The following is a 288,358-nucleotide window of genomic DNA, read 5'->3' on the forward strand; positions in this document are numbered from 1 at the left end:
TTTAGGGACATGATTAAACTTTAGCAAAAATGAAACTTCATTTGTCAATCAGTAAAGCATCAGCATCAAAACTTGCAGAAGAGGTGCCTGGTATCTGCAACTTGGTGTAAAATCTAGACAAAAGCATTCTAGGGCATTGTTAGAAATATGTAGCCTTACTAATCACTTTGATGACACAGAAGATAGTTCTTGGTGGAAATATGGGTATCAACAGTTGTGAATTGAAAGCATTTCAGAAGAGTTTGGCTCTGTCAAACTGCAGAAATATCTTCGTGAAATCTCCATATTTTACTTTTTGTTCCTTTATATTACATTCAAAAGATTAAATTATAAAAGTCTATGCTTAAATGAATAGATCTCCAATAAACATAAAAATTATTCAATAAAGCAATATGTCATACTTTATTGGTAGTGTTTTCTCTCAGTAAAACATAAACTAATAACAATTCTCATAATTAATAGCATTTTAAATTAGGTAAAATTATAGTCTTGAGCCTTTAATAAACAACACACACATAAAATTCTCTGAAAGCTCTAAATCAATAAATGTTAAAATAACCTCTATACATTTTATTTTCTCCTTGGAAAGAACCTTGAAAAAATAAAAATATGTCCATACATAAATAATTAAGGGTTTTAAATAAGTTATTTCTAGCTTACCAATTATTTTTATATTGACGTTAATATATAAATAAAACTGGCACAGACTAGTTCTTATTCCAATTTAATTTAGAACACAAAACTCTGACACATCATGTCTGTAATTATTTATTAGAATTTGATATGAAGATATTTCACTTATGTGCTTAAAACAAAATAGGAATATATAGACTGGGATTCTAGCCAATTTTAGTTACTTGAAGCTATTTATCATTTGTGTACTATCACAGTTTTTTTAAATACTTTTGCCTTGCTCCTTTTGTCCACCTTTTGGCCAATTATTGCTTCTCAGCATTGCCACTAATATGTGGTCAGAAACTAAAAATGGAAAGTAAAATCAGTCCACCTGGTACTTTAACAATTTTGTTAAAGTGAGTGTTAGGAGAAGATGAATGTAATGTCCATGGTGAAACTGTATAATTGTCAGTGAACCTCAATTATTCCTACCACCTTCCCCACAGATAACTGATTTTATTTATGTATGTATACGTGTGTGTGAGCACACATGTGTTTTCCTGCAGAATATAACTTCAGATAAAAGGTATAAGTTTTAGCAATACATGTTCAAGTATAAAAGTATAAAATAATATTTAGTTTTGTTTCATTTTGATAAGATCAATGAGACTCAATTTGTTATTATCAGAACAATTTGTATCTAGTTATTTACCAATTAAAATAATCTCAAATATTAAGCATTGATTTAACCTGAATTTGTCAGCTATGAATTTGATTTTGGAAAAGTATTCCTACAGTATTTGGAAGACCCTGTAAGACGTCATTTTTATTAGTTTATAAAAATAAGACTATATTTGGGGAGAGAATTGCCAATAACACTTAGACTTTATTTGAACCAAAGTCCAAAAGAAGATGAATAAGTTCTAAACAGACTGGTGTTTAAAATTTCCTTTAAAACTAGTATTCATGATGTAAACAAAAGTGCTCCACATATACATCCTTATAAAAAGAAAATTACAATAATAAAAAACATCTAAAATTTATTTCTTTTCTGAAGTCAGTTTTGAAATATTCAATTAAAAATAGTTTATCTGTATTTTTGTGTTAAAATACTACAGCAAATAATACAATTTTCACTAATTTGCTTTACTAAATCCTCCCCAAAATATCTACAGACAATGCCTGTATTTTTAATCATGTTCATAGAAGGGCAAAGTATACAATATTTATGGTATCTCTAAATCAGATTGCTTTTTATTTATACTTATTTCTAGAAAAATTTGTTCCCTATATGCTATCATATCTTCTACATCTTTGTAGGCAAGCATTTCTTCAATTGAAAACAACTTATAGCTATTCAGGCTGAATGGTGAATTGTTCTTTATAGCATCTAACATTTTTAGCGATGCTATGACTGATTCACTCAAAGAAGAACAAACTGGGAAAATGCGAGCAGTCCACAAACTCAGATGTGTCTTATTTCCCGAGAACAATTCTTCTGTAATTTTAAGATTCCAAATATCTAAGCATGATAGAAAAGAGACTCCAAAGAACTGAAGTAACTTTACATCTAACAATGTTTTAACATTATTTTTCAAGTTGTCTTGCACTCCGAATGCCATGGTTGAATATGCTAGGTGTCCATTTACCTTCAAGCTTAAGGAACACACAAAAGAGTATGCAGGCACCACAGCTTTTGTTATGATATAAGAATTGCTAATAAAACAGTTTTCCCCAACAAATACATCAGGCCCCAATCTGGAATACTCTACAATTGAGCCAGGTGCCACAGAACATCTTAAATCCAATATACTTTGAATGATACAGGATGCTTTAGATGAGCATTCTGTAATATCTGGAAGGATGCTAAAAGCTATGGACTGGAAGCCAAGCTCTGACTTTAAACTGCTCTCTGAAATAAAATGAAACAAATATTCTTCAGTCGTTCCAATGTGATAAAATTTGGAGTTATTAAGAACAACAACATTTAGTGATGTTCCTTTAAGAAGATGAAATATTTTCTGCCTCATATGTACCAATTCTGATTCTTCTTTAGTGACATTTGATGTGTTTCTGGTGTATTCTATAGTTGCTCCAGGTCCTAAAGCCTGCAGAAAGTCACCATAGGCATCTATTTCACAGTTCAGTGTGCCTATTTCTTCATAAAAAGCAAGTAGCTTTTTTGCTGATTTATGATCCATATAAAATACACTATCTGTATAGACATACTCACTGTCTAATTGGAGATAGGCAGTGTCACCCCTAGCAAACTCCTGTTGACAAAAATTTCCAGGTCTACACACAGCATTAAATTTATGCATCTCTTCTATTCTGGGCTTATGAAGAAAACGATGGCAACATCTGTATTCAAGGTCCCTATGTTTTAAAGAATTTAAAGGATCTAAGACGAAGACTCCATGTGTTGTACCTACCTTCACACTAGAAGGATGAGCTAAAGCAGTAAAGCCAGGTTTATCAAACTTAATATACTCAAATTCTCCAATACTATAAAGTTCAATATCATCTGCACAGGTAACAAGAATTCCAGGATTCATATGTGGGGGAAAGTCAATGTACATGGCTAGTTTTAATTCCAACATCTGGTAAATGGGACTACCAAGTGGTAAGGCAGTAAAAATTTTCCCCAGAGCACTTGCACTTGGAAGGCGTTGACTGTAGCCACCTATAAAATTTAAAAAGAATAAACATTTAAAAATGTACTAATATTTATAACATTTTCAAAACCCAGGGACATCCATTATAACTCAAATATCTCTAAATATATTTAATATATTCTATGTGTTACTATAATTCTAGAAAGGATAATGAAATCCAGATTAAAAATGAAACAGCAATTCTCCTGTAGCCATTTGATATAATACAATTTTAAAGATTTTAGTTTAGTACAGAAGTCTAATATATTATAGAGCCTGTAAATTGTTTTGAACAATAAGTAAAAAGGACTGTGGGCTAAAACTTGATGTTGTATCTGCATTTAAACAATAAATTTCAATTGCTCTTAAATTCACACATTAAAATTTTATTTCATAGAAAAAATTACAAAAATAAAAATGTAACAATTCCAAAATATAATTTTCTATTAAACTCTTATTTTCAGGTGCATCATCTTCCTTCAAATTATATACACTTAAAACATTTAAAAATTTATACTTACTTTTCATTTAAACAGGCTTTTTCTTTATAAGTTGAGCATCATAACTTCTTAATTCATTGAAAAGTGTTCTCTTAAGTACTTTAAATATTGTATATCATTTTTATGCAAATAATTACAGTGAGAGGTAGCTTACTTTAGTAGAAAGAGTGATAAAAATTGAGTTCAAACCTGGCTCACCACTTCTAAGCTTTTTATCTTTGGACTTACTCCAAATTAGCACAAGTGAAATAACACTTGCCTTATCATGTTTTGTGAGATCAATAATACAGATAAAGCACTTGGCACTTAGTACACTGTTCAACAAATGACAGCTAATTATAACTGTCTATTTTTCCTTTTTCCAAGACTAGACAATAGTAAAATTTAGCACTAATGAATTATCTACAGCTGTCCCTCAGCATTCACAGAGACTGGATCAAGACCCAGGAGGATATCAACATCCAATGACACAGTATTTGCATGCAGTATTCTCTTGTGTACTTTAAATCATCTCTAGTAAATTGTAATATAAAGTAATGTTATTAAAATAATGTATTAAATAGTTGCTATATTGTTTTGTTTAGAGAATAATCATAAGAAAAATGTGGGCAAATGTTTAGTAAAGCCTCAATTATTCTTTCTCAAATATTTTCTATTCATGGTTGGTTGAGTTTACAGATGTGGATCCTATGGATACAGAAGGCCCACTATATTTCTAACTATGCATTATTTTTTGGTGTCTAATTAAAATTTCCACTAAATTGGTAAGAGTTATAGTTACTTTTCTAGACTAAAACTATAAATTGAATTGTTTTACATTTAATTAGTCTAGAAACCAGAACTTGGTTGTACATTGTTCATATCATCTTTACAAAGAATCATGATCCTATATGTGAATCATAAGAAATGAAAAAAGCCTTAGAGACTATGTAGATGAATGCTTTTAAAATATATATGTCCCTGGACCAGTGACAATCCATGACAAAGTTTTCATTAGTCCTCTAGCATATAATAAAAAATAACAGAGGTTTTCATGTAACCATAATTTTCACACAATAAAGTGTATTCAAACTATTCTTTGTATAAATGCAAAAACAAAACAAAACAAAAAAACAAAAAACAAAAACAAAAAACCCCCAAAAAACTACCCTTTATTCTGAAATTATGTTCCTTCAATTTTCTGTTTTAAAATTTCCTTATCTCTGTGTTTCCCCCTTGGTATACATACTTGAGGACTCCATGTCTTGTCACTTTTTCTTTATGTTTTTTTTTTTTTAAGTTATATATTTTTATTTTATTTTATTTATTTTTTTTTATGTGTTGTTATTTTTTTTTATTGGATGTTCACAACATTACAGAGCTCTTGACAAATCATATTTCATACATTCTTTATGTTTTTAAAACTCTAAGGATTACAGCCTTTAGTTAACAATAATCAGACAAAAGTGCTAGACTGAAAGTTTTAGCAGAAGTCTAGTAATAATAGTGCTAAAATGGCCTGTTCCCCACAGCAAGAATCTCCTCCAAAGAACTCTTGAGAAATGATCATATTTCGATGAGCTCCATTTAAGGAAAAATAATTTTCTACATGCATATGAAAGACAAAACAATATCCATGAAAAGATGATGATGTATGAGATGAATAACTTTTACAATAAACTTTGTGAAAATCATTGTACACTTATTAACTAAAATAGCAAGAAAAGTATAATTTTTTTTCAAAGTAAAATAATTTCAAAGAATAAATAAGAGTAAAGGGAGAAACAGTCCCCAAGGTAACAGAGGTAGAATAATTCAAAGAAAATAAAATTAATAAAGTTATAACTTTACCAGAGTGAATTAACAGGATAGTAAAAGAATTCCATTTATCTCCATATAGCTTTTCCAAACATCGAAGAGCACAAAGCGTCGATCCTCCATTTCCTTTAAAATAAATAAAAAGGAAGACTTGTTTAATAGAAACCTACTAAAATCAAGGTTATAATTTTAAGGATATGCTTATTTTAAAGATAAGGATAAGAATATGGCTTTGGCTAAAATTGACAGCAAAAGTACTGGTAAAAAATAAAATAAATACATGCCATAGCAAATAAAACAAATGAATATCAGTAAAGAAACCTAGAAAGCAGCCCTCAGAAACAAAAGATTTGCTAATATTCTCCTTAAAAGTAGTAATTAAAAAATGCTAAATTACACAATGTTTAACACAGGAAGACTGTGACATATAAACACATGGAGTTACAAATCATAAAATTTATTCTATTGATTTGTATTTTAATAATCCTATGTGACATAATGAAATTCACAAAAATCTAAAAAGATTTTTAGGACTAAAAACCATCCCAAACATAACAACCACACTAGTTATAACTACCAACTAGGCAAGATCTGTACCTTAGATTCTTATCTATACAATAGAATAATACAAGTACTGACCTCATTGTTGATGGAATTAAGACAACACTGGCTAATAGGAACAAAGCTAGAATTATACACATACATGCTGGTGGCTAGGGACTTCAGCTTTAAGTATCATATGGAAAACAGCCTTCAGAAAAACAGCATTTAATTTTATTTGCAAAGAAAGAAGGAAGGTCAAAGAACAAAGCTGACTTAAACTGGAATTTTCCAGTAAATATTCTATGATACTTAAACCACTAGACTTGTGTTCTTTACATTCTGTGGAGTGTTCTAAAGTGACCATCTATATATGATGAATGTATGTTGTGCATTGTATTTTGTGTTTGGCATTGTGTTCCCAAGTGGCCATCTATATATGATGTATGTATGTATCTATTTAATTTTTTTTTCTGATTTGCTTTCTTTATGTAAATTTCTGAAGAACAGTGGGTTTGGGAGGCATGGTAAAAAGTCTACTGAAAATGTCCAAAGGAATACTTACTAAAGTTCATTAAAACTAATAAAATTCTCTTTCAAATACATTCTGGAAATTTTCCACTATAAGTCACAATGGATTAAGAACAGTTGCTATGCCTTTTATCTTTCTTTAGAAAGGTCAATTTACATTCAAATTTTAAAGTTTGTAAAGGCTATAGGTGGAGCTTATGAACTATAAACCCTGAAAAGCTTTTCTTCAATTATTATTCTGCCAAGAATCTTGTATTATAAACCTGTTCATAAAATGCGTACCAATTTTGGCTCCAGCAGGATCAACAAAAACATGATATTGAACTCCAAGGGGTAATTCCTTTCTTTTCAGCTTTTTTGAAAGCTGTTGCCTATAAGCAAGTTCCTGCTTTTCATCAGCTGCTGTTATTGCAACTATGTCCCAGAATTCTCCAGCTGCCACAGGTTTGCCTATTTGGGAAAAGCAAGAAAATGATAACAAATATTATCAGAATTCTCTAGCTGTTACAAGTTTGCCTCTCTTAAGGGAAAAGAAAAGATAACTTCCATAATTCTCTTCAAAAATGCATCTTCTGCATTTGAAAATTAGGGAATAATTAGTGTCCTGTTTTTATGATTAAAATAGTTCTAATGAGGACTGCTCAATTTTTTTTCCCCTTTCAGGGTTTACAGTTTATTTTTTAAGAAATTCTAAAAGATTTAATGTTTCTTGATTAAGTGAGGTTCTTTTTATTTTCCAAAGACTATTATTTCAATTCTTAAATAAGAATAATACACAAAGAATCAAATAATTGAGTATCCTGCTTTAAAAATCAGTTCTCATCTATCAGAGCCACTTAGGGCTTGTTGGCTAAGAAACATTCAATCCAAGGATCTATTTCTTCAATGTTGCTGTTTATTACTTCATTTTTTTATTCTGTTAATGAGAGTCATGGAAGTTTACATAGGCTATTGGACTATGACACCAGGTACTGCATAATATAAAAGGTCCCAATTTTCTGATGAACTCCTTAAAATACAGGCTGCAATTTTGGTAAACAGTTTGAGTCACTTCTTTATCAATAAAAAGGGTTTTTATTAGCTAACAAACAAGACCTGTAAGCTAGGGTTTAATAGCGTATAATATTTTACTGTTATCCAAATATTAGTAGTTTTTAGGCAATCATTGGAAATAAAACACTTTTATTAGATAATTGTACAAGGAATGATAAGTGGCATAAGTAGTTTTTAAATACCGAACCGAACTTCCACTTAAAAACTTAAGCCATAATCCCTCCATGTTCTATTGCTGCCCTTCTCAGTAAGTATTTGCATTAGAGAAGGAATAGGTGAGGGATAGCCGGTAGGGAGTAAGGGCAAAATCAAATTCACTTATAAGGATCAAAACAGCGTGCTCCAGATATTTTCTAATGAACTAAACAATGCATAACTTCGATTTAAGCTTCAGTAGTCAGATTAAATATTTTCTCCTTCCTCCTCCTTTATTTTGATGTCTACACCACCAGGAATAAAGTTTTAAAAAGGCACTAAGCATAACGTAATGAGAGGACGGTGACAAACACTCAAAAGAAGTATTTGCCATTCCTGGGTCAGCAACTTAAAAGACTGCAGGTGAGAGGCAGAAAGGAAGTGACAATCCTCGGAAGACACCCTCCCTCTTCATTGCCCAGGAGATCTCAGTTCCTCCTTTGGTACCTCTCAGGTTTGAAAATCTCCGCAATTTTCGTTGGGTGGCTTCTCTCAGAGTTACGTCAAGAGGGACCCTAGCGCTGGCCATGGCCCCACCTTTCCAGAGCCCGCGCAGCACAGCACGCATGCGCGGTGGGACGCCACGCATTCCCTAACCCGGTTACCGCTGCCCCGCCCCCTCCGTGCGTCCCTCACGTAGCTACGCCGGGAGTGCTTTCGTCTCCACCCGGAAGGCGTTGATGGGCTGAGCTCGATCTTTGCCGGTTTCCTTAGCAACGGTCTCTGTAGCAGATGGCCGGCTAGCAATTTGTTGGACTGTGCAGGATCTGGGCCACTTTTCCCCAGCTCATAAGTTCTTACGGCCCAGTTGACCCGGTGAGTGGTTCAGGTTGGATGACACAGTTGTTGGAACCAACCCGCTAAAGAGAAAACGAAGTGCAACCTAGATTCCCACACTTTCGCCCGTGTGATTAGTCCTACCTGGAGGTTTGTTTCAGTCAGAAGCAGTTCCCTAACATCTTGTCAGATAAATTCAACCCCCCGAGTCATCTGGAGCCATCTGTCCCCTACTCCAGGGCGATACAATAGCTGAGTAAAGTCAGTATTCTCTTCAGGAACTGTAGGTTTGTGGCTTCTTTGCGTTTGCAGCTCCTAAAAGAGTGAGCCACACACACCACCGCTGTTTTTTGAGTTGGCTTCCTGGGTACTCATGCCTGTCTCCCAGATGTGGTCTTTGAAGTTGTATAAAATTCAGGTCTCTGATATTTGTTATTTATTTCTTTATTTTGCGCTTCGGTGTTCTTTTGTATGTGTAAATTAATTTAGAACATTTGGTAACATTACTGGGGATAAGTCAGCCTTAGATGTATTTTTGTTGATTATATATTTCTTTTGTGAAACACCGAGTTTATGGTGAGCTCTACAGATTAAGCTCTTCATCTTTATACATAAGAAAACTGAATTAGGGAATAATGACTTAGTCAAGGTGTGAAAATTAGTAAATAACAGGATTTGAGAACTGTATTTCAATCCCAAACCCAGATTTGTGGCACTCCACCATATGTTTTGATTTATTTGAGAAGCCTCTCCACTAAAGTCTTCATTAGGAGCTTAGGCAACCAAGGCCCTTGAAACTTACATAGATTGTAAGGTAACTTAGTTTTTCTTCTAAAGGTGGTGGACCTTGATATATAATTCTGCACTTAATAGGGTAAAAGGGCATATTACTGTTTTGTTGTTTCTGTTTTGTTTTGTGATGATGGAGATTGAACGCAGAGCCTTGCTTATATTAAGCAAGCGCACTAACATTGAGCTACAATCCCAGTCGTTCTTTGAGTTTTGTCTTTTAAAACTTTTCTGTTTGTTTATAAAAACTACATTCTTTTTGAAGGACATGTAGAAAATACAGATTGACTGAATTGAGAATAGGCAATACAGAAAGTAGCAAGAGATAGGTCAAAAAGAGAAAGGCTATAGAAAGGATTTTGTTTTTTACTCCTGAGTAAAACAAACTATTCCAGAGTTTTTATGTGATTTGCCTTATGTTTAAAATGATCACTCAGAACTGTGAAAATAGATTATAGTGGGGGATCAATAAAGATAGAAGCAGGAAGATTTGTTTGGAGGTAACTGGAATAATGCATAAAAGTGATAGTTAGCCAAGATGGTAAAAGTGACAATGGTGAGAAATTGGTCAGATTCTGGATAAATTTTGAAGGCAAAACCAATAAAATTTATTGATAGAATGGGTGTGGAGTATTAGAGAGTGAAGTAAAAAATGACTGCCTGAGGATGGAGTGGTCATCAATTGAGATGGAGAAAGTTAAGGATGGAGAAGCTTGGTTGGGTAGAGAACATAATTTGATTTTGGACATTATGGAATAAACATGTATGCATGTGTGGTAGAAAATTATTTATGTCTGTGTGCACCATACAGGTGAGCGTGGAGTTTAGGAGAGAGGTTTGCACTGGAGTTACAGTTTATGAGTTGTCAACATATAGATGGAATTAATTTTCAACTATGATACTAAATTGAGCTCCTAAGGAAATTAATAGCTCCTACATATTCAAGTACTGTACATTTTAATAAGGTGAAGTGAACAATGAAAGAGTAACCAAAAAAAAATTCAGAGTGTAAAGAACTATAATGATAAAACTTAGAGTATAAATTGAGCTTTTCTTGAATCTATGAAGGGTGCCATAGAAATGGATATTATTTATTCCAAATATGACTACATTGTTCACATAAAATTTGCTGGAAGTGAATAGGCCACATTATCAGCTATGGTTTTTCTGCTTCTGTTTTTCTTATTTTTATCACATTTTCATTAAATTTTAAGTAATTTTTTAAAAAATTCAGTATACTGAGTGGGAGTAAATGACTTTGGCTGTAATTATAGTAAGTAAAAAGTTTTAAGTCCAAATTTGATATAATCACATAGTGTGATATAATTGTTTAAGCAGTTAAACTATCAGAGCATTATTATTTTACCTGAGCATTTACCACAAAGAATGAACCCGGTATTTGCCAGAGTGTTATTTTACCAGAGTACAATATACCAATCCAGCTAAGTAGTAAGCTTATTAATTATGCCAAATCAAACACTGGAAACAATCTTGGTCTTAGATTCCATATTTTAATAAAGACATTGAGCAAATTAGAGTATAATCAATTGAAAAATAATGTTCTGTGAAGGCATTTGTGCCTCTCTTGGAGGAAATTATCTGAAGAGTTGCCATAGAGAGTAAGATACATAAAAAAACAACAACACAGCTTTCTTAAGTTATACTTTTATGCCATTAATTTAATCTGATTTAAGTGAACAATTTAATATTTTTTATTTATAGCTAATGCTAGTTAGATTTTTTAAAATTACTTTGGGCATAAATATGACTGTTGAATGGGAGTTTCAGAGAAGCACACTTTAATCCCCCTTTCCTATTCATATGAAGAAGTTGAAACCAAATGAAGAGGTCATGGCTCCTGAGCCATGGAGTTCATGGTGCGTGATATAGTCAGGCCATGGTGCAGCTCTGCTTGCTACCAGTACTTTTACTTATCTAACTATTGCTTCCTTCTACTTTTCATGACATACAGCAACAGCAACTCTTTTTATAGTTATTTTTACTTGAATTTGTTTACTCAGCTATCCTTTTTGAACTTTATTTCTTAAATATTTTTCCCCAATGAACCCTCTTGAAGGAACTATCATTCCCTCTTACCTTGTGAAGAGGAGAAAGAAAAATTCTTTCAGAGAAGAATTCTCCACCTTCCTCCTGCTTCCAAACTTCTAATTTTACTTTCTTCCTTAGTTTTTTTTGTAGACTTCAAATGAAATGTCCAGGTAGTATCCAGATATTATAGTGTGCAGATATTAGCATGAGGTTTGGGGTTTCTTTTTTGTTTGTTTTTTGATGAGGAGATAGAATTAAACTAGTAAAGAAATAGATTTCAATTAGTTTAGTAAAATGTTTATTGCTTTTAATAGAAACATACTAGTGGTCCAACTTTAGGAGATAAAAATGTTTTATGAATGCTAATCAACTACTTTTGCTTTTGTAGTCTTGCAAGAGTGGAATAAAAACAAAATCTTCAGAGATAATAAAGTGGTTTTGTTATAAGTCTGTAGATTTTGGAGTGATTTGTTACACTGCATAAATAACTGAAAAGTACATGTTTTTAAAAATTTTTGCAAGAGGTTGAATATTGTTTGTGAATTCAAAATAAAGAATTCAAGGAATTAACATAGATTTCTACCTAAATGAGAGTTTATTCTTTGTACTTAGTAGTCTCTCACACATTCTCACCTGAAAGTTTTCTTTTTCTCTGAGGGAAAGAAAAGACAGCCAGATATATCTATGTATACTAATAGTATTGAAGTCTGACTTAGAACTTTAGGTCTTATATTAAAATTTTTACATGTTAGCTAAACAGAACAAGTTTCCTGTTCTCAGAGTACATATAATTTAATGGGAAAGAGGACATTTAAATATCTTAAATTGGAGATGTGGGAATGGAACAGAGATTTACATCATATAAAAGTAAATCTTCATCATATAAAAGACAATGATTTTGCACAGAAACATAATAAAAATTAAAATGGCTGCATAATTATAAAAAAGGGCAAAAATTTTATTCTGACCTTAAGAGATCTTACTGACAACAGTAACTTGCCCTATAGACTTCTGGGAGGAACTGAATCCATCATAGGGAGGGAACTATTTGCCAGAATCTAACACTGCCTTGCAAGGTTTGAGCAACACCAGCTTGGCCAGTTTACTTTTGACCGGACATTCAGTAGACTTAGAAAATTTAAACATTGCCCTTATTCGCCTCGTTTTCCAAACGTTGGACCTGATAAAAGCTGAAGTCCATTTTCCTTCAATAAAATACTGAGCCTATGATCCCAATTAACAAATTTTTCCATACCAGGCTAAAACTGTCCTCTCTTTTATCTTAATCTTTTTTATGATTTCTCAGTTTGTAAGAGGATTGCACCAAGGCAGAGAGGTGTGACATCCTGTAATGACAGAGTTCAACTATTTCAATAGCTAAGATTCAGTGTTGTTAATTGTTTAGAATTTTAACAATTGGAAAAATAGATAAAAACTAATATTTAAATAGTGCTTATTTTTGTTTACCATGTAGATAATTCAGTATTTTCTCCAGTGTATTATTTTAAAACTTTTTTTAAGAATTAAGAAAATTAGTTTTCTTTTCATAAAAAAACCTTTTAAGCTGTGAACCTGAGTCTGCTTAATCATACTAGTATTTAGTTCTTACTTTTTTGATTATAATAGAAATATTTTTGATTAAAGCTAAAAGTAGACAGTTATATAAAATGGAAAGAAAGGGCACTGAATTAAGGAAGATGCTGATTATCTCAAATTTAGATTGAATAGCCCCTTAATCACACTGGTTTTTAATTCTTACAGATTTTATTTTTACTTACAGTAGACATCTTTTTGATGAAAGGTTAAAACAAAAGTTGTATGAATGAAAATAACGGAATTGTATTACATAATATAAAAATTACCTGGAATTCAGATTTAACTCAATAATTCCTTCTTTGTCAGACTATATGTTTTATTGGCAAGAAGTTTTCAAGTGAGTGAAGAATGCCAATCAAATTAGTTCCCTTACCATACATTCATTCTAATGTAGAAAATGTGAACATATTTAACATTTTGGTGGGGAGGGTACAACATTTTGAGGAGTATTACAATTGTATCAGTAAACTTCCCCAAACTAGTGAGTTTATTGATCTAATAGATACATTTGAATGCTTCACATAATTGCAGGAACCTCTCATTTCATAAAATTATCTAGAATGTCTGAGATCAGTATAGAAAACAGAAAAGAATTTAGCTTTTGAATAATGCTAGTAGTAGATCATTGACATATTCAGATGACATACAGACAGCATTCATTCAGAAAACTTAGTGAAGTGAATCAATGAAAATTGTGTTAACATAATTGCTGTTGTATAATATTAATAAAACAAGATACAGATAAACCATTTTTGATAGAAGACAACTTAAAATAAAAAATTTCATTGTAAGTAATGAGCCTACAGACATTAATAACTATCCTTAGTTGATATCACTGTTTAGAATGTCTGGAAATAAATGTCAGGGTAAATATTATACCTTGTAGAAATAAGCATCAAAATAGAGTATTAGAGATGTAATGATCTGTGTGAGAAATAAACATCAACTATATAATTTTGTGTATGTGTATATATTGTTGGGATGCAGTAATGAAAAGTATAAAATCACTTTCATCCTTATGGGAGGAAATACGATCTCTAATACTTCATGGTAGATGGGTGTTAATTGTCCAAAAGTATTTTAAATGAATTTTGGAGGTGAAATATAAAAGAACAATTAAGAAAATGAAAAGGCAAAACATAGTCTGGGAAAAATTTTTGCAAAACATGTGTTTGATAAGGGGCTGGCTTCCTAAATAATGCAAGAAATTTAAACTCAAGTATAAAAAATCAATACAGTCAAAAATTGGACAAAAGATATTGATATCTCACAGAAAATGCAGATAGCAAATAAGCATATAGAAAGATGTTCAAGATCATATGTCCATAGTAATTGCAAATTATAACAGTGAGATACCAGTATACCTATTAGAATGAACAAAATACAAAATACACCAAATATTAGTGAGTATATGGGGCAATTAATTCCTCTCATTCCTTGCATAGGGGGATGCAAACTAGGACAATGACTTTGAGAAACAGAGATACTTTCTCATAAAATAAAACATACTATATGATCTAATATGCAAACTGCTGATATTTACCCAAATGATTTGAAAATTAATGTTCACACAAAAACCTAAGCACAAATGCTTATAGAAACTTATTAATCATTATTCAAACTTGGAACCCAACAAAGTCTTTTCAGTAGATAAATGGATTAATAAACCATTATACATTCAGTGCTTTAAGAATGAACATTTATAAAAAAAAGATATTTAGGAAACTTAAATGCACATTACTAAGTGAAAGAGGCCCTACTGTATATCCATATGACATTCTGGAAAGTCAGAACTATGGAGACATTAAAAAGATCAGTGGTTGTAAGGGGCTTGAGAGGAGGGAAGGAGATGAAGTCCAGGGGACTTCTCGGGTATGAAATAATAACAATTCTACATGATATAATAATGATGGACACATGTTATTATACATTTGTTGATACCCATAGATATGTAGCAATGAACAGTAAAGTCCAAAATATGGACTTTAGTTAATAATAATGTACTAACATTGGCTCATTCATTTTAAGAAATGTGTCACACTAATGCAATATATTAATAATAGAGAACTACAGAGGTTAGGGGGTTAATGAGAGAGTATATAGGAACTCCGTACTTCTTACTTATTTTTTCTGTTGACATAAAATAGGTCCCACCTTCAAAAAAAAAAAAGGTTTTTTTAAGTCACATATGACCATAAAATAAACAATACACTTCTTTGGTATTTGATTCTTACTTTGCAGATTTCTTGGAGAATAGATATTACTTTCAAAAAGTAGATGCTATAGATGAATCTGTTGGGCACCCCATTGTCTTATTTTGAAACATGTTGATATGTCCCTTATATAGTCTCTCTTAAGCTCTTGTCATAAACTGTTCTGGAGCTAGCCTATCTTCAGATGATAATAGAAAAGTAGTATTTTGAAAGGAGACTTTGAGGAAGGACTTCCTAACAGTATTTTCTGTTTAGAAAAAGAGTGTAAATGATAAAGATGCATTGTATATATTGCCTTACATTTCAGGGCCTCTAGAGCTTGTGTCTATTTGTGCTGTTTTGCTCTTTGATTTTGGAGGGCTGGTTAACTTTTAGTTTAGATTGAACTTTCTCAAGATATCCATGAATTGCCTGTTTAAATACATTGCTGCACCCTTAACCCAGAGATTCTGATACATAGATATAAAGGCGGGGCTCAGAAATTTCTCATCCTTTTAATTAATTACATAGATGATGCTTAAGAATTGCAAGGTTGTAGGTTTAGGCCTTAGGAGATAAAAAAAAATAGCCAATGTCTTGTTATAATATGAGTTTATCTGGAATTTCACATTCTCATTTGAATTTTTGTTAACTTGAGTTTACCTGCACATCATAAAAACTGATTCCTTTATTAGGGAAGGTGGTTTATTGTGTGAGAAGCCCAGATAGACCACATGTACTTATACATTCTCTTCTAAACTATCCTAATTGACTACCTTTTATGAAAACTAAAATTACTCATACTAAGGGTAAATTCATATGTATGAGATATATCATATAAGATTATACAATAAAGTATTGATCCAAAAGTTTCAGATAAATTTAATAAGTCAAATTTTAAAGCTTTTAGAATTCTGAATCCTACTTGTCTAATTGAATTGAACATAAAAATCTATAATGTGATGGTAAGTTTTTTCTTTAAAATATAAATATTGTTGATACCAGTTGAAAATTGTTGTTACACTTTATTTCCTTCTGACTGCATTTTTCAGCCACTGTACAGATTATTATTCTCCTAACTTGTTAACTATTCAGTGGTTTTATTTTTATTTAACATTGTTAAACCAAAATTATTATACTAGCTATGTTAAGACACAGTTTTTTTGTTACTTGTTTGGTCTGTAAGTGACATTTTTATTAATTCTATGTTCTCCATTCTATGAAAAAGAATATTTTTCTTCCTTTCACTGATTTGTTTTTGATAAGTACAATTATATCTTTTTCAGTAGTGACTAGATATTTAAAACACTTCAGGATCAAATATTCTATGAGAATTAGATACTCCTTTTTAAAATTTTTATCTTTTCTACTCATTTTAATTCTCATTATATCTTAGCAAATATTCTATTTTGTTTTCAGGTAGATTTTTAAAAGTTGAAAAATTTTCCATCTTTTCCAGATGTTTCATGGAACAATCACAAAAGAGCTAACCAGTCATGAAGAATGGAGTCACTATAATGAAAATATAATTGAAGATCAAAAAGATTTTGTTTTTGTGAAGTTCAGTGGACTTTATTTAAAATCTATGGAATATTTGCAATCTTATATCTCTCTTAAAGTATGCATTTTCTCAAATAATTTTATTACAGATATTCATCCACTTCAAAATTGTATAAAATTAATTAAACTTGACCTTCATGGAAATCAGGTAAGCAATAGTCATTTAAGATGTTTGAATATAAATGAAATTTATATGTAATGAACTAATATTATTTACCCACAATATTATTTTTAGATAATCTGTTATCTAAAATATAAATATAAAATTGAAAATAAATTTTTAAAAATGTGTATTAATACAAAATTAAAAGTACAATATTTTTAAAAATAAAGCACATAAACAAAACATGATTTGGTATATTTTATTTCTTAAATTTATAGTCCAGATTAAGAATACTTCTTGACTCCAATTCTTTATAGAAGAAAAGTATTTTTGAAAATTTAGAGTCAGCTATTACCAAGTAATTTTCATTGAATCAAATATGTGTGGTCATGCGTTTAATTATAACAATAACAAAAGTTTATTACAAATACCCAGTGTATTACGTTGTTTTCCCAGAAATCATTTAGATACTTGGAAATATTTATCTTGATTATTAATCAGAAACTTGCAAGATATTAAATTTTAGAAGATGTTTAATGTTTTGGTATTTTTCCATGTTATGTTTAGAAAAGTAATATTTGAGCTAAATTTACTCATGATAATATTTCAGATCAAGAATCTACCAGATACGAAATTTTGGAGTGGATTAAAGTACCTAAAACTCCTCTATCTTCATGACAATGCATTTACAAAGTTAAAGAATTTATGTGTATTGTCTGCCTGTCCAAGCCTCATTGCTCTCACTCTGTTTGATTGTCCGGTAAGCCTTAAGAAAGGATATAGACATGTTCTTGTTAACAGTATATGGCCTCTCAAAGCACTGGATCATCATGTGATTTCTGATGAAGAAATAATTCAGAATTGGCAACTTCCTGAAAGATTCAAAGCATATAACCAGCGACTTTTCTTCAATTTCTGCGCTGCTTTGAAAAAGGTAATTGGCTTCATTAGGATTTCATTAGAAATGATTTTTTATTTTTTAAAGAAGTAGAATTTTAGCTTCTAAATTCTACACTTGAATTTAATAAACTTTTCAGTAGTTTTATCATTTTTATATAATAAATTAATGAATGTATTAGTAATGGCTTTCTATCTGAGCATTCATAGAGACTCATATGCTTTGTGTATGAAGACATTGATCCTAAAATCATGAAGTTGTAGAAAAATATATTTTTGCTTTTTAATTGAAAATAGAGCTCTGATTCATTTTTGTTTGGTATATAAATGACTCCTTTGGGAAATATTTGGTATTTTTAGAATGCTATAAAGTACAATTTAAGTTATTTTTGGAAAAGCAAAAATATTCATTCTTAAACAATTTATTTGGTGACATTAGCATAATCAAACCATCATTATATGTTGATTTAAAAAATATTGAAGAAATGATTAGAAAAACTTGATTCCTAGAATCTTTATGATGCAGGATATACAAAAAATAAAATATTCTTCATAGAATATTAATGTTAGAGCAAATAAATAAAAGTACAAAAGAAGGGATTAGAAAAAAATCTGAGATACAGTAAGTAAACAAGTATGTTGCAAAGCAGTGTTTAATTCTGATGTTCATATATATAGTCATGCATCATTTAACAATGGGAGTATGTTTTGAGTAATGTTACAATGCCTATATGTTATTAGACAATTTTGTTACTGTCTAAACATCATAGGTGTACTTCTGTGAACTAAGATAGCTATGACATCATTAAGTGATATAATCTTATGATACCATGACTGCATATGTAATCTGTCATTCATGAAATATCATTATGTGGTACATGATTGAATATGCACAGACATTTTGAGGAAGAATAGAAAATTATTTTGAACAATGATTACAAGTAAAAAGGTATGTATAAATATTAAACAGTAATTATGTATAAGTAGATACAATTCTTTAAAAATTATGAATATAGTAATAATTTTGTAATATTAGTTTTAAAAACTGGGTTTTGATAATAATTTTCTTAGTCTTTTTTTTTTTGGTACTGGGGATTGAACTCGGGGGCACTCAACCACTGAACCACCTCCCCAGCCCTATTTTGTATTTTATTTAGAAACAGGGTCTCACTGAGTTGCTTAGTGCCTTGCTGTTGCTGAGGCTGGCTTTGAACTCTCAAATGTCCTATCTCAGCTTCCCAAGCTGCTGTGATTACAGGTGTGCAACACCCCGACCGTCATAATAATTTTGTAATAATGATTAAAATATAAAAAAGTGAGGGAGTATTTAAGTTTGGTATATTAATCTGGACTCTTAAGGAAGAATTTTATTTAGGTATTTCATTTCTGATATAATCAAAGATAGAACCATACATGACCCTATTAAAAACAATCAAAATAAATGAGGACCACATGACATTTATGGAAGTGATGAAAAGTTTGGTAGGTTGGATAACATATAGAAGAGTTTAGTTTTCTTAGTGAATATAATGAAGATAAATTGAAGTTATTTGAGTAAGAAAATAGAATGGTTCTCTCATAGTATGTGCTCATAAACCAATGATATTACCAAAGTCAATATTTTGGTAGCAGATTAAAGAAGATGAGGGTGGAAAACAAATGACAGCAGGGAGATTAGTTATTCTGACAGGAAGGGATGTTATCGGGTTTATAGAGCAGATTACAATGTCAACTAAAATAGTATAAAAGTAAAGGACAGATGCTTTTTCTGTGAAAGCCATTATGGTAGGAACTCCCTTGTATTTTATTCCTTCACTCTTCACCAAATATGTGCTCTTTTACCTAAAATATGCAAGGAATTACTCTGTGTCTTGGGGATTCAGTGGTAAATAATACTGTAAAATTTCCTGCCCTTGTTTAAGGCCAAAGGAAAGGAACAGGAAATAAACACCTAAGCTAAGCTTAAAAGAAATAAAAGAATGGAAGTAACCATAGAATGTCAGATTATGTTAATTGCAAACAAAATGCAAAGAAAGAGCTAATACAGTATGAAAGGCCTGAAGATATGGGCTATATTAATTCAGATGGATGCATAAGCCCTTTCTGAAAAAAAGCTTATTTATTCCTCATCATTTTAGTTGATGTGTAAAGGTATTACTTTTATTTCACAGAAGAAAATGAAGCATAGTGAGATATAAGGATCTAAGTCAGCATTAGACAGACAAGTAAGTGATAAAGTTGAGATTTCAATGTCTTAGTTTCACATTTTTTCGATCAATGTATCATAAATGGTATCACAATTCGATGAGACATTTTTAATAAATTGATGTGGGAGGAGAAGAAGAAGAAGAAATAAGGAAATATACCTCTAAAATTTTGAAACTTTATAACTGGGACAAAAAATAATTTAGTGGATTGGATAGCATTTTCAAAGTTATAGTAGAAAGATGAGTTTGTTCTAGGTTTTATTTTTTTGTGAAGATATATATACTAGGTATTAGCAAAAATGAATAACTAAAATTTAGAAATAGTGTTCTTTCAGGAAAATATAGGGATCAATGAAGACTGAGAACTAAAGGCAAGCCCTCAGGCTCAATTTGTGTATAGAAAGCAGAGAAACCAATGAGAATAAAAGGGAGTAAAAGGAGAGATATGGGCATTATTATCACTCAAGCTACGGGGAAAAAAGTGGTTAAAAACTGAAGAAGGTTTCTAAAGGGTCAAAGAAATTTAGCACTGAAAGAAATGTATGTTGATAGTGAAGAGTTTTTTTTTTTTTTAATCATTGGAATTTCAGTAGTTTTCAGATGCAAGTATGAAATTGTAATGAGTAACTGATTGCCAATTATAAAATATTTTCTCTAAAAATTTTGGGTAAAGGAAATATAAAGCCTTAATTGCAGGAAATAGAATAAATAGAAGATGTTTTTTTAAAAATGAGGTGATACTAAGTTCAACTTATATTTAATCTGCTGAAAGTATTTTAAGAATATAAAGAGTGAAAATTTTATAATGAGGGGAAAAATGAAGAAAACCACTACTGAAAAAGTATGAATGCAAAACAACACATACACAACAAACCTTAAAGTACTGTCAGAATTTTTTTGAGTTATAGAGATTTAAAAAACTATTTTAATAACATTTTGTTACTTTATGAATCAGTTTGTTGATTGTGCTGTAACCAATGTTCTTTTGGTTATTCTTTGATAATTGAAAAATTTATAGCACTATTCATAAATTTTGAGAAGGAACAAATGTAAATCTATTAGGATAGATATTTATTCAGCAATATTTTAAATATATATCTTAAAAGATTTTATTGTACTTATTAATGAATATAGAATATTATGAAAACTGAAAATAATCATCCTATAAGTGTTCACATAATGGTTTTTTTTAGTAAAGTGTTAATGTAGAAATTCAAGAAGAATGTTTATTTTGAAAGAAACCAATTTAGTAATGTAATTATTGCTTATACCTTATAAAACATTAAAAACTATCAAGAAGGGTCTTGTTTATCCCTAATTGTGAGGTAAAATGATTTTTGTCCTTTTTTTGTGGGTATAGTTGGATAATACTTTTGTTTTAAAGATAAGAATATAGATGATTATATGAAATAAAAGTAATTTTAGAAATTTGAAGTGCTTATTTATCTAAAAACTTACAATAGAGAAATATATATTTATATATTAATCTATATAATTTTTTTAAATTATGGAGTGATCTGGGAAATACCCAATTTTATCAATTGGGATCACATTTTGTCTGCATGTAATAAAAGAACAACTAATCAAGGATTATATTTTGAATCATATAATATGTTCAAGGATTATATTTTTAATCATATAATATGTATTTCAAAGACAGGCAGTCCTCTATGTAGTTAATTGTTTAAGTACTCATAAAGAAACATAGCTTAGTCTATCCTTCTCCTCTGCTATCTTAGCTAGTGGACATTTACTCTGATGGGCAAGAGATTCTTCACATCCTGCCTGGCATGTGGCAGAGAGAAGGGGAAGGGTGAGATCAAAAAGCACATATTAGCCAAGTTTGTCATTTTGTATCAGGGAAACAATAACTCCTATGTTTTTTTCTGATAAAATTCCACTACTGAAAGTGACTCTCATGGCTACAACTTGATTGAAGAGAATTTGTTACAATGATTATTTTTAAATACAAGCATTCACTTTTTAAAAAAACTGATATTCTATTAATGAGAAAATAAAGGATAATAGATTCTTGGAAGGCAGCTAACAATTCCCATCATATAGAGAAATAGAAATTTATAGTGATTTTTAGGAATGGTAATTTAATGTAGAATGGTAATTTAAGCAGTTGGTATTCATTTGCTTTTATTTTCAATGAAAATATCAACATAAAGATGCATATGTATGAAGTTACAAAATAAATATTTAAATGCCAATTCATAATTCACTTTTTACAGTGAGATATTAAATAATATTTTTAAAATTTTAAATGCTTTTAATTTCTAAAAAATTAGTGAAGATCAAAAAATAATCTGTATGAAAATGTGTCAAAAGTAAGACTATTTTTATAAAATTACATTTTTACATCTATGGATGTAACCTGAATTACCAAAAAGTAAATGAATTATAAATTTTATAAATCAATGTAAAAGCCTTAATCAAGATGATTATTATCAAGATTGAGTTTGAAAACAAAAGTAATATATAAACGATACATGTAAAATTCTGTAGAACAAAACAAAGGACTTAACAGTGGTCTCAAATCATGTAGAATTTAACACACAAAATACGAGATTGCATAAAGAGGATCTCTTTCAACTGACATATAAAGAATAACAGCCACAATAAAGCTATTTTCATTCTGAGTAATGTACAAAATAGAATTATGCAAATACATATATATATATATATATATATATATATATATATATATATAATAAATACATATATCATAAATGACAATAGAGGGAGTACATAATACTTTATCTCAGCATTGCTAGTCATAAGGAAATGCAGATCAAACATTTATATTACCTCATATCTCTAATTATAAGTACTATTAGATATATAAATGCTTAAGAAATTGAGATTTTGTACATTGTGGAAATATAAAAAAATAAGAGTTATTATAGAAAACATCATGGAAGTTACTTAGCAAAGTAAAACTATTGGTACCACATCATCCCTTTTCTGGGTATATATCCAAAAATGTTGAAATCAGGATCTCATAGGAATATTTTTACTCCTATGTTTATGCAGCATTATTTTCAAAACTATAATATGGAAACCACCAAAATGTCCATGGAAAGACAATTGCATAAAGAAAGACTTGTCACACAATTATTATTCAGCCTTTAAAAGGAAATGCTTCCGTTTGTTATGACAAGAGTAGATCTGAAAGACATCATATTACATGAAATAATTCAGTCACAGAAGATCAAGTACTGTATAATGCTCTTATTTGAAGCATTTGACATAGTCGTACATATAGGAATAGATAATAGAGCATATTAGAAGTAGATAATAAATGTGTACTAGGGATTGATGGGGGAGGGTTTGGGAGCTTTAATTAATGTTATAAATTTTTAATTATATAACATGAGTAAATTCTTGAGAACTCTTGTATAACATAGTGCCTATAGAGTCCAATAATGTGTTGTGTACTTAAGAGGATAAATCTCATGTTAAGGTTTTTAACACGAGCAAACAAAAACAGAGAAAACAACAAAACAAAAACAAAGCATAGTAACACAAAGGGAATTTGGATGATGGAGAATTTGTTTATTCTTTTTATTGTGATTGTAACACAAACTTATACATATGTGCAAACTCACCAAATTGTATACCTTATTTATGTTCACTTTTCGGGGTTACCAATTATGCCTCAAAAACCCCACTAAGAGAAAACAGTATGTATGTATTAATATAAATGAAATTCTAAAATTGTTTAAGGGGCAGAGAAAATCAGGACTAAGAAAACAAAAAAGTAGAAGAATCAAGGGAAAACAAGGCAGGCTTAAGCACTAATTTGTCAGTAACTATGTTGCAGATTAAGTTAATGGTCTAAAAACAGTAATTATAAGATTGGCAGAGTGAAATTAAAAATATGACTCAATTATATGCTGTCTACAAGAAATATAATCACAAAGGCAGGTGGAAAATAAAATGATGGTGAAAGACATATTATTAAAAATTAAAGGAAAGTAGAAATGAATGATATCTTAATATCTGATGATCTAGATTTTAGAGCAAAGAAAATTACCAGATGTATGGAGGAACATTATATAATGATAAGAATTTCAACCCACAAAGACCTTCCTTCTAAATATAAATGTATTATTCAACAAGGCTACAAAATATGTGAACAAAAAACTTATAAAATTGAAATGAGAAATTAATTTTTACAGTTGGAGCTATCGATGCTCTTTTTTCAAGAATCAGTGAAATTGGTCAGGACAACTAGATATAATATCAGATATATAAAAGCTGGGCAAGCAACCCCATTAGCCAACAGGATCTAATTGATATATTGTGCTACCTCTAACAATGGCAAAATATACATTTCTCTTCAAGTGCTCATGTAATTCCATGTTTCTATAAAACAGAGTTTAATAAGCTTAGAAGAATTTAAATCATACAAAGAGTGTGCACTGGTGACAGAGATGAAAGGAAAATCTTCAACACTTGGAAACAAAACAACACACTTGTAAATATATTGATTAAAGAAAAAGTCTTAAAGAATTAAAGCATAAATGGAAGAAAATATAAATATTAAATATTATAAAATTTGTGGGACATAGCTAAAGCAATTCTGAGATGAAAATTTATAACACTAAAATAGAAAAGAAGGACTACTTAAAATCTTCAAATCAATGATCTACCCTACTAAAGAACTAGAAAAACAAGGGAGAAATAGATAGCAATAAAATAATCATGGTGGATTTCAATATCTCATGTTCATCAATGGAAAGATAAATCAGTCAGAAAATTTGTAGATAAATAATGATATTGAAAAGTACTTAAGAAAAGAATGGACCCAACAGACATACAGATCTTTACATCTAACAGCAGTAGAATAAACATTCTTCTTTTCCTGCACGTGGAATATTCCCTGGGATAGAATATATCAGGCCACAAAACTAATCTTAACATAGCTTAGAAGTTATAATAATATCAAGTATCATTTTTGTCACCGTGAAACTAGAAATCAACAATAGAAGAAATTTTTAGAAATTCACAAATATATAAATTAAACATTTTTGAATAACCAGTTGATAAAAAAAGAAATCAAAATAAAATTTAAAATGTCTTGAGACACATGACAATAGAAACACAATATACCAAAACCTATATGATACAGCAAAAGCAGTTCAAAGAGCAGTAAATACCTACATTAGAAAAGAAAACAGATGCTGTGTGTGGTGGTGCATGCCTATAATCCCAGCAGCCTGGGAAGCTGAGTTCAAAGCCTCAGTAATGACAAGGCACTAAGCAACCCAGTGAGATCTTGTGTCTAAATACAAAGTAGGGCTGGGAATGTGGCTTAGTGTCCAAGTGCCCCTGAATTCAATTCCCAGTACAGAAGGAGAAGGAGAAGGGGAAGAAGACAGACTACCAATGAGAGCATAGTAATAAATCAGAGAACAAAAAACAGGAAGAAAATCAATGACATTAAGAGTTGCTTTGAAAAATACAAACAGATCAACAAAACTACCTAGATAAAGAAAAAAATTAGAATATTCAAACATAAAATAGGGAATCAAAATGGAGGCATTACAATAGAAGCTCCAGAAACAAAAAGGATTGTACAGGACTATTATGAACAATTGTTTGCCAACTAACTTGCTAATCCAGTGGGTTGTGTGTATATTTTTAGAAAATTGATTGAATCAGGAAGAAATAGCCTGAATAGGCCAATAATGAACAAAGAGATTCAAGAATGTTTTAGTCAGCTTTCTTCACACTGTATACAAAAGATCTGACAAGAACAATTTTAAAGGGGGAAAAGTTTTATTTGGAGCTCAGTTTCAGAGGTCTCAGTCCACAGATAACTGACTCCATTCCTCAGGATTGGAGGTGAGGCAAGACATCATAGTGGAAGAGTGTGGTGGAGGAAACTGGCTCAGGACATCACACCAAAGGAGGGAGAGGGAGAGGAAGAAGGGTGGGGAGAAGTATGAGCTCATGCTCTCTCCTTTCCACAGACAAAATATAAATTCCAAAGGCATGCCCCAATGACCCACCTCCTCCATCCACATACTACCTGCCTACAGTTACCACCCAGTTAATCCCTATCAGGACATTAATGCATTGATTAGGTTAAGGCTATCATACCCTGATTGATTTGCTTCTAAACTTTCTTATGTTGTCTTAAACAACAAAAAACTTTTGGGAGACATCTAGTATCTAACCACATTAAGGAGGTACTGAAAAACCTCCCAACAAAAAAATATAGTTCAGGACCAAATGCTTCAATCCTGAATTCTACCAAGTTTTCAAAGAAGAATTAAAATACCTCTTACACTCTTAAAAAAAAAGCAGGAGGATATATCTGATAACATTTGTTTTGATGCCATCATTACCTTGATGCCTAAACCAGACAGATACCACATGAAAAGAAAATTATAATGTCTGTAACATTTATGGTAAAATCCTAAGTAAAATATTAGCAAACCGAATTCAACAACACATCAAAAAGATTATACCTAAGGATCAAGTGGGAAGAGAGAGGAAGATGGCAGAATATAAAGTTTGCTTCCCTGGTTGCTATATGGTTTGAAACCAAGAAGAACAGACAGGCAGTTTTTCAGCAAGCTGGGTGAATGAACAAAAATTAGGGGGCACATTAATGGAATTTAATACTGGACTCTCAGAACAGATTGAGGACTCAGGAGATCAAATATAATAAAGTGAGGAAGAAATCTCCAGTGCTACAACCGCAGCAGTAACTGGAAGTACAAGGCAGAATACTTCTTCTGTGAATGCAGTTAGCCACTAAGGGAATTAAAGGAACTCCCTTTCTCAGGAACACTGAGACATGTCAGGATACAGAGAGTTTAGAGATCAAAGTCACTGACTAAAAGAGTAAGGTGTGCTGCACAAAATTCTTGTATGAGAAAGAAGCTACCATCTCTCAGCTTTTGGCAGATGTGGAAGGAATTATTCTGCAGTTGTGTTGCAGGGGCTGGTAGCTAGGGGAGACTATTTCTGGCAGACCCAAGTCTGGCTTGAAAAACAAGCTGGATAAACCCACAGTGCATGACAGATAGTATGCCTAAGTGACCAGGAGAAAAATCAAGTGTGGAGAAAGGTTTACACAGGGAACTACTGGTCATGGAAACCCACCTGGTTTTCCTTTACCCTACAGTCTGGCTGTCTGCTGGATTGGTTGGGAGAGAAACACCTGACTAGGAATTCAAAAGGGTTTGTGGGGGAGAGATTGAGTTTGGAGACTGAATCAGAGACCAGAAATCATGAGGTCTTCAGGTGACATAGTGGGTTAACAACAAGCACCTATACCACACGAGTGGAAACCATAGTGGCTTCCTGTGGTATACTCTTCCTGGAGGTGAGCTGATTTAAAATCTCCAGACCAATTGGCATTCAGCGAAGAGACTGGAGCATACCTAAACCTAAAACCCAACTCTAGGAGTTCTGCCTTCAGGATTAACTTCTTACCCTAGCAATCCCATTAACTGCTGAGGGTAGAGAATGCATCATATTACAAACAAACCCACCTAAATACTGAGAAAGGAAGCCAGGTATCTTTTGAACTCCAGTGGAAACAATTGTTTAATTTTTCTCTCTCACATTTCTACTATTTTTGAAACCAATTATTTTCCATGTATAAGTTTATTGATTTATTGAAGACTAGGATATCTGATTGGTATATTTCAGTATTCTTTTAATTTTACTTCTTCCTTTCTATTTTTATTTTTTTTAACTTTTTACTTTATATATATATTTTCAATCAATTATCTGTTTCCCTCAATCCTCTTTTCTCCTGCTAATAAACAACCTCTATTATTCCCTCTTTCATTCTCTAATTTTTTTACTTCTGTCTTTTCTATTACTTCTTCATAAATATCACATCCTATACAACTTCTGTTCTGTTTGTCCAACATTTGAAATTGTAAACACTTTTGTAAACTTACTTTTTTTATTGTAGACAATAAACTGAACATATCATTTCTATATAAAACTGTAGACACCTTAGTAGGAGCTACTTGATTTAAGTCTGTATAATGTTTGCATTGGTTGCTGTTATTATTTTTTTTTCTCCCATAACAGTAAGTTACTGGAAACCTTGGTATCAATGGATTCTATTATTAGAGCATTTTGGTTTGTCTGAGGTGATTTGTTACCTTGTTTTTTCATGTTGTTTGTATGTCTACCCATTTAGAAGTGTAGATTATGAGGCAGTACAGTATATACCTTGTAGTTACTCTACATTGATGTCACAATGGAAGAGATGTCAGAGAAGGACTTTAGACTGTACATAGTTAAACTGATACATGAGGTAAAGGAAGATATAAGAAGTGAAATTAGAAAATTTAGGAGATGAAAGATCACTTCAATAAAGAGATACAGATTTTGAAAAGAAATCAGTAGAAATTCTTGAAATGAAAGAATCAGTAAACCAAATTAAAAATTCAATGGAAAGCATGACCAATAGACTAGAACACTTGTAGGACAGAGTTTCAGGCAATGAAGACAAAATATATGATTTTTTTTTTTTTTTTTGGTGCTGGAGATTGAACCCAGGGCCTTGTGCATTTGAGGCAAGTACTCTACCAAGTAAGCTATATCCCCAGCCCAAAATATGATCTTGAAAATAAACCATGAACAAAACTTCCAACAAATATGGGATAACATGAAAAGGCCAAATATAAGACTTATTAGGATAGATAAAGGCATGGAGATAACAAATCAGAGGGAAGCACAAATTTTTCAATGAAATAATATCGAAAATTTCCCAAACCTAAAGAATGAAATGGAAAATCATCTCAGGAGGCACACTGGAACCTAAATATACAAAATTACAACAGACCCACATCAAGGCACATTGTTATGAAAATGGCTACCATAAGAATAAGGATAGAATTTTAAAGGCTACAGAGATAAGTGTCAGATTACATTTAGAGGGAAAACAATCAGAATGTAGCTGATTTCTCAATCCAGACCCTCCAAGCTAGGAGGTCTTAGAGTCTCTAATATATATCAAGCTATGAAAGAAAATGGATGCCAACCAAGAATACTGTAACCAGAAAAATTAAGCTTCAGATATGAAGGTGAAATTAAAATCTTCCACAAAAAGCGAAAAAAAAAAAAAAAAGAATTCACAACTGGAAAGCCTGCATTACAGAATATTCTCAGCAAAATAATCCATGAAGATGAAGTGTGGGGAAAAAAAAGTGAAATCCAGCAAAAGGAGGAAATACACCAAAGAAATAGTCAATAAAATGAGAAAATAATTCAAACTAAACACTAGAAATAAACCAAAATGACAGGGAATACAAATAATTTCTCAGTAATAACATGGAAGGTAAACAGCCTAAACTCATAAATCAAAATATGTAGACTGGCAGATTGGATTAAAAATAAAACCCAATCATATGATGTTGCCATTAGACTTACCTCATAGGCAGAGACATCCATAGACTGAAGGAGAAAGGATGGGAAAAAACATCATTCAGATGGATCTCGTATACAAGTAGGGTGTTCTATACTCAGATAAAATGGACATCAAACCAAAGTTAATTAGAAGGGACAAAGATGGCCACTTCACTGCTTAAAGGAATTATACATTTTCAAGACATAACCATTGTAAATGTTTATGCCTCAAGCAATGGAATATCTATATACATCAAACAGACCTTTCTCAATTTCATGAATCAAATAGACCACAACACAATAATACTGAGTAAATTTAACAACACTGGATAGATACTCCAAACAAAAACTAACCAATGAATGTATAGAACTAAGTAATACAATCAATAATTTAAACTTAACAGACACATATAGAGTATTTTACCCATCAATGACTGAATACACTTTGTTCTCATCAGCATACAGATCCTTCTCTAAAATAGACTTATGCTACAAAGCAATTCTTAGCAAATACAAAAAAAAAAAAAAAACCAGAGGTAATACCTTGCATTCTATCAGATCATAATGGGAAGAAATTAGAAATCAACAATAAAATAAAAAAATAGAAGCTACTCTAACACCTGGAGAATAAATAATACACTATTCAATGACCAATAGATAGCAGAAGCAATCAGGGGTGAAATGAAAAAAAATACTTAGAAATATATCAGAATAGCAACACAACATCGAAATCTTTTTTTTTTTTTTTAAAGAGAGAGTGAGAGAGGAGAGAGAGTGAGAGAGAGAGAATTTTTAATATTTATTTTTTAGTTCTCGGCGGACACAACATCTTTGTTGGTATGTGGTGCTGAGGATCGAACCCGGGCCGCACGCATGCCAGGTGAGCGCGCTACCGCTTGAGCCACATCCCCAGCCCACATCGAAATCTTTGAGACACTGTTAAGTCAGAGCTAAGAAGAAAGTTTGTTGTATTGAGCTTATTCATTACAAGAATAGAAAATAGTTAAATAAATAGCCTGACATTATATCTCTAAGCTCTAGAGAAAGAAGAACAAATCAACACTAAGAACAATAGAAGACAGGAAATAATTAAAATCAGGGCTTAAATGAAGTTGAAACAAAAGAAACAATTCAAAAAATTGACAAAACAAAAAGTTGGTTCTTTGAAAAAATGAATAAAATTGATAAACCCTTAGCCATGCTAATGAACAGAATGAGAAAATTCAAATTACTAAAATTCATAATGAAATAGGAAATATGACAAATACTACTGAAAAACTGATGAAATTTTGAAAATTTAACTCCAGTGAAATAGATAATCTGAAAGACATTGACAAATTTCTAAAGACATATGACCTACCCAAACCAAATAGGAGGACAGTTGGAATTTAAACAGATCAATTTCAAGCAATGCAATAGAAGATGACATCAAAAGCCTAAAATAAAGAAAAACCCAGGACCAGATGAATTCTCAGCCAAGTTCTACAAGACCTCCAAAGAAGAATTAACACCAATACTCCTCAAATTATTCCATGAAATAGAAAAGGAGGGAACCCTTCCAAATGAAGCAAGTATCACCCTGAATAGATTCTTATCTTTAAAAGATTAAATAAGATTTAAAGATAATAATCATATGATCATCTCAATAAATGCAGAAAAAGCATTTAACATAATATAGCACCCTGTAATATTCAAAACACTAGAAAAACTAGGGATAGTAGGAATGTACCTTAAAATTGTAAAAGCTATCTGTGTTAAGCTCCAGGCCAACATCATTCTAAATGGAGAAAAATTGAAAGCATTCCCTCCAAAAACAAGAGCAAGACAGGGATGCCCTTTTTCACCATTTTTATTCAAAATCATCTTTGAAACTCTAACCAGAGCAATTAGAAGAAAGAAATTAAAGGGATACAAATAAGAAAAGATGAACTCAAACTATTCCCATTTGCTGATGACATGATTCTATTTTAAGAATACCCAAGACATTTCACCAGAAAACTTTTGGAGCTCATAAAGGAATTCAGCAAGGTAGCAGAATATAAAATTAACATCAGTTTCATTCCTATACATGATTGATGAATCCACTGAAAAAGACATTAGGAAAACTACCCCATTCACAATAGCCTCAAAAAATAAAATACTTAGGAATCAAAATAACAAACAAAGACAAAGGGGCCAAAAATATACATTTGGAGAAAAGATAACCTCTTCAACAAATGGCGCTGGTGAAACTGGAAATCCATATGTAGTGGAATGAAATTGAACTCCTATCTCTCTTCCTCCACAAAACTCAACTCACGGTGTATCAAGAATCTAGGCATTAGACCAGAGACCCTGCATCTAATAAAAGAAAAATTAGGCCTAAATTTATATCATGTTGGCTTAGGAACCACCTTCCTTAACAAGACTCTAAATGCACAAGAAATAAAATCAAGAACCAACAAATGGGATGGGTTCAAACTAAAAAGCTTACTCACAGGAAAAAAAAAATCAATAATGTGAAGAGAAAGCCTAGAGAATGGGAGAAAATTTTTGCCATGTGAACCTCAGATAGAGTACTAATTTCCAAGATATATCATTAACTCAAAAAACTTAACACACACACACACACACACACACACACACACACACACACACACTCACACAGAAATAAATGGGCTAAGGATCTGAACAAATACTTCACAGAAGAAGAAATACAAATGGCCAAAAAATTCTCAAGAAAATATTCAACATCTCTAGCAATTAGAGAAATGCAAATTAAAACTACACTGAACTTTCACTACAGTCAGAATAGCAATTATCAAGAATACAAGCAACAATAAATGGTGGTGAGGATGTAGGGGGAAAGCTTTCATTCATACATTGTTGGTGGGACTGCAAATTTCTGCAAACATTATGTATAGAAGTGTGGAGATTCCTCAGAATGTTTGGAATGGAACCACCATTTGAGCCAGTTATCCCACTCCTCAGTGTATACCCAAAAGAATTAAAATCAGCATACTACAGTGACACAGTCACATCAATGTTTATCCAACTAAACTATGGATCCAACCTACATGCCCTTCAGTAGATGAATGAATAATGAAACTGGTATATACACACAATGCAATACTACTGAGTCATAAAGAAAAAATTATATTATAATGTTTGCTGGCAAATTGATGTAACTGGAGAATGACATGCCAAGTGAAATAGCCAACCAGATTAAGAAAACGCTGAAAGTTTTCGGTTATGTGTGGATGCTAATTCACAATAAAGGTGTGGGGATAGGGAAGAATAGAAGTACTTTGGATTATACATATGGGAATGAAGTGATGGGAGGGGGAATGGAAATAGGAAAGACAGTAGAATGAATTGAACATTACTATCCTATGCACGTTCATGATTATGTGACAATATAATTCTATATCATGTATAACTAGAAGTATGAAAAGTATACTCCATATATGTCAAACTATACAAATTTATACTCCATATATGTCAAAATACATTCTACTATCTTATACAACTAATTATAGTGATGCAGCCACATCAATGTTTATAGTAGCAGTATTCACAATAGCTAAATTGTGGAACCAACCTAGATGCCCTTCAGTAGATGAATGGATAAAGAAAATGTATATATACACAATGAAGTATTAATCAGCATTAAAAGAAAATCATGACATTTGCAGGTAAATGGATGGAGTTGGAGAATATTATGTTAAGTGAAGTAAGCCAATCCCTCCAAAATTCCAAATGTTTTCTCTGATATGAGGATGCTGATCCATAATTGGGATGGGGGTGCAGAGCATGGGATGAATAGAGGAACTTTGGATAGGGTAAAGGGGAAGGAGGGTGTGGGAGGGAGCAAAGGGGTAGGAAAGTTTGTGGAATGAGATGGACATTACCCTAAGTACATGTTTAAAGACATGATTGGTGTGACTACTTCATGTAAAACCAGAGACATTAAAAATTGTGTTCTATATATGTACTATAAATTGACATGCATTCTGCTGTCATATATAACAAATTAGAATAAATAAATAAATTAAAAAATAAAAATATCTTAAAAAAGGGATCAAGTGGGATTTATCCCTGATATTTGAGGTTGGATTATTAAATGCCAATCAATCAATGTGATGCATCACATTGATAAGTATAACATTAAAAAACTAATAAACAAGAACCATATGATCATGTCAGTTGACCCAGAAAAGCATTCAAAATAGTTCAACATCCATACTTAATAAAAATTCAACAGTTTCATTATAGAAGGACAGTTTGTTCACGTAACAAAGGCCATTTCTGAAAAAAACAAACACAGCTAATATCATAATCAATTGGAATAAAATGGAAGCTATTCCTCTAATATTTGGTACAAGGTAAGAATCCCCACATTTACTAATTTTATTCAACATAATAATGGAAGTCCTAGGCAAAGCAATTAGGCAAGAGAAAGAAATAAAGTATATCTCAGTTGTAAAGGAGGAAACCAGATTGTCACTGTTTATAGATGACATGATCTTGCATTAAGAAAAACCCCAAAGATTCTACCAAAAAGCTGTTAGAATTAATAAATAAACTTAAATTTGTATAATACATAGTTAACATGCAAAAATGTACGGCATTTCTATACACATAAAATGAATGAGCTGGATGAAAAATAAATCAATAAAACAATCACATTTATATTAGCTTCAAAAATTAGTCTCCTTAGTAATGAATTTAGCTAAAAAGACAAGTGATCTGTATATTGAAAACTCTAAAATTAATGATGAAAGAAATTGATAATGACACAAATAAATGAAAAGTCATGGTCATTGATCAGAAGAATTAATATTGTTAAAATATACATAACAACTCAAGGCAATAATCCCTGTGCATTTTATCAAAATACCAATGGCATTCAGAGAAACAGGAAAAAAAATCTAAAATTCATATGTAACCACAAAAGACCCAAAATAGAGTAATTTTGAGAAAGAAAACAGACTTGGAAGAATCATACATTCTGATTTAAAAATTTATTACAAACCTCTAGCAATCAAAATTGCTTGATACTAGCATAAAAATAGCCATACAGACCAGTGACCAAAATAAAGATTCCAAACATATAGAGTCAAATAATTGATCAAATATAAAGTCAACTAATTTTCAACAAAGAATCCAAGATGACACAATGTGAAAGAATATTCTCTTCAATAAATAGTGTTAGAAAAACTGAATTTCTACATTCAGGAATGAAATTGGACTTCTATCTTATGCCATATATAAAAGTCAAATGAAAATGGACAAAGGATCACAACTTAAGCCAAAACCATAAATCTCATAGAAGTAAACATAGAAGAAAAGCTTCTTGATATTGGTTTTGGCAGTGAGGATTTTTTTTTTTGTGAGTGTGTGTGTGTGTGTGTGTATGTGAGTGTGTATCAGGCAACAAAAACAATGAACAAATAAATGAATATATGGCATTACATCAAACTAAAAACTTCTGAAAAAGTAATTATGAACGAAGTGAGAAATCTAGAAACAGATTAGAAAAAATATTTGCAAACCATGGGTTAATGCTCCATATTTATGTAGAAATCATACCACCCTGTTTGATTTCTGTGCAATTATTTGAGTATAGATATATCATTACTATCACTTATTGTATTGATTATTGATAATTCCTGGCTAAACATATTGTTTTCCAAAATTACAACAGGTTTTTTTTTTTGTTGTTGAATTGAAAACTTTAGTAGTAATTGTTCTTTTTTTTTTTTAAGAAGTAACAGCCTTTAATATTACAGGATTTTGTCCTCTAAAGTAAATTACAAAGTTATTTTTCTACCCTAACCAAGTGTTGTAATCAATACACCCCTCCCAGATCCTCACTAGGTACTTGAAGATTCCTCACAGTTTCCCTTCCTAACTAAATTCCCAACCAGAAAACTTAATCATTCTTATGAAGTTAACAGATTCTCAACACCACAAATAGATGGAGGAACTCTTGCCTAACATTTGTATAAGTTCATGTTGATCAAAGAAGACAGGTTTCTCATTAAACTTTTGTTTTATTGGGTCTCAAAATTCTGTGACAGATTTTTGGTCAAGTTGTTTCCATTAAAAGTACTGATTTTAAAAACTAATAACTTAAAACTGCCACACACAAAAAACCCCCAAATGGTCCACAAAACATTTTCATTTCCTTACAATGCTGCATTTTTATCATTAACCAGTCTTTTACTGATTGTTTTTATAATTAATTTATTGATTTTATAATCTTATGTTAGTTTTTGTAAATTGTTTTCCAAGATACCTTCCTTTATGTTAATTTTTGAATATCAAAATGGTAAGTTATATGGAAGTCCTTTGAAAAATCTAAAACACTGTATAGTTTTAAGTAATTCTATGCAACTGCTGATAGATAACATGTTTGGATGCTTGAAATGTTCCAGCTAGTATTGTGAATGCTTTGTAAATATTATTTCATAACAAACAAATGAGATGGTACCAATTTTATCTACATTTTGCAGGTGATGAAAATAAGGGATAGATGGGCTATTTATGCTGATTGCACAGCTGACAAGTGGTAGAATTAGAATTTAACCTAGTCATATTTTACATGGTGCCATTACTTCTATAGTGGAGGAAATGCAATACTTTTCCTTGGAAATAGTGTATTTTCACTTGTCTTTAGATATCAAATTGTTTTTGGCATTTGTACAAGTTTACAGTGATATCTTAATTGGCATTTTACAATATAATTGTTTCAGGACATTGGAAAACTGTCTGGAGTTTACTTTTTCCCTAGAAGGCATTAACACTGCCCATAACTGATGATTATTCTGCATATCTCTTTAAAGAGAAGGGATTATTTATGAGGCATTGGCAAGTAGGGCTCTGCTATAAACAATGTGAGCTTAATAGTTCTTTGCTGATGTGAATTGCATCTGACCAGGACTACTTGAGCTTAGCCATCAAAATCTCCTCCTGTGTTTTTTCCCCTCACTTCTTTCACTTTCTCAACTATGCACTTTTATATACTTACCTGTCACCACCCCTTTCCCTAAGCTACACATAAACACCATAAGCTCAAATACAAAGAAACTTGAAGATTTGTGGTAATAACCTCTATACTAGTCAAGGATTATATATATATATATATATATATATATATATATATATATATATATATATATTTTTTTTTTTTAAAGATTAATTCTGAGAGGTACTTTCTAGATATAGTGTAAGATTTTTTTCGAAGACATAATAAAGATGAGACTTGCAATGTTCTGAAATGTTTAGCCCTCCCTCAAAATGAAACTTCCCAGTGTGGTAGCTTTTGGAGATAGGAACTTGAGAGATAATTAGACCATGAAGGTAAGATTAATACTTTTATACAAAAGGTCTTCGAGAGATCATTTCCTTCTTCTACCATGTGAAAACACAGTGGGAGGACATCATCTATAAACCAGGAAGGTAAGCCTTCATCAGACAGATACTGAATCTGTCAGTGCCTTTGTCTTGGACTTCTCAGCCTCAAGAACTGGGAGGAATATTTTCTGTTGCTTATTAGCTAGGAAGTTTATGATATTTTGTTTAATAGCTGAATGGACTAAAAAGAGGATTATATTAAAGAAAGAAATTAGGGCAATCCAACTTTAAGCTATTTTTCCTGATAAACGTAGTAAAATGCCAGGAACTAGAGGAAACTGCAAATTACACTTGAGGCAAATAATAATGGGCCAAGTGATAAGATCCATTGCTATGGATTATGGAGTGTATTTCATGGACAGGCCCAGCTATAGGCACAATTACAATAAATCACAAAAACACTAGTATGTGACAGGACTCATCTGTGACAGAGCAGTTGGGAACCCCAGAAATGAGCATAAACTCAGCCATAAACTGGAGTAGTAGATAAGTTCAGTAGAAAACTTAATATGAAGCTCAGAAGACTGAAGCAGGAGGTTGACAAGAACTCAGTATAAGAAGGTTAGAAGTTTGAGGTCAACATCAAACTGAAATTCTGTGAGACCCTTTCTCAAAAAAAATATATATATATATATAAAGGATTAGGGAAGTAGTTTAGTTGAAAAACACCCTTGGTTTAATACCTACTACTGCAAAATAAATGGATGAATGAATAAATTAAAATTAAATAGAAGTCATAATGGAGAAAATTAAACCAAGCAAAGGTGAAGAAATATTTAAAAGAAATTATGAAAAAATATTATGGACCTGAGTACTAGCAAAAAAATCTTCAAAGTTTATATCTCTAATCAAAAAGAAAATGAAAAATAAAGCATAAGTATTTATACTTCAGATTAGTTTTTTGAATATAAGAAATCTCTAAGCAAATTGAAGTATTGGCATGACTGTTGAGCAAGTGAAGCAGCATGGAAAGCATTTGAAAGGGTTGACAAATTCAAGTGACAAAAAGTGGTTTATTGTTCTTGGAGTTCAGAGGACAAACTTGTGCATGTCAAGTAATATTGGAAACAAAAACAGGATTAAAATAGTGTTTTAGTCAGATTTTTTGCTGCTGTGACTAAATGACCAGACCAGCCCAATTGCAGAGAAGGAAAAGTTTGAGAGCACACGGTGTCAGAGGTCTCAGTCCATAGACAGTTGGCTCCATTCCTCAGGGCTCAAGGTAAAGCAGGACATCATGTAGAAGAGTGTGGATAGGGAGGCAGCTTTGTGGTGATCATAAAGCAGAGAGAGAGAGAGAGGTCCCCACTTGCCAGGTACAAATATATAACCCAAAGCCACCTTCTCCACCCACACCCTACCACTTCAGTCACCATTCAGTTACTCTCTATCAGGGGATTAATTCACTATTTGGGTTAAGGCTTTTATAACCAAATAATTTTTTCTCTGAAGTTTCTTGCATTGTCTTGCACATGAGCTTTTGGGGGACACCTCACATCCAAACCATAAGATGGGGTTTTAGTGAGTAGTCTATTATAACACTTTGGGCCTACCTTATAAGGAATGATTTAATAAATTGGTACAGGGTATATGGAGTACAGAAGACTGATTGAAGAGATATTAATCTGATAGAATTAAGTAATTTGTTGGATATAAAGGTAGAGAAAGAGGAGTGTGGGTTTAACAACAGTTGTAAGATGAATAATTTTAATGACTACATAGTTAATACTATATTGATTTAAATAAGGGAAATAATTATTTCAGTCTTGATAAGCAGGTAGAGAAATGGAAGTAGAAATTTATTTTGTAGGTCTGTAATTTAAGAGATAATTTCTGATAGAAAATTATGATTTGTGGCTAATATGCAAATGTGAGGCAGTAAGATGTAGTTTGGAAAGTGATCATTTGAAAAATATTAGCAAATAGAGATAAAAAAATAAAAGAGCATCTAAGTTCTAACACTGTTTAAATGGCTTGAGGAAAAGTAAGAAGCAATACAGATGGATAAATAAAAATTAAAAAGGTAGAAACATTAAAAATGTGATGTAATTGCAACTCAATAAAAAAAAATTGAGTTATAAGAATTGATTGCCAAATCTAGATTGGAGATCAATAGTGCTGAGTACTTAGTGATTTAATAATCGACTTATGACCAAATACCAATTATAAAACAAAAACTTAGTCCTATATACATAGAATAAAAATGTGTTGAACTTGCTGAGGTTATGTGGTAAAGATAAACCAATAATTGATTTATGGCATAAACTTGTCAAGTTAAACAAACAAAGCAGAATTAGGTGAGGAGAAGTAAGGGACAGGGAGTTTTGCCAAAGGCAGAGGGAGATTATTGTAGTAGAATTCTGTTACTGCAAGATCTGCAAAGGACTTAAGGGTTAGCCAAAAGTTTTTTTTTTTTTTTTTTTTTTTTTTTTTTAAAGGGAGAAGTAAGCAAGGCTGGAAAGAGTTTGGTGAAAGGAATTGAGATAAAGGGAAATTATTTGATCTGAGAGTAAGATCAGAGGATATTTGACTCTGATTCTAGTCCATAATCAAGATGCGTATAAGCAGATACAGTATATTGGCTTGGGCTGAAGGAGGACCAGAATTCACAGGCCTAGGAAGGGGAAGAATTGTAACCAATATTTGGCACATAAGTATTTTATTCCAATAGATCAGTGGAGACAAAGTAGTTCACCTAATCATTAAAAGGTAAAGAATGAGAGTTTGGAAGATTTGTGTCAGACCTTACATAGGTAGAGAAGGGGAGAATCCATGGGTATTATTCAAATCAGTTATAAGAGGAAGAGTGCCTCTTTGCACTAAACTGAAACAAAGGGATGAGGAAATCTCTTAGCTTTGACTGTCTTCCAGAATTATAGGACTTAGCTTTCACTGTTTTCCAGGATTATAGGATTCAGTGAAAATTCAACAGTGTCAACTGTGAGAGATGAGTTATCGCACAGGATAATATTGTAGAAGGATGTCGTTTATAGATCAATACCAATAATAACTTCTTAGAGGAAGAAATTGAGTCTCCAAAAAAAAAAAAAAAAACTAAGATATTAAGACAAACTGTTGAGAGAGTAATTCAAGAAAGTGGAATGGAATGTGTAAAAAATCATTGAAGTTTGATCAACAAATGATTTACAGTGGTGTAAGTAGTTAGATATTACAAGAGTAGAAGTTATTATATATAAGGCAAAGGGAGGTGAGTGGGAAAAGATTAGGTCCTGAAGGTCCTTTGCTACAAAATTAAGAAATTTGGAATTGATCTTCCACAGTTGTCAAAGAAATATATTAAGCTTAGATGTCATATGATTAGATTTGCACTTTTGGAATATTTACTCTAGCAATAATGCATATTCATATTATTATTGGAGAAAATAGGAATTAATTTGGATATTATTTAGGAGGATTTTACTACTGTTGGAAATGGAAGCAAGCCAAGGTCAAGTAAATAACTTGCTAATCAGTAATGAATGTTTGCTACAATAAATCTGAAGTAACACCAATCTACAATGCTTTGTGATTTTTTTTTCAAGCAGCCCATAGATAATTGGATGTACATGAGGAGAAAATGTATATTTTAAACATTATATGGTCTGTAATCTTCATGATAGGTGATTTAAAACAAGACAAATATAAATGTCATCTTTTAACTGTGTTCTTCTATACTGAAAATGCAAAGTGACTTCATTACTAACCAATCAAGTGATCAGTGAGATATAGTGAGCATGTAATCCCAAATCTAAATACTTGTAGGAAATATCTTCCTTAAAAGTGATATAGGACATTGGATCACCCATCATCTGCCAGCATATTGCCTGTTATGAGTGCAGATCGCTTGCTGACCACCACCTATCAGCCATCATTTGCCCATTTGCCCATTTGCCCAGCTCTTGCCTGTCCATCACCATCCTTTCACCTACCCATCACCTGCCACCTGTTGTCTATCTGCTAATTTCTCATTATTAGCTCAAAGACCACCAGCGGATCTCCTGCTGCCCACTACTGCCTGGAAATCCATTGTCAGTGTTCCATTTGGTTTGGTTACATGTGGCCATTGCCATCTTGGGACATCAGACAGGGTCTGGGAGTCCAGGGACAAGGGGCCTGCAGGTTTGCAGCCACCACCATTGGGGCAAATTTGCCTCCATCTGGGGACACCTGCCAGGACCTGGATATATATTATCAGGGTACTTGCAGGTCTGGTTGTACCTGAGGTCTTCCTGCTGAGTGTGCTGGTGGCCGTTATCTGGCTGCCCCTTTTCAGGGTCTCTACCTTCTGTGAGCACATCCATGGTGGTCTCTCTGCAAGTTGAAATGGCATTGAGAGCCTGGGGCTACAGCAAGGAAGAGCCTGGGGAATATTAAGCCCAGGTCTTTCAGATTGCAGCTGGGTCTATTTGGGCCAATTTGGGCCTGACATGCCTGTGGAAAGCTGGAGACTGAGGGGCGTCTTCCCTGGGGAGAACACAGGTTGGAGAAACTGGAGAAAACTAGGCTGTCTCCAGCTAAGTGTGTTGTGAATTGCATGGGGATGGAAGGAGCCGGCTATAAGTGGGAAGACTGGAAGAGGGTGTAAGGTCATCTTGCTATTGGCTCACCCAGCCAACTGGTCCAGCACCCATGGGACTGGAGCTACCATCGAATTCCAGACCACCCTACCTATCAGCAGAAAAAGGAAGTTGAGAAAATATTTGAAAGCCAACGGGGGCAATCATTCAGTTTTCCATTGAGACTTTCCTTTTCTCTTTTGCCTCTCTCTGACATCTATACCATCTTTGAATCCAAATATTGTTCATGCATCAATTTGTTGAGGAATGGGATGTCTGAATAGTTTGTGACAGTTTCATTGTATATTCTTATATTTTTATTTATATATATTTTTTCTTACCTATTTGTCTATTAATTTTTTAAGTTTCTCATTCTCTCATGTAAAAGTCAACCTCTATTAATTCCTCCTTTGCTCTTATTATAAATTTTTACCTATATCTTTTCTCCTCCTCCCTCATAAACATCACATCTTACAATACTTCAGTTTCCTCATTGTCCATCATTTGAAATGGTAAACCCATTTAGCAAACTTACTATTTATATTGTAGACAATAATTGAACACATTATTTCTGTTTATTGCGACAAAACTGCAAACAGGAGCTATTTGGTTTAAGGTTCTGTATTGTTTGCATTGAGTGGTGTTAATATTGTTCTCCCCTTAAAGGAGATGTATTGGAACCCTGCAAGGACACTATAAAAGTACAGGGTAGAAACTGTATTGCCTCAGATTTATACTACTAGATGGGAAAATACACAAACAATGTGAAAAAACATGGGAACAAAGCACCTCAAAGAAATCAAGATGTTCTGAAAATAGAATCCATAGACAACACAGTAGAATAAATGTCAGATAAGGAGTTTAGAAGGTACATGATTAGACTAGTCTTCAATATAAAGTTGGTATCAGAGAGAAAATACAGGAAGTGAAAGATCACTTCAATAATGAGGCAGATATTATAAAATGAATCAACCAGAAATCCTCAAAATGAAGGAAACTAAACCAAATTAAAAATTCAATGGAAAATATCACCAACAGACTACACCACTTAGAAGATAGAACCTCAGGTGATGAAGAGAAAACATATACTCTTGAAAATAAAGTTGACTGTACATAGAAGATGACAAGAAACCATGCACAGAACTTCCAAAAAATATGGGATAACATGAAAATACCAAATTTAAGATTCATTGGAATAGGTGAAGATGTGGAGATACAAACCAGAGGAATGCACAATCTTTGCAATGACATAATATTAGAAAATTCCCCAAATCTAAAGAATGAAATGGGAAATCAACTACAAGAGATTACAAGACCCCAAATTACAGCAGATTGCCATCAAGGCACATTATAATGAGAATGACTAACATACAGAATAAGGATAGAATTTTAAAGGCTGTGACAGGAAAAAAAAAAGCAAATTACATATGAGGAAATCAATTTGGATTTCAGCTGATTTCTTAACCCAGACTCTCAATGCCAGGAGGTTCTGAATAACATATCAAACTCTGAAAGAAAATGGATGCAAACTGAGTATTTTTTATCCAGCAAAATTAAGTTTCAGATTTGAATATTAAATACAAAGCTTCCATGGTAAACAAAAGTTAAAAAAAATTAACAACTAGAAAGCTTGTACTACAAAATGTTCTCAACAAAATATTTCGTGAGGAGGAAAAGAAAAAAAGAGACAATCAGCAAAGTGAGGAACTACACTAAAGGAGAGGTCTATCAAAGGATAAACTAAGTCAGGTTAAAAAAATAAACCAAAATTTCCAGGGAAAAACCCATATCTCAATAATAACTCTGCATGTGAATGACCTAAACTCATCAATCAAAAGACGTAGACTGGCAGATTGGATTTAAAAATAAGACCCAACAATATACTGCCTCCAAGAGATTCAGGTCATAGGCAAAGACATCCCATAGACCGAAGCTGAAAAGATGGGGAAAACCATCATTCACGTGGATCTCATAAAACAAGCAGGGGTTTCTATACTCATATCAAACAAAGAGACATCAAGCCAAAGTTAATCAGAAGGGACAAAGAAGACTATTTCATACTGCTTAAAGGAATTACACATTTTCAAGACATAGAAATCATAAATATTTATGCCCCAAACAATGGAACATCTATATACCTCCAACAAACCTTTCTCAATTTTATGAATCAAATAGACCACAACACAATAATATTGGGTGGCTTTAACACACCTCTCTCACTACTGGGTAGATTTTCCAAACAAAAACTAAACAAAGAAATTATATAACTAACGAAATCAATAATTTAGACATTCATCAATGACTGAATACACTTTATTTTGGCAGCAAATGGATTTTCATATGTTATGCCACAAAGCAACTCTTAGCAAATACAAAAAAAAAAAGAAAGAAAAAGGAAAGAAAAAAAGAAAAAAAAAAAAAACAACCCCTTGCATTCTCTCAGACATTAATGGAATAAAACTAGAAATCAACGTTAAAATAAAAATAGAAGCTACTCTAACACCTGGAGACAAAATAATGCACTATTCAATGACAGTGGGTAGCAGAAGAAATCAGGAAGGAAATAAAAAAAATACTTAGAGGTAAATGACAACACTAATACAAAATATCAAAATCTCTGGGACACTATGGGGAAGGCAGTGCTAAGAGGAAACTTAATTGCATTGAGCTCATTTATTAAAATAATAAAAAGTTAACAAATAAGTGACCTAACATTACATCTCAATGCCCTAGAAAAATAACAAATCAACCAAAAGCAGTGGAAGACAGGAAATAATTAAAATCAGAGCTAAAATCAATGAAATAGAAACAATTAAAAAAATTGATAAAATGAAAGTTATTTCTTTGAAAAAATAAATAAAATTCATAAAACCTTAGCTTCAGTAACAAAGAGAAAGAGAGAAAAATTACTAAAATTCACAATGAAAGTGAAATGTTATGATGGACACTACTGAAATACAGAAGATAATTAGAAATTATTTAGAAAATTTATACTCAAATAAGATAGAAAATCTCAAAGATATTGACAAATTTCTAGTGACATATTACCTACCTAAACTGAATCAGGAAGACATACACAAATTAAACAGATCAATTTCAAGCAATAAAATAGAAGACATCGTCAAAAGCCTACTAACTAAGAAAAGCCCAGGCTCAGATGGATTCTCAGCTGAGTTTTACCTGACCTTCAAAGAAGAATTAACACCCAAAGTCTTCAAATTATTCCAGGAAATAGAGAAGAGGGAACCCTTTCAAACTCATTCTATGAAGCTAGTATCACCCTCACCCTGCTACCAAAACCAGAAAAAGACGTAGCAAGGAAAGAAAACTTCAGACTGATATTCCTGATGAACATAGATGCAAAAATTCTTAATAAAATTCTGGCAAATTGCACAAGAAAACATAGCAAAAGCATAGTGCATCATAATCAAGTGGGGTTCATTTCAGTAATGCAAGGATGATTTAACGTATGGAAATAAGTGTAAGACATCACATATACATACTTAAAGACAAGAATCATATCATCATCTCAATAGATGCAGGAAAAATATTTGACAAAATACCACCCCTTCATGTTCAAAACACTAGAAAAACTAGGGATAACAGGAATGCATCTCAACATTGTAAAAGCTGTCTATGCTAAGCCCCAGGCCAACATCATTCTAAATGGAGACAGGTTGGAAGCATTCCCTCTAAAAATTGGAACAATATAGGGATGCCCTCTTTCACTACTTCTATTTAACATACTTCTTTAAATAGTAGCCATAGCAATTATACAGACAAAAAAAATTAAAGGGGTATGGATAGAAAAAGAAGAACACAGATTAGCACTATTTGCTGATGATATGATTCTATACCTAGAAGACCCCCAAAATTCTACCAGAAAACTTCTAGAACTCATAAATGAATTAAGCAAATTAGCAGGATATGAAATCAATACCTTCAAATCAAATGCATTTCTATACATCACTAATGATCCCCTGAAAAGAAATTAGGAATATTACCCCATTCACAATAGCCTCAACAAGTGAGGTAATAGACCTCTGCAATGAAAACTACAAAACACTAAAGAAAGAAATTGAAGAAGACCTTACAAGATGGAAAGACCTCCCATGCTCTTGGATAGGAAGAATTAATATTGTCAAAATGGCCATACTACCAAAAGTTTTATGCAGATTTAGTGCAATTTCTATTGAAATCCCAATGACATTCTTCATAGAAATAGAAAAAGCAATCATGAAATTCATTTGGAAAAATATGAACCCAGAATAGTCAAAACAATCCTTAGCAAGAGGAATGAAGCAGGAGGCAACACAGTACCAGATATTAAACTATACTAGAGAGCAATGGTAACAAAAAAGGCATGGTATTGGCACCAAATAGACATGTAGACCAATGGTGCAAAATATAAGACACAGAGACAACCCACATACATACAGTTATCTCATACTAGACAAAGGCACCAAAAAAAATAATAAATTAGAGAAAAGATAGCATATTCAACCAAATGTAGCAAAATGAATTCTCTCTCTTTTCCTGTACAAAACTCAACTCAAAGTGGATCAAGAACCTAGGAATTAGAGCAGAGACCTTGTGCCTAATGGAAGAGAAAGTAGGCTTAAATCCTTACCATGTTGGCTTAGGGATTGACTTCCTTTACAAGACTTCTAACATGCAAGAGGTAAAAGTAAGAATTAATAAATGGTATGGATTCAAACTAAAAAGTTTCCTAAGAACAAAGGAAACAATAACATGAAGAGTGTGGGGCTGAAAACTAAGATGGCACCTGGCTAAATGCCAGTAGGAGGACGCTGAAGTTGTTTTGAAACCTCCCTGATTGGCTTACTTCAATTCCGTGCTCGTGCACAGCTCGTGCTCTTCATTAGAAACTATGGTATGGGTATACATGTGGATTCCTTCTGCTGATTTGATCTTTATGTTGATTGGTTCCAGCTTTTCTGTGTTTTAAAATGATTGGCTTTTACTCCTTATGTATGTTGTGTGTGTTTCCTCAATAAATGAGATACTACATTGACTAGTCTCCCAGTTCGTCTGATTGTCCTCCAGTGGGGAGGGTTGGGTGGGCGGCTGGCCGACCCTCACCTTTCTTGATCCATCCAGGTTGTGGCATGCTCTCCTAAGCCTCTCTGCGGGACGGAGTCGATAGAAGAAGCTAAAAACCCCAACAGAAGAGAGAGCCTACAGAATGGGAGAAAAATTTTTGCACCTGCACCTCAGATAGTGCACTAATCTCCAGGATATATAAAGAACTCAATAACTTAACACCAAGAGAAACAAGTATCTCAATTAATAAATGGACTAAGGAACTGAACAGACACTTCATAGAAGAAGAAATACAATTGATTGTTCAACATTTTCATATCTAGCAATTAGAGAAATGCAAATTAAAACTACTCTAAGATTTCATCTCACTCTAATCAGGGTGGGAAATATCAAGGTTACAAGCAACAATAAGTGTTGGTGAGTATGTGGGTAAAAAGGTTCACTTATACATTTCTGGTGAGACTGCAAATTGTGTAAACACCATGGAAAGCAGTATGGAGATTCCTCAGAAGACTTGGAATGGAACCAACATTTGAGCTAGTTATCCTACTCCTTGGCATATATCCAAATGACTTAAAATCAGCATGCTACAGTGGACCAGCCACAACAATGTTTATAGCAGCTCAATTCACAATAGCTCAACTATGGAACCAATCTAGATACCCTTCAAGAGATGAATGGATTAAATGTGGTGCATGTACATACTGGATATTACTCAGGTTAAAGAAAGATGAAATTATGACTTTTGCAGGAAAATGGAAGGAACTAGAGGATACCATGCTAAGTGAAATAAGCCAATCCCCAAAAAACGAAGGCTGAATGTTTTCTCGATTATTGGATGCTGATCCATATTGGAAGTTGTGGTAGGGAAGAATGAAGGAACTTTGGATTATGCACATGCCGCAGTCTTGGCTGGGCACAGAATCACGAGCCACTCAAGCAGGAACAAAACTTTATTTTTGAAAAAGCTGCCAATACTCCGTAGGCGCCGGCAAGCCAAACCCGGTCCTCCCATGCAGGCGTCTGCCGGAACCGCGCGTCCCCCGGAACCGGGGGGCCCGGACCTCCCCCGGAATTTCCTCCTACTATCCTTACCCAACCAATGGGAACTCTCCAGGAGTCCCGTAACATGAGTCCGGTAGCAGGCCAAGGTGAACAGCAGGAGCCCAATTTCCATATGAATGTAAATCTTAACATAATCATATCATCTCAGTGGCTAGCTGGCGTCACTTTACAACCAAAGGTGCCATGCATCATTTATCTGCTTGTGGCTCCTAGCATGCACAGAGGAGTGAGGGGAGGGGAGGAGCTCAGGGATGGGAAGAATGGTGGAATGAGAGTAATGTTATTACCCTGTATACATGTATGATTACACTATTGGTGTGACTCTGAAAAATGTAAATCCATAGGAATGGGAAGTTGTGCTTCATTTGTGTACAGTATGTCAAAATGAATTCTACTATCATGTATAAGTAATTAGGACAAAATTTTAAAAGTTATATAGGGTATCTTTCTCAAAGGAGTGTGCTATATTCCCCCCAAAAAAGCATCTAACATCCTAGTTAAGTATAACAAAAATTTAACTACTATAAATTCTTGTATGAATTCAACACATATTAGTTTTCTTTATGGTGATTCACAAACTAAGAGTTTCATTGGACACAGTTTATAACACTATTTTTCAGAAAACAAGGTGACTATAGTCAAACTTTTACCTATGTTAGCACATTGAAAGAAAAATCTTGAATGAAGAAACTTATCAAGAATCTTGCATGGAGTCTGGAGGACAGGAGAAGATGGCGGCGGGAAGGGAGTGAGCCGCCCCGTGCCCCACGCCGCTGTGCCTGCAGCGTGTGTTGCCGCTTCTTAAAAGAAAAAGTAGAGATCATTAAAGGAGATCTGTCGACAAAGACTAAGCACCATGTCATGAAAAGGGCCTAGGTGGAGTGAGTCCGTCACGACTCCGGCGCGAGCGTAAGGCTGCAGTCCCAGAGCCGCCCCTATCCCCCCTCCTCTCCGGCTTTCCGCCTCGCTTCTCTCCCGCCCTCTCTCCTCCTGCGCTCGCTCTTTGAATCACGATCTTAATTTCTTTCCCCCACCCTGCCCGCTCTCTCGCGTGCCCAGTCACCCTGCTTGCACGGGCCCCGTGGCGCCGCCTCCCCTCCCCCAGCCTGCACCCTCACCCCGGGCCGCAGCTGGGCCGCTGCCGCCGCCGCTGCTTCCTGCAGAGCTCGGTAGAGCAGACTCTTCACCGCGAGAGTGAGCCGCCGACCCGCTGAGCAAAATGGAACAGCTGATAAGATGAGTAACAATTTAAATTCTAAGGGATCCAACATGGCGGCGGGCGCGGAGAGATCAAGTCTCTGACCCAATCAGCTGCGCGGGCATAGGGAGACATAAACTGTCTAAATGCTGTATGCTCAGGATCACTAGGCAATGCTGAGCTGATATGGATCTGGGGCAAACAGTCTGGGCCTCTCAGAACACACCGAGCCCGGATCGGCTGCATTCAAGCTCCGGTTCGCCTGCTTCTCCTGACTCAGCACTAACGATCCCGCTAAAATAAATGGTCGGCCCTCCTGAACTGACAGAGGTAAAAGCCAACCGAGCCTTCATAGGCAGTGGCCACAGGATTGAAATGGGGCTTGAGAGAGACAGTCAGGACCCACCCGTTGCATTGGTCACCCGGCAAAGGGAACGAACGGTCACCATTTGCATGGGATACCACCATGGCAGAGAACTGATGTCACGGGCGGAGGAGATAACTTCATTGAAGCCAGCGGTGACAGGTGTGTAATCCCCTAGCCATCTCTCTCCATATAGTGGGGAAACCTTAAGGGCCCCCTCCCAGCTCTCCCCTGAGCGCAATAGCCAGACCCAGGGAATCAGGATTTGCGCAGGTCTAGCGGCGCAGAACTCCTGACTACTGCTCCCACCAGTGCTGAAAACGGAAGTTCCTTGCACCAGCTACCGGGGGAGTGGCTACTGGAAGGCAAGCAAATTCGCTGGGGGTTCTCAGCCCCAAGCTCTAAAAAACTTAGGGTCTGAGGGAGGCAAACAGGGAAAGTATGCCCAGATGTTCATGAAAACAGGGCCCGCAGGAGCACCAGACACGGCGTGTAGCCAGTATTGTGGTGAGCGTCACAGGTGAGCAGGGCCTGGCTTGAGGAAACATAAGAGAAGGCCATAGGCACTCAGGATTGGAGACCCGCATAGTCTGGGAGGAAGAGCTGCTGCTCAGTGACTGGTTCCCACCTATTGAGAAGAGAAGCTTGGCCCAGTGGGCACAGCTCCACCTACTGGAAGAGAAGTTAATCGAGCTCTATGATTGCATTGATTATTATTATTATTATTTTTCTTTCATTTTCATTTTTTTGTTGTTGTTCTTTAACTTTTTTTTTAAATGTGTTCAATTTTTTAAATTTATTATTATTTTTTTAAACTTTAATTTCCATTTTTTATTATAATTATTATTTTTTTTGTTTTAATTTCTTTCTTTCTTTCTTTCTATTTTTTTCTTTTGTCTTTTCATTTCTTTTCAATTTTCTTATACCCCCTTCCTTGAATTCTACCTGCCTACTCTCATTCTCTTTAGTGACTTCTTCCCTTCCCTTCTAATATCTTTCCTCCCAATCATCAAATAAATTTATAAGAATAAACAGTAACTCAGCAATCAAACAGAACAAGAAGTAACATGAGCAGCATAAAAAATCAAGGAAGAAAAGGAGTACAAACAATGAATGACAGCCTAAATATTCAGGAGGACCTAGTGTTATCAGAAAAATGGTCATATAAAGAACTCAAGGAATACCTTAGACAGATGGAAAGGAACCTTAAAGAGGATACAAGACAGCAAATCCAAACAGTGAAAGAACACATTGAAAATGAATTACATAAACAGATAAAAGAAGAAGTTAAGCATCTTTATCAGGAGATAGAGAATATAAAAAAATCAAACAATAATTCTAGAAATGAAGGAAACGATAAACCAAATTAAAAACCCAATTGAGAGTATCACTGACAGAGTGGAGCAAGTAGAAGCCAGAACGTCAGATAATGAAGACAAAAGAGTCTAGCCAACTCAGAAAGGCTGGTAAAAAAAAATCACGAGAAAAACATCCAAGAGATATGGGATAACATAAAAAAAAACAAACTTAGGAGTCATCGGGATAGAGGAAGGTACAGAGATTGAAACCAAGGGAATGAGTAACCTGAATGAAATAATTACAGAAAACTTTCCAGAAATAAAAAAGGAAACAGATATACAAATTGTAGATGCATGCAGGACACTGAACACACAAAATCACAGTAGACCAACACCAAGATATATTGTTATGAAGATATCTGATATACGGAACAAAGAGAAAAATATTAAAAGCTACAAGATAAAGGAGGCAGATTATATTCAGGGGTAAACCAATAAGGTTAACAACGGCTTTTTCATCACAGATGCTGAAAGCGAGAAGATCCTGGAACAACATATTTCAAACACTAAAAGACAATGGATGCCAACCAAGAATTCTGTATCCAGCAAAATTAAGCTTCAGGTATGACAACGAAGTAAAAATCTTTCATGATAAACAAAAGCTAAAAGAATTTGCAGCCAGAAAGCCAGCATTGCAAAGTGTCTTGAGGAAAATACTACACGAGGAAGAAATGAAAAACCAGAACCAAAACCATCAGTGGGAAGAGCCACGGTAATGACAGAGGGTGGGGGGGAAAGCTAATCATGGAGAAACAAACTAAATTAAAAAAAAGATAAATAATCAAACATGGCTGGCAGTACAAAACATATATCAATAGTAACTATAAACGTTAATGGCTTAAACTCTCCAATAAAGCGACATAGGCTGGTATCATGGATTAAAAAAAAACAAATCCAACAATATGTTGCCTCCAGGAGACACATCTGATTGGAAAAGACATACACAGGCTGAAGGTGAAAAGTTGGGAAAAAATATACCACGCACACGGTCCTCGTAAGCAAGCAGGGGTGGCCATCCTCATATCGAATAAAATCGACTTCAAGACTAAGTTAATCAAAAGGGATAAGGAAGGTCATTATATACTGTTAAAAAGAACCATTCACCAACAAGACATAACAATTATCAATATTTATGCACCAAATAATGGAGCTTCGACGTTCATAAAACAAATTCTCCTCAAGTTCAAGAATCAAATAGACCACAACACAATAATTATGGGTGACTTCAACACACCTCTCTCACCATTGGAAAGATCCTCCAAACAAAAGTTGAATAAAGAAACTATAGAACTCAATATCACAATCAATTACCTAGACTTAACTGACATATATAGAATATATCAACCATCATCAAGTGGATATACTTTTTTCTCAGCAGCACATGGATCCTTCTCAAAAATAGACCATATATTATGCCATAGGGCAACCCTCAGTAAATATAAAGGGGTGGAGATAATACCATGCATTTTATCTGATCATAATGGAATGAAACTGGAAATCAATGATAAAAGAAGGAAGGAAAAATCCTACATCACATGGAAAATGAACAATATGTTACTGAATGATCAGTGGGTTACAGAAGACATAAAGGAGGAAATCAAAAAATTCTTAGAGATAAATGAAAATACAGACACAACATATCGGAATCTATGGGACACAATGAAAGCAGTTTTAAGAGGGAAATTCATCGCCTGGAGGTCATTCCTCAAAAAAAAGGAAAAACCAACAAATACATGAGCTCACACTTCACCTCAAAGCCCTAGAAAAGAAAGAGCAAAACAACAGCAAGTGTAGCAGAAGGCAAGAAATAATTAAAATCAGAACGGAAATCAACGGAATTGAAACAAAAGAAACTATTGAAAAAATTAACAAAACTAAAAGTTGATTCTTCGAAAAAATAAATAAGATCAACAGACCCTAAGCCATGCTAACGAAGAGAAGAAGAAGAGAGAACTCAAATTACTAACATACGGGATGAAAAAGGCAATATCACAACAGATGCTACAGAAATACAGAAGACAATTAGAAATTATTTTGAAAACCTATATTCCAATAAAATAGAAGATAGTGAAGACATTGATAAATTTTTTAGGTCATATGATTTGCCCAGACTGAGTCAGGAGGATACACACAATTTAAACAGACCAATATCAATGGAGAAAATAGAAGAAGCAATCAAAAGACTACCAACCAAGAAAAGCCCAGGACCGGATGGGTATACAGCGGAGTTTTACAAAACCTTTAAAGAAGAATTAATACCAATACTTTTCAAGTTATTTCTGGAAATAGAAAAAGAGGGAGCTCTGCCAAATTCATTCTATGAGGCCAATATCACCCTGATTCTGAAACCAGAAAAAGACACCTCAAAGAAAGAAAACTGCAGACCAATATCTCTGATGAACCTAGATGCAAAAATCCTCAATAAAATTCTGGCGAATCGGATACAAAGGAACATCAAAAAAATTGTGCACCATGATCAAGTAGGATTCATCCCTGGGATGCAAGGATGGTTCAATATACGGAAATCAATAAATGTTATTCACCACATCAATAGACTTAAAGATAAGAACCATATGATCATCTCGATAGACGCAGAAAAAGCATTTGACAAAGTACAGCATCCCTTTATGTTCAAAACATTAGAAAAACTAGGGATAACAGGAACTTACCTCGACATTGTAAAAGCTATCTATGCTAAGCCTCAGGCTAGCATCATTCTGAATGGACAAAAGTTAAAGGCATTCCCTCTAAAATCTGGAACAAGACAGGGATGCCCTCTATCGCCACTTCAATTCAATATAGTTCTCGAAACACTGGCCAGAGCAATTAGACAGACGAAAGAAATTAAAGGCATAAAAATAGGAAAAGAAAAACTTAAATTATCACTATTTGCGGATGACATGATTCTATACCTAGAAGACCCAAAAGGGTCTACAAAAAAACTACTAGAACTAATAAATGAATTCAGCAAAGTGGCAGGATATAAAATCAACACACATAAATCAAAGGCATTTCTGTATATCAGCGACACAACTTCTGAAACGGAAATGAGGAAAAACACTCCATTCACAATATCCTCAAAAAAAAATAAAATACTTGGGAATCAACCTAACAAAAGAGGTGAAAGACCTATACAATGAAAACTACAGAACCCTAAAGAGAGAAATAGAAGAGGATCTTAGAAGATGGAAAATATACCTTGTTCATGGATAGGCAGAACTAACATCATCAAAATGGCGATATTACCAAAAGTTCTCTATAGGTTTAATGCAATGCCAATCAAAATCCCAATGGTATTTCTTGTAGAAATAGATAAAGCAATCATGAAATTCATATGGAAAAATAAAAGACCCAGAATAGCAAAAACAGTTCTAAGCAGGAAGTTTGAATCAGGTGGTATAGCGATACCAGATTTCAAACTATATTACAGAGCAATAGTAATAAAAACAGCATGGTACTGGTACCAGAACAGGCGGGTGGACCAATGGTACAGAATAGAGGACACAGAGACCAATCCACAAAGCTACAACTATCTTATATTTGATAAAGGAGCTAAAAACATGCAATGGAGAAAGGATAGCATCTTCAACAAATGGTGTTGGGAAAACTGGAAATCCATATGCAACAAAATGAAACTGAATCTCCTCCTCTCGCCATGCACAAAAGTTAACTCAAAGTGGATCAAGGAGGTACATATCAAATCAGAGACTCTGCATCTGATAGAAGAAAAAGTTGGCTCAGATCTACATATTGTGGGGACAGGCTCCAAATTCCTTAATAGGACACCCATAGCACAAGACTTAATAACAAGAATCAACAAATGGGACTTTCTTAAATGGAACAATTTTTTCTCAGCAAGAGAAACAATAAGAGAGGTAAATAGGGAGCCTACATCCTGGGAACAAATTTTTACTCCTCACACTTCAGATAGAGCCCTAATATCCAGAGTATACAAAGAACTCAAAAAATTAGACAATACGATAACAAATAACCGAATCAGCAAATGGGCCAAGGACCTGAACAGACACTTCATAGAGGAGGACATACAGTCAATCAACAAGTACATGAAAAAATGCTCACCATCTCTAGCAGTCAGGGAAATGCAAATCAAAACCACCCTAAGATACCATCTCACTCCAGTAAGATTGGCAGCCATTATGAAATCAAACAACAACAAGTGCTGGCGAGGATGTGGGGAAAAGGGTACTGTTGTACATTGCTGGTGGGACTGCAAATTGGTGCAGCCAATTTGTAAAGCAGTAGGGAGATTCCTGGGAAAGCTGGGAATGGAACCACCATTTGACCCAGCTATTGCCCTTCTCAGACTATTCCCTGAAGACCTTAAAGAGCGTACTACAGGGATACTGCCACATTGATGTTCATAGCAGCACAATTCACAATTGCTAGACTGTGGAACCAACCTAGATGCCCTTCAATAGATGAATGGATAAAAAAAATGTGGCATTTATACACCATGGAGTATTACGCAGCACTAAAAAATGACAAAATCATAGAATTTGCAGGGAAATGGGTGGCACTAGTGCAGATTATGCTTAGTGAAGCTAGCCAATCCCTAAAAAACAAATACCAAATGTCTTCTTTGATATAATGAGAGCAACTAAGAACAGAACTGTGAGGAAGAGCAGGAAGAAAAGATTAACATTAAACAGAGACATGAGGTGGGAGGGAAAGGGAGAGAAAAGGGAAATTGCATGGGAATGGAGGGAGACCCTCATTGTTATACAAAATTATATATTAGAGGTTGTGAGGGGAATGGGATAATATATAAGGAGGGAAATGAATTACAGTAGAGGGGATAGAGAGAGAAGATGTGAGGGGAGGGGAGGGGGGATAGTAGAGGATAGGAAAGGTAGCAGAATACAACAGTTACTAATATGGCATTATGTAAAAATGTGGATGTGTAACCGATGTGATTCTGCAATCTGTATTTGGGGTAAAAATGGGATTTCATAACCCACTTGAATCTAATGTATGAAATATGATATGTCAAGAGCTGTGTAATGTTTTGATGAACCAATAAAAAAAAGAATCTTACATGCTGTACACAGCATTGAAATTATTTGATGCTTCTAGTTTTTGATACTTTTTAAATAAAAATATGAATTTTTATTTTTTTTGGTGCTTTGTATTTGTACATATTGATGGGATTTATTGTTATGTATTCGTATATGCACACAATATAACAATATAATTTGACCCATATCACACTCCAGCATTTCTCTCCTCCCTACCTATGTCTTGCCCCTTAATCCCTTTCCTCTACTGATCTCTCTTTCATTTTTAGGAGATCCACTCCCACTGTTATTTTCCCTTTTCCTCTCTAGTTTCCACTTATGAAAGAAAATACACAGGACCTTAACCTTCTGAGTTTGACTTATTGATGGTCTCTAGTTCCATTTATTTTTCTGCAAATGCCATAATTTTATTTTTCTTTATGGTTGAATAAAACTCCATTGTGTTTAAAAATTACTTTTTAAATATTATGCCTATAAGATACCTATGAATATTTTATGGTTTTATTTATATCACTAGATTACCAAGTATAAAATACCTTCTGGGAAAAGTTTTATGAAAGATAAAATTATTGAATTCTTTTCTTTATACAGGGAACTACCTATGAGGATGAGCTTAATAATATTAAATATGTTATTTCAAGTATTAATAAAATTCTGGCTCATAATTCACCAGTTTTGATTGTTCAAAGATGGATACGTGGCTTTTTAATTAGAAAAAAATTAAGGTATGTTTTATTTTCTTTCCCATTTGAATATTCAAATAATTAGAAAATTTGTGATAAAAATTCTCTAATAATTCACATTTTTGTATTCTCTCTCCTTAAAATGATATTTATATACCATTTGACCTAAGTTAAAGAAATAAGACTTTGTAGTGATTTATTCGAATATTTGTAATTATCAAATTTTGATACTTTATTTTTTGTTTAAATAAACTATAAAGTAACTAATCAATACTTTTTTATAGGCATTGTTTGAATAATTCTGGTAGTGTTTAAAGTTTATACTTAAAAGTATAAATCAAAACCACATTGCAATTCTGTAATGTAATGAGATATAATAGAAATAGAAGTCATGAACTATATAATGTAATATAATAAAAATATAAACATTAAAATATGTATGAGGATTTTAAGTTTTTGTATAAATCTGAAGATAATTTTGCTGAGATATCTGCTAATACATCAATCTGTTTTATCCTTAATTAGTTGTTCTTTCCTCTCTGGAACTGATCTTTACAAATAAAGGAAAATCTTTCTTGCTAGAATCTTTTCACATTGTACTTGGAGAAGTAAAGTAGGATAGTGTGTCATCAATATATGTGTAATTTCCAAATATCAAACTTGTGAAAAATAAATGAACATTTTCATATAGCTTATTTTCAGTTGTGTAATAATATTCAGAAGATGGAAATGCAATTTTTATACAAGTAGAATTAAAATAGGTACAGATTAGAACAGTGAATGTTTCCTGAGAACGCAAGATTAGGAAGTTTCACCAAAATGAGATTCAGCATTCTGTGGTAAGGTAGAATATCTTTCTTTCTCAGCCTACATGTGTTAAATCATACTTGTTGATAGTCCTGATAAAGACAGACAGGTATAGGGACAGGTAGCAAAGTTGACAGTAATACAGTGTCTGAAAGTTCTGAGGAGTGATTTCATATACTTTTCAAACCAAGGTCAAATTATAAGGAAGAATGTGTTCAGAAAATGGGAATATGTGAAAACATTGGAATAAAGGATATGGAAAAGGATCAGGTGGTTGCTGACAGGTGCATCTTTATTTAAATATTATTTCAGTCTCATATGTTCTATTTAAATTTAGTATGCACTTTAAATGAAATAAACATCTAATTCAATGAAATTGGCTTTAGTTTATTCCCCAGGATTGAGTTTTCTCTCTTATAATCAAGGCACCTTCTGATACTCAGTAATGTGAGTGAGATAAAAAATCTTTCTTCATGGAAACAATCTCTGAAAACTCTGCATGTATGACTAGTTTGAATGAGTTTTGTGGGGAGAGAAATCAGTAATAATAATACATCACAGTGGTTCAAGACAGACTGGTTGGAAATGCTTTCTTTCTTTAAAGTTTTGCTCTATTAAAAGCACATTACTTAACTACTGTGAGCATACATTTCCTCATCTGTAAAATTGTAAAGAGCAGGGGCTAATAGTACTTATTTCTTTGTTTGCTTGTGGGAATGGAGATCATGAATATAATGCATATAGCACCTAAAAAAGGTGGATATTACATTCTCATTAGCCGCTGTTTTTTTTTTTTTTTTAAATCATCATTATTGTTGCTGTATTTGGTGTTGTCTGCATTATTTGACTCTGAGGGATAAGTTCCTTAGAATTCTTGCTCCCTTTCAATTATATTTTCCACAGCATGCATAGAGGGATCTTTCAAAAATAGATGTCCGATCATTTTATTCACCTAATTAAAATCCTACAAGTGGCATCACACAGTTTTGTTATCACAAACACTTACCATACATGCTGCAGTTGTCTATGTAATTATCTGTATCACCAGATATAATGTAAGCTCTGTGAGGTGCAGAGACTCCATTTCTACTTGTTTTCCTTATCTGTAGCATATAACAGTACTTGGCACATGTTGAGTGCTCAAAAATGTTTGTGGAGTTGATTAATACATCAATAAATGAAAAGAGTATGGGAGCTGTAATCAGAAAAGTATTTCTTAATTCATCTACGGGAAAGTGAAATCTGGAACTGGGGACACAAAATGCTGCCCTGACCTCTGAGTATAGATCCCAAGTGATTAGTCTTCTTATATCTTTTTCTAGCCTTGAGAAATGCCTTTCCACACTCAAAACATTTTTTAATCTTGCTTGAAAATTTTTTGCTTAAACTACTTGAAATATTGTATACAGACGAAACTTAACATTATGATTAATGCTACTACATTTTAGAATGGAAGTTTTTTTTTTTTAAGATAGGCTTCACTTTCTGTCTTTCTTTCATGTCTATAGTGATGTTATTATTTTCTTTTTCTGTATTATAACAACTATACTTGATTACATAGAAATACTATTATATTGTTATTGTTATGAGAAATTAGTTTTTCTCAACTTTAAGAAGCTTTTTTACTTTTGGTTCTAACACTGCTTCTTTGTTGTTTTTGAATAATATTAAAAATATCATGATTTGCTTTCCGATTTCTATGGCTCTCTTCCTTACTACCCCACTTTTTAATGTTGACTCTCTCTCTGTCTCTTTGTCTGCTACTACTGCTGCAGCTGCTCCTGCTCAATTTGGATTCTGTCTTCAGGACCATCTCCATAGTTATGAAATTCGACCTAGGGTACAGCTTTGGCTGCTTAGTTTTGGGGGTTCATTGTCCCACTGCTCCAGACCCTTACTGGAGATTCCATTTAAATACTGTTGAAATATGTAACTCCCCCCACCAAGATTTGCAATTTACTATTTAGTTTCTGTCCTTAAATTAACTCTACAAGCTTTCCAAGTAGTGTCTAACTTTTTTTGTTTTATTTCTACTCTTCAGATACCTAAATGCTTCCATCAATTTCCTCCTGCATAGTTGCTAGCACCAGAGTATCCTTATAATATTGATGGATTTCCCCAATTGATTCATATTTCGATTTCCAAAGGATAATTTTTCGTAATGAATTATTCTATAGTCATGAGATGAATGGTTAGGTAAATAGCTATTTAAGAATCAAGAAAGTTAAATAGTATAATTCAAATAATTGACTACTTCTTGTATATTAAACAAAGAAAAAATCAGTGATAGTGAATGTAGGTTAAAAAAATCAGTGATAGTGGATGTAAATGGCAGGAAGATAGATTTCATCTCATTTTCCAAGAAAAATTGCAAATTATGTTTATCTGAATGATATCATAGTGAATTTCTTTTAATAAGTAATATAAAAATAGGAGTCCTTTGAACATTGGAATTTAATAAAGAATACTTTAGCACAGTTCAGAGTTTATTAGTTATAATGCTGAAGATATTTTAGACTGTATTTCCAAGTAAATATGACTAAATATGTTTGTACATGCATCAGAATACAGGAAGAAAACAATATACGATTATATTTAGATTAGGAACAAGGAAACTTAAAATTATCACTATTATAACTTCCTGAATGTGATATTTCTTTCTAGAAGAAGAAACAATATGTTTGTTTGTTTTAGTTATTTATTTGATTTGGTTTTATGTAACAGAGATTCCCCAGCCTGTGGTTTAAGCCAGGCTAAAGTTTTCTTTTTACAACAGAAGAGTCCATACTTCAAGAAGTCTAGGCCTGTGACTGCACAAACATAGGAACCCAAGCTTCCTTTAATTTCCTACTTTATCTTTCTATGTTTTGTCTTCTATCCCAAACACACTTGTGGTCCAAAATGGCCGCCCAGTTCAAATCATTTTGCATTTGGAAAACTCAGAAAGAACTTGTCACTTTACTAAAACAGCAACTATAGTAAGCCATAGTAGGAATATTATATTTCTTTTTTCCTACATTTTCTTTGTCAGAATTTAGTCATCTAGGTACATTGGCAGTAAGGGTTGCTAGAAATACGGTGTTTTGTCTGGCTATTTTGTCACATGTTGAAATTTGACTTCTATTACTAAAGCTAAAAGGGAGAATGGGAATTGAACAGTGTGTAGCATTTCTACCACAAAATATCTGAAAGCAAATGACAAAATAATCATATTTACTGCCCAGCAGCACTAAATGTGTATATGAAAAAAGGAACATATTATTGATTAAATATCTGTCCTGTGAAGAGAAAAAAAAACAGAAATAATGCTCAGGTATAATTATAAAAAGCTTATAAGAAAAATGCTATAAGAAATTCGTAAAATAGAATACAAGTATGCATTGAGCATGATAAAATGTACATAAAAATCAATAAAATTGGAATTAGTTTTTATCAAAAGGCAAGAAATTGAGAAGTAAAGAGAGAGAAGAAAAAAATACATATTACCAAAATAAAGAATAAATAATAAAATACATATTACCAAGACAAAAAAGGGTTGGGCATGGTGGTGCATTCATGTAATGCCAGCGGCTTGGAAGGCTGAGACAAGAGGAACTCAAATTTGAAGGCAGCTTCAGCATCAGTGAGGCTCTAAGAAACTCTGTGAGACTCTGTCACTAAATAAAATATGAAATAGGGTTGGGCTGGAGATGTGGCTCAGTAGTTGAGTGCCCCTGAGTTCAATCCCTAGTATCCCCCCACCAAAAAGAAGAAAAGAAAAAAAATGATATTATTGCAAGTTTTACATATAGTAAAGGTAATATAATGAACAACTTTATAGCCAATAATTTAATAATATTTATGAATTGGACAAATTTTTTGAAGGAACACAATTTTCAAGTTGACAAAAGAAGAAAGGAAAATGCTGAATTATACTGGATATATATTAAAGAATTTGAATCTGTCATTGAAATCAAATCTACAAGGAGACATAAGTCCTCAATAACTTTAATAGTAAATTATTCTCTATGGATAAGGAAGATATAGCACCATCATATACTCATGCATAAATTTTCCAGAGAACAAAAGAAAATACTTTCAAAGTTGTTTATTTATTTTTTCATTTTGAGAGCTCAGCAGACTGTGGATATCAAAACCTGATAAGAACATTTCAAGAAAGAAACTTCTCATGCACATAGATGTAAAAATCTTGAATAACATTAGAAAATCAGATTCAGTGATATGTAAGAAAGAATAACACCCTATCAACAATGTTTATTCCAAAAACACAAGGTTAATTTAATATTAGAAATCACATCAATAGACTAAAAAGGAAGAAAAAAAGAACTACCACGAGTTTTCTTCAGTTTACTCATTAGGATGTTAACTCAAACTGTGCAAGCTCTGTGAATTTTTGTGTAATTGATATTTGATCATCTTTCACATGGGCTAGGCAGAATTCCAAGGTGATCCACATGACCTTTACTTCCAGGTGTTTCTCCCATAATTATATTTTGATGAAGGCAAAATGAAGTTTTGAAGCTACTTATTAATCAGTTGAGCTTAAAGTGGAATAACTGAATGGTTCTAACCTATGCATGTGAGATCTTAAAACACAGGGTTTTACTGGCATTGATAGAATAGAACATCAGAATTACACTTGAATTACAAAAGGAATTTGGCTTGCTGCTGCTTTTCTGATCATGTAGGAAGAAAGATTTGAGTGTGATCTTTACAAGCTGGGGGTGACTCACTACAAATAGCCAACAAGAAAACAGGAACCTTGGCCCTGCACAAATAACAGGATTCTGCTAACAACCTGAAAAAGGTTGGAAATGAATTTTTCCTTCAATCTCCAGATAGTAGCAAAAAGTAATATACTTGATTTTATTTCTTGCACTTTAGGAGTCTTGTTAAGGAAATTGGGGCCTAATCCGACATGATGAAGATTTGGACCTACTTTTTCCTCTATTAGGCGCAGGGTCTCTAGACTTATTCTTAGGTCCTTGATCCACTTTGAGTTGAGTTTTGTCCATAGTGAGAGATAGGGGTTTATTTTCATTTTGCTGCATATGGATTCCCAGTTCTCCCAGCACCATTTGTTGAAAAGTATATCTTTTCTCCACTGTATGTTTTTGGCACCTTTTATTAGTATGAGATAACTGTATTTATGTGGGTTCATCTCTGTGTCTTCTATTCTATACCACTGATCTACTTGTCTATTTTGGTGCCAATACTATGCTATTTTTGTTACTGTAGTTTTATAGTATAGCTTAAGGTTTGGTATTATAATGCTTCTTGCTTCACTTTTCTTGCTAAGGATTGCTTTGGCTATTCTGGGTCTGTTATTTTTCCAAATGAATTTTATGATTACTTTTTCTGTTTCTATATGGAATGACATTGGAATTTTAATTGGAATCACATTGAAACTGTATAGCGCTTTGGGTAGTATGGCCATTTTGACAATATTAATTTTTCCTATCCAAGAGCATGGGAGATCTTTTCATTTCTAAGGTGTTCTTCAATTTGTTTCTTTAGTGTTCTGTAGTTTTCATTGTAGAGGTCTTTCACCTCTTTTGTTAAGTTGATTCCCAAGTATTCTTTTTAAGGTTATCGTGCATGGGGTAGTTTTTTAAATTTCTCTTTCAGAGGATTCATCACTAATGTAAAGAAATGCAATAAATTTATTCGTATTGATTTTATATACTGTTACTTTGCTGAGTTCGTTAATTAATTCTAGAAGTTTTCCGGTGGAGTTTTTTGGATCCTCTAAGTATAGAATCATGGCATCATCAAATAATGATACTTTGAGTTCTTCTTTTCCTACCCATATCTCTTTAATTTCTTTCATCTAATTGCTCTGGCTATAGTTTCAAGGACTGTTTTGAATAGAAGTGATGAAAGAGGGCATCCCTTCTTATTCCAGTTTTTAGAGGGAAAACAAACAACCCAATCAATAAATGGGCTATGGATCTGAACAGACACTTCTCAGAAGAACAAATATATGAAAAATGTTCAACATCTCTAGTAATTAGAGAAATGCAAATCAAAACTACTCTAAGATTTTATCTCACACCAGTCAGAATGGCAGCTATCAAGAATACATACAACAATAAATGTTTGCAAAGATGTGGTGGAAAAAGCACACTCATACATTACTGGTGGGACTACAAATTGATGCAACCAATCTGAAAAGCAGTATGGAGATTCCTTAGAAAACTTGGAATGGAACCATCATTTGACCCAGCTATCCCACTACTTGGTCCAAACCCAAAGGACCTAAAATCAGCATACTATAGTAACACAGCCACGTCAATGTTCATAGCAGCTCAGTTCACAACAGCTAAACTGTGGAATCAAGCTAGATGCCCTTCAATAGATGAATGGATAAATACTGTGGTATATATACACAATAGAATGTTACACAGCATTAAGAGAGAATAAAATTATGGCATTTGCAGGTAAATGGATGGAGCTGTAGAATATCATGCTAAGTGAAGTAAGCCAATCCCAAGAAACCAAAGGCTGAATGTTCTTTCTGATAAGTGGATGCTGATCCATAACTGGGGAGGATGGGGGAGGCATGAAAAAATGGAGGAAATTTGATTGGGCAAAGGGGAGGGAGGAAGGGTGGGGTTTATTGGGGCAGGAAAGATGGTGGAATGAGATGAACATCATTACCCTGGGTACATGTATGACTGCACATATGGTGTGATGCTACGTCATGTACAACCCTAGAAACGTAAAGTGGTGCTGCAATTGTGTACAATGAATCAAAATGCATTCTGCTGTTATATATATCTAATTAAAGTAAATAAATAAATAAAAATACTGCCAAACTATATAAAATGATGAATAGTTTTGGTATATATAAGGACTCTCATGAACATAGATAGTATCTTCTAAATTGAGATCTATATGTATCTAATTATTTCACTGTTTGTACAACAAATCAATTGATAAGATTTAAGACCTTTTTAAGATTAAGATAAAATTTAGCAAATAGAATTTAAAATAATTTAAAATTAAATATTAGATATCTTCTAGTATGTTTATTAACACTTAAAGATGAAACATTGAAATTGTTCTCCCTGAGATCAGGAAACAAACACATATGTCAATTATTAATACTCTGTCTTAACATTGTGATGGAGAAGAATATAACTGAGAAAAATAAAAACATAGCCAAAGGATTAGAAAGGAAGAAATAAAACTTTAATTACTTACCAATGTCATGATTCTGTGTGTAGGGTAGGAAAGTCTTAGTGGAAAAATAAATTCCATTAAAATGCTATTTACATAAACATTAAAATTGACAATTAGAGAATGAGAAGTTACTTTTGATAATATATGAAAAACACCATTTGTTGATTTAATCTTTGAGATGCAGGAAAACAAGATTAGATGTGCAAATGATATATTGAGGAAATGCCTTTGATGAACCAAAGGGAAAGTACAGGAATAGGCAGGGAGAGTCTTTGGTATCATATGAATCTGATATTTATGAAGGCAAAGAGAAAAAAGGATTGGACAGAAAGAGCCTCAGAGAGTGACATAATTCAAAAAAAATCTTAACCAAGCCAATTGGGAATTCCTACACAAATTTGTACTTTGGAGAAATTCAGTATCAGGCATAAATAGGCCAGCATGATTACTTTTGATGTGCTTAGTCATTGGTTGGGAAAAGCATTGGTGCAAACATAGTGGTAGTTTCAAAGTAGCAGTAGCTGGGCAGAAGTCAATCAGCTATGCACCCCATAGTGGGTTCTAAAAGAATATATAAGCATCACACTTTTGGACACCATATACCATAAGTTAGGACACATGTTAGGAAAGATATGAATTTATTTTTTTAAAAAAACTATCAAGCTTTCCTGATATAGCAAAACCACAATGAATATAGGATATATTACTTTTGTAGTAGTACATGAATTAATATAGTAAAATGAATTAATTAAATGATATTAATGTAAATTATATCAATTTTTCCCAATTGATCTGTAATTACAAAGTATTCCTTATCAAAACTGTAGGAATTTTTTTTCATTTGAAAAATAATATTATGTTGGAAATTCAGGTTGGTCTGTACTCATTCTCAAATCACCACTAAAGAGATAGCAACACCCCCACCAAAAAAAAAAAAAAAAAAAAAAAAAAACAAGCAAAAAATCCCCCCAAATCCAAGAACAACAACATAGAAAGATGGAGGACAAGGACAAAGATAAAGAGATAAAAAAAAAAATTTAGAAATAGAAAGCAGATGGATGCTTGTAGGTACTTTGCAGATCTTGGAAACCTATAACCTAGGTGTTAAAAACTTTAGATATGAAATGTTCCCCAGAAGCTGATGTGTGAGAAAATGCAAGAATTTTCAGAGGTGTAACCTAATAAGTAGATTAATCAACTGATATATTAATTAACTGGGCACTAACTCTGGGCAATTAGGGTGTAGCTGGAGGAAGTAGGTATTTGGGGGTGTGCTTTTCGGGGTTTATATTTTGTCCCTGGTAAGTGGAGTGCTCTTTTTGTCTCTCTACTTTCTGATAGCCATGTCCCGAGTTGCTTTCCTCTGCCATGCCCCTTTACCATTATGTTTTGTCTTATCTTGGATCCAGAGTTATTGAGTTAGCTGCCTGTGGATTAAAACTCTGAAAATGTGGGCCAAAATAAACATTTATCTTCTAAGTTGTCCTCCTTAGGTCTTTTGGTCACAGCAAAACAAAGCCAACTAAAATAGAAATTGGTACTAAGAAGAGTGGTCATAGCTGTAACTAATCTGACCATATGGTTCAGAAGGTTTCTGAAATTAGGGGGAAAGATTTTGAAAAAAAAATTAGATATGCAAGCTGGAAACATTTTAGATCACTGTAAGTAGAGCTTAATGAGAGATTGGTGAGAGCTCAGGAGACCAGAATGCTGATAGGACTGTAGATAGTAAAAACTGTGCTTAGGAGGTTTCAGCAGAGAAGAGGACTCTATTGGAAATTGGACTAAAGGCCATTTGCATTATGTTCTGCAAAGAAGTTGTCTAAATATTTCCATGTCCTTAGACTTTCTGTGAAACTGAATTTAAAGGTAATGGATTAATTAATCTGGCAGAAGAAATTTAAATGCAGCACAGCCTTCAAAGAGTGACATAGGTGGTGGATTTTAGCCAAGTTTATTATACTAATGGAAAACAAAACAAAGCAGAAAGATTTGTAAAACTTGCAGGTTGGCCAGAAAACTGCTAATAAAATCATGGCTAAAGAATGTGAGGTTGTTAAAGACATTACAGCTTCTAGATAAATGCTAAATAATTTACTCAGAGATAATAAGAAAGAGGCTTGAAGGAATCTCCAGAATTGGTAAGCTCACACCTATCTGAGACTCAAAGATATAAAAGCAGAAATTCCTTTGAGAAGAGGGGGTGTGGGGGCCACACACACCTGGCTTACACAGCAGGGGATAGGAAGTTGTTTTACAAAATTTAGCCACACAGGCATTCAAAATTGCTGCAGCCATTGTTCCTGGAAACCTGGCTAGTGATTAAGATGCTGGCAGAAAGCAATTTCAAGGTGCTGATTCTGCAGATATGCAATGTGCTTAAATTAGGTGGTCACAGAGATTTCCATAAAGATTTCAAAGGGAGACCTGGAAGACCAGGCAAAATGCAGTGGGGTTGGTGTAGCTGTAAACTGCCCCTAATATGGTGATCCATGGTGATAGGAGAAAGAAACCAAAGCTGCATTGGAGACCCTGCTGATTAAGAAATGCCAAAAATGTCAATGCCTCCCTAGCAAAGTTGCAGGAATCTAGCAGACACAATCCAAGGAAGCTTCCAAGTGGACTGCAACCAGTAAGGCCATAGGGGCAGAGCTATATAAGCACTTTGGAGAGAATATCACATTGCCATGTGCCCCAAATGCTAGACAAGAAGATATAGAACTTGTTTGCCCAGCTATATTTTGGTCTTTCTTTGGTCTCATGCCTTCCTTCTCTTTCCCTTTATCTTTCTTTTGGAATGGAAATCTTTACTATATGCCTTTATGAATTGGTCATATATAACTATCTTTTGATTTTTAGAGGGGCTCGTGCTGATAGTTTGCCTTGAGTCTTAGAGGAAACTGAATTTGTTGTGTAGCAGTGCTAAAACTGTTAAGACTATGGGGATTCGTAGAAATGAACTAAATATATTTTACATTGTGAGCTGGGCATGAGGTTTGGAGGACTAAGGGTAAAATGTTTTAGATATGAGATATTTCCCAAAATCTTGATACTGATTTTAGAAATCAGGAATGGATCCTTGTTCCCCAGTGTTGATAATTAAACACCCAAGAAATGCCCAGGTAAGTATAGAAAGCAAGTTTTATTTACGAAAGTGACAAAGTCAGACTTTTCTGAAGTGAAGGAGCCTTTGGAACCACTGGAGTGGATACATCTTGCTCTTTTATAGACCCTAGAACTCCCCACTTTAATTATTGTCTTCTCTTTCTTCCCTGTATCTGTGACCAAGGGCAGGGACACAGAGGTTGATTGTTAGCAACCCAGCATGTCCAGGAGCATTATGGTGGAGGTTAACAATCCACTGTACTCTCTTTGATAAACAGTTGTCATTGATTACCTAAACAGCCTGCCTGAACTTTGCCCCTGCCTCAGTTTGCTGAGGAATGTGACATATCCTGTTCACTTAGGCCAGGCAGGGCTGCAGGTGGATTGCTTTTTGGCAAAGAAAGCATATGGAGGACAGCAAAGTGGGTCCATTTTATAGAATTATTCTCTTAACCTTGTGTTTCCACCATTCTTATCTACCTGTCCCTTTATACACTCATGTGTGAAGAAATGCAAGAAGGTTTAGAAGTGAAATAATTGGGTTATGACATCCTTAACCTAATCATTGTATTAATTCACTTGAATGGATTAAGGAGGTGGTAACTACAGATAGGTAGTGTGTGGCTGGAGGAGGTAGGTCTTTGTGATATGCCTTTGTGGTATGTATTTTGTCCCTGGTGAGCAGAACTCGCTCTGCTTTCTGGTTGCCATATCCTAAGCTGGTTTCTTCCTCCTTTCTCTTCTGTCATGATGTTCTGCCTCACCCTGGGCCAAGACCAATGGAGCTAGCAGTCTATGCACTGACACCTCTGAAACTGTAAACTTTTTCTCCCAAACTTGTTAGGTTTTTTGGTGACAGTAACCCAAAAGATGATTAAGCCACAAGCAATTTTTTTTTAAATCAATAATGCATGCATTTTTAATTATTTTTAAAAGACCTTTTACCTCATTTTCTAGATAATATGTTAGGTACTTGAAAACTCTTCTGAAGTGATTAGCATTTTTGACAAAATCATTATTCTTTATTATCATTGTCATATTAGCATCACATGTTATTATTAAATCTCAAATTATCTGGATTTGTGTAGTACTTTCAAATGTTTTTATCATCATTGACTCTAATCTTTGATGACTGATCAAAGAAATTAATATCTCAAAATAATAAAAAATCTTTTCAAATGAATTTTTTAGAATTTTCTTGTTATCTTACAGTGAGAAGCATGGAAAACTAGAGTTTGAATATATCAAATAAAATTTCCTTATTTTTAAATTTTTTATAAGTAACTTTTGTAAAGAACTATTCACCTTCTTTTTCATTTATTAGAAAATAAAAATCTCAAAATTTTGGTATAATCAAGTATCCTTAACTATTGTGAATTTTTTGGTGTTATGCAAAGTTGGCAGTGGATTAAAATCAGCAGATTTGTATCAAGTTCTGGCTTTGCATAGGATGCCAGAAATTTTATGCTATCCTTCTCTTTTAATCCTATAAGTAATCTTACAAATAACGTTTCTGAGGTTAAAAAGCTCATAATTTATAGAACAGAACATAGGGTTACATCTTATGGATTCTAACCAATTAAAACATTCTTCTCATTCTGTTAACATTTATGTTGTCCTGGGAAAATATTGTGCCCTTATGAATTAGTTTTGGTGAAATTATGAAATTATGCAAAAGTGTCCTACCTCTCTCATAGTCATAATATAATGCATAATATTCAATTTCTAATTTTCATTGTTACATTCTAGACACAATTATTGAATGCCTACTATAAGGTAGGTACTTTCTAAGTCCTGAACATACAACAATAAATAGAGTATTCAAAGCCATTGCCTTCATGAAGTTTACATTTAATGGAAGCATTATTTTCACATAATGGTATATATTTGAATACATATAACAGTACACTAACTTTATATATTACTTTATATTATATAAATAACTTACAAGTACTTGATTACTACTAAATTATTCTTACTAAAATGTCTTATGTTTAAATTTATAAATACAGTTATATTTATTATCTCACTGAGTTCTTAGAACAACTCTCTATAAGATAAATAATTACTTCATGTAAAATAGAGAAAAATTGAGGATTCATAAAAAATATATTCTAAAAGTAAGAGAAATAGGAAATTTTGGTAATAGCTTAGTAGTAGAGCAACTCTTTAGTATGTTTAAGGCTCTGGGTTCAATTCCTTATTCTTCTGCACCAAAAGAAAAAAAAAAGGAAAAGTACTACACTTAGCTACTTAATATCAATACAATTAAGGAAAATCTAAGTAATTTATTATGTTTTAATAGTGGAATATCTCCAAATTCTTTTCAAATTCATAGTAGGTCTAGAAAAGAGCATCAAACTCAGAGGACTTGTGTTTCCGGTAGTTTTCTAATCGTGTGATGATGAATAGTTTATGAGTTGTTACTTTCATAAAATTATTAAAACATGTACTTTTCTTATCCATCCTACATATGTTTGGAAAATTAGTACTGCTGTGGTTTGAATATATTTCCATGCACTGGGAATTTAATCCCTAGTGCACAGTGTTGGTAAGTGGCACAGAGTGGGATATATTTATGTCACGAGGACTCTGTTCTCATGCATGAATTAAACTCTATTTAGAAAAAGGGCTTGAGGGTGCAAGTTGAATCTCTAGTATCATTTTTGGTCATTTGACAACTTCTACCAACCTATGATGCAGTAAGAAGGCCCTCATCAAATGCATCCCTCCAATCTTAGACTTCCCAGACTTCAGAACTAAATATTTGTTTTTCATAAAGTATCCAATTCATGTTATTCTGTTATAGCAGCATAAAGTAAGAAAATAATAAAATAGAACAATTATAACAATAAAGTGTAATAAAATTTCCCAACATCACTACTTTTGTACTTTAGGACATTATGAAGTAAAATTAGGGGTACTTGAACACAAACTTTGCCAAATGTTGATAGTTGATATGATTAATAAGATGGTTATAAAGTGACTTAAGAGGTAGGCAGCATAAGGTCATCTCTTAGTATCAGTAGATTTGTTTCACTAGCTACTAAAATCCATCGATGCACAAGTTCCTTATAAGAAGTGGTATGGTATAGTTCTGTCACTAAAACAAATCAACTTACAAAGAGAAAAAGGTTTAGTTTGGATCACAATTTTGGAAGTTTCAGTCTGAGATTGGTTGACCCCACTGCTGGTAGATTCCAGTGAGGGAGCAGCATATAATGATAGGAACATGTGACAGAGCAAAACCATTCATGTCATGACTGAGATACAAAAGATAGCACAGAAGGGTGACACAATTTCTTTAAGGGCATTCAGCATGAGTGAATAGTTTGAATGAGTTTTGTGGGGAGAGAAATCAGTAATAATAATACATCACAGCGTTTCAAGACAGACTGATTGGAAATTCTTGCTTTCTTTAAAGTTCTGTTCTATTAAGAGCACATTACTTAACTACTCTGAACATGAATTTCCTCATCTGTAAAACTGTAAAGAGCAGGGGCTAATAGCAGTACTTATTTCTCTATTTGCTTGTGGGAATTGAAATCATGAATGTAATGCACATAGCACCTAGCAAAGGTGGATATTACATTCTCATTAGCTGCTATTTAAAAAATATCATCATTATTGTTGCTGTGTTTGGTGTTGTCTGCATTATTTGACTCTGGGCGATAAGTTCCTTGGATTTCTTGCTCCCTTTCAATTATATTTTCCATAGGAAGCATAGAGTGATCTTTAAAAAATAGATGTCTGATCATTTTATTCGCTTAAAACTTAAAATCCTGCAAGTGATATCATACAGTTTGGTTATCACAAACATTTACCATACAATGCTGCAGTTGTCTATGTAATTATCTGTATCACCAGATATAATGTAAGCTCTGTGAGGTGGAGAGACACTATTTCTACTTGTTTTCCCTTCTGGGCCTCTTTTTAAAGTTTCCACCACTTCCAAATAGCGATAGGCTGGGGACTAAGTCTGTAGTCTACATGGACCTTTGATGGCCATTTAAGATCACACTATAGCAACATGTATTGTTATTTATCTCTGAGTCATGAAAGACATTGGTATTCTTATTTTTATGCAATCAACTGTCATATCAAGAAATATTTCTGTTTTTTAAAGAAAATGAAAGTAAAAAGGGGACTATTAGAGAAGAAGAGGTTCAGGGGGAGAGAGTGGGTATGATGAAAGCCAGTTATATACATGTATGGAAATGTCACAATGCAATTCATTCATTGTGCAATTAATATTCACTAATAATTATAACACAAAGTTAAAAAATGTCCATTCTTATGGATATTGGCAAGCCATTATAAAAGTTTAAGCAAACACAAGATAATCATCAGATGTAACTCTATAAGTTCTCTAGAGTGAAAATTGCAACAAAGGAAGACTATAAGCAGCAAGTTTAGGTTACTAAAAGAGTTTAGATGAGTCATAAGGGCCTGGATTGCATGCTAATTCACAATAAGGGAGTGGCTAGGGAAGAATAGAGGTACTTTGGATTAGACAGAGGGGACTGAAGGGAGGGAAACGGGGATGTGGGAGTAAGGAGGATAGTAGAATGAATCAGACATTATTACCCTATGTGCATATATGATTAAATGACTGGTGTAAATCTATATCTTGTACAACCAGAAGAATGAGAAGTTATACTCCATTTATATATTATGTGTCAAAATGCATTCTACTGTCATGTATAACTAATTAGAACAAATAAAAAATTATATAAAAAAGAATGAGTAGGTGAATGAATGTATCTGAGAAGCTCGAATGTGAGCCTACATAAGTGGGACTCCATGGTCATATGTTACATTCTTCCTGTTACTTGCCAACAGTACAGTGGGGCCCTCTATATCCATGGGTTCTGTATCCCCAAATTCAACAACAACCACAGGCCAAAATTTAGAAAAATATGCATCTGTATTGAACATTTACAGACTCTTTCTTGTCATTATTCTTCAAGCAACAGTATAAAATCTATTTACAGAGAAAAAAATTGAATAAAATGTATTTAGTGTACAAATAGGGAGAAATTGATGAGCAATTCAATAGCAGTGATTGTGACAGGAATAAAGGACTACTTTGTGGATGACAGTAATGATTTTGATTTATAAAACTGCATGGAGAGTGGCCACTCTTACTTCTCTTCACCTTTAATTTCTTCCCCTTTGCCTTCCCATTCTTCTTCCTTCCTTCATTTACATATAAAATTTTATAGTCCATACAAAGTTACTGGTTTTGTATGGTAGCTGCTGTAGTAATTTAGTAAGTAAGCTACTTTGGTTGATAATTTAACTACAAAAAGTGTCATGAATAGGATGGCAAAGAATACAAAATTTTAAACAAAAGATGTTTTTCCTTTTAGTTATACTAGATATATGTTCTATTACATATATGTGATATATTTCCAGATATTTGAAAACAGATATCTCGTATTCTATAGGAGCTGTCATTTGGAAATAAAAGCAAACATGAATGCAAAACAAACATAAATATTACATTAAAAATAATTTTCGGAGGCATTCCAGGGATTAAACTCAGGGGCATTCAACCACTAAGCCACATTCTCAGTTCTATTTTGTATTTTATTTAGAGACAGGGTCTCATTGAGTTGCTTAGTGCCTCACTTTTGCTGAGGTTGGCTTTGAACTTTCTATCCTCCTGCTTCAGCCTCCCAAGCTGGATTACAGGCATGCACCATTGTACCGGCCTTAATAATTCTTAATATATTTTAATAAGAAGGGAAACAAACTTTATTAGTGCTTAAAGAGAAAGTAAATGAGGAATCAGATTGAGGATCAAAAATAAGACACTAAATATTTCTTATTCCAACAGTTTTTGGTTTGTGTTACAGTATGAAAATGAACAAAGTATTTTTCCCCCTTCATCTTTGACAGTTTCTGCTGAAGGATTTTAAAGAGAGGGAATAGAAGGAAGGATATTAGAGTTTTGTTTTTACAGTCAGGAAAAATAATGACTAAGAACACTTTTCCCAGTATGCCTTTCAGAAATTGTAATAATAAAAGTAAAATGATATTGTGAGAAATGGGTAGAAGGTATTTATGACTCATTATTGCTCAAAATAAGGAATAATACCAATCACATAACCAGAAATCCTGAGGAATATTTGCTATTTCTAAAATATATATTATTAGATCTATTTATGCTTCACAGATGCCTGTAGGATTATTTTTTCTTGAGATTACTAATAAGAGGCCCACTACGATGCCAGAAAGTTCCTCTGGGAAGATGCTCACTGCTGTGCTACAAAAGTGAAGCCAGCATCTAGGAGGCTGGCAAAAAACTTTGGCCTTACAAAATGAATTGGGAAATATTCCTTCAGTCTATCCTACATTCATGGGAAGGAATATAAAGGATTTATATTTTTTCTTCTTTAAATATTTGGTGAAACTCACCAGTGAAGTTATCTTGGTTGAAGCTTTCCTTTATATTAATTTAAATTATAAATTTATTTCCTCTTTTTATTACAGAAGTAGTTTGACTTTCTTCTTATGTTAATTTTGTTTATTTCTGACTTTTGAGTAATTTGTCTTTTCCAGTTTATTTGGATAATACTATTTTTTAAAATTTTCTCAGGATACTTTCTCAAGATATTAAAATTATCCTGAGAAAATAAATGACTAATTAATGATTAATTAAATCATTAATAATGTTGTTCTTTAGTAATTTATAACTTCTCTTTTTTTCCTGATGAGCCTACCTAGATATCTGACACTTTTGTTTATATTTTTAAGGAATCAATTATTTCACTATTTTTTGAATTATTTCTTTGATTTTCCATATCATTATTTTTCTCTTTATTTCTTTCATTTTGCTTGATATTAATTTACTCTTTTGTTTTTCCTCACAAAAATCTCAAATAGAAGCTTAGACAATTGACTTGAGATCTTTCTTCTAACATGACCATTTCCAGCTATAAGTTCCATCCAAGCATTTTTTTGGGTACCTCTCACAAATTTTGATGTTTTCTTTTTATTCAACTCAAAGATTTTCTACCTTTATGATTTCTTCTTTGACTCATGAATTATTGAAAAGTAATTATTTAATTTCCACTATTTTTGATTTTCTGAAATTTCCCTCATTTTTATTTACAGTATAATTTCATCATGATCATAGAACATATTTTACTGATATCAGTTTTTTAAAAATTTGTTGATACTTATTTTATAGCATTATTTATTTGATATATCCTAAAGAATGTCTCATGTGTTTGAGAAGAAATCTTATTCTGTAATTGGATGGACTAATTCTATAAATATCAGTTACATAAAGTTGATTGATAGTGTTCTCATAATCTTCTATATGTTTGTTTATTTACTCTGGAGTTATTCCACCTACTATTGAAAGTGTGACATTTAAGTCTACAACTTTTATTGTTGAATTGTCTACTTTTTTCTTCAGTTGTATTAGCTTTTACATCATGTGCTTTGGAGCCTTGTTGTTAGGTATGTGTTTTGGTTTGTTAAGTATAACAGAAAAATTGATCATTTTATTAATATAACTCTATCCTTTTTATTTCCAATAACATTTTTTAACTTAATGTCTGTTTTGTCTGATGTTAGTATAGTGTACAGTTACTCTTTTTATGGAATATTTTTCTCTATTCTTTTACTTTAAAGTGTCAGGTTAGATATGTAGCTCAGTGGAATAGTGCTTGTATGGCATGCAACAAATAAAACAAAAGTTTAAACTTTCTCTTGTATATTTCTCATAGTTAGAACTTATCTTTTATTATTTTTAATTTAGTATGAAAGTGTCTGCATTTTCATTGCAGTAAGTGCTTATTGCCTGAAAGGACTAATAAAATAGATAGGCCCAGTCCACTAAAAATATATAAGGAAACCAATAAGAAGTGACCTATATTCACAGTTAAAAATATGTTTAAAATCATGTAACTCACTAGACATGAAATCATCAACATTTAATATCTGGAGTAAAACATTTAACCACTTTGGTGTGCCATATTGATAACTTCCATAAATGGTAATGAGTAAGCAGCCAGAGTAGACCTGAGGTAGCCATAATTCCCTGAGCCTTTGGCACATCACTTCCAGATACAACTTGCTTTGTTTTTAATAGTAAACAACAAAATCATTTTCTCTGTTTTCCATAACATTGAAATTTTTGATGGCACCTGTTTACCAGAATGACTATAATATCTAAGCAAATACATCTATTAAATTGATCCAAAAAGAATTTAATAGTTCTATAGACCAATGAACAAACAATAGAATTAAAAGCTACCATTGAAAAAAAGCACACTTTCTAGATTATTTTATTGCTAAATTCTATCTAGTCTTTAATACACAAATTTATAATAGTGTTTAGACTAATCTATTGGAAAAGGTTTTAAAACACCATTTTATAAGGTTTATATAATTTTAATTCTAGCATGTTGTAAAGAAAATGAACATTTTTGTCCTGTGTCAGGAACATGTATAGACTTAAAATTGAACATTAATAAATCATAATGCCATGTACATAAAGAGATTTCAAAGTAATCAAGTAGTATTTGAACTTTATATGGAAATTATGGTTTGTTTAATAATTGGTGTTGGCAATTATGAACAAAATTTGTTTTTTTTTTTTGCTGCTTGTATATCATGTACCATGAATGACATTTCAGATAGGTTCAAGCATTAGATATAAAACTTTAGAAAATAATTCTGCTAAATATTTTTGTAACCTTATTGTGAGAGAGACCTTTCATAGTTTTTATAAGCTATAAAGGAGATATTTAACTATGTTAGAAAGAATATGACAATAGAAATTAAAGAATGTTAACATATAAAAAGCTTATATAAATTCATCAAACAAAACAAGTTAAATAGAAAAACAAATTATATGAACAGATACCTCAGAGAAGAAGAAATAAAATATACCCACATGCTTATGAAAAGATTTTTAACTAGATCAACAGTCAAGGTATGCAAATTAAAGCACTAATGAGATTCAACTTTTCCTTAAGAAATTGAAAAATATTTTAAAGTGTGATTATAATTCTTAGGAAGATTTAAGGAAAGGGGAATTATACTACCAGTGAAAATTGCTACAGATATTTTAAGAAGCAAAATGGCAGATTTTTTTTTAATTTAAAATAATAAAAAATGTTACACTATTTGTGATAATTTATTTTATGTATCATCTCAGCTAAGTGATGTTGCTAAACTGTTTGGTCAAATCCCAGTCTAGATATTTCTGTGAAGGTATTTTTTAGGTGTGATTAACATTTAAATACATAGGCTTTGAGTGAATCAAATTACATTGCATAATGTGAGTGGGCTACATCAAATCAGTAGCAAATACTAAGGTTTTCTGAAGATGTATTTCTGCCAAAATACTGCAACATAGAATCCCTGCTTGAGTTCTAAAACTGCAGATTTTGTACTAAGACTGCAACATCAATTCTTCCCTGCTGCCCTGCTTTGTGGATTTCAGACTTGCCAGCTTCCACAATGGTGTGAGCCAATTCCTTAAAATAAATCTCCCTTTCTATGTATATCTATTTCATTTTGATTTTGTTCCTCTGGAGAATCTTGACTAATATTCTTACACCATAAATAACACTTCTTGAAATTTATACTACAAAGATAAACTGTGTGTGTGTGTGTGTGTGTGTGTGTGTGTGTGTATGTGTGTGCGTGCACACGTGCATGTGTGTGAGACAGAGGGGGGTGGGCAAAGGGAGAGAGAAATAAAAATATATAGATACTGTTATTTTTAGTTTTGAAAACATTCTGTGTCCATCATTGAAAATTTGTTATGAAAAGACAGTAAGAAATATTTTGCAGTTAAAAATAATGAGTTATTTCTAAAATCTGTTTAATTTAAAACATTTCAGTAATGTAGTAAGTTAAAATAGTTATAAAGAAATGAATGTAACAAAATTCCATGTGTATACCAGCAAAAGCAAAAATTTATATACATATGAGCAAGATAAAAATATGGAACAAATGTATGAGTGGGCAATTTGGCAATATTCATAAGAAGAATGAATAGTAATGATTGATAATTGTGTATAAATACACATTTTTAAATAAGTGCATATATACATGTATATATGTAGTTTTTTACAAAACAAGATTTGTTTTGAATCTCTCCCATCTTTTTGAATAATAATATTGTTTCTGTTTTCTCCAAATTATAAAAAAATGGAGATACCTCTTCAGTTAATATATTTATGCATAATATTTTTGGAACAATTTCTAGAATTTGAATTTCCATGTCAATTGGTATATAGAATTATGTTTTTTATAATTGTATTACTAGTAAAAGTAATTGACAATTATATTGTATATTAATATTATAAAGATAATGTTTTCTATTATTTCTACTAGTAATAATGCTACTATTAATATATCTTGTAAAATAGGATTTTATGAAAATTTGCTTACATTTTTTTTAAAGTTTCTGGAAGAGACAGTTGTCATTAAGTTTTTAGTGGGATGAGACACATGGGTAAATGCATTTGAAGGTAGTATTTAAAGGCAATGTTGAAAACTAATATTTCTAATTATATTGTATCTGTCTACATTTTTACTTTCAACTACTATGAAAGTTACCCTTAAAATTATAATCTTTTAGGCTGGGGATGTGGCTCAAGCGGTAGTGCGCTCGCCTGGCATGAGTGCGGCCGGGGTTTGGTCCTCAGGAGGACATACAAACAAAGGTGTTGTGTCCGCCAAGAACTAAAAAATAAATATTAAAAAATTCTCTCTCTCTCTCTCTTTCTCTTTAAAAAAAATTATAATCTTTTATGTGTTCCTGGGTTAAACTCTCTTTAAAATCTTTTGAGGTACATATGTTCTAAAGATGATAATTTTTATTTTGCTGATTGTAATTTTAATTTTTTCATTATTTTGTTTTTCTTCATTTTACAGTAGAAAAGTACTGAAAGTATGAAAACTCATAATTTTTTATCGACAAATAGAGCTACTATCTAAGTCTATAATAGGGCAACTATATTCCCTTAAAATAATAACTATTTGAATTATAGTTATTTTGTTTTCCATGTATATGAAGTTTATTATTTATTAACGGAACATTACATATTATCATAAAATCTTAATACTTACACAGTGACTTCAAATTTTCATTACTATCTAAATTTTAATGCTCTTTGCAGCTAATATTTTGTAGATATTTTGAAAGTATGCTGAATGTATGTTATTTCTCACTGAAAACTTACTGTGATCAATATTTCCTTTGAATTTTTATGCTCACCTCCCAGTAGTTTTCCATTGAACTTAGATAATTAACTATGAACTTGAGATTTCAAGCTTTTAAAAATATTCAATATTATTAACAATATCTGTGTATTCAATTATAAATAATAGTTAAATCAATAATTTATTGTGACATTTAATTGGTCAGAGAAGACTTTTATTTTTCTTTCCTAATATGCCTAAGTTATTACCTGGCCCTTGTTGACTAGTTTATGTCTTTATTTTAGAGGACTATTTCTGATCCATTATAATCTCATTTATATGTCTTTCTAGTCTCAAATTTCAAGCTATGATAGTATTCTTTAATATATAATATCACTTTTCCAGAGTAATAACAGACTGAATGAAATCTTATTTAATTTCAGTGAAGCAAGGGCAAGAGCTCCAGGTAAAGGGCAGTGTTATGTGGGTGTTTTTTTTTTTTTTTTTTTGTTATCTCTGTACTTCCAAATTTCTCTATTATTGAGTACTACCTACAGTGAAACAAATTCCTATCTTGGAGAATTCATCTGTTTTATTGTTTCAAGTTATACAGTTTCTTGAGTTTATTATCATTCTTTTAATTTTAATATCTGTTCCAAAGTTGAATTTTTTAAGGTGGTCACAGATTCCTTTAAGAATAATAAAATCTATTTTGGTGCCAATCCCATGCTGTTTTTGTTGCTATTGCTCTGCAGTATGGTTTAAGATCTGGCATAGTGATGCCACTTACTTCACTCTTCTTGCTAAGGATTGCTTTGGCTATGCTGGGTCTCTTATTTTTCCAGATGAATTTCATGACTGCTTTTTCTAATTCTATGAGGAATGTCATTGGGATTTCAATAGAAATTGCATTAAATCTGCATAGTGCTTTTGGTAGTATGATTATTTTTGTTGGGAAAAGTATAAACGGCAGCTGTACCCCAGAGAAAAAAACCCAACATGGCGCCTAAGGACCTCTTCTTCCTACCTTCTTCTTTTCTGCAGTGGCGCGAAAAGTTCCTGCCCGTGTGAACTCTTCCGCCGGTGCCAATTTCAAATCTCGCTGGCGGGGAACCTTAGCCCCAATGAGAACTAATTCCTGGGCTCCGGAGCTGATATCTGGAAGAACTTGCCAATAAACGGGTTGCCTGCCATTTATCTAAGCCCTACCATCTCCCCCTTAGTTCTATATAAGCACACAGCTTTTTGCAAATAAAATTGGAATTCTCCCGGCGAAGTGTCTTTGCGTGGGGAATTCTTTCAATTTTGACGGTACTAATTCTGCCTATCCAAGAACAAGAGAGGTCTTTCCATAATCTAAGGAAATTTCTTTCTTTAGTGTTCGGTGGTTTTCATTGTAGAGGTTTTTCACCTCTTTCGTTGATTCCCAAGTTTTTTTTTTTTTTTTTTTTTTTTTTTTTTTGAGGCTATTGTAAATGGGGAAGGTTTCTTCCTTTCCCTTTCAGAAGATTTGTCACTGATATATAGAAATGCTTTTAATTTAGAGGTGTTGATTTTATATTATGCTACTTTGCTTAATTTTTTTTATTAGCTCTAGAAGTTTTCTGGTGGAATTTTTTGGGTCTTCTAGGTATAGAATTATGTCATTGGCAAATAGTAATAATCTGAGTTCTTCTTTTCCTGTCCATATCCCATTAATTTCTTTTTTTTTTTTTGTCTGTTTAATTTCTCTGGCTAGTGTTTGAAGAAGTATATTAAATAGAAGTGGTGAAAGAGGACATCCCTGTCCTGTTCCAGGTTTTAGAGGGAATGCTTTCAATTTGTCTCCATTTAGAATGACATTGGCCTGGGGCTTAGCATAGATAGTTTTTACAATGTTGAGTTATGTTCCTGTTATCCCCTGTTTTTTTCTAGTGTTTTGAACATGAAGGGGTGCTGTATTTTGTCAAAAGATTTTTCTGCATTTAGTGACATGATCATATGATTCTTTAAGTCTAGATGTGATGAATTACATTTATTGATTTCTGTATGTTGAACCAAGCCTGCATCCCTGGGATGAATCCCACTTGATCGTGGTGTACTAACTTTTTGAGATATATATTGTTTTTTAGTTATGGTTGGATATAATGCCTTTATTTTATTTATTTATTTTTTTATGTGGTGCTGATGTTCAAAACCAGGGCCTCTCATGTGCTAAGCGAGCACTCTATTGCTGAGCCAAAACCCTAGCCCTATTTTATTTATTTTTATGTGGTGCTGAGGATTGAACCCAGGGCCTGGCACTTGATAGGTGAGTGCTCTACTTCTGAGCCACTGTATGTTTTTGTATTTGATTTGCCAGATTTTATTAAGTAGTTTTGCACTTATATTCATTAGAGATATTGGTCTGAAGTTTTCTTTTTTTGATGTGTCTTTGCCTAGTTTTAGAATAAGAGTGATCCTGGCCTAGAGTTTAGAAGTTCTCCCTATTTTTCTATTTCATGAAATAATTTGAGGAATATTGGTATTACTTTTTCTTTAAAGGTCAGCTGTATATCCTTCCAGTCCTGGGATTTTCTTAGGCTTCTGATGGCATCTTCTATTTCATCACTTGAAATTGATCCCTTTAAATTGTATATATATCATCCTGATACAATTTGGGCAATTCATATGACTATAGAAATTTGTCAATGCCTTTGATATTTTTTATTTTATTGGAGTACAAGTTTTCAAAAATAATTTCTAATTATCTTCTGTATTTCTGTAGTGATTGTTGTGATATTTCCTTTTTTTTCATGTGTGTTAGTAATTTGAGTATTTTCTCTTCTCTTCATTAGCATGGCTAACGGTTTGTATATTGCATATAAACAATGGAATACTATTCAGCATTAAAAGAGAACAAAATCATGGCATTTGTGGGAAAATGGATGGAGTTGGAGAATATAATGCTAAGTGAAGTTATCCAGTCCCCAAAACCAAATGCTGAATCTCTGATTTAAGGATGCTAATTCATAATGAGGTTGGGAGGAGCTTGGGAAGATTAGAGAAACTCTAGAGCAAAGGAGAGGAGTGAAAGGAAGGGGGCATGGGGTAGGAAAGATGGTGGAATGTGATGGACATAATTATCCCAAGTATATGTATGAAGACACAAATGGTGTGACTCTTATTTGTGTACAACCAGAGATATTAAAAAGTGTGTTCTGTTTGCATATTATGAATTGTAATGCATTCTGCTGTCACATATAACAAATTAGAATAAAAATAATAAAATTTATAGGTATTATTTTTGTATAATCTATACATGTGCATTCAAATAAAAGTTTACAAATTCATTGAGTTTATTATCCCCAAGTTAATCTCTGATATGTGCCATAGCTTTTAAATTTTTTTTTCTTTTATAACCTATATTCTTGGAATATTAGAAGCAATCTAAATAATTCCATGGAAGATCCAAGACTCCCTTTTCTCACTCTCATTTCTTTGGTCTTGTGATCTCTAGGCTGACTTACGTTGTTCAGAAAGAATATTAAAAGATATTTTTCATTTGTTTCTATATTTGTCAATGGCAGAACAAACTTGTACAACTGTCCATTTTTTTTCAAATTCATGAGCTAAGTACAATTTTATAAATATAGAATTTTAATTGTTAAGGCAACCAGAAAACTTGGATTCTTTGGCCAGTAGTATATTAAAAAGCCAATTTATAATATTGCTTGAGCAGCCTCAATAAAATGAGATGAAAATATAAAGAAAATATTTGAGGGCTGGGGTCGTGGTTCAGTGATAGAGCGCATGCCTAGCATTGTGTGAGGCCCTGGGTTTGATCCTCAGCACCACGTAAAAAGAAATAAATAAAGGCATGTGTATAACTACAACTAAAAAATAAATATATTTTTTAAAAAAGAAAATATTTTGATATAAAATAATTTATTTCTTTAAAACTTTATTTTTAAAAATAATTCATATTAATAAAAGAAAAAAAACTTCCATGAGAAGTTCATCCAATGTTAAGACAACTAACCTTAGATTTTTAATCAACATATCCCCCGAGTCTAATACAATCTTATTTGAATGAAAGAATGTTGGAACAATGAATAGAAAAGCAAGTGAATAAATAATTTCACTAAAAGTAAAATTAAATTTTAACATTTACAGATTAGGGAATGGGGAATGGTTTGGACCTATTTTTATATGGTTTGGCTTTACTTTCTATCAGCCATTATAAAAATAAATTATTATGCAAATCATTGTCTTTTAAAAAGAAAATTAAAATTAAATAAACAAGTAAAAAGTTGATAGAACAAAAAGCTGGTTCTTTGAAAAAATAAATAAAATTGACAGACCCTTAGCCATGCTAACGAAGAGAAGGAGAGAGAAAAATCACTAAGTACGTGATGAAAAAGGAAATGTCACAACAGATCTACAGAAATACAGACTTGTACTACATGAAATAGAAAATATCAAAGGCATCATCAAATTTCTAGAGTCATATAATTTACCCAAATTGAATCAGGTTGATATACACAATTTAAACAGATCAATTTAAGTAACGAAATAGAAGACGCCATCACAAGTCTACCAACCAAGAAAAGCCTTCTATTTCTGTAGTGTCTGTTGTGACATTTCCTTTTTCAGACTTGCATTATTTCTTTGCCCTGTTTTGTACTACTAATATTATAACATTAATATGTTAATGTTATATATTACATTTATATATGTTTTAAACTCAATAGTTCATTATTATGACTATCACTTTATAAAATTTTATGTCCTTTTGAAGAGAGAAAATAAAATATATATACTCATAGAATTTGTTATGTTAATGATCCTATTTATCATTCTAGCTTTTTTTTTCATTTATTTCTATAAATTTGAGTTAGCTTTTTCATCACCTGTCTCTCATATTGTTACTGTCAAATATATTTATATGATATTAGAGATACAAGTATATAAATTTTTTAAATTAATAGAAGAAAGTAAATATGAATTTATAGTATTTAGAAATTATATAATTATTTTTACCAAGTATTTTCACATCAATTCAAATTAATGTCCAATGTGATTTCTTTCAGCTTTTAAAACAACGTCCTTTAACATTTCTTATAAGGCTTCTCTGATAGAAGTGAATTTCTCAGTATTTATTGATTTGGAAAAACTTTTATTTTGTGTTCAGTTTTTAAAGAGTTTTACCAGATTGAAGATTCTGGTTGAGGTTGTTGTTGTTGGTTTTGGCTTTGATTTTTTTTCATGAAGCCCTTTCACAATGTCATATTATTGTCTCCTGGACTCTTTGTGCCTTATCAAAAGTCAGTAATCTCATGGCAACTCCTATGTATATGACTAGTAATTTTTCCTTTGCTGTTTTCAATGTTTTTTGTTTCTCTTCATATTTCAATAGTTTTATTATGATGTGTTGAATGTGACTTTAAAAAAATCCTGAGTTCATTGGTTTCTTGGATATGCACATAAATTTTTTTTCATCAAGTTTCAGAAATTTTATCATTATTTCTTCTGATATTTTCTCTACCTTTTTCCATCATTTCTGTCCTCTGTATTCCCATTGCTCTTGTTGGTGAACTTAATAGTGTACAACAACTGTTTGTGGGTTGGTTCATATGTCTTAATGGTTTTTTTTTTGTTCTTTCAAATTTCATAATCTCCATCAGCCTTTTCAAGTTTTCCAATATTTTCTTCTTCCAACTTATATCTACTATTGAGCTACTTTAGTTAGGGTTTTCATTTGTTTTTGTTTTTGTTTTCAGTTGTAGAATTTCTGTTTGACTCTTATTTTAATATTTGTTTTTAATGATAGTCTGTATTCGAAAAAGGCTTTGTCACCACACATTAAAACTTCATTTTCTTTAAACATAATATCTGCTTTGCAGTCTTTGTTAAGTTTGTCATCTGGATTCTTTCATAGGCAGTTTTGGTTGCCTACTCTTGTCTATATTTACATTTTTTGTTTCTTTGCCTGTCTCATAACTTTTGGTTGAAAACTGAACATTTTAGATTATAAATTAAACAAACCAGTATACTGCACCTCCACCCAGGATTTTAGTTGCTCATTTATTTATTAATTTAATGATTTGGCTCATTTATTTTAGTGAAATGTATGTTTCCTGAATTGTGCAGCTTCTGAGAGTGCTCATTAGAGGGTTCATGTTTGGCCATGTGTATTTTACTCTAGGGATTAGCAGGGCCTTCTTTGTCTTTTTTTTTTTTTTTTCCTGATTTCTCTGTTAAATTCTCTGTACTCCTCTGTTACCATACCAAGAGTAAGCCTCCACTAACTGCCACTCTATTGCACAATTGTTTCTGACATTGTTGTGGGACATAAATTGCTCTATAGTTTGATATATTCTAAATTGGGCCCCATTATTAAGTAACTTTGAAGCCAGTCTTTGCAGTTTGTTCTGACCCTGGAAGTGCTCTTCTTAGCTATCTCTTTCCCTCATTCTTTTTGATAAACTCCAAATAATCAACTGTTTCCTTTCTCTTCTAATAGAGTCACCAGCCTCCTCTTAATTGCACAATTTCATTGTTTTAATAATGCTCTTAGGCTTGAACTTCCCCTGATACTCTGTTCCATAAAGTCAGTTCTCTTTGTAAGGTCAGAGTGGCTCCAGATATGCTGTATTTATTCCTGAGTAGAACCCCTGTGCCACTTGTGTAGAGCAGGGGGAGGGTCAGTGGCACAGTTCTCTCAGTAACATCTTTCTTTCATAAGTAAAGTGCTGAACTGTGGCAATTCCATGTGACTCTCCACCCCACAAGTGAGTTGTGGTAAGAGCAATCAAAGTTTCTGTATTCTTTTTTTTTTCTTTTAAATTTATTTATTTATTTCTTTGCATTACAATTATTAATACACCATTATACAATAATTTATCATATCTCTGATTATATATAACGTATGTTGACACCAAATTCACATCTTCATACATGTATTTTGTATAATGATGAGAGTCTCCTTTCACCATCCATGCTATTCCCCTTCTCCCTCCTTTTCCCTCCCACCCCTATTCCCTATCTAGAGGTAATCTTCCTCCCTTGCTGTCCCTCCAACCCTATTTTGAGTCACCACCCCTTATATCAGAGGAGACATTCACAATTTGTTTTTTTTGGATTGGCTAAGTTCACTTAGCATAATCTTCTCTAATGCCATCCATTTCCCTGCAAATGCCATGATCTTATTCTTTTTTATTGCTGAGTAATATTCCATTGTGTATATATGCCACATTTTTTTTTGTCTATTCATCCACTGAAGGACATCTAGTTTGGCTCCACAGTTTAGCTATTGTGAATTGTGCTGCTATAAACATTGATGTGGTTGTGTCCCTGTAATATGCTGTTTTTAGGTCCTTTGGGTATATTCTGAGAAGAGGAATAGCTAGGTCAAATGGTGGTTCCATTCCCAGTTTTCTAAGGAATTTCCATACTGCTTTCAAATTGGCTGCACCAATTTGCAGTCCCACCAGCAGTGTATGAGTGTACCTTTTTCCCCATAACAACAACCAGCACTTGTCTAATGCTTTTTTTGCATCTATTTATATAACCTTACATTTTTTTCTCCATCAATTTGTTGATACAATGAGTTCTGCAATGCATGATCACAGTGTTCTTATACTTTGCTTACTTTCATGGATTCTTTTTTCTAATATTCAAAAATTTCACACCTGTATTCAAAGATGAGTCATTCTGTGTGTTTCTTTCTGTTGCCTTACTTGATTAGGCACTAGTTCTAGTGAAATATTCATTGTGATGAGAGGGAATATCCCTCCTTTGTTTTTGATCTTAGAGGGTAAAACATTCAGTATTTTACCATTAAGTATGGTGTTAGTTTGTAAATTTTATTCATTGGGTAATATTTTGGACATATTGTGGTAAAGTATAGTCTCAAAATTATCCTCACTTATTTATTTTTATCGTTTTTTAGGCTGTACAGCGGTAAATTTAGAATTACATTGTGTTGGCTAGTACTGATCAAGAGTACTAGTATGTATAATGTAGCACAAATATAATTTTTGTGATGTAGTAAGTACTGACAGCTCTTTTTTACTAGAGAAGAGAAATCTGACTTCACACTTATTGTCTTATATTCCTATTGATAGTTTAGTTGTGTTCTTCCTGCCATTATATTTTAAAAATCATATAGACATATATAGGTACAAAATCATTTGTACATTCATAGTAGCAGAAATTTCTCACACACATTCATGCCTTGATGAATATTGACAAACACATCCTTAGTCCCTACATAGAATGATATAATATTAAGGAAAAACAAATATTACATTGAATTTAACAGCATACTATCCAAGATATAGTAAATTTATGAGTAATTTTTACCTTTTTTCTGGCAAAAACCTAATGGATGTTTTTTTCCTTCCCTTTTAATAAGTCCTTTCTTCTTGTGTAAAAGACACCGAGAAAAAATTTTTAGAGACCATGAGGCAAAATGGGTTTACATAACCAAAGGATCTGAGGACGGGTTTCCAAAGGATATCATTTTCAAGGATGAAACTAATATAAAAGAAGAATTTACCCATTGGAAACATGTAAGTATAGTTAGTTTATTATTTTGAGATATTTTTCCTTATGATAGTAGAGTCCTAAATTATGAAGCATTAGTAAGAATTTCTTGAATCTTAAATATCTTCCATTATATTGTTAATATTATTATTTATACTATGAGAAAATTCATATAATTAATTACTACATTATAATATACTACATTAATAACATCATCATTATTTAATAATATGTGCTTTAATATATTAATCTATTTAATTATTGAAATAATAATAATGACATAAAACTCAGATGAAAGCAAAAAAAATGTTTAGGTTATTAAAGTATAGTATATTCATTTAATGTTTTATAATAAATCACAACTTGCTTTGAGGATACATGGAAGTAGAAATTTACTTACATTAGTTGAATGCCTACTATGTACAAGGAACTGTGCTAAAAGGTATTGTGCATATGGTATGCAGTTTATTATCCACAACGATGTGATATAGCTATTTGTATCTAATCTTATGAATAAAGAAACTAAAGCTCAGCAATGTTAATTGACTTTTAAAAAGTCACAGTTAAGTGATATATCACAGATAAGTGATATAGCTTGCTTTTGACTACAAGTGTTTGACACCAAAGTTTGTGCTTGTCTCTCTTTAGGGCTTTGTTTTGATTTGGACTTTAGGTAATGGTAGAAATGAAGACTCAACATTATAGTGGAATTAACTAGAGTAAATTTTTTTTATACCTTTTTTTTTTTTTTTTGGTACCGGGGATTGAACCCAGGGTACTTAACCAATGAGCCATATTAACAACCCTTTTTATTTCTTATTTTGAGACAGGATCTTGATAAGTTGCTTAGGCCTCGCTAAATTGCTGAGGCTGGCTTAGAACTTGTGATCCTCCTGCATCAGCCTCCTGAACCACGGGTATTATAGGCATGGACCACCACACCCAGCTAATTTTTAAATTTCTAATGTGTTTGTGATAAAGTCCTTCATACATGGACTTATTCCTGAGTAGAGGGAGATTACAAATATTTCCATTACATTACCATCATAATAAGTGACTGCAAAATGTCCAGAATACCAATACTTTAATTTCAAATAAATAAGAACTTGTATTTTAGATGTATAACACAGAAATATTCATAAATCCTTAAATCTCTTAAAAGTTATCCTTTCATTAATAATACAGGTTCAAAAGGCAAATATATTTCACTAAAATCCTTTTTCACATTGGTACTCAGTGGCAACGGTATTAATTTACTCCAGTTGATAGTGTACTCTGTGAAATTGTATAGTTCATATTAAGTTTCTTATGCCCCTCCCTGTAAAATAGAAGCTCATTATTTCAGAGCATGCTACTTGATTTTTTTGCATGCTTTATACACAGGAGTGTTCCCTCCTTGAAAACATTATTGATATTTCATAACTGATTTTGAGGTATGTTTCACACAGAACACTTACATATCTGCATTTCTTGATCTTCTGGAAGCTGTTAGGAAACACTGGCAGAGTAGTCCTAGACCTTTGATAAGCATACAACTTGAAAGTACTCATTTGTTCTGTGTGTGAAGGCACTGTGTCCATGAGCTGTAACAATATTCTTGCCTGAATTCAGCATGGAGAGGGTAGAAACCTACCTGATCCTCTTTAACTTAGTTCCCGTCAGTACTCAATGTTTTTCTCTTTTTTGGTGCAACTAACTGGAAGGGGATGGCTAATTTTATATCAAGTAAACAAATGGCTCACATATATACATTTTTATTCTTATTTACCTCATTTTCCAGGTTTCATATCCTAAACTCACTCTTTCTTATTTAAAGACAGATTTTCTGGCATTCTGATGGTCTTCATTCTATACTTCTGAAACCATATACTTATTACATATTTCCAGATATTTCCCATTTTTATTCCCCTTATCCATCAATAGAAATGAACTAAATTTGTTATAGGCTCTTTTTCTAATAAACCCTTTCCTATTACTATATCATTTACTTCCACTATTACCCAACAATTAATTGTCCATTTAAAATCTCAGGGGACATTTTCTTTTCCCTCTTTTTTCACAGTTCAATTTTTAAATAGTTCTAAGATTTAAATAAGTATTTCTAAAACTTAAATATATTTGACTATATACTTCCTTTGGAAATGACTAAACTAACAAACCAAATGATTTTTACCAGGAGCATGAAGATTAAACTCATAGCATACTTAACACTAGTGAAGGTAATTTTTTTATATTGTTCATTTTTATTTCTTCCTTTGTGATTAGTCTTTGTCTGTTTCTTCATTCATTTATAAACTTTTTTCATTGGTCTATTGATGTGGAGTTGCTATGTAGGGTTTTATTCCACTTAATTTGGAAAGGATAATTTCAGCTAAATTTGTCTTCATTGTAGGTGTCTTTTGCTATTCAGAAAATTTTAATTTTAATAAGATCAAGTCACTGAGTATGTTGGTTCTTTATTTTATATAATGATTTTTAAAAGTCCTTCCCAACCTTAGGATTAGTAAAAGATGAAGTCTTTTATTCTAACACTTTTCTGTTTTTTATTTTTTTTTTAATTTTAAATCCTTATTCTATTTGAAAGTTATTTTAATTTTGGATTGTGCTAAGGATAAAACTGTATATTTTTGTATACAGTAATTACATTATGCCAATATCATTTGTTCTTCCATGTATTTTAAATAATACCTTTATCACTTAAGATATTCTTATATTTAGTTGAAAACAGCATCATTTTAATATTCTAGTTTTATGATGTTAATTTTTGATAAGGCTAGTCACTTCATTATTATTGGCTACTCTTGTACTCTATATCTTCAAATGAAATTTAAAATAAATTAGTATAATAAATATTTGAATTTTAGAGGCATTATGTTTAAAAACTTCATGTAATAATAATTATGACAAATTGGGTCATCTAAATAAGAATAATGATATATATGTACTTCCATTCACTGATTTATTCTTTGGATTAAACTATGATGTTTAGTATTATTGACATAGTGTCTGTATATATAGTATTACTACAAATGATTTTGATCTTTGTTGAGAATTTAAAATATTTTGAATTAAAATTTCAGGCTAGTTTTTTAATGAAAAACTGTATCAGTTTTTCTAATTGGTAACTTATGAATAAAATTATTTTCAGTTGATTCTGCTCTATTTTCAAAGTATGAATTAGAAAGTGAATATTTTTCTCTTCCTTTTCCAAAATCATACTTTATTTTTTTTAAAAATGGTTCTTTTTAGAGGTACATGACAGTAGAGTATATTTTGACATATTTTACATACATGGAATATAACTTACACTGATTAGGATCCCATTCTGGTGGTTGTACATGATGTGAAGTTTCACTGCTTGTGTATCCATACAGAAACAAAGGAAAATTAAATCTGATTCATTCTACTGTCTTTCCTATTCCCATCCTACCTTCCTTGTCTTCATTCCCCTTTGTCTAATACAATAAACTTCTATTCTTCCCCCCTCCACCCTTATTATGTGTTAGCATCCACATATCACAGAGAACATGTGGCCTTGGGTTTTTTGAAATGGGCTCATTTCACTTAGCATGAAAATCTCCAGTACCATCCATTTACAAATAAATGTCATAGTTTTATTCTTTATGGCTAAGTAATATTTCATTGTGTGTTTGTACCACACTTTCTTTATCCATTTATCTGTTGAAGGGAACTTAGGCTGGTTCCTTAGAGAGCTATTGTGAATGGAGCTACTATAAATATTGATGTGGCTGAGGCACTGTAGTATGCTGATTTTAAGTCCTTTGGGTGGAGTGGGATAACTGGCCAAGGAGTGGGATAACTGGCTCAAATGGTGGTTTCAGTCCAAGTTCTCTAAGTAATCTCCATACTGCTTTCCAGAGTGGTTGCAACAATTGGTAGTCCCATCAGCAATGTATGAGTGAATCTTTTCCTCTACATCCTTACTAACATTTATTATTACTTGTATTCTTGATAATTGCCATTCTCATTTTCTCATGAGCATATCATGAAGTTTTTCTAGAGACTACATGATATGTGATATAAGAGATTGAGCACATATACAGATATGAAAATATCTGTCATTTATTAAGTTAGACACTAAATAGATTCTGAAAAATGTAGAATAATCCCACCACTCTTCTCATTGTTTTTGAAATGTTGTTATTTTATAAAGATGCAATTTATGTGAATATTGAATGAATTTATTATTATTTAAAATAAATTAATAAATATTTAAAACATTTTATATTTTAAATTTCCAATATGATTCATATTGAAATAATAAAACACATAAACACACAATGTTTTGTAGCCTTTCAACTTTTGAGAGTATAGAGGAGTCTGGTGACCAAAAAATGTGAGAACTTCTACTAAACCTCTACTCCACTAGATACTATCTTTTTAAATGTAACTCTATAATGATAAAGTAACAATTAAATTAGGTATAGTTTGTACAAATATATCAGTTAAAGATAATGACCTAAATGTACTTGTAGATTTTTTATTTGCTGTGCCTCATGTAACTCTGGTGTATTTATATATGGCTACATTTTACTGTATAAAAATATTCAATGTTGAATATGCTGTCTACACAAAGAAGAGTCCTTTTTCATTGGCTAGAAGACCTGTGTTTGGTGTCAGTTGCTCATGAGATGTATATGGCCATCATGCATTTAACAAGTGTCTTCTATTTCTCTTAATTAAAATACTTCACAACACATACACCTTTAAATAATTGCACCAATGTTATATTTTAAAGACAGAACTCTGTTATACATGTCATGGATATGTATCTAAAAACAACTTAAAATTAAAAAATGAATAGTTCTGTTAGAAATACAAAAGAAATGGGAGTGCATTGATTAGGACTGTGAATTATTACCCTGATTGGTATTGATTTACACAAAACAGATTGTTTTTCTCTCTTTTATAAAAGGAGATAAATAATGCTTACCAGTATAGCAACTATTCATCATAATGTTGTTAGAGTTCTTCACTCTTTCTGCTATTGAATCAAGATGTTGAGAAAGCTGTCCTTCCAGAGGCTCCAGGAGAGAACTCTGTTTTCTTGCCTATTTAGCTTCTGGAAGTTGCCTGCCTTCTGTGTCTTGTGATCCCTACTTCATATCACTCCACTTCTCATTTCTATTATCCCATTTTCTATTCTTTTTAAATGACCTCTTTCCCTTTTATAAGGACTTCTGTTATTAGATCTGACCCATTCCAATAATTAACCCATCTCAAGGACCACAGGTGTTTTAGGGAGAGATTTTAATTTATATTTCATATATTTCATTTAAAAACTTAGTAGATCATTAATCACACTCTCAACGTTCTTTGTACCATACAAGGTGCTAGGGCTTGAATATTGGTATTCCCATGCATTTAATATATTAAGCCCCAACTTCCAGTGTAGATATATTTGGAGATCAGTTATCTAAAGAAGTAATTAAGATACAGTTTAATAATTTTATGTCATCTGATCTTGCAAAATCCTTTTACTAGTATGACCTCTGTGTCTAATAGAGAAACCTTTAATTCTGTTACTTAGGGCTGCATAATCATACTAGCAAGCACCAAGGCTACCTGTGTAGGTTAGGAATATCTGTAGGCCTTAAACTAAAATTACTCTGGCAGTTCCTCTTGATAGTTTCTTTTGATAGTTATCAGGCATTCCTGCCTAAGAATCTCTTTTATAGCCTCCAGTCTTACTTATTCTTGTGGGCTAACACAAGGTGTATACCTTAAGTTACATTTAACTATTATTATTATTTAAAATGCCCAGGAATAACTGTGTTTTGGTTTTAACTGTCTTTGCTAAGATGAAGTAGTCAAACTGACTTTCATTTCTATCTATTGTTAATAGTCAGCTGAGTTTCCATGGGAATCCTGGAGGAGCTTTGAAGAAGCTTCTCAGTTCGGCTAGTGCCATTTGCACTAGGATAGGTCCAGGTCTTGCTTGACCGTGTGGCTTCCCTTGGAAGCATCAGGGATGTCTCCCTTCTCCGATGACCCTCCTCTTCATAGAAAATGCACTGATTGGCTTTCTGTTCTCCAGTGGTCTCATTAATCTCCCTGATCAGGAGGTTATGTGGCCCAGAGTTGCAAAGCTCTTTAGAGAAGTCCCCTGTATCCTGGATTCAGACTGACTCAGAGGGCAAGAGCCAAATATTGGTTTTCTTGGTCCTTTTTATTTAACTTTAATTTTAATTCTTAAACATCCAGCAAATAAATTTCAACAGCTTTATATTAAGAGTACTGGGCTTTAATGTCTATCTCTCTATCCTGTAGGTGATAACTCATTATCTTAAATTAATCCAGGTTGTGTATTCTTAAAGCAGTACTTCTGCAAAACATTAACAGGCAATCTTTAGACCATTTATAAGGAAACTACAAAATAAAATTAACAAGAGTAAAAACATATTTAGTTTGTGTAATAGCTACCTTGAACTTTGGCAGAGTTATACATTATATCCCCCGTTTGAGATCCTAGTAATCTTGACAAAAACCAACTTTTGGACACAACTGTATCCTATGGGAAAGGACATCTGTAACACTAAAAGTTAAATGTTATGTTTACAGTCCTGATAACTGGGGATGTTAAATCCTGGTGAGGAAACATTTATTATACAGTGACATGTTCCAGCTGCTACAACTTTTATTTAGTACTCATGGTTTTTGTTTCTCTCATAGAAGCACCCATCCCCAGATGACTCTACAACCTGTTCTTCCCCAACCAGACTTCAAACTGAACTGACTTCTAAAACGGAACTCATATCCGCCACGTCGTCCCCGACTTCATCCCCCATGTTGTCCTTGTCGAGCCCCCTCACATTCAATGCTACCTCTCAGCTCTGAAGCAGACAGAATGAGCCATCGCCCCTTCTCCTTACAGCAATAAGGAGTTCCTAAAATTAGAGGAGGAATGAAGCCAGAAATAGATAGTGTAGTAGGTAAATCAAGTCAGGTTGGATCTAGGAGGCCAATTTTGAGTGAGTCTGGGAAGTTGAAGACTGTCCCCAAAGGGTTACTGTTTACTCTACCAAGATGTAGAGCCCAAATAGACCCCCAAATGAGGGAACCATGATTGGTTCCCAAGTTTTCAGACAAAGGGGGGAATGAGAAACCAGTCTCTACCTCAGAGCAAAGCCTGTCCAAGGAAGGGGGCATGACCCTTGTCCTTGGAAAGACACACAGAGCACTCCTAGGCACATACCCACCCTGCTGAGTTGTTTATCTACAAATAATAGGAGAGATCTTCAGCACTAAGTGTCCCTGACTCAGTCAGGGTAGGTGGGGATCCATAGCAACCGCCTAGCAACCACCAATCAGCATGAGATAGGGAAAATACCTTGGATGCCAGATCACCCTCCCAGTAGTTCATGGTGGTTGATAACATGTTGGGAAACCATGTAGTTCAGCACGTACTCCCCTTGTGACTTAAATCAATCTGTTCAAAAGAATCCCTCTTTGTACTAGCCAATCATACTTACCCAACTTGTTCCCGCCAGTGAATGTGCTAATCATGTTTTAGAGTTGTTTTATGATTTTCCCGCGGTGTGTGATGATTTGCTAACAGATGCTATGATGTATGTGAAGTCCCTGACTTCCCCAAAGAGTGTGTAAAATTGCTGCAAACTCTGGGCTTGGAGCCTCTCAGTGTCACTAGTTGCTGTGTGCACAAGGACTGAGCTAGCTCTCAATAATCACCTCTTTGCTGCTTAAAAAAAAAAAAAAAGGAGTAGTTAAGGTTAAATTAGGTCATAAGAATGGGGTTCTGATCTGATGACATTAGCATTCTTAGAAAAACTGACACTAGGGAATCCCCACTATCCTGCTCTATGGGTACACAATAATAAGGTTGCCATCTACAAGCCAGTAACAACCTTCACCAAAGTTCTATTAGCCAGAATCTTAATGTTAAATGTCTAAATTCCATATATGTAAGAAAACATGTTTGTGTTTCAGTCACTAATTAATGGTACCTTCTGAAACCACCCTCCCCCCCCAAAAAAAAACCTTAACATAAAATGTTACATTTCACAAGTTTCTAGATTTTATGATACAGACATCACAGCAGCCCTTTATTATCGCATAACATATCATGTCATCAATGAACGTATAGTTTTGCAGACTTGGGGAAGTTTTCCTAAAAGACAATTGGTAAAGCCTTTTCTCTCTTCTTTTGCCTTCCTCCATCCTGTTGCTGGCATGCCATGGCCAGTACTTTTACACTATAATAGAATGAAAGCCATACTTAGGGTGGTGAACAGCTGGAAATACCCAGATAAAAGATGATTGTGAGATCGTCCTACTAGTCCTAGACTTCTTACAATTGGATGTTCATGTGAAATAGAAATGGACTTCTATCTTGGTGTTTTACTTAGTTGGTTATTTTTTTACTTTTTTTTTTTTGGTGTGTGTGTGACCAAGAGACTTGACAATAACAATATAGAAAGGGAAAAGTTTATTTGAGTCTCATGGTTTCAGAGATCTCATTTCACATATGGCCAACTCCCTTCTCTGGGATAGAGGTGAGGCAGAACATCAGGGTGTGTTAGAGGAAAGCAGCTTGAACATGATAAATTTGAAGCAGAAGGGAGAGCTCTGTTCATCAGCAACAAAATATAAACCTCAAAGGCATATTTCCAGTGCCCTACTTCCTTCAGCCGTAACCTACCTGCCTAATTACACTCCAAGTTAATCCATATCAGTGGATTAACCCACTGAATAGGTTAAAGTTCTCATGAAGTAATCATTTTACCTCTAAACCTTCTTTCATTATCATACACATGAACTTTTGGGGGATACCTCCTGTCTAGACCATAACACTTGAATATGTCACTACATGTAGCCAAACTTAAATTTGAATAGGTATACTAATAGATTATCCAGTCTTACTTAAGTGAGATGTAATACCTTATGGTCTAGCAATCTACAAGTTAAAGTATAAAGTGTCCACCTTCTATATACCCAGCATATAAGATGGCATAGAAACTGGATAACCACAATAAAAACTCCCCTTTGAAAAGGAAGATAGTGGGAATAACTACCACTCTTCCATAGTAGTTACCAAATCTATCTGATAGGAATGATGAACACTTCTTTCTTTTAAAATAGAATCATTGTAACATTTGGACCATCTCCTACATCTTCCATTTGAAAACATTTTACATATTATTATTTATCTCCACATTAGAATTAGACATTAGCAAATTTGTTCTTGGGTGTTGCACAGTTTCATAGCCTTAAGAGGTTTTGGGACTTCTGGATTGCTTTAGAAAAATATAGGAAACACCTAATGGCTTGGGAGTCTGAGGCACAAGGACAGTGAATTTGAAGCTAGCCTCAACAACTTAGAGAGGTGCTAAGCAACTTAGGGAGACCCTGTCTCTAAATAAAATATAAAAAGGACTGGAGATGTGGCTCAGTGGTTAAGCACCCCTGGGTTCAATCCTTGGTACCAAAAAACAACAACTACAATAATAACAACAAACAAAACAAACCAGGAAACAGCTATTTTTGGAATGGACTTTAGTTTATTTGGTAATACATTTTCTTTAAAAACCTGGTAGTCTCCAAATTTATTTGATCTACCTGGGTTCTATGATTAAATAACTATAAAGATCTTGTCTAGGCATAGTTTATAACCCTGAAAACCTTGATCTTTTACTTCCTGGCTTTTGTTCTCTACCAAAATTCCTATATTTCAATTTAATAGTAGCTACAAAAGTAAATTCTCTAAATCAATGGACCATAGAGGGAAGGCAAAATTCTTATGTCTATTAATTTCACTAGTTTGGTTCTTGTGTACTCTTCCCTATATTTTAAAAATGTGTGGAAATCCTGGACTCTAAAATGAAGATACTTTCCTCCAAATAATATTTTAATTTCCTACTTGCTAGGAATTAGGGATCACCCGCCAATATTGAACCACAAAAAAATTTCAAAACTTGAAGTTTATTATAGACTTTTCATTTTACATTTGATGTTACTCTGTGTTACATGTATTGTTTCACTCTTGGAATTTCCAGTTGAATGAGTGCAGGGTGCTCTCTGGGTAATTGTGGGCTTTGATTTTTGACTCCTGAGATTTTGAGTCACCAGTTCTATAGTCCAGTTTTTAAAATGTTTCTTTCTGATCTGCAAATTTTTTTAGAACAAAAGCATCTGATTACTTACTTCTCTGGGACTTTGCCTTCTAATAAAAAAATTTTAACCTGAAAAATCCTGTCTTGATATTGTTCCCTGATTTTCAACAGATTTTCAAAACATGTTTTACACAGCATTTTATGAGATTTTAGTGCACAATTGCATTTTACCAATCCTAGATGTGGATGCCTCTACTATCCAAATTTTATTTCTCTTATTCAATGATTTTATTTCTGTTATTAAATATAAAAAGGGCTGGGGATGTGGCTCAGTGGTAATAATACAAATTTTTTACCTTATAGATTTTCTCTTCTTTTAAGAGTATATTGGAGACTAAAATTTGATTTATTTTGTGTTGATAATAAGGTCAAATGTTAATATTACTTCACAATTGTCTCTTATTCTTACTACTACCATTGTGTATATATTGTACATTATTTCTTGAGATCTGAAGAAGTAACTAAACTGATTTTTGAAAAACATGATCCTACTAATTATCTGTATTCTACTCTTCCAGATAAACCATAAAAGAATTTTAACTTAGTTTTATTTTTTAATGAGTTTGTAAATACTTACTTATATGTCATCTAGCTTGAAATCTGATTTATTATGACTCCATAGATGTCACAAAAATTATATTTGTATTAAAAAAGAGAGATGGAACTTACAAAAATACTATTAATAAGTTCAAATGAAAGTTATGGGAGTACTATAATTAATACTGACATGTTGTTTTCTTTATTTTAGATAATTTCAGTTTTATCAAATGGTAAAATAATAGAAAAATGAATATCTACTTTTCATTCATTGTTGAATTTTCATGAGAAACACTAAAGAATGTTATAGTTTTAATTGCTTGAATTCTGGATTACATAAAAAATTTAATTATTTTTCTCTAATCTCAATTATGTAAAGTATTTTTGATATCTTGTTTTTGACATTCCATTATAATTCTAACTTACTGAGACAATCTTGTCAACTTCACATTTAAAAAAAAATATCTACAATGAGATACAACATATAGAAATAGACACTAAGTTTACATACTGTCTTAGAAGAAAACTGGAGCTAAAAGACTGGATGGATTGATGGCAAGTTGGGAAATGTCAAAGCACAAGAAAACAGGAAATATTGCAAAGGCAGAAAAATATGAGACTCAAATTGAGTCAGAAATCTAAATATCAGCATGATTATTTAGGTTATGAGCAAAGGGAAATTAATAGGGAGTTCTAAGTATGTGGAAGTTTAGTTGTCTCTTGTTGCAGGTTCTATAATTAGGAGAGGAGGCTTTGCTATTTTGAAGATTTAGTAACTCCAAAGGAACAAAAGAATAAAACAGAAAAAGAACATATTTATATCAGAAGCTTTTCCCTCAAAAGAGATCCATACCTGCATATCATGAGAGATTCCAGTATAAGAATTTAAATTTATTAGAATTAACCATAATTGACCTTAACTCCTGTGAATCAGATGGCCATTTATTGAGAGCAAGTTTCTTCATTGTCATATAGCCTAATGTAGAAAAGCATCACTTTGTGTTCTCTTCCACTTCACCTCCATTCTGCCACATTGCCTTTATTCTAACAGTTATGATTATGAATAAGTTGTCATCTCACAGTAGGCACTAATCTGCCTTCACTTGTTCTTGGCTCCAAGGTCTGGCACCTATTCTTCCTTCCATTTATTTAGGAATCTGAATATTTCCAGAATGCATCCCTTTGTCTGTTTTCCTTTTCAGTTTAGCTCACAAAATTATATAAAAGGATGAATTTCCTGATGTAACTGGAACAAAGGTTTGATTTTTTTAAATAAAATCCTCTTTTACTACTAGGGGAAATTAGTTTCTCATACTTACCTGTGATATTGTGATTCATATCTATCTTTGCATGTGACTTTTAAAGTTCATTTATACCCTACTTTCTTCAAAGATGACTATTTTATGTCAATATCTTTAAGAATACAAAGCACTTTATAGCAGATTGTATTTTATTTGTTTTTAATCACCCTTTACCTACCACAGTGATAGGCACATAGGAGGCAATCAACAAATATTTATTTGAAATACTCTCTTTTTATTTAAAAGAAGCATAATCCAAATTCTATGTAAATTATTTTGGGTTATAACTTATAACTCAGAGTTTTATGAGAATATTAATTTGCGTGCTATAATGGAAATAGTATTTAACAGCAAGTCATCACTGATGTCTTTATGTCAGTAGGAAGAATAAAGGCCATCATTGAAAGAAGATAGTTTAAAATAAGATGAAAGTCAAAACAATGATATAAAGTTATAAATTATGGAAACAAAACCGATTTTCTTGCTTATTCTGTTATACTAGAACTTAGATACCCTTCAAACACAAAAAAGATAAAGCATTTATTGCATTCTGGAGTCTTTACACTTTACAGTAAAGCTTATCATTCTAGAAATTCTATACCCTGATGATATTAACAGACTGAAATTAAATGGTATAGTTAAATTAATGAGTAGTAGTAGATCCTTAAAGATTACTAGAGAAAACAAAAATGTTTTGGTGGATAATCTTAACTCATCATATCATGTATCTTTTACTACTAGTAGAGGTAAGAAACTTGGGATTGGAGCAATTGATCTGAATCAGCATTCTTTCATTTTCCTACAATATTTAGTATTCTGGTATATTCTTGAAAACACTGGTGTGTGTGTGTGTGTGTGTGTGTGTGTGTGTGTGTGTGTATATATATATATATATATATATATATATATATATATACTAGTATCAATAGACTATGCAAGATCCACACATTTTGTTGCATAGTCATCTTGTGGGAAATAAGTATTTATTTTCAACTACTAAATATTTACAGGAAATATATACATTTATTTCACATGAAAAATCTTAAGGGACAATAGAGATGGAATAATGTAAAAACATGCTTTCCTTTTGACCTTTAGCTTTTGATCTCATTGAAATGTTAAATTTCAATTTTAGATATTTTGCTATCATTTAGAGAGCCATAATATTTTGAATTAATGAATACCTAAAAACAAAGCTTGAGCTCACTGTCCTAAGACAAAGTGTAATATTTGTGAACTGTTGTTAACTGATGGTTCACCTGAAGAGTTAAACATTTTTTTTCTATCTTTAAACTTTATTACTGTATTTTTCTTCAGGATAAAACAAAATTATGGGTCAATTTTCACTGAAGTGGGCTGGATGTGTGTATTCACCTTTCATCAATGTCAAAAGGAATTGTGCACATCATTGCCTGGACAACAGGATGAAAATCTGTCTCTGACTCGATACTAGGGATATCAGCAGTACACACAAGATAAGTGTAAAGTTGAAAAGAGAAATACACGTAGTTATACATCCATTTCAGCATATTTTAAGAAACTAAAACTTACATATAGATGTTCATGAAATAATTTTCTTCCTCAAACACCTGATCACAATTTTTAAATTGAATGAAATATATGATCATACAAATATTGTGTTGCAATGACTGCTAATGCACAACTTTTAAGCTGTCCATTGTATTCTAATAAACAAGATTACAAAATCAATAAAAGAGCCATTCTTTATCATTTACTTAGAATTGATTTTGATTTATTCAAACTAAACTTTTTTACTATTTCACCGTATTTCAATATTGAGCTAAGCTTTGAATGGGATTATTCCTGTTTCATGATAACTCTATATAATCAACATTACTAAATTTTCATAAAAGGGGCTGGGATTGTGGCTCAGCGGTAGAGAACTCTCCTAGCACATGTAAGGCCCTCCGTTCCATCCTCGGTACCACATAGAAATAAATAAATTAAATAAAGGTATTGTGTCCAACTACAACTAAAAAATAAATATTTAAAAAAATTCATAAAATATACTCAGCCAGCATGATTTAGGAAGAAAATATTAACTATTAAATCACATTGATGCTTCTCTGTAGTTAAAGTAATTTGCAAAATATTCCATCTAAACAGGGGTTTTGATGACAATATTCACCTAGAAAGCCTGTAGAGACTCATAGTAAACAGTTGGGATTCCTTTATATTTAAATATTGATTAATAAAATATACATGATTCTGATAATCCTGATTTCAATAGTTTATGATACCCTAAGTAGACCTTGTTTGTGTCTTTGCAATTTTTTTCAATTAAAGCTTGGTTTTAATAATTAATTTTATTTTATTGTGGTATATAAAAATATAAAAATTGCACATGTTGTTGGGAAACATATGATGCTTCAATACATATATACACTGGGTAATGTTTAAAACATATTAATTATTCCTATCTTCTCAAACATTTATCATGCCTTTATAGTGAAAAGTTCTTGTTCTTATCTAACTACAACTTAGGACCCATTTATCAATCTTTCCCCTGTCCTTTGACCTGCCCCACTCTCCCTGCTCTTTGGAAATCCCCATTTTACTCTTAACTTCTGAGACGAACTATTTTAGATTCAACATCTGAGTGAGATCATACTGTATTTGTCTTTCTCTTATTTCATTTAACATAATGATCTCTACTTTCCACTAATGTTATAAAAATGGATGAATAATATTAATGGCTGAATAGTATTTCATTCTTTATATATACCACTTTTCTTTATCCATTTATCATTTGATGGGCATTTATACTGGTTCTATATCTTGGGAATTGTGAACAGTACTGCAATGAATGTACGTAGATATCTCTGACACATAGACATCATTTCCAGTGAATATGTACCCAAGAGTCTGATTGCTGCCTCATATGGTAGTTCTAATTTTAATTTTTGAGAAATCTCCATACAGTTTTTCATGATAGCTATACTCATTTATACTTTTACCAGTGGGGTGGGAAGCTTTCCTTTTCTTTACATCCCCACCAGCACTTGTTATCTTTAGTCTTTTTGAAAATAACTTATTTTACTGGGGTGAGGTGATATCTCATTGTGGTTTTGATTTGCATTTACTTGGTGATTAGTGATGCTCAGCATTCTTTCATATACAGGTGCCCATTTATTTGTTGTCTTTTGAGAAATATTCACTCAGATTTATTACCCATTTTAAAAACAGATTCTTTTTATTTTATTTATTCTAATTTGTTGTATATGACAACAGAATGTAATTCAATTCATATTACACACATAGAGGACAATTTTTCATGTCTCTGATTGTATACAAAGTAGAGTCACACCATTTATGTTTTCATACATGTACCCAGGATAGTGATATCTGTCTCATTCCACCATCTTTCCTATCCCTGAACCCCCTCCCTTTCTTTCCCTCCCCTTTGCCCTATCTAAAGTTCTTCTATTCCTCACATGTTCCCCCCACCCCACCCCCATACTCATTATGGATCAGCATGCTTATATATCAGAGAAAACATTCAGCATTTGTTTTTTTTGAGGATTGGATATCTTCACTTAGCATTATATTCTCTAGCTCCATCCATTTACCTGCAAAAGCCTGATTTTATTCTTTTTTAATGCTGAGTAATATTCCGTTGTGTATATATCCCACATTTTCTTTATCCATTCATCTACTGAAGGGCGTCTAGGTTGGTTCCACAATTTAGCTTTGTGAATTGTGCTGCTATAAACATTGATGTGGTGGTTGATTGATTATATATCGTCTTCTGAGAAGTGTCTGTTCAGTTCTTTGGCCCATTTATTGATTGGGTTATTTGTTTTTTGGTGTTAAGGTTTTTGAGTTCTTTATATATCCTAGAGATTAGTGCTCTGATGTGTGTGTGGTAAAAATTTGCTCCCATTCTGTAGGGTCTCTATTCACTTTAATGATTGTTTCATTTGCTGCGAAGAAGCTTTTTAGTTTGAATCCATCCCATTTATTGATTCTTTATTTTAATTCTTGTGCTATAGGAGTCTTATTAAGGAAGTCAGGGCCTAATCCAGTGTGATGAATATTTGGGCCTACTTTTTGTTGTAGTAGGAGCAGGTTCTTTAGTGTAATTTCTAGGTCCTTGATCCACTTTGAGTTGAGTTTTATGCATGAAGAGAGAAATAGGCTTAATTTCATTTTGTTGTGTATGGATTTCCAGTTTTCACAGCACCATTTGTTGAAGAGGCTATCTTTTCTCCAATGTATGTTTTTGGCGCCCTTGTCTAATACGAGATAACTGTATTTGTGTGAGTTTTTCTCTGTGTCCTCTATTCTGTACCATTGCTTTACAAGTCTATTTTGGTGCCATTTCCATGCCATTTTTGTTACTATTGCAATCATAATACATCTTCTGAGAAGTGTCAGAAGCAATGTAGTATATAGTTTAATGTCTGGTATAGTGATGCCATGTGCTTCACTCTTCTTGCTAAGGATTGCTTTAGTTATTCTGGATCTCTTATTTTTTTCAGATGAATTTCATGACCTCTTTTTCTATTTCTATGAGGAATGTCATTGGAAGTTTGATTGGAATTGTATTAATTCTGTATAGTGATTTTGGTAGTATGATCATTTTGACAATATTAATTCTGCCTATCCAAGAACAAGGGAGATCTTTCCATCTTCCAAGGTCTTCTCTAATTTCTTTCTTTAGCATTCTGTAGTTTTCATTGTAGAGGTCTTTTACCTCTTTCATTATGTTGATTCCCAAGTGTTTTATTTATTTATTTTTCTGGGGCTATTGTAAATGGGGTAGTTTTTCTGGTTTCTCTTTCAGAGGATTTGTTACTGATATACAGAAATGCTTTTGATTTATGGGTGTTGATTTTATATCCTGCTATTTTGCTTGCTTTGGATAATATGGATATTTTAACTGTATTGATTCTTACAATGTGTGAACATGAGGTAGCTTTCTTTCATTCTCCTTAATTAATTAATATTTTATAATTTTCATTAGAATGCGCTTTAAATTCCTCAGTTAAATTTATTCTTAGGCATTTTATTTGCTTTTTTTTATTATTCTAAATTGTTTCTATCTAACTTAAGAGAATTTGATATTGGCCTATAACAGTGCTACTGATTTTTGGATGTTTATTTTGTAATCTGCAAATTTATTTAGTAATTCTAATAGTTCTTTTTGTTGTAGTCTTTGTCAACTTATTAGATGAGGTTTTATACAAACAGTGACAGTTTAAACCATTCTTTTCCAATTTAGATACATTTTATTTCTTTTTTCTGCTTGATTGCCTGATTGCCCTGGTTAGAACCTTCAGCCCTATGTTGATGGGTTGAAAGTTGGCCTCCTTGACTTGTTCTAGATCTTAGAAATCTTTCAGCTTTTGCCCATTTTATATATAATTTTAGCCATTGGCTTTTTATATATAGTCTTTACTATGTTGAGATACAATCCTCCTATACCACTTTGCTCAGCATTTTTATAAAGGATGCATGTTGAATTTTATCAAATGCTTTTTCTGCATCTATTGAGATGATTATATGATATTTGTCTAGCCTGTAGATATAGTAAATCTTGTTAATTGATTTGTATATGTTGAACCATCCTTGCATTCTTCAGATGAATTTCACTTGATCAAGGTGTATGATCTTTCTGATATGCTGTTGGATTTTGCTTGCTCCCGGTTTTTGAGGAATTTTGCATGTAAATCAAATTGGCTTATAATTCTCTATTTTGGATTATATCCTTATCAGGGTAATTATTTGGAAAAGTTCCTTCCTATTCTCCTTTTTGGAATGTCCTAAGGAGACATGATATTAGTTCTTTAACTGTTCCGTAGAGTTCTGCAGTACATTCATCTGGTCCTGTTCTTTTCTTTGATTGGGATACTTTCTACTATTGATTGAATCCACTAAGTGTTATTGATTGGTTTATTCAGCTTTTCTATTTATTCATAGTTTAGTCTTGGCTATTAGTATGTGTCTAGAAAATTATGAAATTCTTCTAGCTTATCCAATCTGTTGGCATGTATTTGTTCATAAAAACCTTTAATGATTTTATTTCTGTTGTGTCATTTGCAATGCCTTCATTTTTATCTCTGATTTTATATAAGACTTCTAGAAGTTTTTTAAATTTGTTTAGGTAAAAGTTTTTCTATTTTGCTTAGATTTTCAAGGAACCAGCACTGTTTCATGGATATTTTGCATTGATTTTTAGGGGTGATGAGGGCAACTCCTTCTCTCCTGATTACTTTGTTATGTCTTTTCTTTTTGTTATACTAAAAGCAGGCACCAGGATCTCTCACCTGATATCCAAACCTCTTGTGAAAGTAGTTTGGTATGGGTATAGCTGTTCAATTTGGTGTATCTGTTGAAGATGGTTGCTAGAGGATATTACTCAGCTGACATTTAATTCTGCTACCGACTATAGTTTTGAGTCATTTTATCCAGTTACAGGGATATTGGACTGCATGTAACTTACTTACATATTGGCATTTGCTGAAATATTTCTTATGTGAATTGCGTGCTTGAGGCTGTTAAAGAAATTGTGGTGAATCAACTGTGATATTGGACAGATTGAGATTTGCACAGAAACTGAAAAACTTGCAAATGTATATCTGGGGTCACTGAACTCTTTACTGAGCCTCAGGGATTTAACACACACACACACACACACACACACACACATTTGTGTGTCTCTGTTTCACATTTTTATGTAATCTACCTTTAGATCAAAAGAGTTCCTGCAGTTCCTGGGATATATGTGATATTTAGTGGGAAGAATCATAATTACACTACATTTGAAGCAATCTTTTAAAAATAGTCTTTTTAGGCCTTAATATTGTAATAAAAGCAATGTGAAGAAGCATTTACATATATTTCAAACTTTCAAAATGAGTATATTATTCCAAGTTGCAGGATTATAAAACCTCAATTTTAGAAAATATGAGTCAGTTTGGTAGTTTATCAATAATGCAGTTCTAAAGTATATTCAAGGATCTTGTACCATGCTTTACTTTGGAAACATAATTATGTATATGGATACCATGTTAATTCATTGAGATGTTTTCCTTATGGATAATATAAACCCCTCCTGAGATTCAAACTCCAGTTTAAAGCCTATAAGCTCTAAAGTACTGGATTTGCTTAAAGTGTTTGGGTTAAAGAAAAACAACCTAAACATCATCAAAATGTTGGCAGTCCCAAACTACTGTTCTTTTCTTCTGTTTTCATAAATAAAAATATTTTTCAAATATACCTTAAGATATAGTCTCTCAAGCTACATATTTTGTTTTTAAGGAAAAAATTTTTTTCTTCAACTGAAAATTCTGTTTTATTGTTCATCATTAAATTTTACATCACCCTATGAACTGGTCTTATTTGAAGATTCCTTAGCAGTATTAACATATTTTTTCATTTCACTTCAAAATTATTAGACTTACCAATTGAAAAGTATTATTCTAACCAAGTGTGCTAAGATATGAGGTTAATAAAATGCCTGCTTTTATCAGGAGTTTTGTTACTATTTAGTCCACTTTCTACTGTTTTTCTCAATTTCAATACTCTTTTCATTTCATGCTTTTAACATCTACATTAAAAGAAGAATTGAATTTAAATCTTCCAACTAGCTTCATACCTAGGCCTTAGCATTGTGCCATGTAGATAGTTGGCACTTGATACACCTTTTGTGAATAAATAATCAGATTTTTCATTCTCTTGTTATTTTTGAGTTTATATTACGACAGAAGTTAAAGAATCCAATCAAACTGTTAAAGGGATATTGACATAATTAAGTCACAGACTGAGTCCTCAAAAAAAATTTCTCCTGTAGGTGAAAAATATACATGATTGACATAAGGCCGGATGCAATAAATACTTTGAAAGATGCAATAAATACTCTGCAGTAAGTATTTTGAATAAGTCTCAGTTATTTCAGAGGTTTGAGTATCCTTGATCTGAAATACAATTCCAAAATATACCAAAGTTCAAAACTTTTTGAGCATCTGAACGATGCCACAAGTATAATTACACACCTGATCTCTTGTGATGAATTATAGTCAAAATTCAATTGCATTAAAAATATTGTATAAAATTAACTTTAGGGTATGTATATGAGGTATTATGAAAAGTAAATAAGTTTTGTGTTCAGACTTATTCAATAAGATAGCTTTTTACATTTACACAAATATTCCAAAATGTGTAACACTTCTAGTCCCAGACATTTCAGACAAGGTTGCATCCTGTACAAAGAATATAGGCTATTAGACAATGTGATGAATGTATCACAAAAAAGTAAGGTAGCATTGTAAATGGAATTGCATTCCATATAGATAAATATAATTCAATGCCTTTCTGGAGAGATTTTCCAAAAAAAATTGAGTTTTCAATAGAACTCTAACACTCTGAAATTTCCTCGTATCTCTTTTTTAACTTATTCTATGTGATACCAATTATTGTACATTCACAAACTAGCATTAATTGTTCTGAACTTGAAATTATAATCTAAAATATCATGGAAATATTAGTGCCTTTTACTGGGTTCTACATCTGCTACCACTAAGTATGTACCATAGAAAAGAGTGGCTACAGTGATGTACATATTGGTATCTCTAATATTGGTAATGCTGGACCTTAGATTTTTTGAACTGAGGAGGCATGAGCTTTCTTATTCTTTTTTCCTCCATGTGTTATTAAAGTGGACATTTATGGAAAACATATTTGGGAAACCTCATTTCTCTTGATTACTTTTTGTATAGAAATAAACTGTCACATTTCTCTTTATATCTAGGTCTTCCTTTGTGAAGTCTCTTCCTCATACATTGAGAGTGTTATAATTTCTAGTCTACTTTGTTAAGATAAATTAAGTTTAGGGTCACATGCAAGGTATTAAAAATTTTTCAAGTCAGTTAAACCTTCCAAATTACTTAAAGAGTAATATCTTAAAAAGTAATTATTCTCATAAAACATTATTTTTAAACCATGTCCCTTTCTTTATGTTTTTTCCTGTTAACCAGCATTGACTCTTGAAAGTAGGATCCAAATGCCACCCTACAAATTAACCACTTGGAGGAAAATTCTATCTTCTTGTCATAAGTTTTTTACTTACTATACATTAGCCTCCTTTATATTGAAAGCTTGCTTTCCAGTTTCATTAGAGACTGATGCCAAACAGTAGAGCTAAAAATTCCACTGAGACAAATACAACAAACAGTTTAGTTTGTGTTTTACTCCCAGAGTTATCCCTTTGAGTATTATCTGGAAAACCTAAGATTTGGATTAGCACATTAAAAAAAGGATGTATTGTCTGAAAATAGGAAAGAGAAATAAAAAAAAAAAAAGCAGGAGATAGGATACCCAATGACTGTGAGTTACTGTGTTTTTTTAGCTTATTTTTTAATAGTTTACTTTGTATTTGTTATTTTTAGATATACATAATAGTAGAGTGTATTTTGACATTTTATATATACATGGAATATAACTTATTCTAATTAGGAAAGACAGTAGAATTGCACATAACTTTCCTATGTTCACATATGAATGTATCACCAGTGAAACCTCCACATCATGTACAACCAAAAGAATGGGATCCTAATTAGAATTACTGTGATTCTAAAGAGGTTTCTAAGATGATCTCTGAAATACAGCCTATTTGTAATGAGAAGTGTATAATGTTTGTTTAGGCATAGAATAGTATAGATAGTACAGGAATAGGATAACAGTGGTTCTTTGTTAAACTGCTTTGATCAAAAAGTGAAAGCGTTGTTATTTGCCTAACACACAATGAAATAAAAAACTACAATGTTAGGGAATACTAATGTTAGGGTCATTTCATACAATAGATTTCTCATTAAGATAAGTTGGTAAACAAAGCATGAAGAGTTGAAATATACCTTGAGTTTGGGAGATAGAAGAGTTCAGTATAAAATAATACTCTTGGTCTAGAAAGAAGACAGAGGGAATTATTATCACTGTCATCCACTCTCAGATTTTAAATAATAAATCATCATCTTTCTTAGGGGAAAAATATCTATTACAAGCATCCATTGGATTTTTTTTTTAACAACTGGGTACATATGTAGCTTGTCAGTTAATGGGACATCATTAATCCTCAGTTAATCTATTCCAATTTTCAGCAATGTCTTAATTTTTTTCTTATTACAATTGGATGAGATATATTAATATATGCATATCTCTCCCACTTCCAAACCTTTTATAGATGATTTTTTTCTTAGCTTCTCCACTCTAAACCATGAAAGAGCTCTTCATTACTATTTTGGTTCTTTGGCTTATTATGATATAGAATCAATAGAATGGGTAGAGATATGTGTCTGAAAAAGATAAAATTATTCCTACCAGATGCTTATGTTTATCCTTTTGTGTGCGTGTGACAAATTCAGGAATTGGTAAAGTAGAAGAGATCCTAGAAAATTCTGGCGAGTCTAAGTTGATGTACATGATAAAGAGCTTAGGAGAAAAATGTGAGAGTTGTGAAGAATTGCTAAGTGAAAAGCTTTGGAGTAAATGTAAGGTGTGAAATAATTCAGAAATAAAAGAATGCTGAAAGTGTCATAGGGATGAAGTCATAAAAATAAAAGCTATAAATTTATTTTAAAATTATTTCTGGTTATTGTTTTTTCTCCAAAACATGGAGGTCCATTTCATATCATATTGAAATAAAGTTCCTAAACTTTCACTTTTCTTGTTTATATTTCTCTTTGGCACTGTTCATTCAGAATTTGACAAATAATTTTATTTTTTTTAATTTAATTGATTTTATTTTTTTTAATACACAACAGCGGATTGAATTACAATTCTTATTACACATATAGAGCACAATTTTTCATTTCTTTGTATATAAAGTATGTTCATGCCAATTCATGTCTTTATACATGTACTTTGGGGGTTTTTTTGCATTATAATTTTTATTACACATATATACCACAATTTTTCATATCTCTGTTTGTATATAAAGTAGGTTAACACCCAATTCATGTCTTCATACATGTACTTTGGATAATGAGGTTCATCACATTTCACCACCCTTGCTAATCCCCTGCCCCCTCCCTTTCCTTTCCACCCTTCTTCCCTATCTAGAATTCATCTATTTGATGAATGCCATAGACCATTTTCAGTAATGAGTAAACAGTACATCCTGGTGAACTAGACTCTAGGCGGGGAAATGTAACCCAAGCAAACAAGCAAATAAAATTGTGATAAATCTTATAATCAAAACAAATAGGGTGCTGGGCACGGTGGCACATGCCTGCAATCCCAACAGCTCAGGAGTCTGAAACAAGAGGATTGCGAGTTCAAAGCTAGCCTCAGCAAAAAGTGAGGCACTAAAAAACTCAGTGAGACCCAGTCTCCAAATAAAATTAAAAAAATAGGACTGGTGATGTAGCTCAGTGGTCTAGTGCCCCTGAGTTCAACCCCTGATACCCTCCCCTGCAAAAAATAAAATAAAATAAAGAAAAAAACCAAGTAGAGGAGGGAGATTATTTTTCACAAGGCTGTTATAGGATTTTCTGAGGAGATAATATTTTAAGTTCAGACCAGAAGAGTAGGAGCTAATCATGTGAAGTATGGGAAGGAGAGTGTTCCAGGCAGGGGGAAGAGTTTGCATAAAGACTAGAGGCAGGCAATAGCTTCTTTTTTAAATTTTTATTATTAGTTGTTCAAAACATTACATAGTTTTTGACATATCATATTTCATACATTTGATTCAAGTGGGTTATTAACTCCCATTTTTACCCCATATACAGATTGCAGAATCATATCGGTTACACATCCACTTTTTTACATAGTGCCATACTTGTTATACAAAATTACATATAAGAGGAAGTGAGGGGAAAGGAAAAAAAAACAAGGGGGAGAAATTAATTACAGTAGATGGGGTAGAGAGAAGATGGGAGGGGAGGGGAGGGGAGGGGGATAGTAGAGGATAGGATAGGCAGCAGAACACAGCAATAGCTTCTTTTGTTTGAGATTCCTTCAGGAGACTGAATGAAGTCTAGAGTGACAGAAGTATAATGAACTAAGTCAAGAGTAGCATGAGATAAATGAGCTAGCTATATAGTCAGAGGCCTCATTTTACTGAGATTTTGTACCTCATAGTAAAGACTTAGCATTCTTAAATCACATTTAAAGCCAAAAAGAAATATGATCAGTTTTACAACTTGAACCATGTAAATGTATCTTGTATATACTAAAAGAAGTTATTTGTGATTGACCTTGACTGGGAAGAGATAGTTATAACTTTAAAGAAATAACAGTAGAAATGCAAAAAGTTGAACAGATTTGAGACCTATTTTGGAGGTTGAATTTGCCAAGAATGCTCATGACTTACGTATACAGTTTCATAAAAGGGTTACAGAACAAAGTTCTTCTGATTTGAGCAGGAGAATGGTATTTTCCAAGAGGAGGAAGATGTACATCATAAGAAAGTGGACCCCAAATCTCTGTTACGTTTTCTCTACTTAAACGTGACTTATACACTGCTTAATTTCACAGTAATTTAGTGGGTAAACTTCTATCTTTTCATGTTCCTGGTTTTCTGTAACTTTTAAACATATTTCTCTGTCCTGACACAATATACCAACTATTGTTCTGATCAGAAGTGATAGGATAAGAGTGCCATTTTTTCCCTTTCTAAAGTAAATATTAATATAAGTTAGGGTCACATTGTACAAAGAGGTTCTAATTAGTTTTCTCTTAAATGTCTTGGGTCTCTTATCATTCATCCTTTAAATCATATGATGTATTCAATTAAGTATTTTTGCCCAAATGTAATATCTCTTCCTATTTAACTTCATGTATTTAATTTGACCCACTGCTCCAGTCTGTGGATATGCCATGTTTTAGACTGCTGTCTGGTGTTCAAAGATTTTGTTCCTTTATCATTTCTTCTGAAAATGTGATAAACATTTCTTTTATATTTTGAGTCAAATCATACATACACATATTGATCAAGATATGATTGAGAACAGATCTGTTTATAATGAAATTATAGACGTTCTTTCAGAGTGGTATCATTTTATTAATTCTCACTTTTTTGCATGTGATCACTCAAGTGCTTTACCTAATCATATTGTTATTTTTTAAGTAAAGAAAGATATATCAAACATACTTGATTTTAGGTTTACCATACACAAATATTTGAACTGAATTACCTTGAGCCTGTTAAAAATTAAATTATATCTAATGCAATTAATTTGTTGTCAACTTATAATGTCAAATGTTATCAAATATTCTTAAAATATTTTCTAAAATTATTGAAGACCAATGTGAGGATTAGAGTGCTACAGAGAATAGAATATGCTTTTGCTATCGAAAACAAAATGTTTAGTAGATCATTCTTAGTCTTCTGATAACTTTTCCTTCTCCATGGTCTCAGAGATCAATCAATAAATGGTCACATTGTTTCTTTTCCTTTTTGAAATATATAGAACAGTAAAGTACATTTTCATTATGTTGGTAGCTTGTGTGAGCTTTAACTTAGAGACTTTAGCTTATATAAATAGGTTTATTTAGAGATCTAGACTGATTATCTTACTACAGATTTATTCCACTATAAAGTATGAAATCTTGGTAATAAATTTTTCTTTTCTAAAATTAAACAAGGAAAACTATTTTAAATTATGACAAACAATGATGTTTGGATACATGATAAAAGGTAAATGGGGGGAACTAAAGAAATTATATTTTGAAAATAAATTTGCTAGCTACTTATTTAATTTCTGGCCTTTTAAATTTCATGATTCTATAAATTAACTATGATAGAGATAATGCATCTCAGATTTGACGTAGTGTTTTTTTCTTTATCATTCTGAGGCAACATAAAGGAATAAATACTTGTGAAAACCAAATTGTTGAGAACATGCATTGTTTTCTTATGGGTAGGATAAAAATGTGGCATATAAAGGACTATTTCTATGATTCAAATGGAGTTTGAAGTGATTTTTTCACATGTGATGAGTTGTATTTTCAGCAAGAAAAGATAGGGAAGTTATCAAAATAGAGTAAAATTTTCAGAAGTAGGAAGATACAAGAATCATACTGTATGATAAGGATTTATAGAAAATTTGAGGTGGAAAAGCATTTGACAATTTTTTTTTTACAGATTTAATTGCAACATAGTGTTCTATGCTATTTTTGTCATATTTAATATAAAAGTAGATTTAAATAAAAACAGATTCAACATTACCTAAAAATCACATCACATTTTGATATTATGAATTATAATCATTCTTGGTAACCTTAAGAAAAATTTGTAAATATATAAAGTACAAAGACCATCATTGAGGTCTAAAGTACCCTGCTTATTTGTATTCTAGCAAAAACTAGTGATATTGTCATGTAAAGACTTAAAAGAAATTATCTTAGAGTTGATGAGTGAAAGCTATTTCATTGAAGAATAAATTCATGAACAGATAATACTTAGTACCTGCAATGAACAATAAAATATCCTAGCAATTTGCGACATTGCAGAGACTTGTTTTCAATATGATAAATTAGAGAATACCATGTATTAATAATATAGATTTCTAATAATAATAATATAGATTTCATTAAATATATCTATATTATGTGGTATAGAGAGAAAACATATCCAAGTGGTTTTTATTAAAAGGTAGAATAAAGGAGGTTTGAATCAGTGGACAAGTAAAAATACTGATGAAAATATGAGAATGATTTCTCTATTTTGAAATCCTCTTCTATGACTTTAATTCTCATAGACATAAAGATCTCTATGAGAGCTTGCAGGGTGAAAAAGCTCACCTCCTGTTTTTTTATGTATTAAATGAGCTAATATCTGTAAAGAGCTTAAAATAATGGCAGGTGATAAACTCTATGTAAATATTATATATACAAATATGCAAAAGCAAACATCTCAGAAAGATCTAGCTTCAGGTGAATATTTGCTAAGCTTTTAGAATTTAGATCAGTGTTTATTATCAAGGAAAGCACCTTATCCTGCAAAAGTTGTAATGTACAAACATATACATCCTTTTATGGTCTTGGTTTTTCTACCTGTGACAGAGATAATTATTTGCCCATTGTTATCTGTCCTTTGTTCCCCCTTCTCTTCTTCTTCTTAGTAAGAGGCCTTCAATTTTATTCCAGTACCCCCTCCTTTTTTTTCCTAGTTTAAAGGCCATATTCCTTACCCTCTCCTTTGTAACTGTAAGTGGTCAGTGAGATCTTAGTAGAAGTTATTAGTAGAATCTCTGAGAAGAGATAAGAAATATGATTGTGCCCTTTTTAAATTTTCTCTTCTTCCATCTTCCAGACTGAAATGTAGACAAGATGTTTGGATTTCTAGCATCTCTCTGGAATGATGAGAGAACTTTGAGGATAGAAGCAATGCATGCAATAAAATAGAGATGATTCCCTCATGACCTGATAAAACCTCTGGAATAGTCCTGGCTGGACTCTGAAGAGAAAAAGAGAGAACAGTGTTAATAAAACATTACATTACAGATATACAGTTTACATTGACAATGCCCCCATTTTTTGATGAAGCTCCTCTTCAACTTGTTATTCCTCCCAGTCATATTTGATCCACTTGTTTTTTTTCAGATTTGTAATTATGCTGACCACCCCCACCACATTCTTCTTGTGTTACTGTTCCTCCTTTTCCAGCTTATGTTGCTGTCATCATTGTTCTGTGAAATAAATTTTCTTTCTCTGAATCTTCCTTTAGACTTTCTGGACAAACACTATAGTGTGTTTCTTTGTTGTCTTCTTATGGCATTCTCCAGACAGGTCTCCTTTATCCTCCATCTCTTTTGTAGCTTTATCTAAGGTATATTATTAACTCTTAATAGAAGGACAGTTTATCAAAATATTACAGAAAGGGAGATTTTTAAATTTTTTTCTTAACTCTGCCTATTTTCCAGATTTCTTTTTAATTAAAGTCAATTATAATATTATATATTGCATATGAAAGCTCTTTGGGAACTCTAAAACATATGAGATGCTATCAGTGCTTTTATTTTATTTTCACAGGATATTTATTCTTCTGTTGATCTTAAAAAAGCTAGTAGACAGAGAAAAAATGTTTCTCCCATTATATATGGATTAAAAACAAAAGATATTGGCAGGAAATCAAAAAAATCAAGTCATCTCTTTCAAGAAGGTAAGTTATATAAATTTTAATTATATTTAAATAATATATTTTAATGACTAAATAAAGCACTGCCCATTGGGAATAATGATTTGAACTCTAAATAAATACAAGAGTCAGTGAAATATACAAATTAAAAAATTCCATGAATTTCAAGAACCTAATTTCGTGTAGATATTTGGAAGTGGGTAAATTGGATAGCAAGAATTACACTGAATTGATTGTTTTGTTATTGTATGGTTTTGTCCGTATTACACCTTCTTTGAGAACTATATGAAGTATCAGATTAATCACAAATTTTGAAATTAAAAAGTTATATTAAATTTACTTTTTGTAATTATTTTTGTTATATAAATGAGTATTATTGAATTTTGGTTGTTAATATGCATTATTTTATTTTTAAAGATTTTTTAATTGTGGATGTGTAACCGACGTGATTCTGCAATCTGCATTTGGGGTAAAATTGGGGGTTCATAATCCACTTCAATCTAATGTATGAAATATGATATGTCAAGAGCTTTGTAATGTTGTGAACAACCAATAAAAAAAATAGATAAAAAAGATTTTTTAAAATGAGAAAATGTTATAAGAGACATTCTTTTTTCTATCATCTTTCACAGAAATATTATAAAGCCTTTTAATTTGAAAATCAGTTATCTCAAGGGATCCTCTTTAATTCTCAAATACTTAATTCTTTCTATTTTATAAAATTCCATGTTGGTATTTTTATCTTGGTTATTTTCTTTTCTTGCATGTAAAACTGGTCACTCTGTTAGATCCACATTTGTCAGTGACTTGTTGCTTATTTTATCTGTACATCATTATTTTCATGTACTTCATAAAGCTCTATGTCTTTTATTTAAATGTAATTTTATTTTTATATGATGTTTTAAACCTTTAGGCTTATAAACCAAACTGGAATAAAAGGAAAAATAGGAGTCCCATGCTACATACCCCTCCACTCATTCCTTTTACTACTCCAAGGCCATTTAACTCAATAATTTTATTATATTAAAATTAAAAGTAAATAATTTGAGCTTAATCAGAAAATCTCTTTTTCAAATTTAGATTTAATCTATAGGTTTCTACTATGAAAGATTGAGATTTTATTCTCTTATAATTCTCCTTAACACATACACTTATCTATAACCTTCTCTCTTCTCCTAATAGAATTATAACATCACTATTTGGAGTTAACTAATATTTCATTTGTATTTATTTTGACTAAGTAAATACTGCTCACAGCTGGGCCACATTATTTTAGGAATAAATTTGTTTTTTTATGCAGTTTTTTGTTGAAAATGTGTTTTCAGATCTCTTACACCATTCAAACTACTGCCAATTCAAATATACCCACATTTTAAAAAAAGATAATCCTTCTGGATCCCATCTTTTTACTTTTTTAATTTTATTGCTGTACTTCCTATGACAGCTGTTATCTTGGCACTTTCCTTCTTCCACCATGATCTTGAGAGTTTATCTGTCTCTCTAATCTGTTGAAACCCTTGTTTCCAGGATTCTATATCATGTTCTTTCTTGGTTTATTTTCTTCTTTTAATGAGAGGCCTTCTCTATTACTGAGAACTTATGCATAGAGGTTAAATTTTTTTTAAAATTTAAAAGCCTAAGCTTGTCTTTATGCCACACTTAATTTGGTCGATGATGAGATTAAGTGCAATTAAATACAGAATGTTTTTCAATTTTCTTTCTTTTTTTAGAATTACTTCCTTGCTTTCTGGATACCAGTGTTACTTTTGGCATCCATTGCCATTTAGTTCTTAATCTGATGTGTGTGAACTTCTGTTTGTTGTTGATTGTCACCTTTCACTGTAAATAAGCAATTTTTATGTCACGTATTCAAGTATTTCATAAGTGATTTGTCTCAGTTTTAGTTTGATTAGCTGGGTTTTCTCTCTATTCAGTTTATTGTGCTTTTTCAATCTGAAAAATCTTGTCCTTCAGTTCTGGGTATTTTTCTTATATAATTTTTCTGTTAAACATCCATAACATAATCTTAATTCTACAGTTTAGTAATATTAAGCACTTTTATATTGTTGTGCAACAATCATAATCACCCATCTATCTCCAGAACTTTTCCATCTTCCTCAACTGAAGCTCCATATTCATTATACATTTACTTTGATCATCCTTGGCATTCCACCTCCTGGCACCACCATCTACTTTTCTTCTCTAGAATTTGATTACTCTAGTTATCTCATACAAGAGACTTCATACACTATCTGTTCTTGCGTAATTGAGTTTTGTCACTTAAGGATTAAGTTTTTAACCTTCATCTGTGCTGTATCATGTATCAGGATTTCTCTCTTTTTTAAGGCTGAATAAAATTCTTATGTATGTATATAGCCTATTTTGCTTATCCACTCATTCACCAATAGACACTTGATTTTCTTCCATGTTTTAGCTATTGTGAATAATATTGCTATGAACACGAGTGTGGAATATGTCTTTGAATATGTCTTTGAACCCCTGCTTTGGGAGGATCTTGCTTAGTGTCTCTCTCTCTCTCTCTCTCTCTCTCTCTCTATATATATATATATATATATATATATATATATATATAGAGAGAGAGAGAGAGAGAGAGAGAGTGAATATATTTTCTTTCTTTCCTTCCTTCCTTTTTCTTTCTTTTTTGATATGGGGATCACATTATGGTGTCCATGTTCTAAAATTCCTAGGCTCAAGTGATCCTCCAACCTCAGCTTCCCAGGTAACTGGGACTTGCATACCACTGCATCCAGCTTTGATGATTCTATTTTTAATTTTTTCAGGAACTATTTTCTGTAGCAGCTTTACCATTTTATGTTCCCACAAACCAGTGTATAATTGTACAAATTGGTCCACATCTTGGTCAAAACTTGTAACTAATTTCTCATTCATTTATTTATTTTTTATTTTGATAAGAGTTCTCACTAAGTTGCAAAACCTAGCCTCCAACTTGCAATTCTCCTGCCTCAATATCCTGAGTTGCCAGTAGTACAGGCATGTGCCAACACAGCAAGTAACAATCTTCTTATTTGATTGTTTATTTTAAATGTGGCTAATAGTAGGATTTCTTATATATTTTGGATACCAATCTGTTATCAAGTAAATGATTTGAAAATGATTTCCTTCCATTGTGTGAATTGCCTTTTCATTCTATTAGTAGTGTCTGTGACATACAAAAGCATTCTAAGTCCAAATTATTTACTTTTAATTTTATTTCCTATGCTTTTTGTGTCATATCTAAGAAATCACTGAGAACACCAATCTCTTGGAGCTTTTTCTCTATTCTATGGGTTTTATGATCTTTTTTGGTGGTAGGGGTTTCAGGGATTGAACCCAGGGGAACTAAACCACTGAGCAACATTCTCAGACCTTTTTAAACATTTTATTTATAGATAGGGTCTTGCTGAGTTGCTTAGGGCCTCGCTAAGTTGCTGAGGATGGCTTTAAACTCAAATCCTGCCTCAGCCTCCCTAGCCTCTGAGATTATAGACATGAGTCATTGTACCCAGTGAGTTTTATAATTTTAACTCAATGTTTAAGTTCTTCATTCACTTTGGATTGATTTTTATATAAAATATGATTTCAAACTCACTTATTTTTATGTGGATATTCAGTTTTCAAAGCCCTAATTGTGAAAAAAGACTTCTTACCCACTGAATGTTCTTGAAACTTATTGGAAATCATTTGGCCATATATGAAATAGTTTATATCTAGGCAGTCTAATCTATTCTATTGGTATAAATGTCTTTTGTTATTCCATATGTTGTTTTAAAAATATATTCATTTTAAATTTATGTATAAAACATAAAATTGTACATATAAAAGGGATACCATGATATATTTTAAGAAATATGTATAGTGTAATATTTAAATAAACATATATATCTTCTCAAACATTAATTATTTCTTTATGGTGAAATCTTTCAATATCCTTTCTTCTAGCTTTTTGAAATGCACAGTACATTATTGTTATCATTGTACAATAACCCCAGAATTTCTTATTTCTGTCTAACTGGAATTTACTAACCATAGATAAATCTTTCTCCATCCCTTCTCCTACCACACTCTCCCTGCATCTTATACCCCCCAGTCTAGATTTTTTTAGATTCCACCTCTGAGTAAGATCATGCAGTACTTGTTTTTCTGCACCTGCTTTATTTCACTTAATATGATGATCTTCATTTCCATACATGTTATTGTAAATGACAGGACTTAATTCTTTTTATGACTGAATAGTATTCCATCATATAAATGTACCAAGTTGTCCTTATCCATTTATCAGGTGATGGGCATGTTTCCTGGGTATTATGATTAATGATGCAATGAATATGGAAGTATAGATATCTCTTTAGAATACTAATTAATTTCCATTGAATATATATCCATGAGTGGGATTGATAAATCTTTTGTTGTTGTTGTTGTTGTTGGACACAATACCTTTATTTTACTTTTTTAATTTTTTTATGTGGTGCTGAGGATCGAACCCAGGGCCTTGCACATGCCAGGCGAGTGTTCTACTGCTGAGCCATAACCCCAGTCCTGAGATTGTTAAATCTTAATAGTTCTATTTTTAATTACTTGAAGAAACCTTCTTACTGTTTCCCATAATGGCTATACTAACTTACATTCCCAACAACAGTGTGTAATGATTCCCTTTTTTCCACATACTTGCCAGTTTTTGTTATGTGTAAACTTTTTGAAAAATAGCTATTATTATTGGGGTAGAATTATATCTCATTGTAGTTTTGATTTGCTTTTCTCTGATGATTAATAATGTTGAGCGATTTTTGTATACGTGTATATAGATGCTGTGATAATGGGTATATACATATTAAAAATTGTTATTTTCTCTTGCTGAATGGACCCCTGTATCATTACATAATAATGTACATCTCTTTTTACTGATTGTAGTTTAAAGTTAATTCTATACAAGTATGGCTACTCTTGTTTTCCTTTGGATTCAATTTGCATGGAATATCTCATTTCATCCATTCATTTTTCATCTATATGTGTCATTAGAGGTGCAGTGGTTTTTTTTGTTGTTGTTTGTTTGTTTGTTTTTTTGTAAGCAACATAAAGTTGTGTCTTATTTTTTAATCTATTCAATTACTCTATTTTTTAAAATTTTAGAATATAATCCATTTATACTCAAGATGATTAAGTATTAATACCACTGCTTTGTAACTTGTTTTCTAGTTTTTGTAGTTTATTTTTCTTTCTCTATTTTATAGATCTCCTTTGCATTAAAATGATCTGCTCTCCTGGTTTTCTTTAATTACGTACTTATTTTTAGTTTGCATGTTATAGATTTTTGCTTTTTAGTTATCATGAGGCTTACAAAAAACATTTTTAATTACAGAAAACTATTTTGAAATGATACCAGCTTAACATTATCTTAAAGATAAGAACAGAAACAAACAAGAATAAGAGAAAATATATGAGAAAACTACACCTTCATTCCATTTCTCTCCATATTTAAAATTTTTGGTATCCAATTTTACATCTTTCTTTTAACATATTAATTGCATTTATTAATATAGTTATTATTTTTAATTATTTTATTTTTTAGACTTCATACTAGAGAAATGAATGATTAATGCACCAGTTTTAAATATTAAAACATTATGAATTTGTGTAATTACTTTGCTAGAGAATTTTATGTCTTCTATGTTTTTTTTCTTATTTCTTAGTATCTCTTTCTGTTTGAAGCACTGCCTTTTATTTTCTTGTAGAACAGATTTGCCAGAGGTTCTTATTCTTAGCTTTTTTTTTTTTTTCATCTGGTACCATCTTTATCTTTTTTTTCATTTCTGAAGGATAGCTTTGCTGGGTACATTGTTCTCAGCTGACAGATTTCTTTTTTCCTTCAGTACTAAGAAAATCTTGCCATACTTTTTCCTGGCCTGCCAGGTTTCTGTGGAGAAGTCAGCTACAAGGTGAATTGGGATACCATTCTGTGTTGTTTCTTTTCTCTTGTAGCCTTGAGAATCTTTTATATCTTTCACCTTTGAGATCAATATTGTAAGATGTCATGGAATAGATTTGGCTGAGTTAAAATGATGACCTTTGACCTTCCAATTCTGTTTATATGTTATCCTTCTCTAGATTTGGGAAGTTTTTTATTACTTCTTTGAATAAACTTTCTACCTTTTTGACATTCGCAAGTCCTTTTTGTACCTCAAGAAGCCAAATATTTGTTCTTTTAGCGTGCTTTCTTTATTTCTTATCATTCTCTTTCCATTTTTCTCATCCAACTCTGTATTTTCATTAGCCTGTCATCAAGTACACTAATTCTTCTGTTTCATCTACTGTTATTGATAACTTCTATTATATTTTTAATTTTCTTGAGTGTATTTTCCAGCTCAAGAATTTCTGTTTGATTTTTAAAATTGCTTCCATCTCTTTATAAAATTTCCTTACTAGTGTATTGAATTGTTTCTCTGTCTTTCATTCAAGCTCATTGAATTTCTTTTTAAACAACTGTTTTAAATCCTCTGAGCATTTTGTCATACTGATTACTTTCTGGACATTTTCTTGCACACTATTTTACTGGGTGAGATCATGGTTTCCTGAATGCTTCTGATGAGAGCTGGGGATATAGCTTAGTTGGAAGAGTGTTTGCCTCACATGCACAAGGCCTGGGTTCAGTCCCCAGCATCTCAAGAAAAAAAAAGATCTGAATGCTTCTAATGCTTATTGGCATGCAATATCATTTGGATGTTAAGGGATTTTAATCTTCTTATTGTGTGTGTGTGTGTATGTATATGTTCTCCAGAAATTCTAACCATGCCACTGATTCTCTCTGAACTCCTTATCTTTTCTGCTGCTTCAGCGCTGGATAATATCTATGTGCATGCTCTTGGTGTATTATCATTATTTCAGTACTTGAGACAAATTTAAGCCTACTTCTATCTCCAATACACTTTTTGGCGTGTAGTCCAGAATGAACTAGGAAAGCACATAAAAAGAGTAGTCTGTTCTCACAAGCTTTCTCCCTAGGACTTGGTTAGGCCTCCAATATAACCAGCCTGAGGTTAGACATTGGGGATTCTGACCAACTCTGTCTGGGCAGAGTCATCATAAATGACCAGCTTCAGCTCCTATATAATATCTGTGGTCACCATTGCCAACAAACTGTGCTATACCCTTATCCCATAGCATATGAAGACCAGAACAAAACTGAGCTAGGCTCAAGGCTCACATTGCTATCTATGGGCTGCCTACTTCTCAGACTCATGTATGACTCAAAATTACTGCATTCAGTCTCAGATGATGCTAACTGAAATGCAAATCTCATAGATTGGGGTATGAATATGTCTTACCCTGGCACTGGAGATGTGTCAGGGGAAACTTTAGATGGTCCATTAGGATTCTCCCAGTGTTAAGTTTTACCAAACTACCACTAAGTTCCTTAACTGAATCTTGTGCTTTCTATCATATCCTGTACCCAGTGAATGGGGTCTTTCACCACACTGTTCTGCTCAAGGTTGAGGGATGGGTGGTAGAGACATTCCCTTAGCTACCAAGTCTCATGTTAAACTGGGTTACTTACAAGTCTCACAGCCATAGAAAAATGCAGTCTTGGAAGGAGGGAACATATGCCTAAGGATTAGCAATGATTCAAGCAAAAACTTGATTCTATCCTAGTGGTGCACAAGTCACGGGGCGACCTGTTCTAGCTCTGATTGTAGGCTCTGGCCTACATACAGGTCTTCACTTTATAGTGAGTGCTGGTTCTCACCTAGTGCTGGTCTTCACTTTATAGTGAGTGCTGGTTCTCACCCCACTGAGCTCTAAAACAAAGCCTTATGTTTCTTTTTTGTGTACTGCTCAAGAGCAGGTGGAGTCTTATTTTCTGTTCTGCCTCCGGAGGTTAGAGGTTGGAGAATGGAAGGAGGAAGCAGTCAGTACTTGGCCTGTAGTAGTTCCAGCTCAGACCATGGGAAATGGCCTGGCAGCAAGGCTAATGAAATTTATCTGGCATGTCTGGCTTTGAGAATCACTACAGCAAACCTGGTACTGGGTGTCAAATCTAAGGCCTGGACTTAATGCTCTCTCCCTTCCTGAAGCAGAGATGTGCCTCTCTCCATGCTGGGATTATTAGAACTGGGGGAGGGATGACTCTGGCAACTCTCCTGTCTGCCTTCTTCAAGACCTCTCTTTATTTTGTTATACTGCAAGTAGGCACTGTGGTCTTTCACCTAATTTTCTTAGCTCTTGTGAAGGTAGTTTAGTGTGTAGTTAACTGTTCACCTTATTAGCTTGTGTGGAAGCTATCAGTAGAGAATTTTACTTCCATCCTATTTTGCCTGTATCATAATTGTTTTAATTACCATAGTTTTGAAGTAAGTTTTGAAACCAGATTCTGTGAGACCAGTAACTTTTTTATGAATAAATAAAAAAGTTACTGGTCTCACAGTATATATGTGTATATATATATATATATATATATATATATATATATATATATATGAAACTCTGTTGTTGCTTGACATTTGGTTTGATTTTAGAATTTTTTTTATTTCCACTAAAAATGCCATTGGGAATTTGTTAAGTATTGCATTGGGTTTTTTGATCCATTGGGTAGTATTTAACAATTTCAGGTTTTCCAATTCATGGACATGAGATATATTTTCATTTATTTCTGTCTCTTTAATTCTTTTAATAATGTATTGTTTTAATGTATAACATTGTTTTAATGTATAACTCTTTCACCTTTTTGGTTAAATTATTGTCAAGCTTTTATTTCTATTTTTGACACTAAATCAAATTTGTTTCTTAATTTTGATTTTTTGAATTGTTTATATAGAACTAATTGATATTTGTGGTTTGGTCTTATATCCTGCAACTTCATTAATTCAAGCTTATTTATTCTGTGTTTTTATGAATGTGTGTGTGTGTGTGTGTGTGTGTGTGTGTGTGTGAGAATGTGAAAATCATCATGAGTTTTCAATAAAGATCATGTTCTTTGTGGACAGATGATTTTTACTTCTTCACCTTTCCAGTTTGTATGTTTTATTTTTTTTTACATTGCTCTGGCTAGGACTTCTATTACTATATTACAAAAAAAGTGGTAAAAATGTACATCCTTGTCCTAGTCCTACTCTTAAAGAAAAAAGGCAAGTAGATATTTTATTATTGAATATAATGGTAGCTGTGGGTTTTTCTTATTTGGCATTTATTATGTTGAAGTAATTCCCTTCCATTTCTACATTTTTGAGTGATTCTGTCATAAATAGTTATTGAATTTTTATGGATGGCTCTTCTATATATTGTATTTTCCTTCCAAGTTACTTTTTAATTAGAGTATTTTTAATAATGCTGATGATACTTATTTGTTCACCCATATTTAAGTATAAGTTCCTGAAATAATCTTTGGAAACTCTGTTTATATATGTATGGTTTCCTTAAAATCTTTTAATCTTTTTTTAAAATATGTTTTAGTTGTTGATAGACCTTTATTTTATTTATTTATATGCATTGCTAAGAATTGAAACCCAGTGCCTCACACATGCCTGGCAAGTTCAGTACCACTGAGCAACAGCCCCAGCCCCTCAACTTTTGACTTTTAGTGTATGAGAATGAGGTGGTGTCTAGACTTTCAATTCTGTGAGCAAAAATATCAGTGTTTTTTCCAGAGGAAGAATTCTCTGATATTCTGCCTATGACATAAGAAGAATCACCCAGTTCTTAGAAATTTAATGTAGGATTTTCATTTTATCTATTTTTTCAGACACCTTGTTCCCTATCCTTACAATTTAACTGTAATTTTTCTGTTTATTTGATTTTACTTTTAAAAACACTTCAAAGCAAATATAAACCTTTTTAATTCAAGTTTTTTTTAAATAATTTGCAACATTTCAGAGATTTTTCAACTGTTTTTAATGCGAGGTTGTAGTAGGAAACCTTCTCATTGAACAGTTTTTGTTCTCCCCAAACTATTTTTGTTCATTCTCAAATTTGGACAATTATTTGGCTAAATTTTTGAAGCCTATGGGCAAAGCATTTTCCTTTAATACTTAAAAATATTATTGTATCTTTTTTTGTTAAAATTCGCAGTAAGTATTGCTATTGAAAAATCTAATACTATTTGATTCATCTTTCTTTAGAATCTTTTAAAGTTATCTTTCAAAATTTCAGTATGCATGCATGTCAGTGTCTGTATGCATATTTGATCTTACTCTCTTTTATTTGTCAAATATTCAATTATTTCCTCACATACTTAATATTTATTTATTTTTATCCTTCTGGGATATGTACTATGTACTCTTACTTCTATCTTCCATGTCTTTCAACATTTTTCTTATATTTTGAATCTCTATCTTTCCCAGGATTATTCTGGGATAGTTCCTCAATTTGATCTTCAGACTCATGCAATATTCTGTAGCAGAATTCAGTTTACTGTTTGTATTCTCTGCCTACCTAAGATTGATTTTTTTAAAAATTGACTATCACTTATTGTTCTTAGTTCATATTGTTTTCTCTTCCCTTTCCTTTCTCTGTACATTCAATATAATTATTTTAAATTTTTATTCTATCTAATATTGATTCCAAGAGATTTTTTGTTATGAAAGTTGTTTGATTTTAGCTTATGAGGTCATATTCTTCGAGTTCTTGGTTTCTGTTTTTGATAATGTGTATTGGGAAATTGCAAGTAACCACTCTAATCTATGCCTGTCCAATAAATTCATAAAGAGGAAAAGAAATATACTTTAAGGCAAAGGCCATACTCTACAAATAACTCATTCTCATTTGGTATTATCATACTAAACATTTTTTTGGATCAGGTATATTCCAAAACCTTAGAAAGATATCTACCTGGATTACGGTCTACCATCGATCAATAGATTATATCCTCATCCTAATAATTTTTTCTTGCCTACAGTTACTACCAACTAAGCTTCTAATTACCAATAAATTAAATATATATATTTGCATTATTTCCTTGCTTTGAAACTTTAAAAAAATAACCAATGTTTACAGAACAATTTTTTTTTCCTGTGGCACAGAATATTTCCTCTTAACAGGGACTACCTCAAATGGGCAGTTTTCTTGTCACTTTTGTACCAGAAATTCCCAATGAAGGTGTCACTACTATCCAGGACAGTTCAAAACAATGGTTCATTCATTCACTGTTCCTGACACTTGTAATTACAAGAATATACAACTATTTCTATATGCTTGATGTTCCTCTCTATGTGGAATATGTGGAAGTGCATTTATTGTTGCCTTTTGAAAATTATTTCATACTATAATTATATTCATATTCTCCATTTTACTTAGTTACCGCCATAATCCAAATAAATGCCCTATTTTTGTTCATCCCATAAGACCTTATTTGTTCCTTTTGTTATGATTATTTTTGACAAATTTTCCTGTGCCAAAATGTGAATTTCTGGAAAACAGGCATTGTTTTTTTTTTTCTTTTGTCTTGCAATATTTGAGAGTGCATTGTGTCCTGAGTTTTTGTAAATGATCTTCAATAAATCAATCCTAAATTATATCTAGAAAAGGTACATTGCCTGGCAATAAGTAAGCATGTGGTTTGTAGTAATTTCTTATTCCTTGTTCTGAAACACAACTTTTGTGGATTTGTTAATTTTTTCAATAAGTAATCTTTGAGTACCTATGTGTACTCAAGACACAGTCATGTCCAAGGCATATACCCATACAGCAAGCCTATATAGCTGTGTTCTGAACATTTCTAAAATAAGAGCATATGCTAAAAATAATAAAATCTGTATGGCACACTAAGGCAAACTGAACGATTTTGGAGAGTATTTGTATGAGGCATGGTAAGAAAATTATTTGTTACATTAATTGTGACAAGGAAAGTAAAATATAGTATATTAGAAAATATGTATGTGGAATAAATATACACATGAATACACACATATGTGTATATGTATTTTATTTCTTATAGATAAGATTTTTTCCAATATTTTTAATGACAAACTGGATTTTTTTCTATGAATTCGAGCTTCTATATTATTTTTTATTGTGTTTGTTTTTATATGACACAGGGGATCAAATCTATGTCTTTGTATATATTAAGCATGTATTTTATTACTGAACTGATCTCCTGCCTCTATGTCAAATTTGATGCTTAAAAAAAAAAAACATTTCTGATAAAGACTTCTGAATTTTGATTTTTTAAATTTTGATCTTGTTTTGAGAAAATTTATTTTTAATTTTGTGATTTATGATACTTATAAGAATACATACATGTACTAATTTAATAAAATTAAATTAATTAAAAAAGAACATACTATTCACTTCAATTGAACAAAAACTGAAAAGTCTTAGAATATGACAACAAAATAGTGTTTTTTGAATTTGAAACATTGAAACCAATGGTGACCTTTATAAGAGGAAATTCAATAGTGATAAGCAGAAACCATGTTGGAGAAGGTTAAGTAAGTAGTAAAAACATTGTCAATATTTACTTTCTTGGGTTTTAAAAATCTATAGCCTTCATGTTCTTAGTAACCTAATGCACTTAAAGAAAAAAAGAAGGGCTGGGGATGTGGCTCAAGCGGTAGCGCGCTCGCCTGGCATGTGTGAGGCCCGGGTTCGATCCTCAGCACCACATACAAACAAAGATGTTGTGTCCACCGAGAACTAAAAAATAAAGATTAAAAAATTCTCTCTCTCTCTCTCTCCTCTCTCACTCTCTCTTAAAAAAAAAGAAAATCTTTTGAATAAAAGATATGCGTAATTATGATCCAAAGTTATTATGTTATGAATATTTTACTATATTTATACTTTGAAAATTTATTGTATATAAAGCATGAAAGAACATTATGATTAGAATATTTTAACGATAAAAAACAGTTATCTAAGTTAATTCTGAATATCTTATGAGATATAGATTGGTAAATAAGCCAGGGAGGGCTAGTCTTATAAAGATGGTTGGTCAGGCAATTACTATTCCCTTCTTCATACGTTATGGTAATTTGAGTGGATGGTTATGGGTTAATATTTTCCAAAATAGTATATTTGTTAATAGGTAGCTTGTTTCAAGTAGAGCAGAAATCTGTATGTTAATCAGAGCATGAGTGTGAGCAATTATTGCCTCACAATATAGGTCATCTCTTATAGGAGCTAGCTATCCTCTAGATACTATTTCTCTTGAGCATTGATTCTTTTTTTTTTTTTTTTGCTTCTTTGGTCACATATACATAACTGAAGAAATTGAAGAATTTGATAAAAATTTCAACTTCTTCCCACTGTTAAAAATGCACATATGACCACAAAGTAATTTCATTTATGGTTGTGAGGGGTTCATTGACTCTTCAAAGTCCTATCTGAGGTGCTTAAATCAGTTGACAAAAACAGGAATTACATATAGAAGATTCTGTGCTCCTTTACAAACCTCTAAGATGTATAGTTAATGTTTGTGTATCATCAATTAAACATATTGTTTTTATGTCTTCGTGCTTTGAGCAACTTCTAAACATCAGACATTATATAAAATTCACTTAAGACATTTGAGGTGCTCAGTGTTTCTAATAAGCTATGAATTAGTCTGAATGCTATTCATATCACCTGTTACTGTCATTCCAACTTTAAGATATTATTATTAAATACTTACATTTCTGCAGATATATGTAATCAATAGCAGTAATATGTTTTTTCTTAATATTTAATTAAAAATAATATACTATATTGTATATTTATTCTGACCCTTATATTGTTAATATAAGATCATTCATAGTAATTCATATATCACTGAATACTGCAGTTCCTGCATGAAGTTATATTTTGTCATTCATTTTCTCCCTTGAACATTCAAATTTGGCAGAAATATTTAAACCTTTATCATATAAGTAAATAAACAAATGAGTGAAAGACTCATGGCTATTTGTAGCATGACTACTGTGCCCCAGTTTTGCCCTGGGAAATCTGTTACTATCTGTTGTCCTGGTGTGTAAAAGTGTCTTTCAATCTTGAATATGTCCCATTTTGAATAATGTATGGTAATACAAGTGTGAGACATCTTTATTATCTCTCATTCATAGGTCATTTTAACATGATTGAATTGTAAAATTAGATTCAGAAAATTGGAAATCTTACTCTAGTGTCAAACTTTACTACTAATTTTAAGATACAATCAAGAGACTTGAATGAAGCAGATAGAGAACTGGGACATAGTGTCTGGTTCTATAGGTTTTCTCTTTCCTTGAAGAATGTACACATATGGCCCAGAAAAAAATAAAGTTCTAGTGAGTTTTATATGTTAATTCACAAAAGAGGTAATGTTTACCTTATAAAATTTATTTCTATTACATATTCCAGAAAGTTCAATGTGTATAACATTGTCCAGGAAGTGTACCTCACAGACTCTGGTTTTATTTTTATTATTATTGTTATTATTAATATTTAACTGTTTATCTTTTGTTGATTTTATTATTTTTTAAAATACACGAAAGCAGTGGAATGCATTACAATTCTTTTTTTTAAAGAGAGAGAGAGAGAGAGAGAGAATTTTTTTAATATTTATTTTTTAGTTTTCAGCGGACACAACATCTTTATTTGTATGTGGAGCTGAGGATCAAGCGCTCCTGGCAAGCGTGCTACCACTTGACCCACATCCCCAGCCCTACAATTCTTATTACATACATAGAGCACAATTTTTCATATCTCTGTATATAAAGTATGTTCATGCCAATTTATGCCTTTATACATGTACTTTGTTTTTTTGCATTACAATTCTTAATACACATATACACCATAATTTTTGATATCTCTGTATATAAAGTATGTTGACACCCAATTCAAGTCTTCATAGATGTACTTTGTATAATGATGTCCATCACATTCCATCATCCTTGCTAATCCCTTGCCCCCTTACTTACCCTCCCACCCCTCTTCCCTGTCTAGAATTAATCTAATCCTCCCATGCTCTCCCTCCCTACCCCACTGAGTCAACCTCCTTATATCAGTGAAAACATTAGGCATTTGTTTTTTTTTTTTTGGGGGGGGGGATTGGCTAACTTCACTTAGCATTATCTTCTCCAATGCCATTCATTTACCTGAAAGTGCAATATTTTGTTTAGTTGTTGATAGACCTTTATTTTTTATTTATTATATACAATGCTGAGAATTGAACTCAGTTCCTCACAAGTGCCAGGCAAGTGTGCTACCACTGAGCCACAGCTCCAGCTGCCTGGTTTTATATACAATCAAGAGACTTGAATGAAGCAGATAGAGAACTGGGACATAGTGTCTTGTTCTATAGGTTTTCTCTTTCCTTGAAGAATGTACACATATGGCCCAGAAAAACATAAAGTTCTAGTGAGTTTTATATGTTAACTCACAAAAGAGGTAATGTTTATGTTATAAAATTTATTTCTATCACATATTCCAGAAAGTTCAATGTATATAACATTGTCCAGCAAGTGAGCAATTCTTTAGCCTGGAACCATCCTGCTACAAGCGGTCAATAGAAAAATTTGATTTTCCTCATAGGAAATGTAATTTGTCTAAATTTTTTCTGGAGTTCCAGTTGATATGGATATTGGGTAAGATCACTTGCCTTTTTTGCTTTTTCCTAGATATATTTTATAAATAAAATCAGTACATTACTGTCCAGACAGTTTAACTTTCTTTCCACACATCCAATATATTTTTGACATTTGAGAATATTTATTGCACTTAGTTTTACCTTTATTACATTTAAGTTACTACTATATAAATATTTTTTATCAGTACTAGGCATTTAAGATTCACAGTAAAATTGACCAAAATATCCCTACCTTCATGGTGCTATTATGTTTGAATAAGGATGATATTATACATTTTAGTAAAAATGCATGAGAATATGAGGTAAAAAAATCTGCATGTACCTATATGTAGTTTGCAAATAAGGATAGGTATTATAATATTTATATTAAAAAACAAATAGTTGTATTAAATATGACATTTTAGATGCTAATCGCTTTTGTTGTAAATAGTATCCAACATTCCTGTTTTATTAATTACCTAGTAATCAATAGATGCACTTTTATCTTCTTTATCTTAAGCCAAAACTATTATTACTTCTAGTTTTTATTTTATATTACCCAAGAAAATAAATTAGCTTTTTTAGTAAAAATGATATATCACTGTGGGTCAGAGGTTCTAAAGTAATATTGTATTTCATGAAGGCCTGTTTTACCTTATAAACAAGAGATCATTAGTATTAGAAATTAAATGTAAAATTTCTTGATTTATACTGAAAAAACATGGCATACCAGACTGATACTAGAACCCTGACAGTGTATGCTATGTTAATTTTTTTGATCCTTTATTGTAAATATAGTTAGAGTATAGGCCAAAATTCTAGTTATTTCAGAACACCATTTATGTTTCAGATATAGTTATAAATAAGTAAATTCAAATCTTTTACAGAAAGTGCCAGCTGCTGCTGCTGCAAAAAAAAAATATATTTCTGAGAACATTTTTTAGTCTGAATATAAGGTCAAAGGGTTAATTATTTGAGGGTCATTATATCAAAGTGTCTGTGATTAGATTTACACAATCTTCAGTTATTTTCCTCCATTACATACTTTGTCTTGCTCCCAATCCACTTTCAAATCTGAAATGAAGACTCTAAAGGAGATTTTATGGTTTCCAGTGAAACACATTACATTTTCTGCCTCCAACATTTTTCTTCCAAATTCATCCAATTTATCATATCTTGCTGAATTCAACCCACTTGTCTTTATGCGATTTTAACAGAGCTTTTTCTTTTTCTATTCTTCTAAATTGCTTGCTGAAATGACTTGAATTTTAGTTCAGCATAAAAACAGCATCAACTAAGTTACTTCAGATGAATAATTAGAGTATACTTATGCATTGAAAATGACATCTTGGATATAAGATTTAAAATTAAAAGCAATATATGTGTATATATATTGTGTTTATACAATTGTTCAAATTGCTTTAACTTTAATTTTAATATCTTTACTACCAAGAAGAGAAAGAGGAAGGCAAAATTCAAATTATGTATATATTTGGATTTATTTGCTAATTTTGAGTACTAATGCCACATATTGCATATGTTTTCCTGTGTTGCCCAACTTCTTGTACAGTTGAGTAGGAATTATGTTAGCAGTCTCTCCAATTGACTCTGAGCAAAACTGAAACTTATCACTTCAGATTAAAAGCAATTAAGAGACTCACTCTATTTCCCTGCTTTTTAGAACTTGAAGGATATGTGTTCCATTAGCATAGCTGCAAGGTCCTCCTAACCAAAATTGGTTTTTAGATGAAAAGTAGATAAATGTTCACTATGCTAAACTATTTAGATATCAGGTTTCATCTATGATGGAAGATAAAATAAATTATGCTAATGAATATAGAAATTAATACCATAACAACAACAATAGCAGCAATAAAACCTTTGAATATGGTCACATCTATGTAATCAGTTATACTAGGTGAGAAAAATATACCAGACTGAAAAGATGGCAATTCAGTCCTTTTTAGTAGCAAAGTATTTTTTTCTATGATAACTTGGAAGGTAACCTATGTGTGTAAAAATTTATGGCTCTAGAGGAAGAAGTTGGAAGGTAGAGTAGTGATTCTGTATGTTAGTTGGATTTGATTATATTTGGCAAGTTACCTTATGGAATAAAGACTAGATCAGGAAAGTAACTGGTTTGCAAGGTAAACTAAAAGAGAATGAAATGTTCCAAAATCAAGGTCTTGCACATTTGAAAAAGTGGTCTCTTTCTCAATCCTAAATAATAACTAAGTCATTAAATTTAACAAAACTTGAGACAAAAGCCTAACCTCTTAGTTGAAAATAATGAATCAAATTGGAATTTAGATTAGGTATGTGGACTTCCCACATATTGTTCTAGATAGCTTTGTGATAACTTTCATTAAGTTGTTAGTAAGTTATGGGAAGAAAAATAAAAGACCCAAGTGCTACGTATGATTTCAAAAGAATTTGTTTTGTGGCTAATGGAATATGGAATTGACAAGAAAATAGACCAAATATCTATAATTATAAGGGAAGAGCATTAGCAGAGCATCTTAAGTGTAAAATACCTTTGACAATTCAAAACTTTCATATACACTTGAGTTTGTATTCTTCAGCATTAAGAAGTACAGAGAGAGAAAGCTTTTGAAGCTTCCAAAGTAGTCAGTTTCCTAATCTCCCACCTGAGAAAGCAAGAATCTTCAGAAGAAAGAAGAATTACTCAGAATAGTCAGGGATTCAACCATAAGTCATTTCTGTTTGAAGGTAGGCATAGCTTATTCATCTACTGTTCTTTCCATTTGTAGTTAGGTTTTCATTACTCTTCCTTTACATATTTAATATGTATATGGTAGGTAGGGCAGGAGGCAGATGACTTGTCTTTTAATTTATGTCTGTATACTAAAATTTTATTCAGACTATTGAGCAATACTGCAGACATCTAGGGATTCTGGCCTTGGTGGGATTTCAGAGGATTTTTTTTGAGGACCTTTGGCGCTGACTTTGTGTGTAGATAACTCACTTGTTTCTCTACATTTCCCAGCTATCCTCAAGTTTGGTCGGGTTCAATTTTTTTTTTAATTTTTATTTTTTGGTACTGGGGCTTGAACTCAGGGGCATTCAACCACTGAGCCACATCCCCAGCTCTATTTTGTATTTTATTTAGAGACAGAGTCTCACAGAGTTGCTTAGTGCTTCACTTTTGCTAAGGCTTGCATTGAACTCATGATCCTCTTTGAACTCATGCCTGCCTCAGCCTCCTGAGCTGCTGGAATTGCAGGCATGTACCATTGTGCCTGATCAAATAATTTATTTCTGGTCAATAGATTATGATTCAAAATAAGTGTGTCACTTCTGGGCTAAGGTCATTTACACTCTCATTCTCTCACAGGCATAAAACAGAGCATTGTAGATCCTACATAATATGTGGTGATGGCATTGCTGTTTTTAGCATGTATTATTTTATTCTAATTGATTAATATTTAAAAATATTTATAATTTATAATATGGTATGTATCATAGATATCTTTACACACAAAAATTGTTCTTTGCGGTTTTTGATAATTGTTAAAGGTTATACAGGGTTCTTACACCCAAGAATTTGAGAATTACTGATCTAGGTGCTTTGAATACATAATCAGACTCCCTGCTTTCATGAGATTTACATTCCTAAACACAGCAAGACCACAAAAAATGAACAAACTAATTTTAAATGGTAGTAAGTGCTATAAAAAACATAGAAATAAAAAGTATAGGGAAGTATAATGTGGTATTTTAGCTAACATAACCTTTATAACTGGCTTTTTATTTTAAATAGGTATATCCATATATGAATAAATAGTATTTATTCTATAATGAAAAGGAATGATTCACATGAAGATGGCAGGGAAGAGTATCCTAGGCAAGGGAAACTACAAAAGTCACAATTTGAGAATAAGCTTCAGAGGCTTGAGAAGAAATATGAAGTCTTTCATAACTAGAACATAGTAAGTTAAGGAGGGCAAATTTGAAAAAAACAGGAAGAAACTTTTAAACAAAAGCAATCCAACATATCAGTGTACACTATGGCACTCCTTTTTATTCATAAATATTTGTAATTTAAGTATAATGCTTTCATTCATATTCAAATATGAAGAAATGTTATTCATAGCTCCCAAAGTAAAGATAATATTATTAAAATAAGTATGGTAAAAATAATTCATCATGTACAACAGAAACTCAATGAGATTAATAACTTCACCAGAAATAATAGAGGTTTAATATATAGACTATATAGAGACAAAAATTTACTGTTTGGTTTTTAATTTCTAGACTTTTTAAACATAGATATACATAGGCATTACTTAGTATATAGATATTTAAATATACAGACAATAATTAGACTTTAAAATTTTTCTTTGTTTTAATTAATTCTACATGGCATTAAAATGCATTTATGCACTTTGATGTATCATACATATATGGGATATAATTTCTCATTTTTCTAAGTACACGTGTTGTACAATAATATCGGTCATGCAATCATATATATATATATACATAAAATAATAATGTCTGTTTCATTCTACTATCTTTCCTATCCCCACATCCCTCCTCTCCCTTTGCATCACTTCCCTCTACCTAATCTAAGGTAACCCTATTCTCTAGTGCCCCCCACCTTATTGTGAATTAGCATCTGCATATTAGAGAAAATATTAGGCCTTTGGTTTTTGGGGATTGGCTTATTTCCTTTAGCATGATATTCTCCAACTTCATCCATTTACTGGCAAATGCCATCATTTCACTCTTCTTTAAAGCTGAGTAATATTCCATTGAATATATATCCCACATTTTCTTTATCCATTCATCTATTGAAGGACACGTAGGTTGGTTCCATAGTTTAGCTATAGTGGATTGAGCTTCTTTAAACATTGATGTGGCTGTATTACTATAGTATGCTGACTTTAAGTCCTTTGGGTTTATATTGAGGAGTGGGATAGCTGGGTCAAATGGTGGTTCCATTTAAAGTTTTCTCAAGAATTTCCATATTGCTTTCCATAGTGGTTGCACTAATTTGCAGTCCCACCAGCAATGTATGAGTGTACATTTCCCCCACATTTATAGTTGCCTGTATTCTTCATGATTGCCATTCTGACAGGAGTGAGATGAAATCTTAGAGAAGTTTTGATTTGCATTTCTCCAATTGCTAGAGATGTTGAAAAATTTTTCATATATTTGTTGATTGATTGTATATCGCCTTCTGAGAAGTGTCTGTTCAGTTCCTTGGCCCATTTATTGATTGGATTATTATATATTTTTTGCTGTTAAGATTTTTGAGTTCTTTACATATCCTAGAGATTAATATTTTATCAGAGGCGCATATGGTAAAAATTTTCTCCCAATCTGTAGGCTCTCTCTTCATGTTATCGATTGTTGATAAGAAACTTTTAAATTTATTTGTTGGCTTTTTATTCTTTTTAATGAATGTGGTTACAGCAATAAACTTTCCTCTTAGTACTGCCTTCATAGTGTCCCAGAAATTTTAATATGTTGTATCAGTGTTCTCATTTACCTCTAAGAATTTTTTTTATCTCATTCTTGATTTCTTCTACCTTCCAATCATCCTTCAATAGTGTATTATTTAGGCTCCATTTGTTACAGTAGCTTGTATTTTTTATTTTATTGTTGATATCTAATTTTATTCCATTGTGATCTGATAGAATGCAGGGTATTATCTCTGTTTTTACTTAATATGTATATATTTAAATATATAGAAAATATATAATATATTAAACATATAGACAGTCTAGACATTTTTAGACACATGATATAAACACTTTTGTTTGGATTAGTATGCAAACATTATAGTATCTAACTATACACACATTATAATCATACTATTTATTATACATATACAAAATGGGGAATAGTGTAAGGTTTTTACATTTCACTAGAATTAATGTTAGTATAAATCTGTATTTGATTTTGACAAGTTAACATGTATTTATTGCAAGCCCTAGAATAACCACAGAGAAAATATTAAGCATATAATTAAAAGTTATAAAATGGATTAAAATGTCATCAAAGAAAAAAATATTTAACATAAAACAAAGGTAATAAGGAATCAAAGGAGGGGGAATAGACTAGGAGACTTATAAGAAACAAAAGTAAAATAACAGATTGAATCCAACCATATCAAAATAAAATTAAATATGTATTGATGAACAGTCTAATCAAAAAGCAAAAATTGCTAAGTTGGAGTTAAAAACCTCAATATCTACCTATGTATTTTGTGAAACAAACATATTTTAGATTTAAAGTTTTATATAAATCAAAAGTAAAATGATAGAAAAAGATACCATGTAAACAGCAACCATGCAAAACTGAAATGAGTATATTAATATCAGTTAAAAATAAATTTTATAATAAAAGTGCTGTTAGAAATAAAAAATACAATTCTTAATAGTAAACGTCCCAATATTTTAAGAATATAAACATATATTCACCTAAGTGTAGAAAATCCCAAATGAGAAAAAGCAAAATATGACCAAACTGCAAAGAAAAGTAGACAATACAACCATAATAATTGGAAACTTCCATACTCCAATTTCAATAACTGATAGAACAATTAAACAGAGTATGTATATGAAACAAGAAGGATTGAGCAACACTTGGAAACAACAAGAGCTAATAAAACATTGAACAACAGGAAAATACATATAATTTTCAAATGAACATAGAACATCTTCTAGAACAGACCATAGGGTTAGAATGAAACAAAATTTAACTAATTTTAAAAGAATTTTATATAAAACCTGTTTTTTATACCACAGTGCATTTATATTAGAAATCAATAACAAAAGGAAATTTATGAAATTCAAAAACATGAGGAGGGGAGAAGGGAGTGCAGCACACCAGTACGCTGCGCCACTGTGTGGGAGAAACACGAGGTGAAATGGCTGAAGGCTACCTTGGTGGGAATCCCCAGTGAAATTGAAGTGCTCCAGAATCTAGAGGTCAAAATTCCAGCGCGCGGGATTTGGCTGCAGGGGCTTGGTAGCGGGCGATTTCTCCGCACGGAGCGAAGCAGTACTTGGTCAGCGGACCGCCCCGTGGATGGAGTCTGGGACGCGCCCGAGTTAATTAGCCGCGAGTTACCAGAGAGGGATTACAGCGAAGCGGATTCTGCAGGCTCCTGCCAGTGGCACACTAGCCGCGCTGAGTGCTGAATTCCAGCTTTGAAATACAGGAGAGAATCGGTCCAGTTCGTTTCCCGACACCGGTCGGAACACGCAGGAGAACTGCAGCCGCCATCATGGAGAGCTGACGCAATCATCCCTGTTTTCTACTGATCTCAGCTCATTCAACTACAGAACAGGTGATTCCAGGCTGGTATTTGCCTGCGTCGCGCAGACAGATCGCTCAGGCTCGGGACTGGAAACTCTGAGGAGAATACTCTTCAGGCCTCACCCCTGGCAAGGCGGGCGCCGGGCTTTGAGCGGCCAGATTCTAGTTCCCCGGGTTGCTTTGGCCCAGGGCGGGAGATCCTTCTTGGCCCGGGGCTACGGAACCCGCGGCGACTGTGTCTTTGACCCTGCCCCTGTCTGAGCGTACACTGAGCTGGGAGAGGTTGGAGCTGCCAGGCCCGGGCGGGGGCCGCCTGGGCCTGAGGCTGGGGTACCTCTGTGGACCCTGCTCCGAGCAGAGTGTGGCAGGGATCGGAGAGGCTGGGTTCTGGCCCTCGTGGCTGCTTGAGCCCAGGGCCGCGGAGCCTGCGGGGACCGCGAGCTGAGGCCAGCCACAAGTGAAACTTGCGACGAGGGGCAGCGGGACTCTGTCTCCTGGAACAGTTTTGACCCGGAGCTGGAGAGCCTGCGGGAAGTGTGTCTTAGACTCTGCTCCCAGGGGAGCGTACACCAAGCAGGGAGAGTTTGGTGCGGCCAGGCTTGGGCACCTAGCAGGGAGAGTCTGGTGCGGCCAGGCTTGGGCTCCCGGGGCGGCTCTGGCCTGGGTTTGGGGAACCCGCGGCGGTTGCCCTGAGGAGCCTGCTCCTAGCAGAAAGTGGTGGGGATCGGAGAGACCGGCTCCTGGCTCCCGAAGCGGCTCTGGCTCAGGGTTGGGGATCCTACAGGGACTGCTTCTTGGTCCGGGTCCTGCTGGGTACTGCGGGGGCCTGGAGGGCAGAGTGGAGCTGCCTCCTGTGCCCAGAGCAGGCTAAGGGTCCCGCTGGTGTGGTATCGCGACACCCCAACTGCAGCTGGGGCCGAGGAGAGTAGCCGCCCACGCCTGGAACAGGACCAGCGACCCGACGGCAGGGTAGCCAAGTCATCCCACTTGGAGTAGAGGCCGTGAAGAGCTGCCGTCTGACCCTGCAAGGTAGGCAATCCTGCGTCCCACTGGCAGGACAGGCTCGGCAGCCGGCCAGTGTAGTGGACGAGTAGCATCGAGGCAGTCACGTCACACTGGTTGGAGTGGGGTTTGAACAGAGCCGCCGCCAGCATCCGGAAGGAGCCCAGAGACCCGTTGGAGAGGCAGTTAGGTACCCCCACTGGGAGTGGGGGTTGAGCAGAACTGCAGCCCAGGCCGGCAGGGTGGGCAGATCTGAGACCCACCGGCGGAACAGGCTTGGAGGCCGACCAGCGTGGTAGACACGTCACATCAATTGGAGTAGGGGTGGAGAAGAGCTGCTGCCCACGTCCGGATCAGGACCAACGATCCGAGGACGTGGTAGGAACGTCACCACAATTGGAGTGGGGGCAGAGTAGAGCAGCCACCCGTGCCCGCAGGGCGGGCAGACCTACGACCAACCAGCGTAGTATATAGATCACCCTGATTAGAGGAGGATCACAGCCACTACCCGCCCTACAAGAGAGATATCCCAAATATACAAGAGCAACAAAAATAAACAGGGGGAAAAATTTCAAAAACACAACAGTTTCACGAAGCAGAAAGAAACTCAAGCAACATGAAAAGACAAGGAAAGAAAGGACCACAAGCAATGCAGGTCAACTCAACCCTAGAAGAGGTAATAGCTGCAACAGATGGAATGTCAGATAAAGAGTTCAGGATATACATGCTTCAGATGATCTGGACTCTCAAGGAAGACATGAGACAGCAAAATCAGACAATGAAAGATCACATTGACAAGGAACTACAGAAACAAATCCAGGAAGTAAAAGATCAATTTCACAGGGAGCTAGAAGTAATAAAGAACAAACAAATAGAAATCCTAGAAATGCAGGAAGCAATAAACCAACTTAAAACCTCAATTGACAATACTACCAGCAGAATAGATCACTTAGAAGATAGAACATCAGACAATGAAGACAAAGTATTTCAACTTGAGAAGAACATAGACAGTTCAGCAAGACTGCTAAGAAACCATGAGCAGAACATCCAAGAGATATGGGATAACATTAAAAGGCCAAACTTAAGAGTCATTGGGATACAGGAGGGCTCAGAGCTCCAAACCAGAGGAATGAACAATCTATTCAATGAAATAATACGAGAAAACTTCCCAGACTTGAAGAATGAAACAGAATCCCATATCCTAGAAGCCTACAGGACGCCAAAAGTGCAAAATCATAAGAGATCCACACCTAGACACATTATAATGAAGATGCCCAACATACAGAATAAGGAGAGAATTTTAAAAGCTACAAGAGAAAGAAAGCAGATTACATTTAGGGGCAAACCAATTAGGATAACAGCTGATCTCTCAACACAGACTCTGAAAGCTAGAAGATCCTGGAATAACATATTTCAAACACTGAAAGAAAATGGGCTCCAACCAAGAATCGTGTATCCGGCGAAATTAAGCTTCAGGATGGAAGATGAAATTAAAACCTTTCACGATAAACAAAAGTTAAAAGAATTCGCAGCTAGAAAACCATCTCTTCAAAAAATCCTTGGCAAAACATTACAGGAAGAGGAAACTGAAAATAACATTGAAAACCATCAGTGGGAGATAGGACAGTAAAGGGGGGAAAGTAACCAAAGAGGAAAACTAATCAGGTTTAGTAACATAAATAAACAAATATGACTGGAGGAACAAACCTAATCTCAATAATAACCCTAAATGTTAATGGCTTAAACTCACCAATTAAGAGACACAGGCTAGTCGAATGGATCACAAAACAAGATCCAACAATATGTTGCCTACAGGAGACGCATTTGATAGGAAAAGATATACATAGACTGAAGGTGAAAGGCTGGGAAAAATCATTCCACTCATATGGACTGCGGAAACAAGCAGGAGTGTCCATACTCATATCAAACAAAATAGATTTCAAGCCAAAATTAATCAAAAAGGATAAAGAGGGACACTGCATACTGCTCAAGGGAACCATACACCAACAAGACATAACAATCATAAATATATATGCCCCAAACAATGGTGCACCTACGTTCATCAAGCAAACTCTTCTCAAGTACAAGATTCTAATAGACCACCATACAATAATCATGGGAGACTTCAACACACCTCTCTCACCACTGGACAGATCTTCCAAACAAAAGTTAAATAAGGAAACTATAGAACTCAACAACACAATTAACAACCTAGACTTAATTGACATATATAGAATATACCACCCAACATCAAGTAGTTACACATTTTTCTCAGCAGCACATGGATCCTTCACAAAAATAGATCATATATTATGTCACAGGGCAACTCTTAGACAATATAAAGGAGTAGAAATAATACCATGCATCCTATCTGATCATAATGGAATGAAACTGAAAATCAACGATAAAAGAAGGAAGGAAAAATCATGCACCACGTGGAGAATGAACAATAGGTTACTGAATGACCAATGGGTCATAGAAGACATCAAGGAGGAAATTAAAAAATTCTTAGAGATAAATGAAAACACTGACACAACATATCAGAATCTATGGGACACATTGAAAGCAGTTTTAAGAGGAAAATTCATTGCTTGGAGTTCATTCCTTAAAAAAAGAAAAAACCAACAAATAAATGATCTCATACTTCATCTCAAAATCCTAGAAAAAGAAGAGCAAAATAACAGCAAAAGAAGTAGAAGGCAAGAAATAATTAAAATCAGAGCTGAAATTAATGAAATTGAAACAAAAGAAACAATTGAAAAAATTGACAAAACCAAAAGTTGGTTCTTTGAAAAAATAAATAAAATTGACAGACCCTTAGCCATGCTAACGAAGAGAAGAAGAGAGAGAACCCAAATTACTAGCATATGGGATGAAAAAGGCAATATCACAACAGACACTTCAGAAATACAGAAGATAATCAGAAATTACTTTGAATCCTTATACTCCAATAAAATAGAAGATAGTGAAGGCATCGATAAATTTCTTAAGTCATATGATCTGCCCAGATTGAGTCAGGAAGATATAGACAACCTAAACAGACCAATAACAATAGAGGAAATAGAAGAAACCATCAAAAGACTACCAACTAAGAAAAGCCCAGGACCGGATGGGTATACAGCAGAATTTTACAAAACCTTTAAAGAGGAACTAACACCAATACTTTTCAACTTATTTCAGGAAATAGAAAAAGAGGGAGAACTTCCAAATTCATTCTACGAGGCCAACATCACCCTGATTCCTAAACCAGACAAAGACACTTCAAAGAAAGAAAACTACAGACCAATATCTCTAATGAACCTAGATGCAAAAATCCTCAATAAAATTCTGGCAAATCGGATTCAAAAACATATCAAAAAAATTATACACCATGATCAAGTAGGATTCATCCCTGGGATGCAAGGCTGGTTCAATATACGGAAATCAATAAATGTTATTCACCACATCAATAGACTTAAAAATAAGAACCATATGATCATCTCGATAGATGCAGAAAAGGCATTCGACAAAGTACAGCATCCCTTTATGTTCAAAACTCTAGAAAAATTAGGGATAACAGGATCATTCCTCAACATTGTTAAAGCAATCTATGATAAGCCACAGGCCAGCATCATCCTGAATGGAGAAAAATTGAAGGCATTCCCTCTAAGATCTGGTACAAGACAGGGATGCCCTCTCTCACCACTTCTGTTCAACATAGTCCTCGAAACACTGGCCAGAGCAATTAGACAGACGAAAGAAATTAAAGGCATAAAAATAGGAAAAGAAGAACTTAAATTATCACTATTTGCAGACGATATGATTCTATACCTAACAGACCCAAAAGGGTCTACAAAGAAACTATTAGAGTTAATAAATGAATTCAGCAAAGTGGCGGGATATAAAATCAACACGCATAAATCAAATGCATTCCTGTATATCAGCGACAAATCCTCTGAAACAGAAATGAGGACAACTACTCCATTCACAATATCCCCCCAAAAAATAAAATACCTGGGAATCAATCTAACAAAAGAGGTGAAAGACCTATACAATGAAAACTACAGAACCCTAAAAAGAGACATAGAAGAAGACCTCAGAAGATGGAAAAATATACCCTGCTCATGGATAGGCAGAACTAACATCATCAAAATGGCGATATTACCAAAAGTTCTCTATAAGTTCAATGCTATCCCAATCAAAATCCCAACAGCATTTCTTGTAGAAATAGATAAAACAATCAGGAAATTCATATGGAATAATAAAAGACCCAGAATAGCAAAAACAATGCTAAGCAGGAAGTGTGAATCAGGCGGTATAGCGATACCAGACTTCAAACTATACTACAGAGCAATAGTAACAAAAACAGCATGGTACTGGTACCAAAACAGGCGAGTGGACCAATGGTACAGAATAGAAGACACAGTAACCAATCCGCAAAACTACAACTATCTTATATTTGATAAAGGGGCTAAAAGCATGCAATGGAGGAAGGATAGCATCTTCAACAAATGGTGCTGGGAAAACTGGAAATCCATTTGCATCAAAATGAAACTGAATCCCTTTCTCTCGCCATGCACAAAAGTTAACTCAAAATGAATCAAGGAGCTCGATATTAAATCAGAGACACGGCGTCTGATAGAAGAAAAAGTCGGCTATGATCTACATACTGTGGGGTCAGGCCCCAAATTCCTCAATAGGACACCCATAGCGCAAGAGTTAACAACCAGAATCAACAAATGGGACTTACTCAAACTAAGAAGTTTTCTCTCAACAAAAGAAACAATAAGAGAGATAAACAGGGAGCCTACATCCTGGGAACAAATCTTTACCCCACACACTTCAGGTAGAGCCCTAATATCCAGAGTATACAAAGAACTCAAAAAATTAGATAATAAGATAACAAATAACCCAATCAACAAATGGGCCAAGGACCTGAACAGACACTTCTCAGAGGAGGACATACAATCAATCAACAAGTACATGAAAAAATGCTCAACATCGCTAGCAGTCAGAGAAATGCAAATCAAAACCATCCTAAGATACCATCTCACTCCAGTAAGATTGGCAGCCATTAAGAAATCCAACAACAACAAGTGCTGGCGAGGATGCGGGGAAATGGGTACACTTGTTCATTGTTGGTGGGACTGCAAAATGGTGCAGCCAATTTGGAAAGCAGTATGGAGATTTCTTGGAAAGTTGGGAATGGAACCACCATTTGACCCAGCTATTCCCCTCCTCGGTCTATTCCCTAAAGACCTAACAAGAGCATGCTACAGGGACACTGCTATATCGATGTTCATAGCAGCACAATTCACGAAAGCAAGATTGTGTAACCAACCTAGAAGCCCTTCAATAGATGAATGGATTAAAAAAATGTGGCATTTATACACAATGGAGTATTACTCTGCAATAAGAAATGACAAAATCATAGAATTTGGAGGGAAATGGATGGCATTAGAGCAGATTATGCTAAGTGAAGCTAGCCAATCCTTAAAAAACAAATGTCAAATGTCTTCTTTGATATAAGGGGAGTAACCAAGGACAGGGTAGAGACGAAGAGCTGGAGAAGAAGAATAACATTAAACAGGGATGATAGGCGGGAGGGAAAGTGAGAGTTAAGGGAAATTGCATGGAACTGGAAGGTGAGCCTCACTCAGGGTTATACACAATTACATATAAGAGGAAAGGAGGAGTAGGAGAAAAATTATATAAGTGGAAGAAACGATTTATAGTAGAGGGGATGGAGAGAGAGTAGGGGAGGGGAGGGGAGGGGAGGGGTGAGGGGACAGTGGAGAATGGGATAGACAGCAGAATCCATCAGTCACTAGAAAGGCAATTTGTAAATCAATGGAAATGTAACTGATGTGACACAGCAATCTGTATACGGGGTAAAAATGGGAGTTCATAACCCACTTGAATCAATCTGTGAAATATGGTATAATAAGAACTATGTAATGTTTTGAACAACCAACAATAAAATAATTAAAAAAAAACATGAGGAAAGTAATGACAAATATGTAAAAGAAATAAACTACCAAAACTGACTTAAGAAGAAATAGAAAATCTGAGGAAACATATAAAAAATGAATAAATGGAATTAATTATTTAGATATTTTTTTCCATAGAGAAAAATCCAGGCACACATGTCTCATTAATTTTCCATAGCTTCTATAATAATTATCACAAATTTGGTGGTGGCTTAAAATAACAGAATATTATTCTCTCATAGACATGGTGAAGCACTAATTTGACATAACTTTCATTAGGATAGTACAAAGTTGTCTTTGTGGTCACATTCTTTCTAAAGCATCTGTAAGAATCTGATTCTTGACTTATTCAGCTTGAAAGCTGTCACCATTCCTGTGCTTGAGAATGCCTCAGTGCTTTCTCTACTTACATCTTCACACTACTTTCTCATTTTTATAAGAACATTTATGGCTGGTCACAGTGGTGCATACCTGTAATCCCAGTGGCTTGTAAGGCCAAGGCAGGAGGATTGTGAGTTCAAAGCCAGCCTCAGCAAAAACAAAATGGTAAGCAACTCAGTGAGATCTTATCTCTAAATAAAATACAAATAGAGCTGGGGATGTGGCTCAGTATTTGAGTACCTGTAAGTTCAATTCCCAGTTGCCCCCCAGCCCCTGAAAAAGAACATTTATGATGGATTTTAGGACCCTTCCGGGTAATTCAGAATTATGTTATATCAAGGTCATTAATTTATCACATTTGCAAAGAACCTATTTTCAAATAAGATAATATTAACAGGTCTCAGTAATGAGAACCTGGTGTTTTTAATGGTAAGTCATTACAGAAGTCTTTACTGGTGAGTTAACATTTAAAGAATTACACCAATTCTTTGAAAGTTTTCATAAAAAAATGAGAAGGAAAAGATGGAATGCTATCTAATTCATTCTATGATACTGGTATAATTTCAATATGAAAATTATGTAACCAACCTAAAGATTAATATCTATGAATATAGACACAAAAATCATCAAAAACAATACGAGGGGCTGGGATCGTAGCTGGGGTTATAGAGTAATTGCTTTGCACATGTGAGGTTCTGGGTTTGATCCTCAATACCACATAAATAAATAAAATAAAGCTATTGTGTCCATCTACAACTAAAAATGATTTTAAAAAATACTAGTGAGCTAAATCCAACAATATAATAAAGTATGAAAGGTTAATTTAACATACAAAATTAATGTAATATACCATATTTAATGAATAAGGGATAACATTTCATGAATGTCTTAACAGATGAAGAAAAGAAATAGGTGAGAAATTTCAAAACCTCTTCTTGATCAGCAAACCCAGAATAGGAGAAGGTGCTTCAATCACATAGAGAGGATCTACAGAAAACTAACTTTATGCTTAATATTGAACAACAAATTGCCTTCTCTCAAAGTTACTTGACAGGAGTATTCATTCATGCCACTTTTATTCAATATTACTGGAGAGTGTAGCTAGGAAATTTAAGCAAAAAAAAAAAGAAATAAAACATAACTTAATTTTTAGGAAAGATAAAATTCTATTTGCAGATGTCATGATGTTTTACACATAAAATCTAAGGACACTAAAACTAATAATTATTAGAACTGATAAACACGTTTAGAAAACTTTAAGGATCAATATTAAAAAATCAATTGCATTTCTATATATTAGTATCCACCAACTAAAAATAATTTAGGAATATAATTTTATTTATGATAGTACCAAACAGCAAAATACTTAGGAGTTAATTTAACAAAGAAGTGAAAAATTATACTATATATATATATATATATATATATATATATATATATATATATATTTAATTGCTGTACGAATTTAAAGAGGATCTAAGTATTGAATAATATACCATGCTCTGGACATACACAAGCTTATCTGTTCACCTATTGAAGTAAATTTTTTTTCAAGTTTTGGAAATTTTGAATGAAGCTGTTATAGATATCTATATTTGAGTTTTTGTATAGATATTGGTTTTTTAATTTATTTGGATAAATACCAAGAAGCACAGTTGGTGGATATTATGATGAGAATAATTTGTAAAAACTACCAAATAACCTTCCAAAGTGGATTTATCTTTTCATATGCTTACTTGACATCAGTACATCTTTTTTGTAAGGTAAATGTTCAGATCTTTTGCCCATGTAATAAGGTTGCTTATTTTCTTATTGTTGAGTTTTTTGTTTGTTTTATTGGTGAATTATACATAGTAGTAGGCTACATTGTGATACATTCATACCAGCACATAGTATCATTTGATCTAATTCATTTCCCAATAACCCCCTATCCTTTGCTGGTCTCCATTCTATTTTCATCAGATCTTCTTTCATCAGATCTTCTTTCTCCCCTTTTACTCTCTAGATCTGTATATAAAAGAAAAAATGTAACCCTTGACCTTCTGAGTATGGGTTATTTCACTCAGCATCATGTTCTTTCTTTCCTCTATTTTCCTGAAAGTAATATAATTTTGTTTTTTAGAATCGGGTAAAACTCCATCATGTATATATGCAGTATTTTTTTATCCATTCATCTATGGAACACCTATATGAATTGTGCTGCCATGAACACAGGTACACATGTATCACTATATTATGCTACTTTAATTCTTTTTGATAAATACCAAATAATGGTATAGCTGGGTCACATGATGGTTCCATTCCTACTCATTTGAGAAACTGATTTCCATAGTGGTTGAATAATTTATACTCCCATCAACAATATATAAGCTTTCCTTTTTGCCACATACACACCAGTATTTATTAATACTCGAGTATTTGATGATTGCCATTTTTATTGGAGTGGGATGAAATCTCTGTATAGTTTTACTTTGTATTTTCCTGTTGCTAAAGATGTGGAACATTTTTTCTGTACATTAGTTGGACATTTAAACTTCTTTTGGGAGATAAATGATTACTTAATTTGTCCACTTATTAATTATTTATTGTTCTTCTGATGTTAATAGTTGGTTTGTTTTTGCAGTACTGGGGATGAAACCCAGGGCCCCATACATACTAAGCAAATGTTCTATCACTGAGTTACATCCCCAGCCTGTTAAGTTTTTTGCATTCTTTATATATTCTGGATATTAATCTTCTGTCAGAAGAGTAGCTGGCAAAGACTTTCTTTCAATCTGTAGGCTCTCTTTTCACACTTTAAACTGTTTCCTTTGCTCTGCAGAAACCTTCAAGTTCACTTTCATCTCATTTATTAAATTTTGGTTTCATTTCCCAAAAATCTTGAAGAAGTTGATACCAGTGCCAATATGTTGGAGTGTTGGCCCTGTTTTCTTCTAGAAGTTGCAACATTTCTTGTCTAATTCCTAGTCTTTGATCCACTTTCATTTGAGTTTTATGTAAGAGAGAGATATGGATCTTGTCTCATTCTTTTACACTTTTACACATGGATATATAATTTTCCCAGCAACATTTCTTTAAAAGACTTTCCTTTCGCCAATGTGTTTTTTACATCTTTGTCAAGGATCAGATGGCTGTATCTGTATGTGTTTGTATCTGGGTGTTCTATTCCATTGGTCTCTGTGTGTTTTTATATCGGTACCATACTGTCTTTGTTAGCATTTTGTTAATCTGTGGTATAATTTGAAATTGAATATTGTGATAACTCATGCATTGCTCTTGTTGTTTAGAATTGCTTTGACTATTCTGGATTTCCTATTCTGCCATATAAATTTTAGAGTATTTTTTTTATTTCTGTGAGGAGTGTCATTGGTATTTTGATGAAGATTACATTAAATCTGTAGAATGATTTTGGCAATATGTCTATTTAAAAAATAATTCTGCCTATCCAAGAGCATGGAATGTCTTTCCATCTTCTGATGTCTTCTTCAATTTATTTCTTCAGTTTTCTATAATTTTTACTGTTGAGGTCTTTCCCCTCCTTGGTTAGATTTATTACCAGGTGTTTATTTATTTCTGTTTTGAGGTATTGTGAATGGAATTATTTTCTTGGTCACTTTTTCAGCATATTCATTATAGGTTTACAGAAAAGCTATTGATTTTTCATGTTGGTTTTGAGTCTTTGCTACTTTGCTGAATTTGTTTATCAGTTCTAGAAGTCTTCTGGTGGAATTTTGGAGTCTTCTAATTATAGGTTCATATCTGCAAATAGTGATAGTTTGATTTCTCCCTTTCCTATTTAAATTCCTTTTTATTTCCTTCTCTTGCTTAATTGCTTTGGCTAATATTTCAAGTACTATATTTAATAGAAATGGTGAAGGTGGGCATCTTGTCTGGTTTCTGATTTTAGAGGAAACTATTAGTTTTTCCCATTCAGTAAGATGTTGGCTTTGAGTTTGTTACATGTAATAGCATTTATGATGTTGATAAGTTCCTTCTATCCCTAATTTCTTCAGTGTTTTAAAAATGAATTGGTACTGTTTTTTTTCAAAGTCTTTTCTGCATCTATTGAAATAATAATGTGATTTTTGTCCTTTATTCTATCTATGTGTTGAATTGCGTTTACTATTTTGCATATGTTTAACTACCCTTATGTAACTGGAATGCACCCACCTTGATCATGATTTTAATGTCATTTTGAATATAAAATACTAGTATTTTAAGGATTTTTGCATCTCCCTTTTCATCTCTTGATTAATTTTGGTCTTTTTTTTGGTATTTTTTGGTTATTTTGGCTAAAGTTCTAACAAACTTGCTTGTCTTTTCAAAGAATCCGTATTTTGTTTTATTGATTATTCCTACTTTTTTATTGTCCATTTCATTGATTTTGACATTAATCTTAATTAGGTACTTCTTTCTATAAACTTTAGAGTTGGATTGTTCTTGCTTGCCTAAGATCTTTAGATACACATTAACATATTCATTTGGAATAGTTCTAATTTTTTTTAAGTATATATACTCATAGGTATAAGTTTCCTCAAAAAAACACCTTTATAGTATTCCAGAGACTGTGATATGTTTTATCTATATTCTCAATTAACTATAGGAATTTTAAAATTTCTCTCCATTTTTTTTCAATTATTGCTCCTTGATCATTCAAAAATGTATTGTTCAGTCTCCATGTGTTTATTAATTTTCTCTATGTTTTCTTCTTGTTAATTTCTAGTTGTATTCTATTATGCTCCAATAAGATGTAACAGATTATATTGATTTTTTGTATTTGCTAAGAATTGCTTTGTAACTGGATATATGATCTGTGTACCTAAGACAAAAGTGAATTTGGCTCTTGGAAAGCTATTCTCTGGGTGTCCTTAAGTCCATTTTACTTATCGTAGCTTTTAAATCTGAAGAGTCTTTACCTAATTTATGTCTGAATGACCTATCAGTGAGAGAGGTGTGTTGAAATTATCCAGTAATATTATACTGGGGTCTGAGTTTTTATGTTGAATAGTGTTGGAGTTGTCTTTCATCATTAAGGAAGTTAGATTAAATAAATTCAAAATGAAATTGACAGCTGATATATTTTAAAATGCTAACATTTAAAATTATTATTGTGAACCAAATCTTTCTCATTCTATCTTCATTTTTATAGGACATGTATAACTTATGCATTCCCCTATTTTATAGACAAATACATGGTGTCAAGTTAAATAACTTCTTAATGACACTTTTCTGAATTGCTAGAATGTGGTATTTCATAGATAAATGTAAGTTAGCTCCTGGTATTTTGTACCTAATCACTATCCAACAGTCCCTGATTAATTTTCAGAAATAGACTAATGATATTGAGTAGGGGAGATAATTTTTCTGCATTTCTCTAACTTCATATCCTATTTAATCAACATAGCTGTCACATGTAAAGTGTGATTTTTGGTAAACTTTCTTATGATAACTTTGGATCATGCCTTAGATTATCCACTTATATCCCACACTATGAATTTATATGCAATGGACTTGAGAGAAGAACTCACTCAAACACTTTTGGGTTGCCACTAATAAAATAGGAAGAAAATGGGAACTGTGTCATTATAATGTCAATGACATTTTTGTGTCTAACAAATCAAAGAAAACTCCCTACATGATAGAAGTTGATGGTACTGCTTGCTTTCTTATATTTCCTTTCATTTTCCTCCCTCCAAACTTCTATTCTTTATTTCACTTGAACTCAAAGCTACCTTGAAGTCTATGTACTGCACAAGGTCATTCACATATGTTTGGATGTTGAGCAAGTGTTGAGGACAGCAGCTACTTCAAACCCATTTCTGAACATTCAGATCCTAGCTACACTGATTATAAATAGGCTGAGACAATTTTCTTCTTCACAGATGGTTGACAAGTCTGTGATACATTTAGAAGAACCACATAAGCTCTGTTGACCACAAATGATACTGACTTCTGTGTTCCTCTCAGTTCTGAAACATCCATGTGACAGTTAAAACTATATGTGGAGACAAGTGCAAATAAATTAACTGTAATGTGATCCAGTTGTTTTGATCTCAAATAGAAAAGTATGTGAAGTACAAATATAAGGAAAATTTCTTTTTAGCAAACAATTATTTCTGTAAGACATCTATATTCAAATAAAGTTATTGTGTTGCCTTTAATTTAAAAATATTAGTTTGTGAAAACTATGAGTGAGAAATGAGAATTTGTACCTCAAATTTTATATGGTAATATTAATAAAAAGTTACAAAGGTGCAATTTCTTCATTATGCCACACAGTTTATCAGCAAGCCCCACCAACTAAATTTGTAAATTAGTACAAGTTTTTCTACTTCTTTTAAACTTCATTGCTTTTTGTGGGAGCTCTACATGTGATTATTCCTTGCCTAATGTTAGCTGTCTCTTGAGCAGTCTCCCTCATATTCTTATAGTCCATATTCAAATCCATTTTCTTCATGGTAGAAATCACATATCATATATCTTGTCTATTGAAAGGGCTCCAAATATCACAATAAAATCTCAACATTTATTTTTCTTTGAGCTATAATGCCCCATAGAATCTAGCCGCTGACTTACCTCTCTGACTATCTAATACCACCTTCTTGATTTACTTACCACTTGTTCCTTCTTGTTTTTCTGTTCCAAAATTAAATCAGATTTTTTCTTAGAAAGTCCTTTCTTTCAACCCAAATTCCTAGATCCTCTCACTGCCATTTGTCTTTCTGATTAATATTCATCATAGAATCTATCCCATGATCATATTTTGTTTATGATTTTGTAATCTTTTTTTCCCAATAGAATAGTGATTTCATGAGACTTGGGGACATCTTTCTTTGTAAAGAAGTTACATTCCTCATCCGAAAAGTACCCAACACATGGGAAATGTTCAATATTATATATACGCTTTTCACAAGTATAATATTTTCTATAAAATTGCTACTTTTAGCAAAGAAAATGTTTTGATGAAAGAGGGATTAGTGATATGTATAGAAAACAAATAATTACCAAACCAAAGTAAAAACAAAATTTATTAAAAAAAACTAAGAACTAGAAAGAGATTGAATAAAGAATTTTATATTGGAAATCATTAAGTATCACCTGAATTTGAAAACTAATGTAAATATGAATGGATGATTGGAAGGATAAATGATAAATTGATGAACAAATCAAAATTATTATAGGATGCTAGATGCTATTTAGTTTTTCATTGAGACAGTATGTGATTTTAAGTAGCTGCAACTGGAAGATTTTGTCTCTATAAAACACTCAAATTGAGATTTGAAACTCAAGACTACATAAATGCTCACACAGTTCGGAATATAGCAGGATTATTTAAAAATAATTAAAATAGGATCATAAAATTAAATAGGACCATACCGGTTTTGTTACTATTGCAATGTAGAATAATTTAATGTCTGGTATAGTGATGGCACCTGCTTCACTCTTCCTGCTAAGGATTGCTTTAGCTATTCTGGGTCTCTTATTTTTCCAGATGAATTTTATGACTGCTTTTTTCTATGTGGAATGTCATTGGGATTTTTTGATCGGAATTGCATTACATCTGTATACTACTTTTGGTAGTATGGTCTTTTTGACAATATCAATTCTGCCTATCCAAGAACAAGGGAGATCTTTCCATCTTTTAAGGTCTTCTTTAATTTCTTTCTTTTGTGCTCTGCAGTTTTATTGTAGAGGCCATTCATCTCTTTTGTTATGTTAATTCCCAAGTTGTTTTTGTTGTTGTTGTTGTTGTTGTTGTTTTAGGCTACTGTAAATGGGGTAGTTTTTCTCATTTCTCTTTCAAAGGATTTGTTACTGATATACAGAAATGCCTTTGATTTATGGGTGTAGATTTTATATCCTGCTACTCCGCTGAATTCATTTATTAGTTCTATAAGTTTTCTGGTGGAATTTTTTTGGTTTTCTAGATATAGAATCATATCATTGGCAAATAGTGCGAATTTGAGTTCTTCTTTTTCTATCAATATCCCTTTAATTTCTTTAGGCTATCTAATAGCTCTGACTAGTGTTTGGAGATGTATGTTAAATAGAAGTGGTAAAAGAGGGCATCCTTGTCTTGTTCCAGGTTTTAGAGGGAATGCTTTTTAATTTTTCTCCATTTAGAATGATGCTGGCCTGGGGCTCAGCATAGATAGCTTTCACAATATTGAGATATGTTCCTGTTATCCCCTATTTTTTCTAGTGTCTTGAACATGAAGGGGTGCTATATTTTGTCAAATGCTTTTTCTGCATCTATTTAAATTATCATATGATTCTTACCTGTAAGTCTATTGATGTGATGAATTACATTTATTGATTTCCATATGTTGAACCAACCTTGCATCCCTGGGAAGAATCCCACTTGATCATGGTGCACGATCTTTTAGATATGTTTTTGTATTTGATTTCCCAGAATTTTACTGAGATTTTTTGCATCTATGTCATTAGACATATTGGTCTGAAGTTTTCTTTCTCTGATGAGTCTTTGTCTGGTTTTGGAGTCAGGGTAATATTGGCCTCATAGAATGAGTTTGGAAGTGTTATCTCTTTTTCTATTTCACAAAATAATTTGAGGAGAATGTGATATTAGTTCTTTAAAGGTCTTGTAGAACTCAGCTGTGTATCCATCTGTTCCCAGGCTTTTCTTGGTTGATAGGCTTTTGATGGAGTCTTCTATTTCATTGCTTGAAATTGATCTGTTGAAATTGCGTATATCATCCTGATTCAGTTTGGGGAAATCATATGACTCTAGAAATTTGTCAATGCCTTTGATATTTTCTATTTTATTAGAGTACAAATTTTCAAAATAGTTTCTAATTATTTTCGATATTTCTGTAGTGTAGTGATATTTCCTTTTTCATGAGAGATGTTAGTAAGTTTAGTTTTTTCTCTCCTTCTCTTCATTAGCATGGCTAAGGGCTTATCAATTTTATTTATTTTTTTTCAAAGGACCAACTTTTTGTTTTGTGAATATTTTCACTTGTTTTGTTTCTTTCAATTTCATTGATTTCAGCTCTGATTTTAATTATTTTCTGTCTTCTACTGTTTTTGGTGCTGATTTGTTCCTTTTATGGGGCTTTGAGATGTAATTTTAGGTCATCATTCTATGCAATGAACTTTCCTCTTCAACTGCTTTCATAGTGTCCCAGAGACTTTGATATGTTGTATCAGTGTTCTCATTTACCTGTAAGAATTTTTTGATCTCCTCTTTGATGTCTCTTGCAACCATTGTTCATTCAATAGCCTATTATTTAGTCTCCAGGTGTGGGAGTAGCTTGTATTTTTTATTTTATAATTTAATTTCATTATGACTGATAGAATGCATGGTTGCATCTCTACATTTTTGTATTTGGTAAGAGTTGCTTTGTGGTGTAATACATGGTCAATTTTAGAGGAAGTGTCCATGTGCTGTTGAGAAGAAAGTGTATTAACTTGTTGATGGATGAAATATTCTATGTATTCAGTTAAGTCTAAGTTATTGATTGTGTTATTGAGTTCTATACTTTCTTTGTTCAGCTTTTGTTTTGAAGATCTATCCAGTGGTGAAAGACTTGTGTTAACGCCACCCAGAATTATTGTGTTGCAGTCTAATTGATTCTTGAACTTGAGAAGAGTTTGTTTGATGAACATAGATGCTCCATTGTTTGGGGGGCATATAGATTTATAATTGTTCTGTCTTGTTGAAGTATGGTCCCATTGAGCAGTATGAACTGTCCTTCTTTATCCCTTTTGATTAACTTTGGCTTGAAGTCTACTTTATTTGATATGAGGATGGAGACGTCTGCTTATTTCCACAGTCGATTTGTGTGGTATGTTTTCTTCCAACCTTTCACCTTCAGTCTGTGGATATCTTCCTATGAGATGAGTCTTCTGGATGCAGCATATTATTGGGTCTTTTTTTTTTCAAATCCAATCTGCCAGTCTATGACTTTTGATTGATGAGTTCAAGCCATGTTATGTTAATTCAGGGTTATTATTGAGACATGATTTGTATTCCTGGCCATTTTTTGCTTATTTTTGGTATTTAATTTGATTGGGCTTCTCCTTTGGTTAGTTTTTCCTTTAGTGTAATACCTCCCTCTGCTGATTTTCATTGCTTTTCAATTCCTCCTCATGGAATATTTTGAACAAGGATGTTCTGTAGTGAGGCTTCCTAGTTGTAAATTCTTTTAACTTTTGTTTATCATGGAAGGTTTTTATTTCAACATCAAATCTAAAGGTTAATTTTGCTGGATATAAGATCCTTGGTTGGCATCCATTTTTTTTTTTTTTCAGAGCTAGGTATATGTTTTTCTAGGATCTTCTTGCTCTCAGGGTCTGGGTTGAAAAATTTGCTGATGTCCTAATTGGTTTTCCCATATGTGTAATCTGATTTCTTTCTTTCATGGCTTTTAATATTCTCTCCTTATTCTCTGTGTTGGGCATTTTCATTATACTGTGCCTTGGTGTGGATCTGTTGTGATTGTGTATATTTGGTATTCAGTAAGCCTCTTGTAATTGGTTTTACAATTCATTTTTCATGTTTGGAAAATTTTCTGATATTATTTCATTGAATAGATGGTTCATTTCTTTGGTTTGGGACTCTATGCCTTCCTCTTTCTCAATAACTTTTAAATATGGTCTTTTATGTTATCTCATATTTCTTGAATATCTGTTCATGGTTTTTTACCACCTTCACTGTGTGATCTACATTCTTTTCAAGATTATATATTTTGTCTTCAGTATCTGAGGTCATGTCTTCCAAGTGGTCTAATCTGTTGGTGATGCTTTCTATTGAGCTTTTAATTTGGCTTCTTATTTTTTTCATTTCAAGGATTTCTGTTTGGTCTTTTTTAGAACTTCTATCTCCTTATTGAAGTAATCTTTTTCTTCTGGAATTTTCTTATGTAGCTCTTTATCAAAATGATCTTTTGCTGCCTGTATTTGCTCTCTTATATGATCATTTAATTCATAGAACATTTTAATTATGTACAGCCTGAACTCCTTCTCTGTCATTTCTTCTGTTGTGCTACCCATGGAATCTAATAATGCAGATCTTGATTTCTTTGGCACATTTTTTTCCTTTTTTTTTTAATGTTGTTTGCCTGTGTCTTCCCTTCTAGAAATGCACATCCAAGATGCTGTCATTTTTTACCCCGTAGGCTTATAATGCCCTGCAGGGTTCTGATACCTCTCCATTGAGGGGAAGAACAATGTTAGCAGATCTCAATGCAAACAATATACAACCTTAAACTAAATAGCTGCTATTAGGACATTTACAGGCTGTGTACCTGTCTTGGAGAGCTGTTTTGTATTTGGCAGTCACTGTGCTGGGTTATCTGCTGCCAAGGAGAGGGGGAGAGTTGGGGACTATTGGTACCTGCCCAGATGATATTCGAAGCTTGGAATTGCCCCATCTAAAGATGGTAATGAAGGTGTCCCAAGATGGAGGTGGTTGCTTTTAGCAGTGGAGTTTCTGGTCAGGTGGGGGTTGTGGCTGGTGGTGGCTTTGGGCGCTGTGGTCAATGATGCAGCTCTGTTACAGACAGTGCTGTGGCTGTTGGCTGCTTCTGATCCCAGTATGAGTCTCTGCTTGTGTCCTCGGGGCTGTCCTGGGCTCTGTGGGTTGGGCAGGGCTTTGTATATTTCAACTGAGTAGAAAACCCCAAAAGAATATTGGGGTGAAAGTAGAGAGTGCAAAAATAAATCTCTCATTATTATTTGCATTTTTGATACTTACTAGGTTTAAGAAGGAGGGATATATTTTGTGACCTAGTATAACTTTGTACTTTTAAAATAAGTGTTGGGTTAGAGATTTTAAAATAGTAACACAGAGACCTACTGAGACCTACCAAATATTGTTGTAATGTCCCTTTGTTACCTACCAAAAATGGTATTAAAGAACATTTCATCATTTTGTTTTTATGTATACTGTTGTTAGTCCTCTTTTTAAGAAATACAAAAGGGAAAAAGAAAACCAAGGAAACAGGAAATCCTCTGAGCTTATTTAAATACTGCACTTTTTGGTGGGGGATGGGCAAGAGGCTGTTAGATAGCAAAGATTCCCTTGCAATGGAGCTTCTGTTTCCAAGCATGAAGGATTTTAGCTTCTTTTCTAACTTATTGACATAGAACCCATTGAAAGTCATGACATTCATTCACAGCTTCATTATTTTACTGAAGAAGAGTTTAATGGGCAGATTCCTTCCTATCTGGGCTGGGGGAGGAACATTCAAAAACAAGCAAGCATAGGTTTTGCATGGGGAGTTTTCACGTTTTATGTTATTTGTTTAACATCTTTAATTTGTTAATATCATTTGTATAGCCAGAAAGCAGGAAAAGTCATTGATTTTCTGATAAGTATAGAAGACTGTTGTCTATTAAGGATCTAACTAAGGGTTTCTGAGAACATTTACATGTGTTACCAATTTTCCATTATAATTATAAACCCCTACTATGGTCTTTCAGCCTACTGCAACTCAAAACTATTTTAAAATCTTATTTTCATACAATGTTAGAACTACTTTAAGTCATTGGCCAAGTATTTATTCTATATAAGCTTACAATTCAAAAAACTAATTTTATTTATTTTTTTGAAAATTGAAAAATGCTATATAGAGGAATGTTAACTATAATTATATACATCTTTTCTCACATGACTCAGAAAGTTAGGTAAAGGACTATTACCATAGCAGTGTTGAGAATTTGTTTTGAAAACATGCATTATTGTAGAAAAACATTTTTCTACAGTAATCTTCGGTCAGGGATGCAGAACCAAAATGACCTCATGTCACTTTTTTCCTTTTCTATTTGCCATGACATGACAGCTTGCATTACTTTATGTCAATGCCTTTCTTATACAAAGGTGATACCACTGATAGTATTGCTTTGTATACATAGACAGGTGACCTTTCACCCATTTAACTTGAATTACATTTATTGTCAATTTTTTAGTTCAAAATATGGAAAACAGTATGCAGATTCCTTGGAAAACTGGGAATGGAACCACCATTTGACACAGCTATTCCACTCCTCGATTTATACCCAAAGGACTTAAAAACAGCATACTACAGGAACACAGCCATCAATGTTTATAGCAGCATAATTCATATTAGATAAATTGTAGAGCCAATCCAGTTGCCCTTCAGTAGATGAATGCAAAGGGAAACTTTGCTATATATACACAATGGAACATCACTTAGCATTAAAAGAGAGTAAAATCATGGCATTTGCAGGTAAATGGATGGAGTTGGAGAATATAATGCTAAGTGAAGTAAGTCAATCCCAAAAAAATAAAGTCCCAGTGTTTTCTTTGATGTGAGGATGCTGGCTCATAATGGTGATGGGAGGGGAGCATGAGAGGAATGGAGGAACTTTAGATAGGGCAAAGGGGAGGGAGGGGAAGGGGAGGGGGAAGGGAGTAGGAATGATGGTGGAATGAGTTAGACATCATTACCCTAAGTACATATATGAAGACATGAATGGTGTGAAAACATTTTGTGTACAATCAGTGACTTGAAAATTGTGCTCTATATGTGAAATATGAAATGAATTGCATTCTGCTAGTGTGTATAACAAATTATACTAATAATTTAATTAAAAAACATAAATAGCACTTTGTGACTTGTTATTGAAAAAAAATGTTATTGAGTTATTGAGCCATTCTAGACCATAAAAAAAGCTACTTATATATAAGATCAAGGTCTACCTTGAAGATTTGTATTTGTTTATGGGGGCTGTGGTGATGATGATAATGATCATGATGATGACTGACTTGTATATAATGTAGAAGAAATATGGTAAATATCACGTGCATAAAGCTGTTATACCTGTAGACATTTTAATTATTGTATTAGAAGTTCACTTTGCAACCTACTAACTAATATAGTTGCTGTTTTCACCTTTAATGTTCTGAGCAGGAACAGATTCAGAACATTAAAGAGTTAAGAGACTCTTGATGCCATTGACAGTGAGGCAAAGCAAAAGGCCATGGGAAAAACAGGTGAAAGTTGTCAGATGGGGAAAAATAGAAAGAACAAGTAATAAGACGAGAAAAGAAGTACATAGCAAATATTTTCAATTATTTTCATCAATGTTTTATAATTTTAATTGTATATATCTTCTACTTCTGGCTAAATTTATTTCTAGGTGTGTGTTTGGTTGGTTGATTGATTTTGTCAAATGCTCAACAGTCTTTTATATCTAAATATTGCTGTGGGATTATTTTGACCCCACTTTTAAAATACATAGTGTCTTTGAGAAAAAAGTAGTTCATGTGCAGTACAACACACATTTTCAAAACTTTTCTGTCATAAAAAAAGAAACAAACCAATGGGACAGAATAGAGTACCCAGAAATAAAGCCCCACACATATATGGTCTATTCATAACAGCACCAAATATATAATACGGAAGGAATATATTTAATAAATGGCATTGAGGAAATTGGATAGTCATATGCAAAAGGAGAGAAAAAGAAAAAAAAAAGAGGAAAGGACAACTACCTTATGCCATGCACAAAAATCAATTCAAAATGAATTAAAAACCTGAAACTACAAAACTCTTAGAAAAGACACGGGAAATCTTGAAATTGATCTTAGCAATGATTTTCTTTTTTAAACTGACACACACACACACACAAAAAAAAAAAAAACCCAGGCAACAAAAACAAAGATAAACAAATGAGACTACCTCAATGTTAAAGGTGTATGCATAGCAAAAGAAAATATCAACAAAACAAAAAGGCATCCTACAGCATAATAGAAAACACTTGTAAACCACATACAGAACAAATCCTTAATACCCAAAACATATAATGAACTCATAGTTCTATAACAGAAAATCAAATAACCCAACTAAAAAGTGGAGAAAAGACCTGAACAGTTTTTGGGATTTTTTTCCAAAAGAGGTATACAAATGGTCAACAGGTATATGAAAAAATATGTTAGGGGCTGGGGATGTGGCTCAAGCGGTAGCGCGCTCGCCTGGCATGCGTGCGGCCCGGGTTCGATCCTCAGCACCACATACCAACAAAGATGTTGTGTCCGCCGAGAACTAAAAAAATAAATATTAAAAATTCTCTCTCTCTCTCCACTCTAAATATTAAAAATTTTCTCTCTCTCTCTCTCTCTCTCTCTCTCTCTCTCTCTCTCCTCTCTCACTCTCTCTTTAAAAAAAATATGTTAAACACCAATAATTGCTAGAAAAGTGAAAATTAAAGCTGGAACAAAACACTATCTCACATCTATTTAAATAACAATTATCAAAAAGTATAGAAGTAGCAAGTCTGAGCCTGTGGAGAAAACAGAATCCTTGGGGCTGGGGCTGTAGCTCAGCGGTACAGCACTCTTCTAGCATGTGTGAGGCCCTGGGTTCAATCCTCAGCACCACATAAATGAAATAGAAAGGTATTGTGTTCACCTACAACTAAAAATATATTAAAAAACAAAGAAAAGAAAAGAGAACTCTATACACTATTGTGGACAATGTAAATTGGTATAGCTACTATGGAAAACAGTGAGGATGTTTTTTAGAAATTAAAAATATAATTATCATATGACCCATCAATTCCTCATCTAGGTATGTAGCTAAAGGAAGTGAATTAGCATCTTGTGAGATATCTGTCTGAACTCCTATGTTCATTGGATCATTGTTCATTCACAATAGCTAAGATATGGAAACAGCCCAAGTATCTGTCAACATAGGAGGTTATAAAAACATATGAAATACACATACATATTATTCAGCTTTAATAAAAGGAGATTCTGCCTTTTCTGATGACATGGATGAATCTGGAGGCTATTATACTAAGTGAAATAAGCCAGATATGGAAAGTACTGCATAATCTCACTTGCATGTGGATTAAAAAAAACCAACAACTAAAACTAAAACTAACTATGTGGAAACTAAAAATAGAATGGTTTGGTTGCCAGAAAAAAGACAAGGGTGAAATGGTGCTGTCATGATGTATTAAAATGTACTAATGAGCTTAAGGAAACTGAGCATAAATTGGTTAAGAAATGAAGTTTGTTTAGGCTGATCAGAATTGCAAATCAGGATACACAATTTCAGGCACGTTTAGCATGTATTCCAGGGTCTTATGAATTTAAAACAAGTTCTTTTTTAAAAAAAGTATTTTCAGTTGAAGGTGGACAAAAGACCTTTATATTATTTGTTTATTTTATTATGTGGTGCTGAGGATCAAATCAAACTTCTCAAATGTTCTAAGCATGTCTTTACCACTGAACTACAGCCCCATAAAATAAGTTCTAAAAGCAAATGCCACAGATTTGAAGGGAATTACATCAGTAGTTTGTCAAGAATTTGGATTGGTGCAGGCAGGGTGAAAAGGTGTCTTGTAAGAAAGGGATTGGGTAATTATATATTAAAACATCATATTGTATAAGATATACACATTAAAATAAATAAAATTGTAATTTTGAGTATAAGTATTCACATTTAATAAATAGTTGAAACTTTAAACTAAATACCAAAAAATACAAAACATTGTTCTGATTGTAGAAGATAAAACATATAAGACATATTTTTTATCTTTCCAAACCTGAAATTTACTCAGGGAGTTAAGATGAGCACCCACAATATAAACAGAGTTCTCTACAAACATTGAGTGTTTTTTTTTTCTCTCTACTACGATATAGTGTTTTCAAACTTACTCATTCATGGCACATATTAATAATATTATTTTCAGAATATCCAGAATGGAAATTTGAGGAAGTTTTTAATTAGTGTATATGTATGTTTTCATATAGATAGATATCTATAGATAGATATAAACACACTAATATTCTAACTATATTATTCACTTATAGTAAGAAAAATAGAATATAAATTTTAGATAAAATAAAAAATATGAATTTACATAAAACTTCTAAATAAAGTACAATTATTTTATTGACAAGCTTGAACTTGGTTTCCATGAATGTAAATGTTTTATATCAGGTATAGTAATGTAAAATATTTCCATACAACCTTCAACATTTCTCTTTAAAAGGTGGAATCCAATTCTTCTTTCTGAGTATGAGATAGACATACTGACTTACATATAACAGAAAATGATAAAAGAAATGATTTGTAACCCATAAGACTAGGTCATAAAAGGCATTGATTGTGTCCTGCTCCAGGCTTGTCTTGGAAGAAGTGAGCTGCCATCTTATGAGGACACTCAAGAAATCCTTTTGAAAGGGTCATGTGGCAGGGAACTGAAGCCATCTATCAACAGCCAATAAGAAACTTAAAGTTTCTGTAAATAGTCATGTGACTAAACCGTCTTGGAATGGGATCCTTCAGCTCTAGTCTTGCCTTCAGATGACTGTGACTGTGAATGACATCTTGATTGCAAAATCATAGAAAACTTTAAGACACAACTACCCAGATAAGCTACTCCTGAATTCTGGCCAAAAAATGAACTGTTGAATAATTTTTTACTATTTTAAAGCCTTTTTGGTTTAGAGTAATTTATTAATTAGCAATAAAAATATCTGGTGCTTCAGGTTTGAATGCTATTTTTTTAAAATCTTCATTGTCTACAATAATAAATTACACACAAAAGAACTTCTCTCTCTTCTGAACTTCTAAGCATTTTTTCTGATCATTTAGAAATTTTTAACAGTTGATAATCTTTTTCTATAAGTGTAATATTGATTTTGTATATGTGTGAAAATATGAAGGGACTTCATATCTAATTGAATATTTATATCATTCTATATTTCAAAAGAATGATAAAATGCACATGTATCAAAAGCAGTTATCTCACAGCTAGATACAATAAAAATTTTATCAAACAAAAATGGATATAAACATTACACACACACACACACACACACATATATATATATCTCATATATATATATATACATACATATATATATCATATATATACATACATATATATACAGTGGATTTTAGAGTACCCACCCAAGATTAGCTATATTTTGGAAAGTATGCCATGCTTTTGAAACACCTTCTTTATGAGTCTCTTGTCTATAGTAGGCAACACCCACTGTAACTTACTGCTTAACTACATTTTCAAGTGAGTCCCCATCCTCTTCTGTTGTCTTGAATGCAAGACAGCGTACTGGACTCCACTTGAGGTTCAAAGATAAAGCTTATAGCAAATAGGATCTTAGATGCTACAGCAATCTATTTCTTTCTTTTTTTTTTCAAAGAGAATTTTAAAATATTTATTTATTTATTAGTTTTCAGTGGATACAGCATCTTTATTTTATTTTTATGTGGTGCTGAGGATCGAACCCAGCGCTGCTCATGCCAGTTGAGCGTGCTACTGTTTGAGCCACATCCCCATCCCTGCAATCCTATTTCTTACTAAGGTGTTCAAAGTCTTTGGGCATTCTTCTTTAATAGAATACTAATGTGCCATGGTACACAAGTCTCAAAACTGCTTAGAAGGTTAGAAGAGAGAGAAGTTCTTTTGTATCTGTGCTCAAACTACCATAAGAAAACAACACAGATTGGGTGGTTTAAGAACAGAAATTTATTTTGTCCCAGTTCTGGAGTCTGGAAATCTGAGATAAGGATACCAGCATGGTCAGTTTCCCTTGAGTGTTATCTGTTTTATAGAATATCACCATCTATTTACACAGAAACAGAAAATGAATTCTATTTTTTCTTCTTATAAGAACACTAATTCTACTGGACCAATGGCATACCCTGAGGTTATATCACTTAACCTTAATTACTTTTTAGCTACTCTGGAGGTTGGAACTTTTAATTCATTCAATTAGCTATAACAATACTATAAATTAATACTATATATAAACAATAGGTATTTATTTCTTATAGTACTATAAGCTCAAGATTAAGGAACCACAGATTTGGTGATTGCAGTGAATCCACTTTTATAGTCTGTACCTTCTGGGTTAGGGTCACACAGTGATAGGGGCAAGGGCTCTCTCGGGCCTCTTTTATAAGAGCATTATTCTCATTTATAAGACCTCCATTTTCATGACATAGTCATCTCTCAAAAGCCCTGCCTCCTAATACCATCAGCTTGGAGGTTAAGATGTGGATATATGAATTTGAGAGGGTTACATAGATATTCAGTTTCTAATATCTTAAGTGACAGAAAGATGTTTGTGAAAAGAGAAAAATATTAATTTAGGATTATCGAAACAAAAAAAGTATAACTAATAGTATGGTCAAATGGAGTAGGATATGAATCATAACTTTTCCTTCTATTCCCTGTTAGAATTTGGAAATTTGATTTCTGTAAGAATTTAAAGCTGCAAGTACTACTGTAGCATCATCCTCCAATTTCAGTGTTTTTCATTTTTATTATTATTTAATTTTAAATTTCCTTGTGTTTTCTTCTTTCTTTAAATTTCCTTGTGTAACTCATGGATGACTTAGAATTTTTGTTTAATATCCAAATATTTGAGATTTTCTTAGCTATCTTAGATTTCTGATGAAATTCTTTAACTCTTTAAAATCCATTCTGATAATCTTTGCTTTTTAAATTAAGAGTATTTAGGCTACTAACATTTAGTTATTGATTAATTATATTGATTATTGTAGCATAGGTATATCATTTTATTGTTTTCTTCTTTGTTAAATGCCTTGTGTTTTCTTTATTTTTCTCTCTAGGTTTTAAAGCTCATTCAAATACTTTTTTAAAAAAATGCACCTTGATTTATCTGTTGGATTTCTAACTGAAGCTCTTTGCATCATATATTTTATTTCTCTAGGATATGCAATATAAATCCTTCACTTTCTTCAACCTACTTACTGTTAGTTTTATATATTTCAAATAAAATATGGAATTCAGATAACATGTAGGCCAATTAGCCACCTACACTTACCTTTCTTTATGATGTAATTTCATTAATATTATATTTTTTGGATTATATTTTGGACACCATAAATATTATGTTGTGATACTTTGAATTCTGTTGTAAGAGTGTAGATATTTTGTTTTAGCAGACCACTAACATGTACTTGTTCTTGTGCATTCACTATCCTCAAATATTTGTTTGGATTTTGTTTAATTTTTTTACCATGTTAGCCAAATATTAGTATTTTATCCCTGTGTGACAGCTGTTTGACTTAGGTAAACCTATTTTTTTTTCTGAAAATGGTCAATAATATCTAATTTTACAAGTTACTAATATTTAAATAAATGGTAATATTAATGTGAAGAATTTATCTCAGTGCTTACCAATGGTAAGGGCTAAGTAAATGACAACATTTATGTTTTTAAGATAAATAATTTTATTTTAGATGGTGATGCAAATCAGACTTTTTTAATGAATGTGAAAAGCCTGAGTCAAGGATAAGAAGTAAAAGTATCTAATTACAATTCAGAACTAGTGACTATTACATTTGAATTTCTCTAGCTGCCTTCAGAAAAAAAGTTAATTAAATTCATATTTATTGAGAGGCTACCATGTACCACATGTTATTCTAAGTACTTGACATGCAATGGTGAGCAAGCAGACACAATCTCAACTTTCATAAAGATTTTGAGAACCAACCTTAAATTGAAAAAAAAAGCACTTATTAAGTAACTACCAAGTCTTGGACATTCTATTAGGATCTTTAACTTAAAATAATACAAATAACATGATGTTACTCTCCTATTTTTATTCTATTTATTCATCTGTGTTCCTGTAGCTAAGGTGACTATATGATTTGTCTTCCAAACTTAGCCCTAAGACTGATAGCAGTTGCTATTAATAAAGTCACCAGTGTCATAGGTATAAGTTAAGACTTCCCATGGCAAAATGAAGTGTGTACATATATCAATTCCCTTTGCAAATAGTAATTTATTTAGAAACTTACACATTAAGGCTAGATATTTTTTTTCTTTTTCATATTATATTTATCTAGCATATTACATTGACTATTGATTTACCCCAAATTTTCATCTTTTGCTAACAGAGTCCACTGTCCTAATCCACTGACTTCATTATCTTCTCACATTGGCCTGTCTATAGTAAGAATTTTCCGGGCAAGAATACTTTTAGACTTAATGATTTCTCTTAGTAATTTGTCATTTATTGATCCCACTCTGATTAATGGATAAATCATTATTTGTCCTTGTTATATTCAGAGGTAAACCTAATCTCTCTCCCCTTCTGTATGATATCTCTGTACACAGCCTTACCAATAACAGGGATATGCAGTGGGTTTTTTGTTTGTTTGTTGTTGTTAGATTGACTCCACAAAATTCATTCTGAAGACAGTCCGGGGTGATAAGATATAGTTTGGAGGATAAGGAATTTTATGAGAATAAGCTTAATCAGTAGAATTCTTGCTAAAACTAGACTGAACAGACCCAGCTCAGAGCCCAGGATAAGGAATTAGTCAGGAAAACTCAGAGGGGCCTGATTCAGATTTAGTAAAATAATCTTTGTCAACATTCTCTGGAATATTTTTGTCTCAAATCACTTATTTTGACTGAAATGAAATAGTCTTTTTTCTATGCCTCCAAGGTTTCTATGTTTGTATTTTTTAAAATTTCCACAATACTTTGAAGTTACAAGCCTTTTCTCCTTCACTAGACTGTAATATTCCAGACAAACAGTACCATTTTCATTTTTTGAAGACCTTGAGTGAAATTAGATAAAATTTTTTTAAGCTATGTCAAATTTTCACTTTTAAAACTTTAGTCAAAGGAATTGACTTTTTTGTTTGGTTATTTATAGCCCTGAAACTCAGTAATTTTGCCTGGTAATTACCCCCAGAACTAATTCATGTCTTAGGCATAGAATAATAAATGTGATCATAACTAGTTGGAAGTTTATATTTGCTCGTTAAACCAATGCAAAAGAATATGAACTTTATAGACAATAGCAAGGAGTTTGAATTTTATCATAAGGGCATTTAAGGACAATTTAAAGGGATCACTGTGGCTTGATCACTGTGTAAACAATAAAATTTTTATGCGTTGGGAAATTGTGATAGATAAAATAAGAGCTGGCAAAGACCTGAAGTAGAGTAGGGGATAGGAGACGGGGAAAAAAATCAATTAATTTGAGTTACATTTGGAGAGAAACATCTACAGGACTTGTTGATAAAACTTATGTAGGGAACTAAATTATTAGATATCATTTATTGAGGTAAGGAAGACAGGTTTTAGAGGGAATAGATTTCTGGAAGCAAACAAAAGCTTGTTTTGTAATATAGCATGTTTAAAAGATACCTAAAAGAAATGCAAGTGGAAAAGATGAATTTGAGAGTTTATCAGTAAAGTTATGAGGATTATTCAGATAAGGAAAGAGAGTAGATAGAAATGGGAAGGATGCCTAGTAGCAAGTCCTCAAGAAGTCCAATATAAAGAGATTTGGCAGAAAAGAAAGTGTCTGCAAACAAAACTAGGAAGGAACAATCAGAAAAAAATAGGAGAGATTATTATTATAGAATCTTGAAAAAAGGAAGGAGAAAGCACAAGTGTGTTTTATTGCTATTGAGATTTTATATAATATTAGAACCAAATAGTACCCTTTGCACTTATTTTTATAAAAGCCTTTGATAGGAGACTTTCAAGAATTTGATGGACAGAATAAAGGTGAAATATGTATCTGAATTAAATTGTTAGTACAGGTGAATAAAAAGATAATTGTCTCTGTATCTTATCCATATTTTTTTACTATAATGTTTAATGAAAAAAATTGAATGGTAATAAGAACAGAGGGGACATGGTTGTGCTTGCAATGGTGGTCCTGCTGGATATGCAGATTTAAACATGGATATGACTGGTCTGATACAGAAGAGGTGGTAAAGGAGAAAGGCAGGAGAGTGGTAGTAATAAAGGGGATGAAGATCAAACATATATAAAGAATTTGGTCTCTGTTGAAAGAGATCATTTTATCAGAGAACACACAGACATGTTTGTTAGTTTGGTATAGTAAGATGAAAGTATTTCCATCGGTGGGTTCACATTTAACAAGAAAGAAGAAAAAATATTATCAAGTCTTGGAACAAAATATGGTTAACAAGAATGCTCTTCTGTATATTTTGTACTTCATTTTCTATTGGAGGTTGAGGCGTATGACAAAGGTGCTTTTCATTATTTTCTCCACTTATTACTAAATTCTGTGACTCTTTTAACACCATTTTATTGATGGAATTAAGAGATAAAATAAGCCCTTTATTTTCCATACAAAATATAAAGGTAAAGATAATAACAATTAACCCATGTATCTTTTTCTTTGTCAGAAACTATTCTAATACTTAGGTAGCATACTTTGTTGACATTTTATATTTTATTAACTTATTTAACTCTATAAGAACCCTTTAATCAGGTATTATAATATCTGTCTTACAGTGAGGAAACAGACACAAAGAATAAAATAACTTTCCTAGACCACATAGTGATAAAAGTAGGATTTGAACTCAGTTTAAATTGGCTCCAAATTCAAAGCTTTTAACCATTTTGAGTGATGTTACTCTTGAGCAACAGATTTACTCTTCTATTTGTTTAATTGTCTATCCAACAAATATACTTATCAGGCATAAACTGTTTAATTAACTCATTGTACCATAAAACAAACCCTGTGCAAAGTAGTAGGTTGGAGGCCTACATTTATAGGATCAAAGAGGATTCCTACTCTTAAGGAGTTTTATATGTAGCTTAGTATTATAGCTAAGGACTGCTACATAGAGTTTTAATATAAGTGGAATTTGATAAAGTACATAAGGAAGGAATTGATATGAAAGTTCTAAAAAAATCAATTTTTATTTCAATAATATAAAAGATAATGTACAAAGGCCTTAAGAGTGAATAGAATTTGAGCATATAATAGGGAAAACAATGTAAGGGACAACATGTAAAATAATACATGTAAAGACCCAAACATTGGAAGATGTGGTGTGTGTATAAGGAAAATTTTTTTAAAAGGGAATAACTGAGGTTTTTTCCCTATATACATGACCCAGTCTAAAACATGACACTATCTTATGTCTTATGGATAGGAACCATGAACATTTTGTTTTCCTTTGTGTAGATATAAGTCATGATACAACTTCCCATTTTAGGAAGATGAATATTACAGCAATTAGTGATTTTTTAAAACAGAGATTTTGGAATGTAGAGAAAAAAACAGAATTTCAAAACCGATAGTGGGATTATATTCAAACAACTAATGAGAGACTGGCTTTTGTCCTTTGTTTTCCAGTGTCTTGCTTCAGATCCAAATTTTTAATATCTATTTTTAGACACTTTGCTTTTTGTATTCTGCTAAAATGCCACTTTTACTTTTAGACTTTATTTCCTGCTTTGCTATAGACTGTTTATTTTTCTAATTCAGATTCTCCTTTGGCCTTTATAAAAACTTCGGATATTCACTTCCTTCCTACTACTTGTCTATACCACAGATCCTTCCCTTCTTCATAGCCATCTTCACTTCCATCTTCACCACCATCAGCTTTGTCATTTTGAAATAGAATGATATTATGTGAATCTTCTATTAGAGAATAAAAAAACCTTTATAGAATTGGCAGGTATGTAATTTCAATAGGTAGAGAAAATCAGTCAAATGTGAATCATTTAAGCTTGACTTCTATGCTTCCTTTTGCCATTAGATCCTAAATTCATCAATGCTTGTCAAAAGATAGATATGTGAGCAACAATGTGATTAAAGTTGTATTAGTTAAATTGGTATAGTAACAAATATACCCAGACATATATCTTATTTTAAGCATAATTATTAATTATTTCAGGTTCCATAACAGTCCAAATTAGCTAATCTTCTTTTGGAATTATTTTTTTCAATACATGATTTAGGACCAGTGTTTCTTCAGTCTTGTGGTTCCACCATCTCTCATGTCTGCAGTGGTCAGAAGTAAAAAATAAAAGAAAGGAGACTTATTTATTTCTTAAAGGACTTGGATAAGAAATGATGCATCACACTTCTGTTCACATTCCACTGGAAGAGACTTAGCTCACAGTCACACAAAATAGCAAAGCAGATGAGAAATTTAGTTTGTCTATCCAAAGAGGGAAAAAAACAGTTTAAATGGTAGCTATTGGTTTTCCCCAGAGTTAAGAAAAATAAAGTAAAACTAATTACAGTGTGTATCATTGGAAAATATGAGACAATAGTAGTTTGTTAAATGCAATTAAGTTTAACTTTAAACTGCTTCCATACCTTGATCCCTTATATTAAAACAACAATGACAACAACAACAACAACAACAACAAAACCCTGCAAGTTAACTTGATATGTGAAAAAACTAAAAGCCTAACTTTGGAGAATATTTTTGTAACAAATAGCTAAATCACAGAAAATCATAGCAACTGAACTTCAGTTAATCATAGGCAACCAACTCATCAGACTATTTCCAAATAAGGCAAAGCATTGAGCTATAAGCCATCAAATTGTTTCTGTGTATGTCACTTCCACATTGTGTCTATAATAATCCTTGCTCATGTTTTGGAATGGTGCTGTCAGAACCTCCACTCTTCTAGACCCTGCCCAATTCATAAACTGTTTTTGATCATTTAAATTCTGTTTAATTTGTCTAAGGTTTGTCTTTCAGCAAACTAAATGAAAAAATACTATTTATAAGTGCTAAGGATAAGATGCTGTTGCTGAGTCAGTCCAAGTTAAATAATTGGGAGAAATAACAATGAAAACAGGAATCAGATTCAATTTATTTCTGTGTTAAAATGTTTTAATAGTGATTTTTCTCTCCAAAAAATCACAAAATGGAAAGCAATTTGGGGAAAATGCTTCTTAGTGAAGTAAATAGTATGTTCTCATCAACTTTATTAATATACCCTTCAAAACAATTTGAACAGAAAATAAGTTTAACTTTTGTTGTAATATATATGTTTTTCTGTTGTATGATGTAGGTCAGAAGGAGTGTGGAGATGAAAATGAGGATGAAGTACTGGATACCAGTTTTAGGATATCAGCATCCAAACTACCTTTATATACTTCAGGTTTATTGAAGTATGACGCAATATTGAAACAGAAAAAACAAGATAATTTTCCTGAACATGCCCATCTATTTCCTACCACCCATCCAAAACCAGTAATTAAAAAAGGCACACTACCTGAGACAAATTTAAGACAGTTTTTTACAACACAGAGAGCTGGTATAAAACTCCAAACCCTTAAAGATATTGACAAATATTACGCTGAACAAAAGATGCAGGATCTCCATCAAGAAAAAATAACAGCTGTATCCAGGGCACAAGTTGACAAAAAAAGAGTTGGCTTAACTGTTCATGAAAGCATAAATAAGAAAAAAATAGCTATAAAAAAACTAATTGAAAAAGATCATAACACTATTCAGAAAAGTTTACAGCAACTTTGGCAAGACAAATTAAAATACCTTATGAAAGTTAAAGAGAGAAGAACTCTGTTTCTAGAAGGAAAAAAACAAAAGGCTGAAGAACGTTTAACAGTTCAAACCCTAAATAATGATCGTACTATTCTGACCAAAGGAATGATTAAAATTGACAGACTGAAGAGGAATGATGCTACCCTAAGACAAAAATGGCTGAGTGTTCAGAAAAAAATAGAAGAAGAAAAATACCAAAAGAATTTACTCAACCAAATGAAGGAACATAGGTGGGTACAGTTTAATATGACAGAAGCTTTGAAGTCAATTACATATAAATATTACATACTGAATTCTGATTAGTAGTATTTTGTATTGCATTCTCCTTTGGAAAATGGAAACAAAAAGACAATTATGCATTCCTATATTATCATAGAATAGATAATACAGCAACTGTTTTTCCCTATCTCAACCTCAGACAACAAAACCTGATTAATTAATATGTGTAATAAACAGCATTTAACTAGTGCTAAAAACCAGTCTTACAACTTAGTCTCCCTGTCAACATGTAACATGTTTTTTTATTATTTTTATTCTGAAAGAAATCTCAACTAGATCTTTTCATTCCCAAATCTCATAATCGCCCTAATAATTCATATTATTCTTCTCATTGAGATTGCCATTCCCATTCTCCATCTTTTCTTCAACTTGTATATTTTTGCTAGCCTTCAAAACTTACTTAATTTATAATTGTCATAGATAGTATTTTCATCAGCCTCTTGACCAGTGCTAGAAACTAGTCTTATAACTCAGTCTACCTCACTGCTGACATATAATGAGTGTGTGTGTGTGTGTGTGTGTGTGTGTGTGTGTGTGTGTTGATTCCAGGGATTGAACTCTACCACTGAGTCACATCCCCAGTCCTATTTTGTATTTTATTTAGAGACAGGGTCTCACAGAGTTGCTTAACACCTTTCCCTTGTTGAGACCGGCTTTGAACTCTTGATCCTCCTCCCTCAGCCTCTAATGTATTTTAAAAATAAAGTTCTGATTATGTCTATTTAAGTTTGTGGCTTTCAATTGCCCAAATAATGAAATTTAATCTTTTTAGCATTTAAAAAATATGCTCTGTTTAAATCTAGTCATATCACACTAAATTTTCTCCTAGAGTGCCTGCCTACCCTCTATTCTTAATTATATTTTTTTTCTCTAGACAAACTCATTCTCCATTCCCTACACAATTTTGCACTTTCTTATTCCAATGATTTTTCTCATACTATTTCCTTTTCTCTCAAATATGACCCTAATGGGGCACTATAAGCCCACAGTGTTACTATATGTTATTATGCAACAAAAGTCTCTTTGTTATTGTGAAAATCAGAATGCTTTTGGTGTTTCAAATTAGTGGTGCGGTGATTTCTGTACGGGATGCAAAATATACTCTGTTCTCTAAGGAAATATCACAAGTAGTTGATGCTTAGCTGTATGTGGCTGTGTTTCACCCTTTTATTTTCCATCATATAGTACGTGAGCTGCACAACCAATGGCAAAACACATTCTTTTATTTTCTACCATATAGCAGCCAACTAAAATGGTATTTTAACTTCTCTTCAACTACTTTTCCAGTCTAAATTGGTCTTTTAATATTTTGGTGATTCCATAACACTTTATTTAAATGTCAATTCTAGCAATTGTGATATGCCAGTCTTTATCATAGTGAACTGGGGAAATCCTTTGTAAAATAATTTGGCCCATCTTTCCATTTCTGTGTCTGGTACAGTGCTTAGTTAAAAAATTTATTTAATAAATATTTGTTGAATAAGTATTGAATAGGTGTGAATCCCAATTATCAGTGACTGTATATTACTTCATTTAAGTCAGATAATTGCCTCTGAGAACTCTGAGTATTTTTATATATTTTTACTCAATACTTAAGCCATTGAGATGAGAAATAATGCATACTTTTTCCAAATGTTTATATAATAAATATATGTAATCAGAATTGTTTCCAGTGCTGGGGATAAAACCTAGGGCCTCTGGCATACTAGACATACACTCTATCACTGAGCTAAATTCAAGCCTAAATTTTTAAATGAATTATAAAAATATAATTTACCAAGCTGTGAAAATAGCTTTGCTATTAATTAGAATACGTATCCATCTTAGCACAAGTGCTTATTTCATGGCAATAAATTTATATACTCTTATTTTCTTTCCCTCAGTGATGCACCATTGTATTTCTATCAATAGGTTCTTATCTTCCGTTCAGATTACTCAAGTAGTGATTCAAATTTAGCGCTCAGAGATTCCTATCACAGGCAGTGTGGGGACTGACAAGTCATTTTGCCCCAAAAAACTGAAAATCTAGATAGGCGGTAGGCAAAAAAGGCAACAAGACTACTAGATTTAGATAACAATACAAGTAATAATATAAGTACTACTGAGAGACAGAATGAAAATTTCTGGTAAATAATAAGTAGGTGGCAGTAATATTGAGAATTGGAGGAGAGAATATTTTATACCTTACCTATCAGAGTATTCAGGACTCACACTTGTATAACAGAACAGGTTACCTAGAGAAAAACACAATAACCTTATTAAACTGAAAGTTACATGACATGGAAACTTCTATAAATGAAGAATCAGAGGCCCAGCAAAACAGTATTTTTATGCCTAGGGTTGATGAGGAATGCACAGTTGTACAGAGGTGTGGTTGGTCAAAAAGGGGATATGACCTAAATAATAATGAACTGAAGGGAACTCAGTGAGACCTGTGTATTCAGATTATTATTGTCCTCTTGCTGTAATGTTCCTTCCCTCCAGGTATAGGACAGGACATTTGAAGATGTCCTAAATACTTTTTACACAACCAGAGATATGAAAAAATGTGCTGTATATGTGTAATATAAATTGTAATACATTATGCTCTCATATATAATAAACTAGAGTAAAAAATAATTAAATAACATTAGATTCTTTAAAGGAAAGGGGGCAAGAGAACTTCACAGAGAGCTTTCTGCTTCTACAATTTTTTCAATATCCTTCAGCTTAAAATACTCAGTATGCTAAGCTGCCATATTTTGGGTATCATTTCCCACATCCCATCAAAACCTTCAAAATTAAGTTTTGCAGAAAAAAGCAGAGGAAAATTATGATTATCTATTAGAATTTGGAAAAATCAGAGGAAAAGGGGAGACCACTATTAGCAGAAAAGTTTAGGATAGATAAAATCATAAGAGACACCTGAGCTACAGAATACATTTTAAATATGCATTTTACCACAAAACCTTCTTTTCAAGAAATAGATTGGAAGGTGATCCCAGAAGAGATTTTTGACAAACCTGTTTCAAACAAATTAAAAAAAAGTAAATTGTTTTGCCATAAAGACTTTTTTATTTTTATTTAATTTTTTGAGGTGTAGAAGCTCCGAGAATTATATATTGATTCAAAATATTTTAATCTATGTGTAGCAAATATAAATTTCAGTAGTTGTCAAAGAATATATTTTAAGAGAATAAAAACACGACTCATACATATATAAAATTAGCACATGCAAAAATTTATTTAACAGAATAATGAAGAAGAAATAGTAAAAAGTTACAACCAGTTAAAATGAAAATGCAAGAAGTGTGCATATATATATATATATATATATATATATATATATACGTGTGTGTGTGTGTAAATAAGAATGCTAATATATATATATATATCCACTGGAAAATATTTATGTCACACAAAATTTATTTATATTTGTATTAACAAGAAACATTTGCCTTACTAATTATAACTTGTAGAGTTGTATTTTATGTTTTTATCTCTCCAAATTTAAAAATCCTTTATCTTAATGTATGGTGTGTGTGTGTGTGTGTGTGTGTGTGTGTGTGTTTCTAATTTTGAAAATATTTTTTTATAATTTTTATTGAAAATTTATCTTGGAAAAGACAATGAAATCTAGTTTGCTATATCAAAATATGTCTAGTGCAAATTAACATTGGATAAATTTAATAAGCTTAGTTTTTAATCACAGTAAATTGCATATCTAATCATACTTAATTCAAAAAAGATGCAGAATAAAATGATCTTTGTAATGAATCTTAACTGAATTATCTTCTAAGTCTGAAAAGATATCCTTGAAAGTGTTGTTTATGTCAGTAGTATTCTCCCCCCCAACACCCACCAAATTTTGAGTTTTACTGTTTTTCTTAAAAAACAAAAATTGAGTATTAATAAACAGAAAGGAACTGTGACACAAAAAAATAAAAAATAAAATTTGTCTAGAGACATCAGAAGTTTTTCAATCCTGATACATTTTTTGCTGTTGATTCTTCATTAATGTATCAGTATCAATCACTTGACTTAGAAAGTCTAAATGAATCTCAATAATTAGTGAAGTTGTTATTAGGAATGTAGCTCCTTGATCCTGCAATGTGAAATAAAGGGGGAAAAAACAACAGGGAAAAAGAAAATTCTAATTTAGTAAGTTGATAAAATACCCACAGGAGTACCTAAGTGTGAATTAAAGAAGCTTATCCTGAATCATAAAGCTTTTCTCCAACCAGCCACTGCCCAAATCATGGTAAACTTTCAAATTACCTAAAATCAACAATTATTTAACATCAAAAATTACCAAACCTAATGTTAACCATTTTGGATTCCAACAATCCTTATTGTACTTTACATTAGTAAACTTATATCTATAGACACAAAAAGACTCTCTCATCACTTGGAACTGCCACACTTCTGAAATTTTAGATTTTGATATACTTATTTATCTGTGACTAAAATCTACCTTTTCAATTTTTTTCCTTTACTTTCACAACACACATTTTCAAATATATATTTTTAAATATATGTGTGTGTGTGTGTGTGTGTGTGTGTGTGTGTGTGTGTGTGTATATATATATATATATATATATATATCATCAACTCCTATGTGGGAACAATCCAATTGTCTATATTTATTTCTTGAAGTTAGACCAAAATGGGAAGAGGAAATAACTGACCTCTACATTTATGCCAATGTTAATTTTATGACCTCTGACTTTAGCTGCTCCCTCAGTAGATTGTTCTTTAACCACTAACTACAAGAGCAATTTCAAACCATCACCCTGTCCAACACCACTTATGATCTACTTCTCAGCAAGCCACTTTATCACAAAGAAATTTATTTTCCAAAACAATTTAGGCCTTCCAGCTTGAATTCATTCAATTTAGTATATCCATATCTATAAAATTCTGTATATTATGGATATATCTACCTTTTCCCTACTATTTCAGGATTAGCTTTCCAATTTCTGTTAGAAGCTAATAATCTTTCTACTTATATTCTTAGTAATCTGTAAAATTATAGAATGAATATCTCTCCATTAATCAGAATTATGGCCCCCAAGAAGATGGATGCCCAGCTCTTATCTCCAGGGCTATGAATAAGTTGAGAAACCACACCTGTAAATGTCATAGTAAAGGGAACCCTGCACATATAATTAATAATGTTAATTAGTCCATATTAAATAGATTATACTGGATTATCCTCATGGACCCAATGTAATTACATTAGCCTTTAAATTCAGGACAAAAAAGAAAGTCAGAGGGATTAAATGAGAAGGATTTGACATGACATTGGTAACATAAAGATGGAGGGAGAAACAAACAAAACAAAAACATGACAAAAAAATGAGACATGCCATGCCTGGACTTCTGACTCATGAGAACTATGAGATAATATAAGATCGTTATTATAAGTCAACCTATTTATGGATGTAAAACAGAAATTCCAACTTTGTTCTCCTTTCCATAAGATTGCTTTGATTGTCTGAGGACCTTTGAATTTCTATAAAATGTTTAACAAATTTTTAAAAATTAAGTTTAATTACTAAAAATAAATAAATTAAATCTAATGTATATTCAAAACAAATTTGAATGATAATTCATTTTTACCCCAAATAATCTTTGCATGTAAACTGAAATTTTATTGACTATGTATTAATTTGGAAGAGAATTGACAGCTTATACCAATTCTTGTACATGGCATAACTCTTCATTCACTTAGGTCTTCTTTGATTTCTGTCAGCAATATTTTATTATTTTCAAATATAGGTCTTGCCTAACTTTTATCAAACTTATGTTTAAGTACCTTATGTTTTTCTGATCATATTTTAAGTGAAGTTTTTTCTTGATTTCATTTTCTAATTGTTTGATTATGGTATATATAAAAATAATTGATTATTTTGTGTTTCTCACTCTTCAATTATTTTAAATTCTGTTTTTACATTTTCCACATAGTTTTTATCTGCTAAGGTGGCTATTTTAATATTTTTCTTAACTAATACCCTTAATTTTATGCATAAAATCTTTTTGGCCATTAATTTTACTCTACTATGCATCCACATATAACTACTTGAACTCCAGAGTCAAAATAGTAGCAACTATCTTTTATTGAATAATTATTAAATTACAGGAACTCCTTTAAGGACTTTATGTGTAGTAGTTTACTTGCTTCTTACTAAACATATGAATTGGATTGCCTAACTTCAAAAAGATGAAGAAAAGAGGCAGAAAGTTTAAATAACTCATTCAAATCACACAATCCTTAAGTTTCAGTGCTGGATTTTAAACCCCGAAAGAATGATTTTACTGCCTATACTCTTATAACAATCCATTGTTTCTCTACATTTGCTCCTTGGAAGTCATGACATGGATAGCAAGGTTCTTGAAGGTCAATGTTAACAAAACAAAACTAAATTTTCCCATCTTTTTGCTCCTCCTACATTTCTTATTCTGATGAAAACCACTATTATTCATCCAGAAAGCATAATTTTTAAATGTCAGGAATTCTTATATAAATTTTTAGTGTAAAAACTCATTAAATCCTCTTCTAATCTCTATGAGTTGGATTATCCCTTTGTAAAAGATGAAGAAACATGGGTAGAGAGAACTTCAAATTTAACCACTGAACTATACATCCCAGCCCTTTTATGTTTTTAAATTTCAGATGGGGTCTTCCTAAGTTGCTAAGGCTGGCCTTCAATTTTCAATCCTCCTGCCTTAGCTTCCTGAGCCCCTGGGATTACAGGCATGCACCACTGCACCAAGCTCTAAATGGAGTTCTTTTTCCCATTTGATTATGTCTGTTTTGAAACCATCTAATTATCATTAGTGACAATCTAATAATTAGTGTTTTAATAACCTAAGTAACAATCTAATTATTACTATTTTAATAACCTAAAACCATCACATTTTATAATCTTTTCTTTTTCCTTTTAGGGCTCAAGAAATATCTAGAAAACACTGTGCAGAAAAGTTTGTTATGGATATGCTTACTTTTCAAAAAGACGTTGAGAGATATCAAGAAGCTAAATCAAGAGTTGCACTTGTGAAAACAAATTTTGTCTTTAATATTCCCAATGGAATGTCAAAATGAACCAATGGCAGATCACATTCTATGATGATCTTAAGTTTAGTCCATTACTTTTACCTAATGTACTTTGAAATGATACTCTGAAAGAAATGCTCTGTCACAAGATGGATTTATATGTAAATCTTTTAAAAATATAAAGAATAGAGTGTTTCTTGTATTAATCATAACTTAAATCAAGTTGACTTAGCAGCACTAAAAGTTTTCTTATATATCCAGCTTCCCAAGGAACAATTAAAACAGATTTCCATTACTACAGGCAATATTGAAAAGATGCTGTATATATTCTCTTTTATATCCTCTCTGAGTGTAGCAATATGTAAGGTATTTTCAGTTTCTCTGGCAAGGTTAGCATAGTAATTTTTGCCCATACTGCTGACTTTTATTAAGATATTGCTTATTTGACTTCTTTCATTACTTACTTTAATACATTTAATTATATTTCCTGTTTATTTTATTGAAACAATTTCTGGATTTATTTTTTCAAAGTAGGGGTTTCAGCATTGTATCAGTGATTTGTACTTTCATAAATATTTAGAAAATATAAATGATGAAAAGTAAACAATCTTATTGCCTTTTTTGGAGGTTGTAAGATCTGGGTGTACTTTTGATGTGTTTGTCTCTTTTTTTTGCATATATGTGGAGGCATGGAAGAGAAATAAAGGTAGAAAGAGAAACAGGAAAGAATACATATAATTATAAGTGAGATCATAAAGTATGTAGAAATGATATAAATAATTTTAAGTCTGCTTAATACTGATGGTAGAAAACTTGAAAAACAAAGAAAAACATTAAAAACATAAAAATCCTTTTTAAAATTTTTATCAATTTTTAATGTGTTTTCACTTATCTAAGGAAGGTATATATACCACTATAATTGTGACATCACTCATTACAATATAAGTAATAGCACTCAGAATTTCTGTTTTATATTAATCAGTTAGATACATATATTTTAAGCCTGCATTGCTTTAAAAATTCTCTAATTTTATCAGTTTCCAGAGCTTATTCATTCATGCTTCTATGCTGGACTCCTATCAAATGCTGGTAGCATTTTCTTAATTTTCAGTAAAAAAACAACTGTCTATTTATTTTATTGGTTTTATTTTTTAAATACATGACAGCAGAATGCATCACAATTCTTGTTACACATATGGAACAATTTTCATACCTCTGTTTGTATATAAAGTATGTTAACATCAATTCATGACTTCATACATGTACTTTGTATCACATTCTTCCATCCTTGCTAATCCCCTGCCCCCTCCCTTTCCCTTCCACCCCTCTTCCCTATCTAGAATTCATCTATTCCTCCCATGCTCTCCCTCCCTACTCCACTATGAGTCAGCCTCCTTAAATCAGAGAAAACATTCGGCATTTGTTTTTTTGGGATTGGCTAACTTGACTTAGCATTATCTTCTCCAGCACCATCCATTTACCTTCAAATGCCACGATTTTATTCTCTTTTATTGCTGAGTAAAATTCCATTGTATATATATGCCACATATTTTTTTTATCCATTCATCCACTGAGGAATATCTAAGTTGGCTCCACAGTTTAGCTATTGTGAATTGTGCTGCTGTAAACATTGATGTGGCTGTGTCCCTGTAGTATGCTATTTTTAAGTCCTTTGGGTATTTTCCGAGGAGAGTGATAGCTGGATCAAATGGTAGTTCCATTCCCAGATTTCCAAGGAATTTCCATACTGCTTTCTATATTGGCTGCACCAATTTGCAGTCCCACCAGCAATGTATTAGTTTGCGTTTTTGCCCACATCTTCTCCAACACTTATTGTTGTTTGTCTTCATAATAGCTGCCATTCTGACTAGAGTGAGATGGTATCTTAGAGTAGTTTTTATTTGCATTTCTCTAATTGCTAGAGATGATGAACATTTTTTCATATATTTGTTGATTGATTTTATATCTTCTGAGAAGTGTCTGTTCATCTTCTTGGCCCATTTATTAATTGGGTTATTTGCTTTTTGGTGTTTAGCTTTTTGAGTTCTTTATATACCCTAGAGATTAGTGCTCTATTTGATGTGGGAGGGGGGTGAAAATTTGCTCCCAAAATGTAGGCTCTCTGTTCAACTCACAGATTGCTTCTTTTGCTGAGAAGAAACTTTTTAGTTTGATTCCATCCCATTTATTGATTCTTGGTTTTAATTCTTGCACTATAGGAGTCCAATTAAGGAAGTTGGGGCCTAATCCCACATGATGGAGATTAGGGCCTACTTTTTCTTGTATTAGACACAGGGTCTCTGGTTGTATTCCTAAGTCCTTGATCCATTTTGATTGAATTTTGTACATGATGAGAGATGGGGGTTTAGTTTCATTTTGTTCCATATGGATTTTCAGTTTTCTTAGCACCATTTGTTGAAGAGGCTGTCTTTTCTCCAATGCATGTTTTGATACCTTTGTCTAATATAAGATAATTGTAATTTTGTGGGTTTGTCTCTGTGTCCTCTATTCTGTACCATTGGTCTACCAACCTGTTTTGGTGCCAATACCATGCTGTTTTTGTTACTATTGCTCTGTAGTATAGTTTAAGGTCTGGTATAGTGATACCACCTGATTCACTCTTCCTGTTAAGGATTGCTTTAGCTATTCTGGGTCTCTTATTTTTCCAGATGAATTTCATGATTGCTTTTTCTATTTCTATGAAGAATGCCATTGGGATTTTGATAGGAATAATAGCTATTTAAATCTATGACACCAGCTCTCATTTTCCTGTTGAGTAGCATATAACTATTGAGCAAATCATATTGTATTTCTAATTATTCTTCAAAAAGAACAAAGGGATATATTATGGGGGTGGTGGGGTGGTAGAAAGTATAACAGATATTAACTTTACTAAAGCAAGTTTACCTAATCCAGTTTTCTATTCCAGTTTTGAAATAATATGTTTAGGGGCTTTAATGAAAACAATGATCCATTTCAGATAGCATTATTGTGAGACTTAATTGAAGATAATCTCATATAAATAAAGCAGCACAGTATTTTCAACAAAGTAAGCATTTAATAAAGGTTAAGTGTGCAGAGTGGAAGCAGAAATCATCCTCTCTGTAATTATATGAGGATTCATTAACTATTTAAGGGGAACCACCAAGGAATAGTGAGCTTATTTGTGTGATGTATCTGGAACACATCATTTAATCCATACATTTGCTGAGTATTTGTTGCTTCCTTCCTCTATGCTTCCATTTACATGCCATGAATCTTTTATAGTTTTTGTCACACAACAGGCAATCAACAGTATTTTTGGACTATTGCCAGCCAACTGTGAGCTTCTTGAAGGCAAAGGATATTTTATTCATTTTTTGTCTCTCTTACTTCTCCTGAGACAAATATGTTACTTACTATATTCTTAATGTTTATAACTCTCTTTTTTATGTAATGTCTCAAGTCAACTTCATGAAATTTACTGCCACTTACTGTTTGTTTTGAATAATCCAAACTCTGTACCTCTGGATTGTATCTCAGTCCTGATATGCATCCTATAGTACCAAAATGCATGCCAAACACCTCTACTTTGAAGCCTGACATTTTTTAAGTTGTACATTAAAGTGGAATTCATTTATATATTCATACTATTATCTTATTCTCCAAAATATTGCTTTTTTTCCTGTATTTCCCAGCACACCTGGATATATAACCATCTACATGGATTCACTTAGAAGATATCTTTGAGTATTTTATTACTCTATCACATCTTATTAAATATTATACCTAATTAAATCTAACTATAAAAGTTCTCTATGGTGGAAAGTGGCTAGCTTTTCAACAAATTTATTTTCACTTTCTTTAAGATGCAAATTATATTTCACAGCTTCTCTTGCAATTAATTGAAGCACATGATTGAGGTTTAAACAATAGAAATATCAGTCAAACTGATGTTGCAATAAAATTTTATTTACAAAATAGAATACCAGCCAGATTTGATACATGGGTAATAGTTCTAATTCTGTTTATTGATAGATGAACTTGCATATTTTAAAGTTTTATTTCTGAATGGTGATGCGTTCCCTCTTCCAATCTTATGTAAACCTTAAAATATAACACATTTCTCAAATAAATGACTACTAAAATTTTTCTTATACTAATAAAAGTCCCCTTAAGTGTAGCTGTAGATTAATATAATTTTATTTACACATAATAATAATACTGAAGTATTTTAAAATAACTCATCATGATAGAAATATATCATTACCTGGACAAAATGGGTTTACAAAACAAAGTGCCATTCTGAAGCCAAAGTTAAAAGAAGGAAATAGTGGCAGGTTAGACTAAAAAATAAAGTTATTGAAAAAAATATAATAGAACCAGATAGAATACATACTGTGTGTGACCCCTCTTTCTTTGAAGAATGAAATATTGGTACTAGAAAAGTGTTCTTTTACCCCTTCCTAGAGTATACTTGGGTGAAGCAGTAGCCACTGCAATACTGAACCAGCTTTCAGCGATTACAGGAGAAGCACCTCAGAAAGAAATTAAAACAAGTTAATTATCAACATTATCTTCCTTTTCTGTCCTTTGAACCAAAAGTAAATCTTATTTGGTGTCCAGTGATCAATATATTAATCCAAATTGTGTAGTTTGTGGTAATAGAAAGCAATGCTTTAAAGTGTAGGCTTTTAAAAAGAAATGGGTTTGAATTCTTTGCCACTTTACTAATTGTAAGACTTTGGGAAAATCAATGAAGATCTTCTTCATTTGTAAATGACATAACTATGTAAAACATATTGGGCATTACTATGTCATGTTAAGAAATAATTCAGTTATGATAATGATACCTAGGTAGGAAGGCAGTAGATATTTTTCCAGTTATTAAGAAATGACCCTTGGTTTTAAAACTTTCCTGGTGTTTTGATACCTTTGGCTTTGTATTCCACTTTGAAGATAATGTTTTCTAAAATCACTTATTTATCTGTCAAGAGTAGTGGGCCTTGCAATTACAGAAAAATACCAATGCTAACCTAAAATATCTACAAGGTTGAGGTGGTATTTCATGGTGTTTTGTTTGGTTTGCATTTCCTGATGATGAGTGATGTTCAGCATTTTATCATGTAATCTGTTTGTCATTTCTACATCTTTTGAGAATTGTCTATTTAGGTTTACTACCCATTTAAAAACAGAATTGGATTGATTTTTCTTTTTATTGTCATTTTTAAAACTTGTACACTATAGTTAATTATACATTCAAGTAGAATTCATTGTGACATGTTCATACGCATACATGATATAGTTTTGTTACTTTCATTCTGCTGTTTCTCCCCTTTCCCATCCTCTCTCCCTCCTCCTCATTTTTCTTTCTGTACTCCACTGTTCTTCCTTTTATTTTTATGAGACCCCTAACCTTTTCTTAATTCTTTATTTATATCTAGCTTCTGCATATAATAAAAAAAATTGACTCTTCACTTTCTGAATCTTGCTTACTTCATTCATCATGATATTCTCCAGTTCTATCTGCTTATCAGCAATGGCATCATTTCACTCTTTATGATTGAGTAAAACTCCATTGTATATATGTATGTGTGTGTGTGTGTGTGTGTGTGTGTGTGTGTGTGTATATATATATATATATATATGCATATATGCCATATTTTTATTTAGTCATATATTGAGGAAAACCCAGCCTGCATGTAGCACTATACTATGATGATTTTAGTTCTTTTGGATAAATACTGTGAAGTGAGGAGATCCAAGATGGCGGGCCAGGGGGAAGCAGCATTCTGTGTTGCTCTGTGACCTGGAACTCAAGTTGTGAGAATAGTGCTTCTCTGTGGGCAAAATTACTGCTCCTGCATGGGAATCACGGCCACTGTCCCCTCCAGTGCTCCAGGCCTCAGCATCAGAGTAGGTCTCACAACTACTCACCCACATAGGACTATCAGGTACCCGAGCGGGACCATCAATACCTGTGCAGAACTTTTGGCCACCCACCCAAGCAGAAATCACCAATGCCACTCCCATGCAGGTCACCCAGCAGCTTCCCCCACACAGGAACTCCGACCACTACTCCCATGTGGACCCCCATCTACCCACGTGGGGCTCCCCTGTTTTCCGCCATCTTGGGGACTCTGCAACAGCAGAGATAGTCCCCTATGTGCAGTAGCCCGCCTGCACCCGAGAACTTCACACAGGCTCTGAAGTCAACCAAAAGCCCCACACTGCAACCCCAGAGCTCGAATTTGAACTCATCCTCCAATGCCATCGCTCAACTCCCCCCACCCAACCCGACAGCCCACCACTGAAAGAAGGCGTCTCCATCTTGGGCCACCTTTATAACCATCTTCAGTTGGGGCAACTCCCACTTTTGTAACTCCAACTTGCCAGGTTCTTAGTTTCTAACTCCCCCTTCTCCCCAGCAGCCACAACCCTGGCACAGTGACACCCTGGTTACCTTCACTATCCTGAGGACAGAGATACCAGCTAACAACAGATATCCCCACCTATTGGATGAGAAGCAGGAAAGACATGGATTGCTATCCTGTTTCTTCAAGATTTTTTTTTTCTCTCTCCCTCAAAATTCTCCCACCCTCACATCCCCAAACATATGTGAAACTTTGCATGAATTAGGATTTTCATGAGGACAGGGACATCTGAGTAGTATGTTACAGCTGTGTTGTATATTGTTTCTATTATTCCACCAATTTCTACTATTTTAACATTTTTTGTTTTTCTTAATATATATGTGTGTTTGTTTTATGTACTCTACTGTCTTCCCACTTACTTGTCTACCAAAAATGACTTCCTCTCCCTTCTCCTGATAATAATCTTCCTCTTTAGATTTCTCTTTTACACTTCCTAAGATATAACAACTCTGTATCCTCACCTCTGACCTCCTAAGCATATCATCCTACTCCTCACCCCCAGTTCTTTGTCCACCATCAGAAACTGTAGGCCCTTTTACAAACCTACTGAGTATATTGTAGATAATAATTGAATTCATTTTTGTACATTGTGACCAAACTATAAACGTCTTAATATCAAACATTTGTTTTTAGGGTGTATATTGTTTATATGGAGATATGATAACATTGGCCTTCACCTCAAAGGAGAGGTATTGGATCCCTACAAAAGCACTATAAGCCTATAGGGTAAAAATGGTAATGCCTTGGATCCATGGTGATAGAAGGGAAGACACATGTGATACGAAGAAACAGGGAAGAAAGTGCCCCCAAACATATAAAGATACCACTTAATTAAAATCCATGGCAAGCACAGCAAAAGAAATAACAGAGAAGGAGTTCAGAATGTACATGATTAAAGTGTTCTATGAATTAATGGATGATATAAGAGAGCAAATATAGGCATCAAAAGATCATTTTGACAAAAGGCTACATAAACAAATACAGAAAGCAAAAGATTAGTTCAATAAGGAGATAGAGGTTCAAAAAAAGCCAGAAATCCATGAAATTAAAGAAACAATAACCAAATTAAAAACCCAGTTGAAAGCCTCATCAACAGATTAGATCACTTGGAAGACAGGACCTCAGACAATGAAGACAAAATATATAATCTTAAAGATAATGTAGACAACATAGTGAAAATTGTAAGGAATCATGAGCAGAACATTTAAGAAATGTCGGACAACATAAAAAGACCACATTTAAGAGTTATTGGGATAGAGGATGGAATAGAGTTCCAAACCAAAGGAATGAGCAATCCATTCAAAGAAATAATATCAGAAAATTTTCCAAACATGAAGAATTAATTGGAAAACCAGATTCAGGAAGCTTCCAGGATGCCAAATGTACAAAATTACAACAGATACACACAAAGACACATTATAATGAAAATGCCTAACATACAGAATGAGGATATTAAATGAGATATTAATGAGAATATTAAAAGCCATGAGAGAAAGCAATCAGATTACATATAGAGGGAAATCAATTAGGTTATATGTGGATTTTTCAACACAGACCCTGAAAGCTAGAAGATCCTGGAACAACATATGTCAAACTCTGAAAGAAAATAGATGCCAACCAAGAATCTAATATCTAGCAAAATTAATATTTAGATTTGATGATGAAATAAAAACCTCCATGATAAACAAAAGTTAAAATAATTTACAACTTGAAAGCCTGCACTGCAGAACATTCTTGGCAAAATATTCCATGAAGAGGAATTGAAAAACAATGAAAATAAGCAAAGGGAAGCATTACACAAAAGAAAAAAAAAGGATCAAAGGAGAAACCAAGTCAAGTTAAATACCAAAAAAAAAACCAAAAAACAAAAAACAAACCCCCAAAACCCAAAAATGACTGGGAATACAAATCATGTCTCAATAATAAACCTGAAGGTTAATGGCCTAAACTCACCAATCTAAAAACATAGACTGGCAGATAGGATTTTTTTAAAAAAGAGACTCAATGATATGCTCCCTCCAATAGACTTACCTCATAGGAAAACACATCCACAGACTGAAGGTGAAAGGTTGGGGAAATTTATACCACTCTCATGGACTGTGGAAACCAGCAGGGGTCTTTATCCTTATATCAAATAAAGTAGACTTCAAGCCAAAGTTAGTCAAAAGGTATAAAGAAGGAAATTTCTTACTGCTTAAGAGAACAATTCATCAACAAGACATAACAACAATAAATTTATATGCCCCAAACAATGGAGTGTCTATGTTCATCAAACAAACTCTTCTCAGGTTCAAGAGTCAAATAGCCTACAACACAATCATTCTGGTTACATTAACACACCTCTTTCACCACTGGAGAGATCGTCCAAACCAAAGCTGAACAAAGAAACTGTAAGACTCAATAATACAATACATAACAGACTTACATAGAATATTCCATCCTTCAAGGAATGAATACACTTTATTCTCAGCAGCACATGGATCCTTCTCTAAAATAGAGCATATATTATGCCACAAAGCAACTATTAATAAATATTAAAGAGTAAGTACTACCTTGCATTCTATCAGATCATAATGGAATGAAATTAGAAATCAATGAAAAAATTAAAAAATCAGATGTACTCCAAAAACTGAAGACTAAATATTATGCTACTGAATGAACAATGGGTTGCAAAAGACATCAAAGAGAAGATTAAAAATACTGAGAGTGAATGAGAACAAAGATACAATGTATCAAAATCTCTGGGCCACTATGAAGGCAGTACTAAGAGGAAGTTCATTGCATGGAGTTCATTCCTTAAAAAAAGAAAAAGTCAACAAATAAATGACCTAACATTACATCTCAAAGCCCTAGAAAAATAAGAAGAAATTAACACCAACAGCAGTAGAAGACAGAAAATAATTGAAATCAGAGTTGAAACCAATGAAATAGACACAAAAAGAAACAATTGAAAAAATTGACAAAACAATAAGTTGGTTCTTTGAAAAACAATAAATAAAATTGAGAGACCCTTAGTCATTCTAATGAAAAAAGGAAAGAGAAAACTCATATTACTAACATATGTGATGAAAAAGGAAATATTATCACAACATACACTACAGAAATATAGAAGATAATTAGAAATTATTTTGAAAACTTGTACTCAAATAAAATAGAAAATATCAAAGGCACTGACAAATTTCTAGAGTCATTATTTGTCCAAACTGAATCAAGATGATATATACAACTTAAACAGTACAATTTCAAGCCATGAAATAGAAGATGCCATCAGAAGCCTACCAACCAAGAAAAGCCAGGGAGCAGATGGATACACAGCCGAGTTCTACAAGACCTTTATAGAAGAACTAATACTAATACACTTCAATTTACTTCAGGAAATAGAAAAAAGAGGGAGCACTTTCAAACTCATTATATGAGGCCAATATCACCCTGATTCCTAAACAAAAGACATATCAAAGAAAGAAAACTTCAGACTAATATCTCTAATGAACATAGATGCAAAAATTCTTAATAAAATTCTGGGAAATCAAATACAAAAACATATCAAAAAGATAGTGCACCATGATCAATTGGTATTCATCCCAGGGATGCAAGGTTGCTCAATATATAGAAACCAAAAATGTAATTTATCACATCAATAGACTTAAAGATAAGAACAGCATGATCTTCTCAATAGCCACAGAATGAGATTTAACAAAATACAGCACGCCTTTACATTCAAAACAATTGAAAAAATGGGGGATAACAGAAACATATCTCAACATTGTAAAACCTACCTATGCTAAGCCCCAGGCCAATATCATTCTAAATGAGAATGATGGAACAAGATGGGGATGCCCTCTTTCACCCACTTCCATTTAATGTACTTCTTGAAATATTGGCTAGAGCAATTAGACAGAAATTAAAGGGATACAGATGGATAATAAGAACTCAAATTAGCACTATTTGCCAATGATATGATTCTATACTTGGAATACTCAAAAAATTCCACCAGAAAACTTTTAGAACTAGTAAATGAATTCAGCAAAGTAGCAGGATATAAAATCAACACCCATAAATCAAAAGCATTTCTGTATATCAGTGACAAATCCTCTGAGAGAAAAATGAGGAAAACTACCCCATTTACAATAACATTAAAAAAAAAAAACTTGGAGAGGCCTCTAACAATAAAAACTACAGAACACTAAAGAAAGAAATTAAAGAAGTCCTTAGAAGATGGAAAGATCTCCCTTGTTCTTGGATAGGAAGAACTAATATTTCAAAAAGACCATATTACCAAAAGCACTATACAGATGTAATGCAATTCCATCAAAATCCCAATGACATTCCACATAGAAATAGCAAAAGCAGTCATGAAATTCATCTGGAAAAATAAGAGACCCAGAATAGCAAAAGCAATCCGTAGCAAGAAGAGTGAAGCAGGTGGCATTACTATACCGACCTTAAACTATACTACAGAATAATAGTAACAAAAACAGCATAGTGTTGGCACCAAAGTAGACAGGTTGATCCGTGGTGCAGAATAGAGGACACAGAGACTAACCAACATAATTACATTTATCTTATATTATACAAAGGTTCCAAAAACATACATTGGGAAAAGATAGCCTATTCAACAAATGGTGTTAGGAAAACTGGAAATCCATATGCAACAAAATGAAATTAAACCCCTATCTCTCACCATCCACAAAACTCAACTCAAAGTGGATAAAGGACCTAGGAATTATACCAGAGACTCTACGTCCAATAAAAGAAAAAGTAGGCCCCAATCTCCATCATATCGGATCAGGACCCTACTTCCTTAATAAGACTCCTATAGGGCAAGAATTAAAATCAAGAATCAATAAATAGGATGGATTTAAACTAAAAAGCTTCTTCTCAGCAAAAGAAACAATCAGTGAAGTGAATAGAGAACCTATAGATTGTGAGCAAATTTTTACCACACACACATCAGATAGAGCACTAATCTCTAGGGTATATAAAGAACACTGAATGCTAAACTCAAAAAAAAAAAAAATAACTCAATCAATAAATGGGCCAAGGACATGAACAGACACTTCTCAGAAAGTGATATACAATCAATCAATCAACAAATATATGAAAAAATTTTCAACATTTCTAGCAATTAGAGAAACAAAAATCAAAACTACTCTAAGATTTCATCTCACTTCAATCAGAATGACAGCTATTAAGAATACAAACAACAGTAAGCATTGGCGAGGGTGTGGGGAAAAAGCACACTCATACACTGCTGGTGGGACTGCAAACTGGTGCAGCCAATATGGAAAGCAATATAGAGATTTCTTGGAAAATTGGGAATGGAACCACCATTTGACCCAGCTATCCTTCTCCTCAGTCTATACCCAAAGTACTTGGAAAAATGCATACTATAGGGACACAGCCACATCAATGTTTATAGCAGCACAATTCACAATAGTGCTGAACTGTGGAACCAACCTATGGTATATATACACTGTGGAATATTACTCAGCAATAAAAGAGAACAAAATCATGGCCTTTGCAGGTAAATTGATGGAGTTGGAGAATATGATGCTAAGTGAAGTTAGCTAATCCTCAAAAAAAAAAAAAAAATCCCGAATGTTTTCTCTGTTATAAGGAGGCTGATTCATATCAGGGTTTGGAGGGGGAGCATGGAAAATTAGGCAAACTCTAGATAGGGCAAAGGGGAGGGAGGAAAGGGATGGGGCAATTGGGTAAAAAAAAAAAAAAGATGGTGGAATGAGATGGACATCACTACACTAAATACATGTGTGAAGAAGACACAAATGGTGTGAATATACTTTGTGTACAAGCAGAGATATGAAAAATTGTGCTCTATATGTTTAATATGAATTGTAATGCATTCTGCTATCATATATAACAAAGTAGAATAAAAATTTTTAAAAATACTTTGAGTGGGATAAGTGGGTCATATGGTCATTCCATTTCTAGTCTTTATGAAAAACCTCCATACTGCTTTCCAAAGTGATTGTACTAAGTTTCAGTCCAACCAACAATGCATAAGTGTACATTTGTCTTCACATCCTCATCAGCCTTTGGTATTATTTATAGTTTTGATGATTACGAATCTAAATGGAGTGAGATGAAATCTCAGTGTAGCTTTGATTTTCATTTCTTTGGTTGCTAAAAATATTGAACTTTTAAAATATATTTGTTGGCCATTTACATTTCTTCTTTTGAGAAATGTCTGTTTAGTTCATTTGCCAAATTATTGATTGTGTTATTTATTTTTTGTTGTTGTTAAGTTTTTTGACTTCTATGTATTTCTGGATATCAGCTTTCTACTGGAAGAGTAGCTGGCAAAGATTTTCTCTCATTCTATGGGTTCTCTCCTCACACACTTGTTCCCTTTTCTGTGATGAATAATCTTTTAACATACTCTTGGATTTTGTTGAGTATATTTTGTTATGTTCTTCAAGGATATTGGCCTGTAGGTTTATTTCATGTGTGTGAGTGTATTTTTTTTGTGTGTGTTTTTTTCTGGTTTTGGTATAAGAATAATGGTGGTCTCACAGAAAGAGTTTGGGTGAATTCCTTCCTGCCCAAATATCTGGAAGAATTTAAGATGAACTTGTCCTAGGTTTTTAAATCTTTGATAGGCTTGCACAGTAAAGACATCTGGCCCTGGATTTTTTATTAATGGAGACTGTTTCCTGCTGATTTAATTATGTTACCTATCAGTCTGCTCAGGTTTTGTATTTCTTTATGATATAATGTTTGCTAAAGTATATGTGTTTAGGTATTTGTCCATTTCCTCTAAGTTATAAAATTTGTTGGCATCTATTTATTCACAATAATCTCTATTGATCATTTTGTATTCCTATGTCATTAGTTATTATTTTTTTCATCTCTGATTTTATTTATGTCAGTCCTCAATCTTTTTTTTACTTAGTCTAGCAAGAAGTTTGCTTATTTTGTTTAACATTTTGAAGATGCAGGCCTTTGTATCCTTCTTTTAGAGTCATCTTTTGTGGTTAACTGATTTGCTCTCATAGTGTGTTGTAAATCCTTGCTTTTATTATGTTAAAGCTGTCTGTTATAAATTGTGCCAAGTGTTCATAATTAGTTTTATGAAAATATTTTTTGTTTATCAAAAATTATTCTAATATGATACCAACTTATTATTGATATTAAAGATGGGAAAGAAAAGAAACAAAACAATAAAGGAGAAAAACACTCAAAAAATTCAGACTTGTGTTTCAGGCACAGTTGCCTCTAGTCCCAGTGACTAGGTAGGTTGAGACAGGAGGATCAGGTGAGCCTGGGAGACCTAGTGAGAACCTTTTCCAAAATAAAAGACAAAAAGGGTTTTAGATATAGCTCAGTGGTAAATCACCCCTGGGTTCAATAATCAGTACCAAAAAAATTTAAAAATTTATATTTTTATCCCATTGCTTGTCATATTTTGATTCCCCCCCCAAACATCCTGCCTTAGTCTTCTACATTGCTGGGATTACAGGCCACATCTTGAATTTTTGATATCTCCTTGTATATCTGTCTACATTACCTGTCTCTTAACATTTTAGAATAATATTAATTTTTAATGATTTTTATTCAATTCTTCATAATAATAATATTGTGCGTTGTGTGTGAGTATTCTGAATTTGTCCATGTATTTACTCTTACCACAAGTTTCATACCTTCCAATGTCTTCTTCATACTCACTAGCATTTCTTTATTTCAGTTTCAAGAATCCCCTTTAGCATTTCTTTTCTTGTTTTTTTGTTTTGTTTTGTTTTGTTTGTTTTGTTTTGTTTTGTTTTGTTGGCACCAGGGATTGAACTCAGGGGCACTTGACTACTGAAGCATATCTTCAGCCCTATTTTGTGTTTTGGTTAGAGACAGGGTTTTACTGCATTGCTTAGAGCCTTGCTTATGCTGAGGCTGGCTTTGAACTCAAGATCCTTCTTCCTCAGCCACCTGAGCCACTGGGATTACAGGCATTTGCCACTGGGCCTGGCATAAGATAGGTCTAGTGGAGACATATTCCTTCAGTTTTTGTCAGGGAGTAGCTTTATCTCTCCATTTCTAAAAGATAATTTTGCAAGGTACAACATTCTTAGTTTATAGCTCTTCTTTACTTTTTAAAAAAATTTCACTACTGAGAAAATCTCATGCCACTCTATTCTGGCTTTTCAGGATTCTGAGAAGTCCACTGTAAAGCAAATTTGGACACCCTTGTGAATTACTTGTTTCTCTTGAAGCCTTGGTAATTTTACCTTTATCTTTCACCTATGAGAGCTTGATTATGTATTGAGTTAGATTTGGTTGAATTTCATCTGACTTAAACTCTGACTTTCATATTCCTGAATATTTTTTATCATTCTCTGGGTTTGGGAAGTTTTCTGTTATTATCTCTTTGAATAAGCTTTCTACTAGTATTTCTTGTCACCTATATTTTATCCAAATATATCACCAATGGTTCTCAAAATCAATATAATTATCTTCCTTCCTCTATGACTCTGGTATTTCACTTTTTTCAGCTGGTATATTTCATCAATGTCCCCTGCAAAATTTTGAAAGAAATATAGTTTGACTAAAGTTTTCAATCAGATATATTCTGTACCCACTTCTGAGCCACTATGATCTTTAAAATTTTGCATTTCAACCATAAAAATAATATATTCAAAAAGTAGAAAAATATTAAAATGTTAAACTGGTAGTAATAGCAATGAAAATTATATGGTTCTTGGATAACCACTGTAAACACTTTGGGTTATTTCTTTTCAGATTTAGTGTGCATGTATGTCTGTTGTCCTGTTCACTAATTCCCCACCCCCACCCCCCTTCCTCTACCTAGTCCTGTCTCTGGGTCCCTGACACACAACTTTTAACTGGGGTCTTTTCTTTGGCTCCACTCATAACTCTAAATCTCATATATAAAATAAACTAGGCTAATATATTCACCATCTTTGATATCCAAATATACATATTTATGCCAATTTCTTTATTATAACTAATATAATGGATAAATATGTACAAGGTGACTTAGCATAATTCTAGATAGTACAAATGGCATCACAAAAATATCGTGAAAGACAGATCCTATTTTTATGCTGGTATGAATCTTGAGTTTGAACCAGGATGCAACAGTGGAGTAGGAAGGGATTCAACTTTCTTTTCTCCTTATTTTAAGCAAGTAGGATTTCTCTATTTGAAAAGGAAAAGTATTGGTAAGCTTTGCAGACTTTTAAGGAAGAAAGACATTCATCTTCCACAATAGAGACTAAAGGGCTGAAATATTTCCTATTCTGTCAGCTAATGTTAGGACACTTGCCTGAGTATTTATTCTTGCTCAGAACTCTCAATTTTGAAGAAGTATTGCTTAGAGAGGGATAGTTATTTACTGCCAGTGTAACATCAACATTCCAGAAGCAGCAGCTACTATCTCTTTATGGCAGCAATACCACAACTTCTTAGGAGATTCTTTCTATAGTGTAATCTCAATTTGCCTCATGTTTCATAAACTCTAAATTCCTGCCCATACTTTAATCTGAGAATTTTCAGGCTTTCTTTTCCCAATATATTTCTGACTATCAAGGAAGTAAAATCGTCGAGATGCAATAGGAACACGAAGTAGTAGAGATAGAGAGCTCCAGCCATTTTTGAAATATCTTCTCATACTTCCAGGTCTAGGATTTAAGTTAATAGGAAAGTGTGTGTAGCACTGTACAAGAAAGAGCTAGTGTTTTTCAGGAATGATTATTTGAGTAAACATTACAAGGTAAAATTTATGATCCTAGTGAAGTTTTGGCTGATGACAATGAGTAGTGGGTGGTAGAGGAAGAAGTTACATATTTTAACTAAGGCCTTGTTAATATACATAGAAATAAAGATTACAGCCTCATTTATTTAGCCTTCATGTTGTATCATAAATATGTTTGTATAATTTTTTTATTTGTTTTTTTATGTATGCATGAAAGTAGAATATATTTTGACCTGTCATATATATATGGAGTATAACTTCCCATTTTTTTGGTGGTTGTACATGATGTAGAGTTACACTGGCCATGTATGCATATATCAAAATAGAAGTTATTTCTGGTTTATTCTACTGTTTTTTCTATTCCCATCCCCCTTTACTCCCCCCCAACTCCACCCTGTCCAATTCCATGAACCAGCCCTCTTCCCCTCCTTGTTGCCTATTATGAATCGTCATACACATATCAGAGAGAACATTTGGCTTTTTGCGGGGAGGTATCTTACTTGATTTAGCTTGATAGTCTCCAGTTCCATCCATTCACCAACAAATGCCATAATTTCATTCTTTTCTATGACTGACTAATATTCCATTATGTATATGTACCATATTTCTTTAGCCATTTATCTGTTGAAGGGCACCTAGGCTGGTTCCATATCTTATCTATTATGAATTGAGCTGCTATAAACATTGATGTGCCTGTGTCCCTATAGTATGCTGATTTTAAGTCCTTTGGGTATAAACAGAAGAGTGGGATAACTGGCTCAAATGGTGGTTCCATTCCAAGTCTTCTGAGGAATCTTCATACTGCTTTCCATAGGGATTGTACCAATTTGCAGGCAAACCAACAATGTATGAGTATACCTTTTCCCCCACATCCTTACCAACATTCATTGTTACTTGTATTCTTGATAATTGATGTTCTGATTTCAGTGAGATGTAATCTCAGTTGTAGTTTTAATTTACATTTCTCTAATTACTAGAGATGTTGAAAATTTTTTTTATATATTTGCTAACTGATCATATTTCTTCTTCTATGAAGTGTCTGTTCAGTACCTTTGACCACATATTGATTGGGTTATTTTTTGTGTATAAGTTTTTGGATGTGAGGTATTCCCCAAAAGCTCATGTGTGAGACAATGCAAGAAGGTTCAGAAGATAAAGGATTGGGTTGTAAAAACCTTAACCCAATTAGTAAATTAATCCCCTTATAGGGATTAACAGAGTGGTAACTGAAGTGGTAGGATGTGGCTGGAGATGGGAATTAGGGCCTGGCTATAGTGTATATATTTTGTGTCTTGAGAGTGGAGACTCTCTCTCTCTCTCTCTCCTCTTTCTGATCTTCAAGTGAGATGCTTCCCTCTGCCACACTCTTCCACCATGATGTTCTGCCTCACCTTGAGCCCCGAGGAATGGAGCTGACCTTCTATGGACTAAAACCTGTGAAACCATGAGCCCCCAAATAAACGTTCCCTCCCCTACAGTTGTTCTGATCTTTTAGTCACAACAACAACAACAACAACAACAAAGTGGACTAAACTAGAGTTCTTTGTATATCCTGGAGATTAATGCTCTACTGAGGTACAGGTGGCAAAGATTTTCTCCCATTCTGTAGGCTCTCTCTTTAGATTCTTGATTGTTTCCCTTGCTCTAAAAAAGCTTTTTAATTTGATACCATACCATTTATTGATTCTTGAGTTTTACTTCTTGTGCTTTAGGTGTCTTATTGAGGAATTTGGTTCCTAAGCCAACATGATGGAGAGTTGGGCCTACTGTTTCTTCTAGTAAGCACATGGTCTCTGGTCTAATGCTTAGGTCCTTGATTCACTTTGAGTTAAGCTTTGTGTATAGTGAGAGATAGAGGTCTAATTTTATTTCTTTATAGATGGATTTCCAGTTTTCCCACCACCATTTGTTCAAGAGGCTATCTTTTCTGCAATGTTTGTTTGTAGAGCCTTTGACTGGTATGAAATGACTATATTTGTGTGGGTTTTTCTCTGTGCCTTCTTTCTGTACCATTGATCTACATGTCTGTTTTGGTGCCAATACCATGCAATTTTTGATACTATAATTCTGTATCATAATTTAAGATGTTGTTTTGTGAAACCTCCTGCTTTAATTTTCTTACTGAGGATTGCTTTGACTTTTCTAAGTCTCTTATATTTCCAAATGAATTTTATGCCTGCTTCTTCTATGTCTATGAAGAACATCATTGGAGTTTTAATAGGAATTTTATTAAATATGTATAGTGCTTTTGGTAGTATGGCCACTTTGACAATATTAATTCTGCCTGTTCAAGAAGATGGGAGCTCTTTCCATCTTCTAAGGTCTTCTTTAATTTTTTTCTTTAATGTTCTGTAATATTCATTGTAGAGATCTTTCATCTTTTGTTATATTGGTTCTCAAATATTTTACTTCCTTTTTGAGGCTATTGTGAATGGGATAGTTTTCCTAATTTCTCTTTCAGTTGATTCATCACTGATGTATAGGAATGAAATTGATTTGTGAGTGTAAATTCTATATCCTGCTACTTTGCTGAATTCTTTTATGAGTTCTGAAATATTTTATTGGAACTTTGGGGTCTTCTAAATATAGAATCATGTCATTAGCAAATAGGGACAGCTTGAGCTCTTCTTTTCCTATCCATATTCCTTTAATTTCTTTCTTCTGTCTAATTGCTCTGGCTAGAGTATCAAGGATGTTGTTGAATAGAAGTGATGAAAGAGAGCATCCTTGTCTTATTCCAGTTTTTTGAGGGAATGCTTTCAATTTTTCTCCATTGAGAATGATGTTGACCTTGGGTTTAGTATATATAGCTTTTACAATGTTGAGGTATGTTTCTATATCCCTAATTTTTCTAGTGTTTTGAACATGAATTGATGCTGTATTTTGTCAAATGCTTTTTCTGCATCTATTGAGATAATTATGATTCTTTTCTTTAAGTCTATTGATGTGATTTGAATTACATTTATTGATTTCTGTATGTTGAACCAAGCATCCCTCTGTGAACCCCATTTGATCATGGTGCAGTCTCCAAACTCAGTGTTTTCTACCCCTGTCCTTTTTAACTCCTGGCCAGGTACATCTCTCTCAACTGGTCCTGCAGGCAGCCAGATTGGAGGGGAAGGGGGACAGACAGGTGGGTTGCCATGAACAATTGCCCCCTGTGTAAACCTCTCCTCATGTTTGATTTTCTCCTGTACATTTAGGCACATTCTATGTTTTGCAGTGTGGGTTTGTCAGGCCTTCATTTCAGGCCACACTCAGGTTTGCCAGGACTCAGTTCCCTCAGCTGCTGGTTCATATGCTGCAGCTGAAAAATGGTTTCTTCTTTTGACCTTTGCACCCCACAGTCTCATTCTCATACAAGGCTATTGTGCAGTGTGCCTTTCAGTTTACTTGATCAGTGTTATTCATATCTAAACTCTCTGTACCTAGACACACCTCATACCCCATAAAAATTCAGGTTCATTTAATTTTCTTATCTCTCCACTGTATTCATGGAGGGACTGCTCTGGCTGGTGCCTCCAGCTGCAGCAATGATTGTGGTACTGAAGATTTCTTCTTATTGTATTATATCCAACCTCCTAAATCCCTGATATAATTTGATTGCCCAGCATTAAATTCAAATAACCCCCCTTTATTTTTTATGCACTCACCTTGCTGAGAAGTTGCCTGATTGCTTTCTTGGTTTCACACCATGGAGCAGCCAGGTAAGTGACCTGCTCTATTCTGCTATCTTGCAACATCTCCTGTTTGTATAATTGTGCTAATATCTGTTTCCTTCCTCTCCAGTTTCCATTTCTTATCTATATGATATTAGTGTAAATTTGTAACTGAATTAAATACTGATATATATCACACAGTGATATTAGGTTCCAGTTGGATGTAGTAACTAATGAGACTTTGAATTATTTCCATTAGGAAGATAGATGTATGGTTTTTATGTTTGTGAAAAGAATATTTATGCTAAGATTGAAATGCCTCTTAGGGGTAGTGAGAGGCATTAGGATCAGAAAAAAAATATGTAAGTGGAGTTTTTCAGATTCTTTTTCTTTTGCTATATTTTATTTTTCAAATCATTTGAATGTCCTCTTTGGAGATAATATTTTTTGGCCAATCATGTTTAGACCAATGATCCATGTCCTAACAAACGTTTAGAGGAATCAAATAATTTTCACCCAAATTTCTGGCATACAGAATCAGTCATCTGTTGCTGATAGCACTTTTAATTGTAAAGGAGCAACACCAAGACTAAGAACAATTGAATCATTTACTATGATGTTGAGTTCAATAGTGGCAGTAACAAACTTCTGGTGATTACAGTCCAAGAGATGATCATTCTGTGGCATTTTCTTTTCTGAGCTTCTGTTGTCTACAATTTTACTTTCTGGGGGTTTAGCCATTCAGGATCAACTGCAGTCCAAAATATTAAATGTAAAATTCCAGTAACAAAAAACTCATATAAGTTTTAAATTGCATGCCATTCTGAGTAGCATAATAAAATCTTATGCCTACCTGCTATATCCTGCCATGTGTGTGAATCATCCCTTTTTCAGTGTGTCTATGATATATTTACTACTCATCCATTAGTTACCTAGTAGCTATCTCAATTATCACAGAGATTTACATGGAATTTCAGTACAGCAATGTTTGTGTTCATATAACCCCTGCTTTACTTAGAAGTGGCCTTAGAATATGCAAGTGGTGATGGTGTCAATTCATTTATGTCAAAGAAAAGCTGTAAATTGTTGCCTTTAAGCAAGAATATAAAAGTACAATAAATTATTATTTTGCTGTTATTGTGATTATCATTACAAGTTACTGGGGATTATACCCAGGGCCTCACACATACTAGGCAAACACTGAGCTATATCTGTATCCCTATAATAAATTATTTTGAAAGACATACCATTCAAATAAATTTTATTATCATATATTCTTATAATTTTACTATTTCATAATTAATTATTATCATCAAGCTCTTATTCTGCCTAATCTATAAACTAAACTTTATCATAGTATGTATATGTCAGTAGAAACAGTATAAATAGTATTTGGGGCTTTCTTTGGCTTTAGGAAACCACTTGGCCATAAGCTCTCTGTACCTTTAATTTTCTCAGTTGAATGCAAGAATAAGAATTATAATAAATTTCATTCATCTCAATAAAACTTACATTTCATATGTGAAAGATTTTTTTGGAAGCTCATACAGTAGACTTATATCTTTATCATCTGCCAAATGGGTATAAAAATATTAATCACAAATTTTTAGAAGTTAGTGAATTATAATGCACTCATAGCAGTGCTAGGGCAATAATGTGTACTAGATATATGTTTGGTATTATTATTAATCATTTTCTTAGATGTGATTTTTCTCTACTGTCGGGAAGACTGGAAGGAAATGCATCAGACACTGTTAATCTAAAGGTACATTAAATTTAGGGTCAGTTTTAATGCTGAGTGTACAGCCTGTGGCGCTCACCTTACCCTATTTTCATTCTACACATCTATCCGCTTAATCACCACAGTTAAGTTATAAAATCCTTATGTTCAGGAAATGTTGTAACAACTTTTTTTAATGGTCCTTTCAGGCAGTGTCCTATACAGCAAGGTAATCCTCAAAGAAAATGTACTGCTTTCTCTCTTGGATGTGATTTAGTTAGTAACTAAATGAGATTTTTCTTAGCACCTATATCACAAAAGAACAGGAACAAAACTATTATTTTTTCCATTTCCACCATAAATGCACATATTGAAATTCTTGAATTATTCCCTCTTTTGTGTAGTTTTCTATCTCATTTGTTATCTTGACTGATTTCTTCTCAGCTAAATGCACAGTTTCTCAGGTCACTCCAATCTCAGGTATACAAGCATTCTATCTTATGTTTTACCTGTAGACCCTGTTAAGTCAGACTGCCATTCTATCTTATGGCACAGCAGTAAAAACACCTTCAACAAAACAACTAATAACCTCCTACTTGCTCTTCTTTATCCAGAATTCTGAGATGTATTTGATCCTATTAATTTTCCTCTCTTAGATACATTTCCCACCTTAATTTCCATGATATCACATGCTGCTCTTTTTATTTTTCCTTGCCCTTCTGACATTTTTTGGCCCCTGTTATTCTTTTCCTTAAATCTTAGTGTTATGTTTGTAGAATGAATTTTTGTATGCCCACAAAATTCATATGTAAAAAATCTAATTCCAAATGTGATAGTATTTAGAGATGAGATCTTTGGGAGGTGATAAGGTCAGAAAGGAGGAGACCTCATGAATGAGATTTCTAGCCTTATAAAAGAAGCCCCAGGTACTTCCATCACGCCTTCTGTCATGTGAGGACACAGCAAGGAGATAACCATCTATGAACAAGGAAGCAGACCCTCACCAGACACCAAATCTGCCAGCACCTTGATGGGGGCTTTTCAGTCTTCAGAACTGTAGCATTTCTGCTATGGCAGCCTAGAATGACAACTCCATCATTCTTCCCCATACAGCCTACTTTTAAATCTGTACATGTTTTCAGATTCATGGTACCCAGGGCTTCAGTTTTTGATATCACATGTATAGTAAGTAGCAAGTCCTAACAGCATCCCTTGAGCTCTGGATACATTTGTTACAATCCACAACACATGTTCACTTGCATGTCCCACATGACACTCAAATTCAGTATACTACAAAATAAATTCAGGATTTTTCTTTTCAGAACCTGATTTATGTGCATAATCTCTAACCTCGGTGTTTCATTCCTTAGATAATCATATATTATCCATCCTCTTATTGTATCGTTCTCTAAACTCTTCTACTCTGAATATCCAGTAACAAAATCTAGTTTAGCTATTATTATTTTTCCTCAAATCTCTTCTGCATATCCTTCTAGAATACAAATCTACTCTTTGATAATATCCCCACTGCCGTAGGTTAAAGTCAATACCCTATTCACTTACCAGAAAAGAAACTCTTATGATCTTGCCACTTCCTAACTTTCTAGTTTTTTTTTTCCCTTCAAAACTCTCAAACTCTATATTCTACTATCAGACTCTTCACAGTTCTCAGATTCCTTTCTCATGTGCCCTCATTCCCTTTTTGCTTGGAGAACTTCCTACTGATCTCCTGGAGTTCATAGGTTGTGCCCTCTGAGTATTTCCTCATGATGCTTCTGTGCATATTCCCATGAGAGTACTTACTACATACATTACAGCAATTGTATTATACTTTTCTTTACCTATTTGACTGTTTATTCACTGTATTTTGTTGATTTTATTATCCCCAGTTCTTGACAAGTCAAGGAAAAGGGATATTTAAAATTTTCTGTGTATGGTATTTAGCCCTTGAAGTGGTTTCAAGAGCAAAAGATTACCCTTTAAATCTTTAATTGAATTTATTAAAATTTCATGTTTTGTGTAGAGGCAAAAATTGATGAATATCTTTTACAGGTTGATGAAACTGAGACATAAACATTCAGTGCCACTAGAATTTCAAGAAAGAAACTTCCTCCTGCATTATTCTTTGAATAACTCTCTCAACTGTTCCTCAACTAGTAAGGAATCAATCTTTAGATTAAAAGCCCCATTTATAGTAATTTAAAAACCTCCTACTCTCTTTTTTCCCCCTACGTTTAGAAGGGAGAAAAAAAAAACTTGAAATCTGACTTTTTTTTTATAGAGTTTTACTTCTAAAAGTGTGGTTCTTTAGATAAAGAAAAAGAGTGATTATGAGAGTTAAATAAAGAATGAAGTACTTTATCATTGCTTTAGAAAGAGTTCCAACAGACTACCTGCATGCATAATTTTTAGCCAGACTCTTCCTGGCCTGCTTTCTCCCCTCCTGCTGCCATCCTCCTAGTCCAACAGGGCACTCAAGATCCCTCCCATTCTACAACTCTCATGACACACAGTAAAATACTTTGGAAAGAGGCAGTCTACCTGGTAAGCATACAGATAACATTGGTTTTCTTATATTGAAGAAACAGTTCTAGCTTAAAAAAAATCCATCAGCACAGGCATAAATAGTTTAGCTTATTTTCCTAAAATACAATGTACAGCTTTTGAACCATGCCTCATGAAAATGGATGGCCTGTGTACCAGAATGTGCAGGTTTGTAGGAAATAGCCGTCTTCATCTGATACACGGTAAAAGTCTCTATTAAAATGTCATCTTACTATCAGAAAAACAAAAGCTAAAACATAAAATGTGCCTCTATGTGTGCTTGTCTCTCTATAGGTGTGCACGTGTTTTCATGAATATTCAGGTTTAGTTTGCATATGCAAATAAGAGCTAATAATAATGACTGAAGCTAATAAAAGCAAGAGTTAAAACAAAGGATTCAACTCTTGGGCCTAATAATCTAAAGTGGAAAAATATGCATGATCATTTCCCATGCCACAAGGAAAGGCATTTCATAGTTAACATTTTTTTTTTAGTTTGTTTTGTTTTGTTTACTCATAGTAATGGGAATTGAACCCAGGGGTACTTTACCACTAATCTACATTGCCAGTCCATTTTTATTTTTTTTTTTTATTTTGAGATAAGGGTAGCTAAGTTGCTCAGTCGGGCTGCAAGCTTGTGATCCCCCTGACTCGGCCTTTGATCTCACTGGCATTTCATGAGTATGCCACCATGATTGGCTCATAGTTTACTTTTGGAGACTAAGGTACGTAACTGAGAGAAATAGAGAAACAAGATAAAGTGCCAGATAAAATGCAGTGACATGAAAGAATAATTGGGGCTGGATCAAGTTTTTTTGTGGGGCCTGAAGCTTGTTCAGTTGTGAGGATCTTTTAAAAACAATATAAAATTTAAAATATAAAGTTAGGTGGAAGACTTGGTGTAGACCCCATAAAATAATGAGTACTGAAGTTGAAACCTCAGCATCTTCACAATAAATAGGCCTGCACAGAATAAAACTGGAAATCTCTTAAAGAGAAAGGAAGAGTTCATGACAAATGGATTTAAGAGCTGTACAGCCTTCTTTCATCTTATCATTACTAGAGGGAAGCACTAACCAGGCAAGAACTGAATGTTTATATTTGTATAACATGCAATACTTTGACAAGCATTGTAATATTACATAATTATTTTATTGATTTTTGTGGGTTACATATAAATTTATTCAGTGCTTTTATTATTTTTAAGATATATTTTCCCATTATATTTTTTATTTTTAATATTATCTATATCATTTCTTTGTCATGAAATTGTATTAGTTATCAACATTTAAAATAATTTTATTTCAACTGTAATATATTTTGTAACAGTGAGCTATATGATATTGCTTCTTTTATTAAAACACTGAGGGATTTTAAATCTTTTATATTTCGCTCATCGAGGTCTGGAACTATCCTAAAATGTTGTACGTAGTTTTCTGTCCTCAGTTTCTTATGTTGCTTTCCAGAGAAGTGAAAGTCTCGGTTTACCTGATTTTGCTTTTCCCTGTCTCCTATAAATTATAGGCAATATTCTTTTTTTCTATAACTAAATTCATCATCATCTCATCCTCTATCCCACCAATAATGTTCTTCAGTGTCCCACCATCCAAGGCAGACACTGAAGTATTAACCTGGATGCCACTGCTCATTTGTACTTCATCTCCATAATCTATCATCCATTTCATTTTAAAATATGTTTCATAAACCAAAGTATTTTTTTTTCACAAGTAGAGGTTTTTCTTTTTTCTTTTTTGGTACCAGGGATTGAACTGAGGGACACTTAACCACTGAGCCACATCCCCCACCCTTTTTTATATTTTATTAGAGAGAGATGTTGCTTAGGGCCTCACTAAGTTGCTGAGGCTGGCTTTGAATTCACGATCTTCCTGCCTCAGCCTCCAGTGTCCCTGAGATTACAGGCATGAACCACTGTGCCAGCTTAGGTTTTTCTTTGAAAAGACTAGTTTGAACACTTATATCATGGTGTCTGAGCCCATCATCCAAGAACATCCTTGGGGAACCATTTTGGCTAATGGACTCTGGACTCCCTCTTGCAGTAAGTTTCACCCTTGTCATCAGAAAGTTAATGCCCTTTGTTAGCAAGGTTTGAACATAGACACTGGGGAGAAGGCGAAACCTCTTGTTTTCCAAAATGGACATCTTAAAAGTCATTAACAATTTTATCTTACAGAAGTTTTTGTTTTTAGTTCTCTCTCCCTTCTTTCTTTTGCCCTTTCCCCTTCTTCATTCCTTCCCTCTTTCTTATTTCTTAGTTTCTGTCTTTGTCTCCAGAAATTTTATACTTATACAATATTAAACATTGCTCTTTGGAAAGGTCATTTCAACAGATTTGATTTTCTTACATATTTTTGCCTTTCAAACAACTTGATGAGTTGCTTCATTAATCTCTTGGTCTCCCTGCCTCTCCTCCATCTGGCATCCCTAGTAGATGGAAGCAGAATTGCTCAGAGATAAAGACACAGACTCCAACTACAAATATATCATAAAAATAGCAAACAAAAAATTCTTTGTGATTACTGGACAGCAAAATTACATAAACTCCATCTATTGTTTCATGGAGCTGCTATTAAATATGGACATTTGCAATTTAATTTGGTACATAAACTATAACTTAGTGATTGTGATTCATACAGTTATTCAGCATATATATTTGTTGAATATCTACTATGTACCATGAAAGTGGCTTGTGATAGAATGAGGATAAACTAAGCCATGATATTTGTTCTCAAAATATACATGAAAAACGATTTTTTAAGATGCCAAGTATTTAGGGTATATAGTAGAAATATTTAGGGAAGAGGTTTTTGATAAGTATAAGTCTACTACTGCCTTCTACCCTTTTCAAATAAAACCTTTGTGAATCCTTTTCAGGTGAATATTACTTTGTAGGTTTTAGGGTCAATCATTTGCAATCAATGAATCTGTTTGTCAAGAAGCAAATTCTTACTGAGCATCATCTATAAGTAATATATTATTCTTGGCCTGTGTTAATTCAAAGAATCATAATGAAACACCCATTATTATCTCAAGATATTATTAAAGAAAAAATCTGTCAGATTAAAATGTACATGAAATGGTAAAAGAGAATATGTGATACATCTCAATAAATCACACAGAACTATCTTCTGGGCATCTCCATTTGAAAGCTATGTAGGTCACTCACGGTATAACCAAATTCATCATCATCTTATCCTCTATCCCACAAATAATGTTCCTCAGTGTCCCACCACCCAAGGCAGACACCGAAGCATTATCCTAGATGCCACTGTTCATTTGTACTTCATCTAAACAATCTATCATCCATTTCTCTTCACTAGTTAAGACACTCTTATTTCACTTGAGTATACTGTGAGACAATCTCTTATTTCCTCTACTTTCGGCTTTTCTGTCTTCACACCTAGTTGCATAGATCTTTCTAAAATACAGATATGTAACTGTCACTATTTACCCCCAAACAATACAAATAGCATGCTTCTGCACATAAAAGAACAATTTAGGTCTCCCTATTGGATTTAGGTTAAAATCTGAGCAATTTGGCATCAAAAAGAAAGCCCTGTAAAACTCAATTCCTCCCTCTGCCTTCAGCCTCATCTATACTAAAATCTATCCCAGGGTTCCCATTACAACAACCACCTGGAACATGATATTTCCTTGGCCTGAAATGTTAACCTCCACTACCTCTGGTGTTGACTTAATTATGGTCATAATTAAAATCATAGCAAATCAAATTCAAGAGCATATTCAAAAATGTATGTATGATAATCAAGTGGCATTGTATATTAGATATGCAAAGATAGTTCAACATATGCAAAAACAAACAATATAATATACTACATCAATAGAATGGACAAAAACATGATAATATCAACAGATATGGAACAGACATTTAATTAAATTCAGTATTCATTCATGATAAAATTCAAAACAAATTAGTATAAAAGAAATGTATGTAAATTTAACAAGTTCATTGCAAATGTCATACAGATGGAGGGAATGAAAAAAGTAAGCTTTCTCTGTAAGATCTAGAATAAGACAAGGATATCGACTTCTACCATTTTTATTCAACATGATACTAGAAGTCATAACGAGAGCAATCAGGCAAGAGAAAGAAATGAAGACAACTAAATTGGAAAGGAGGTAGTCAATACATTACTGTTGCGCATGACATGAGCTTATATAGAAAATGACAAAAACTCCACCAAAATAATTAATAACTGACAGAATAAATGAACTCAACAAAGTTGCATGATAAAAACATCAACATACAAAAATGGGTAGTATTGCTATATGTCAATGTGAGTTATCTGATATACCCATCAAAAAGGCAAACCCATATATAATATAACTACAAAACCCCTTAAAGAACCTAGGAACAAACTTAACAAGATATAAGAGATCTTTACAATGAAAGTAATAAAATTATGAAACATTGACAAAAGAAAGTGAATACAAAAAAAAAAAAAACAAAGGGAGGAGAAAGGAAAGACACACTGTATTCATAGATTAGACAAATCAATGTTGTTAAATGGTCCATATAAAATGTTCTACAAATAAAAGAACCCTTACCAAATGACCATGATATTCTTCAAAGAAAAATAAAATTTTTATAGAACAATAAAAAGACAAAATAAAACAAATAGCCAAAATCATCTTGAGCAAACAGAAAAAAGGAGGAGACAACAATTACCTGACAAAAGTTTGTTATACCAAATATATAAAGAACTGAAAAAAAAATTAAAAATTTTTGTATTCACTTTCTTTCCTCAATGTTTCATAATTTTTATTATTTTTATTTAATTTTATTTAAAATGGATAATAAAGATTCAAGATGGTGGATTAGAGGAGGGCTGCATTCCTAGTTGCTATGTGGCTCAGGATTCAAGCAGTGGGAGTACTGCTTCTCAGGAAGTTGACTAAAAGAGGGATTTCACTAATATTCAATATTGGACAGTCAGAATGTCTTAGAGACTCATAAATTTGGGTACATTAAACAAAGAAGAAAGAGTAAATTGCAACAATTCTAGTTGTGAAAGCTGTAACACTAGCAGCATTGATTCATTGCAGAAGGGAAGGAGAATTCAGATAGAAACAAAATGGCCAAATTAGGTATGGAAAAGTCTGTGATCAATAAAGCAGCCTGAATTTGATAATCCAGAGGCTACTTTGTGAGCTGGTATTTGAAAAGTTCTTTGTTTCTCAATTGGCTGCAGAGAGCTGAGGCACGAGTCATCTTGAGGTGGCCATGCTGAAGCTGCTACTGCAGGAGCCAGGAGCTCATAGCAAGCAATGTCATACTGTCCTGGCATGTACTTACTATGAGGTCTAGGGTGTACCTTTCAAAATGTGAGTGAAACAGACTCAGAGAAAATTGTACCCAAGGAGACTCAAGTTGTGAAAATAAAGGGGTCCAACTGGCTTTTTCTTTGAGTCTGGCGGCTCATGTGACTAGTATAAGAAGGTTAGTAGTCTGAACATATGAGTGTGAACATACCTGGACTAAACCTGGTAAGGTTGTATTCATAGACAGCATAGTGTGTGGAGGATTGGCTTCCCTGACCCACAAGGAGAATTCTCGGGAGTCTTCTCAGATCCAGATTCTCAACAGATTTTGACAACTTCCAGGCCCTAGGGCTGTGTTTAATCTCTATAGAGTAGACACCATATAGCAAAGCCCCTAAAATACTGAAATACTGAATTGGATAAAATATTCCATTCTGTGGAAATAATATCAGAACCAAAATCTATCAATTTGAAATTTACAAAAAAGAAATCAGAAAATGGAGACCTCCAATATTCATAGATAGGCAGAATTAATACTGTTAAAGTGGCCAAACTACCAAAAGCTATATACAGATTCAATGCAATCACCTTTAAAATAATGATGACATTCTTCAGAGAATTAGAAAAAAAATTATGAAATCCATTTGGAAGAATAAAAGACCCAGAATAGCCAAAGCAATTCTAAGCCAAAATAGCAATGCCAGAGTCATCACAATACCTGATTTGAAATTATACCACAGAGCTATAGTAACAAAAACTCCATGGGATTGGTGTACAAACACACACATAGAATAATAGTATCAATAGAAGACATAGAGACAAACCCGCACATCTACAGTCATCTGATTCTTGACAAAGTTGCCAAAAACCTAGGGATAAAAGACAATTATTTTATCAAATGGTGTTGGGAAAACTAATTATCTATATCTAAAAGAATAAAATTAACTCCTTATCTCTCCCAGTATACAAAAATAAACTCAAAATGTATCAAACACCTAGAAATCAGACCAAAACTATGACAATTTTAGAAGAAAATATGGGGTCAACACTCCAGCATATAGGCATAGGCAACAAAATTCCCAGTAGAACCCCTAATGCTTAGGAGATAATGCCAAGAGTGAATAAATGGGATGGCATCAAATTAAAAATATTCTAAACAGCAAAGCAAATAATCAACGATGTGATCAATGGCAGAAAATCTTTGCTAGATACTTTTATGACAGGGATAAATATCTAGAATATATAAAGAGATCAAAAAACTTTACACCAAAAATATCAAATAATCCAATTAATAAATGCCAATGAATTAAGAAGACATTCCTATTAAAAAAGAAATACAAATGGTCAACAAATATATGAAAAAATGTTCTACATCATTGGAAATTAGGGAAATGCAAAAACAATTACACTGAAATTTCATCTCTCACGCCATTCAAAATGACAGTTATCAAGAATACAATAATCAATATTGGAGAGGATGGGGAGAAAAAGGAATATTTTTACATTGTTTGTAGGACTGTAAATTGATACAACCACTATGTAAATCAGTACAGAGATTTCTTAAGGCTAGGAATGGAAACATCATATGACCTAGCTATACCATTCCTCAATATTTATCCTAAAGAATTATAGTAATTATACTATAGTGATACAAGCACACCTATGTTTGTAGTAGCACAATTCACAATAGTCAAACTATGGAATGAGCCTAGGTGTACATAAGTGGATGAAAGCATAAAGAAAATGTGGTATATATACACAATGAAGTTTTATTCAGCCATGAAGAAAAATGAAATTATGTCATTGGATGGAACTAGAGATATAATACTAAGTGAAATAAGCTAAATTCAGAAAGTCATGGATTGTATGTTTTCTCTCATATGTGAAAGCTAGAGAGGAGAAAGGAAAAGAAAGTTGTGTATATGTGGTAAAATCACATGAAAATCAAAGGGAGATCAGTAATGGAAAAGAATAAAGGGATGGGAAATTTGGAGAGTCATATTGGCCAAATGATGTTGTTATATTGTGTGCATGTACTAATATGTAACAACAAATCCCATCATTAGGTACAACTATAATGCACCAACAAAAAATATGGGAAAAGAAAAAGAAAAATATAAAATAAACAAAAAAAGATACACAATGGCAAACAGGTATAAGAAAAGTTGCCTAATATCACTAATCATTAGAAAAATGTAAATCAAAACCACAATGAAATTTCACTATTCCCAAAAAGAATGGCTGTTTTAAGAAAAACTAAAGATAACAAATGCTGGTGAGGATGTGGAGAAAGGGAACACTGTTGGTAGTAAGATAAGTTAGTAGAGTCATTATGGGAAACAGTATGGAGATTACTCCAAAATTTTTAAATAGATCTACCATATGATTTAGTAATTCTACTCCTGGGCATATATCCTAAAGTAAGGAAAATTTTTATGTTGAGGAGTTATACTTTTGCACATTTATTGCAGCACTATTTACAATATATAAGGAGAAAAAAACTAAAGTGATATTGATATCTTCAACTGATTAATGAATAAAGAAAATATGGCACATATACATAATGAAATGCTTTATGGTCATGAAAAAGTGTGAGATTCTGTCATTTACAACAACATGGATGGAATTGGAAATCATATGTTAAGTGAAATGTGTCAGGCACAGAAAGGCAAGCAGCACATTTCATATATGTAGACTAAAAATGTTGATTTAAAAAAAATTGAGAGAAAAGTGGTTTCCAGAGTGTAGATAAGGTAGGAGAGAGAAAGTTATGGGGAATATTTGATCAGTGGATACTTGTTGGCAGTTAGATAACAGCCAAAAACTTCAGGGTACTTTTGCACATTAGGTTAATTAATCATAGATAACAATAATGAACTGTGCATTTCAGAAAGCCAGAGGAAGAATTTTTAATATTTTTATTATAAATAAATGATAAGTATTTCAGGAAATAGAAATGTAAACATTACACAAGGTTTAAAAATTTAAACATTGCACAATGTATACATGCATCAATATATCATATTACCTTGTTAATAATGTTTATAATTTGATGTATCATTTTAAAAACAGAGAAACTGGTTCCATATACCTACTTTTATTCCCACTTTCCGCTCACATCTCAGACTGGTATCCCTCCAATAGCTGCATATGACCTTAAGCATATCTGTTGTTATTATGCATGGTGATATATTTGCCCACTGACTTTCTTCCATAGAATACAAGGTCCATTTGGTTAGAGAACCACCCTGTTAAAAGTTTCTCATCAGTAACCCATGCAATATTAGATGTATATAGAAAATTTGTTGAATTGGTTCAGTAATTACCATAGAGACTCTGTAGAGTGAGAAACAATCTTAGATATGATGACTTACTCTGAGAAGCTGCCTGAGAAAAGGAGGAAAGTTTGGATTTTGGAGTCAGAATAATTCATTTTCAATCCCCACTCTGGTATTATTAGCCATGTAACTGGAATAAACATTTAGTTTTTCTAAGACTGGCTAATTTCATGTAGAAAATAGAGATAAACCATATAGGCAGAGTAGTCATGAAGATTAATTGAGAATGCATGTAAAACTCCTGGACTTGTCATCTATTAGACATTCTTTAAAATTAACTGTCATGTTATTTATATAGATGCTTGGGTATTTCATGACTCTTTTCAAATAGATTTTTTAAAATATTATTAGCAATGGTATTTTAATGAATTTTTTTTCAAGAAAGAATTAGAGATATTTCAGTATGATAATTTGGCATCTGAGATAAAATATTTGTAGGGGTTTCTTTATTCCATTCTATGGTTCCATGATGGTGTTAGATGTAATTTCATTAGATTGCATATTCACTGAGGGCAGAACCAAAGTGTCCATCTCCTCATGTCTTTCATGTTACCTAAGGCCACCTGATACTGTGTACTCTGTTATTAACTTATTAGTGTTAAGAGCAGCAGCTGCCTCATATCAGCTATAACTTTCCATGTTGGAAATGAGAAAAAATAAATAAATAAATAGCATTTTCTGTACTTGAATGAATTGACCAACTATGAAAAATAGCTAAAAGAGATAAATAATATGAAGTAAATTGTGTCAATGCAAGTGTGAAAAGGCAGCACTGTCATAACATAAAAATAACTTGCATTGTTCACTTTCAACCTTAGCTAAATGGTATAATAGAAATTATCTCAGGAACATTCTTCAGGTGACCTTGTCCTACTTGAAATTATAAAAGTATCTATGGAAATTTTAATTTTCAGAAGGTCACAGAGGTAGTTTTTACATGGTTGTAAAAAACAACAATCTAATTCTAAAAAGTAAATCTGTAAGCTTAGATAATGATCAGTTCTGATCAATTGTTTTGTCCCCATTGTGTGCAAAACTAGAGGTTGTCATTTATCTTGAGTGTTTGGCATATTTGTCCAAATGCCCACAGAGGCATTAGCCCAGAATTCCAAGTGATTTCTAAAGAAAAAGGTAAACATGTGAAAATGTTTAAGAGTATTTAGAATGGAAAAACAATAGCACAATGATTTATATAGGTTTAAGATTTTTATCAAATTTAATGATCTACAAAAATTTTTCTATTAATAAATAATTAAATTGTTTGAATATTGTACAAAAATAAAGTAGGAAAAGATGTGTATATGGAGCTATCAATTATGGGTGACTAAAATTTAAGATTAGCCAGTACTACAAACTATTACATCATCCATAGAATATAATTTTGTTCCCCCATTAAATGAGTAAATATAGACATCAAAGATTCTGTTTAGTTCATTTCTGGTATATTGAGCTTTAGTTGATTTATTTTAACATCAGCATGTCACCATTGAACCAATAGACTAGAGCTCTTACAAAAGGAATACAACATGAAAACATCAAAAATTGTGCATTGAATCAGATAAATGGTAAAAAAGGGAACATTAAAAGTACTTTATAATTTGATGTTACTATTTAGCCACTTTCAGAATCCTCTGTGACATATGATAGAACAATACATACAGATCATATCTTTCATGGAATCTACTCCGTTCGGCAGGTGATGGATAGAAATGAACAGTAGGTAAGTTTCTCTGTAGCTGTAAGGGATGTAATTTGGAAAGCCACAAACATACTCCTCCTCATATGACTGCTTTCCCTCTTTCTTTAGAAATATTTTTTAGTTGTTAATGGACATTTATTTTATTTATTTGTATGTGGTGCCGAGAATAGAACTTAATGCCTCACACATGCTAGGCAAGCACTCTTCCACTGAGCTACAACCCTAGCCCTTGATCACTGAACTTTGTAGCTCAGAGTTTAATTAAGTAAAATTTCATTAATGAATAACCACTATTAATTTCTGGATAATAATAGGTAAGAGATATGATTATGAGTTCAAATCCTAGTCTACCGCTTGCTGAGGATACCCTCCAACATTTTCTAACAACCTTTGTGAACTGTATTACTCGTAGTATAGAAATGTGTCTGGTTTAAAAATCTGGGGGATTTTTTTGAATGTCAAAAAGTGAATGAGCTTCCTCATTTGCCGCAGTCTTGCCTGGGCACAGAATCACGAGCCGCTCAAGCAGAAACAAAACTTTATTTTTGAAAAAGCCGCCAATACTCCGTAGGCACCAGCAAGCCAAACCCAGTCCTCCCGCGCGCGCGCCTACCGGAACTGGCCGGCCCTGGAACCGGCCCCCCCCACCTCCCCCGGAATTCCCTCCTACTATCCTTCCCCAACCAATGGGAACTCTCCAGGAGTCCTGTAACATGAGTCCCGTAGCAGGCCAAGGTGAACAGCAGGAGTCCAATTTCCATATGAATGTAAATCTTAACATAATCATATCATCTCAGTGGCTAGCTGGCGTCACTTTACAACCAAAGGTGCCATGCATCATATTATTTGCTTGTGGCTCCTAGCATCTGCCCCCTTCTGTTTAATTAAGCAACAGGCAATGTGGCTAGGGACCGTGCCTGGTAGGTTGTCCAATTCAACATATGGTTCTTACCTGTCATGGGAGAACTGACCTTTAGGCATCAGCTTCCTGTCTTAGGTTGAATCCACTGCAATCAGATCAACCCGTCACTGACTACCAGTCCAGCATTCAGCCATGCTTGTGGATAGGCCTATGCACCAGTGGGGGGGTGAGGTTCTTGCCTCACATTTGTTGGCCCCCAAATTTAGCCTTGGTGCCAGTGGGGGGGTGAGGTTCTTTGCCTCACCTCTGTTGGCCCCCAAATTTAGACCATCACTAGTAGAAGGGAGGAGGATACAGAAATGCCACGACACCAAGCCAATTGATGGCTCCTTTGGAAAAATTGCGTCACTGGTGACACCATCAGCAAAGATATGCCAGCATTACCACAATTAACATGGGGTGAGCTGGCAAGGAAATTGCATCACTGGTGACACCATCAGCAAAGATATGCCAGCAGTACCACAATTCGCTGCACCAGATGATATTTCATAATGCATGTAACTGATATATAGTCCAGGCAAGTTCTGCAGGCAGTTCAAATCGGAGGAGTCTATCAAGATGTCCATTTCCTCCCAAAGTAAATCAAGTCCTTGATTGAGCATTACTTGTTGAGTTATATTCATTGATGCATCAGTTTATACAGTTTACTGTGATAGCTATCATAGAAGCTGTAGTTAGGTTTTATCTTAGTCTTCACCGGAATTGGGATGGAGATGGAAATTCTGGCAATGATGCTAAAGAGACATTATCCTGAACAGAATTATTAAATATAATGAAAAGGAAAGGTGAAAGTAAACAAACAGATCTGTTAAACTCCTTTAAAAACAATCCTTAACAGCTGTTTACCTAATTTAAATTAGTAAACAAACAGATCTGTTAACCATCTTTAAAAACAATCATTAACAGCTATTAACCTAATTTAAATTAAACCATATAAATCACGTGAATAAAGAAAAAATTCGGATCCATTTTTTCATGAGCGCTCCTCATATAAGAAATATGGACATACACACATACAGACATACAACACAAAACAGAAGTGTGCACACAACATACAACACATAAGACAATAGTAAATAAAGGCCTTGTAACTATACCTAGGTGAAATCTCCATTGCAATGTTTAAAAACTCCACAGTCAAAAAATAAAACACAGTCAAAAAATAAACCTGATCAGAAAAACATTAACCTAGGTTTGTATGAGCTCAAAAATAAAATAGAACTTTATGATGTGGGAAAAATGCAATAATAAAATAGATATTGAAAAAAACACCTTGGTTAATCACTGTCACAGATGTAAGAATAGCCAAGCTGGAGCTCTGGATATCAGCTGTTATGGATTTGAGTCAAATCATCTTCTTTTTCTGTAGAAATTGTTTTAGTTAATCTCTCTGGAATCCAAATCGGTTGCTGTTCCTCCTGTGGAAAAACACAGACAGAGCACCGATTCCAGACTATCACTGGATCCGGGCCTTTCCATAGTCCTGTTAGAATATCTTTCCAAAGTACCTTAGGCTTATGTACATTTTTTGGATACAAATGTCTTTCCGCAGCACTAAGTCCCGATGAATCCAAATTTAAAAAGTTTAGAGTAAAAAGGGTTATTTTAAGTTTATCTTTGGGGGATATATACCCCTTTCCAATTCCCTCCTTTTGTTTTAATAAGTACATTTTAATAGTGTGATGAGCGCTTTCAACTATGCCTTGTCCTTGTGGATTGTATGGAATTCCTGTTATGTGAGTAATGCCAAATGATGAGCAAAATTGATTAAAAGAGGTGGAAGTATAACCAGGACCATTGTCCATTTTTAACTGTTTTGGAACGCCCACTGTGGCAAAATTTTGTAAGCAATGAGCTATAACATCTTTAGTTTTTTCTCCGGCATGAAGGGAGCCCATCAAAAATCCGGAAGAAGTATCAACTGTAACATGTAAATATTTTAATTTTCCAAATTCTGGCAAGTGTGTGATGTCCATCTACCAAATATGGTTAGGTATCAGTCCTCTAGGATTGACTCCAAGATTAACTTGTGGTAAAAATGTCACACAATTTTGACATTGTTTTATTATATATCTGGCTTGTTCTTTAGTTATTTTAAAATGCTTTTGTAAAGTATTAGCATTGACATGGAACCTTTTATGAAAATTTATAGTTTCTTCTATTGTGGAGAAAATATGTATGTCATGTGTAGATTTATCTGCTAGTTCATTGCCCATACTAAGGGCTCCAGGCAATCCTGTATGTGCCCTGATATGACCTATAAAGAATGGAACTTTTCGGTCCCAGATTAGACTTTGTATAGCAGAAAACAAAGAGAAAACAGTAGAAGAAGGTGAAATCCTACCAGCATCTTCAAGGGATACTATAGCATTAACTACATACTGACTATCAGAAAATAAATTAAATACAGAATCTTTAAACATCATAAAAGCTTGTAATACTGCATTAAGCTCTACCTTTTGAGCTGATTGTTTGGGTACTAAAAATGTAAAAGTTTGATCAGGAGTAACTACTGCTGCTGTACCATTGTTTGACCCATCAGTGAATATATTTGGAGCATTCATGATAGGGGTTTTTCTTGTCATTTTTGGAAAAACTACAGGATGATTAGACCAAAAAGACAACAAAGGATTAGATGGTAAGTGATTATTAAATGAAACACTAGTTTTACACATGATTATTGCCCAAGTATTTAACTCATTAGCTAACTCATCAATTTGATCCATAGTATATGGAGTAATAATTTTATTGGGAGAAATCCCAAACACTCCCTTTGCTGCTTTTATTCCTTTGAGTATTAATTGTCCTACAGCCTCAGGATATCTAGTAAGAATAGTGTTAGGAGAATAAGATAAATGTATCCACAATAATGGACCTTCTTGCCAAAATACTCCTGTAGGAATATTTTTTGTTGGTAGTACAATAAATAATAAAGGCAAACTTATATCAATTCTATCCAAATGCATATTTTCCATATATGTTTCAATGATTTTTAATGTTTTTCTTGCTTCAGGCGTTAACATGTGGGGTGAATTTGGATCTGATGGACCTTTTAGAATATCAAATAAAGGTCCTAACTCTCATGTTGGTATGCCTAGATAAGGCCTTATCCAATTTATGTCTCCCAACAACTTTTGAAAGTCATTAAGTGATTTGAGTTGATCTACTCGTATTTGAATTTTTGGTGGATGGACCATGGTTGAGGATAATAGAACTCCTAAATAATTAATTGGAAGATTTAATTGTACTTTATGTATTGCTATCTCTAGATTAAAATTTTTCAATAAGTTTGTAAGTGTGGCATAACATTCTAGTAATGTGTTTTTATCTTTATGTGCCAATAACACATCATCCATATAGTGAAATATTTGTAGTTCAGGATTTTGATTTCTAAGTGGCTGGATTGCTTTATTAACATAAATTTGACACATAGTTGGGCTGTTAGCCATCCCTTGAGGGAGTACTTTCCATTCATATCTCTGATCAGGACCTTCATGATTCAGTGCAGGGATAGTAAATGCAAAATGTGGACTATCCTCGGGATGAATTGGAATTGAAAAGAAACAATCTTTAATATCTATAGCTAAAACATGCCAGGTTTTTGGTAAAGCAGACAATTGGGGAATCCCTGATTGAGCAGGTCCCATAATAACCATTTCATTATTAATGGCTCTTAAATCTTGTAATAATCTCCATTTACCAGATTTCTTTTTAATGACAAAAATGGGAGTATTATTGGGGGATATGGAAGGTTGTATATGTCCTTCCACTAATTGTTGTCTGACCAAGTCATGGGCTACTTGTATCTTTTCTTTAGTCAGGGGCCACTGAGGAACCCACACTGGTCTTTCTGATTTCCAAGTAATTTTGATTGTCTCAGTGGCCCTTTCTGAAAACCCAATCCATGTCTATTTATTTCTTGATCTATTTGAATAGGTGCTGTCATACCTTGTTCTTGTTCTATTAATCTTTTTTCTTTCCTAAAGCCTTGTTTAGCCCTAGTAGTGGGCACGTTAGGATTGATGTTATTTGTTAATGTCAATCCTAATTGATCTAGGACATCTCGTCCCCATAAACTTACGGGAAGATGATCCAATACATAGGGCTGTATAGTTCCTTCACATCCTTCAGGATCCCTCCAATCTAATACCATAGCATTTCTATGGGGATTTGTTGCCACTCCTAGGCCTCAAAGCGTTTGAGTGGCTTGTTGTAATGGCCAATGTTTTGGCCATTCTTGACGAGATATGATGCTGAGGTCAGCTCCTGTGTCCAGCAGCCCATTAAAGTCATGTCCTTGAATATTTAATTTTAGCATTAGGCGAGAATCTAAATTTAAAGACAGCATAGCCCAATCTACACCTGTGGAGCCTAATCCCTTGGAACCTCTTTCTACATTACAACTGGAAAATTTATCATGCAGGCTGGGTATTATTAACAACTGTGCTATTCTATCTCCTGGTGAAATTACTGATATACCTCTTGGAGAACTAGCTATAATTTTTATTTCACCCTCATAATCGGGATCAATTACCCCAGGACTTATCATAAGTCCTTTTAGTGTAGAAGAACTGCGTCCCAATAATAAGCCTACTGTTCCCTGGGGAAGAGGTCCTTTTACTCCTGTGGGAATGATTTGAACTCCCATCTCTGGAGTTAGTACTGCTCTGGCAGAGGTGCAGATGTCCAACCCTGCACTCCCTCTAGTTTGTCTGATGAGGGATTTAATGGATAATGTGTCCTGGGCACTACCTTGATGGTGCTGCTGGGTTCCTCCATTGCCCCGTATATTTGTGGTTTTGGGCCCCGGGGCATTGGGCCCTCTAGTCCGTTTTTTGGCAATGGAGCTTGATACCTTTCTCCACGATATCATGGGTAAACACTTGGTCCTTGTCCATTTTTTGATAACGGAATACCCTCTATGGTGGTTTGAGAACGGCATTCATTAGCCCAATGTTTCCCTCTATGGCATCGTGGGCAAATACCCAGTATTCTATTCCTTTGATACCCAGCTTTGTTAAACCCTCCTCTTATGGGGCAACTCCTTTTAAAATGTCCTGTTTGATTACAATTATAGCATGTTTTTGGCCTGGCATCTAAAGCCTGTTGTACTGCTGCTAAGACTTGCCCTTGTTCATTAATGTCTCTACATAATTTAATATATGTGTTTAAATCTTCATGTCTCCATGGTCTAATGACCTCTCTGCAGCAACGATTTGCTTGGTCATAAGCCAGTTGTTTTATAAATGGCATTGCCTGTTCTGTATTTCTAAATATTCTAGAGGCTGTCTGGATAAGTCTATCCACAAATTCAGCGTAAGGTTCATTAGTTCCTTGTATTACCTTAGATAATTGACCTTGTAAATCTCCATGCCCCTGTAAAGTTTTCCATGCCCTAACTGCATCTACAGCAATTTGTGCGTATACGCCAGGGTCATATTCAATTTGCTGTCTTTGACCCTCATAAGGTCCCTTTCCCAATAGCATATCTATATTTCTTTGAGGGTAACCGGCTTCTGCATTTCGCCTAGCTGTCTCCATGCAAAATTCCTCATTGGCAACCTTCCATAACAAATATTGTCCTCCGTTTAGCACAGATCGACCCATGTTAGCCCAATCTCCTGGTGTCATGTCCAAGTTGGTAACAGATTCGACCATGCTTATTGTGAAGGGAGCTTGCGGCCCAAAGGTTGTTACAGCCTCCTTTAATTGCTTTACTGTTTTGAAATCTAAAGCACGGTGAATTTGTTGCGCTCCTGCCTGCTCAAGTACAGGGCATGCTAATCTTTGGGGTCCTGCCTCAGAATTCCGTCCATCAACTACGGGAGTTGAGGGCCGCTCAGCGGTAGATGGAGCTGTTGGTTGAATTACGCCCTCTGGTGATAGAACGGAGTTAGTAGCAGCCTCCTGTTGTAATTCTCCACCTGATGGCTGTTTTTCCTCTAAGCTTTCTTTCTTTAAATTTTCCTCTGTCTGACTAGTTTGAGAGACTTTCTCTTTTGCTTGACCTAGTGTTTTTTCTACCATAGTTTGGACCTCTAACAATTTACTTAACAGTTTTTCGGTTTGTTTTTTACTAGATTCTAATCTACTATAAAGGTAACATAACCCAATAAGATAGGATAAAACAAAGCCGAAGCAGAATGAAACAAAAACGGAACAGAGAATGGTTATATCAATTTTCTCTTTCTCAGGGCTGAATAACTTCAAATCTTGAGCCAACCATTTTTCCCAGTTCGCCTGAGAAAATTCTACGGCTAGGGAGCTTGAAATAACAACAAAATAAATCAAAACAAGAACACATTGTTTTTTGAAATGGTCACCCATTCTGTCGCCTTCCCTCAGGGGCGAGCAATTTTACTCACCTCTAAGTTTCAGGCGTTCCCCGTACGGGCCACCAAATGCCGCAGTCTTGGCTGGGCACAGAATCACGAGCCACTCAAGCAGGAACAAAACTTTATTTTTGAAAAAGCTGCCAATACTCCGTAGGCGCCGGCAAGCCAAACCCGGTCCTCCCGCGCGCGCGCCTACCGGAACTGGCCGGCCCTGGAACCGGGCCCCACCACCTCCCCCGGAATTCCCTCCTACTATCCTTCCCCAACCAATGGGAACTCTCCAGGAGTCCCGTAACATGAGTCCTGTAGCAGGCCAAGGTGAACAGCAGGAGTCCAATTTCCATATGAATGTAAATCTTAACATAATCATATCATCTCAGTGGCTAGCTGGCGTCACTTTACAACCAAAGGTGCCATGCATCATATTATTTGCTTGTGGCTCCTAGCACTCATTTGTAAGCAGACTGTTGAATTTCTCACAGATATGTTGAGAGTTAAGTGAGATAATGTATATTCAATATTTTACTCAGAATCTGCCCCATAGTTTGCACTTATTATATAGTAGTTACTGCCAGGACAAGGGTGGTGATAATCTATTTAGGAAATCCCTCATATTTTTTCTTACAAGGATGAAACAGAAATTTGTTCACTGAATTTCACTTGAGTAATTATAAATCCCTGATTTATATGGATACCTTTTACCAACTGATTCATTAATTAAAATACTATCCACATATTAATATTACTGGATTTATGGAAATCACAATTTCCGTTGATATAAAAATCTTGACAGGTTCAGGTTTCCACTATTTTTCCTAAATAAAAGACACAACCTAAAGGATATGAACTTAGCCTATTGAATAAGAAAACATGACATGGAATCTATTTGAACCAGTAGAATTTGAACTTTATGTTTGTGAATTAATGTCTGTAAAATCACATATTGCCCATTAGAAAGCCTAGCTCTAAAGAATCTCTGGGAACACTGTTTTCATTTTACTGTCGGGTCCCAAAAGATGCATTGTGAGGACTCTCTCTCAGATATCATTGTGTACCAGAAGCAAGCAAGCTGTACCTTGTGTCATCACTTTCTGGTGTTAGGAAACCAGTCAGAGGTAAGCTTGTTACCATTGTTATTCTGATAATCTGATTGATGTTTATGTGTAATTTTGTTGAATATTATCAAGAAAATGAAAAAAAATTAAATTTTAAGAAATCACATTAAAAATAAAGAAAAGAAAATGAAGGTAATTGCTTCTCCAAGAATATTCAGTGTATCAGTACTTCTCTTAGGAAGCAATGCTTTCTACTTTCCATGATAGTTGTTTCTAAATGACTGAACATACCTTTATTGCATGACCACATATTTTTATCAAAAGGTGTAGTACTATACATACAACCAAAAGTATGTATCATATGGTACCATACATATAACATGTTCAATAAGATTCCTTGAGTTGCCTTGAATGACTTTTAAACTCTGCTTCCCCAGAGGATGCTTCCCTTTCAGACACTCTTAGTTTCTCAGTTTGTGTTTCCATGGCATAGACTTCACAGTGTTGGCTAATTAATTAATTATAACATTTACTTAATATCTCTTTTCCTAATAGATTCTCAAAAGCAATAATTGCACTTGTCCTATCATTGTTCTTGAAGATGTTTTAGTACCAAAAGTACACAGGGGATATTTTATGTATGTCTGGAAATGCTTTATCATTACTGCCTACTTTCACAGTTAATAGAAACTAAATTTTTATTCCACGCCCCCATAAGATCCATTAATTTATTCTCTGTTTGCATTTCATAATGTATTAGACCTCCATGTGTGTATGACTTACACACAGAAAGGACAAACTTTGACTTGCATTTTACTCAATATAATAATTCTTCCTCACACTTTCAACCTACACCTACCTCATAAAGAAGTATTTTGAGACTAACATGGTCAATTATTTTCCAGTATCCTTGTTTCTGTTTCTTTTTTAAAATTAATACTCATATTTTAGTCATTTATCTTGTCAGTGACATTTTAACTTGAGGTGAAGTTGCTTTGTGAAATTGATTAGAAGAAGTTTAGACAAGAGAGTGATTTGGAGGTTGAGTTATCTTGGTTATATTCTACTCTCTCTACTGTAGATAACAAAAATTGAGTATATATCTGGGAGAATAATTACAAATAAATCTCATGCATTTTTCTAATGACAATTCAGATTAATTAAAAGTTAGTAAATGCAACCATAGAAGATATTTGATTCAGTTAGATCAATATTTGTCTGGCTATTGTCAAATCTCTAAAATGAAATGCATTATGTAAGAAACTTTATTTTTTGATGGACATTTCACTTTAGTAGTATATAGAGATATAAGATAATGAATTATTCTGATTCTATAAAAATATACATACTGTTTAGTCATAGAAAATATTATATTTATTATGTTACCTTAAACGAAATCTTTACCCTTTATATCAGGAATGGAAGAACAGGATCTTTTTCTCCCTATTAACTGACAAGAGCCAATAAGAGAAATGTACCTCTTAGAAAGCTGAGTTCCTTCAAAGGGGAGTTTTTTTATCTTTGTTTCCTTTTTACACAAGGCAAACTATTGGAGTGTCCTTTAAGCAATCATGTTGTAATTAGTCAGGAATGACAGTAAACAAGGATCCCACTTTCCCACCAATAGCTCACTCCTTCAAGGAAGTGATTTTTCAGAGTTATTTTAATGGAGTGCTGTCACCATATTAATAACCTCCATTTGAAACTATGTCAACTCCTTGACTAGGCCTGTTTTTGATAGGTGTCCTGGAGAATAGCTATAAGGAGAAATGTATTAGCTCATAATAATGTTTGATTTCTCTGAAGTCTTCAAAATGGGTACGTTTTTGCAGAAATGCACAAAATATACATCTTGGTACTTCTGCATTTTGTAAAAATCTTCTGCTAGCTTTTTTTTTTTTTAGTTTTGTTTTATTCCCAAAATCTGGAATAAAGTGTTGTTTTGGATAGCTATGCAGTTTTATGATCTCAATTTTGAAAGGTAGGGGAATAAGATATTTCACAAAAGTTTTACATTTTTCTATTCAGTCGGGGATATTTGTGTGTTTTATTTGTAAAACAAAAGAACTCTATTTTGTGAACAAAAACCTCCCTTTCAAATTTTAATATCTCCAAACACCTGTTGTATGTCACACTTTTTCTTTGAGTGTCAGGCATTTCTGTGTTCTAAAGAAAAGCATAGAATACTGACTTGTGCTGGGAAAACTTCCCCCTGAGATAAGTCTGTCTGGGGACTTTAGCAACTAACCCTATTTGGATGGAATCAAACATGAGTGCATCCTACCTAAAGTGTTACTTCTTTGTATTTGATGACTTTATTGCAATGATCCACTCCATTAAAAGCAGTGAAATGTACTCATCAAAATGAGCTTGGAGACAGTTTTATACAGAAGAAAAATATTCATAGCAACCAAAGAATATCTCTTCCTTTTAATTTTACTAACTATGCATCCGGAAAGACTTTACTAAATACTAACTATGTGAAAGGTGCATGGCTAGGCATTAAGAATAGAATAGTGAGCATGATAACACTTGATGCTGGCCCTAAAGGAATTTAGAGGATAGTTGGGGAAACACATGTGTGCACACATAATTATAATACAGTGATAAAGCTATAGTAGGAGTTAAGTACCAAATCCTGTGACAGTACTTGAGGGTAGTGGAAAGGGGCACCTAATCTAGCTTTTGGATATCCTGGACAAGTTTTTGCAGGGATTAAGGGCTCAACTAAGATAATGGATAAGGGAGAAAGAATATTCCAGCCTGAAACAAAAGCAGTAGCAACTTTCTGAAGGAGAGAGAAAGGTGAATTAAAAAAAAAAAAACACTGAAATTAATTTAAATAAGGGCTTGAAAAGCATTATCAAAATATGGGACATTATCTGGTGAGTAGTTGTGAGCAAATACAGGGATTTTGAGGAGAGGAGGGGGTGATTTAGAAAGATCATTCTGGGTCTAATGTGGAGAATGCATTTGAGGGAGGTAAGATTGGAGGCAGGGAGCCCATTAGGAGATTGTTAAAATAATCCAGGCAGAAGATGGTGAAGCTTGAATTTAGGTAATGGAACTGAGGATGAAGGAGGTCAACAGTTTAAGAGACATTAGCATTCCAATTTCTACATTTCCACCCCCTGTTTGTGTAATGTGCATTAACCCAGAGGTTTTGCCTACATTTACACTGTGACAGAAATGCCTGGACATCTAGACTCCTTGGGATACTTGATTTTAGAAAGTGATGCTTTGTTAGAGATTTTATGAATAATGGTTGAAACAACTGCTAGCTGCCATAAGAATGGACAGGTGATTTATTTGTGGCTATGAATGAGGTAATCTCTTTCTGGCCACTAATGGTAGCAAAAAGGAGATCCTAGGAAGGAAGCTTTGTGTTGGAAACTCAAGATAAAAGTTCAAGGACATTATAGCATTAGCATTATGACAGCAGACTAGTGATATGGGTTGTGTTACATCTCCCCAAAAGATGAGCTGCCAGCATCTGTGAAAATGATTTTATTTGGAAATAGGGTCTTCACAGATTATCAATTTAAAATGTCATTATTAGGGAGGGTCCTAATTCAATATAACCAATTATTATGAATAGGAAAATTTGGACACAGAAACTATTTACATAAAGGAAAATGCCATCTGAATATTGGAATTATGCTTCCACAAAATCAGAGACTTCCATATATTAGGAGGGAGACCTAAATCAGATCTTTTCCTAGTCCCTTTAGTGGGAGCATGGCTCTGCTGACACCTAAATTTGGATTTCTGACTTTGACAACTGTGATACAAAACACTTTTTTTGCTTAAGTCCCTCAGATTGTGGTGCTTTGTTGTGACAGCTCTAGAAAGATAATATAATCAGAAAAATAAAAATTGCAACTGGACACAGAAGGAAATATGCTAGATGTTAGAAAACTTCAGGAGAACAAAGAAACACTGATATTCCACAGGCAATTATGTCTGAGTGATGGCACCATTCTAACCCCACAAAGTATGTCCAAAGATTTAGTGCTATATTTGTTCATGTTCAGTGTCTTTCTCATAGTATTTCACTGACTCATGGGAATGAAGCCTCATTAAATATGCAGCTATACTCATGATTCTGAAGCAGACTATTGGTTTGCTGGCCTGCTTTTCTTAGTAGGACTGCTACATTCAACATTACCTCCTCTTTTTATGCATTCTCCATTTTCTGATCCTACTTTCTCAACCTAAGCACTGATGTCTTTGTTTGACTATATTAACTTCTGTCAATAAAGTCTGGGTTTTGTTTTGGTTCATTCCCCATCCCACTCATACCCCAAATACCTTGTTTAGTAGTTCTATTTCTTGAAACCAGTTGAAGGCAAGTTGGTGTATGAAACTGGAAGGTGAGGGTGTCTTGGAAGCAAATATCTTTCTATATCCTTATGTTCTGACTGTTGTTATTTAAGATTTGGTGTATATGCATGTATCTTAATTGCACAGCTTGATAATTTTTACATGTATTTATATTATATATGAATGATTAATCCTGTGTAATTACAGCTCAAATTATGATCTGTAACCCACAGAAGTTCTTCAGACCCTACCTATTCACTACTCTCTTCCAAAGAAAACCAGTGGTTTGACTTTTATCATTATATATTTTTTGCCTTTGTTGAATTTTTATATTAATTGGAATTGTATGAGATTTACTCTTTTGTGTTTGTCTTTGTTCTTTCAGAATTATTTTATAATGTCATCATATTGTTAAATCTCAGCTTATCCTTTTTCATTGTAAAAATGCTCATTTGGATTCTTGATGAACCTTGGATTGTTTTCAGTTTTCACTATTATCCAGAAAACTTCTGTGAGTATTCTTGTAAAGGTCTTCTATTAAATGTTATTATTGGGTGTATATCCAGAAGCAGAATTTTTGAGTATAAGTTATATATACATCTAGCATAAGTACATATTTCAGACATTTTCCAGAAGTTATTGAACCAAATTATACTCCCACTAGAAATATGTGACAGTTCAAGTTGTGCTACAACTTAACACTGAGGTATAATTAGTCTTTTTAGCTTTGCCTCTTCTGGTGACTGAGTAGTGATGTGCTATTGTAGTTTTAATTTGCACTTATCTGACAACATGCCCATATGATTTAGGTCTGTCTCTTCTAAATAGAAAATATATGAATTATTTTACCCCAACACAACAAATTTTGTTTAATACTGAACTTCAATCACTCACATTATTGTCATTATTAAAATATTTGGATATTTCTAACATCTGAATTTATGTTTTCAGGGAAAATCCTAGTTAAAAGAATATTAGAGTACCAATATTAGTATTTCTATATGAGTACTGGTGAAGAATTAACTTTTCCCAAAGAGAGGCTTGACCTTCATCTTGGCTCCTGGGAAGTAGCTTCCAAACCTTTAACATTTTCCAAACAATTGGAGTATTTTTGTCATGAGTAGTCATCTGTTAGACTATACCTGATGGTCATGCTAATGTAGTGACTTGGAAAGGGCACTAGATAGTCATATTACTGAATGGACTAAAGTTAAATTTGGCTATTACGGAAAGATAAACCGTCTATTTTGATATCAGCCTGACCCTGCAGAAGACAGGAGCAGCTGGAGATTGAATGAGGTACAGAGTGATTTAACCAGTCATGATTATAGAATGAAGTCCCCATGAGAACTCTGAATGGTGAAACTTCCCTGGTTGGCAGTATTCTGAATATTGTCACGCTTTCATGCTAGAAAGATATTGAAAGCTTTGTGTTGGGAACCCTCCTAGACTTTACCCTATGCATCTCTTCACCATAGGTACCTCCTCTAATATATTCCTTTATTTTAGTAAAACAATAACTGTCAGTATGTTTCTTTCTTTCAATGAGTCCCGTGAGCTTTTCTGGTGAATTATGGAACCCAAAGGTATTTGACAGATACTTGAGTTGTAACCAACTGGTCAAAAGGACGATGGCCCTGGAAATTCCTTATCCTTAACATGTAAAGTATAGATTACTTTGAGTAGTATTAAATCAATATAGAATTTATCATGAAAGCATTTTAGGAATGAAGAGAAAAACAATATAATCATAAAATAATAAATTTTTCAGAAAAATATAAACAGTCTAGTAAAATAACCTTTAAATACAGGAAGCAAAATCACCTGGAAGAAGAAAAAAATTTAATTCGTCATTATAGTAGGGAATATTAATGTATTTGTATTAATTGATTGGTCAGGCAGTGAAATAAATAATAATGATATATAGGATTTGGACAACCTATTAATAATTAAAAATTTGATTGTCTACCTACATAGCACCTAATAACTGAAAAATGCACATTCTCGAACACACATGAAACATTAAAAAATGGCTGGGTGCCATTTTTTTCATAATTGAAAGTCTCAATAATGTTTTTATATGCAATTTATGAAAAATGAACACTGTTCACACTTTTATTTGTGTCTCTTTTTCAAGTTAGAGGCATCTGGTGCACCAAATGACATTGCTTAAGGCAATGGAACCCCCTTCTAATACAGCAATTATGGAATCTATGGAAAGCCAGGGGGCTGTCAAATTTTAACTTCTAGGGACTGACAAGTTGATATTAGGGGATCAGTGTGTGTGTGTGTGTGTGTGTGTGTACAGTCATATGATTTACTATCCCAAACTGACTTTACTCTCAATTCCAATGCGGTGGTTTGTATCTTTCCCTTGACTATCCCTTGACTTTCATAAGAGGCTGCTGGTGTAGCTGTCTCAGTCATTAATCTTATAGAAAGTCTCATCAATGATGTCAAATGGAAAAATGAATCCCAATATGCACAAATGTATAATATTAACATATAGCTTGAGGGTATTGTTCTTAATTGTCTTTCTTTAACAGAGATATAATTTGTTTCATAACTGCTTCAATTTATCTTACAGTGATTCAAAATATCTTAATTGCAGTCCAAAGTCCATTTAAAGATTGAAAAATGAAAAATGATTCTGGGACCATGACAGCAATCTTGGGAATTTCCCTTTCTTTGTATTTTTATTTTTGCTTGCTGTGCAATACTTGTACTAGTGATTCTCATATAATATAAATATATTTCACCTAAGGATCTTGTTCATGGGTAGATTCTTTTTAAGTAGGTCTGAAAATAAGCCTGAGATTCTACATTTCTCACAAGCTCCCAGATATACTGTTACCACTGGCCAGCAGACAACAGTTTGTGCATCAAAGCTCTGTAGTATGCTGAACTGTACCATCCTAGTTTACATTATACAAAAATTACATTTGTTCATATAGTTAACCCTAAATCAGTTAATAATATTTTAGCAACTAAAAAATACTTTCTGAAAATCTGAAACAAAAGAGTAGTAAATGTAGTGGGGAAATAAATAAATTATGTAGAACATAAACATTTGTTGTTAGGTCTGTTATTTAGAAGACCATTGTTTCAACAAATGTGTTTACATATTGTGTAGAGGAAAGACGTGCAATTTGTTTTGCTTTATGTTTGCAATACATGCCAGTAGATGGCACTAAATATTCAATCTTATGGGAAGTTTGTATAATTAAGAGGAGCCCCAACATTTAGAAAGACAGTCTTTCTGAACTGCTCCCCAGTCCCTAGACAGTCATGGAACTATCATTTACAAACACCTTTATTTGATACCAGTTCTAAATATCTTTCTTTATGCAACTTGAATGTTAATAAATGTTTTCACTTCAGTGAATTGAAAAAACATACCCAATGAGATCAAATGAAAATATATAAACTTAGGACTATGGTAGAGAATTTGTTTACATTTGTACATTGTGTGTATGTGAGAGGGGTCAGTTCTCTATTAAAGTAAGTATCAAAACAGAAATATAGAATTAGATAAACACTATTCAAAAGGATTATTTTAAAGAAAGGAAAGGACTATTGTAATGGGTGAAAGGGGGCTATGGCAACAGGCTATGAGATCTGCCAGGTTTAGAATAAAAAAAAAAGAGTTTATTCTTTGATGGGATGAAGTAAACAAGGCTAGAGAAAAATCCTGGCTTGGAGAAGTGGGATGAAAGGGAAGATGATGGATTGGACAGTAAATCAGAGTGCTTTCCCTTGAGAGGAGCCTGTTCTCAGGAAGGGCTCTTAAGGGGCTGTATTGGTTTACTATGAAGGTGGTTCAAAGATAAGAGGCAGGCCTAGAGGAAAGATAGAAGTTTAACCAAAGTTTGCTTAGTAGCATTTTGTTCTCATTGATCAGTGGGGACAAGCTTCATATGTAAATATTAATGAAACAAAGAAAGATAATTTGGAGGATTTTTGCCTGACCTTGTCATAGTGAAACAAGTATAATATCCCCGAGTCTTAACTACATTACATAGGGAGGGTTGCCTCTTGGTACTAGGCTATGTCCAAGGATTGGGGAGATTTATTTAACATCACTATTTCAGGGATCACTTGGTTCTGGTAATGTTCAACATCATCTTAGACCAGAAAAAAAAAAAATATATATATATATAATATAAAGGATGAAAATTATTTAATAGTAATTATTGCATTTATTCAATAAACTTTTTTTGGAAATTCACAAAATGTGTAAGTATGGGATATGGTCTTTAAAAGAGTCCCCATATTATAGTTAAAAAGTGTTCCCCACGAATCTGTGTTTTCAGTTTAGGAAATTCTACAGTTAGATAGTTAATTTGAGAATATGCTTTGATTTTCCTTAAAATATTTATATGCTTAATAAATACTTGCTCAATGAATGAATGAGTAAATGATGTATATTAAATATACCATTATGTGTTTACATACAGTACTCCCTCCTTGCTTATCTGCCAGGGATGTGTTCCAAATTGCCCTTGTGGATGTCCAAAGCCATCCACATACTGAACCCTATATATTTACTATGATTTTTCCCATGCATATATACCTACAGTAAGCTTTAATCTATAAACTAGGCACAGTAATACATTAGTAATAAAATATGATAATCATAACAATATAATTCAATAAAACTTATGTGAATGTGATTTCTATTACAAATGTCAATATATTTAGATCATAGTTGATCATGGGTAACCAAAACCTCAGAAAGCAAACCTGCAGATAAGGGAGGATGACTGTACAAGGTTCATACTAAATGAGACCTGTTCTAAGAGCTAAATTTCTTGAAAGATTTCATTTTTTTTAATATTTATTTATTTATTTATTTATTTTATATTTTTTTATTGGTTGTTCACAACATTACAAAGCTCTTGACATATCATATTTCATACATTAGATTGAAGTGGGTTATGAACTCCCAATTTTACCCCAAATGCAGATTGCAGAATCATGTCGGTTACACATCCACAGTTTTACATAATGCCCTATTAGTAATTGTTGTATTTTTATGGCAAATTTTCCCCATGTGTTTTCTATAAGATTTAACAACTGCTTTTCAGGATGCACATATATTTTTAGTTTACAAGTGAAGTTATTCCATCTTTCTTGAAATACCATGATGACTTGGACCTTTCTAACAGAGAGAGAGAGAGAGAGAGAGAGAGAGAGAGAGAGAGAGAGAGAGAGAGAGAGAGACTCTTAAACTGAGGGAATGAAGGACTATTTCAATTCCTGTTCTTAATATTAAAATTTCCAAGAGATGTTTTTTTTCCCCATGCTTCTGAAGGGACTGTTGATTTATGGAGAGAATGATGGTATGGGGAATGTCATTTCTTTTAAAATATTTAATGTATGTTTTCTCATCTAGTGCCCTCAGTAACTGTGCAAGGTCCATGTTATAAGATTCTTACAGACTAAGATACTTTCACAAGTCCACATAATTGTGAAATAAAACAAAAATGTGATAAAGATACAAGTTCATTTAATCAAGATTTTTATAGAAAAGTTGTTCTGTTTCTGGAAAAGAGTATGATGTAAGAAATTCAAGACTGAAAACAAAGTGTTCTCTTCCCTTGGATGCTTACTGTCTAAGTAAACCAGCTGATGTAAGTCCCATGGTAACATTTGTCTGAGTGCAGGAGAAGTAAAGGACTGGAGTGGTTAATTCTTCAGTGGGGGAAAGGGCTCTCAGAAGTGTCAAAGATAGCAAGAGATGTTCCAGACATTCGAGTCTCTGCTTCCATAGAGTGAAGTGATGTCAGTCTTCCCTTCTAATTTATGATGAACCTGGATCAGAAGCAACGAACGAATTTGTCATTTTAAAGCATTAGAATTTTGAGCTCATTACTGCAGTATAACCTAGCCTATCTTTGCTGAAACAATGGCATTTCTGACATTATCAGTGTGATCTTGAAAAATTCATTAAATTGCTTAGAAGTCAAGCCTACAATTTGGAAATTAAATGCTGCTTGGAAACTAAATTGTATAATGATTATGGACAATACTAGACCAGGAGTCACAAGTTCTGAGTTTGTAATATACTTTGCCACTAATCTGTGTAACTTTGGAAATTTATTTATTTTCTCATTTATTTATAAGACAATATATTGAATTCATACTATGATTGATTACTAGAAGATAAAGAAGAATGCAATAAAGTTCTTGTCTGCATAGGAGTTCACAAGATACACGGAGAGACAGACAGATGGAAATAAATGCGATGAAGTGTGCTGAGTTATAGATAAGTTAAGTGTAGATTATTATGACAAGTCCGGGGCAGGCAACTGGATAACTGCACAGGAGAGTAAAAGAAGGCATCTTTGAGAAGACACTTCAACTTGAACCTTTTAATTAGAAAAGTGGCAATTATAGCAAAAAAAAAAAAAAGAAGAAAAGAAAAGAAAACACATGTTACTATTTTAAATAAGGGAGAATCTATTTTCTTTCTTTTCTTACTAACACTCATACATCCAAACTATGAGTTTTTGATTTCTGGACTGGAGAAAACTATGGATGTTTCTAATGGTTGTCAGAGTACCTTAATGACCCACTTTTAAAACATCCAATAATCCTTTGAGCATTATCTGGGACTTAGAAAAGAAGTAAATTAACTCTCTATTAAAATGTTCAGCCCGGGGCGCTGGCGGAGCATGTGACCACGCCGCCTGGGGCTGGGCATGCAGTGCCGCACGGTGGCAGCGGCGGGGAGAGCAATGGAGGCCGCGGGTGCCTGAGAGGCGGGTGCGCTGCCGGGCTGCTGCTGTGACTGCTGCTGCTGCCGCTGCGCCCTCCAGGACCGCGCGTCGCCCGCCAGTCGCTCTGCGAGCCGGGGTGCCAGTTGGGGACTGCAGTTCATGAGAGTAGTGATTCCCAGGCTTCCTCACTGATGCTCCCCATTTTCTGACACCCTTACCGCTGAGGGCGAATTTTCCTTTTTACAAGAAGAAAATATTGGTGGAGGATTATCCAACCAGAAAAGGACTTGTGTCTGTTACGACAGCATCAAATAAATTTATAGGAGTAAACAGTAACTCAGCAGTCAAACAGAACAAGAAGTAACATGAGCAGCTTCAAAAAGCAAGGAAGAAAAGGAGTACAAACAATGCAGGACAGCCTAAATATTCAGGAGGACCTAGAGTCATCAGAAAAGTGGTCATATAAAGAACTCAAGGAACACCTTAGACAGATGGAATGGAACCTTAAAGAGGATACAAGACAACAAATTCAAGCAGCAAAAGAACACATTGAGAATGAATTACATAAACAGATAAAAGAAGAAGTTAAGCATTTTTATCAGGAGATAGAGATTATAAAAAATAATCAAACAATAATTCTAGAAATGAAGGAAACGATAAGCCAAATTAAAAACTCAATTGAGAGTATCACTAACAGAGTGGAGCAAGTAGAAGCCAGAACGTCAGATAATGAAGACAAAATATATCATCTTGAAAAGAGTCTAGCCAACTCAGAAAGGCTGGTAAAAAATCACAAGAAAAACATCCAAGAGTTATGGATAACATAAAAAAACCAAACTTACGAGTCATCGGGATAGAAGAAGGTACAGAGATTCAAACCAAGGGAATGAGTAACCTGCTGAATGAAATAATTACAGAAAACTTTCCAGAGATAAAAAAGGAAACAGATATACAAATTGAAGAATCATACAGGACACCGAGCACACAAAATCACAGTAGACCAACGCAAAGACACATTGTTATGAAGATATCCAATATACAGAACAAAGAGAAAATATTAAAAGCTACAAGAGAAAGGAGACAGATTACATTTAGGGGTAAACCAATACGGTTAACAACGGACTTTTCATCACAGACACTGAAAGCAAGAAGGCCATGGAACAATGTATTTCAAACACTGAAAGACAATGGATGCCAACCAAGAATTCTGTATCCAGCAAAATTAAGCTTCAGGTATGACAACAAAATAAAAATCTTTCATGATAAACAAAAGTTAAAAGAATTTGCAGCCAGAAAACCAGCATTGCAAAGCATTTTGAGCAAAACACTACACAAGGAAGAAATGAAAAACAATAACCAAAATCATCAGTGGGAAGTGCCTCAGTAAAGACAGAGGGCGAGGAAAAAGATAATCATGGAGAAACAAAGTAAATTTTTTTAAAAAAGGATAAATAATCAAACATGGATGGAAGTAAAACCATATATCAATAGTAACTCTGAATGTTAATGGCTTAAACTCTCCAATGAAGCGACCTAGGCTGGTATCATGGATTAAAAAAACAAATCCCAACAATATGCTGCCTCCAGGAGACACATCTGATTGGAAAAGACATACACAGGCTGAAGGTGAAAGGATGGGAAAAAATATACCACGCACACGGTCCTCGTAAGCAAGCATGGGTGGCCATCCTCATATCGAATAAAATCGACTTCAAGAATAAGTTAATCAAAAGGGATAAAGAAGGTCATTATATACTGTTAAAAGGAACCATTCACCAACAAGACATAACAATTATCAATATTTATGCACCAAATAATGGTGCTGCAACATTCATAAAACAAATTCTCCTCAAGTTCAAGAATCAAATAGACCACAACACAATAATTATGGGTGACTTCAACACACCTCTCTCACCATTGGACAGATCCTCCAACAAAAGTTGAATAAAGAAACTATAGAACTCAATATCACAATCAATAACCTAGACTTAACTGACATATATAGAATATATCAACCATCATCAAATGGATATACTTTTTTCTCAGCAGCACATGGATCCTTCTCAAAAATAGACCATATATTATGCCATAGGGCAACCCTCAGTAAATATAAAGGGGTGGAGATAATACCATGCATTTTATCTGATCATAATGGAATGAAACTGGAAATCAATGATAAAAGAAGGAAGGAAAAATCCTACATCACATGGAAAATGAACAATATGTTACTGAATGATCAATGGGTTACAGAAGACATAAAGGAGGAAATCAAAAAATTCTTAGAGATAAATGAAAATACAGACACGACATATCGGAATCTATGGGACACAATGAAAGCAGTTTTAAGAGGAAAATTCATCACCTGGTGGTCATTCCTCAAAAAAAGAAAAAAAACAACAAATAAATGAGCTCACACTTCATCTCAAAGCCCTAGAAAAGGAAGAGCAAAACAAAAGCAAATGTAGCAGAAGGCAAGAAATAATTAAAATCAGAGCAGAAATCAATGAAATTCAAATAAAAGAAACTATTGAAAAAATTAACAAAACTAAAAGTTGGTTCTTCGAAAAAATAAATAAGATCAACAGACCCTAAGCCATGCTAACGAAGAGAAGAAAAAGAGAGAACTCAAATTACTAACATACAGGATGAAAAAGGCAATATCACAACAGATGCTACAGAAATACAGACCACAATTAGAAATTATTTTGAAAACCTATATTCCAATAAAATAGAAGATAGTGAAGACATCGATAAATTTCTTAGGTCATATGATTTGCCCAGACTGAGTCAGGAGGATATACACAATTTGAACAGACCAATATCAATGGATGAAATTGAAGAAGCCATCAAAAACTACCAACCAAGAAAAGCCCAGGACCCGATGGGTATACAGCGGAGTTTTACAAAACCTTTAAAGAAGAATTAATACCAATACTTTTCAAGTTATTTCAGGAATTAGAAAAAGAGGGAGTTTTTCCAAATTCATTCTATGAGGCCAACTTCACCCTGATTCCGAAACCAGACAAAGACACCTCAAAGAAAGAAAACTACAGACCAATATCTCTAATGAACCTAGATGCAAAAATCCTCAATAAAATTCTGGCGAATCGAATACAAAAACACATCAAAAAAATTGTGCACCATGATCAAGTAGGATTCATCCCTGGGATGCAAGGATGGTTCAATATACAGAAATCAATAAATGTTATTCACCACATCAATAGACTTAAATATAAGAACCATATGATCATCTCGATAGATGCAGAGAAAGCATTCGACAAAGTACAGCATCCCTTTATGTTCAAAACATTAGAAAAACTAGGGATAACAGGAACTTACCTCAACGTTGTAAAAGCTATCTATGCTAAGCCTCAGGCTAGCATCATTCTGAATGAACAAAAGTTAAAGGCATTCCCTCTAAAATCCGGAACAAGACAGGGATGCCCTCTATCACCACTTCTATTCAATATAGTTCTCGAAACACTGGCCAGAGCAATTAGACAGACAAAAGAAACTAAAGGCATAAAAATTGGAAAAGAAGAACTTAAATTATCACTATTTGCAGATGACATGAGTCTATACCTAGAAGACCCAAAAGGGTCTACAAAGAAACTACTAGAACTAATAAATGAATTCAGCAAAGTGGCAGGATATAAAATCAACACGCATAAATCAAAGGCATTTCTGTGTATCAACGACAAAACTTCTGAAATGGAAATGAGGAAAAACACTCCATTCACGATATCCTCAAAAAAAATAAAATACTTGGGAATCAACCTAACAAAAGAGGTGAAAGATTTATACAATGAAAACTACAGAATCCTAAAGAGAGAAGTAGAAGAATATCTTAGAAGATGGAAAAATATACCCTGTTCATGGATAGGCAGAACTAACATCATCAAAATGGCGATATTACCCAAAGTTCTCTATAGGTTTAATGCAATGCCAATCAAAATCCCAACGGCATTTCTTGTAGAAATAGATAAAGCAATCATGAAATTCATATGGAAAAATAAAAGACCCAGAATAGCAAAAGCAATTCTAAGCAGGAAGTGTGATACCAGATTTCAAACTATATTACAGAGCAATAGTGACAAAAACAGCATGGTACTGGTACCAAAACAGGTGGGTTGACCAATGGTATAGAATAGAGGACACAGAGACTAATCCACAAAGTTACAATTATCTTATATTTGATAAAGGGGCTAAAAGCATGCAATGGAGGAAGGATAGCATCTTCAACAAATGGTGTTGGGAAAACTGGAAATCCATATGCAACAAAATGAAACTGAATCCCTTTCTCTCGCCATGCACAAAAGTTAACTCAAAATGGATCAAGGAGCTTGATATCAAATCAGAGACTCTGCGTCTGATAGAAGAAAAAGTTGGCTCCGATCTACAGATTGTGGGGTCGGGCTCCAAATTCCTTAATAGGACACCCATAGCATAAGAGTTAACAACAAGAATCAACAAATGGGACTTAATTAAACTAAAAAGTTTTTTCTCAGCAAGAGAAACAATAAGAGAGGTAAATAGGGAGCTTACATCCTGGGAACAAATTTTTACTCCTCACACTTCAGATAGAGCCCTAATATCCAGAGTGTACAAAGAACTCAAAAAATTAGACAATAAGATAACAAATAACCCAATCAACAAATGGGCCAAGGACCTGAACAGACACTTCTCAGAGGAGGATATACAATCAATCAACAAGTACATGAAAAAATGCTCACCATCTCTAGCAGTCAGAGAAATGCAAATCAAAACCACCCTAAGATACCATCTCACTCCAGTAAGAATGGCAGCCACTATGAAGTCAAACAACAACAAGTGCTGGCGAGGATGTGGGGAAAAGGGTAAACTTGTACATTGCTGGTGGGACTGCAAACTGCTGTGGCCAATTTGGAAAGCAGTTTGGAGATTCCTGGGAAAGCTGGGAATGGAACCACCATTTGACCTTGCTATTGCCCTTCTCGGACTATTCCCTGAAGACCTTAAAAGAGCATGCTACAGGGATACTGCCACATCGATTTTCATAGCAGCACAATTCACAATAGCCAGACTGTGGAACCAACCCAGATGCCCTTCAATAGATGAATGGATAAAAAAAAAATGTGGCATCTATACACAATGGAGTACTATGCAGCAATAAAAAATGACAAAATCATAGAATTTGCAGGGAAATGGATGGCACTAGAGCAGATTATGCTTAGTGAAGCTAGCCAATCCCTAAAAAACAAATACCAAATGTCTTCTTTGATATAATGAGAGCAACTATGAACAGAGCAGGGAGGAAGAGCAGGAAGAAAAGATTAACATTAAACAGAGACATGAGATGGGAGGGAAAGGGAGAGAAAAGGGAAATTGCATGGAAATGAAGGGAGACCCTCATTGCTATACAAAATTACATATAAGAGGTTGTGAGGGGAATGGGAAAATAAACAAGGCGAGAAATGAATTACAGTAGATGGGGTAGAGAGAGAAGTTGGGAGGGGAGGGGAGGGGGGATAGTAGGGGATAGGAAAGGTAGCAGAATACAACAATTACCAATAGGGCATTATGTAAAATTGTGGATGTGTAACCGATGTGACTCTGCAATCTGCATTTGGGGTAAAATTGGGGGTTCATAACCCACTTCAATCTAATGTATGAAATATGATATGTCAAGAGCTTTGTAATGTTGTGAACAACCAATAAAAAAAAATAAAATAAAATTACTTATTTGAGTAAAAAATAAATAAATAAAATAAAATAAAATAAAATGTTCAGCTCTACATGTATCCTAGCCAGGGAAAATAATGCAGGAATTTTATGTACAGAAAAAAATTCGTTGCTTTAAGGTGATTTTACATTATTATAGACTATTAACTTCTAATGCCCTTAAAAAGGACTCACATGTGTTTGAAAGCATGTGCTTCAGTAGTTATTTACCCCAAAATATAGGAAGAAGTTGGAGGCATGTGGCATCTCACACTGCCATAGAGATCTTAAAGAAAAACACTTATGAAGTGCTTAGCATTCCTCAGAGTTTTCTGATCCTATTCATGGCCTGTATTCAAATGCTGAAGCAATTTTAAGTTGCTCTATCTGATGATTCTTCATGTAGAACAACTTACAGTTAAAGGTGGGTTCTAGTCTCCTGGAGTGGGGAGGCAGAAGGGTGTGGCAGATAGTACCGAAGAGAGGGAGAAAGAAGTCCTTCAGGGTAGAAACTAAGGAATTAAAAAATATTTTTTCATGGATACTAGAAACAATGGTACATATTGTTTAGATTTGTTTTAAATGTATTTCAGTTCTGAATATCAAGACTACAGTTAAGTCTATTAGTGTATGTAAAAACTGTTTTAGTGGTTCTTGGGGAGACTTAGGGATAGATCCCTAAAGGAAGGAATGGCCATGCCTACATCACCTTCCACAGCAGCTAGCACTGCAGCAGTGTCATATGGAAGAGAGTAACTTTCTAGAACATCAGGTCCTGCCCAGCCTCTAAGTAAATGATGACCAGTGTTAGAGCTGAAGGCACTAGGGAGGACCACATTTGCCATGGTAGCAGTAACCAAGGAGATGACTCAGGATCAACATCTATACTTTCCTCCAAGTATGCTAGAGAAAGGGAGGCTGACATCCTACATTTACAGTATGAAAATGCCTCTTCCATTTAGGTAGAAGTCAATACTTCTGTGTGGCTTCAGCACAGGTCAGTGGGATGATAAGCAAGGGTCCTTAAATGTAAGAGAGGTCACATGATGGACTTGGTCTATCCTGCCTGGTAATACAGAAATACTAGAAATTTAAGCATGATAAGATTTATGTTTTGCAAAACAGTCTCTCAGAACTTATTGAAGATGAATCAAAATAAGGAGTGAAAGGGAACCCAATACAGATACAGACAGAATTTTACTCTTATGTTTTTCTGCTGCATTTGGTGCAAGTAGTGGCTGGTGGAAGTTGTCCAAGACCATTGGTGGAATAAAACCATGGAGGCAATAATGAGGACCTGAACCACCTCAATGTCTGTGGGTAAGGGAGAGACCTCTAGGACAAAAAGACAGTAGCCCTGGGATCACTGATTGGATATGGGATGAAAAGAAGAGCAATTTTAAAGTGACTCCGCTTTTAGAATTGAAAAAATTCTGATGGCTTTAGCTGAAAAAAAAAATGTATCTGAGAATCTGAGAAATAAGTTGGAACTTTACTTAGCTTAGTTGGAGCTTAACTTGTTTTTTAAAAAAAACAAACTAGGAAATATCTAACTTTCTGATTATAGCTGCAACAATTTATGACCTGAAAATTCTAAAACCTTTAATAGACTGCTATAAATTTATTTTTGATAGAAACATTGGCTTCCAATTGGTCAGAATTGTATATAACAAGACCCTGTTAGTGTTCATGAAAAAAAAAAGATGATTATTTACGGGTCCTTCCCTGACCTTTTCTTTTTTAATACGATATAGAGTCTTGCCAATTGTTTGTTAATTCTTAGCATTATATACTTACCTACTTAGTTTATGAACTACTATGAACTCATTTCATTTTGTCTTCTTTTTTTCCTCAATCTCTTCTAATATAAAAAAAATCATTAGATGCCCATTTGTGTTTTGATCTTGATTTGAGTTACATCTGTGTTGTATTAACTTTAAATTCCTTGTTCTTAGATGTTAGTAGTTTTATTTGTCTTGTCATCATTCAAAAACTGCAGGGTTTTTTTTTTTTTTTTCAGTACTAGGGATTGAACCTGGAGGTGTTTTTCCACTGAGCTACATGTTCAGCCCTTCTTATTTTTAATTTTGAAACAGGCTTTTACTAAGTTGTCCAGGCTGGGCTTGAACTTGTGATCCTCCTGCTTCAGCTTTCTGAGTATCTGGGTTTACAGGCATGTGCCACCACACCTGGCTCAGTGTTTTCAATCTCAGAAATCATATATATTCATATATGTAATTCATTACTTCTAGAAAACAATGAGCAACCAGAAAATGAAATAATAATTATAAAACCCTTCCATATTAACAATCAATGTAAAACATTGAAGGGACAACTTTGATAAGAAATGCATGTAATATTTCACTGAGGGACATAAAAGAATTCTTGAATAAATAAAGCAATATATCATATTTCTGAATAAGACTGAATATGGTTAAATATTAGTTTGTCTAAACTCCTATTGTAGATTGAATATAATTAAAATCAAATTTCAATTGGATTTTTTAACTTTGATAAAATTATTTTACAATTCTTCACACCAATACTCAAATATCAGCAAAGATAATTAAAAGAAGAAACTTTTTTTTCCTATTGTTAACATTTTTTCCCAGGCTTTTTAGGTAAAAATAATGGAAAAATAAAAGGGACTCAGAAACATTGTTTTAGCTACAATTTATACTGGAAAGAGCTCTAGAGTGCAAATTGCACTGAAGCTTATTCAGTCTTTTAGGCAAGAAAGCCTCATCTTATCAATTACTGGATATGGGTCAGCACTGGAAGGAGAGAGTATAGTTCTCAGGCACTGCCTAGTAAGAGAACTCCAGTCTCCAAAGAACCATTTTGTGGAGGAGGTGGCCAGTATAAACCATTAGCAGAGGTATTCATTGCAACTGAGGAATAAGCACACTGGATAGTTTCTGCTGTGGAAGGAAGATATTTAGTAGTCATTATAATCACAAAATACAACAATTTGTATGGAAACTTACAGAATTCAACAAATGTTAGATGTTAGAGAAGAGTTCTCAAAGTTACTAGATTTATGATTAACGTATATAAATAAGCATTCCTCCAGATGGGAAAGAAACAACTAGAAAAAGAGATGAAAGGTAAAATACTATTTTTAATGAGCAGCAAAATTCTGAAGTACAAAAACAACTTTAACAAATTATATACACAATTTGGGGCAAAACATTATATCATACTAAAGAACATAAAAGAAGACCCAGATAAAAGATATTCCTGAGTGTTATGGTTACCAACCATTAAAAATCCTGTTGAGGTTGAGAAAGTAATTAACAGAATGTTATTTAAAAGCTGAGCATGGTGGTAAGCATATAGTCCCACAGTCCCAACTTTTAGGGAGGCTGAAGCTATAGGATTACTTGAGTGCAGGAGTTTGAGGCTGACTTACTCACAACATAGTGATGGCACGTCTCTTAAAGAAAAAAAGTCAATTATTCCACCAGTTAGTAGAGCCAAAAACTGAGAAATACTAAATTTCGGTAAATAAGAATTGAAAAATGAAGGTACAACTATATAATAGAATATGAAAACAAAGAAATCTATATCATTGCTATGGTAAGACGTCTAATGCATATTAAGTGAAAAAAAAAAACAGGTTTAGAATGCGCGCCTGTATTTATGAAAATAGCTTTGGAATTAGGTAGAGACCAGAAGCATTTTGAGTAACAAAGCAGGAAAAATAAAAACAACAAAAAAACCCACATTGTTTTTAATAAATTTTTGGCGAGAGTATAGAGGCTGAAGACTTTGGTGAGGACTCAGAAAGACATGAGGGACACACAAACAGGTTTGTGTCTTCTCCTCCTTCATATTCTTTCCCTCCATTTTTTTTTCTCCAGACTTCATGTGTTTTGAAGCCTTAGTCAGTTCCTCTTTCTGAGTAGCTGATTAGGTCTCCGCTCTAACCATTTCCCTGTCAATCTCTTAGGCTCTAGAGTACTCTGCATCAGCCCTAATCACCCCAGGACCAGATATCACACAACAGGGACAGCCTGTGTAGCTCTGAGCCTGAGAAATTTTTCAAATTACCAGATGCACAGGGAGCTCATAAAACCCATCAAACTCTACCTCCACTTGCTATATATAAACTTCTTTCTGATGCTCCAGCTTGCTGTTAACCTGTCCTCAGTTGCAGACCCCATATGTCTCTACCTGCAGCTTTCTGTTGTTTGGAACTGTAAATAACAGAAAATTTTGACTGCCATCTACCTAAGTATCAGTATATTATATATTACAATCAAAAGAAACTTTTTTGTTTCAGTGCTGGGAATTGAACTCAGGGGTACTTTACCACTGAGCTACATCACCAGTACTTTAAATATTTTATTTTGAGATGGGGTCTCACTAAGTTATAGAGTGTCTTGCTAAGTTACTGAGGCTGGCCTTGAACTTTCATTCTTCCTGCCTAGGTGTCCTGAGTAACTGGGATTACAGGCATGGGCCACAGTGCCTGACCTTTCTTTTAAATCTTATAAAACTACATATTATTGGAAATCAGAGAGAAGAAAATTGTCTTTATATATGGCAGAAAACTTACCTGCATTGTATCCTACACTTGTAAGTGATAAATTTGTGTATTTAATTGATATTTCCAGGCAAAGTGTAGAAGGTAAGGCTTGATTTATTGTTGCCGCTAATAGTAAAATGTAAGAGAAAGAGATAACTTGAGGGAACAACTGCTAAGCAAAAGGAAATCAGTACTTAATGATTTTGGAAACTGTCAGTTTATTCAGATTGTAAATATTGCCCAAATTAAGAGATCTGCTGTCAGAAAAAAAAATGTGCTCTTAAGAAAATCAAGGGCTAACTGGAGGACATTTGCTAGTTTCTCAGAAGGAGCGAAGGTATTCAGTCACACAGGATTCTTTGAGATTAAATGTCTGACTCATAGATCCCTCAGCTATCTCAGGAAAAGACAATAGAAGTGAAATCATCTAGAAAAGACCCGTGGAGAAGCCTCTTGTCTAATGAAGTGAATTCCTGTGACACACACAGAAGACTCATAAGATTGTTGAGTATGTTTTATCAGAAGAAACTGCTAGTATTTCTCTAAAGAAATACAGGAGATAAAATGAAATTAGGTGATTGGACTTCCAAAATTCTTAGGTAGAAAGCAGGTTGATAAAACCACTTAGGTGCAATCATGTACTACCCTTCATGAAAATTAGATGACTCTAAGGGTGGAGCTGCTTGCAGAGAAAAACCTAAAGTCACAGAGGGTTATTTACTACTCTTAAAACAATAACAAAGTTGACCTTATTGAATTTCAAAACTACTTAAGATCAGTGTGACTTCTTTCTTTTCTTTTTTTCACATTTTGAATGTTATTTGCTATAGCATTTATTTATTTTTATTTTTTGAGTACCAGGAATTGAACTTAGGGGCACTCTACCACTGAGCCACATGCCCAGCTCTATTTTATATTTTATTTAGAGATAGGATCTCACTGAGTTGCTTAGTGTCTCATCTTTGCTGAGGCTGGCTTTGAACTCGTGATCCTCCTGCCTCAGCCTCCCGAACTGCTGGAATTACAGGCATGCACTACCGCACCTGGCTTGCTATAACTTTTATGCTGTGCCATATTTTGGCAAAAGCTAACTTGTCTTTTAAGGATTTGTAAGAGGTGAACTTGTAAATTCGACTGAGAAATTTTCCAAAAATAAATTTTGAAGGTACAACTTGGTTTCTTTTTCCTGCTTATAGAAAAATCTGAGAGGAAAAAGCAAAGTGATGATAGAAAGGAGAATACTAAAGATGCTGTATTTTAAAGATAGAGGAAGCCCCCACAAGCCAAGAAATAAGGACAACACCTAAAATCTAGAAGGGACAGAAAACAGATTCTCCCTTAAAATTTCTGGCAGGAAAAGTCCTGCCAACATCTTGGCTTTAGCATACTCAGACTGGTTTTAGACTTCTGACTTCCAGAACTGAAATAAAACAAATCTGTACCCTTTAAGACAATAAGCTTATAGTAATTTTATGGTAATAGTATAGATACACATATGGGAATAATATTTATATAAAAACATACTTGCATGATGTTTCATATATTTCACCATTAGCCTTAACATTTTGTACAAGTATGCTTATTTGAATCTCATAAAAACCTTTGCATTCCTATATACATATTTAGGTGTGTATGTGTGTATATAAGGTATTTTTCATAAAAAGAAATGTAAAATTTAGGTTAAGTAACTTAAAATAGGATTTAATCCTGATAACCTCAGGGGATTGTGTTTTTAATCATAACATAAAATGTGATCTGAATTTTTTTTATTATGGAAACAATGAACTCCTGGAAATAAATACAACAAAATATTAGTAGTGTTATTTTAGGGTTTGGAAATACTAACATATGTTTTCTTCTCTTTACCTTTCTGTATATTCTTTTTTGTAAAAATATTTTAAAAATTTAGTTTCATAGAATTATGTTTTATAGAAATTGATAATTTTATTTGATTTTTATATGGTGGCTTTTGCTAGTCCTCTAAATTAATTTTTTACTTAACTAAAGGGTCTGCTAATTAAAGTTTTCAGAATGGCAGAAGATTAGAGCCTTGTGTCTAAGATTCTTTGAATCACAGTCTGAAAGATAAGGTACATAGCAAGATATGGGAACATCTGAGTAAACAAGAAGATTTTGATAAATTAAAATATATATATATATATATATATCACTATTTCTTGACTTGAAAAATCAAATTACTTTGCTTCAAAATGAGTTAACAGATTATTATAAACAGAATTCTGAGATTGCCTCAAGATTTCTACGTTTTGATATAGACTACCTGCATAAATCCCTCCACTTGAGGTGTGGGATGAATATAAATTTATGATGAGATAGATATTCCCTTAATTGATGATAAAATTTTAATTTCCCCATCAAAAGTCATGTTGCAATTTAATGCCCATTGTGAGGTAATGCTTAGCCAGCTCCCCCCGCCCCAACTGGGAGCAAAACACCTGACAACAAGTAGAAAAGGAACAGTTTATTTTGGTGATCATTGTTTCAGAGGGCTCAGTTCATAGATAGTCTACTCCATTCCTCAGAGCTTGAGGTGAGGCACAAAATCATGGCAGAAGAGTGTGGCAGAGAAAAATGCCTCAAGACATCATACCGGGGATCTGAGAGTGCTAAGACATCCCACCAGGAAGGTGAGAATGCTAATAAGTTCAACTCACAAAATATATACCCTAAAGGCAAGCAGTAAACACCCCAGGGACCCACCTCCTCCAGCCACATTCAACCTGCTTACAGTTACCACCAAGTTAATTCCTAATTGTGATTAATGCACTGATTGGGTCAAACCTTTATAACCAATCATTTTATTTATAAATTTTCTTCCATTGTCTCACACATGAGCCTTTGGAGGATATCACATACTAAACCATAACAGGTAATAAGAAGATGGAAAATTATTCAAGTGGTGGTATTTGGAGGTGAAACCCTGAAAAGGTAATTGAGGTTAAATGGGAAAACAGTTCATAAGGGTGGGACCCTAATGCAATGGGAGTCTGGCTTTATAAGAAGAGGAGGGACTTGAGGTAGATGCTGTGTTTCACCCTGTTATACACTGCATCTTAGTACTCTGCAGACCCTTTTTCTACCACGAAAAAGGACCTTACCAGATTCAATACTTAACCTTGTACTTCAAGGCCTTCAAAACTGAACTCAAAATCCCTTTCTTATTTATAAATAATTCACTCTGTGTTATTCATAAATAGCAACAAAACTGGATTAAGACAATTAGGTAGTTATTTAAAACTGCTTGCTGGGAACAAGGCAGCTTGAATAAGAACTGACAGTGTCCTCTACTAGCTGAGAGTGAGCCCCAGCCAACAGCAAGAAATGGAGGTTTCAGTTTTATAAATGTGGGAAATGTAATTATTCCAATAATAGAGAAGGACCATGTGCTACAGATAAGAATAGAGCCCCAGCTGACATCTTGGTTATACCCTGGCAAGACTCTGAGCAGAGAACTCTTTCTGTGGACAAGATTCTGAGCAGAGGACTCTTTCTGTGGGCTTCTGACCCACAGAAAGTATGAAATAATGAATTAATTAGTACAATTGCGGTTGTTTGTTATGCAATAAGGGAAAACTAATATGTGTGATAAACTTAGATAAAATTCCTCCTATAAAAAAGAGAATTAACTAAAGTAGCTGTACCAGGTTTATGAATCTTATTCCACACTCTTAAGTTTCAGAATATTGGGACTACAGTGAACATACATCTAGGCAATATCCCACTCTCTAATTTTTTTTTTCCTTTCCACTCTCTCTGTTATAAAAGCTGAGAGAGTGTGGAGGAAGTCAAAGGAAATCTCAATTGGGTGCCTTACTCTGTTTCAAGAACTATGATATGTGCTTTATATCTTTTTCTGGTTTTATCCTTAAAAGTCCATGAGGAGGTACACACTTGTATCCCCATATTTTAAACTCAGAAACAGGTTCAGAGATATTAAGTACCTTTTGCAAATATAATGGGGTGGCAAAAGGGCCATCACCCAGGCACTGCTGACTTTTATTGTCTCCTCTCTGCTTTTTACTGTTACTTCCACACTTCTTAAGCATCCTCTTACAACTCCTCAGCTACACCTAGAACAAATAACAAATATCTATTTGTAGCAGGTAAACTGCCAACTTAATTTATTCAAAATTATTTTATAATTTTTGAGAATAAAGAGACAAATAGCACCTTTATTATTAGAATAAATTGTATAAATTATACAGCTTAAAATACTTGAGATGTACTTATTTATTTATTTTTTGTTTGTTTTTATAGGGTGAGGATCATACTGTCAGTCATAGGGAGAGTTGGTTCAAAAGTACTTCCAAGCTAGGCATGGTAGTGCATGACTGTAACCCCAGTGCTTGGGAGGCTGAGGTAGAAGGATCCCAAGTTTGAGACCAGCCTGAGCAACTTAGCAAAACCCTGTCTCAAAATTAAAAAAATAAGAAGGACTGAATATGTAGCTCAGTGGTAAAGCATTAGCCCTGGGCTCAGCCCCCTGTGCAGGGATAAAACAAAATCCAATATGAAAGTAAAACATAATATGAAACTACTCACAGCAGGAAGCAAGGTTATTTTTCAGCCATCATTTGTATTCTCAGTTGCCTTGGGATATTGTACTATTTAAGTCATCTTAGATTGCATTTAACAGTTTCCAAGGGTTAATGTTTTTGAAGTACTTTTTTTTTAAATTTAAAAATATTGCCTAAAATCATAATAGTTAACATTTCCAGGAGGCTCAGAGCCATATGAGCATTTGGAATCAAGACAAAAGTTATCAGCCAGAATGAAAAAGGCTAAGGGGTCACAGACACTGGCAGCATTTGTTCTTTAGAGAGGCTTCATCTGAACAATAGACACACTGTTGCCAAGATTCATGAAATTGTTAAATCTGGAATATGACAAAAAGTGAATGACTTCTAATGAAGAAGATGGAGGAAAATGTAGCTATTGGCTATTGGGAAATGCTATGTGTTGCTTGATTGGGCATTGTCAGTAGGCTTTATTCTAGGAATGCACATTTTTATGCATTCACTTTTCTCTAAATTTTTTAGTTTATTTTAGGATTAATGTTGTATGTGAAATAGACAAGTATGATTTTTTTTTGGTAATCTATTAGAACAACACATTTGATTTTGCTATTGTTGTTATGATACTTTATAAGTTGTGCTTTAATAATCCACCAAGGCGGATCCGGGTTTAGAGCTGATCAGGTTTGAGGAAATATCCAGGTCCTTGGGTTTAGGGCGTTCCCGGTTTAACACAATAGGGGTTTTAGGGAAGTTGGAGGTTGAAGATTATTGCTGCTGGGATTAGGGTGTTCCTGCTGCTTGTTCCCATTGAGTTCTCGTGAGATTCAAATGGGATATTGGAAAAAAAGCCTCATGGAGTAGTTGAATTGGGCGGTGGGAGAACGGGATTGCCCCAGAATGTGTGTGGAGGCCGGTGTGAGTTCGGGAATAAAGAATTGCTGTTTGAATCTACAAAGCTGTGTGGTGGCTCGTGATCTTGTGCCCAGCCAAGACATTGGCAATAACTGAGAATCAATAGGTCTGATTTTTAATTTTGATTCTGCAGCAGCATTAGCAATCTAAGCTACTATTTCAGAGAAAGCATAAAATAAAGCACTGAAACAAGATAAAATTGTTTTCTTCTTTTAATATGTCACAAGTGAATGGTTCAGGCAGACAGGGTGGCTGTGACATTTTCAACATCTGGCTTCTAAATTGCTCATCATATTACTATATTTGACTTAAAAGAAAGGGCGAAGGAAGAACAGGAAAAAAAAACTTTGTGTTTGAGAAATAATCTAACATTGTACACATTATTTCCATTTACTTCCAATTGGCTAAAATCTGGTTATATATTATAGTTCTCTCACACCACACATTGTTTAATTGTGTTTTCTTATACATGATGCCTCCGGGTGTTGGGTCAAATCATATGGCTGCTTCTACTTCAAGAGAGTTGTAGTAGACAGAATTTTGCCTCCCAAAAGCCTTTGTTATTTTTATATTTGGCCAATGAATATGTTTCACTACATAACAAAAGGATTGTAATTAAGGTTACTATTTCACTGACTTTAAAATTATCCTAGATTATCTGATTGGGCCTAATAGAACCACAGAAACTCTGAAAGCAAAGCTCTTTCTCTGGTGGTAGCAGACATAGAAGTCAGGAAGCAATTCAAAGCATGAAAAGGAATTCACATCACATGCCATTGTTGGCTTGAAGGTGAAGGGACCACTTGTTAAGAAAAATAGACTTCAATTTTAACAGCCACAAGGAACTAAATATTGACAATAATCTGAGTAAGACTGGGAGAAGATTCTTCCCCAGACCCAGAGCATCCGCCCAGCTCAAATATCACCTTGATTTTGGCCTTGTAAGATCCTAAATCAATAATCCAGCTGAGTCTACCTGGCCCTCTTTATTTGTAAGACTGTGGAATGATAAATGGGTATTATTTCAAATTAACATATTTGTAATAACATACTATAGCATCAAAGAAATCTAACTAAGGAATTTTTGAAAAATAATTCCTAGATATGAAGCTAGATGCCAAGCCAAAATTTGGAAGGTTTTATTTCTAAAAAAGAATATGAATAGAACGTGTATTGGGGACAATCAGGAAAAAACACAGCAGCCAGTCTGCGTGATTGTGGCTTCAGATTACTCATCTGAAATCTCTATTATTTAACTTAACCGAGGATCTCTGTGATTCCTTTCCTGTGATCTGATTTATGGCTACACTAAAGATACAATAAGCTTTATCTTTCTATGCAGACAGTTTTGCATAGAATATGTGAGTAGTCACTCACTCTTTGTTTGTCCCATCAAGAAACCTCCTCCCTCTGGTCAGCTCAATTCCTCTTCTTCCTTTCCTTCAGCACTCCATAAATTTGCATCAGAGAAAAGAAAAAAAAAGTATAAAAATAGCAACAAAAGTAATGGTAAAAAACAACAAGTTAGCATAATTTCTAGGGATGTAGGTAGGGGAGGGAAGGAGAGAGGCAAAGTCAGAAGAAAGCAGAAGAGAAACAGAGGAAGGAAAGAAGGTGCTTTAGGCTTTGAAATAATTGTTCTTCATACAAATAAAATTGAAAGGCAAAAATACTCTGCATGTGTATAGAAGAGAAAAGTGACAGTACAGTTGGGACATCAAGTTCATTCCTTTTTCCCACTCTTTTCAAGCCTGGGCTACCATGTTCATCTCTATTAAAGGCACTCCCATCCTGCCGAAAAATCAAAAACAAAAAACAAACAAAAATAGTTTAAAAAGAGGTTAAATTAAAGACATTGGAAAATAAAAAATATAAAGTAGATCACATTTCTCATTATGTATGATTAGATTAATATTTATTCAGGGCATTTAAGTAATTGATTATTTTCAGACCAGGTACCTCTGCTCTCAAAAGCTGCAACCAGAGGTATTAATGGATCTCCAGCCATCTGGCAACAGATGATTAAGAGACAATGTCTGAGGTTATAACCTTCCCCATCACTAACTTTTGATTTTGTTTGTGTTCCATTTGAAATCTTATGAGATCTTAATTTCCTCCAATAAAGGTTTATTTAAGAAATAAAACTCATTAAACTCTAAATGACTCATAAAAATTCACATCTACCTTCCCTCTGAAATGCTAACTAAATTTCAAGTAATACAAATAAAATAAAATTAAGCCTTTTTGTTTTCAAGTATCCTGGTGGTTGACAGGTTTGGAGTTTAGTCAGTGTGTTTGGTTTTTCTACCCAAGAATGGAATGTCAGGTTTTTTAAAAAAAATATGGCCATCTACATTTTAAAGCTGAACTCATTATTTCAGATTTTAAAGTAGCCCGAGTCTTAGGAAAATTTAATTTTGTATTATATTTGATGTTTTTTTCTTTTAAAAAAATCACATGGGACTTAGTTTGAATATGGTAGAATTAGAAAACACACACACACAAACATTCTTTATGTTACTAGATGTGGGACTGAATATTAGTGTAAAAACCACTGAGGAGACCTGCTGTGGGTTCAACTGTGTGACCAAAAGATACTGCAGTGCCAACTACTACAGAGCCAACCTCCCTGGGAATGTGACCTTTTTTGGAAATACGATCTTTGCATGTGATCAAGTGAACATGAGGCAATTAGAGCATGTCTTATTCCACATGACTGTGTTCTTATAAACATGGAAACTTTGAACCCAGGTGCAGACATGCAGTGAGGGAAGACACAGGAAGAATGCCATCTAAAAGCCAAGAAACTCCTGAGGTTACCAGAAGACAGGGGAGAGAAATGGAACAGGTTCACCCTCACAAGAAACCAACCCTACTGCCTCTTGATTTTTGTCTTCTGGCCTCCAGGACTGTGAGACAATAACTTTCAGTTGTTTCAGTCACCTAGTTTATGGTTACTTTGTTAAGAAAACCCTCTGAAATTAACACATGACCCTAGGCACCTTGCCTACAGTGAGATGTCCTGTCTTTCTTTACATCTGTCTTTTAGCATTGTGGAAATGCCCTTCTTCCCAGGTGCCAAGCTTCTTCTCAATTTGAGAGTACCAGTGGGGTTCCTCCCGTAGCATTTCTGTTGGGGCGAGTTTTGTTTCTGGTGCTCAAAAAGAACCTGATGTGATACAGTTGAATTTCTTGCCTTCCTTGCCTCTACTCTTCTTTACTCACTCTATTATTTTTCTCTTTCTCCTCCACTCACACACAACATTAGTACAGAACTGCACTGGAATAAGATAGCAGTTTAAAAATATCTCCTAGTGTGGTGTTGACAACTTCAGAGTCTCCTAGAAAGAAATCTATGCTACATAACAGGACTCCAACTGACCTCCATAGAGATTTCCCTGTGTTCAGAAAATGCAAACATTAAAGGTGGAATGAGGCAGGCACTACGGGACACTCCTGTTATCCCAGTGGCTCGGGAGGCTGAGGCAGGAGTATCACAGGTTCAAAGTCAGCCTTTGCAGAATTCTAGGAGGCGCTGCCTGCTTCGCGGCCCAGAGGAATGGCAGTTGGTGCTGGTGGACTTTTTGCAGATGTATTGCCGTCCTTAAACAGTATCCCATTCAAAAACATCAGGGAACCACAGCCATCAGTATGTCCAAGTATAAACTTATTATGCTAAGACATGGAGAGGGTGCTTGGAATAAGGAGAACCGATTTTGTAGTTGGGTGGATCAGAAACTTAACAGCGGAGGAGTGGAGGAAGCCCGGAACTGTGGGAAGCAGCTCAAATCACTGAACTTTGAGTTTGATCTTGTATTCACATCCATCCTTAATCGGTCCATCCACACAGCCTGGCTGATCCTGGAAGAGCTGGGGCAGGAATGGGTTCCTGTGGAAAGCTCCTGGCGTCTGAATGAGCATCACTATGGAGCCTTAATTGGGCTGAACAGGGAGAAAATGGCTTTTAATCATGGTGAAGAACAGGTGAGGCTCTGGAGAAGAAGCTACAATGTGACCCCACCTCCCATTGAGGAGTCTCATCCCTACTATCATGAAATCTACAGTGACCAGAGATATAAATTGTGCGATGTACCCTTGGATCAACTGCCACGGTCTGAAAGCTTAAAGGATGTCCTGGAGAGACTCCTTCCCTACTGGAATGAAAGGATTGCGCCTGAAGTACTAAAGGGAAAAACTGTTCTGATATCTGCTCATGGGAACAGCAGTAGAGCACTCCTGAAACATCTGGAAGGTATCTCAGATGAAGACATTATTAACATTACTCTCCCTACTGGAGTCCCAATTCTCCTGGAACTGGATGAAAACCTGTGTGCTGTTGGGCCTCACCAGTTCCTGGGTGACCAAGAGGCTATCCAGCAAGCCATTAAGAAAGTGGATGATCAAGGAAAAGTGAAAAAAGTCCCATAGTGTCTCCAAGTACTGCCTAAAAATAGACGCAGAAGGAATGGCATGCAGTGTGTTATGGGTGCTGATTTCTCTTTTTTTCCCCCTGATTTTCCATATTTTTTTTCCAGGGATAGATTGTGCAGCAGAATTTTGTATAGGTAACTAGATAACTTATCCAGGCTGGGATGAAGCATTAGAGTACCTAAGAACTAATGGCATTAGTCTTAGGAGTTAGCTTTCTTGCTAGGCCTGTTTGAATTAGGCACAAATTAGTAACCAGGGGCGTTTAATTGAGGTTGTTTTGTTAGTTTCTGAGTTGGAAGAGTAACAGGTGGAGATGAAGTTTAAGGTATTTATTGTTCAATAAATCATTATCGAGTCACCATGGATGGGCACTATTTCAATAAGTAGTTCACCTTTTATTAATAAGACTTTCTGAAATGATAGGAATACTAGATAATACACTGTATGTAAGTATTTATTACTAGTCTTTTCCTCTAGGAAAGGGGATCCTTTGGTCATTAAGACCACAGGTCCATTTATTTAATGGGAAAATCACAGATGGGTCCTTCAGGAAGGCCAGCAGCCACTACAATAACAGCAGAAGCAAGGCCCCTAACTTTCTCTAGTCCAGAGTCATCCTTTGTTTGGTATTCAGTAGAATTCTTCTTTGGCCACTAGAATGGTACAATATAGACAACTATGGCTGTTTATGTTCATTTTGGGTTTTGTTTTAGTTTTTTGAACTTTAATTGTTGGGTACATAGGGTTGGTTTAAAAATAAAGTTCTGTGACTAAAAAAAAACCAAAAAAACAAAAAAAAAACAAAACAAAGTCAGCCTTTGCAAAAGCGAGGTGCTAAGCAACTCAGTAAGACCCTGTCTCTAAATAAAATAGGGCTGGGGATATGGCTCAGCGGTTGTGTGCCCCTTAATTCAATCCCTGATTTCAACCTCCCACCAAAAAGTGGAATGAATTTACATGATTTTAAATTGGAAATGGCAAAAATAAATAGATAGTTCTCATATTAGTATATTACCATACATTTTATTTTTCTGGAATTATTAGTTCTAAAAATATATTATGAAAAAGAAAAGCTTATCAAGGACAAATACACAGGGAAATTGAAAAAAGAAAAACCATGTAAAAATTATAAAGAACTTAATGGCTTAACACAACACAGGTCATTTAGTCACAATTTCTATGGGGTGGAAGTCTAGAAATGGAATAACAAGTGTTCTTTGATCGGGTCAGGTGTCTTAGGTTGAAATCAACATGAAAGATGAGTTGTAATATCATCAAGAGCCTCTTCCAGACTTTTTTGAGTTGCTGGCAGAATTCAGTTTCTTGTAGTTGTAGGAAGGAAGTGCCCATTTTCTTTCAGGCTGTGAGCTGGCTGTAGCTTTTCACAACTAAAAGATGCCCACATTTCTTGTCATGTATTTCTTTTCATCTTCAAAACTAGCCACAGAAGATCCTCACCTGCTTTAATTTCCTTTCTTCAGGAAGAGACCCAACCCTTTTAAGGGCTTCCTTGAGTAAATAAGGCCCACCTAGGATAATCTCTTATTTAAGGTCAACTGGGTCATATAAAGTGACTTAATTAGGGAAGTGATATTCCATCAAAATCACAGTTTCCTCCCAGATTCAAAGGGAGTTATATAGATGCATGGGGCATTAGTGGTTATCTTAGACTTCTGCCTACCACAAAGCACAAAATTTAACTGCAGTACATCCTAGGATAACAGAAATATAGCCACCTAATGAAATACTATGTAGCTACCATAAAAGTATAAAGGTGCTCTTTATAGATACTGATATAGAAAGACACATTATTAAATGAGGAAAAAAAGCCAGGAACAGAATAGCATATAGAGTAGCTTTGTATAAGACTTGCAGGGAAAAATGGCTTAAAGTTATTTACCTATATTTTCATATTTTTGAATAATCAAATACCAAAAGAATATCCAAGGAAGTTGTTAGCTGTTAAACATGCTGTGTGGGGAAAGGGCGGGCAGACAATGAGTGGATGGAAATTGGGTGTCGGTAAGAGTTTTACATACAGTTTTTATAATGTTGGTTTTGAACAATTCAAATGTGTTATCTATTAAAACTGGAATTTGAAAAAGATTAAGTGAGACAAATATGTCTTTATAATAACACGTAGAGTTAGTTCTTTGCTGGGTGGGGAGGAGAACAATGATTAGGCTGAAACTCTTGTTCTAAAGATGCGGGCAGTGTGTTGGTGGTCAAAAGTGACCAGCTTGACTAAGAGTCCAAGAGGAGAAAGGTCATGCCATATAGATAAGCAAGCTGTTTTGCTGGTTCTAAAGAAGAATGTGATTCCAACAAGTGAAAGCACAACTGCAGTCTTTGGTTGGAGATATCCTCCTGCCTAGCCAGGCTGTCTGCCAGAAAGGGAGTCTGCAATACTGTCTATTGATCCACTTAATCAGAATTTCTCATTTCAAGAAAAAGGGAAAAGCATTATATCCCTCAAATCTCATTAGATATCATTGGATCATTGACTTCATATATTGATTAGAAGACAACATATAGTTTAGATGATTTTAAAAATAACTTCTTATAAACCATTAGTCTGTGTGAAAGTCAGAAAATTGAATGAGCTTGCTTCATTTTTTTTGTTTGTATCGCAGCACAAACAAGGGTTGTTGGTAAATAGTGAAAAGATATGCTTATCAAATAATTGGACTCTCCAAACTCTACTGTTTTTCTTCCTTTCTACATTTTTGCCTATCATTACCATACACTGAATTACTTCTTTAGTTATTTTAAAGTCCCAGTATTCATTCATATTTTTAGAAATAGCAAGATAGGTACAATGAATTTTCATATAACTTGCTTCCACATTTCACTCAAAATTCTATTCAAGTATCAGCTCCACCGTGAGGGCTTCTCTAAAACAGTCCACCCCTAACCCAAAACCTTGCCCTCTTATCCCATCTTTTTTTTAATAGCACTTAGTTTTGTAACCATGACATATATATATTTACTTGTCTATCTCTTCCATTATAATGCAAACTCCATGAGCCAAACAGGGGCTTTGTTCTGTTTGCAGTTGTGTCCAATGTGACTAGAATAATATTTGTCTTGAAAGACATTCAAAAATTGCATATTGATTGAATAAATAGCATATTTACTGAAGAATAAATTCTATCCACTGTCCTCAAGTGACCTATGTTAATTCTCACTTTCCCTTCCTTTAAGGAAGTATCTTCTAAGGGTTAGAAAGCAAAAGCTCAGTGTGTCTGTCTGTTTGGCCAAAAGCTGCCTCTTTATGGAAGTGGCATGAGGGCAACTCATCATGTCACTGCCTGGCAAATATCTGAAAGAATTAGGGTGGCAGTTCCTCTTTGAGCAGTATGATATAATAAAAAATAAATATTTGGTCTTTGTCTCTAGTTCCCAGCATGAAACTCCTAAAATCTTTCAGTTTATTATCTTTTTAATGCTAATAAAGTGACCTTCTGGGGGTGTTCAAGTGGCTTCAGAAGAGGGACTTGTCCCCAGTAAACCGATCTTGTGATGGAACAGAACTTTCAGTACTGCCTCTTCTCCACCTCTGAGGATGAGGAAGGAGTGGAGATTGTGTTTAATCATGAATGATCAACAATTTAGTTAGTCATGCTTATGTAATGGAACCTCCACTTAGTATTAACAGTAGGGTCAAAGAACTTCTGAGGTTGGTGAAGATATAGATGGTTATGGGTCCAGCGAGAGTATAGAAGCTCTGCACCCTTCCTCCAGGCCTTGCCCTAGGAATTCCTTCCATTTGTCTTTCCCTGAATTCTGTCATTCATAATAAACTGATATGCATGAGTAAAATGTCTTTCTCAGTTTTCTAAATTGTCCTAATAAATTAATGAACCCGGAGAAAGGATTGCAGGAACCCCCTAATTTGTGGTTGGCTAAGCAGAGATGTGGACAGCCTAGGTACCCCATTCTCAGCCAGCATTTGTAGAAAGGACAATCTTAGGGAACTGAGCCCTGAATCTGTTGGGTCTTTGAGTAGTGTCAGAATTGAACTGAGTTGTTGACACTCAGATGTTATTGGAGGACTGGAGAATTGATTGTTATTGTAAAGTAAACAGAATTTTGTGTTTGAAAAAGCACATCCTGGGCTGGGGATATGGCTCAAGTGCTAATGTGCTCACCTGGCATGCGCAGGGCTCTGGGTTTGATCCTCAGCACCATATAAAAAATAAAAAATAAAGATGTTGTGTCCACCAAAAAACTGAAAAATAAATATTAAAAAATTCTCTCTCTCTCTCTCTCTCTCTCTCTTTCTCTCTCTCTCTCTCCCCTCTCTCTTTAAAGAAAAGAAGAGAAGAGAAAAGAAAAGAATAGAAGAGAAAAGAAAAGAAAAGAAGAGAAAAGAAGAAAAAAGAAAAGAAAAGAAAAGAAAAGAAAAGCACATCCTAAGCTCTGGCAGTGGGTTCTATCGGAGCTTCTCCTTGGCTGCCCTGGGAAGCATCCTCCATATCACATTCTTTCTTGAATTGGATAATTTCTGTTTAGAAAATTCCTCAAATTGTTCCTATGCTTCTACTTGAATAGGTTAGACAGGGTAGTTGTGTAGAGATGATAAAGCCTGGAGGCACTTTTAAATTTTATGTTGAGTGAACTTTGGAGGTTTAGCTGCAATTCTAAGGCAACAGAAAAGTCCCAGTCTTCACTCAGAAATAAATGAATATTTGAACTTCTTTTGGTGCATGTTTGATTAATTGACTTTGAATTTTACTCAGGAGAATGTTTATATCCATCCTTGAACCAACTAGATTTCTGACATCTGAAAGAACAGCTCTTAGATTATCTTATTTCTGGGATTCTTGTAACTAACCATAATTTTAGTTAAATCTCCATAAAAGACAAATATTATTGTTTTATTACACTTTTGATTTTTAAAAAATAATTACAAAAATTAAATAAAACATGGCAGGGTAATGGTGCAACCTAAATTTGAGATTATATAGTAATTCTAACTGAAGATTAAATGAAGCTTTTAGCATTTTGGAAGCAAACGTAAAACAGGTAAGCATACCATGCTATTTATTTTTTTTAATGTTAATAAGAACATGTGTGCTGTTTTATTAGAATTGATAAATAGCTTTATGGAAATTTTAGCCTGATTCTTTTTTTGAAAGAGCCAGATGAAAAGATCATCTACTATCAGTTTCATGAAAGACACAGAAGATAATAATAAAATATGTTGTGATAATAAAGTGTTTAATATTTACAGATGCTTTACATATGTGACAAAATTTGATATTCATACTAACTCTGTAAGGTAGTGGTTCTTATTACATGGTTATTATTACATTTTGCAGAAGTTCACAAAAATTATGCAGGTTTTCCAATATCACATGTTTGGCAACTTTACGACATGGACTCAGGATTAGGTCTTTTGAATCTATATCCATGATAGATACCAGTGATTACCATAACCTTGTCAGTTACACTGTGCTGGTTCCTAAATCACTTTTCACTATTTAATAAGGAAACAAGAAAACAAGAACAGCATTTTGGGTTTTCCAGAAAGTTTAATTTATTCAATTCAACTCAATTTGTAGGACTTTCTTTCATTTTAAGGTTGTGTCCGTCTTATTCTTTGTCTTTATTTTATATTTATTTATTTTGGTGCCCAGGATTGAACTCGGCACTCAACCACTGAGTCACATCCCCAGCCCTATTTTGTATTTTATTAGAGACGGGGTCTCACTGAGTTGCTTAGCGCCTTGCTGTTGCTGAGGCTGGCTTTAAAATCAAGACCCTCCTGTTTCCAGCAAAACCCCAGTCCTGCTGGGATTACGGGTGTGTGTCACTCCGCCCAGCTGTCTTTATTTTGAAGTATAAAATGATGATAATAATAGATGGAAATTTTTATTTTTTAAAGTGTGTTCAATTAGAGAAATGACAGAACCTTTAGACAGTCTCAGAAATGAAGAAAAGAGAGCAGAGGAAGGAAGAAAGGAAGGGAAATAGAGAAGGAAAAAGAAAATGTCTTCTGTAAAACCCAAAAGTCTGGGTAGGAACACTGTATATATTGCCTTTTTGATGGAAATTCTTTGTATTTTATATCGACCTTTCATAAATGATGCTTTCTTATGAGTATCTTTATGCTGCTATGTGGTCCTCTCATATTTGTCCAGCAAAACCCCAGTCCTGCTTAAATCATCTGTCTGCTTGGTACCTTCTATAGAAGAATGGAACTTGATAGAAAAATGAAAAAAAAAGTGTATTTTACTTTAAATGCATGTTCACAAAATCCAAATAGATACCCATATTACATGGCAGCCTCACGAGATCCCTTTTCTTCTCTCCAGATGCCTTCCAAATTCTGAGGACCAATCTTACCAGCTTGCCTGTGTCTGCTTCCTCATCTTTTCCCTCTCTCCTGTTACAACAAATAAAGTGGTCCTGTTCCAATCATGGGCCACTCCTTCCACTTGTGTGCTGGGTCCTGTTGTCTCTCATCTCTTTAAGAATTCCAGTCTTTAATCACTTTCTCCTGTGTTACCAATCCCAGTACTCACTGAAGGACTATAATTGGCATCAAACATTCCTTAATATCACTAATCTTAACCCTTCTTTGAGGTCAGGTCCCACTGACCTATATCCTGATTTTGCTGCTCATCTTTTACAACAAAATTTCTTCAAAGAGTTACCCATTTGGGGACTTTCTAGTCCTTCATTTTTAGTCCTTGCCTCAACTTGCTTTAATCAATTTTTTTATTAGTTGCTCATGACAATACAATGATCTTGACATATCATACATTTGAATCAAATGGGGTATAATTTCTCATTTTTCCAAGTGTACAGGTGTATTTTTAATGGCCACTTCTGTACTGTAACAGTTCATAGCAATGGTCTCTAAAAACCAGTACCTGACCAAAATTCATGGTCCAACTTTCTCTCCTCATTTTACAAGATTTTGACAATATTTGATAAGATAGAGGATTCTTTCTTCCTCCAACCATTTTCTTTTGGTTTCTATGACACTAATTTTTTTTGGCTTTTAAAGTCTCTAACTACTTACTTGTGTTTCCTCATTGTTGTCTTCAGCGCCTTTGCTAAACCTCTCAACATTAGTGTTCTGTGAAACTTATTTCTGGGTATCTTTTTCCCATTAAATCTCTACTCTTAAATAAGTTTATTCAGTTTTATACCTTGAAATACAAACTCTCCACTGGCAATTCCAAAGTATATTCTTTTATCTCAATTTCTTCTCTAAATTCATAGTTGTGGACCCAACTCTATTGGGAAAAATACTTGGATTCTTAAGATTCGAAATAGAGCTCTTTATCTTCTATCCTGACTTGTTTTCCTGTCTTTTGTATCTGAGAGAAGGTCATCACCATTCGTGTCAACCCGAAATACAAGATTCATCTTGACTCCTTTCTTTTTCTCATCTCCAACAACACATGTAAAATGTTAGTAAGTCTATAGGCTTTCCTTCAAAATGACTTAAAATTGTCTACTCTTTCACCTCTAGTGCTTATATGTAGTTTCACATTGACATCTCAAATAGCTTCTAATTTCAGTGTTGCCTTTCGGTTCTTCCTGCTCAACTCATGTTCCTGGTCAATTATTCTCTGTATAGTAGCAGGAAATTTTTCAATCACATTCTTTCACCTCCTTAAGAACCTCCAGTCACACACAATTAGCCTTAGGATAACTCCAAATTCTTAGCTGACAAAGCCCCACATGTTCACATCCTTGCTCTGACTTCATTTTCTTTTAGCCTTCCCTATACTCAATACCTAGGACTTTGAACAGTCTGTTTTCTCTGCCTTGAATGTTTTCCCTACATCTTTGAATGATGGGATCTTCCTTAATACTCTAACTCGGTTTAAATGTCTCTTCCTCAGAAAGAATAATTTTTTGATTCCTTAGCTTGAAATAACTTCGTATCATTTCACTCTTATTTTCATCATCACATTCATCATTTCCTAATTTTTATGTCTGTTTTTCATGTCTACAGTGGCATGTAAGCTTCATGAGATGATAAATCACATCAGTTTATTATTTGCTATATTTATAGTGTTCAGAACAATACTTCGGGAATAGTAGCTTCTCAATAAGAGTTCAATGAATGAATAAGTAAATGACCAGATGAAAAATAATTATTTATGTATGTTTCAGTAAACAGACAGAACTATTTGAAATAAATGGAAGGTATTTTATTCAGCTTTTTTGCAGCTGTGACTAAAAGACCTATCAGAACAATTGTAGAAGAGGAAAAGTTCATTTGGGGGCTCACAGTTTCAGAGGTCTCAGTCCATAAAAGGTTGGCTCCATTCCTCAGGGCTCAAGGTAGGGCTGAACATCTGGTGGAAGAGTTTGGTAAAGGGAAGCAGCTCACAAGACAATCAGAAGGCAGAGAGAGACTTCATTGGCCAGATACAAAATGTATACACAAAAGCCACACCCCCAATGTCCAACTCCTCCAGCCACACCCTACCTGCCTTCAGTTACCACTCAGTTAATCCCATCAAAGGATTAATTCACTGATTTTGTTAAGGGTCTCAGAACCCAATTATTTCTCTTCTAAACCTTCTTGCATTGTCTCACATATGTGCTTTTGGGAGACACCTGGCATCTAAACCATAACAGAAGGAAAGCTTGAAATAAAAATTAAAGTTCAATCTTTTAAAAACTGAACTTCATTACTTTCAGGTAACCTAATCTAGGTTATCAAAGAATCACATAAAGAGTCAGCTAAGGGACATGTCTTAAGAAATAGAAGACAATCAATTACAATTATACTATTTACTACTTATAAGTAGAAAAGTGATTCTAAGTGCTCTAAATATTTGAAATAAGATAAATATTTCCTCTGTGATCCTATTTCATACTCTTCTTTGGCAGAAAAAATTTGACTCTTTTATATTTTAAATTCACAAGGTAAAATTTTCCCTAGGCTATGACTGAATAATTACACATTTTTAATTAATAAAGTCTGAAATAGTGTGATCATGTAGTAAAACAAATTTAAAAATATTTACTATATAAAAATTATTCTCAAATTTTAAGCTCATTTTCCATGTTTCCCTTCATTTTAAAATGTATTAATCATGGAATGATGAAAACAGATTTTAAAAAGGTAAACAGTTGATTTTGAAATACAGCAAGTCTTCAAGGTTTAAAAGATGAATATATAGATGGGTATATAGTAGTGTTGACACCAACATGGGATTCTTTTAGTTCATATTCTGCTTTTGATGTAATAATTCTTCTAACTCCTAAGAAAGATTTATTAAAAATTTTCTAAGTGTCTTCCTTCCTGAATCTTTCAACAAATACCTATTCATTACCCATAATGAACCAGGAACTTAGTTGACTGCCATATGCACAGTGATGATCTATGCAGTCCCAAAGCTTAAAAAGCACATGCTTGAGCTAAGGCTGGAGAATACATAAACATGCAACAACTGGTTTTGTAAAAGCTATAAAAAGCCCAAGTAAAGGCATAATCAAGGGGGCTTCTGACCTGAGGGAAAGGAAAGTCACAGGTACCTTCCTGGAAGATACAACATCTGTTTTAAGACTGAAGGTTAGAGAATCAAGGTTTGACAGGTAACATGGAGGGAGAAGAACAATTTTGACAGATTCAAAGTCGAAGACTTAGAAGTCAGATGGGACAATATGGAAAACTTGGGAAACTCAAGGCAAACAGTTTATCATGGCTGCAGTTTTAATATGGGTGAGGTTTTGGCAGTAGATGACATTGCAGTTCTGAGCAGAGGACAAATCAGCAAGATCCTAAAGTGCATGTCAGAGCTGGATTTACTGTGTATAAATGTGGGAACTAAGGTTCCAGTTCTGACTCTGTGGATGATGATTTTTTGCAATTTATATAATAAACTGACTCATCATGTCTACAACACTATTAGTACAGTAGAAACACTCTTCAAAAATAAGTTAAAGGGAGCAATCATAGAAAGTTATATACTTATCTTAAGCATTTGATTATAATTTAACTTAAATACATATTCCTTTTCTAATATGCTAATGAAAAAATCAGAAAAAACATAAGCCGTATGCACTATCTTTTTGCATCTTACTTTATTTAAAATTAGTACCTTGATATTTGTGAAGCACTATGTCTATGCAATAATTGCCAGTTTTTATCATGACACTTTATCCTGGCTATACAAACACATAGTTCAAAGGAAATTCATTTTACGTTCCTATGTTAATTGGGTCCCCCCAATATTCTGCTTAATGTTTATAGAAAAAAATATTTTCTTTAGGAATTTCTATCTTATTTGCTTATGCTACTTAAATAAATTACATAATTTTAGAACAGTGATACCTGAACTTAAAGGTTTGAGATGTACCTCATCTAATTCTTGATAGTATTAAACTTGGGATAGAGAAATGAACCCTCTTCTGCACTCTGTGGTACTAGAGAGTACTCTAAAGCTTTTAAGTATTTAGTGTATGATGAGCACTGCCCTTTATGTTCCACAGAGCCAGCAGAGAATGTCAGTTAATCTTCATTGTTCTTTGTGTAAAAGATATTCAAGATGGTTCTTTGTAATAGCGTCTATCTTATAAAGTTTATGGAAAGGTTTAATGAGATTGCATGAAAGCAGCTAACAGTGTGCTCCATTATAGTAAATTTTGAAGACTTATCAGTTCACAGTTAGCATTATTTACCCTTTAATAGAAGAAATTAAATAATTCTCATTGGTGTTTATTTCTGCTTCACACTCTTCCACACTGTGCCTCTGTGGAAATTAGTTAAAACACTCATTGGAAAATGTGTGGACTTTTAGGCCCATGATTTATAAAAGATTATACTTTTTTTTTCTTTTTGGGTATTGGGGATTAAACTCAGGGACACTCAACTACTGAGTCACATCCCCAGCCCTATTTTGTATTTTATTTAGAGACAGGGTCTCACTGAGTTGCTTGGCACAACACCATTGCTGGGGCTGTTTTTGAATCTTTGAATTTACAATCCACCTGCCTCAGCCTCCCAAGCTGAGGAATTAGAAGGCCTTGGCAACAGGTTGACTAAGTCCTAGTGAAAGGATGAGATATGTGGACTCAGAATGGTTTGCCTTGCCTCACTGATTACAAAAAGTTTTTAGATTAAGGGACGACATGAGCAAAGGGAAAAGTAACATACAGTTTACCGATGAATGCAGAATTGCTGAAATAATTGAATCAATTACACATGAAAATTTGCATTTTAGCTGGATTAAAAAAATATGTGTAGCTGGGCGCCGGTGGTACATGCCTGTAATCCCAACAGCTTGGGAGACTGAGGCAGGAGGATCACTAGTTCAAAGCCAGCCTCAGAAAAAAGTGAGGTGCTAAGCAACTCAGTGGGACCCTGTCTATAAATAAAATACAAAATAGGGCTGGGAATGTGGCTCAGTGGTTGAGTGCCTCTGAGTTCAATCCCTGGTACCAAAAAAAAAATGTTATTTTAATTTTTAAAAAAACAAGAAAATATATACATGGTACCTAATTTTCCAATGTTCACTTTTATCTTGCTTAACACAATTCCAGTTTATTCTTATTCAAAATGCCTCCTAATCTGTTTATCCAGGAGGAATAATATTTTGATCTTCTAAATGCTCTCTCATGAGTATATGCTTTTGTAGCATACATAGGTTAATTTGTCTATGTATCTCAGCTGTCCTACTAAGTTGTAAGACTCTTAAAGTTAGGGATAGTGCCTCTTAGAAAAACATTGCCTTCAGAGAATTTTCCACAAAATTTGAAGCATAAATGAATAAATGGATGTATCTGCTATGAAACATGATCACAGCATGCTAGACACCAACTCCTTAGTGCTGTGAAGATAAAATGCTCTAGGGCAAGTGTGTCAGATCTGACAAAAAAGTCTTAGGAAACCTTAAAACTGTCACTGGGAAAAAAAGCAGTGATAAACAGATCAGAAGGTTTATTTTCTAACAACAATAACAACAACAACAACAACAAAAACCATGATGACAACTGAAATGCATTAAGATCAACGTCAATATGAAATAACAGAAATTGGGACAGTTCTTTAGTTAAAGATTTTGTTATTTTAGCCCCCAGAAGGAAGTAGAAACAAGTAGGTGGAGTGTAGGAAAGGACATGAAAATATAGCACAGGTATACAGGCAGCAGTTTCACTGTGGTGCACTGAAATAAAGAGTTAACCTAAGCTTGTTAATACTGTTTTAAAAGGAGTGCATATTTTCATTTAAAATGGAGAGGAGCCAAAGTGCCTAAGTCAATTCAATCATTTATGGCTAGGAATAATCTTCTTCCTTGCATGACCAAAATATTGTATTGCCATAATATCATTCCTGCTGCTCATATAATATGCATAGGTCAAAGAAATTCTCTCCTTCTAGACTCAGAGCAGCAGCTCTACTGTTTTATGTAGGGGACCAACAAATGAATCTTAGCCCAGTGAAATCTTTTTAGTTGCAAAAGCAGAAATAAACTAGCACAAAACAATGGTGTGTGTGTGAGGGGTGTTCTTGTTAATCTGGACACATGTGTGCCCCATGGAACCAAATGCAGAAAGCACAGCAGAGACTCCAGAGGGAAGGAAGGAGACAGGAATTGGCAGCTCTAAGGTAGCCACTATCTCGATCCTTTCCTTTTCCTTCCTCCTCTTTATCATTCATAGATTCTCATCTTGGTTTTTCCTTTAAACTCTTCTTGATTTTTCTCTTCCTATTTCTCTAGTGACATTATGGAATTTGGCTTCCTTTTAGTTATCAAATATAGATATTCTCAAGTCAGGTTAACCAGCAGATATCAATATTTGTCTCTTGTTAACCTGATCTTCTGGGAGAGAGAATGGTCCAGCTTGGTGCATGTGATGTCTAATCAAATAAAAGTAGAATATTGGTGTGAGATATTGTATAGATAAAATATTCCCCAGTTTGCAAGATCTACCACTCTTAATGGCCTCTCTTCAAAAACTGTGGTAAAAATTCTTGAAAAGAAACTTGTCAGAGATATTGAGATTCAAAATACAAAATAGTGTCCCTTCCAGAGACAAGCTAATAGAGTAGATAATAATATTTTTTTCTGTGCCCTCTCAATTTCAATCAACTCATAAACTGACCTTAAGATCTTCTCTTTCCTGTTTTCTGAGGTGCTTACTAATCACCTTAGTAAGGGAACCTATTCAGTGTCTCTGAACAACATAGATCTTTTTTACTTTGCATTCTGATAACTTTTTCTCAAAATTTTAGGTAAACTCTATCCAAAATGCACACATACATATATAGATATACATGTGCACATATATAGTCACAGATGTACCTATACATGTGGATTTACATTACATTTTTAAAGATAATAGCCACTATTAATTAGGCCTTGGCTAAATACCAGACATTATTATTAGAAGCACATGGATATTATCTAGTGTGGTCTTTTTTAAATTTTTTTATTAGTTGCTCAAAACATTACAATGATCTTGACATATAATACATTTGATTCAAATGGGGTACATAATCTTAATCTTACTTTTCCACGTGTACAGATTGCAGGATCACATTGGTTATACAGCTACGTTTATACATAGGGCCATACTAGTGTCTATTGTATTATGCTGCCCTTCCTATCCCCCCCTCCCCTCCCCTCTTTCTACCCAATCTACTATGACACGTTTCTCTCTTTCTCTTTTTTCTTCCCACTCACACCTTCTTATATGTAATTTTGCATAACAATGAGGTTCTCCTACCATCTTCCATGCAATTTCCCTTCTCTCTCCCATTCTTACACACCTCTCGTCCCTATTTAATGGTAATCTTCTCATGCTCTTCCTCCCTGCTCTGTTTTGAGTTGTCCCCCTTATATCAAAGAAGACAGTCTGCATTTGTTTTCTTAGGGATTGGCTAGCTTCACTTAGCATAATCTGCTCTAATGCCATCCATTTCCCTGAAAATTCCATGATTTTGTTGTTTTTTAGTGCTGAGTAATATTCCATTGTGTATAAAAGCCACATTTTTTTATCCATTCATCTATTGAAGGGCATCTGGGTTGGTTTCACAGTCTAGCTATTGTGAATTGTGCTGCTATGAACATTGATGTAGCTGTGTCCCTGTAGTATGCTCTTTTTAGGTCTTTTGGGTATAGTCTGAGAAGGGGAATAGCTGGGTCAAATGGTGGTTCCATTCCGAGCTTTCCCAGGAATCTCCATACTGCTTTCCAAATTGGCCGCACCAGTTTGCAGTCCCACCAGCAATGTACAAGTGTACCCTTTTCCCCACATCCTCACCAGCACTTGTTATTGTTTGACTTCATAATGGCTGCCATTCTTACTGGAGTGAGATGGTATCTTAGAGTGATTTTAATTTGCATTTCTCTGATTGCTAGAGATGGTGAGCATTTTTTTTGAGTATTTGTTGGTTGATTGTATATCCTCCTCTGAGAAGTGTCTGTTCAGGTCCCTGGCCCATTTGTTGATTGGGTTATTTGTTTTCTTGTTGTTTAATTTTTTGAGTTCTTTGTATACTCTGGAGATTAGAGTTCTATCTGAAGTGTGAGGGGTAAATATTTGTTCCAAGGATATAGGGTCCCTATTTACCTCTCTTATTGTTTCTCTTGCTGAGAAAAAACTTTTTAGTTTGAGTATGTCCCATTTGTTGATTCTTGATTTTAACTCTTGTGCTATAGGTATCCTATTAAGGAATTTGGAGCCTGACCCCATGAGATGGAGATTAGGGCCAACTTTTTCTTCTATTAGATGCAAAGTTTCTGGTTTGATTCCTAGCTCCTTGATCCATTTTGAGTTAACTTTTGTGCAAGGTGAGAGAAAGGGATTCAATTTCATTTTGTGGCATATGGATTTCCAGTTTTCCCAGCACCATTTGTTGAAGATGCTATCCTTCCTCCATTGCATGCTTTTAGCACCTTTATCAAATATAAGATAGTTGTAACTTTGTGGATTAGTCTCTGTGTCCTCTATTCTGTACCATTGGTCTACCTGCCTGTTTTGGTACCAATACCATGCTGTTTTTGTTACTATTGCTCTGTAGTATAGTTTAAAATCTGGTATCGCTATATTGCCAGTTTCACTCTTCCTGTTTAGAATTGCTTTTGCTATTCTGGGTCTTTTATTTTTATTTTTCCAGATGAATTTCATGATTGCTTTTTCTATTTCTGTGAGGAATGCTGTTGGGATTTTGATTGGCATTGCATTAAACCTATAGAGTACTTTTGGTAATATGGCCATTTTAATGATATTAGTTTTGCCTATCCATGAACAAGGTATATCTTTCCACCTTCTAAGGTCTTCTTCTATTTCTCTCTATAGGGTTCTGTAGTTTTCGTTGTATAGTTCTTTCACCTCTTTTGTTAGGCTGATTCCCAAGTATTTTATTTTTTTGAGGATATTGTAAATGGGGTGGTTGTTCTCATTACCATTTCAGAGGATTTGTCCCAGATATACAGGAATGCCTTTGATTTATGCGTGTTGATTTTATATCATGCCACTTTGCTGAATTCATTTACTAGCTCTAGAAGTTTCTTGGTAAAACCGTTTGGGTCTGCTAGGTATTGATTTTCCACCTATATATTTATATTGCTCTTTTATAGTTTCAAAGTCTCTCTTTTGTGGAGAAAGACAACGCTAACAGTTCCCAATATCAATAGTACATCATCTAAGCACACATTTTCCTTACTACATTTATAGCTCGACTCTATGTGTACAAATGTTGATTTCAATTATCATTTAAAAATATAGTCATTAGTTTCATGAAAGGCATACTGTTTGTGGTATCATGAAGAAAACTGAATTTCAGGTGTAGGATGTTATGTTTAGAGGGAAAGGAGTGAGGGTATGGGGTTAATCTAACTTAGTAACTTTGGACAGCTCTAACCAATAGATGGGTAATTTATGGAAGAATGTATAGATTCAAACTCCTATCTGTATTTATAATATTACCCCACTTATAAATAGTAAAATTGAGTGGGTTGCAAGTGGGATGGAGGGAGTAAGAAGGAGAAAAACAAATAACAAGGAAAGAAAGAGATAAAAAGAGAGCAGGAAAAAGAAAATAAGAGAAAGAAGAGAAGAAAGAAAAGAAATAAAAGGGGGGAGGGAGGTGGGGCATATGCAATTCCTCTATATTATATTATTCTGGTGATTCAGTTGTTAAAGACCTTTTTCATGCACAATTCTTGGTTTCACATATGTTGAGGTTGTGAGGACCAGAGGGGGAAAGGTAGAGGAGACTGAATTAATGGATGAAAAGAGAGAGAGAAGAGAAAAAAAGAAAGAAAAAAAATGTCTCTCAGAACTCTGTTTTCTTTTCTTCCAGTTGGTGGTGTTGTCTATTCCTAGCTTGAGACTCTGGGTTCAGGGTGGTGGTGGTAGTCAGTGTGAGAGGACTTGAGCTTCCACCTGTGGCCTCTCTACTCTTATTCTCTGAGATGTAAACCAGGTGCCTGATCGGCTGCAGAACCGAGCTGGTAGCCACACCCACCGGTTGATGGGTTTTAAGGGTTGGTGGGATTTTCCAAGATGAGTTCCATCCGTTTTTCTCGTAAGGTGTTTGATGAGGTGGGAGGTAGTGGGGAGACCTTATGTTTGTTTAGAGCTTTGTCCAGTGACTGCGCAGGCAGGCAGCTGGGCCCCTCCTCCAGTTGGGGTGGTCTGCCTACCACATGGGCGGGCAGCTGGGCCCCCTCTCTGGGTCGAGTGGTCTGCCTACACTGCAGGCGGGCGGATGGGCCCCTCCTCCCTCCTGTGATCTTTAAAGCCAGATGTGAAGTGATACAATGCAAAAAGATTGAATAACCTACCCAGAGTCACACTGTGACTCTGAAGTTGTGGCTATGACTGTAGTAGAGGGTGAAAAGGTATATAAAAACTTACCTGTATATCATGGATTGAAAGTGACTGTCTCTTTGCACTATTACTGGTGCTGCTACTGCAACTACTATATTGTGTGCTACGGGTTGAATTGTGTCCTCACTAAACATATATTGAAGTCCTAATCCCCAGTCCCTCAGAGTGGAACTACTTAGAAATAGTGTGGATACAGATGTAATTGTCTATGATAAAGCCATACCAGAATAGGGTAGGCCCTTCATTCGATACAATTGGTGGTGTTATAAGAAGAGATACAAAGACACAGACACACATGGGGAGAATGCTATGTCACAACACAGGTGGAGGTTCAAATGCGTCAGATTCAAGCCGAGGAATGACAAGGATTGCTAGCAATCTATCAGAAGCTGGAAGAAATGCTAGGAAATTTTCTCTCTACATGTTTTAGAGAGAGCATGACATTACAAACAATGTGATTTGGGTTTCTAGTGTTTTTACATGTAAGACAATAAATTTGTGTTGTTCTAAACCACTAACTTGGTGGAACTCTATTCCCACAGCACTAGGAAACTAGTGCTACATGTTTTAGAAAAGACCATAGTCCTAGAGTCAATCCCTTCTCTATGTAATCATATCTTAAAGGGTGATTTTGGACATATTACTTCTTTTAGTAGACTGATAAGAATTTAGATCAGAGATGACAATCTTGGAAAATGAGGTGAGAAAATAAGATGGGAATTTGAAGGCAGTGAAAAAAAAATCAGCAAAATCGTAAGGGCATGGGGATAGAATGGGGGGATGCCAGATAGAGTGTCCAATCAGAAATTCTAAGTAAGGAGTGTCTACTACAGGTGATCCATTAGTAAAGGAGGATTGTGCATTTATTAATTTACCTACTTGCCAAGATTCATTTGTAACCTTTACATCAATACTGGTGTTGCTTTTTCAGTCATCTGTAGACATGTGCAGAGCAGAAAAAGAAAAAAAAATGGGTCATTGGATGGCCTGGTCCCAGCTTGAGGGTAATGAACAAATCAGTGCTTTGCTTTCTTATTCCAGGCTTTGTATTATAAATGGGGCCTTTTTGAAGTATTTTAATACAACACACACACACACACACACACACACACACACACACATACAGTTTATTTTGCTGTTTAAAATATTCCCCAATCATAAAGCTGAAATAATGTTTAGTATTCCCAAGCACAAAAAGGCTATGATATGCCTTACAGAGAAAATACATGATTTAGATAAGTTTAAATAATTTGTTAGTTATAGTGTCTTGGCTGTAAGTTCAACTATATATTAATTATGGTGTCTTTAAACAGGAACACACATAAAACAATGTTCTCTATCAATTGGGTGCTGAAATATGAGCAATGGCTCACTGAACCTCACCTTCCTTCTGTCCCAGACTTCCGCATTACTAACCCAGTATGCAGATTTTGCAGAGTCCTGTTACTGTGAACAAATAAAAGACACACACAGGCTGAAGGTGAAAGGTTGGGAAAAAATATACCATGCACACAGTCTTCATAAGCAAGCAGGGGTGGCCATCCTCATATCGAATAAAATCAACTTCAAGACTAAGTTAATCAAAAGGGATAAGGAAGGACATTATATACTGTTAAAAGGAACCATTCACCAACAAGACATAACAATTATCATTATTTGTGCACCAAACAATGGTGCTGCGACATTCATAAAACAAATTCTCCTCAAGTTCAAGAATCAAATAGACCACAACACAATAATTATGGGTGACTTCAACACACCTCTCTCACCATTGGACAGATCCTCCAAACAAAAGTTGAATAAAGAAACTATGGAACTCAATATCACAATCAATAACCTAGACTTAACTGACATATATAGAATATATCAACCATCATCAAGTGGATATACTTTTTTCTCAGCAGCACATGGATCCTACTCAAAAATAGACTATATATTATGCCATAGGGGAACCCTCAGTAAATATAAAGGGGTGGAGATAATACCATGCATTTTATCTGATCATAATGGAATGAAACTGGAAATCAATGATAAAAGAAGGAAGGAAAAATCCTACATCATATAGAAAATGAGCAATATGTTACTGAATGATCAATGGGTTACAGAAGACATAAAGGAGGAAATAAAAAAATTCTTAGAGATACATGAAAATACAGACACAACATATTGGAATCTATGGGACACAATGAAAGCAGTTTTAAGAGGGAAATTCATCGCCTGGAGGTCATTCCTCAAAAAAAGGAAAAACCAACAAATAAATGAGCTCACACTTCATCTCAAAGCCCTAGAAAAGGAAGAGCAAAACAATAGCAAATGTAGCAGAAGGCAAGAAATAATTAAAATCAGAGTGGAAATCAACAAAATGGAAACAAAAGAAACTATTGAAAAAATTGACAAAACTAAAAGTTGGTTCTTCGAAAAAATAAATAAGATCGACAGACTCCTAGACATGCTAATGAAGAGAAGAAGAGAGAGAACTCAAATTACTAACATACGGGATGAAAAAGGCAACATCACAACAGATACTACAGAAATAAAGAAGATAATTAGGAATTATTTTGAAAACCTATATTCCAATAAAATAGAAGATAGTGAAGACATCGATAAATTTCTTAAGTCATATGATTTGCCCAGACTGAGTCAGGAGGATACACACAATTTGAACAGACCAATATCAATGGATGAAATAGAAGAAGCAATCAAAAGACTACCAACCAAGAAAAGCCCAGAACCGGATGGGTATACAGCGGAGTTTTACAAAACCTTTAAAGAAGAATTAATACCAATACTTTTCAAGTTATTTCAGGAAATAGAAAAAGAGGGAGCTCTTCCAAATTCATTCTATGAGGCCAACATCACCCTGATTCCGAAACCAGACAAAGACACCTCAAAGAAAGAAAACTACAGACCAATATCTCTAATGAACATAGATACAAAAATCCTCAATAAAATTCTGGCGAATCAGATTCAAAAACATATCAAAAAAATTGTGCACCATGATCAAGTAGGATTCATCCCTGGGATGCAAGGCTGGTTCAATATACAGAAATCAATAAATGTTATTCACCACATCAATAGACTTAAAGATAAGAACCATATGATCATCTCGATAGATGCAGAAAAAGCATTCAACAAAGTACAGCATCCCTTTATGTTCAAAACATTAGAAAAACTAGGGATTACAGGAACTTACCTCAACATTGTAAAAGCTATCTATGCTAAGCCTCAGGCTAGCATCATTCTGAATGGAGAAAAATTGAAGGCTTTCCCTCTAAAATCTGGAACAAGACAGGGATGCCCTCTCTCACCACTTCTATTCAATATAGTTCTTGAAACACTGACCAGAGCAATTAGACAGACGAAAGAAATTAAAGGCATAAAAATTGGAAAAGAAGAACTTAAATTATCACTATTTGCGGATGACATGATTCTATACCTAGAAGACCCAAAAGGGTCTACAAAAAAAACTACTAGAAGTAATAAATGAATTCAGCAAAGTGGCAGGATATAAAATCAACACTCATTAATCAAAGGCATTTCTGTATATCAGCTACAAAACTTCTGAAACGGAAATGAGGAAAAACACCCCATTCACAATATCCTCAAAAAAAAAAAATACTTGGGAATCAACCTAACAAAAGAGGTGAAAGATTTATACAATGAAAACTACAGAAGAGTGTAATAGAAGAAGATCTTTAGGAAGAGTGAAATAAAAGAAGATCTTAGAAGATGGAAAAATATACCCTGTTCATGGATAGGCAGAACTAACATCATGAAAATGGCGATATTACCAAAAGTTCTCTATAGGTTTAATGCAATGCCAATCAAAATCCCAATGGCATTTCTTGTAGAAATAGATAAAGCAATCATGAAATTCATATGGAAAAATAAAAGACCCAGAATAGCAAAAGCAAATCTAAGCAGGAAGTGTGAATCAGGTGGTATAGCGATACCAGATTTCAAACTATATTACAGAGCAATAGTAACAAAAACAGCATGCTACTGGTACCAAAACAGGCGGGTGGATCAATGGTACAGAATAGAGGACACAGAGACTAATCCACAAAGTTACAACTACCTTATATTTGATAAAGGTGCTAAAAGCATGCAATGGAGGAAGGATAGCATCTTCAACAAATGGTACTAGGAAAACTGGAAATCCATATGCAACAAAATGAAACTAAATCCCCTCCTCTCGCCATGCACAAAAGTTAACTCAAAATGGATCAAGGAGCTTGATATCAAATCAGAGACTCTGCATCTGATAGAAGAAAATGTTGACTCCAATCTACATATTGTGGGGTCGGGCTCCAAATTCCTTAATAGGACACCCATAGCACAAGAGTTAATAACAAGAATCAACAAATGGGACTTACTTAAACTAAAAAGATTTTTTTCTCAGCAAGAGAAACAATAAGAGAGGTAAATAGGGAGCCTACATCCTGGGAACAAATTTTTACTCCTCACACTTCAGATAGAGCCCTAATATCCAGAGTGTACAAAGAACTCAAAAAATTAGGCAATAAGTTAACAAATAACCCAATCAACAAATGGGCCAAGGACCTGAACAGACACTTCTCAGAGGAGGACATACAATCAATCAACATGTACATGAGAAAATGCTCACCATCTCTAGCAGTCAGAGAAATGCAAATCAAAACCACCCTAAGATACCATCTCACTCCAGTAAGATGGGCAGCAATTATGAAGTCAAACAACAACAAGTGCTGGCGAGGATGTGGGGTAAAGGGTTCTCTTGTACATTGCTGGTGGGACTGCAAACTGCTGTGGCCAATTTGGAAAACAGTATGGAGATTCCTGGGAAAGCTCGGAATGGAACCACCATTTGACCCAGCTATTCCCCTTCTCGGACTATTCCCTGAAGACCTTAAAAGAGTGTACTACAGGGATATTGCCACATTGATGTTCATAGCAGCACAATTCACAATAGCTAGACTGTGGAACCAACCCAGATGCCCTTCAATAGATGAATGGATAAAAAAAATGTGGCATTTATACACAATGGAATATTACGCAGCACTAAAAAATGACAAAAATCATGGAATTTTCAGGGAAATGGATGGCATTAGAGCAGATTATGCTAAGTGAAGCTTGCCAGTCCCTAAAAAACAAATGCCAAATGTCTTCTTTGATATAATGAGAGCAACTAAGAACAGAGCAGGGAGGAAGAGCAGGAGGAAAAGATTAACATTAAACAGAGACATGAGGTGGGAGGGAAAGGGAGAGAAAAGGGAAATTGCATGGAAATGGAAGGAGACCCTCATTGCTATACAAAATTGCATATAAGAGGAAGTGAGGGGAATGGGAAAATAAACAAGGAGAGAAATGAATTACAGTAGATGGGGTAGAGAGAGAAGATGGGAGGGGAGGGGAGGGGGGATAGTAGGGGATAGGAAAGTAGCAGAATACAACAGTTACTAATAGGGCATTATGTAAAATTGTGGATGTGTAACCGATTCTGCAATCTGTATTTGGGGTAAAAACGGGAGTTCATAACCCACTTGAATCTAATGTATGAAATATGATATGTTAAGAGCTGTGTAATGTTGTGAACAACCAATAAAAAAAGAAACAACTGTATTTATTTAAATTTATTTTTTTAATAATATGATGGTCTAATCTCTTCACCATGATTCATAAAACTTTAGTAAAAATTATGCTGCAACTTGTGCCTGCAGTTTATTTTGTGTTGTTGGGCAGGAGAACAGGAGGAGGACAAGGCAAAGAGTTTTAGGTTTTTTCAGATGTGAGAGCTAAGATAAGAACAAACTCTAAACAAAGAAAGCAGAAAAATGAGGAGAACAGAAACTCTGAGCTAGCTAGGCAAGGCCCCCATTCTGAGGAACATATGGCATTCTACAAGGTGTTAAATGGGAACTTGAGCTGTTTGTTATTACATGGTAAGGGCCTGCATCTCAGTGACATCTCAGTAACAGGCCAGATGTGTTTGATTTCCTTTGCTTTGGCTCTTAAATATGAAACTGGTTTAAGTTCTAAGGGATTTAACAGAGTCAGTTATGCTAAGAAAGATTGATTTAGGTTTATAGAGAATGGACTATGAAATAGGAATGATGAACAAACATGAAATAAGAGAATCCTTAGGACTTTATTTCAGAAAACCAGGAGAAAGATGAGAGTTAATTGGGTTAGGGATACAGCAATGAGAACAGTAGAAGACAACCATGGCATTGTATGCATAATCACTTTAAAGACAAAACTCATGGAAATTTCTAATGAATCAATAATTGAGAGAAATCATGGGTATAATAAAGAGTATGATCATAAAAAAGGACATTTTTGTTATGCTGTTGGAGCGAGCATACAAAAATTTAATAGCTCATGGCTTCGTGTGTTGGGACTCCCAGGGAGTCAGTCCAGAAAACCTAAGGTCAGGGTGAGGAGCATAATCTGTCACAGTAGAAATCATTTCTCAGATCACTATTTGACTCTAAATAATACTGATTACTGTAAAGTTTACTTTTATCTAATTACTATAAAGAGCATGAGCTGTGGTAATGGGCATGATTCTATTTGGCTCTAAGTATCTAGAATAGCTGTGCTATGTTTGGAATTACTCAGCATTGAATGGGGCATGCAACTCTATATTTGGGTAATCCACAAAGTCTGTGTGTTGCTTGTTAGAAATGTTTGACTTTGACTAAAACCCTTCTTCAAGCTATCTGTGTTAGTCCAATACCATGGGTAAATTAACCTCCTTGCTGGATAATGATCACTACAGGGTGGAAGTGCTTTCTTCAGCCTCAATAGTGTTCTAAAACTTCAATAGTGTTAATGAACTTCAGGACTGAGCTCTCCTGGGGTGAAAGAACCCATAATAATGCTGGGAAATAAAAACTGTTTTTTTTTAATGGTTCAAATGCTCAATCAACAAAACATCTATCCTCACTCGTAAGTTCAAGACGATAAAAGTTTTCCCAAAGGGTTTGTTTTAAACTTTTCTGTTTTTTGTCTTAACTCCTTCTTTGTCTCCTTTGTCATGCTTTCTTATTTTCTTTCTCTTTTTCTATATCCTCTTCTTTCTTCATTTACTGAGAAATTCTCTTGGTTAATAATGTATTAGGTGGACCTCAGCTGTGGCTTCCCAAACTCTGGAATCCAGTATTAAATCCATCACACATTCCATTGGACTTCCTTTTCACTTTCCCAATAAGCAAATTGTGCATTTCTATTCTACAAAGCAACTGCAGGCAGCACACTCATTCTACCTGTCTCAGGCTTTCGCACAGGCCATTGAGGCTGTTCAGCTTTACTTATATCCATACCTGGTCAGTTGAGATTTTGCTTTTTTCTTAGTCATGATATACTAGCAGTAGGTGGAGGGACTTTAGTGGTGGTGGTGGTGGTGGGAGAAATTACCTTAAAGTCATTAACCTGAAAATGTGTCTCACCCATCATTTGACACCCAACATCTTCTGGAAATATCCACATCTGCATTCCTAGTCCTCCACAATGATATATCCAAAGCATGTGATGTGTTTTTCAAGACATGCTCTATAATAAAGCATTCCATGCTTAATGTGTTTGGGAAATGCTGGGTTCAATGAGTTTCTTTATTGTGTGAATTACCAAAGGCTAATGTGCTTCTTCAATTTTCAAGTTTCTAAAATTCCCATAAGGAACATGACCACAAAATATTAAGAAATATCTCCTGGGGTAAGTATTCTATTCCCTGCTGTTTCACAATTATGAGCTTCCTGTGTCATGTGGGAGAACTAACTTTGAGGGCATTCAAAAAAGCAGTAGTGAGGTCAATGGAAGCAACTTAACCAACTGATTACTGTCTTCACTGTGGATAAGCACAATGCATTCAAAATGAAAGTGTCTCCCTGGAGTTACATTCTGCTACTTAATCAATTTTTGCACAAAGTTTAACAAGAAGGGGTTCCCTTACATGGAAAACTTTGACCTTGAGTGAGGACACAGCTTAGGGGAAGTTGTCAAATGCTCAAGCTTTGAACTCTGAATGTGGTTTCCTTTGTAATTCTCATACTGCAAGGGAAATGTCTTAATTTCTTACAGCTCTTTACAACCCTAATAGGGAAAATTGTTCTTCTTTTAAGTTGAGAAATATAACATCACAAGAGGTTGTCCAGAAGCAAAAAATGAAGCATTTGAGCATTTATTAAGTTTGTACTGATTGTACACTATAGGCCTTGGCTTATTCTGGTCACTATTTATTGTGTTATGCCACAAAAGTCCTTGTGCCCGAGGGCCAGCTACTGATAAAGTACAGGAACAGAGCCAAATTTATACTACAGCCATGTAAAGAAAGTAAGAAGAACTAATAATCTTATTCGATTTTCAACTAGGATTGTTTGTGGAATAAAGCCCTAGGCAAAGGGAAATATAATAATAAAGGATAAAACTGTCATGCAATTGACTTTACAATGATTGCTTTCTCTACAGATCAGCATCTTAGCCTCTGACTCAGGAGACCTATTGGATCTTGGAAGATACCCCAACTTTCCCTTAGTCAATTAACTTTCTCATCCAGTAACATGTAGCTCCCTGGATATAGTTATGAGCTTTGTTTGTTTTTACGCCAGCTATTATGAGGTTGTCTTGACACAGTTACATTGACCATCTGTAATGTCTGATAAGAGAGGAGGCAGTGTTCTAGAAATTTCTGGTAATTGTGAGTTACCAGAGAAAGCATTTATTTTTAAAAATTTTCAACAATTATTTATTAGGTTCTCTCTGTGAAGTCCTTTTCTAGGTGTTTGAAATCCAGAGAAACCAGATATCTCTCAATACCATTGTGCTTGGATGCTTTTACAATAATGTCACTTTCACATTTGTATTTAATCAATAATTGTTAGAAAATGAAGCAGCCATTTCTTGGGTTGTTCAGCTAACTCCCATTCTGCTCCTCAATTACACAAACCTGGTTTACTGATCACAGTTTATTGATCCAGGGGAAGATACTTGACCCATGGAGCCGTGTCAAGAAAATATGGTGCTCAAGAAAAATGGCCCACAAATCCTTGTCATCATTTTCTCTGGACTTGTCTGCTTTCTCTTAAGCACTTCAGCACTTCCTTTGATTACATCAGTGACTTCAGTTTTATTAGAACATTTTTTTACATTACATACCAGAAGTATTTTCTTCTTAAAACAAGAATGTGTACTATATTAATGAATATTTTAGATAGTCGTCCAACCAGACTATAATAGTAAACCAGTTTACTGTAGGCCATACCATTAAGCACAATTTTAATGAAGTTTCTATTCCATTCAGCACCATGCAGGATGCTCCTCATGTGGCTTCTAACACCTCCTCTTTCTCATTACCCTGGCAACTCACTGCTGTCTTAGTGCATTGTTTTTGAGCTTAAAGCTTCCCTTTGGACTTCTGGACCAGTCCTGCCTTGCCCTTGTACTCTGTGTGATTTTGTTGTAGACTCATTACTGTGAGTTCCCCATTCTTGGCTGTCTCCCACGAGATTGGCTACTCTATCTTTGGTCTGCTTTGATTGGGGCAATGAATGAATCTGTCCTGCCTCTCCACAGGTAGAATCTGAAATACATAGTTTAGATAAAGTATCAATAATAATAATTTAAGAGTTACAATTTTTGACATGACTTTTCCAGCTTCTTCCAATATGTTCAGAGCAGTGTAAAGTATAAACATGTTCAAATTTAGATGTATATTTTTGAACATAACAAAGCAACTGGACTTGACATGTAGGGAAGTGTAATAACCCAAAACTGTGATCTTGGTATAATTCTACTTTTATAATTATATAAAGCAAACATAAAAAAGGACAAGATGATTAGTAGTTTACCCTATTTCTGCTATTGTTCAAAGTTTTTGAAGAGTGAACATCAGCTCATCTTTTAAAACTCTTCTTAACTGTCTGTGAGATTTTGTCTGACTGCTCAGGCAAAATTTCTGGTTCTGTGTTCTGTATCTGCTACTCATTCTGTGCTAGGAAATGTATTTCAGAAGCCATGGCCTTATCTTGTGTTTTCTTTATTCTGAGTCTGACATGCACAAAAAAAAAAAAAAAGTGCTTAGTAAACCTTTAGAAATTTTTGAGCATTTTGGAATAAAAAAATATTTCAAGATTACATTGATCTTTTACTTTCTACCTATCAAATCCTACTTGACCATCAACTCACCTCATTATTATGGAATTTCTGACTTTATTCAATTTTCTATTCATATTGTTTTATAAGTATGTTCATTTTGGTGTTGTAGATTACATCTAAATAAATCTCTTAATTATCCTAATCTACTCTGTGGATAAAGTTCATGTCTTAGTTGTATATTTAGTATTTTAAGCAAATATCAGCATCTTGATAGTAATCCTTAAAAAGATGGTACTAGAGCTCAGAACTGAGGTTGAAGTGGCTAAAGTATTCGCTTTCATGCTCGGAAGAATTCTGAACTGATTTGGCTTAGAACAATAATTTTTTTTGTAGTAAGTTTTAAGAAATGTACTCCTTATATACAAATTAATACAATTAAGAACATGACTCAAAGATGGAAATATAGATCACATAAAAATGCCATGTTTAATAGGCTAAAACATAAAACTTTTAGTTTCCAAAAGAACAGACTTTTTAAGGTTCAATATAGACCTACAGTTTTCACAAGTACAATTTGTGGAAGAAATTATTTCATATGAGTCTGTTAAAATCTGAAAATTTGCTGGGCACCATGGCCCATGCCTATAATCCCAGTGGCTCAGGAAGCTGAAGCAGAAGGATTGTGAGTTCAAAGCCAGCCTCAGCAACAGTGTTGCAAAAAGAAGCTCCATGAGACCTTTTTCTATATATAAAATACAAGAAATGGCTGGGGATGTGGTTCAGTAGTTGAGTGCCCCTGAGTTCAATCCTAGTTACCCTTCCCCCAAAATCTGAAAATTTTCATTAATAAAATTGGTAGGCAGATTGATAAATATCTGAAATAACTCTAAACTGATCTTACTCCAATAGTGAGATATAGTTTCAATTCAGGGTCAATAATTAATTGCCAGAAGAGACATTTTATAATCTCTTTCTGTTTTTACAATGGCAGGTAAATGTGCCAAATAGTGATTATTCTGTTATCCTGAGTGAAGGTGATTGGGAGCAAAGCTGCTATAAATCTTGTTATACATGTGATATGAGTGCAAGATTAAAGTTTTGTGGCTTTAGCCACAAAAACTTGAGGGCTAATTGTTATTGCAGCATAGTCTAACCGATTGATACAACAGGATTGTGTCAATAGAAAAATTGGGGGTGGAAAAGAAAGATTTGACTTGAATAATTTAGGTCTAAATTTATTTTATTATGGAGGCCTCATCAACTTATAGATTTTTAGTGACACCAATGTATGATGAGTTTGTGTAATGAGATTTATCCACATTTTAGAGGTTTGTAGTAAACTTACTAAGAAGGATCTGAAGTTGCTCATCCACTTCAGTGTAAGGTGGGAAGAACTTCAGAAACTATTTGATACAAAAAATGATCTCTTAAGTTACATAATTTCAGCTGTTTGTCTTGATTCTGTAGCATGTATATTAATTCAATCACAAGGGCAAGGAGATACTTCTTTCTCAGAAAATATTCAAGGAATATTTCCATGACTTAGGCAATAGAATTTCATAAAATGTTTTTAACTCTACTTCTTTGATATTCTCTTCACAATGAATCTTTTGGTTGATGCTTACTTGATTTGTTAAATGACAGAGCATGAAGAAAAACTTACTGAGCTCAATGACAATTTTATCAAAGTAATATCTAAATTAGATGCCTTGGCTATGAACATTTTCTAAGAAATGGAGATGTACCAAACTTCCCCAGAGCAGCCATACCCAAACTTTCTCAACTAGTGAGTCTGATCCCAGATATAGTTTTCTGATTCTTTTTCCAGGATTCTTTAAACTGTATCATACAGTCTTAAGCAGCTGTCCATTATTTAATGTGTACTGGGAATACTAGAATATCACTGATCATAAGACTGAAGAATTCTCCAGAAATGGTGGTGCATGCCTATCATTCCAGAGGCTCGGAGACTGAGGCAGGAGGATTGCAAGTTCAAAGTCAGTCTTAACAACTTAATAAGGCACTGAGCAACTTAATGAGACCCTGTCTCAAAAAAATAAAAAATAAAAAGGGATGGGGATTCTCTTTTTTTTTTTTTTAAATTGGTTGTTCACAACATTACAAAGCTCTTGACATATCATACTTCATACATTAGACTGAAGTGGGTTATGAACCCCCAATTTTACCCCAAATGCAGATTGCAGAGTCACATCGGTTACACATCCACAATTTTACATAATGCCCTATTGGTAATTGTTGTATTCTGCTACCTTTCCTATCCCCTACTATCCCCCCTCCCCTCCCCTCCCAACTTCTCTCTCTACCCCATCTACTGTAATTCATTTCTCTCCTTGTTTATTTTCCCATTCCCCTCACAACCTCTTGTATGTAATTTTGTATAGCAATGAGGGTCTCCCTCCATTTCCATGCAATTTCCCTTTTCTCTCCCTTTCCCTCCCATCTCATGTCTCTGTTTAATGTTAATCTTTTCTTCCTGCTCTTCTTCCCTGCTCTGTTCATAGTTGCTCTCATTATATCAAAGAAGACATTTGGTATTTGTTTTTTAGGGATTGGCTAGCTTCACTAAGCATAATCTGCTCTAGTGCCATCCATTTCCCTGCAAATTCTATGATTTTGTCATTTTTTATTGCTGCATAGTACTCCATTGTGTATAGATGCCACATTTTTTTTTATCCATTCATCTACTGAGGGGCATCTGGGTTGGTTCCACAGTCTAGCAATTGTGAATTGTGCTGCTATGAACATCGATGTGGCAGTATCCCTGTAGCATGCTCTTTTAAGGTCTTCAGGGAATAGTCCAAGAAGGGCAATAGCAGGGTCAAATGGTGGTTCCATTACCATCTTTCCCAGGAATCTCCAAACTGCTTTCCAAATTGGCCGCACCAATTTGGAGTCCCACCAGCAATGTACAAGTGTACCCTTTTCTCCACAACCTCTCCAGCACTTGTTGTTGTTTGACTTCATAGTGGCTGCCAATCTTACTGGAGTGAAATGGTATCTTAGGGTGGTTCTGATTTGCATTTCTCTGACTGCTAGAGATGGTGAGCATTTTTTCATGTACTTATTGATTGATTGTATATCCTCCTCTGAGAAGTGTCTGTTCAGGTCCTTGGCCCATTTGTTGATTGGGTTATTTGTTATCTTATTGTCTAATTTTTTGAGTTCTTTGTATACTCTGGATATTAGGGCTCTATCTGAAGTGTGAGGAGTAAAGATTTGTTCCCAGGATGTAGGCTCCTTGTTTACCTCTCTTATTGTTTCTCTTGCTGAGAAAAAACTTTTAAGTTTAATTAAGTCCCATTTGTTGATTCTTGTTGTTAACTCTTGTGCTATGGGTGTCCTATTAAGGAATTTGGAGCCCAACCCCACAATCTGTAGATCGGATCCAACTTTTTCTTCTATCAGACGCAGAGTCTCTGGTTTGATATCAAGTTCCTTGATCCATTTTGAGTTAACTTTTGTGCATGGCGAGAGAAAGGGGTTCAGTTTCATTTTGTTGCATATGGATTTCCAGTTTTCCCAACACCATTTGTTGAAGATGCTATCCTTCCTCCATTGCATGCTTTTAGCCCCTTTATCAAATATAAGATAGTTGTAACTTTGTGGATCAGTCTCTGTGTCCTCTATTCTAAACCATTGGTCCACCCGCCTGTTTTGGTACCAGTACCATGCTGTTTTTGTCACTATTGCTTTGTAATATAGTTTGAAATCTGGTATCGCTATACCGCCTGATTCACACTTCCTGTTTAGAATTGCTTTTGCTATTCTGGGTCTTTTATTTTTCCATATGAATTTCATGATTGCTTTGTCAATTTCTACAAGATATGCCGTTGGGATTTTGATTGGCATTGCATTAAACCTATAGAGAACTTTTGGTAATATCGCCATTTTGATGATGTTAGTTCTGCCTATCCATGAACAGGGTATGTTTTTCCATCTTCTAAGATCTTCATCAACTTCTCTCTTTAGGGTTCTGTAGTTTTCATTATATAAATCTTTCACCTCTTTTGTTAGGTTAATTCCCAAGTATTTTATTTTTTTTGAGGATATCGTGAATGGAGTGCTTTTCCTCATTTCCGTTTCAGAAGTTTTGTCGCTGATATACAGAAATGCCTTTGATTTATGCGTGTTGATTTTATATCCTTCCACTTTGCTGAATTTATTTATTAGTTCTAGTAGTTTCTTTGTAGACCCTTTTGGGTCTTCTAGGTATAGAATCATGTCATCTGCAAATAGTGATAATTTAAGTTCTTCTTTTCCAATTTTTATGCCTTTAATTTCTTTCGTCTGTCTAATTGCTCTGGCCAGTGTTTCGAGAACTATATTGAATAGGAGTGGAGATAGAGGGCATCCCTGTCTTGTTCCGGATTTTAGAGGGAATGCCTTCAACTTTTGTCCATTCAGAATGATGCTAGCCTGAGGCTTAGCATAGATAGCTTTTACAATGTCAAGGTAAGTTCCTGTTATCCCTAGTTTTTCTAATGTTTTGAACATAAAAGGTTGCTGTACTTTGTCAAATGCTTTCTCTGCATCTATCGAGATGATCATATGGTTCTTATCTTTAAGTCTATTGATGTGGTGAATAACATTTATTGATTTCCGTATGTTGAACCATCCTTGCATCCCAGGGATGAATCCTACTTGGTCATGGTGCACAATTTTTTTGATGTGTTTCTGTATTCGATTCGCCAGAATTTTATTGAGGATTTTTGCATCTAGGTTCATTAGAGATATTGGTCTGTAGTTTTCTTTCTTTGAGGTGTCTTTGTCTGGTTTCGGAATCAGGGTGATGTTGGCCTCATAGAATGAATTTGGAGGAGCTCCCTCTTTTTCTATTTCCTGAAATAAGTTGAAAAGTATTGGTTTTAATTCTTCTTTAAAGGTTTTGTAAAACTCCGCTGTATACCCATCCGTTCCTGGGCTTTTCTTGGTTGGTAGTCTTTTGATGGCTTCTTCAATTTCATCCATTGATATTGGTCTGTTCAAATTGTGTGTATCCTCCTGACTCAGTCTGGGCAAATCATATGACTTAAGAAATTTATAGATGTCTTCACTATCTTCTATTTTGTTGGAATATAGGTTTTCAAAATAATTTCTAATTGTCTTCTGTATTTCTGTAGCATCTGTTGTGATATTGCCTTTTTCATCCCGTATGTTAGTAATTTGAGTTCTCTCTCTTCTTCTCTTCGTTAGCATGGCTAAAGGTCTGTCGATTTTATTTATTTTTTCGAAGAACCAATTTTTAGTTTTGTTAATTTTTTCAATAGTTTCTTTTGTTTCAATTTCATTGATTTCCGCTCTAATTTTAATTATTTCTAGCCTTCTGCTACATTTGCTGTTGTTTTGTTCTTCCTTTTCTAGGGCTTTGAGATGAAGTGTGAGCTCATTTATTTGTTGGTTTTTTCTTTTTTTGAGGAATGACCACCAGGCGATGAATTTTCCTCTTAAAACTGCTTTCATTGTGTCCCATAGATTCCGATATGTTGTGTCTGTATTTTCATGTATCTCTAAGAATTTTTTAATTTCCTCCTTTATGTCTTCTGTAACCCATTGATAATTCAGTAACATATTGTTCATTTTCCATGTGATGTAGTATTTTTCCTTCCTTCTTTTATCATTGATTTCCAGTTTCATTCCATTATGATCAGATAAAATGCATGGTATTATCTCCACCCCTTTATATTTACTGAGGGTTGCCCTATGGCATAATATATGGTCTATTTTTGAGAAGGATCCATGTGCTGCTGAGAAAAAAGTATATCCATTTGATGATGGTTGATATATTCTATATATGTCAGTTAAGTCTAGGTTGTTGATTGTGATATTGAGTTCTATAGTTTCTTTATTCAATTTTTGTTTGGAGGATCTGTCCAACGGTGAAAGAGGTGTGTTGAAATCACCCATAATTATTGTGTTGTGGTCTATTTGATTCTTGAACTTGAGGAGAGTTTGTTTTATGAATGTCGCAGCACCATTGTTTGGTGCATAAATATTGATAACTGTTATGTCTTGTTGATGAATGGTTCCTTTTAACAGTATATAATGACCTTCTTTATCCCTTTTGATTAACTTAGTCTTGTAGTCGATTTTATTCAATATGAGGATGGCCACTCCTGCTTGCTTACGAGAACTGTGTGCGTGGTATATTTTTTCCCATCCTTTCACCTTCAGCCTGTGTATGTCTTTTCCAATCAGATGTGTCTCCTGGAGGCAGCATATTGTTGGATTTGTTTTTTTAATCCATGATACCAGCCTATGTCGCTTTATTGGAGAATTTAGGCCATTAACATTCAGAGTTACTATTGATATATGGTTTGAACTTCCATCCATGTTTGAATGTTTATCCTTTTTTTTTAAAAATATTTAGTTTGTTTCTCCGTGATTATCTTTCCCCTCACCCTCTGTCTTTACTGAGGCACTTCCCACTGATGGTTTTGGTTATTGTTTTTCATTTCTTCCTCGTGTAGTGTTTTGCTCAAAATGCTTTGCAATGCAGGTGTTCTGGCTGCAAATTCTTTTAACTTTTGTTTATCATGAAAGATTTTTATTTCGTTGTCATACCTGAAGCTTCATTTTGCTGGATACAGAATTCTTGGTTGGCATCCATTGTCTTTCAGTGTTTGAAATACATTGTTCCATGACCTTCTTGCTTTCAGTGTCTGTGATGAAAAGTCCGTTGTTAACCGTATTGGTTTACCCCTAAATGTAATCTGTCTCCTTTCTCTTGTAGCTTTTAATATTTTCTCTTTGTTCTGTATATTGGATATCTTCATAACAATGTGTCTTGGCGTTGGTCTACTGTGATTTTGTGTGCTCGGTGTCCTGTATGCATCTTCAAATTGTATATCTGATTCCTTTTTTATTTCTGGAAAGTTTTCTGTAATTATTTCATTCAGCAGGTTTCTCATTCCCTTGGTTTGAATCTCTGTACCTTCTTCTATTCCGATGACTCGTAAGTTTGGTTTCTTCATGTTATCGCATAACTCTTGGATGTTTTTCTCGTGATTTTTTATCAGCCTTTCTGAGTTGGCTATACTCTTTTCAAGATGGTATATTTTGTCTTCATTATCTGATGTTCTGGTTTCTACTTGTTCCACTCTGTTAGTGATACTCTCAATTGAGTTTTTAATTTGGTTTATCGTTTCCTTCATTTCTAGAATTATTGTTTGATTATTTTTTATAATCTCTATCTCCTTATAAAGATGCTTAACTTCTTCTTTTAGCTGTTTATGTAACTCATTCTCAATGTGTTCTTTCACTGCTTGAATTTGCTGTCTTGTATCCTCTTTGAGGTTCCATTCCATCTGTCTAAGGTGTTCCTTGAGGTCTTTATATGACCATTTTTCTGATGACTCTAGGTCCTCCTGAATATTTAGGCTGTCCTGCATTGTTTGTACTCCTTTTCTTCCTTGTTTCTTGAAGCTGCTCATGTTGCTTCTTGTTCTGATTGACTGCTGGGTTACTGTTTATTCCTATAAATTTATTTGATGCTAGGGAGGAAAGGTATTAGAAGGGAAGGGAAGAAGTCACTAAGGAGAATGAGAGTAGGCAGGTAGAATTCAAGGAAGGGGGTATAAAAAAATGAAAAGACAAAAGAAGAAAGAAATAGGAACTAAAAAAGAACAAAAATTTAAAAAAATATTAATAATAATTAAAAAAATTAAAATTAAGATTAGAAGAGAAAGAAGAAAAAAAAAGAGAAAAGAAAGAAAAAACAAGATAAAAAATGAAGATGAAAGAAAAACCCCAATAAAAAAAAAAAAAACAACAATAAAAAAGACTAATAAATGCAGTCTTAGAGTTTGATTAACTTCTCTTCCACTAGGTGGCGCTGTGCCCACCAGGTCATGTCTTTCCCATCAGTATGCGGGAACCAATCACTGTGCAGCAGCTCCTCCCAGACTGGGCGAGTCTCCAATCCTGAGTGCCTAGGGCCTCCTCTTGTGTCCAATCACTTCCACTTTTCCTCTAGCCAGGCCCCTCTCACCACAATACTGGCTACAGGCCAGGTCTGCTGCTCCTCCCGGGAGCCCTGTTTTCATGAACGACTGGGCTCACTCCTCCAGATTGCCATTCCCTCAGACCCTAAGCTTGTAGAGCTTGGTGCTGAGAATCCTCAGCGAATTTTGCTTGCCCTCCGGTAGCCACACCCCTGTAGCTGCTGCAAGAGACCTCAGCAGTCAGCCCTGGCGGGAGCGGCAGTCCCGCACCACCTCTGACTCCCTCGGGCTGGCTGTAGCACTCTCGGGAGAGCTGGGAGGGGCTCTTAAGGTTTCCCTGATGCGTGGAGAGGGAAAGCCAGGAGACCACACACCTGCTGCAGCAGGCTTCAAAGAAGTTATCTCCTCCGCCGCAGTCCTGCGACTCCAGCCCTCTGCCACAGTGGTGTCCTCCGCAAACGGCTACAGTTCGCCTCACCCTGCCGGGCGACCAACGCCACGGGCGGGTCCCCACTGTCTCCCAAGCCCCGCCTGGACCCTGCGGCCACTACCCACGAAGGCCTGGCAGGCATCCACCTCCGTAGGATGAGAAGGGCTGACCAGCCGCCTCAGCCGGATAGCTTAATGCTGAGTTGCAGCTGTCTGTCTCAGCTTTTCAGACGCGGCGGTGCGGGGTGCGGAACACGGAGGGGCTTACTCACTTCCCGCCGCCATCTTCCTCTTCTCGCTATTTCGGGATGATGGCGGGGTGCTGGCTCGCTCTCTCCGGTGTGTCTCTGCCTCGAGCTCCCACGCCTCTCTCCGCTGCGGTTTCT

At 33.7% G+C, this 288,358-nt stretch overlaps 3 protein-coding genes across 4 annotated transcripts; 2 read left to right on the forward strand and 1 right to left on the reverse strand.

Annotated features, from left to right (window-relative positions):
- Positions 1-358: 358 nt before the first annotated feature.
- On the reverse strand, positions 359-8,474 carry FPGT (fucose-1-phosphate guanylyltransferase; the record flags this gene model as incomplete). Its single annotated transcript, XM_081305673.1, has 4 exons — positions 359-3,298; positions 5,600-5,692; positions 6,920-7,087; positions 8,333-8,474. 4 exons carry the CDS (start codon positions 8,472-8,474, stop codon positions 1,842-1,844), a joined length of 1,860 nt encoding a protein of 619 aa, XP_081161799.1. The 3' UTR covers positions 359-1,841.
- Positions 8,475-8,636: 162 nt separating this feature from the next.
- On the forward strand, positions 8,637-171,809 carry LRRIQ3 (leucine rich repeats and IQ motif containing 3; the record flags this gene model as incomplete). Its single annotated transcript, XM_081305610.1, has 6 exons — positions 8,637-8,701; positions 16,748-16,996; positions 17,562-17,885; positions 56,079-56,204; positions 114,933-115,062; positions 171,013-171,809. The coding sequence occupies exons 2-6, from the start codon at positions 16,748-16,750 to the stop codon at positions 171,807-171,809; spliced, it is 1,626 nt and encodes a 541-aa protein (XP_081161736.1). The 5' UTR covers positions 8,637-8,701.
- Positions 171,810-251,785: 79,976 nt separating this feature from the next.
- On the forward strand, positions 251,786-253,222 carry LOC308657096 (bisphosphoglycerate mutase-like). 2 transcript variants are annotated; one of them, XM_081308558.1, is made up of 2 exons: positions 251,786-252,243; positions 252,512-253,222. In XM_081308558.1, the coding sequence occupies exons 1-2, from the start codon at positions 251,911-251,913 to the stop codon at positions 252,671-252,673; spliced, it is 495 nt and encodes a 164-aa protein (XP_081164684.1). In that variant the 5' UTR covers positions 251,786-251,910; the 3' UTR covers positions 252,674-253,222. The 2 variants fall into 2 exon arrangements, with proteins under 2 accessions (XP_081164684.1, XP_081164683.1); XM_081308557.1 differs by having other exon boundaries at positions 251,786-253,222.
- The last annotated feature ends 35,136 nt before the right edge of the window (positions 253,223-288,358 follow it).

Source organism: Spermophilus citellus (assembly GCF_964194105.1).
Source record: "Spermophilus citellus genome assembly, chromosome: 9".
In the NCBI taxonomy this organism is placed as follows: domain Eukaryota; kingdom Metazoa; phylum Chordata; class Mammalia; order Rodentia; family Sciuridae; genus Spermophilus; species Spermophilus citellus.

Bases quoted from the DNA above. Each gene is read 5' to 3' on its own strand.
- LOC308657096 (XM_081308557.1), top strand. From the start codon at position 251,911: ATGTCCAAGTATAAACTTATTATGCTAAGACATGGAGAGGGTGCTTGG.